Source organism: Pantherophis guttatus, chromosome 2 (assembly GCF_059756535.1).
Source record: "Pantherophis guttatus breed Tessera chromosome 2, ASM5975653v1, whole genome shotgun sequence".
NCBI lineage: Eukaryota > Metazoa > Chordata > Lepidosauria > Squamata > Colubridae > Pantherophis > Pantherophis guttatus.
The window spans coordinates 97703264-97941344 of NC_142064.1; the positions used below are offsets into that span (position 1 = coordinate 97703264).

At 38.8% G+C, this 238081-nt stretch overlaps 1 protein-coding gene across 1 annotated transcript; it reads left to right on the top strand.

The window, feature by feature from the left end:
• Positions 1-93443: 93443 nt before the first annotated feature.
• SHB (SH2 domain containing adaptor protein B) lies at positions 93444-233690 on the top strand. Its single transcript, XM_034410785.3, has 6 exons — positions 93444-94772; positions 144737-144854; positions 175736-175951; positions 191126-191300; positions 191529-191648; positions 228298-233690. The coding sequence occupies exons 1-6, from the start codon at positions 94059-94061 to the stop codon at positions 228479-228481; spliced, it is 1527 nt and encodes a 508-aa protein (XP_034266676.2). The 5' UTR covers positions 93444-94058; the 3' UTR covers positions 228482-233690.
• The last annotated feature ends 4391 nt before the right edge of the window (positions 233691-238081 follow it).

Below are 238081 nucleotides of genomic sequence, written 5' to 3' on the forward strand. Positions count from 1 at the left end.
AGCTAAAATTCTAGCAACACCTCAGAACCAGTTTGGGGAAAGTTACAATAAACTGAAAACTGATTAAAGAAAAGTGTTCCATTTCCCTATGAGATTTATCAGTTTGTGACAATGGAATGTTCTCAGAATTTTGGAAAGAATTATCTTCATTTTTAGAAATAGTTTTAGAGGGACTTAAGGGACCACCTCAATAACCTCTTAAGCATGCTGATACTTCCGTTCCTTTTTGCCCTCAATTTTCTCAACACTTGCCACCTGAATACTCTACTAGAGGAACTGATAAATCCTTAAATTAAACTTACCATTTGTTATTTAGCAATAAAGCTATTTCTAACCAAATGTGCTTCTTTTAAAAGTGCCTTTTTAAAAGAGTTTCAAAAGTATATAAACATACCCATCTTCAAACAATCAGATTAGAGCTGGAAGCGACCTTGGAGGTCTTCTAATCCAAACTCACTGGCTCAAGCAGGAGACCCTATATCATTTCAGACAGGTGTCTGCCCAGTCTTCTCTTAAAAAACCTCCATTGATGAAGCACCCACAACTTCTGAAGGAAGCTGTTCCACAGGTTAATTGTCCTCACTGTTAGGAAGTTTCTCCTTAATTCCAGGTTGCTTCTCTCCTTGATTAGTTTCCAATCATTGTTTCTTGACTTGTCTTCTGGTGCTTTGGAAAATAAGTTGACTCCCTCTTCTTTGTGGCAGCCCCTCAAATAATGGACTACTGCTATCATGTCACCCCTAGTCCTTTTTTCTAGACTGGCCATACCCAATTCCTGCAACCATTCTTCATCTCCAGGCCCTTAATCATCTTAGTTGCTGTTCTTTGAACTTTTTCCAAAGTCTCAACGTCTTTTTTGTAGTGTGGTGATCAAAATTGGATGCTGTATTCCAGGTATTGTCTTACTAAGGATTTATAAAGTGGTACTAAACTTCACATGATTTTGATTCTATGCCTCTGTTTATACAACCAAGTATTAGCTTTTTTGGTGACTGCTGCTGCACACTGCTGGCTCATGATTAATTGATTGTCCACTAGGATTTCATTATCCTTCTCACAGTTACTCCTATTAAGACAGGTTAAACCTAATCTGTACATCTACTTTTGCCTTTTGTTGCCTGTGTAAGACTTTATTTTTCTCTATATTGAATTTCATTTTGTTAGATAGGGTCCAGTGTTCAAGTCTGTTGAGATCCACCTGGATCTTGAGCCTATCATCTAGGCTGTTGACTATTCCTGCTAGCTTAGTATCATCTGCAAATTTGATGAATTCCCCTTCTATTCCCTCATCTAAGTCATTTATGAAGATATTGAAGAGTACTTGGCCTAAGACAAAACCTTGTGGTACCCCACTGCTTACTTCTCTCCATGTAGATGTAGTACCATTAAGGATTATTCAATGAGTATGGTTTGTCAGACAGTTACAAATCCATCTGATGGTGATGCTATCTATCCCGCTTTTTTCTAGCTTACCAAAAAAGTAGGTTGTGGTCTACCTTGTTAAATGCCTTGCTGAAGTCTAAGTATACTACGTTCACATCATTTCACCGGTCTACTAATTTAGTCACTATATCAAAGAATGAAATAAGATTGGTTTGACATGATCTGTTTTTAACAAACCCATGCTGACTTCTAGTTATTATTTTATTTGTTTCTAGATGTTCACAAATCCATTTTTTGATTATTTTTCCCAGTATCTTCCCAGATATTGATATTAGGCTGATAGGTCTGCAGTTTCCTGGGTTGGTTGGTTTGTTTTTCTTTTTTGAAGATAGGAACCAACATCAGCTCTTTTCCAATCCTCTGGTAGTTCCCTGGTGTGCCAGGATTTTTTAGAGATATGGGACAATGGTTCTGAGATAACATCTGCCATCAACTTCATAACTCTGGGATGTAAACCATCAGGTCCCAGTGATTTTTATTCATCAAGATTAGACAGGTGTTCTCTTACTATTTTCTTGCTTATTTTAATTTTTATTTCGAGTCTGTCTTTTAGAGTTATGTTTTTGGTATAATATATTTGGGCTATAGGTTCTTTTTGCATGAAGACTGATGCAAAAAATGAGTTAAGCAGCTCTGCTTTCTCTCTACTGACTGTTACTTCCTTGCCATCTTCTCTTTTTAGTGGGCTGACCATTTCCTTGACTTTTTTCTTGTTATTTATGTGTTGAAATAAACTTTTTTTATTATCTTTGACTTTTGTTGCAAGTTTTTGTTCATTCTGAGCCTTTGCTTTCTTGTCTATCTGCTGATATTCTGCCATAGTTGTGTGTCCCTCTTTCCAATTTTTGTACTTATCGTTTTTGTCTTTCAGTTTATCAGAGAGATCTTTATGCAACCATGCTGGTTTCTTCTTGGATTTCTTGTTTTTATTTTTTAGTGGTGTTGTGTTGGACTGGGCTTTTATGATGAAATTTTTTAGGGTTTCCCATGCTTTCTGAGTTATTTTCCCCTTTAGGATTTTTATCCATGGAATTTTTTTTAGGCTCTCTCTGAGCTTGTTAAAATCAGCTCTTTTAAAGTTTAAGACACTGGTTGAATTATATTCTTTTGCTCATGTTTACATTATATTGATTTCCAATATAACATGGTCACTCTCGCCCAAGGTTCTGGGAACTTCAATTTCCTCTATCATTTCTTCTCTATTAGTAAGAATTAGATCCAGTATAGCTTTTCCTCTAGTTCTCTCCTCTATCTTTTGGATGACAAAGTTGTCAGCTAACTTGGTTAGGAATCTGTTTAATCTCCCACTTGCTACAGAGTTGATATCAGGGTAGTTAAAGTCTCCCATTACTACTGCCATATGTTTCCTACATATATTTGTTAATTGATTAGCAAAGAGTTCATCTATTTCTTCTGCTTGGTTGGGTGGCCTGTAGCATAAGCCTATAATAATTTCTCTTTTTTTCTCCCTTTTATATTGACCCATATGGATTCTAGGTGGTTTTCATCCTTGGTTCTATAGAGATGTAGGGATCTTTTTTATATAATGGGACTCCATCTTCTATTTTGTTAGGTCTGTTTCTTTTGAATAGTTTGTATCCTTCCATCAGTTCATTCCAGTCATGAGTTTCATCCCATCAGGTTTCAGTAATGGCAACTATATCATATCTGCCTTCATGTACTAATACTTCAAGTTCACCCTGTTTGTTTCCTAAACTTTGAGCATTGGTGTAAAGGCATTTGAGTCCTTTATGAGTCTTGGGTATGTTTCTTATATCTCCTACTTTGTAACTGGGATTTCCATCCTTCCCATCACTCTATAAGTAGAGTAGTCCATAAGTTCTCAACGGCATCTATAAGCAAAGCCAGTAAGCATTCTCTAGCATTTCCAAACTCCAATTGCATTTTAGAAAAAAAGCAAATAGAAGATAACTAACTGCCAATCTGACCTGCAGAATTAAACTTTTAAAATTTGCTAACCCATATATTTATTTATTTGTTTGTTTATTTGTTTATTTATTTATTTATTTATTAGTTTGATTTATATGCCGCCGTTCTCCTGAGCCTCAGGGCGGCTTACAATACGTTAGGCAATAGTCTTCATACTTTTGTATATAACTGCTTAGTAGGGCTTTTTTGGCCCCCTCTAAGCGGTGTTCTTTTTTATACAAAGTCAGCTTATTGCCCCCACAAACTGGGTCCTCATTTTACCTACCTTGAAAGGATGGAAGGCTGAGTCAACCTTTGGTGAGAATTTAACTCACAGTAATTGCAGGCAGCTGGAAGCTAAATACTACTGTTAACAGTAGATTAGTCTCCTGCGCCACCAGGCTCATTCTAATATATGGTACAGTATATACTGTACCACCCTATATATGGTACAGGCCCTGGTAATTGATGATGACTTTTCCTGCCTCGGACACTTAGATGTGTTTTCAACCATTTCATTGGCAGTTGGAGACCATCGAACACATATAAAGTAGGATTAATTAAAGAAACAGACCAGATGTCAGAATCCTGAGACAGGACCATATTTAAGTACCAGATGTGATGCAGTGTTGACTGACTGTTGATCAACATGCCCCATGGGCTTAGTAGTGACATTAGCCCCAGGCACAGGCAAACTTGTAGGTGCTCATTAACTCTTGGAGAGGGGGAGGCTATTGCTTCTCAATTCCATCCAAGCTGTTTGTGTAAATGAAGGTGGAGTGAATTCCAGCAGAGCCAACAGGGCAGGCAGCCTTACTATATGTATAAACATTTTGGATTAAATATGGTGTCTACTCTGAATTTAACTTTTCTCAAGTTGTTTCCATTATAAACATATATAAACAGTTTTCTCACAAATAGAACGTTGGCCCTGGACAATGTTCATTTTAAAGTCTTCACCTTCCATGTAAGCAATAAAAGAGGATGGGTTCTTGATGGAGCTGTTTAAAACCCCATGGAAGTGACACAAGAGAAATAGAAAGTGCTCGTGTGGAGGACAAGTTTGATCACTTCCCAAATGAACAGTGGAATGGCTGCTGATCAAAATGATTTACTTCAAGAGGAGCCCAGCAGCTGCAATTCCCAGCCTGGTCAATAAAAAAAACCAAACTCTCCATAGCTCTCCTTCAGACCTTTGCTAGATTGATTCCTATAGACCAAGTAATGTGGGGTGGGGTTGCCCACAGAATGGTTGAATGAACCATGGCAACATTAATTTCTGTGTAGGCCTATGGATATTGACCTTTCTCTAGTGACAACTGCATTCTTTTTCTCCAGATAAAATTCCCTCTGTTCTCTTCCTAACTTTCCAATTTAAAATTATATGGAACAGACCAGGGGTGGGTTCTACTTACCTTTACTACCGGTACACAATAGGATCACATGCACGCATTTGCTTCGCTTACACACGCACCTTGCTTCTGTGCATGCTCAGAAGCTACTGCGCATGCGCAGATTGCCGATAATGACATCTGGGGCGGTGGGCGGGGCCTCCTGCCGGTTTTACTACCGAGGGCAACCCACCACTGGAACAGACCCAGAACCCCGGTTTTAGTAGTAGTAGTAGTAGTAGTAGTAGTTGTTGTTGTTGTTGTTGTTGTTGTTGTTACAATTCTGAGTATTCAAACAGGTTTTTTAGGGCTTAGTAATCATCATACTCATCTCACAGAATCCTTCAGCATTATTCCTGGTTTTTCAGAACATTTAATTGATTCCACTTGTTAGTATGGCTTTTTTTAAAAAATACCACTTCTGTTTGTGTTTTCAGCTCATCTCACGTTCTATTTACACTTCTGTGGCATTGCAAATGTTTTCATTTTCTTCTTCCTGCTTAACCATCTGCTCATCTTATTTTCCATGCCTCTTATCTCTCTCTTCCTTTCCTATCATTCTCCATCTCTTATGGGTCTAATCCTGCATACACTGCGCCCATAAAGATCTTCCACAACACAATCTGATGTTGCATGCATTGACAGACACCCAATCCCTGGCTTGCAAATTGCACCGTTGACAATACATGTCATTTTTGTATATGTTATAATTAATGGTTTAAAAAATAGTGGTCAGAATGCATATATATATATATTTGTTCTATAACTGAAATGATGTTTTATGCTGTAGGCATTTGAAATGCATATATACATGCACGTGTATGTGTATGCGTATACACACACACATATATATTTTTTGTATGTTTGTGTGTGTATATGTGTGTGTGTGTATATACACCTACATGTGCATGTATATATGCATTTCAAATGCTTACAGCATAAAACATTTTTTCAGTTATAGAACAAATTTATTCATATTTAATCTCTTTATATAGTCAGCTTTGCAAGTTGGAGCAAAACTTTGATTACTTTTCTATCACATACAAAATCAAGGTGAAGCAAAATAAAAATTATCTCCAAAGGTTAGGTTTTTTTTTTTTTTTAAAGACCCGACTAGATATACTTACAAATGTTAAGGGTATAGTCTTCAGTATTAGCTTCTTAACTCAGAATAATTCTCTTTCAAAATGAAGATTCAGTTGTTTTTATATACAGAAAGAAGGAAAGGATACATAAAGGTAAAGGTAAAGGTTCCCCTAGCACATATGTGCTAGTCGTTCCCTGCTCTAGGGGGTGGTGCTCATCTCCGTTTCAAAGCCGAAGAGCCAGCACTGTCTGAAGACGTCTCCGTGGTCATGTGGCTGGCATGACTAAATGCCAAAGGCACACGGAACGCTGTTACCTTCCCACCAAAGTGGTCCCTATTTTTCTAGTTGCATTTTTTATGTGCTTTCAAACTGCTAGGTTGATAGAAGCTGCGACAAGTAACAGTAGCTCACCCCGTTAGGTGGCACTAGGGATTCGAACCGCTGAACTGCCGACCTTTTGATCGACAAGCTGATCGTCTTAGCCACTGAGCCACCGTGTCCCTACAAAGGATTCATAGTGCTCCACTAATGTAGAAAATAAGTATATTCAAAATAGTTTCCTAGGACAGAATCAGCACTGGAGTCCCTTTAATAGATTTCGCCCTGGAGGCGGTATTCCTTAAAAATACATTTGCTGCTCAGTAACCGCCTTGAATAAGTATAGCACACTAGATCTATTTCAGATTTGGGCATAGCAGTGTTGATGTGACACTCTGAGAATTAAGAAGTTCCAAAAAGACCATATGAGATTACATCAGCCTGGGCTCCAATTGCTAACATTTGTTCAGTGTTTTTAAAAAGCTTAAAAGCATAAAAAAAAATGTAGCTCCACACTGGAACCATTTAAGCAGTTAAATTGATTATTTAATGGTTCACAGTTTCTTACAAATCAACCTGGAGTTGTTTTCATTGCTGGTGGTCTTGAAAGCCATGGAACTTGCTGAGGTCACCTTCAGCCAGCCAATGTTCCCTCCAGCTGATTGGCAGGAAAACATGAAAAATAGTATTAATTCATTATTTTATTCAGGCTCCCACTCACTGAGCTGCTATAGCTTCAGATGAAGCAAAAAACTCCTCTCCCAGGCTTTACTCTACGATTAATTGCTATGTGAGGGGTGATGGTTCATAAAAACAAAGACGAAGATCCAAGCAACTTTGTCATCATCTTTACACAGCATATAAAAGCATCTCAAGATGTAATGATATCATATTGACAGTTTTGTAACCCTAACCCTAACTCAGATGTATATCCTATGCTGCTATGTGGCTAAACAGTACAGACAGACTCCAGGATAACACTGCCAAAATTAAGCCTGACTGTTTCAAAGATTCTTTTCACTGGACAGTAACTTTTCTTTTGAGCACAGTAGCCCAATAACAGAGTTGGAAGGGACCTTAGAGGTCTTCTAATCCAGGCGTCTCCAACCTTGGCAACTTGTGGACTTCAAATCCCAGAGTTCCTCAGCCAGCTTTGGTTGGAGACCCCTGTTCTAATCCAATCCACTGCTCAGGCAGGAAAGCCTATACCAGTGATGGCTAACCTTTTTGCCGTCACATGCCAAAAGTGGGGGGAGTGTGAGGGGTCGCTCGTGCACGTGCCCAAACCCATAATTCAATGCGCTCCATCCCCCTTGCATGCACGCATGACCACCACCACCCCCTGCTCCCCCCGCTTATGGCACGGTAGACCCGGTAGGCCTGTTTTTTGCCCTCCCCAGGCTCCAGAGGCTTTCTTGGAGCCTGGGTAGGGCGAAAACAGCCTTCCCCACCCACCCACCCCCCGGAGGCCAGAAATGGCCTGTTTTCCAACTTCCAGTGGGACTGGAAGGCCTGTTTTTCACCCTCCCCAGGCTCCAGAGGTTTTCTAGGAGCCCGGAGAGGGTGAAAACGACCTTCCCCACCCCCCTGGAAGCCCTCCAGAGGCTGGAAGCAGCCCATTTTCTGACTTCTGGTGGGCCCAGAAGGCCAAAAATTCAGCTGGCCAGCGTGCGCATGCACGCTGGAGCTGAGCTACGGCAACGCTCGTGTGCCCATAGATATGGCTCCACATGCCACCTGTGGCACGTGTGACATAGGTTCGGCATCACGGGCCTATACCATTTCAGACAAGTGGTTGCCCAATCTCTTCTTAAAAACCTCCAGTTTTGGAGCACCCACAACTTCTAGAGACAAGTTGTTCCACTGATTAATTGTTCTAACTCTCAGGAAATTTCTCCTTAGTTCTAGGTTGCTTTTCTCCTTGATTAGTTTCCATCCAGTTGCCAACCAAAGAGGAAATTGACTAGTGTTTTCTAAAGCAGGGGCTCAGCCTGTGTATAAACTATCAGGTTGCTGGGGGATTTGAGAAGCAAGCATTATTTTGTACCATACTGCCCAGAAGCTCCAAACATTGCAAAAGAAAAGCCCGGCTTTGTGTTGACTTCATATAAACTGAAAGAAAAAGGAGAAGCCACCAATATAAGTCACAAAACAAGCAAAGTGTTTATGAAATACTCAAAATAATCCTAATACTAGCAAAATAATCATCAAAAGCCAGATTGAACAGGCACAAGCTGAAGTTACCCTCATAGTCCCACTATTCGTTCAACTCCATCCTTAAGTAACCAAGTTCTTTTCTGCCCATTAACACAGGTAGACTTTGAAATGGGTAAAATATTTGACTGTAAGATGTAAACCAGCGGTGAAATCTGGCCGGATCTATCCGGCTCATGCAAGGTGGTAGGGCCAGCGTCGGGAGACTCCGCCCACCTGCCAGGACGTCATTACATCCCGTTTTTGACACTCTGTACATGCACAGAATGCTCTGCACATGTGCAGAGAAGCGCACACTCGCGCTCACATTTCCAATCCGGTAATGAAGGTAAGTACATTTCGCCCCGATGTAAACATACTGTACAAGTAGACCTGCACTTACAACCCTTCATTTAGTGACCATTCAACGTTACAACAGCACTGAAAAAAGTGATTTATTACCATTTTTCACACTTATGACCATTGCAGCACCCCCATGATCACGTGATCAAAATTCAGATGTTTGGCAATTGACTCATATTTGTGACGATGGCAGGGTCCCAGGGTCATGTGATCCCGTTTTGCGACCTTCTGACAAGCAAAGTCAATGGGGAAGCCAGCTTCACTTAACAACTTTGTTACTAACTTAACAACTTCATTGATTCACTTAACAACAATGGCAAGAAAGGTTGTAGAATGGAGCAAAACTCACTTAACAAATATCTCGCTTAACAACAGAAATTTTGGGCTCAATTGTGATCGTAAGTTGAGGGCTACCTGTATTTGATACATCATCACCCATAATAAATATCATTAAACATAGACATACATACAATGCTGAGGGGAATGGAGGGGGCTGGAGTTTGTCTTATTCGTGAGTCAGAAATCAAATGGTGGAATAAAACATTCTGTAGTTTTACCCTGGTCTTAACTAAAGATGACTTTTTGTATATTTGGCCGTTGCTGCAAAATGCTTTGCCACAGATAAGAAGGAAAATGATCAAGAAATATGACTGCAATCTGAGCTGAAATTAAATTTCATCCAATTGTATGCCTGAAAATTTCAGAATGTAAAGTTGGCATTTTGAATTTCAAATATAACTGATGTAGATGTTTATTTAGATATTCACATTTGTCGAATAAAGCCTGGAACTGTAAGATAACAGTATGACAAGGCATTGGGGGTGGGAGGGGAGTGAGGCATCAATTCCAAAGCAATTCTTTAATCCCTCATGCCATACTGCTTCCCACCCACTACCATTTGGAGCTTAAAATATAGATAACCACCCAATGCTCATATTTGCACACACACACACACAGACACAAACACACTCGTGATAGAGAGGGAGGGAGAAAAGGAGGGAGAAAAGCAGAACTCAAGAAGATTTAGAAAAAGTATATACTATATTGATACATATTCCATTGTTTTACAGATGAAAACATACTTATCATAAGATAGTTCTCCCCTCAATGTAGTTACTTCAGCTTAGATAACCAGGGAGAATTTACAGTAATGAAAAACGCACCGGCACTTTCCATGACTCCTAATAATGAAATGATTTCAAAAAGGCCACCCAGAGAAATTTGGCAGAAATGTCTCAAACTTCCTGAGAATAAAATAGAAAAATAGGGACCTCTGTTTCAGGGCAAGAAAACTTTTTGAGAAATGACAAGACTGTTTCAGGTCAGTGTGATTGCCACAGCCAGGATTCGCTAGTGCTAACTACATATGTTTACAATACTTTTATGGATGTTCAGGTAGAATGTGTGCAGGAGAATGTCTGCACTCATAAGTTTATTTTATTTGCAAGTAAACTGCATGGTGTTAAATGCAGCAGATTTTAGATAAAAATGGAATAAAATTTCAGCCTCAGTTTTGTCAGTATTAACCTGACTGTACATAATATGGCAGAACTGCTATTAAACCATGCTCAGCAACACCTATTAATGGGAAAAGGCATAATATTAACTAGGTAGGGCAGCGATGGCTAACCTTTTTGCCATTGCATGCCAGGAGGGGGGCGGGGGAGGTTTGCGTGCGCGTGTCTGCCCACATTCATAATTCTATGCGCCCCGCCCCGTGCATGTGCGTGCGAGCTTCTCTAGGAGTCTCTGGAGGCTGGGGACAGCAAAAAAGTCACTTCCTGTCCAACCGGAAGTTGGGAAACAGGCCATTTCGGGCCTCTGGAGGGCATCCAAGGGGGTGGGGAAGGCTGTTTTTGCCCTTCCCAGATATATAGAGAAGATATGGAGCCAGGTGAGAAAGAAAAACAGGCATTTCCACCCCCCCCCCCCCAGATCCTCCGGAGGCAGGAAACAACCTGTTTCCCTACTTCTGGTGGGCCCAGAAGGCCTGAAAATCAAGCTGGCGTGCCCACTGATATGGCTACGTGTGCCACAGGTTCATCATCACGGGGGTAGGGCATAAGATAGAAGATATAAAGAACAAAGGGAGGAAGGGACTGGTATGCTAATAATGCACAAATGGTGAAGGTACATTTGTCCTTCAAATTTTAAAATTGTAGCTCATTTCCAGAATTGTTTCATACATATATTTGCACTTCTGTAACATGTATCAGTTGCAAAACTGAGATGCCCAATAGATGGTAGCAGAGAAAGACAGAAAAATGTAACTCTTTCCTGCCATCTTGTGGTTGTCTACAGTTTTGCAGCTCAAATATCATAGCTCTAACAAATATACAGTGGTACCTCAGTACATGACTGCTTCAAAACTCATTGAATTTGGTACTTAATGCATTTTGATGTGAAAATGTTGTCCCAGTACTGAGCCATCGTGGCGCAGTGGTTATAATGCAGTACTGCAGGCTACGTCTGACTGCAAGCTGCCAGCAGTTCAAGTCTCACTGGCTTAAGGTTGACTCAGTCTTCCATCTTTCCAAGGTCAGTAAAATGAGGACCCAGATTGTTTGGGGCAATATGCTGACTCTGTAAATCACTTAGAGAGGGATGTAAAGCACTGTGAAGCTTTACAATCTAAGTGCCATTGCTACTCATTGGTTATTTGGTACTCAATACACTGTGTAGAGAATGGACAGGAAGTCACCATGCCAGGAAGGTTGTGACAAAAGGAAGAGGGGGGATGGCCAAAGAGGGTGGACAGAAAGTCAGCCATATTGAGAAGGTCACTGACATAGGAAATGCGACAGATAGGAAGTCCTTCCCAACTGAAACAAAGGGTCACATGGTAAGTCACATGGTTTATTTGGCACTCATCATTTTTAGTACTTATCATGCTTCCTAAAACAAATTGATGTGTACTGAGGTACCACCGTACATGGACACATTTTTAAAGGCATATGTTTTTCAGAATCTCCCTAGCAGGGGGGAAAAGGGCAGGGTAGATTGTATCAAGGACAATTACTTGAAAATAGAGCACACCTAATGAAAATGTTATTATGTCATTATTCAAGGATTGTGAAGTGTGATTAATTTGAACTGGTTAGATCATATAAATCAAGATTTATATGATCTAACATTTTACATACATCGCCACCATTTAAAAAAGATGTTAAGACTCTAGAAAGAGTGAAGAGAAGAGCAACAAAGATGATTAGGGGACTAGAGGCTAAAACATATGAAGAACGGTTGCAGGAACTGGGTATGTCTAGTTTGATGAAGAGAAGGACTAGGGGAGACATGATAGCAGTGTTCCAATATCTTAGGGGTTGCCACAAAGAAGAGGGAGTCAAACTATTCTCCAAAGCACCTGAGGGTAGAACAAGAAGCAATGGGTGGAAACTAATCAAAGAGAGAAGCAACCTAGAAATAAGGAGAAATTTCCTGACAATTAGAACAATTAATCAGTGGGACAACTTGCCTCCAGAAATTGTGAATGCTCCAACACAGGAAATTTTTAAGAAGATGTTGGATAACCACTTGTCTGAAGTGGTGTAGGGCTTCCTGCCTAAGCAGGGGGTTGGACTAGAAGATCTCCAAGGTCCCTTCCAACTCTGTTATTCTATTCTATTTTATTCAAGATGTTCTGGAGAATTTCATGGGTTTTTTTTTACCTTCTTCAGAAAGAGAACATTAACTGTCCAATTCCCTCAAGTACTTACATGATCTTTTTTTTTTTTTCTTGTGAGTCACATCTACACGGAGAACACTGGATTTGGTCTAGGTTATGTGTTTTATCTATACAAGATGACCTGAAAATCAAATAGACTTAGTCTCCAATGGCTGGAATGCAAAGTTGTACACAATTCTCCAAGTCTGCCCCAAAATTCTTGGCCTGATGCAGCTAGACAGGGATGTTTTCAACAAACAAGTCAATGTCAAAAGAATCCCTAAAGATAGAGAGTTCGAAAATGGCTTGATAACAAAACCAATTGCCAAAAGCCTGACAGCATTTTGACGAGAGGGATACTGAAAGTCAGAAAGATTTCCATACATTTAACAGCCTGAAAGCAAACATGCCAAGAACAAACAACGTTTGTATTTTACAGTCCTCAAGGTCCCTGGCCCAGTTTCCTCACTGTTTGCCAAAAGCTCTTTTGTGTACTTTCATTGAACAGTTCAGGCACATGCCTCCATGGGGAAAGAGCTGTTGTGTTTTTGTTTCACTGCCAAATATTCATTATAGTCTAAAGAGTGGTTGGTTGACCGAAGCAGCTGCACAACTTTCAGGATTGTCAAAGAAGCATGGCGTTGACTCACATCTGCTACCATCAGGCTGTCTTTATGTCAAGCCAAAATCTGCTTTAAATAAATATTGTATAGCCGGGCTTTATGAAGCTCAGCATCTGGCCAAGCTACCCCATTTTGAATGGCTCTTTGCCAGTCACACTTCAGACAACGTAATAAAAAACTCAGTCCCTCAGAGTTTAAACAAGCAGACACTTCAAGCACACTTAGAACATTAACAATCAGATTGCAAGACCATTCAAATAATCTCCTGGCTTTCCCAGTTTGGCTGCTTTTGATAAGATGAAAAGGCTTTTAAACATTTTTTTTAAAAATGATTTTATTTTTTTTAAAAGAAGGCATAAAGAAAAAGAATTGAGATGACATTTCTTCTGTGGTGTTCCCAGCTTTACTTAGAAAAACTAGAAGGGATAGAGAATTTATCCAAGCTTCAAACCAATTACTGTGATTCCTTTGGCTATCTCAAGCAATTCAAAAGGCCAAGAAGGAATACAGCAAGAGTTCACCTTCCTGCAAATATTGAGGTCTACGGAAATGATGACATTGCTAACAATGCAGTTAAGATTGACAATCCCATTGTTTGTTAGGTAGCCTTGTACTCTGATCCCTATAAGTCCCAATTGTTCTTGACTGACAGCTGTAATAACTAAACATTTAATTGGGACGCTATATGTCCCAATCAAAACTCCAATGGTCAAGAACTATGGAAGTTGTGGTCCAATTATATCCAAAGGTTCTTTCTTGATTTGGAGCAGAGCATAAATCTTAAGTCTAGTCTAGATTTAAATCAAGAAAGAGGCAAGATGATGAGGGATTATTCATTCACTTGTTCATTCATTCAGTTTTTAGGCTGTGGGGTAACCTGAATTGTCTAAGCAATAATATGAACACTGAAAACACAAAGCAGAAACAATTACATAAAACAGCATATTATAATACCAAAATAAATCTATCAGCATAAAAAAAATAAAGTAAATCTAAGAACAGTACAAAGCAAACCTCAAAAGCATTAAACAGTTCTTGAAATGCTTGGGAATTTAGAGGAAGGCCCTAGATGATACAGAGGTCAGCAATACTCCTGCAGGAAAACATGTCCTAGATTGCTGGAGTTTTTAAACTTAAAATCTGTAAAACGTACATGAGTTTTCCTTAGCAATGGAAATATAGCTAGTGCAGATGGCAAATAACTAGCAAATTAAGATTTTATTGCCAATCCCCATTTTGGATTAGCTGAAACTGATGGAAAATTTTCAAAGGCAATAAATAATATTTAATAAATAATAACAACATTTCAGTAAAATAAACAGAAATTACAAGTCTATGTAATAAGTGTCAAACAACAAACTTCTTACTCGGAAAGAATGAGGGTTACTATACCAACGGAACTGATAAAAGGCCTTTCAAATCATTGGCACTTCCAGATCTGGGATACAAAATTTTAAAAGATCACTAGATGGAAACAGGAACACAAAAAGCTTTAACTCTTTGCTGTTTTCTAGTGGTAAAATTTTGTAGTCCTACAAATCTCGAAAATAGATGTGACAGCAACCCTCAACTACTAGACATCTGATAGCTACCAAAAGAGAATAAATTTATAGAACTGGTGAACCACCCACAATCAGCATTCTCATTTGGTTTGGACTTAGTTTATGACCAAGGAATGTTCTGTCCTTCCAACAGGCATTCCTATACAGTAGCATACAGGAGGGTTATTATTTTTTATTCAGTGTAGGTCTTGTCAGTGTATGTCTTGTCTTTTGAGAATGTTCCATAATTTTCCCTTCAGCAGCAATCCGGGTTGGGCAAAAAAGAAATCATCCAGTGAAATTTCCTGGCTGAAGATAGATTTGAAAAGGGCTCTCCTCAGACTTAGCCCAAAGCTTTAACCACTACACATCATTGGCTTATGGCTTTCCACACACATCTTTACTATAATGATTCAAATTGTTTTAATGATTGCAGTGATTCAGATCCTGTATTATTACCCTGCCCATTTTGGGCATTTACCTTTGAATCGAAATAAAGTACTTTTTGACTCAAGGACTCAATTTCACTTTCTCTTTCTTCTCCTTTTTTCTTTCTTTGTTCCTTTCTCCTTTCCCCTTCCCCACTTCATTTGATTATTTATTTATTTATAACAAAGATATAATTTCAAAAGATATAATCTTGATAAATGGACAAAGGGAATTACTAAATTTATAAAAGTAATGCTTGAAATAATATTAGTAAAAGATTTACCATATCAGAACAACTACACTGAGTTATTTTTATAGTATGAAAACCAGTATAAATCTTGGAGCTTAGTGCCAAAATCTGCACTGAATTATTTGTAAATACTAAAAAAAAATCTTTGTCTCTTGTTCTCTCCATATATGTATTTATCTATTCATACACACACACACAGAGTAAACTACTTATGAAACAAATAATGTAAAAGCATTACAGCAAATAATGTAAATGTAAAAGCATTGAAGCACTAATTAAATAATTGATCTTTCCAGGCACTGCCATTTCGGGTAATGTTTTTCTACTTCTAATTCAATACTGCAGATTTACAGCTTTGATCCAAATCAAACGCTAAACATTTTTGACATTACATGAATCAAGCATTTCTATCACAGAGAAAAATTATTTAGCACTAATTAAATAATCTATTTCTTATAAAGACCCAGGGGGTGGGATGGGAGAGAGATTTTTAAAATGGCCACTTAAAGGTGAATTAGATTTTCTCTACCCTCAGCAACCAGGGATGTGAAACACAGTGAAATATAGATGTAGCAATTTCAGAAGGCTCCTAAAATGGCTGAATATCAGTTCCAGTCTGACATTTTTTTAATTGTTATTTATTTATTTATTTTGTCTAACATGTACATGATAGCAAGTATAAGTATAAACATAAATATGAACATAATAAATGTGTACAAATAAATGGAGACAGAAGGACAGGGACGGTAGGCACGCTGGTGCTCTTATGCACGCCCCTTACAGACCTCTTAGGAATGGGGTGAGGTCAACAATAAACAGTCTAAGGTTAAAGTTGTGGGGGTTTTTTAGATGTAACAACAGAGTCAGGTAGTGTATTCCAGGCATTGACCACTCTGTTACTGAAGCTGTATTTTCTGCAATCAAGTTACCTTGAGTTTGTATCTATTGTGTGCTCATGTATCACTGCAGTTGAAGCTGAAGTAGTCATGTACAGGTAATACATTGTAGCGGATAATTTTGGGTGCTATGTTTCGGTTGGATCATAGGCAGTGTAGTTCTAGGTTGTCCAAGCCCAAAATTTCAAGCCTGGTGGCATAAGGTATTTTATTGCAGGCAGAGGAGTGGAGTACTCTTCTCGTGAAATACCTCTGGACTCGCTCTATTGTGTTAACATCCGATATACAGTGCAGATTCCAGGCAGACAAGCTGTATCAGCGAAGAGGACGCAACTACTTGTAATATGATCAGAAAGGTCAAGTATAAAGAGTGTGGGCCCTAAAACACTGCCTTGAGGGACACCACTGTTAACTAGTGCAGGGTATGATAAGGCACTCCCTATTTTGACTATTCGTTGCCTATTTGACAGGAATGCAGCTATCCACTTCCCATATTTTTCGGAGTATAAGACGCACCAGAGTATTTTCCTCCCCTTAGTTTTACCCCCAATCAGCTGTTCCAGAGGTGAATTTTAGCAAAAGGTTTCTTGGTTGTGAGCTCTGTGCCTTGCTTTTTTTTTGCTTTTTTTTTTTTTGCCTCTGAAACTTCTGAAACTCCATTTCAGAAAAAACTTTTTTCCTGCCTCTGGAAGCCTCTGAAACAGAGTTTCAGAAAAAAAAGTCTCTAAAGGTCTGTTTGGGGGCTTCTTTTCTGAAGCTTCGTTTCTGATGCTTTTTTTCAGTCTCTGAAACCTCTGTTTGAGAAGCTGGGCGGGGCTGCATTTGGAGTATAAGAAGCACCCAGATTTTCACCCTCTTATGGGGGGGAGTTGTGTCTTATACTACAAAAAATATGGAATGCAAGGATCCGGAAATGCCGTAAGAATTTAGTTTTAACAGTAGTTTGCCATGTACCACTGAATCAAAGGCTTTGCAGAAGTCTATGTAAATTGAATCTATTGTTTGCCCTGGTCGAGTTGTGGAAACACTGATGTTAAACGCAATGAACAGCCAAATTTTTGAGGTCCTAAATTGCACTTGTCGATCCTAAGACTTGCTGGAAAACCAAATCTAGATAATTAGCATCCCTATATTTTTGTGATGCAGAGGTACATTTTACAATGTGTATACCTATATATTGCTAAACCTTTCCTGTTGTTTGGGACCTTCAATTGGGTGAAATGGTACATCATAAAGCAACAGTTTTTGAATCAAGCTACCTTAAATGGGCTAACTTAAAGAATGCATCCAAAATCTAGGACCCACTACTCCCATGGGATAGAAATTTCAATGTTCTTCAGAATAGTTGTATTGACAAAGTTGTGACCATTGCAGCATCATGTGCCATCGCAAGAACCTGGAGATATGTGATTGTGATTTCTAATGCTCCCTGCCAGGTTCCCATAAGCAAAGTCAATGGGGAAGGCAGCAGGTAGTCAGAACTCATTCCTTCTCCCGCTGCTATTTTGCCCACCCATGGTCATTCTGTTTACTGATTCAGGTAAGGGAATCTGAAATGATGACCTGACAAGTTGTGGGTTGCCTAATTAAAATATAATGCTGTGCTGTGGGCAGAGAAATGTTTCTTCTGTTGATGAATCCTACAATAAAAACATTGAAAACAATGGAATCAAATGCCGGGCCAAAGTCTGACAAACTTCCTACTGCAAAGTCCTATGTTTCACATCTCTTTATCCACAATGATTTGTTTCTTGACTGAAGGAGAAGATGCTGGACACGATTACACTTTTACAGTAGAATCGATCTACTATTTGGGCAGGGGTAGGGGATGGTTTTATTTGGTTGGTTTAGAATAGAATAGAATAACAGAGTTGGAAGGGACCTTGGAGGTCTTCTAGTCCAACCCCCTGCCCAGACAGGAAACCCTACACCACTTCAGACAAATGGTTATCCAACATCTTCTTAAAAATTTCCAGTGTTGGAGCATTCACAACTTCTGCAGGCAAGTTGTTCCACTTCTTAATTGTTCTAACTGTCAAGAAATTTCTCCTTAGTTCTAAATTGCTTCTCTCCTTGCTTCTTTCCTACCCTCAGGTGCTTTGGAGAATAGTTTGACTCCCTCTTCTTTGTGGCAACCCTTGAGATATTGGAACACTGCTATCATGTCTCCCCTAGTCCTTCTTTTCATTAAACTAGGCATAGCCAGTTCTCGCAACCTTTCTTCATATGTTTTAGCCTCCAGTCCCCTAATCATCTTTGTTGCTCTCCTCTGCACTCTTTCTAGAGTCTCAACATCTTTTTTACATCGTGGCGACCAAAACTGAATGTAATATTTATTCATGGTTTAATAACCATGTTGTTTATGTAACCCAGGGAAGGAAGGAAGGAAGGAAGGAAGGAAGGAAGGAAGGAAGGAAGGAAGGAAGGAAGGAAGGAAGGAAGGATGGATTTCTGGCTTCCTTGACATTTAACTTTCAGAGCAGAGCTGAGAAGCTGGACATAATCTTTTATCAACTGTCTTGTAACCGAATTACATTGGTGCTGATAATTCCTAATTAAAAAAAAAAAAAGACCGAGTAAGCTTTGGTGTCTCTGGGGAATGGTACAAAGTGATTTGTTATCTAATAGCTCATGAATAAAAGTGAAATCTATTGTTTAGTAAAAGATTAAGTACTAACAAGCTGGCTGGGAACACAGCTATGTGAGAGATAAAGTAAATCTCCATCCCATGTATCAAGGCCAAATATAAAACAGCTGACACATTGTCCTAATCTGATTACACTGTAATTATTTAAATTGTAACCTAAATGAAAATTAAGTCTAGCCTGACACTGAACATATAGTTTTCAGCAGCTGAAAAGCAGGGAGAGGAGTAGGGGTCACGTTAAACTGGATTAGCAGTGGGACATAAAGTTCACAATGTCAGTATCTTTCCCCATCAGCTTGATCTACAGGATCAGAGGCTTGCAACACACACAACACACACCATCCAGTTTTCTTACGCATGATGTTTGGAATGAGATGGACATTTTGTTTTGTTGTTTGGCATTCAGCAAAATTGCAATAGTGTTAGGTTTTACATACAATCATTTATTCTATATCTGATGAAGATGCTTCTTGCTTCCCGCAGTCATGATGATCTCAAACTGCTACACTGGCCCATTGTCCTAGCTTACTCATAACACTGAGGCAATGCCCTAAACTGTAGCCTTGAAATAGAGTATAAATGTTCTCTGGATTTCTGGCATGGCAGCTGAAGCAATAAGGCCACAGCTATTTATTCTGTTTTATCTAATGTACTCATTGGAGGAAGGATAAGAAAAACTCTGAAGAAATAAATTTCTTTTATTTCTTTTTATTAGGTAGGGCATGAAAAGGGATATTTAGGTAGGGTAGGGTATGGTGGTGGTAGTGGTGGTGGTGGTGGTGGTGGTGGTGGTGGAGGAGGAGGAGGAGGAGGAGGAGGAGGAGGAGGAGGAGGAGGAGAAGGAGGAGAAGGACGAGAAGAAGAAGAAGAAGAAGAAGAAGAAGAAGAAGAAGAAGAAGAAGAAGAAGAAGAAGAAGAAGAAGAAGAAGAAGAAGAAGAAGAAGAAGAAGAAGAATCACTATTCTGACTTGCTTATGTTCCCATAAAAGCAAATCTTCATACTGCCCTAACTTTGGCTTCTTTGGTTACTAAATGGTTCTGGAAAAGTTGAAATACACATAACTATCATTGTTGAATCTTAATCCTGGATTCATAAAATCAGATTTGAAGGATCACAGAAGGAGGCAAAGTCCAATTCAAAGGAGAAGTCGTACACAAGCACACATATTCATTAGCTTTGTTGTGGTTAGGCTGTTCATTTGTTGACCACTGCGATAACTTCTATTCAAATGACTACCATGGATGAAACGCCTCAGAATTGGTTTGTACTTTTGAACCACACAGCTGCAGGACTGAGAGACACCTTATGTTAGTGAAAGAACCATGAACATACAACATTTTTATAATAGGTTAGAACAGAAGGGTGGGGAGGTAAAATGACTGTGGGCTATAGAAATTCCATCTTGTTGATCAGCTGCTCCAACTGAAAACCAGCCAACTTTGTGGGCATGCTGCTGAATCTGGCTGGTTAGGACACGATAGCTTGATCAATCTCTTTCCCTGAAATAGCCAGGAGTCTTGATCATGGTCCAGGATTACCTTAGGCTTCTTGCCCAGGAGATTTCGGTGTTTATACTGAGGATATCTTGTTAAGAATGATTCAGAAATTTCTATCCTCCATAATGTCTAAGGAATTCTCCGAACTGTATTTGGCTTTATCCATAAAGCAGGAATTAACATGCTATTCAGAAGCCACTGCAAATTAGGGTAGCTCTCTGCAAATCTTGACCTGGACAGTTCACTCTCTGGTCAATTGGCTGCCAGTATACATTTGTGAAGAGGAGATGGTGTCAGGCCGAAGCCCAAAGATGATACTGTGCAAATCCAATTAAATCCAGTTCTTTATTTGCTTACATCAAATAGACAGAATCTTGCCAGATTATAGCTGTAACCTTCTAACCTAATTAATATGCTCTGAAAGATTCTAGGGCAGTGGTTCCCAATGTGGGGCCCACGCCCCACAGAGGGGAAATTTGATTTTTAATGGGGGCAATTGGAACCTTGTTTAAACCAAGTTAATGGCCTTTTAGGCTTCCTCCACGTGAGTAGGAGTCACTTTTTGAATAGTAAGAATTATATGTCACGGGGGGGTGGGGGCATCAGGATTTTAGAGAAGCTTAGGTGGGGCATGGCCCAAAAAAGGTTGGGAACCACTGTTCTACGGTGTGGCTATCCTAAACCTTGATAGTACAGTGGTTTAGTGCACACTGTCATTAACACAGCTGCCTGCAATTTCTGCTGGTTCGAATCTCTCCAAGGCTCAAGGTTGACTCAGCCTTCCATCCTTTCTAAGGTAGGTGAAATGAGGACCCAGTTTGTGGGGGCAATAAGCTGACTTTGTATAAAATATACAAAAGTATGAAGGCTATTGCTTAATGCATTGTAAGCCGCCCTGAGTCTCCGGAGAAGGGCGGCATATAAATCAATTTTTTTAAAAAAAAAAAACCTCTTCCTTCATCCCCCATCCTGTCCAGGACTGCACAGTCTCTTATGTTGGGCTGCTCTCTGGAATGTACTGCCTCCTCCCTAAGAAACCATTATGCTCTTGCCAAATTTTCCCACCACTCCTTCTCCAGGTGCACATTCCACCACTGATGGCTGGTTAAAATGCTCCGACCCAAACACCTGATGGTTCCTATCTTGAAGAACTTCCCGTTTTGTCTGTCAGTCCTATTTTTGAAATCCAGGCTGATCTGTGGAATAATGGCAGTTGCCATTTTCACTATCTTGCCTCTTCTTGCAGAATCAGATCAGCATCTTGATTTAAGAGAGAGCTGGAAGCAATGAAACAAACAGAACAATTGTCAGAGTGCAAGTGAAGAAACTCTCAGGAGAGATCAGAACAAGGATCGTGTGCCATTTTAGGGTTCCTTCACACAATGTTTGAGATTTAGGTTGTTGACCTATGGTTTTCGATAACATTTCACTTTGTCCTCTAAGTTAATCATCTTCTTCACAAAACTTTGGAGGAGGTTTTCAGTTTTGAAAGGAGGTACCATCAGTATCTGATGATCCCAGATCTACATGTCTTTCCCATTCAAGAAAGTAATTGATACACTTGGACATTACCTAAGTTTGATAATGTCATGACATTCCTAAAACAGTCAGATTTGATAAAAGTAATATTTGCCATTTATTACTATGACTTCTTGCAACATGACGGTTGGTATAAAATACAAAATCTTAGCTGGTTATTCAAAAAAAATCATATGAAATGGGCTGAAAGGTCTGTAACAGTTGCTTAACGGACATAATTTAAGGTTTGAGTATTAATATTTAAATCTACAGTTTATAACTTAAATATTTGAGAGTCACGTCTTCAGTTATGAATGTATTGGCCATTAACATCTAGAAGAGAGGCCCTTTGGAAGATGCCAGTAGTTAGAGTCTGGTTAATTTGCATCCAGATTCCAGAAGATTATTTTCTTCCAGCTAGAGAATTTATTTATTTATTTCAATTTATATGGCTGCCCATCTCAATATCATGACTCCAGTGAACACCAGTTAGAAACACAATGTAATAGCAATTTAAAATAAATGTATAGAAAGCATCAGCCAAGATGAAACTGATAGATAGATGATAGAGATAGAGATGATAGAGTTAGAGATTAGAGATCTCTAACCTTTGGGTTTGAAGAAGACACCCTGTTGATGCAGATCATCTGTTAACATGGAGGTGGCTCTGCAGTCCCAGTTTGGAAGCACAGTGTCCAGCAACAATAGGGGCACTGGAAGTCCATTGTTACAATAACTGTGGGTGTTATTTTGTGATGCTGCTCATGATTTTCCATCCATTTTTGGCAGTGCTTGTTTTCAAAGCTGATATAGGCCTCAGAGCACAAGGCTTGCCAGCTGGTTCTGTCAACAACCACAACTTCTATTTCTCTTGACTTGATGTCACAGTGGAATAGGCTTTCCTGCACAGAGATTTGTAGTGCTTGCTCCCTTTCTGGTCTCCACTTCACCATAAAGCAACACAATTGTTATCTATTCTGATGACATGTTCCACCCAGTACATGTGGATCTGATAATTAGGGATTCGGTGGTGATAGAGTCCATGTGATCCAAGACCTTCAGGTTGAAGACAGTGAACGCCAAGGATGGAAGCAGAAGGCACATATATGAAATTCCTCCAGTTGTTTGATGTGTCATTGATACAGAGTCCAGGACTCACATTTATATAGGAGAGAAGGAATAACCACAGCATTATAGACTTTCAGCTTTGTGAAGATATGGACATTGCACTGATTGAATACTCTAATATGCAGCCATTCTAGAGTTTGGCTGATCTTACTGATCTATATCTATAACAGAATAGGCACTCTTTTTTGCTGAATCCTGTCAAATGGCTCTCTTTAATATGGCCTTCTAGCATGGCCCTCCTGGCAGCTTGATGGGACAGGTAGACACAATATATACAATTACTCTAAATGTTAATTTAGTTTTTTAAAAAAAAAAACATTATACTATATTTGGGGGGATTAGGCTGATTCTGTTGATTCTAGTAGCCATTTTGAGTACTTACTTGCACAGGAAAACTCAAAGATAAGTTTTTGCATCCTCCAAATTTTATTATATATATATTTTTAATGTGCCAGTTCATACTGAAACATGATGACATGAATGTGTGAATAAACTTACACAGTCCAAATAAACTGATTTATTGCTAAACAATCTATCTAGAGCAATATACCATATTTTTCCATGTATCAGATGATACTTTTTCTTAAAAGTATTTACCTAAAAATTGAGGGGTATCTTATATATGGGGGGGAGGGCGAGAGGAGACCCACAGTTGCAAAACTGCCAATACTTTATCTCTGCAAACTAGCCTCACGAGCGAAACTTCCAATTGCTTAAAATATTGATTTCTGAATTTTGGGTAAGAAAAGGGGTGGGGTTTTCCTATACATGGGGCCGTCTTATAGATGGAAAAATACGGTAGTTAGTTATCACTGCTAAGTATTAGATAAGGGTCAACAGCATTCAAGGGGGGGTCAGGGTGGGACTTAGCTCACTTATGGCTATGTAGAGGTTCTAGGTTGATCCAGTGGTGAAATCCAATTTTTTTTACTACCGGTTCTGTGGGCGTGGTTTGGTGGGCGTGGTGTGGTGTTGCTTGGTGGGCATGGCAGGGGAAGGATATTGCAAAATCTCCATTCCCACCCCGCTCCAGGGGAAGGACTGCAAAATCCCCCTTCCCTCTCCACTCCTGGAGGAAGGATATTACAAAATCTCCATTCCTACCCCACTCTGGGGCCAGCCAGAGGTGGTATTTGCCGGTTCTCCGAACTGCTCAAAATTTCCACTATTGGTTCTCCAGAACCTGTCAGAACCTGCTGGATTTCACTCCTGGGTTGATCCCACTTTAACTCTACCATCAAGTTCTGCCACTGCTTCCCCCACATAAGGCTAGTCAGATGCCCTGCAATAATGTGATCTCATGCATTTCAATGGCTCAGGTATTCAGTTTCCTATCTTCTCACTGGTTATCATGAATCTTTCAATAAATCTAAATATGCCTTTCCAAAATACTGGAGTAATAATTATTTCATAGACCAGTAGGAGGAGCCATAAAGTAAGGTGTGTAACATATGTGAAGAACAATCTCTCTCCTTCTTTGGATTGCTAATTAGATGCAGTAACGTTGTCTCCACAACCTGCTAGGACATTATGAGTAATTACTCAGGGGAACATGCTGGAGAGTGGTAGTTTCAGCCCTTATATTTTTATAGGGTTTTACTCTTATTATATTCATATTGTTGCATTGTTTAATTCTTTCTAACATTGTAAGCCGCCCAAAGGGTTACTTTGTGGTTGAGATGGGTGGCAAATAAATTCAATAAGTAAAATAAATCATTGTCACTTCTAAGGGCCTTTCTTTGCTTGTATCTATCAAGACAAACAAGCCCTGGCAACAACTGTGCTATGCTCCCTATGAACATGGCTTCATCTCACTCTCATTTATATAGCTGCCTAAAACCATTCAGGTATATACTTATACTTAAACTGGGGTTTACTCTGTGAAGCCAAAACAATCTACAGAAGTTTCAAGATATGTAAAATCTGGTGTACTACACCAGCTATCTGTCAGTGACCCAATAGTGGTGGGTTGGTTGCTGGCCACTTGAGGCTCGTGCATGCACTCTCCTCACCTCCAAGTCCCAGAAACTATATTTGATTGCCGTCTTAATGTTTTGTTTTGGCTGTTTGCTTGTTTGACATAGAATATTTACTGTATTCAGTGGAATTATGGGTATGCAAAGATCCTAAGCCCATACTCTCGTGAAAGCTGAAAAAAGCAGGAGTATAGATTGAACAAGTTTCCATTTATAAGTAACTCAGGACACGAACATACCTGATACAACTTCCTCCTCCTATTTTTCACACCTCATCAACCACTCTGTGAGGGAGATGGGCAGTTAAACGTCAATTGATTGATAAATAAATACCGTACTTTTCAGAGTATAAGACACACTTTTCCCACCCTAAAAGAGGGTGGAAATGTTGTTGCGTCTTATACACCGAATATGGCCATTTTTGGCCTCCCGAAACCCTGCCCCACACGTCCCATTTTTGCCAAAAACAGGATGCTCAGAAGGTTTGGGACGGGGTGAAATTCATTTACCTTCCCTACCAGTTTGTAAATGTGCACGTGCAAACCCTTCTGCGCATGCGCAGAGGCTGAAAACCGTTGCAAAAAAGGGACGTCATGACATCTGCGTTGGTGGGTGGGGCTTCGCGCAGTCGGCCCTACTGTATCGCATCATCTGGATAGAACCGGTTGAATTTCACCCCTGGTTTGGGAGGCCTGCAGAGTGCTCCTGGGGGCTGGGGAGGGCAAAAACCAGATGAGTGGAGGCCAAAAACTACTTTTTTTTTCTTCCTTTCCTCTTCGAAATCTGTCTTATACTCTGGTGCGTCTTATAGTCTGAAGAATACGGTACTTGCTATGAGGTGGGTTGGGCTGAGAGAGAATTACTAGCACAAAATCACCCAGCCAGTTTTTATACATAAAGTGGGACTAGAACTCATGGTCTCCTGATTTCTAGGCCAGCACCTTAACCACTATATCAAACTGCCTGTATTTATGCCTATTTGCATAATTCATCTCTCTTCATGGAGTGAAAGAAAAAGAAAACAAGGGCCACAAAGGATATCTCTGCCTGGAGGGATTCAAAGTCAAGAAAGTGGCCATGGCCATGTGATTGAAGCCCCACTCATATTTTTTACTGTCCTCAGGATCAGTTTGGTATGTATTTTCGAGCTAATGGAATGCACTTACTATGTTACAAGCTGCTCCATCCTTTCTTCAAACGGCAGTTTCCACTGAGATTTGGGGTAATATGAAAAATTGAAAATAGGTTTTAAAAAGTGATTATCTGATAAATGTATTCGAAGGCAGATGAACCAAATAAAATATTGTATCTTAATTAATCAACACAGGCCTTAGTTCCGCTGTGAAATGTCTTTAAATAGTTCCGCATCATTTTGAAATGCAAGGTAGCAAATAGCATTTATAGGTGATTTACAAGAATGTCCTCTCAGCTTCAACGCTGTTAGCCCTCAAGTAAGGCATTTAATTCTGAATGACATCGTCCCTGCATGGTTGACTTGCATTTAATTGAAAAACCTGAACCTTACTGTTGCAGGATGAATGATAGCTGTTTACATATTTCCAGCAAAAGTACATTTTATTTCTACGTTGTCCATTGGCAGTTTTTATAGTAAAAAAAATATGCTGTATGGTTTTGCCACAACCTGTCTTTTAACACATATGATAAACGGTGTTTCAATCCTCTTTCAAATAAGAAAGATGTCTTTATATCTTGGATGTGGCAACAGAAAAATAAAGACAATATGAAAATTAAAATCTAACTGAGTGATAAACTGCTTTGATTCGAGGGTGCAGTGGAATAGTCACTTCATATCTCTGTGGGAAGATTTTAGCAATTTCAGAAATCACAAAGAAGTGCCCCAAACAATATCCCTATAAGATTACCACCACCATAGGTAGTCCTCAACTTACGACCTCAGTTGAGCCCAAAATTTCTGTTGCTAAGCGAGACATTTGTTAAGTGAATTTTGTCCCATTTTATGACCTTTCTTGCATAGTTATTAAATGAATCACTGCAGTATTAAGCTGGTAACATGGTTGTTAAGTGAATATGGCTTCTCTATTGACTTTTTTTGTCAGAAGATTGCAAAGGGGATCATATAACCTGGAACACTGCAACCGTCATAAATATGAATCAGTAGCCAAGCATCCGGATTTTGATCACGTGACCACGGGGATGCTGCAATGGTCATAAGTATGTAAAATGGTCATAAGTCACTTTTTTCAGTGCTGTTGTAACTTTGAGTGGTCACTAAATGAACCATTGTAAGTCGAGGACAACCTGTACATCAACTGTAGGCAAAATAGTGACATCACTACAGGAAGGCAATTACTGTACATCGTTAGCTACATATTTCCATTCCTTCATTTTATACTTTCTCCATTTCTCCTTCCCCATTTTGTGGCATGGGAATGAAAGTTATCCATGCTAACTTCAGAGTAACCACACTTCATGTGGGAAAGAGGACAGAGCTTATTAGAGGTGAGATCTTCAGTCGAAACATTATTTCATTCTGTAATTGCTTAGTGATGATCTAGCTTCCTTCCACACAAGGACAAGATTGTGAATCACGGGGATAAATTACAAAGCTGTTTCAGGATTTTAATTTTTTTTTCCATGGGAGCTATAAGAAAAAAGACCTTTAAAGATTAATGGTGATTCTAAAATGCAAAAGACAAGGGAAGGGCATGGCAGAATTACATGCAGGCACTTGCAGGTTTGTTAAAAAGCTGATCTACAGATGGTGTCTGTCAGGTGAACTCCAGGGAAGTCAAGAGAGCTGAGCGGAGTTGTCCTAATTGGAAATATGCTTCTTGACTTTGCCAAAGCGGAAGACAATAAAAGGCTTGTTCAGAGGGGACAGCAAGATAAAGAAAATGTTTCTGACCAAGGTTCCTGGTTTCTCTTGCTGGCTTCTGCCCTTTGTCCCATTCCATTCTTTATAATGAGGCACTCTCTTCAGTCACAAGCTTATTAACTCTCGCCTCACTGGCTGGATTTAAGATCCACAGACATCTCTGTGGCACATTTTGAAGACATAAATGCACCTTAACCCCCTGCATGAAACCCAAGGGGGAAAAGATTAGGCGAGGTCACACATGGGTACTAAAGTGGAAACCTTAGATAGGCCCTTAAGGAACCATGTGAAAATAAAAAATAATACCTCAAAGCTGGTGGTCTGTTTTATAACAAGGTGTCTTGCTTCAAAGCAAACAAGCATATGCCACTACCCCAAACTAAGCCAAAGTTAAATAAAATCAAGCATAGGAAGAAGTCTGCTGAGCAGGGGTGAAATCCAGCAGGTTCTGACAGGTTCTGGAGCAGAAAATTTGAGTAATTCGGAGAACCGGCAAATACCATCTCTGGCTGGTCCCAGAGTGGGGTGGGAAGGGAGATTTTGCAATATCCTTCCCACAGGAGTGGGGAGGGAATGGGGATTTTGCAGTATCCTTCCCCTGGAGTGGGGAGGGAATGGAGATTTTGCAGTATCCTTCCCCTGCCATGGCCACCAAGCCATGCCCACCAAGCCACACCACACCCACCAAGCCACACCCACAGAACCGGTAGTAAAAAAAATTTGAATTTCACCACTGCTGCTGAGTCTCAGGGAAGATATAACAAGGCACATTGGGGTCCCTGAACACCATCCTAGAGAACGAGGCTATAGAAATAAAAGATAGAAATAAGGCCTTGTCATAAATAAGCCTCCAAAGGCTCCAATCTCTGTATGGTCTCTGTTTCTATTGATACCTATCTCATGAGGGCTAACTACCAAGGCTATGGGTAAGAGCATCTTCTGAGCAGTCATGGTTTCAGATGTCCTGGAGTAAATCCATTTATCTAACCTCAAGGAATATGGTTTCCCTTTTAGAATGGACTTCAGCTTGGCCAACAATATGTTAGCCAAACGTTCAGCTCTATAGATTACCCTATTGCCCTCTATTTAAGACATTGTCTGGAGTCTAGGATATAAAAGACATTGTCTGGAGTCCAGAGATTTGTTCAGCCCAAGTCCAATATTTAAAGAATGTTAAGACAAATGAACAGGAAAAGTCAGTTGGTTCTTCATCAACAGACTAAGCAAGCACTTGACCGTCATCTTCCCTACCAAACTAAGTGAACTGTTTTGCTATTAATAGTCATTATTTCTCAATTTGCACCTAAGCAGCTACATGTTTTTGTCTTTCTTTCTCCTATGTAACTAAGTCACTCTGCTAATTTATTGCTAGGAGCTTGCTTTTATTCTGAGATTCATGGAAATTCCGCACAGCAGCCTAAATTGCTTCTCTCCAATGCTGCCGCTGGCTGATTCTTAAGCCAACCTCAGAAATTCCAGTCTGGGTTTGCAGTGGGTTGAGCAAAGGGGCTTGTTGGTTCTTTACCTGGACTGCAGCCATTGTGAGAGCTGATTAGTCATTCTCAAGCTTCTTGCCCTTCCCATCCCTGCAGGGAAGGCAAATCTTGTTGGTTAGCTTCTGTATCAACTGGTCTACTAGCGCTTGTCTTTTCCTTTTTGGAATTGTTCTTTCTTCACTAGCTCCTGTGCTTTGCCCCCAATGTTTGCACACCTCGATGCCTTCAGTCCCCCAATCAACCCCCACTTCCCTCATTATCTCATTTGGCACTAATAAAGAGTCTTCCATTTTTTTACTTTTTCTCCTCTCTCTCCCATCCCATGTACCAATATAGTTCCATGCTTCAATCATCAAAGCAGTAGACAATAGATTCACTTGTTCTTTCTTACTTTCCTCTTTAGGTGTACGAAAACTTTGTGGCAAGGAAGAACTGGTCTTTTAGGTTCATAGAAGCAAAGTAACAATGTCACTTAAAGATGTTTTTGAAAATTAAGGAACAAGAAGGGAAGCTTTGCAGGACTCTGGGTAGATAATAGAAAACAAGGGGAACATGAATCCAAAACGGTACCTGCTGGGAAACATGACAGCTGAACAGAGCATAAGCTTCTAGAATTGATGATAAATCTTTCACATAACACATCATTCTTGGATCAATCATAAGCTTGGTGGTGATGGTTTGTTCTTTGAACTTGATGTTTAGTTTCTGAATGTTTCATCACCAGGCTAGGTAATATCATCGGCAGAACTTCAGTTGAAGTGTCTTATTTCAGTTCTCTTTGGCTTTTTAAGGTCTTATGTGGTCAATTGGTTACCTGACCAACTGGTCACACCACATGAGGGTCATCTGGTGGTGAGGTCACCCTGGCTGGAGGTCATGTGAGTCAGCAGGTGGTTGATGCCATCATTGGTTGATCACTGATTGATCCGACTTCTTACAGACTCACAGACTGGTTGCTGATCAAAGCTTAGTAAATAAAAACAACAAACAAAACAAAAATCAACAATCAACAATTGATGACTAGCAGAGAACATAGAGACCAACAACCTCAGTCAAAACAGCTGGACAAGAGAGTGACCATATGTTGAAAGGGAGACTATGCCAGGCATTATAACCAATCAGAGTTGAGGCTGCTCCTAGAATGCAACAAAGCTCTGGAGACCATCTACTTTGAAGGACTTAACAAAGTTGGAAAACACGGCATGGGGCATGTTATCAATTGGCAACTGATAGTTTTTCTTTCACTGATTAGTTTAGGAAAAGAAAAGTGAAAAAACCACATCATTTTAAGCTATCTATTTAGATATGGGAGGGTATGAGTTATGATAGGACAGGAAAAAATGATAAAAAAAATAAAACACTGGACTTTTTGAGCAAATTCCTCCAATATCATTATAAATACGAACTAGACAACTGGGACTTCTTCCTGACTCTCAGTTCCTTGGTGGTAAATATTAATGGTGAAAGATAAAAGTAAAAATCTATAAGTGCCTAAGATAGGAAATTTTAAAAGGCTGTGCATGAAAAATAGAAATAGTACAGCAAATGATCTTTATATAAAACATCACTCTTTCATTCTGTTAGCCTTAATGATGGATGGAATAATTGGATGAGGCAACCAAGAGGCAATATGTCAAGTTACTTGTGGAAATTTGTGCAATGGGTTAGCTCCCTCAGACAGTTATACACATTTGCTCAGAGAAAAAACCATTAATGGTCAAACTCAGTTTTGATGGATTTGCCAAACCAAGTACCACTCTTCTTCCCAATTTCTGGCACCAAGTATTAATGCCTTGCTGAGTCTCTGACATGCTATTAAGGAGACAGGGAAGAATGGCAGATATTTGCCCTTAAGCACAGAAAGATAACAGAGCTACCAAACGGAGCACATTAATAAGTTTTACAATACAGTTATGCAACTGGGAGTGGGGGAGAAATACACCTATCTGAATCTGAAAACAGAGCATATGGCATTGTTTCATGTTGTAATATAGACTGTACCATACTTGTTCAGATTTCAAATAAAAGTAGGCTTATATTTTAAAACATTTTTCTGCATAAAACTCAACTGTCCATTTAAAAGAAAGAAAGAAAGAGAAAGAGCAGACCATAGAACTGGAAGCATACAGTATTGCTTTAAGGATGTTTCGCATGAAAAGGGCCATTAAAATGATGTGCTCAAGTTAGTTTAATTCCCTCTATGATGACCAGGACTTTTCAACATAAGGACAGGGCAGGGCAGCCATCTTGGGTTGTTGTGATGGTGATGTTATTTATTGCATTTACTTAATGTACGTATCCTAATAAAGAACTATGTTGCTCTCCCTTATGATCCTTTTATCTTCATCTTTCAGGTTTCTCAGCAAAGCTCTAGTCTATGGTATAAGCATTCGATGTCATTTAAAACCAGGAGGGCCATTTTGATGGGCTTGTGTATATCTCTGAAGAACAAGCAACTTTCCTCTGATTCCCATGGGCCCTTAATTTCATTTCTTCACATACATTCTCTTAAGCTTCCCCTGACTAACCCTGGAAAACAACTTGGGGGCTTTGCTTCCCATCAGTTTATACTAGTGAAAATACCCAAATAATAATGTAAACTTTAAACTGGTCTAAACATAGTTTTTAACAAAGCAAAACCTGTAAACTCCTTTCTCTCCCCCAATCTCCTCCAATATGTTTCTCTTAAAGAAAAGCCATGGTTATAACTGAGGTATTGTAATCCTGGATCCACATGGGAATGCACCCTAAGACTAATACAGCTCACCACAGCATTATATTTTAGTCTTTAAAAAGACTAAAAAAGTTCATCATCCTGTGCCCCTAACCATGGCATGGAAATACTTCGTGATGCCTCATAATGAAAACATATCATGAAGGCATCCACATGATGACACTTCTTTCTCTTCCCTAGCCTGCTGCAAAGGCAGCCTGCAATCCTACTTGTTGTTCTATCATTGGAGTGATCTTTCCCCCTGTTATCCTGATATAACTTTCCATAAGATAAATCTACAACACTGCAGTGATGAGACTAGCAATGGCAAAGTCAGGGATAAGGATATGCCAGTTCCTACTGGCTGTTTAAATTTGCTGGCTTTCCCTCCATATGGTCTCTAGACATTGTAATTCTATTACTAGTTTTAATTCTTTAAAAATGATAGAACATTTGAAGGTTGGACAGGAGAGGGAATTAGTAAGAGCCAAAGACCTCAATTAAAGGGGAAGAAAACTTAAATTTGACTTACTAATACAGAATGAAATAAAATATTTTAACATTTGACATATTAAATGATATTTTTCAAAAATTGAGTTAATTTTAAGAGTGTCTGCCTCTAAAGATTAAAAGATGTTTAAAAGAGGAACAAGTTTTACTGGACAAAACTTAAACTGGACTTGGATTTTAAAATGGACTTTAAAAACACAGGCTAGAAGAAAGATATGGAAAAAGATCTTACTCCGGACATACAATAGAAACCATCTTATGTTTTCATAATTAAAAGGTACTGTACATACAAATAGCAAACCAAGAGAGTGACCTGGATAATCTTCCTATATTGGATTTACAGAGGAGGCTTGTTAAAGTTTTGAAGAATGTTATGAGAAGGGACAAAGAAGAAATTAAAAGAAACCAAATTTTAGGATATTATTTGAAGGGAGTAAAGATGAATGAAAGAATACAAAGTTGGTTTATTTGATCAAGGTTAAAATAGATTGTTGTTATCTTTAGCAATCCGCAATGGACTTTTGCTGAAATGACAAGGTTTTGTTATTTCAGAGGTGAAATATGGGAAAAAGAGATCATTTGTTATATTTTTTTTAAAAAGGTAATAAGTTACTCAAATTGTTGATAGTATTGTGATGAAGGAGGAAGTCATTTCTATATAATATTTCCTTTCTTTGTCTTTACTATATTCACATTTTTTCTTTTTTCTTTTTTTCTATTTTCTTTTTCTTTTCTGTACCTTCTATTTTTTATCTTTTAAGTTGTAATTTTTAATAAAATTACTATTAAAGTAGTCGACTGCCAGTTTTCCAAACAGGATTACATCAGCCACAATTTTTACTTTATTGTGTTGCTTTCAGTGTGTGGAATGATGTTGCATTTCATACATTCCATAGGATATTTCTGGTTCTACCAGTCACAAGGTTACTCCTTTGGTATAGTTTTATACCAATACCAAATGTTAACAAAATAAAAGTTAAATTTTAAAGTTATATTGGTTTGTTGATTTCCACATAGCTACTTTAAACTCACAAAAGTATCTGAAATACCCCTCTCACAGGAGAGTCATTTCATAGCTCTATAAGAATAATACAAGAAGGACAGAATGAAACTGAAAAGAACATGTAAGTCACCCAATTCCACCATGCCACATATTATGGAGAACAGTTGGTTGTTTTCATACTGATTGGTGATGCTACATGGAAGAATAAAGGAGACCGAGAGATCCTTCCATTGATCAGATTGCTAAAGTGCTTAAAGCTCAGTTGCGGGGTTACCACAATTTATATGAACTTTTTTTTTTCTGCCAATGCAAGAGAAAATTGTATTAATATAATCATGTGGAAGACTTTGCTATCAGGAGAAGGCAATCATGGTAAGCCACTTCTACATGGTTGCCAAGAAAACAGCATGTAGTCAAGAACAGGAGGAATGAGCTCTTAAAACGAACTGGCAGTGAAGGAAGGAAGGAATTAATTAATTTAAAGCAGGTCTTTTTAATAGCTCCTTAATCTGTAGTCATTGACTGATTATGTGTCATTAAGTTCATGTTGACTCTTAGCAACCACATAGATAGATTTTACTTTGTGACAATCGTTCCCGTAGGTGTACCCATTGTCACTCTAACTGAATCTATCCTTCTTGCTGCTGGTCATCCTCGTTCCTTCCACCTTTCACAGCATTAGAGCCTTCTCTAGAGAGCCAGGTCTTCACATAATGAATTTGCAGGCAATAGAAGAGTGTCATGCTTAATTCCATAGCATGGTATCAGGTCCTCTCCCCCTGACAAATGGGAAAAATTAGTATTGATGTATGCCTGGTAATTGGAATTTAGATGGCCCTCTGGAGGTGCTTGACAGGCTGCAAGGCAGCACTATGAAGCTGGGGAAGGGGGAAAAACAGCATACACTTGCAGTTTGTTGCACAGCCGACTGAGGGTCTGCTAGGTGCCCTCATGTCAGACTGATGCAGTGCTACTGCAGTCCTAAGACTACTCAAGGCACATAACTGGTGGACTCCCCAAAGCACCCTACTGCCACACTGGTTATGTATCACACTACGAAAGACATTAGAATGCCTAGGTGGGTAGTAGTTTCTGGTTGTTCTAACTGCACATTATGGAATTGCTGGAAGCCCTACCTACTTTTTACAAATACCATCAGTGGTGAATATCCCTGCTGCTAGAATAGAATAGAATAACAGAGTTGGAAGCAGTGGTGGATTTCAAAAATTTTTACTACCAGTTCTGTGGGTGTGGCTTGGTGGGTGTGGCTTGGTGGGCGTTGCAGGGGAAGGATACTGTAAAATCTCCATTCCCACCCCACTCCGTGAGAAGGATATTGCAAAATCCCCATTTCCTCTCAATCAGCTGGGACTTGGGAGGCAGAGAATAGATGGGGGCAGGGCCAGTCAGAATTTTTACTACTGGTTCTCCGAACTACTCAAAATTTCCGCTACCGGTTCTCCAGAACTGGTCAGAACCTGCTAAAACCCTGCTGAAACCCACCTCTGGTTGGAAGGGACCTTGGAGGTCTTCTAGTCCAACTCCCTGCCCAGGCAGGAAACCCTACACCACTTCAGACAAATGGTTATCCAACATCTTCTTAAAAACTTCCAGTGTTGGAGCATTCACAACTTCTGGAGGCAAGTTGTTCCACTGATTAATTGTTCTAACTGTCAGGAAATTTCTCCTTAGTTCTAAATTGCTTCTCTCCTTAATTAGTAATGCTAATGACACAGAAACTAGCAATTCTAAGCAGAGTTATTGGGAAGGAGAGTTTTTCTCCTCTCCCCACCCCTCCCCAGGATCTTGCTCCAGAACATCAGTTCAGAGGGTTGGGTGAGCTAATAGGCTAATGCCATTAGTCTATGAGGCAGAGGAGTGAGGGAGGCATATATGGTATGATTGTACCGATCATCAGGTGAGACCATTGGAACTAAGGTTCTTAGATATCACTCAAGGTCATTCACAGCTTGGTAAGGATTTTAATCTGAGACTTCCTGCCTGAGCAGGGGGTTGGACTAGAAGACCTCCAAGATCCCTTCCAACTCTGTCATTTTATTATAGTTCCTCATTTGTTCTGAATTCCACAAGTGGGGAACCCAGTTGGAGCTGGAAGATGCTGCCTTTCAAGAAGAGGGGATTAGTAAACTCTCATTTCTGCTGTCCCAATTGTACCCAAGCCCATCAGCACCTCCCCCCCCCCACAATTAAAATGTGTTGGGGAGGTTGATATGCCATTATTTATTTATTTATTTATTTATTTATTTATTTATTTATTTATTTATTTATTGGTTCGATTTATATGCTGCCCTTTTCCGGAGACTCAGGGCGGCTTACAATGCTTTAAGCAATAGCCTTCATACTTTTGTATATACCTGCTTAGTAGGGCTTTCGGCCTACTAATAATGATAGAGAGCTTCATCATTCTTCCCAATCTTCTACCAGCACGGTTAAAAACTTTAGGAACAAAAAATGTACCATTTATAAGAAAGAGGGATTGGCTGGAGGCAGGTTTTACAACATATAATTCAAATATATAATTCTCAGTCCCGGGCAAGCTCTGCAAAAACTGGTTCCACATCTTTTTCAGAGTGACTCATCGGAAGAGAGAAAGATTGCCTAGAGATTGCTCTAATTGGTTAGCACCTTACACCATCATCCTTTCTCAGCTTCTGTGCAACTCGGTGTTAAAGATTTGCATCTTTAAGGTGAAGGGGAAGGCTGCAAACCTATGCTGCTTCCCTAGGAGTACGGCTTTTTGGATGTGATGGGGCTTATTTCTGAACAGACCAATGTAGATTTGTATTGTAAATGATGAAGTATGTAAATCTCTGTTGGAAGAAATATCCTTCTGGGTTCAGCTCCAAGTGGGGAAAAAGACACTGGAAACATGGAGACTGCTTGGAAAGATGGTTTAATGGTGGACAGGATCACATGGCTTGAGTTTCTGAACAGACAAGGGCAGATACAGTGAGTCTCCAGGTTTTATGCTTTCTCTGGCTTTGAACTTCCTGGGGCCCAGAAAGAGTATCCTGATTGGTTGTCAGACTTCCAGGGGGTGGCGATCTTAGCTAGCCCTGCTGGCTGATGTAATCTTCCCAGGTGCCATGTGATGAGTTTCTGTTTTAGATGGGTCCCATTGTCTTGCAGATGAGGTCCATTGACAAAGATTGAGTTTCTGCCTCTGGCCCATTAACAAAAGGATGGGGGCAGGAAGGTGGGAGGCAAGAAGCTGCTTTGTCTTTAAAACATGTTTCTCCATTTCTCATCCAGGGAAATATAATATTCTGCCTTTTTAATATTTCCCAAAATATTTCATTCTTCTAGGAAAGGGGTGGGTGCTAACTTCCTACATCTCGTACTGTCCTTTAAATAGAAGGGGAAGGAAGAAAAAGCCTAAAAGTCCAGTGGAAGCCCAAAGAAAGGGAGACAGAGAGAGGGGGGGGTGATTTATATGATGAGAATATTGAAGCCAGGGGGGAAAAAATGTGTTACAATCTGGATTAAAATCTTCTTCCAATTTTCTTGCTTACTTTCTACTTTACATTATAGCCTGAAAATCCAGGGGTACTTTTGTCCTTTTCTAAAAGATGCAATTGGTTGGGTTTAGCATATGTGAATCCAGTTATTATGGTATACAAGCCATGGCTGCTGGGCCACCAGGATATGTGAACAGAGCTCAGTAAGCCATTAGTTTAGCACAAAATGTCCTATCTGTTTCCAAATCAAGCGATACTGCAAGGGATGATCTGTAGGACTTTTTTCTTCTCCAGGCAAAGGGGGAGGTGAAAACCACTTCCTATAAACCCTGCTTTTGGTACCAGTTAATTATACACATGCTTCAAATTCTCCAGTAAACCTGGGAGGTTCTGGGGTGCCACTCCCCAGGCTGCGTAATACACCACAAAGTGATACTTATTAACACCGGGGTGTATCCTCATTAAATTAGCTCCATTAAAAAAAATACACACTACGGAAACTGAGAACAAGGGATATATTTTAGCTTTTTTTTTTTTTTTTTACTGTTGTCAGAAGCTTGGAAGGCTTAATGCAAATGCTTTTCAAATTATACCTCTTGGCCCCCACTGTCATGTTTGATCTTGGATAGCTGGAATGTGGCAACGTAGGAAGAGCACTAAAATGCAAAAGGATTGACAAGTGGAAGGAAGGTTGGGACCTGTTTTGGGAAGGGGAGTAGACCAGGAAAGGGAAAGATGGAAGGAATCTTTTCAGCACTGGATTTTCATTTGCAAAACAATGCCAGGAATCACATTTAAAATAAAGCGGATTGGAATCTGGATATTCCTTTATATCATTCCTGGAAATCCTTGTTCAGCTGATATTCTGTATATCTAGCTGCCCTTTAATGAATGCAACCTGGCATTACTTGAACAATGCATTGGAACCAAAGGTGTTTTTTTCAAGAGGCAACTGAACTTTCTTGTTTTTCTTGGAAAACGTTTCACTTCTCATTCAAGAAGCTTCTTTAGAGCTGAAGAAGCTTCTTGGATGAGAAGCAAAAGGTCTTCAAAGAAAAATAAGAAAGTCCAATTGCCTCCTGAAAAAGCACCTTTGGGACAAATATGACCTGGATGACTGAGAATCTCCATAGACAAATGCACTGGAACATTAGGACTGAATTCATGCATCATGCTAAGTCATGGTTGAATGATCTGCAGTAACAGTTGTCTGGCTTCACATTTCAAACTAAGCTACTGGGCTGGCTTACAGCCAATGGGCTGAAAGAGCAACCTTGAAGAACTAGAGTAAGAGCCTCAGCCAAGACAACAACCAGATAAAAGAAATTTGAGTCTAGGGCAGAAATTTAATTTGAGAAAGTGTTTCAGGCATGACTCTCTCTTTCACTTTCTCTTTATGAAATAGACAGAAAGAGGGAGGGAGGGGCAAAGCACATTGAGACTTGTTAAGATTTTGTTACTGTAACCTTATAATAAAAGTTGTTAACAGTTATAATTTTGGTTTCCTACTCTAGTCTACCTCAAACAGTTGACAAGTGTGAGCCAGTTTTGGATCTCCCATTCTGATCAAGACAAGTGCTGTAGCCTCTAGTGATGTCCCATGAGATGCAGCTGTGTGTGAGTCACTGATGCTATTCTTCTTTGTAACCACAACTTTCTTTGAAGGAAAGGATAACTGTTAAGGTTCCATCTTGGAGTTTTATGGAATCCATTCCTAAAATGCTCTGAGAGATTTTTCCTTGTTTCTGTGTATCTGTTCAGGCTTTAACAATCCTAGAGATGTCACATTTGCCAGGGATTCTCTATGAAGCCAACAAGGTGAAATGGTTCTTGAGTCCCTACATTCTCAGTAGGGAGGGTTGATGCTAATTCTGTTTTTATCCCCAGACAAAAACTCTTTGCTCAGCCAGGATTTTAATAAACTGTAATTGTGCTGTACCTTTTGCTGCTCTTGTTCTACTGTTGTCCTAGTTTTTAAAATGCTACAAAGTGTAGCATTTAAAAGTTTTAATCCTATTGAGTACCTCCATTTGGGAATTCATATCCTGATAAATAGCTAGGAAAATGTTGCTTAAGTGAGGGTACTTTACTTGTGTTCTCCACAAGAAGGGGATTAGACTCAGATGAAAAGAAAAGCAGTTCCAAAAATCCAATATCCAGGAAAGCATTGCAGTTTGCTTTGAAAATAAACTTTCCTCCAGGAGGACAATTATGTATTGGGAGGAAACCAAAGAGCTAAGCAAAGCCCCGTCACTGTCTTCATCACAGTTATTGTCATTGTCATAGTCACAAATGGGACACGGTCGCTCAGCGGCTAAGACGCTTAGCTTGTCGATCGAAAGGTTGGCAGTTCAGCGGTTCGAATCCCTACTGCAGAGTAATGGGGTGAGCTCCCATTACTTGTCCCAGCCTCTGCCAACCTAGCAGTTCGAAAGCACGTAAAAAATGCAAGTAGAAAAATAGGGATCACCTTTGGTGGGAAGGTAACAGCATTCCATGCGCCTTTGGCATTTAGTCATGCCAGCCACATGACCATGGAGACGTCTTTGGACAGCACTGGCTCTTCGACTTTGAAATGGAGATGAGCACCTCCCCCTAGAGTTGGGAACAACTAGCACATATGTGCAAGGGGAACCTTTACCTTTACCTTTTCCAGAAAAAGGCTACATTGCAAGACTCTACCCTCCCCTCAATGTTTCTCGGGATCACCCCAGACAAAGCATCCTTCTGGAGCACTCTGGACCTTATCTTCATGATCTGAATTATGTTTGAGAAGCCCTGCCTTGTATTTTAAAGACTTCTTCTACTAAAGGGCTTTCTGTTTAAGGAGAAAAAGTTTTTGTCTCTCAGTCCTGGGGAAAAGACAGTGGCAAACCACAGAGAGAGAGAGAGAGAGAGAGAGAGAGAGAGAGAGAGAGAGAGAGAGAGAGAGAGAGAGAGAGAGAGAGAGAGAGAGAGAGAGAGAGAGAGAGAGAGACCACATTTCTGTTTCTATTTAAAATCAAGTGATGATTTTTAAACATGTTTCATACAAACTTTTTAAGAACAATGCACATTTGACATGTGATTCTGCATCCACCTGCTTCGCCTTCTTATTTGGTAGTTAATTACTTTTCTTTTTTTTTCATTAGAAAAAGATCATTCCCTAAAATAGTATTTTAAAACAGTGTTGATGTTAGCACTGGTACCTTGCACCAGCTAAACATACCAGATTGGCTCTGGCATTATGATGTTTCTGGGAGGCAGGGAGGAAAGGAAGGGCCTTGCTTAGGACAAGTCAACCATCAATCTTTTTTTGATTCAACTGCATTTGCCTTTGAAAAGACATCTGCCATCCTCTTTAAAGAGCTTGGTACAAAGCCAAATGTATCTCAGTCTCCCCTAGAGAATGTAACATCATTGGTTCCATTGCTATTTCTAAGCAGTATCTCCAATCTCTTCATATAAATACATCTTTCAGTACATTTGACTAAGGAAAGTATATAGCTCAAAATGCAGTCTTTAATCATTCTGTCTGCTTTATAGCATTGCCAGGAAATGATCTGCCAGGTGCTAAATTTAGTTAATGAGTTAATTAATCAAGTTATAGTTATATATCCTTTAGGTTTGAAACAATCTATATCCTGGCCCATATTTCAAGTTCAGAAACAAAATTATTACAATATTTTTAAACAGGTTAAGGGAAGGCCAAAATAAATATGTTAAAAAATAAAAAAAAGGGCTAACCAAAGGCGGATGTTTTCAATCCAATAGCTTCCATGGAGAGATTTATGTGTGTGTTGAGTAAACTTGAACACATACTTAATCATACAATGAAATCAATGGAACTTTTTTAAAAACTGTACCAATTCCGTATGGATATATAGCTTTTAAATATATAAAAATTGAAATAAGCAAACTCAAGCTCACCTAATTTTGGTTAGATTATATCAAATGCTTAATGTTTTAAAGCATATTTAGCCCCACCATGCTAACTTAAAGACGAAATAAAAATTGAAACGAAATGTTAGGAACAACTATTTGTAGGTGAAACGGCCCATTTCGTAGGCCCAGAAGGCCCGAAAATCAGCTGGAGCTGAGCTAGGGTGATGCTCGCGTGCCCGCAGATATGGCTCCACATGCCACCTGTGGCACGCGTGCCATAGGTTCGCCATCATGGGCCTAGATATTGCTTAGGGTTAAGCTCAGGGTTACGGTTTCATTCTGTTTGAGTAAAAACTAATAGCCAATCTAGGCCTTATGAATTGACAGGGTAAAGGAATACCTACATCTGTGGTTAAGGGAGCACAATGGCTCAGCGGTTAAAGATGCTGAGCTTGTCAGCTAGAAAGCTGATGGCCTGGGTTCGAGATCCAAGAGCTGTGCAACCGGGTGAGCTCCTGTTATTTGCCCCAGCTCCTGCACACCTAGCAGCTTGAAAGCATGCAACTGTGAGTAGATAAACAGGTACCATTTTGGGGGGGAGGTAGCAACATGCCATGTACCTCGGCATATAATCATGCAGACCACATGACCACAGAAATGTCTTTGGACAATGTTGGCTCACCTGGCTAAGAAATAGAGATGAGTGGAAACTTTCCCCTAGAGTTGGAAACATGGGAAACTTTTACGATTACCTTTAAATCCACCCTTAATACCTTTGAAGATGCCCTTTTTGGGCCTCCAGACTTCAAAGCAATGTATCTCCAGGAAATTCTGTTTGCCTTAGTGCAGGAATGTCAAACTCGCAGCATTGTGTTGTCACGTGATGTATCGTGGCTTTTTCCCCCCTTCACTAAAATGGGGGTGGGCTTGGCCAGCGTGTGATGCATCCGGCCCATGGGCTACAAGTTTGACACCCCTGCCTTAATGCAACTGGACCCTACTTTATCCGAGGTCCTCACTATGCAAAATACTCTATTTATGCTTTTCCAGTAACAAGCCAATTTTGCTAACTTTTATCCATAGCTATGATGTATAGAAGTCATTGGGCACTTTCTTCTTTAAGGTTGTCTTTTCATTGTTCATCCCTTAATCTATTTTTTAATCTGTGGTATTCAATGTATTTTTTTATTATTAGTCTTGGTAAACAAATAGACAACGCTTGCTGGGAAGGAGAGAGTTATATATTTGTAATTTATACTAAATTTGGTTTCTTCATGTCTTCAATGTTCATCTCTTAATTTATTTTTTAAGCTGTGGTAGTCAATGTATTTTTTTATTATTAGTCTTGGTAAACAAATAGACAATGCTTGCTGGGAAGGAGAGACTTATATGTGTGTAATTTATACTAAATTTGGTTTCTTCATGTCTTCTAATAAAAAGTATTAAAAGTTTATATAAAAGGTTCCCTCTTCCCCTTCCTTATGAGAAAGTTTGCAATCTCCAACTTGAAGTCTGAGATGGCACAATCCAGGAAAAATCTCAGGTCTGCTGAAGGCAAGCATAGCATCTCGGCCAGGGGTGCTATTCAGCAGGTACTGACAGGTTCTGGAGAACCAGTAGCAGAAATTTTGAGTAGTTCGGAGAATCGGCAAATACCACCTCTGGCTGGCCCCAGAGTGGGGTGGGAATGGAGATTTTGCAATATCCTTCCCCCAGGAGTGGGGAGGGAATGGGAATTTTGCAGTATCCTTCCCCTGGAGTGGGGTGGAAATGGAGATTTTGCAGTATCCTTCCCCTGCCATGCCCACCAAGCCACGCCCACAGAACCGATAGTAAAAAAATTTGAATTCCACCACTGATCTAGTTTTATAGCTTAATCAGCATGTTTTATAAAGGGAATTAATTTTTCAATGCAGATTATCCTGTAAATATTCAACTATCAACATGGAAAATAACCTCTCAGCCCTGTTCATCGTTGAAGAGGACGAACAAACTAAAACTCTATGCAAGCATTTGTATTGATGAGCTGTGGGCTCCACATTGTTCCTTTTCTGGGAGAAAAAAGGAACTTAATTTGAAAATGGCTCATTCAGCACTAGCCTTTCTACATGAGTAACTTCACACTTTATCTTCCTTTTGTGTATCAGCTTTTAGATTTCCAAGGGCTAAGGCAAAAGACAAGCCACCAAGAAAATCAAATTGTTGTCTCCAAAGAACGGTGCATGCATAATAGCTTGGAGTCTTTATTGATAGAAAGTGCAATCTGTGTCTCGCTTCAAACTTTCAAGTCTTCTCAGATAATTTATTGAGCCTCTTCTCTTTGCAGATGAGAAATATATTAATGCCTCCCAGGTACAATCCTTTTAAATAGTTTCACAGAAAAAGGAAAAGGAAGGGCCTGAATCTTTGCTGGCTGCACAGGAAAGAACCACAGGGATCTGCATCCAAATTAACAAAGACAGTCTTTGCTCATTGTCCTATTCCTCCCCAAAGAAGCCACTGTGCATAAACCATAGAAGACACTGTGAAGCAGAGAGATCTTCCAGCTGAAGGTGCAAAGCTGAAGGTGGTCATGAAGTTAGATGAGTTAGGAGCAGTGGTGGTGTAGTGGTTAGAATGCAGTCTTGCAGGCTAATTCTGCCAACTGCCAGCAGTTCGATTCTCACAAGCTGAAGGTTGACTCAGCCTTCCATCCTTCCGAGGTCAGTAAAAATGAGGACCCAGATTGTTGTGGGCAATAGGCTGACTCTTAGAGAGCGCTATAAAGCGCTATGAATCTCCAGTCTAGTGCTATTGCTAGTGCTATTCCTGTTGATCCCTTGACATCATAACCCAAAGGTAAGTGACATTGTGCAATATGTGCAACTGACAAAAACCCTTTTCCAGGCAGTGAATTTTTTTCCGCCATAAATATGGAGGTATATAACTTTAAAGCCTTGTGCTTGCAGGGATGATCTGTGCTTTCATTTCAGGGGACTCATGTTTCACTCTGACTACCAGTTCCTGGGGGTCCCTTCAAAGCAACAAAATGAGGTAAAGGAACCCAAATGCAGAATTGCTGGTAGACCAAGCCTAGGAATTTGGAGAGCAATGGAGACTTGCCAAAATGCTAAACACAGGAACACAAAGCAATAGAACATAGAATAATGGAGTAAGAAGGGACCTTGGAGGTCTTCTAATCCAAACCCCTGCTCAAGCAGGAGACCTTATACCATTTCAGATAAATGGCTATCCAGTCTCTTTTTGAAAGCCTCCAGTGATGGAGCATCCACAATTTCTGAAGGCAAGCTGTTCCATTAGTTGATTGCTCTTACCAGTAAGACATTTCTCTTTAGTTCCAGGTTGCTTATCTCCTTGGTTAGTTTCCATCCATTGTTTCCTGTCTTGCCTTTTGGTGCTTTGGAAAATAGTTTGACCTTCTCATTTTTGTAGGAGTCTCTCAAATATTGGAACAGTGCTATCATGTCTCCCGTAATCCTTCTTTTCATTAGACTAGACATACCCAATTCCTATAACCGTAATGTTAGCAAGTTATTTCTATTTATTTTCTTGGACAGGAGGAGAGGGAAAAAATTACTATTTTATTGTTACCAATATTTGCAATGATCAGAGCAAAAGGTATCAGGTAAGATCCAGGTAACATTAGTTTGCAACATAGAAGATGTTACAAGCCAATTTTAATTCATGCATCTATTTGGTAAGATTTCCATCTGTGGTTCCTCTATGCAGACTAATATCACTGCCTAAAATACTTTGCAGGCTATCATATAATCTAAGGTTCAGTTATGTGGCACCCAAAGAATCCTATAGGACCACTGGAGAGGGAACACTTCATTGGGCAAACACCAGTACCAAGAATATTGGGGAAAAGGTGACACTACAATATTGGAGTTCTGGATCTGAAAGGACATTAACCCTGACCATAATCAAATGCAGAATCTGATTGTGAAAAAACAAAACAAAAAACACCAGATCTTTGTAAGCTTAGGCCAACAATGAGCCCATGGTCAGAGAAATCAGTGGGAAAACTAATTAAAGATGGGTGAGAAGTCATAAAGAAAGAGGAATTAAAATTATCTATATATCAATATCTATAGGGAGGATTTGGAAAGCAAAAAACATACATACAGGAAATGAAAAGAAGGCCAGGTTACTGGGAGAGTAGAGATGGATAGTTCAGAATTGTAGAATTGAATAAGCTGAATTTAGCAAAGGGTATTAATTCAATGTAAAGTGCTTCTTATATGTACGCTAAATAAAAGGGAAAAGGGGAAAAATCAGCTAATAAATGAAGGTGGCAAAATGCTAATAGGTAACAAATAAAAGGCAGAGGGAGCAAATTAATTCTTAGTTTGGTTTTTCTTCAATAATTTTTTTCTTTTCCTGAAAGATATTGATAGCAATAGCACTTAGACTTATATACCGCTTCACAGTGCTTTTACAGACCTAAGTGGTTTACAGAGTCGGCATATCGCCCCCAACAATCTGGGTCCTCATTTTACCCACCTTGGAAGGATGGAAGACTGAGTTAATCTTGAACCTGGTGAGATTCGATCTGCCAAATTGCAGGCAGCCAGAAATAAGTAGAAGTAGCCTGCAGTACTGCACTCTAACCACTGTGCCACCATGGCTCTTGATAGGAGAAAGATTAAGGTGCAGGACTGAAATGTGATTTTAATATGGAATATCTGTTTATATCTTGGACCGGAAGAATAGTCAGTCCTCATGTGCTGAAGGAACTGGCTGAAATTGTTACCAAACCATTCTGTATTAATTATAAGAAATCCTGTAAAAATAGTCAATACTAAAATGCCTGGAAGAAAGTAAATATAGTCCTCTCTTTGAATAAGGAAACAGTAGCATCTGTGGCCAGGGTGAGGGGTCAAAACAGAAGAGATTTCAGATACAACATCAGTGGTGGGTTCCTCCCGGTTTGGCCGAGCCGGTAGCGGTGACGATATGACGTCACCGAACCGGTTCTCTTTGTTCGGGAGCTGGGCCCTCCTGCGCCCCCCACGTTATTCTTACCTTTTATTTGCCCCCCCCCAATCTATTTGCTGCCTCCCGAGTCCCAGTTGATCGGCTAGAAGGAAAAAAACTGTTTAAACTCTTGCAGCGGGGCTTCAAAGGGCCACCTTTTCAGTGTTAAAAGGCAGTGTGGTGGTAGACCAGTGCCTCCAAAAACAAATGGGTAGACAGGAACACTCCAAGAACAAATGGGTAGACCGGTACAGCTCTGCAAGCAGTTAAAAGCCTGGTAGACCAGTACCTCTGCTAAATCCTAAAGAGTTGTCACATGATCATCAAACCATGTCCATAAAATAAGCCACGCCCACAGAACCGGTAGTAAAAAATTTTAGAACCCACCCCTATACATCATATTCCAAGTCCCACACCCACAATAATACTACATCTGTCATCTTAACTTCTCCTACCATGAACAGCACTGTAGGTTGAAAAGGAAGACAGAGATAATCCCATGGGAAATAAGCCACAGCTATTAAATAAGCAAAAAAGGGCTGAAGCATTCCTTAAATCTTGGGAAGCAAGATAGTATTTGGAATCAACTCAGGCAAATGCCTCCTTAATTCTTTGGCCTATAAGAAAAAAAGAGATATAAAAGGAAAGCACAATCAGATTGTGTTACTGTAGCTTATCTCAATAAATTATAGCTTTAATCTTCCTGTGGAGTCAGTTTGCTGATCTGCTTTGCCTCATAGGGATAACAGAAGATGAGTGAAGGAGAATATGATAGCATCTTAAAATACCTAAAGGAATATTATACAGATAACTGTCAAGACGTGTTTTCTCACCCATTCAAAACTGCAGATAATAGAATAACAGATTGAAGTCAAAGGAAGGCATATTCCAATGGAATGTTAGGAAAACGTTTCTAACAAGAATGAGCTATATTGACCCAAAAATGGTTGCATGTCTCTAGAAAACATTACACATCATTGATGAGGGTTTGCCTTAGTTTTCTTGACAAGGTGAGATGTTCCAGTCCTTCTCCAATGCATTAGATCTCTGGCATGATTTTGCTCTTGATATCATTCCCCATCCAGTCTGCTCTTCGACTTTTAGATCCATTCATGCAACTGCAGTGAGACATTTTGCACATTAAGTATATTGGTGCTCAATTTCTTAGATATTTGGTTTGAAAACTGGAGACTTTTTAACTTGAGATTGATTTTTTGGAGCTGCATTCAGACTCACAATCGGATGGTATCTTCATGTCTAGGGGTTTCTTCCTTTAGGCTTAATTGTCCACAAGTTGATAATATTGAGTGAAATCTCTTTTTCAACTTGGATGACTCTCAAATGAAGGTGAATATATGTGTCCCAGGACAATGTTGCAGGATCCAATCTGGGTCAGTCACCGAAACCAGCGGTTTTGACTTCCGAGCTTTCAGACTTGTGCTGGAGCCCATCCTCAGGGAACCTCTCACTAGCCTAATTTCTAAAGAGAAGTTCCCTGAAGATGGGCTCCAGCACAAGTTGGAAGACAAAACCTCTGGTCCCAGTGACCGACCCAGATTGGATCCTTGGATGGCTCTACTGTGCTTAAAAAAAGAAACCTCAAAGCAGTAAGTGTTTCCTATTGCATTCTAAAAGCAACACAATTAACAAGACTAATGTCAGTCTTGAACACACCCACACAACCATCCATTGTTGCGAAAGAAAAGTGCCATGTTCTCACCAGTTCCGAGTCTCAGCAGGAAGGGAAGGAACAGGAGTATAACCCACGCAATCTCTTTTGAAACAGCAACATCCTCTGCTGAAAGCAGTGAGACTAGTTATCTTTTTTTTTTCTGACCTCATAACTGAACAATCCTCTTCCAGGATGGTAGTCTTCTTCCCTAATACTATTAATCAGATTTGACAAGTTAATTTCCAGGCGATGACAGACTGCAACACAAGCTTAGCCTCCCTAGAAAATGAGTTGGCTTCTCCTCCAGATATTAATTGAGACTCCCCTTGTTTAAATGAATGTTGCTTCGATTCAAGCAGCTGATATTAACCCCAATCCATGCTTAGACCCAGTTGAGAAATATTTCAAGCAATGGGACCTGCCAAGTATTTTAGGACCCAACAACAAGAGAGGAACTGATAATTATGTTCTGTCTTTCTTTCACTTAATCCAGGCGTGGGCTGCTGGGGGTTTGCAGAGGATTGGGAGAACCTCTAGCTAAGATTCTTTGCAGTTCAGAGAACCCCCAAATCCCACTCCTGGCTGGCCCCTCCCATCCCGCCTCTCCCCTCCCAGGAGTCCCCACGTGGCCCGTTTTGGATGCAGGGAAGTGCGGGGTGCATGCGCGGAGGCTCAAGGAGGGCAAAAAACAGGCCTACTGGAAGTTCAGGTCCATTTCTGGCCTCCAGAGGGCCTCCTGAGCCTGAGGAGGCTGTTTTCGCACTCCCAGAGGCTCAAGGAAAGCCTCCGAAGCCCGGAGAAGGCAAAAATGCCCCCACCCCACACTGTGGTGCAGGAGGCCGACTAGACCACACCCACCATGGCCACACCCACTGAGAAACCGGGCAGAGAACCCCAAATTTTTGACACCCACCCCTGCTCCCATCTCTCCACTCTACTAAAAATCAGGTAAGTGTAACCTTCCCTTCCACCAGCTAGAACTGTCTTGCAATTCTGGAAACTAGCTAAACATGGAGCATTGCTTTTTATAAAAACCCCAAATCTTGAAGCTCTGCTATTCTGGGTAAGAGTTTCAGGGCCAAGCCAGATGTTACATGCCACTGCATCTGATACCACTGCCCAGATGTCATTTCTGAAAGCAGAAAAACTGATTAAGGCTAGAGAAAACACAGAAACAGAGATCCATGTGAAAATCATTGTCCCACTCTTTCTCGTCATCCTTGTCCCACACTCTGGATTGAGTGGCCTACAGGGTAAGATGGAAAGTATGCTTAAACTTAAAAAAAGTATTCTCTCATATAGTGTTCAACCAAATTATGTCCACTAGAAATGGCTTTAAAATATCATTTTTATTCTAAACATTCAAATTTTTCACCAATTTCCTTTGCATCCATAGTCTTTCAGTTTTTGAGAAAATAATGTACAGGTAGTCCTCAACTTACAACAGTTCGTTTAGTGACCATTCAAAGTTACAAGGGCAGTGAAAAAAAGTGACCTGTGACCATCTTTCTCACTTATGACCATTGCAGCATCTCCATGGTCACATGATTTACATTCGAATGTTTGACAACTGGTTCATATTTATGATGGTTGCAGTGTCCTGTGGTCATGTGATCACCTTTTACGACGTTTTGACAAACAAGGTTAATGAGGAAGCCAGGTTTGCTTAACAACCATGATACTAACTTAACAACTGCAGTGATTCACTTAGCAACTGTGGTAAGAATGGTCATAAGATGAGGCAAAATTCACTTAACATCTTTCTCACGTAGCAACAGAAATTCTGGGCTCAATTGTGGCCATAAGTCGAGGACTACCAAGTGTACACTTGGTGTAGATGTCAAGTTATGCTATTTGCAATCTTATACTTCCTTACTGAGAGTAAGTCCTATTGAACTCAACAACATTCTTTTCTTAAGTAGCCACTTGCAGAATTGCATAAGAAAGGAGAAGAAAAACAAATCTCTTCTTTTTGCTGCTCAAGGCCCCTGAATCTTTAGCACACAATAAAAAAGAGAATGGATAGAAATAAAAGCACACTTAGAAAAAAATAATAATGGAAATTTTATAATTTTATAAGGAGGGGAAGTTTTTAATGATAATTTTGGTATGGTTTGGTTTAAATTTCTACTGATAATGAAAGTGAACATACTAATTTTTTAACCAGTAATCAAGAAAGGAATGAAAAACCAGAAATGTGAGGGATGGAAGATCCATCTATCCTGAACTGACTATACAAACATTTTTCCCTCCAGTTCCAAACAATTGCTATGCATTTATGGTACTTGGGTCCATTTTAGTGACTTGCTGCTTATGATTATGTCAAATATATGACATGATGAAATTATCCCAGTCTTCATTTATAATATGAAAATATCTGATCTGGTAGCAATAATTGTCATGGCTTTTCTCCAAAGTACCATGGTATTGCAGTTAAGCGACAAACATGAGAACTATTCAACACTGTCCTGGGTGGATGATCAAAATCCATAAAATGGTAGACAGATCCTCATGGTGGAAGCCCTGTGCCTTTTGTATATGTGTTGTCATTGCACATGTGTTCAAATGGGATGGTGACTACATTGTGACATGCTGACCACCATCTTGCCAATTTTGACACACATCTACATATAACCCACATACACACACCATGGATACTCTTGGAATGTTTTGGTCTCATTCCTCATGTATCTATGGTTCCTTCCACATGAACATGTAATCCTTACTAGTCCTTGCTCTAAAGGGTTGCAAAATGAATGGTTTGGAAACATTTGGCCTATACCAGGGTTCAGCAACCTTAAACACTAAAGAGCCACAAAGGTCCTAACCAGAAGCCCCCTGCTCAATTCTGGAGCCAACCGGAAGTCCAGTTCCCCCACCATAGAGTGTCCTTCTAGTGTGGCGTTATTTTTCCTCTGCCAACAGGAAGTCCGGTTCCTCCACCATAGAGTCTCCTCCTAGCACAGCATCCTTTTTCTTCTACCTGTTCTAACTGAAAGCCCTATCAATTGTGCAGCTGACTGGCGATAGGGAGCTACAGCAGAGGGATGAAAGAGCCACATCCGGCTCCAGAGCTATGGGTTGCTGACACCTGGCCTATACCATTGTTGCTGCTTATATCCTGACTGATTCAAACCAATCCAAACAGGTTAATCCATGAAAATCTTTAATTGCAAGATAAAAATATACATATGGAAAGCTCCAAGTTGTAAAGAAACAGTTTTGAAAAAAGTTTGAGAAAAGAGGGTTGAAAGTGTGTACATATACAAAACAGAATGGGACCACCTACCACAGCCAACTCACGGTGGCCAACTTGCCACAGCCAACTCGCTGCACTCAGCTCATTGCAGCCAACTTGTTGCAGCCAACTTGCCATGGGACAATTTGCCATGGTCAATTCACTGCAGGACAACTCACTGCAGGGTAAGAGTTATACAAATATTAAAGAAATATTGGAATAGAATCATTAAAGAAAGGATGCCAAAGGAGGGACAAAATGAAATGTGAGTGACAAAAAATAAAATATTTTTAAAATTATTTTAAATAATTAAATTGAATTGTCGAATTGTCCAGCAGTGAGTTCTCCCATGGCAGGTTGGCCGTGGTGAGCTGTCCTATGGTGAGTTGGCTGGGGTGTGTTGGCCATGGTGAATGGACCATGTCGAGTGGACCCTGGTGAGTTGGCCATGGCAAGTTGGTTGCGACAAGTTGTCATAGACCCTATAAAGAACCTCAATAGAAAGATAACAAAAGCAAGCACTCTTCTGTGCCTCACTTTGATTACACTTTATAATCAGAGCAAAACTTGTTTATGGGTAAGAGTCAGTGGTGGGTTGCTCCCGGTTCTGTCCGGTTCTATAGAACCGGTAGTAAAACCAGCAGGAAGCTCCACCCACCTGCCACAATGTCATCATGGGTGATCTGCGCATGCGCAGAAGCTTCCCGCTGTGAACCGGTAGTAAAAGTAAGTAGAGCCCACCCCTGGTAAGAGTCCATTGCCTATTCAAAACAAGAGCTTTGAAAGGAGTGGAGGAAGAATAAAATAATTTTACCAAGCAAAGTAAAATATTTTCTAGACTGGTTACTTCCATCTGGTTCACCCTACACAATCTTAGATCTTCAACAGACTGAACACCTGCATAAGCCTGGTATGATTCTTGTGTCTTCCTGTTTCCAAGTTTTTCACCTCTTGTCCTTTGAGATAATTAATCCCACCCTATGCGTCATACCTCTTTCATTAAGAGTTCTGCTAGTTTCCTGATTCCAATTCAAAGCTCCTTTTATCTATTAATGTAATTCCTCTCTTTAACTATTTAATGTTATTTTTCACTTGGTTTCATTTCCTACATACTGATGCAAGTTGACAAATTGCTATAGCTGAAAAAATCCAGCTTCTTTTCCCTGGTAGTGCTTGTTTTCCTTGTACGTTCTGGAAATTGAATGGCAAGATAATATTCTGATGTTTTAATTGTCAAGATCAAAGTTTGGCTTTACAACCAAAAGCAGTCCAGAACAATAGCTTATGCTGTCCAAACTGTGTTGTGATTAAGTATTGGATTTAGAAGTTCGTAGTAAAATCCAAGTGATGAGTAGCAATAGAATTCCTGAAGCTCAGTTTTATAAAATAAAAATAAAAATGAGGAGAACATGACAGCCAAAGAGGAAATGTAATGTAACATTTTTGGAATAATATTAGGACTCTTCTAACTCCTTTCAGCACAAATGTTACTTTTCTTCTCCCTGTTGATCTCACACTCTTCCCTTTTGATTAAATCATATTTATTCTGCCTTTGGACACAAAGCCATCCTAAGGCAGTTTAGAAATTTAAAATGTTGAACAATTTCTAAAAAAAGCCAGAGAAACTAACACAGAAGGCACAGTCGTTCAAACAACAGCAGTAGGCAAACCTTCAAATGCAAAATAAAATTGCTCATTTGTTCATTTAAAAGCAGGTTGGTATCTAGATCTTTAGATACCATTTTAATAGAGCCAGGGAAGGAACAGTGCATGCATCTCACAGAAAACAGAAGAGGCCTATAGTTCTTGTTGGGAGATAAATTTACCTATGTACAGCTGGTTATGCAAGCTGGCTGCAAGCTGTGTACAACTGGAACACACACTCACTTCCAGGGTTTGAGTGGCTTGCTGGAGGCCACACTCCAAAAAAACCTAATTACATTACACTAATTCATTAGAGTTAATATGATCACTGCTGTGTATTTAATAATTTCCTCCCTCCTTTCCTATTGAAAATTACTATTTGATGGGAACTTTCAGGGGGCCTTCAGAGACTATGCATTGTGCATCCCTGGACTAACGATCTTAAAGTGAAACTCGAGTGCGTTCATTTAGGCTCATAAATTAAAAGCACAGTGGCACATTTGCAAGGCATAGTGGATTAATAGGCTGTGTTCATCTAGGCTTGGAAAGTAATGGGCACCTGCCATGAATTCATAAGCCACTTCTGCAAGACTGCTTTGGAGTCCCACAAGGCCCCTCTAGTCCATTTGCACAAGAGTTCTAGGCTATTTGGTTGATGTCAATAAAATCCCTTTTCCACCTTGAGGCTCTTTCAAACCTGATTCATCTTGCATAGGAAAGGTATCTTGTCACAGAGATAAAATCAGGGGTGGGCTTCAAAAATTTTACCAAGGGGTTCTGTTGCTGGGTGAGCGTGGCCATGGTGGGTGTGGCCCAGTGGTGGGTTCTAACCGGCTTTACTACCAGTTCTCTTCATGCATGCGCTTTGCTCCGCGCAAGCGCGTTAGGAATATGCCCAGCTGAGGTACGGCAATTCACTTTGCCGCGCCTATCAGCTGGGCTAAAAATAAGGAAATATAAGGTAGGACTAACACAGGGGCGGAAGGGAGGGCCCAACTCCTGGACAAAGAGAACCAGTTTGGTAACGTCATAACATCAACGCTACCGGCTCGGCCGAACCGGGCCAAACCGGGAGGAACCCACCACTGGTGTGACCTAGTTGGCCTCCTGCATTATGGCAGGGAGGAATGTTTTTGCCCTCCCTGTGCTCTGGAGGCTTTCCTCAAGCCTCCAGGAGGGCAAAAACCCTCTGGAGCTTCCGGTAAGCCTGTTTTTCACCCTCCCCAAGCCTTTGCGCATGCCCTGCACTTACCTGAATCCAAAACAGGCCACGTGGGGACTCCTGGGAGGGATGGACGGGGCCAGCCAGGAGTGGGATTTGGGGGTTCTCCAAACTGCACAGAATCTCAGCTAGAGATTCTCCCGAACCCCTGCGAACCCCCAGCAGCCTACCCCTGGATAAAATCCTCTTAAAGCAGAAATAGGCAAGGTGAGATGGGCCGAGAGCAATGGTGGGATTCTGGGGGTTCTAGGGGGTTCGGCCGAACCCTTTGTTAAATTGCTGGCTTGCCCCGCCCCTTGCCCCACCCCTCCGCACTACTATTTATTCCCAATAAATGGGGCGAGCGAGCCAGCAATTTAACAAACGGTTCAGTGTTTTTTTGTAATTTATTGGCCCCGCAGCACACCGAACCATTTGTTAAATTGCTGGCTCGCCCGCCCCTCACCTCCCACCCGCGCGGTGCCAGCCTACCGTAGCCAGGGGTAGGCAATTGTGGCTCTTTTACAACCTGTGGACTTCAACTTCCAGAAGACAGCTTGGCGTTGAAGGCCACAGGTTGTAAAAGAGCCACAATTGCCCATCCCTTCCCTAGCCTGAGTTCTGCTGCCTGGGATCCACGTGGGCTGCCACGTGGTTCCCCACCGGCTCCGGACGCAAGAGAGCAGGATGGAGAAAGCAGCTTCCACGCCTTCACTCACCCTCACTCTCTGCTCTGTTGGATCGCCTGCCGTTCGCTTACCCCCCCACTCCCAATCTATTGCTGCCTCCGATGGCTAGAGGAAAAAAAAACTTCAAATTCTTGCTGCGGGGCTTCAAAGGGCCGCCCTATAGCCAGTGGTGCAGCCGAACCATTTGTTAAATTGCTGGCTTGCCCCGCCCCTCCGCACCACTATTTATTGCCAAATAATAGTGGTGGGTGAGGGGCGGGTGAGCCAGCAATTTAACAGACGGTTTGGTGTTTTTTTGTAATTTTATTGGCCCACGGAGCTTCAGCATAGGCTAATTAGCCCCTTGATTCTATTGGCCTCCCGGCTCTCAGCTGATTTGTCTCAGCTGTTTTGCTCAGGGCTCTGCTGCTTCCTTGCAAAGAGTCCTGGAGCAGATTTTTTTTCCCTTAGCTCTGCTGAAACACGAAACTGAAACTGCTTTGCTGTTGCTGCAACGTTGGAAAATTAGGCAGGCAGAATTCTTTTCTTTTTCCTCACCAAAAAAGGTAGGTGCAAACAATGGGAAATTTAGGGAAAGATTTTAAAACACAAAAGAAAAAAAGCTCTATTTAACTAGGGAATTGTAATAATTGAGATACTATTAATTGTATATTTCTGAAAGCAGAAATGGTTAAGTTGTGGTTTGGAGGAATATATGGGGGAAATTATTTGGTTTATTATTATTGGTAAATATAATTAATTGATTTGTAAGAAATTGGATTGCATGGAAATAATTGGAATATTCATGTTCATATTGATTAATATACAAAAAAGGTAGTTATATAACTAATTGATTTATATTAAAATGTTGAATTTATATTAAACAACTAATATTACATAATTAACCAATGTGAGGATGGATATAAAAATAGATGACAATGGGAAGGGGTATAATATAGAATAGAAGGGAAAAATTGAATTTGATTAAGATTAGAGATGAGGATGAAGGGTAATATTGGTTTTTTACAAAAATAGATGAGGAATAAATATGGCAAAAAGGAAATATAGAAATTGTAAATTTAATTGAAATGACTAAACACTGTTTAAATTTGTGAACCGGCCAAATATTCTGTTCAAAGAAAATACATTGTATGTTTGTATGTGTGTTTCTAATTATTGCTATTTATTCATATTTGTTCTCTTTTATTCTTTAAAGTTTAACAATTCATTCTTTATCTTAATATCTTTATATTTGTTTGAGGTTGGCTTTCTTCCCTTTCATCTTTTTTATTGTACAGCAATCTTTCTCCTCAAACCTACCACCTTTTCTTTCCTTCTTACTTTCTCTTCCTCCCCCTCTTCTTCTCCTCCCTACTTCCTCTTCCTTTCTCCTTCTTCTCCTCTCTTCCTCCCTCTCTTACCCTCCCTCCTACTCTAATTTCCCTTCCCTTCCTTCATCCCTCTCTATTGCTGTATCCTTTTATGCATATGGACTACTCAGAGGGCTGAAAAAGTTATTTCTGACTGGTCCTCACACTTTTGACCAGTCCTCGAACTTACGACTATCCTCACATTTTACGTTTTTGCCCTATCTTGTCACCATAGTGAAGAGAAGCAGTTGTGAAATGAGTGACATGGTTGTTAAGAATGCTACAATGGGCATAAATGATGACCAGTCATAAGTGCGAAGACCGGTCAAAAGTGCGAGGACCTGTCAGAAATCACTTTTTTCAGCCCTCTGGGTAGTCCTTTTGTGCATATGGACTACTCAGAGGGCTGAAAAAGTTATTTTTGACTGGTCCTCGCACTTTTGACCAGTCCTCGAACTTACGACTGTCCTCACATTTTACGTTTTTGCCCTATCTTGTCACCATGGTGAAGAGAAGCAGTTGTGAAATGAGTGACATGGTTGTTAAGAAAGCTGCACTGGCATAAATGTGAGGATGGTCATAAGTGTGAGGACCGGTCAAAAGTGCGAGGCCCAGTCAGAAATGACTTTTTTCAGCCCTCTGAGTAGTCCCTATGCACATAGCCACGCCTACCCGGTCACATGATGAGCTAGCCACGCCCACCCAGTCACATGATTGCCAAGCCACACCCCCAACTAAGCCACGCCCACAGAACCTGTTGTTAAAAAAATTGAATCCCACCACTGGCCAAGAGTCACATCTGACATGCCAAGAACTCCCTTTGAAAAAGGAAATAGCATTAAGTGAAAAAATATTTAAGAAAAACAAAACAAAAATGCTCTCTTTCTACCTCCCCCCCCCCCAGAAATCAGTGGCAGGTCCAAAATGGGGGTGGAGGGAGCTTAAAGCTGAACATGATCAATTCTCAATGATGTGATAAGAAGGAAGTTCTTGGAGCCACATGTATCTCACGTGTCCATAACTGACCTTTCTTTTATAGACTAAGCTTAGTTCATCCCTTGATTCAGCACTGAAAAACAGATGGGGTGGCCATATCTGGGGAAATCTGCCACTTCTTCCTCCCATTGGCCATGTTTCAACTACATTTGTCAGATCCACACATCTTCTCAAGATTAGGTCATACACTGTTATTCCCTTTTCATGATTTGATATGACAACCATCAGCATCTTAGGAGCTTAGGAAAATATCAGGCAAATCCAGGAGAGGTGATACCGGGTCTATTCTAGATGGCAACAGAAGCTCTTTGGAAAACAGTGATACCTGTAGAGGTGGCTAGTGCTTATCAGCTAGTGAAAAGAGTTACTAAGGCTGATAATGGATTTAAAGTAGAGGTGATGCCTACATAGTGAATCTCATCTTTCACTCTTAACTTTACTTCCTACTACCATAGTTCTTTTGTTTCTTTACAACTGCCTTCTTCCCAACTGAATTTATTTCTTATATGCAGTAATTAATTGTGTGCTATCAAGCCACAATCAATTCCTAGCAACCACGTGTATAGTTTTCTCCATGATGATCTGAACTTAAGCAGTTCTTTTAGATCTTATAATTGTTGCATTCATAGCTGCTGTAACTGAATTCATCCAACTTGTTACTGGTCATCCTCTTGTTCTCTTTCTTTCTACTTTTACCAGCATTAGAGCCTTCTCCAGACAGATAGTTCTTCCTGCCATGTGTCCAAAGAATGATAATTTGAGCAGCAGCATTTGTGGGTCAAGTGATAATTCTGGTTGTTTTTTTTGATGATCCGTTTGCTACTGTTGTTGTTGTTTTTTACTTTTCATAGCATACTCATGAGTCTTCTACAACAGCAAAGTCCAAACGCATTAATACTTTTCCTATTGTGTTTCTTTAAAGTCCAATTTCTGCTGTGATAGCCCCATCATCAACCAAATCAGCAATTCAATAAGGAGACAGACAGTTCTTTGAGAACTAAACCTATTGTCATAACTTCTCCACAGGTGAATAACCTGTCTGCCATCTCAGCTAATAATCGCTATATTCTTCAGAGAGACGGGACCACATAAAATTCCCACTGCTCAAGGCTGTACATTTGCAAATTGAATCATGTGTGTATCAATATGGAGACTTTGCTTTGAGGGTCAATTGGAGGATTTAGAAATATCCTAGTTTAAACTTTATTCCACAGTGCAGAAAAGAGACATGCCATTTTCCCAACAGGGAAGCAGCATTATCGATCCAATGTTGAGAAGTTAAAAAGCCAGTCTTCATTTCTGTTGTTTTGGCAATCTGATTGTTGGATTATTCTAATTTATTGGATTATATCTGATTGTTGGATTATTCCTCGCTTGTAGGAATATGACTACAGAACAGAACCCTTTCCCACATTCCTGGCCAGCCACTTCTACAAGGATTGGTGTCTTCCAAAGAGCTTCTGTTGACAACTAAAATAGACCCAACATCACTTCTCCTGCGTTTCTCTGGTCCAATTGTGTCCAGTCCTTTTGATTGCATCATTATTTTCTTCTTTTAAAAAACCTTGAGGAATGCTGTAATTCTACAACCTATCAGGACTATAGGTGGCAAAAGGATGTTCTTGCCATTACACTGTGCCAGACTGGGCTTTTAGGTTATCATGATATGCAATTTGTGAGTTGCCAGTCTCAGATTTAGTCTTGAGGGTAAATACAATTGAAGACATTTAATGACATAGGTAGTTTAAATTCTATCTCTGTGTGTTACGTGACTGGGCAAAGCTCTGTTCTTTGTTTCCCCAATGTTGTTTTGAATTGCTGCTTGCAGGGTTTGATGCTAGACCCATCCCAGAGTATAAGGAAAAGAATTCTGCGTCACCAAGTATAATGTTTTTATAATGAGTTGTGAAATTTCTATCTGTTGATTGGTATTGTAAATATTAAAACAACCAAAACAAAACAAAAGAACCACTCCATTCCTAAATCAAAAGGTCAAGTACAGTTAGTGGGGTAAGCTAGCCAACTAGCTATCTTACCCCACTCTGGAGTGGGAATTTAAAATCCATTAGTTAGCTTACCCCGCTCTGGAGCAGGAGTTTAAAATCCACTTTGCTATGAGAATAAATCTCTTACAATATCTTCTAAAAGCCAGTGATGGGGAAGGTTATGGATTTCAACAGGCTGAGGAACATATAAACTCATTGTAAACTGTTAAAGGAGAGTATTTGTAGCTCAGGGTTGAAATGAGGGGTCCTTGGTGCTCTCTGAGCTTGGTGGTTTCCTTACAGGCATTTCATTATTCAAACTATGTAACATCCTCAGTGAACAATTGTAAACCATGGTTAGTGGGTAAGAACAATGCGTAAGGCCCCAGCTATTTGATGCCCTGGAAATTCTTATGGAATGGAAGCCTTAAGTGATAGAGATAGAAACACAAACCAGGATTAGTTTGTGGGAGAGAAAGCAGTCATGTGAATCCCCCCACCCCAGATGTATATTTCAGGAGGAGCTAGAAGCATCTTCCACTTTAATCTTATAACTTCAACATCCTCTTCTTTCTAAAATATACTTTGCATCTCAATAAGAATTAAGTATAGTGGATTAAATGGAACCTGCAGGTATAATTTATTTAGATATTCAATCAAACTCCTTGCACGTGGCCATTAGAGGAAATGAAGTCACTCTGGAGTGGGAGTTTAAAAGTCCTTGGAGGGATTAGAGTTGGGTTAAGAGAAAGGCTAGAAATAAATGGCTCAAACTTCTCAGAAAGAAAGGAGACCCATAATGAGCAAAGCGGCTTGTGGGATCAAATTGAGGAATGCTGATACTCCATAGCAGTAATAACCTCTCAGACAGAATGAATAGTGAGCTGGCCAATTTTTGCTGATCATGTGAAATTATCTAGGTTACTTTAATAGGGGAAGATTTAGAGGAAATCCCAGAAGAGCCAGCAAAACTAGGCAACCTGGAAAAGAGAAAGTGGGGGGGAATGTTTTGGCAACTTTTGGTATCCTGGTTCTGAATCTCAGCAGGCTTTATAGTTATTTTCCACACTGGGCACAAGGGAGGAAGGAAGAGAGCTTGCCAGTCGTCTGGGCAGAGCAGGGCTGAACTGAATTATTTGCCATTGAAAATCTCTTTCCGTAGTTAGCTCTTTCATATCGATAGTTAGTGTTTCCCTGGATGTGTGTGATGCCTAAAAGTAGGAATATGATTAGTAGGCAATGCAGTAGTGGGTTCCACTTACCTTTGCTACCGGTTGGAATTGTGAGTGTATGCTTGTGTGCGGGGCTTCTGTGCTTGCGCAGAACCTACCAGAGAGTCCATGATGATGTCCAGTGGGTGGGCAAAGCCTCCCACCGCCACCATTACCAGTTCGCACAAACCAGGGTGAACCGATAGGAACCCACCACTGAGGCAATGTAGTTTCTCAGGGCAAATCTATTCCATTTTGGATGTTCTGCAGCTCTGGTATATCAGAATAGTAATCTACAAGCAAAGAAGGAAATAAGATTTCCAAGAACTGAAAGCAAATCTCTTTGTCAAGGCTAAAACTGTTTCAGCATGACTTTGGAGAAGTAAACCAAAATGGATTATAATATTTTCCATATAACTATACAGAGATGTACCAAGGATGGGTATGTGAAGATTAATAACAAAAAGTGGAGAAAAGTGACTAGTTTTTAAAATAACGTTTCTCGTTCTGTACAATAATCAAGTGATACTCTTGGCCTTTATCATTATCTGTATCTGTTAGTGCTTTTATACACTGTATGCTTTGTAAAACAACAAATCTCATTTTTTTTAAAAAAAGGAAACACTTTATATTTTGAGAGAGGGAGAGGGAGGGAGAGAGATTAGTTGTCATCTATGTTCTGGACATGAAACACTTCTCGGGGAGAGCTATACAATTTCTGGAAATAAAACACTTCACACTGGGCTTGAACTGATTCTTAATGGAACTCCAGGCAGAGCTCACACAAATTAAGTGAGCAGGAGAAAAAGAATAAAAATGTAAAGTATATTTACATATGTATTTGAATATGTGTGAACCAAAGAAAAGGAGTGAAGGAGGACATTTATAAGATTCAAGTTCAGCAATTCCCTCCTGCCTTTGATTTCACTGCTATAAACTGCATTTTCCTCTTCTCCCAAAATTTATCAGAAGCGGGCACCACCATCCCTAAGAAATACAAAAGCTAAGCTTCATTTCTTAAAGAAATCTAATACTCTGAAATCTGTTTCATTAACCAGATACCCGAGTTGGTGTTTTGCAGATTTCCCTTCACCACCATCATCTAAGATGGGGTTAGGAGAGATGTTTGGCTTTACTGGCTGAAAAAAGGGCAGTACATTTTTTGTTTTAAAATATAATTGTAAAATTTATTTTAAAATATAATTTTATTTTATTAAAAAAATATTTTCTAATACATGTACAATTATTGTAAATAACTTGGAAATGGTTTTATGTCTTTCCTGACCTACTTTGTGTTGGGTGCTGAAACTGGAGCTGTTCCATGCATACCACCTGGACAATGCACCACAAGAGAAAGGAAGAATTTGCAGTACAATATACAATTAACAAGTTTTGTTAAAAGTTGGGCCTGCAAACCACTGTAATAAGTGGGTTGTGTTGTAATTTGTGTGCCACCTCCTTAAGCAGTCACCACAAGTCAATGCGTTGTAATCATATCTATATTTATATTCAGGGACATTTCCATATCACACCTGGGAAAGATAGCATCTTGGCATTATATGTGCGATTGTTGAAACAAATCAGCCTTGCACTTGTGGTCTCTGCCACACTGTTCTTACAGCAGAGACAATTTGTAGGAGGCAGACAGGTTGTTTTCCAATTTCATTTTCAGTAGGAGCGTCAGGATATACTCAGAAAATAGTCATATGTCATTATGTTCTTTATCATCAGATGGAAAATGAGACAATTCCAGCTTCCTCCTACCTATTTCTTTCTGGGTCTTGTGAGTCTTTTGTTCTCTGTCATTTTCTGCAAAAAAACAAAAAAAAAAACAACAACCATGGAAACAGAGAAAGAAAAAGTATATAAAAAGATGAAAGATGAGAAACAAATTAAAAACTTTACGTGCAGATTTGAAGTGTTATATCCTGGTATTCTAAGTTTTAAAATAGGCTGTGTACAAGTCTTGTTCAGCTCAGAGCCCTCCAGATGACTTGAACTACACTCCCCATCATCCAGAGCCAGCTGTGCTGACTATAAATTATGGGAAATAAGATTATTGAGATTGTAGTCCACAAATCTGACAGATGCTGAGTGGGAGAAAACTATGGGGCAATGTAGCATATCCCTGTGATTCACAAAAATATTTTGCTTTCAATTTAAAATTCAGACCACAAACCAAGCAACCATCAAACTGTCCATTATAAAGATACAAACTTGTACAAACAAAGATATGGTGCTTGCAAATTGCAAGCAAGACTTCATGGTTGCCCAAAACATCTATTCAACAGTTTGAAATAGACCAAATAAACCAATCCATAGGTCTTAACGAATAAGGAATGGTCAGATAAGAACTGGAAACACTCAGGTTCCAGACTTGTTCAGCCGTAAAACTCAGTGGATCTTTGTGCCAGTTTGAGCCCACTTACAACCCACTGATATTTTCTGCAATCAGGAGGAAAAAACCAAAAGGTGCAGCATCCGGTAGCTACATGAAGATACTCATATCATGCTACCATGGCTTTCTTGGTAGCAATATAGCTGGCTTTTATTATATCTTGTATAGTCTTATATCTTGTATCTTATATCTTGGCATGGACTCAAGCCCCCTTATCTGTTCCCTTGATAATGGTTCTTCCTACTTTCCTCTGCACTCTATAGATAGTCCTTGACTTACAACTATTCATTTAGTGACCATTCGAAGTTACAATGGCACTGAAAAACTTATGACTGTTTTCCAAATTTACAGCTGGTGCAGCATCCCAATGGTCAAGTGATCAGAATTAAGACACTTGGCAGCTGACTCATATTTATGAGGGTCATTTGATTGTCAGGCCTGGAAGCCATCTTTTTTGTTGGATCTTCAGGCCTGCCACCTTTGCTACTGTGGGAAACTGGGAGGGGGGAATTGTGTGGAGCCAGGGTGATATATAGTCATAATAACATTCCTTTCTCAGAGAGCGAAGGACATCTTGCCCTGCACCTGGAAGGCTGGAACTGGAAGGCATCTCCAGTTGGGACGGTGCTTGGATTGGACTATGTGATGGACACGTGGGTGTTCGGCAGGGACTTGAACTTTCCTTTGGGTGGGGAAAACCTGGAAGCTTTCAGATTTGGGTTTTCTCAGGTGTGCCAATATGACATCTCTAATAAAATGGAACTTTGAGGAACTTCAAGCCTTGGAGTGTTATTTCATTGGGGGTGTTACCTGGAACCCTGACAGCGATCACCTTTTGCAACCTTCTGATTAGTCAATGGGGAAGCCAGACTCACTTCACAACCGCATTACTAACTTAACAACTGCAGTGATTAATTTACAACTGTGGTAACAAAGTTTGTAAAATGCATCAAAACTCATTTAACAACTGTCTTGCTTAGCAACAGAAATATTGGGTTCAGTGGACAACAAAATAATTCTATATTTAGAAGGCTTTGACTTAATAAGAGGATGGCACGCTTTCCTATGGGACAGATCGGACAAACGACACATGTACTTCCAACGTCATATAATTCGAGCTTCAGTATTCAAGATCTGGCAGGATATTAAGAGAACTCACTATACTAGAATACTAAAATGGTGGTCCCCGATAGAAGCATTGATATACCCGAATACTCTCGAAATAGGAAAGATGATGCGGTACCAAGATTTATTGAATCATGAAGGCGAACTCATCTCAAGACAGCAACTCCAAAACTCTGGCATAAATATCGATTGGTGACCCTATACGCAAATACACTCAAGACACACAGCAGACAAAAAGCAATATGGAATCTCGAATAATTTGAACGAATTGGACAAGATTTTACAAGGCCCAGAACAAAAGATGATAACCAAAATATATAACTATCTTCTTAGATATAAATTACTGGAAGAAACAGTAAAAGAAAATATGATAAGGTGGGCCAGGGACATAGGGCACAACATTCAATTGGCAAACTGGGAGAAATTGTGGAAACAGAACATCAAAATGACAAGAGCCATACCCTATAAAGAAAATCTCATAAAAATATTTTACAGATGGCACTTAGCACCAGCCAGATTAGCCAAAATATACCCGAATGCCTCCCCACACTGTTGGAAGTGCAAAACAAAAAAGGGGACATACTACCACACCTGGTGGAAATGTATAAAGGCCCAACAATACTGGAAATGAATGATGTAATGATAACAACACAACACAACAAAGAGACAAAATATCTCATCATACACATTCTGACAGCAGCACGGTTACTGTTCGCGCAAAATTGGAAATCAGACCAACTCCCAACCAAAGACAAATTAATCTCAAAGATAACAAAGTGTGCTGAAATGGATAGATTGACACTGGAACTCCAGGATAAGGAAGAAAGTGAATACTATCTTGTGTGGCACCAGTGGTATCAATGGCTGGAAAAGAAAATCAGTACAAATATAGATGAAAGAAAATAGGGTAGAAAATTTAAAATTGGAAATGAATAAAGAAGAGATGCAAGATTATTTCTAATTTAAAACACCTGAATTGACAATGTATCATTTATATATTAACGTACAAAGCAATATATATTCTGATGATGACCAAAACATATATGTAAAATATGGTGTGGGTAGGTAGGTGGTGGGAATCTGTTTGTCTTTGTAATGTCTTTGTATTCTTTGTATTGTCTTTATATCTTTGTTTAAAATCCAATAAAAAAAAAAAGAAATATTGGGTTCAGTTGTGATCTTAAGTTGAGGACTACCTGTAGAAACTCATCGCCAGCACTGCCATAATATCTGAAGTGATTTATGCACATGAGCTGAAGCCTGGTAAAAATCCCACTTTTGCTATGAAGTCATTAAGCGCTTTAACAGGAGCCCTCCTTCAATCATCAATTTCCTATCAGCGAGGGACTAATGGCAGAAACCAGATGTATATTGTTCTTCTAAGATTAGTGGGATTAAGTGATTAAATCTATCATAATTAATAAATAATGGATTCAATGCATGGAAGGTCTTTTCTGCAACAAGATTGTGTTTCCACCGATGGCATTTTGGAAAAGTTCCATCAAACTTTTGGGACAGCTTTTCAGAGGCTTCAGAGCATAAAGAATTACCTAAAACTGATTTTTTTTTTCTTTTTTTTACTCTGTTTCATTGGGCTGTGGCCATTAAGCCAACTTTCATGTGGAGGAACTGGATTTAAGCCAGATCTTTACATACAAAAAATGATACAGGTAGTTTTTGACTTGCGACCACAATTGAGACCAAAATTTCCGTTGCAAAACAAGACAGTTGCTCAGTGAGTTTTGCCCCATTTTACAACTCTCCTTGCTACAGCTAATAAGTGAATTACCGCAGCTGTTCAGTTAATAACACGGTTGTTAAGTGAATCTGGCTTCTCCTTGTCAGAAGGTTGCAAAAGATGATCACGTGACCCCAGGACACTGCAAACATCATAAATACAGTTGCCACGCATCTGAATTTTGATCACATGACCATGGGGGAAATGTTGCAAGGGTCTTAAGGGTGAAAAAACGGTCATAAATCGCTTTTTTCAGTGTGGTTGCAACTTCAAAGGGTCACTAAATGAATGGTTGTAAGTCGAAGACTACCTGTATTCGCTTCATTTACTTCCAATTCTTATTTCTTGCCAGAAATGCAGGGCAAAAGCATTTCCTCTCATTATATATGGCAAAATACTGGCCTAATGGGAAAGGTAAGAATGATTTAAAAACTTCGCTGTCATTTAAACCCTTATTTTTCCGCCTAGCTACCACTGGCATTTTGAAAATCCAAACAGCATGATATTTCAGAGATTAAGTCAAAATATTTTGATTTGCTGTCTCGGTGTGTGCAATTAGCCTTGCTATATTCTCTCTGCCTTTTATATTGAGTAAAGATAGCCTTGGCTTGGTCTGATTAACACTGAGCGTGATCTGTATATGTAGCTTTTTTTTCACCAGCCAGCTCAATTGTGTTTCAGAATACAATAAAGCATTTCCTCTGTGTTCGCCCGTTTATGATGCTAATAAACAATGGGGAACCCACAGAACGTTTAGACAGCAACTAAGAATCAGTTTACAACAGATTCTTAGTTCGTTTCAAATAAAGTTGGGGATAAATATGATATGGCTAAACAACAAGAAAAGGATGGGATGCAGTTCTAAAGATAAAAATGGGCAAACAGAGGTGGTTTCAGATTACCAGAATAAGATTTAATGCAATGCTAGAAATAATGTTCATAATATACAGTCCAGGTAGTCCTGGATTTACAACAGTTCATTTAGTGACTGTTCCAGTGGTGGGTTGCTACTGGTTCGCCTTGGATCGGGCAAACCGGTAGCGGCAGCAGGAGGCTCCGCCCACCCACCCGGACGCTTCTGTGCATGTGCAGGAGTATCATGGGCGCGAGCACATGAGCGCCCACAAGCAAACTGATAGCAACGAGTTTTGAAATCCACCCCTGGGCTGTTCCAAGTTGCATCCTTGAAAAAAGTGACTTATGACCATTTTTCACACTTACAACCATTGCAGCATCCTCATGGTTACATGATGAAGATTCGAATGCTTGGCAAGTGGTTCATGTTTATGACATGGTTACTATGTCCCGGGATCATGTGATCCCCTTTTGAAACCTTCTGACAAGCAAAGTCGATGGGGAAGCCAGATTCACTTAACAACCGTGTTACTAACTTAACAACCACAGTGATTCGTTTAACAAGTGTGGCAAGAAAAGTCAGAAAATGGGGCAAAAATCATTTAACATAAATTTTGGGTTCAGTTGTGGTCATTAGTCGAGGACTACTCATACTTACAAGTCAGACTGCATGAACAGAAATTCTAGCAATTGTGCTCTCTCTCCTTTATTTGTGTATCTCCAACTTGCAGCATTGTTGTTGTGAGGAATGCTACTGTGATTCCCCAAAAAGAAGACCCTGTTTTATATTTTTTTTGGACCCTGAAATACCATGCGCTCAAAAGCCCGATGGGGCTTATTATCAGGGGATGTCTTATTTTGGGGAAAACAGGGTATGTACATAAAAAAAAGTCAGGGTATAGATCTAACAAAGAAAAAAGAAAGTATAAAGAGATAAAAGAGATGGAGGTTCCAAGACTGAGATCTACAGAAAAAATTGGGATCTTCATTCAAAAACATGGGGAAGCACAGCAAGAGTGAGAACAAAATACTCTGCATTTGTTGAAACATCTTTTATTAGACCAAATCGCAGAAGTAAAATATTCGTATCTGAACTTTGCCAAGGTGGGAATTCTTAAAAAATGAAAAAGCCTAAAAGAGCAATTCCAGGGAGGCAAAAATGCTAGAAGCAGCATTATGATCACTCAAAGTAAAAAGATACAAAGCCAAACAAAAAAAAATTATATAGGAAATGAAAATAGGCACAGACCACCCAAAATGGAATAGAAAATGTAGCCCAATCATTTAGCAAACAAAGAGAAGATCAACGAAGAAGGAATTCTTCAGATATGTTTAAAACAGAATAGGGGGAAAAAATCTATGAACCAGCTGCTCAGTGAATGACCACAAGATGTTAACAAGCAACAAAGAAAAGTCAGGAAGTCAATGCAATTTTGGCTGAAAAAGATCCCGCCACCCTTTAGTGACCTATAGTATCTTCTGCAGTCATCTAATCATCATTCTTCCAGGGGGGGAAAAAAAAACATTAACAAAAAAAACCACCTCCTACAATCTTTACTCATATCTTTCATATCTTCACTCAAGGATGGCTGCAGGATGCTGGAAGGCACTGTAGATCGTTAACCGGGATTCAATGTGAATTATGGATATTTGAAGACAATTGGGAGGAGCGCAGGGAAAGGGCAGGAATGTGTCCCTTAGATTAATAGAAATATTAATCTAAGGGAATTTCTAGGGCTCAATGAATTGCAGCTCTCCCATTTGTTCATGCAAGAGGATGGCGAGAAGGCTGATCGAAATAAGTAAATCAACTGAACAGGGATGGTCCTTGTAGCTCTGGCATGATTGCTGACTGGTTTGAAGTATACAGTAGTTCCCAAGAAGGAAAGCAACAGAAGTTTCCCAAAAAAAATAATTTGCTGCTTCATATGGGGATCATTTATCCAGCACTTCAGACAAGTTGTTGCTGTAAGAATCATATGAAAGGGGCGGAAATGCTAATCCCAAATAGGATTGAGGGTGCTTCATTTTGTCCATGCTCAATTTATATATTGGTAACTGAATAAATGCTGCCAAAACAATTTGTCATGGATCCTCAAAATACTTGGTTCACAAGATTAATAAAGGAACTTTTACACCAGGAAAGATTTGTGATGGCAGCAAAACCAATGCAGCTTTTAGCGAAATCCTTGGATTAATGGGATTTGGGTTTAATGTCGAAGAAAGAAACTTCAGAAAAGTCTGCCTACAACAAGGAGACTTACACTGCAAGAAGTCATTCCTGTGCATCTCAAATCATAGGTAACTTCATCCATGAAGAGACTGTTGCATAGTTATATTAATTGGTGTTGTTGGTTGGTTTTTTTCCCCCTTCACTGCTATTTTTGTCCTTTATAATTTTGTTATATTGTTTTTATTCCGTTTTTAAGTACTGTTAGCCAGCGGTGAAATCCATTCGCTACCGGTTTGGGAACGGGAGCACGTGAGAGCACACGCATGTTATGTGCATGTGTGCCTCTTCTGCACATGCACAGAGGGTCAAAACAGGACATAATGACATCCCGGCGGGTGGGCGGAGCCTCCCACCACTGGCGCTACCGGTTCGCACGAGCCAGATAGATCCGGCCAGATGTAATGCTCTCTACATGGGGCTCCCCTTGGGGTACACCCAGAGGCTCCAACTGGTGCAGAATGCGGCCGCGCAGGGGATTATGGGAGCGACGGGGCGCTCCCATGTGACTCCTCTCCTGCACGAGCTGCATTGGCTTCCAGTGGACTTCCGGGTGCACTTCAAGGTGTTGGTGATCACCTTTAAAGCGCTCCATGGCTTGGGGCCGGGGTACTTACGGGACCGCCTTCTGCCACCAATAGCCTCCCACCGGCCGGTTCGCTCCCACAGAGAGGGCCTCCTCAGGGTGCCGTTGGCCAGACAATACTGGCTGGCGACCCCCAGGAGGAGAGCCTTCTCTGTGGTGGCACCTACCCTTTGGAACAATCTACCCCCAGAGATACAAGTAATCTCCGACCTCAGGACTTTTCATCGGGCCCTAAAAACTTACTTTTTTCAGTTAGCCAGTCTGTCTTGATTTTAGGGTTGGTTTTTAAAATTTTGATACTGATTTTAAATTGACAAATTTTAAATTATGGGCCAAATTTATTAATTATTTTAAATCTGTTTTTAATTGTAATGTTATGTATAAATGTTTTTATTTTGGCTGTTCACCGCCCTGAGTCCGAAAGGAGAAGGGCGGTATAGAAGTTTGAATAATAAATAATAATAAATAAATTTCACCACTGCTGTTAGTCACCCAGAGTCATATTTTTGAGATGGCTAGCCATATAAATTATAAAAGTAAGTAGATGTATATTCTGTCTTTAAGTGTTGTTGGCCACCCAGAATTGTATCTGAGATGGGCAGCCACATAAATTAAATACATAAATATAGTTTGTATCTAGTCTCCTATCTAGCAGGCATTTGCCAATTCATCATCAAATTTCTTCAAGCCTATGAATATCTTCCACATATGTATCATTTAAAAGCCAAAAGATAACCCGCCTGTATCTGCACTGCGTTTTGTGGCGCAGCAATTGGAACTCCACTGGCCTCTTGATCTGATTGATCTTCAATTCAAGATGGGCATGACTAAATAGAAACACTTGGTTTTCAAGCCTCACGCAGGCAGGAAGGCTTGTACAATTATCCTCTGTAAAATTGTTTGTTAGTACAAGCTGGTCTTTTCTTTTCTTTTTTTCTTTTCTTTTCTTTTCTTTTCTTTTCTTTTCTTTTTGTTCACATTCAAGATGACCATAAGCTATGAAGAAATGATGTCCCTAGAATCCTCCCAAAATTTCAAACTGCTATGAAAGAAAATCATTCTCTGTTGTACAAAATTAGATTACCAATTATTTGCTCTCTCTGCTTTCTCCTCCTCTATGAATCTGATGTATTTCCCCACCCACCCACCTGCCCCCTCATTTCTCCTTTGATACCTGACACCCAGGGTCTAAGGTTTTCCTAACTTTGCCACCAATGCAATTTGCCCTCGAGGGACAACAATCTGAACACCTGCAACCACAAAGCTATCATCACTGTATCACACCTTCAGGGTGTTTCCTGGGATGTTAGTTTTCTTGGAAAGGGAGAAGCAGTAGCTTGATTTGCATCTTGCATCCCTACTTTGCATGATAATTTCCTTTGTACAGCAAAGACAGCAGTAAACCTTCTTATCCAGTGCACTGAAGCTATGCATCCAACATATGTACAGCAGTATAAATAAAGGCCCGGGGAAATTACATTTTTTTGCTCATTTACTCTTTCTCTCGTGGATGCTTGCATGGCCACTCATGCCCAGCATCTCTTCTTCAAATGCTAGGCCCACCAAAGTTGCTGTGACTCTGATCATGTCATCTTCCTCAGCCTCAAAGCCCAAGTTGCTTTGAGGAAGAAGAAAATGGTAGTCATCAATGCCAAAACTGCCATTGCCATATTGGAGGTTTTTTCCATAATTTACAAATGCAGCTGGATGAGAATTTAATGCCTTAAATCAGGGGTGTCAAACTCAGTTTCATTAAGGGCTGCATCAGGATTGTGTTTGACCTCGGGATGGGGGGCAGGGGAGGGCGTGGGCAGGGGGGCCATGACGAGCTTGACATCACTTGTGTTGGGGGGGGGCTATGGTGGCCCGAGTGCTCTCCCGAGCTCCATTTTCAGCTGCAACGGCTTCCTGCAACCCTCTGCCAGTGAAAATGGAGCTTGGGAGGGCTGTGTTCAGCCCTCCTGAGCTCCATTTTCACTGGCAGAGGCACTGTGGCCTGCTCCTCTATTTCCAGGGCGGCCCCACAGGCCAGTTCTAAGCACCCTGCAGGCCAGATCCAGGCCCCGGGCCTTGTATTTGACATCCCTGCCTTAAATGTAGGAGATGACTAGGAAATACAGAACATGTGGTAGCCCTATGTAAATTAAATCAGTATATTTATTAGGCTATCCGATACAGTTTACAAAATGCACACAACTTGATTTTCAACAATTCTTCATTTGGTGAGATGATAAAAGTAAAGAAGGGAGGGAGAAGGGAGGGAGGGAGGGAAGGAGGAAGGAAGGAAGGAAGGAAGGAAGGAAGGAAGGAAGGAAGGAAGGAAGGAAGGAAGGAAGGAAGGAAGGAAGGAAGGAATTTACAGCCAGATATACACCAGTTTCAGTTTTGAAGAAGAGCGAGGAAGAAGTTCCAAAAATGGAAATTGACTTTTACCAGATGTACAGTATATAATGCTACTCTTGTTTTTTCTAAAACCTTGAGAAGAAAGGTTTGGGAAGCCAAGCAAGAGTCACTATGTCCCGTTCTGAGTAACAAACATTTCAGAGAAATTGTCATGAGTTGGGTGATACTCTTTTTCCAAGGATTTTCTAGTAAAAGATGATAGGCTACCACCAGTGAGGCTGAACTTCCTGACAACCCTTAGTTGAGCCAGCTGATCAGTTTTTAGCTCTTGTGCCAAGAACTCTCCCACCAACCCAACCAACCCAGTAAAAACACAAAGGAGAGTGATATTCTTCCATTTGGAGCAAGTGAAAGCCAGGTCCCAAGGAGACAGATAGTTGCTCTGTCCAATGAAGTGAAATATTCCACCTCTGAGGCGATGGGCCTGGACATATATTACCTGATAGCAGATCCCACTTTCCTAATGACCTTTTGGATGTGTGATAAAAGTGCTGACTATTTTATAAACAGTTATGCCATTGTTTAAAAGAATTTTATTCAAGGAGCTTTTGGAGGAACACATTTACATGACATAAATAACCATCATGCAATTCCTTTTGGGAGGTATAAGCAGCATTATGTAAATTGCAGCAAATTCAAATTATTTATTTTTGGTCCCAGATTAATAAAACACAAATACAAAATTTAATCACGGTGGAGGGGGGTTAGTGGTAAAATCCAATTTTTTTTACTACCTGTTCTGTGGGTGTGGCTTGGTGGGCGTGGTGTGGCTTGGTGGCCTTGGCAGGGGAAGGATATTGCTAAATCTCTATTCCCACACCACTCCAGGGGAAGGATACTGCAAAATTCCCATTCCCACCCCACTCCAGGGGAAGGATACTGCAAAATCCCCATTCCCACCCACTCCTGGGGGAAGGATATTGCAAAATCTCCATTCCCTCCCCACTCTCGGGCCAGCCAGAGGTGGTATCTGCCAGTTCTCCTAACTACTCAAAATTTCCGCTACCAGTTTTCCGAATTGCTCAAAATTTCCGCTACCAGTTCTCCAGAACCTGCTGGATTTCACCCGGGGCGGGGTGGGGGAGAGGATGAACAATCAATAATAGGAAAAGAATATCAACTTGCTTCTGAAAATCATAACTATTGCTAAAAATGTGGGCAACCTTTATGGCTGTCTAAGTGAGATCTTACAAAGGGAAGATTGAATTTCTTGATTGGAGAAACAACAAAAATTTCTGATGATGGATTTAGGAGTGCCAGATACCCTGAGTATGGCATCATACGGGCATCATAACAACACATAGGTTACTGATTTGACTTCTATATCTCTGCAAGCACACATAGAATTATTGTACAGAATACTAGTACATTTGTAGTCTTGTAGTCTCCCTAACAGTACATCAATACAAGAAAGGTAAAAAAAAATCATATGTGGAAAATATAAATTATTAAAGACACACTTAGGAAACATCCAAGAAGAGACTGCAATTGCCATATAATAAGGGAGGTGATTTTGCCCCTGACATTTTTGTAAATCTAAATCCCAATTCTCTGTTTCAGTTTAATTAAGGCAGTGTTTCTCAGCCATGGCAACTTTAAGATGTGTGGACTTCAACTCCCGGAATAGCCCAGCCAGCATCAATACATCACCATCAATTTGCCTCTTCTAGGTTGAGGAAAACCTATCCAGTAAGTGAAGTGAACCAGAAACTTGCTCCAAAGATTTGTTTCAGCCAAAATCTGAGATATCAAAGTCTCAGGTGGGCTCTAAGACAAATGCAGCCAAGCTCTAACTGAGCAAGAGACTTGAAGCTGAGTAAGGGTCAAAAAAGTATGGCTTTCAGAAGAATAGACTGAATAGCTTCTGAAGTAAGGGATCCTTAAAAGTATATCACAAGAAGAAGAAGGAGCAAGCTAAATAAATTACAGGCAGGGGATAAAAGAAAAGGAAAACATCATATATTACACTTCTTCATAGTTTTCTATTGTTACAAATTATTCTTACTTCTAGTAGTCCATACATCACATTATGCAACACCTTTTGTTCTTTCTCTTTCTGAGAACCTCTTTAAAACTGCCCTATCATTACTTCCTTAGTTTGTCTCTTCTGCTCATTCTTCCTTCATGTATTTGCTTTGCAATTTAATCCCAGTTCATTCTTTCTATGTGACCAAACTACCTCCATGTTCTTCTTTTGTACTCCACACTCCTCGCTCTTTTGTACTATTCACTCACTTTTTCATATAATCTACCTTCATACAGTGCTCATTCTTTTCTTTTTCTATCATATCTCTTCCTGTTTTACACATCACTGAGAAGTAGATATCCTCCTCTCCGTTTGGAATTTATGTGTCTCCTGATACTGTAGGAGATGACCAGGCTGAGCCAGCCGGAGGGGTCAAACGTATCATAAGTCATGAATCCCTGCACGCCCACAAGAGATCTAAGTCCTGACAACCTTGAATGCCTGTCTTATCTCCCGCTCATTTCCTTTAACGGACAGTTGGTCAGATTCTTGTAGAGAGCTTAAGCCTGCAATAAATCTTTATACTCGTTTGAACTACCTGAATCTTCTGATTTCCTTGACAGATACAGCTGACTCTCATTTCTGTATGACTAACTGGGCAAAGGCACAATCTTCTATATATACTCTACCTTTGTGTGTGTGTGTGTGTGTGTGTGAAAGTGAGGTCCCGTTACTTGCCCCAGCTTCTGCCAACCTAGCAATTCGAAAGCATGTAAAAATGCAAGTAGTAAAATAGGGACCACCTTGGTGGGAAGGTAACAGCGTTTTGTGCACCTTCGGCATTTAGTCATGTCGCCACATCAGTGGTGGATTCCTCCCGGTTCCACCTGGTTCCGCTGAGCCGGTAGCAGTGACGATATAACGTCACCGAACTGGTTCTGGTTCAATTCAATTCAAATCTTTATTGTCAGTGCACAACATATGTACAATGAGATTGGTTGATCATGGGACAGCCCACGACGTTTTGTGCTGTACTCACCACCCTCTGTAATGTTTTTCTGTCCGCGGCTGTCAGACCAGCATGCCATACCGTGATGCAATAAGTGAGGACACTTTCTATTGTGGACCAGTAAAAGGAGGTCATCGGTAGCTGTTCCACCCTGTTTTTACGCAAGACCCTGAGGAAATGGAGTCTCTGTTGGGCCTTCCTGACCACCTGGATCCAGTGGTGGGTTGCTCCCGGTTTGGTCCGGTTCTATAGAACCAATAGTAAAACCGGCAGGAGGCTCGGCTCACCCGCCTCGACATCATCATGGGTGATCTGCGCATGCATGCTCCCATTGCAAACCGGTAGTAAAAGTAAGTGGAACCCACCCCTGCCTGGATCGTGTTGTTTTTCCAGGTGAGGTCTTAGTTGAGATGTACTCCCGGGAATTTAAAGGAGGAAACTCTCTCTACACAGCCCCCCTCAATGTAAAGTGGGGCAGATTCCTCTCTCTTCCTCCAGATGTCCAACACCATCTCCTTGGTCTTGCTGATGTTCAGGTTCAGGTTGTTTTTTAAGCACCATGTGGAAAGTTTTTGAACCTTCCCCCATACGCTGTTTCGTCTCCACCTGTAATTAAATATATCACTGTCAAATTCAAGCTACACCTTTTAACTTTCAGTTGGTGCAACCATTATATTTGTGGGGGACAGCTTTGAAAATCGGTCTACTTCTCCAATCAGCATAGCTACAAGTTTTCTATCAGACAACAAGCTTTCCAGATGTAGAAACTACGATTTCGATCATTCTCAGCCAGCATGCATTTAGAAAGCATTACACATAGGGAAGTGCCAGTTTGTGGAAGTCTCTGGTAATCATAGCAGTACTAAAATGTTTCGGATAATAAAGATTGCTCTGCTCCAAACAGTAACTTATAATCTTAACCAGCAGTTTTCCAGCGAATACACCATCCAACTGAGATGACCACATGCGTAAGCAGTTATTTACAAAGGCAATCTGAAAGAAAATCCACTGAGATCAGCAATCTATGTTTCAGGAATTCAGTCTTTGCAAATTCTTACACAAACTGAGCTGATTTGTATCTTCTGACTTTATACTTACACATACAATTCTCAGGTGTAATAAAACTTACACAAAATATTTTTAAAGTAGGCATTTTAAGGGGGGAAATATACTTAGAGTGCTTGTTTCAAAACACACATTTGGAAATGCATATTTTGGAAATAGATTGGTAAAGAAAAATATATTTGAATATGAATTTAAAAGTAAGTTTTCAAAAATGGAAAAGGACCGAAAGACAGGGACTGGAAATACACTGATTTGATTTTGATCCCTGAGAGATTCTGTAGTTTCTTCACAACTACTGTATGGCAAACCATAGTCCCATGATGGCAAACCTATGGCACACATGCTGGATAGTGGCACGCAGAGCCATCTCTCCAGGCATGCAAGCCATTGCCCATTGCTCTTCCGGGTTCCGGTGTGCCAGCCAGCTGGCCTTCACACCAGTGGTGGGTTTCAAAAATTTTTACTACCGGTTTTGTGGGTGTGGCTTGGTGGATGTGGCATGGCTTGATGGGCATGGCTTGGTGGGCATGTCAGGGGAAGGATACTGTAAAATCTCCATTCCCACCCCACTCCGGGGGAAGGATACTGCAAAATCCCCATTTCCTCCCAATCAGCTGGGACTTGCGAGGCAGAGAATAGATGGGGGTGGGGCCAGTCAGAATTTTTATTACTGGTTCTCCGAACTACTCAAAATTTCCGCTACCGGTTCTCCAGAACTGGTCAGAACCTGCTGAAACCCACCTCTGCTTCACACGTGCAGGAGCAATGGAAACCAGAGGAGCAGCCACCCGGTGGGCATGTGCACACCGAGAAGATGATCTTCCAGTTTCCGGCACGCACATCCCACTGGCCACCTGGTCTTCCAGTTTCTGGTGCACATGCATGCATGAAGACCAGTTGGCCAGTGCGCATGCACGTGCCAGAAACCGGAAGATCATCTTCCTGGCAGGCGCAGGCGCACCGGGTGGCTGCTTGTCCAGTTTCTGGCACACATATGCTGCTGTTTTGGCATTCGGTGCCGAAAAGGGTCAACAACATTGCCATAGCCCATGCATGCCATTTAATGTAGCAGCTATATGGTATCTTCTTCTACATTTTGGCTGAAACATTGCAGCAACAGCACCAATTCTCTCCAGCAAAATGTTGTGATTTTGAAATGGAGTCAGTTCAGTGTGCAGCTGCCAGCTACCCAATGTGATGATCAGCTAGAGAAATGAGGTGATGTGTAATGCTTTTGTTGTGAATCAACCAGACATAAGTGACAGAGCAATATGAAAAGTCTTTTGCCACAGCTGGTTTCTGAAAATGCCAACAATTCTTCACCTATAAGCAGAAACATTAGTGTCTGAATAGGGAAAACTGGATAACCATGTAACCCAGTGGTGAAATCCAAGCCGGATCTATCCGGCTCATGCAAACCGGTAGCACAGCAGCAGGAGGCTCCGCCTACCCGCTGAGACATCATTACGTCCCATTTTTGACCCCACAGAGAAGGCTCTGTCCATGCGCAGAAGCGGCGCACTCCTACTCCTGAACCAGTAGCGAAGGTAAATCCATTTCACCACTGATGTAACCAATTGTTAAATTAGCCCAACTTCCAAAAGTGTTTCCAAGACTGTCGTAAGGAAAAAAAAGCTGTAAAACATTATATTCTTAATTTATGGTTACTCTGAAGAACTATACATTGGAAAAATGGATGATCTTTAATTCATGACATCCACACCACACAGTAAGTGGCTTCACATCCTATGTTAAGATACAGATTAAACGACAGTCTTAAAATAAACCAGAATTAACTAAATCAAACCATGGTTTGCAAGTTCCAACATTCTGAGTTCACACCACATTGAATCAAACTGAGACATGGTGGCTTAGTGCATAACAATATATTGAATTATATATTGAAATTCATAAGTTGTCAATTCACTCTTCACCATGGGAACTTACAGTTTCTCTTAACCTATTGTCTTGTTGTCAGTCCTAAGTTATTGCACTACAAGGATTTTAAAGTACATTCATTATTAGCCTAGTTGTAAGGAGGCCAATACCATGTAAGCAAGTATAGTAACCAAAGGGTTCCATTAGGCTGATTTACACTTGACAGCCATTTTTAGATCTGTCCAACTAGACATAAAAATGCATGTAAATGATGATGAGAGGAGGAGCAAAAACCAAGTAGAGAATACTCAGAATAGCCAAAAGCAAAAAGCAGCTACAAAATGTCGAGACAGCTTTGGTGAAAAGTTTGAATTGGATTTCTTGATGGGAAATAGGCCATTCAATCCCTGCTCGTCTTCTGACAGGGATTTTAAGAGAGCAATTTAAGCCACAAAGAAGAGCAAATGGTACTGTCAAGTAAAATGCAAGAAGAAAATTCAAGGGAAATCTGTAAGGTCTTGAAGATCTGACTTTGTGCCAAGGCCTGGAGTCCCAAGAGTATGAAGGGCACTGTTTCAGAGGTGGTATTCAGCCAGTTTGCACCAGTTCGTGTGAACCTTTGGCGGAAATTTGGCCAAGGTCACTGAACCAGTAGCGATGGCTTGCTGGCCACGCCCCCAAACCGGTCCCTCAGACGCCGTTCGCTTGCCCCGCCCACCATGTTTGTCGCCGCCATGTTCTTTGTGCACATACATCCCATTGCCTTGCAAGTCTAATGGGATGCGCATGTGCGAAGAACATGGCAGTGACGGCAGCAGCTTTTTCTACGACCTCCGGTACTTTTTGGTGGCCTGCAGCCAGTCACCGCACCCACAAAGCAGCTCTCAAAGAGGCGGCAGCTGAGAGGCTTCTTTGCCAGCTGCTTTTCAGCAGCGGTGGCTGGCTGGGGGCTGCCGAAAACTCCAGTCAGCTTGCCTTCTGGACTCTGGACCAGCCGCCACGGAAGGTAAGCAGCCCGAACAAAGAGGCGGTGGGAAGGAGGAAGCGGAGCTAGGGCTGGGGCCGCTAAAGGAGGGGAAATGGGGGTGACTGGCGAAGGGAGGGTGGGGATAGATAGGTGGAAATTCCAAACGTTTTCCTACCTTTTCCTGTGGGCATGGCTAGGGGGGGTCATGTGACTGAGTGGGCATGAGTGATGTCAAGTTGGCCATGCCCACTCAGTCACATGCCCCCCACCTAGCCATGCCTACCGAACCGGTAGCAAAAAATTTTGAAACCCACCACTGTACTGTTTCCTAGCTATATTGATATTGATCATGATTTTTTCCCTCAGTTGCCAAATCTGAATTATTTTGTAATTGTGTCTAACTGTTTTTATAATTGTTTGCCGCCCAGAGTCAATTTCTTGAGATGGGCAGCTATGGAGTTTAAATAAGCAATTAAATAAAAGTCTTGTCAGAGCTGCCTCCCTCTTTTGTTAACAGCATCACTATCTTAGTTCTGAAAGAGCTTACCCAAACAATCTACAACTATCTCAACTGGCTGAGGAAAAACAGGAAGAAGCTGGCTTTGGCAAGGATTAGTAGTAAGCCCTCTGGTTGCAATGGACAGGTGGTGCTCCTTAGAAACAAAACAAAGTGCAGGTTGCAAGAATTGCATAACAGAAAACAAAACATCCTTTCAGAATCCACAACTTCCTTGAAGGAAGGTGGGGCTAGAAGTAGTTTAGCCATACAAAAGAAAGTCGAGAGCACAATGTATCCATTCATCTGCAATTACCTTTCCCAAAGTTTTAAATATGGCTCCCAGACATGAAATAAACAAATCTCCTTTTTCTAATCTAGCAGATACTTTCCAAATACTGCACAGTTCTAGCTTGCTGAATCTAATCTAGCCTACCAATTTTTTGTGGTGGCTCAGTGAGGTCCTACCAAACCACCTGCCTTTAGTAGAGATTGGAATTACCAAAATGGAGGCAGAAGGAAGATTGCCAATGAGCTACCTGGGAGATGAGTGATGAGCTACAGTTGGCTTGATGAATGGATGGCAAATAGAATTGAGTTGACTGGAGTTGAGTTGAGTAACCATGGTTCTAGGTTATTTCAGTGCCAAGACTAGTAGGCTATCTTAAGCAAAGTACCACAGTAACCGCCCATATGTGCACTAAGAATACACTGATGTCTCTACATGTCCTCCCTGGTAGATCTTCGAGGCCCATTTAGACATAGTACTCAACTCTGCTCTGGACTGGATTTACAATATTTTATTTTGTTTTTCTGAAACTCCTAAGAAATATCTCACGGATATCAGTGATTTCTCAGAATTGGCCATGAGAAAAAGACATAGATACATCAAGGAACATAACTATTGGCAGTTGGGTCTGGATGCTACTAATATTTAATTTTTTAGTAGGCTTCTGCATGATGTTGTCTCTGGGAAAATCTAAATGGTGAGCACATTGTAAGCTGCCCTGAGTCTTCGGAGAAGGGCGGTATATAAATCAAAAATTAAAAAAAAAATGGTGATGATTCCTAGACTCAGTTCCTGAGTGTACCTGAGAGCATGAGGGCCGTTACTTTCACAAATCAGGTTGAGAAGCCACCTTCTTTCCATGAGGAAACCTCAACTTTCCATGAGGTTGCGACAGTTCCTTGCGATCCTGAAGCCAATCTTACATATGACGTTTACCTATCTTGACTGTAAGAATATCTGACATAGCTTCTGAAATATCATCTAATGGCTAAACAAACAAACAAACAAACAAATAGTTGGCCTTAAAACAAACAAACAAACAAATAAACAAACAAACAAATAAATAAATAGTAGGCCTTAAAAGACACAGAATAAACCCAAAGTTTCTTTCATCTGAGGGGGAAAAAAGCCCAGTCAACTCTGTGAGACCTTTACAGTGCAAAAGAGATTTACTCTGTTTCTTTGGGTGTGAACAAGGGAACCCTTAAGCAAGCTCTGACTTAATCCCACTGATATCCATGGGAGTACATTTCTCTTAAATCTCTCCCATTGTTACCTGTTGGGTTGTCCTTTGTGATTTTGTTGGCATTTAGAGAAACAGCTGTAAATGTTAGTGAAGCCAGGCTGTCATTGTTCTGCACAGAGGGATAGGGCAAATCATTCTTAATGGTCCCTCTATACTTAATTGAAATGCAGCTCAAGATGAATGGAGATTATGGGTGGATACAAAAAAGAATTGTCTTCCCCTTGGTGCTAGAGCAATAGTTTTGATGTTTTCACCCTTTTCACACTTGAGCAGATGTTTGGATTAAGTGTTATATTCCTGTTTAACACCCTAGCTGAGGAGAGCGGTGATGGAGTGATAAATGTATTCTTTAGATCTCACTTGATTAACTTTTGGAGGGAAAAAAAAAGACCTTTTTGCAATAGAATTGAAATAGCACATTCAGGATCAAAACCTTATTATAAATTCTAATATGTTCAAATAAACTAAACAAATAATCAAGAGCACATTAACTTGTTTATCATCTATCGTACTCCTGTTGTTTAAGTAGATGATTGAATATTAAAGTGTGCATAAATCACCCATTTTCTTGGTTTGCTAGCTATTTCGGGCTTTTGTTGAACCACAGGTCTAATAATTCCAAGATTACATGGACAAAGACTAGGAATTGCAGCTAATAAAACTAGATGACATCAGGTTGGCAAAGGCTGGTATATTTGCTCATTTATAAGCAACACAGTCCTGTATGGTACAAAAAAATTCCAAGAATTTCTCAAATTTTATCTTTCATGATGCTTGTATTATGAAAGTTGCAATGTTCTTAGAGATCAGGACTAGGAAGCTGATTTTAAAAAGACTAAATATGTACCGTCCCTTACTATTTGATCTACAAATCCACAAAGCTGTGGATGACAAGCTATTTTAAGGGGTAAAAAGTAACACTAACTGAAAAGAATAGATCAATGAAATGAATGAAATTATATAAGAATATAGTTCCCGTCTATAACAAGAAAAAACCAGGAATGGGGACTCAGAAGGAAAAGCAATATGTAGCATCTTCTATAGGCCGTTAATTTTGCAACATCATTTTAGTCAAATGATTTAGTTCACCGTGGCAATGATATAACAGATTTATGAAGCATCAATGAAAAATTATTTTTATCTCCTGCATTAAATCATGCAGAGACAGATCAGGCTACCTCTTTGGGACATAGGTTGTTGTCCTTTTTTTATATATTATAGGTTAACTTTTTGTTTTTTAACATCTGTAATTATTGTGTTATTACAGATTAATATGCCAAAACACATTACAACAATCAAATATAGAATCAGATTTATGGCGAGAAATATTTGGTGGCATAGAACATTGTTGACTAGATTGCGTTTCTTTACATAGAGCCAATATTAAAACCACTAACAAACTTTCAAATTATCATTAACCAGAGCTAGTTCTATAGAGTGGTTAAGGCACAAGGCTAGAATGAGGAAGACCATGTGTTCCGGTTCCATCTTAGCGATCTGAATTTATTATATTTAAATAAATATAATATTTAAATAAATAAATAAATAAATAAATAAATAAATAAATAAATAAACAAACAAACAAATAAATAAATAAATAAATAAATAACTTTATTGTCATTGTACATGTATACACAGTATACCCATACAACGAAATTCACTTAACACACAAAGACCAGGTCCAACACACATAACAATCCCCAAACACACTCCCACCCACCGCAATTCTCCATTCCTAAACCACCCAAACATCCACACAACAGACCAAGTAATACTGTCCAACAGCTTACTAATGGTGGCCCTTTAGTTCATTGTTGAGTGCAATTATAGCTCTGGGATAAAAACTATTCAGAAAACGTGTGGTCCGAGTTTTAATTGTTCTGTATCTTCTGCCAGAAGGCAACAGTCCAAAAAGATTGTAAGCAGGATGGGAAGACTCTCTGAGAATGTTATGCAACTTTCTCAAACAGCAAGATTCGAAGATGTCGTCCAGGGCTGGTAGCTGGAGTCCGATGATATTCTGAGCAGTTTTAATGATTCTCTGTAGAGCTTTTTTGTCCGCTACAGAGCTGCTTCCATACCATGCAAGAATGCCGTGTGTCAGGACACTCTCAATGGTGCTGCGATATATAAATAGATATATTTATAAATATATAAACATATTTATATAAATAGAAAGTCAGTTTGGTGTAGTGGTAAAGGTGCTGGCATAAAAACCAGGAGACTGTGAGTTCTAGACTAGGAGTCTCCAACCTTGGCAACTTTAAGACTTATGGACTTCAACTCCCAGAGTTCCTCAGCCAGCAAAACCCTGGGAGTTGAAGTCCACAAGTCTTAAAGTTGCCAAGGTTGGAGACCCCTGGCCTAGACCATCCTTAGGCATAAAAGCTAGCTGGGTGACCTTGGGCCTGCCATTCTCTCTCAGGCCAGCTCAACTCAAAGAGCTGTTGTTGTGAGGAAGACAGGAGGCAAGAGTGTTTTCTGCCTTGATTTATACTGTATATTTAAGAAAGGCAGAATTAAAAATATAGTCATAATCATTTATACAAATTATAAAGGCTTATTAATGTGATGACATAATAACAACTAAGACTGCAATTTTATATATATTTGTCTTGACATACGGTCAGCTGAACAGTGAAGTTTACTTCTGAGTATCATCATTTTTTTCCATGCAACTTTCAGTTTTGTACAGCAATCATTAGGTTGTGTCCTCTGTCAGCATGCAATAAAGTACATAGAAAGCCAATAAATTAGACTGTTTCATCATTAAACAACTGGGAGAAAATGAGAATCGTAAGTTTCAAGCCCTGTTCAGAACTGTAGATAAAATTAAAATAATTTTAAATTGTTCTGTTTGGGGGAAATTGATGCAGCAGGTTCATTCCCATGTAAATCTATGTAGCAAAGAATGGCTTCATTTTATCTACAGTTCTGAATTGTGAAAGAGCATTGTTTTATTGCATTCAGAATTATGCATCTGGAGATGGAAAGATGTTAGGAAAAACAATTTGGATTATGCTATGAGCTTTCTGTGGAATGCAGTTAAGAAAATTTCCCTTGTATACTGAAACAACGGACTGGAAAAAAATGGAACTTCTACCAACTCGAATTACAATATGTTTCTAGATCCAGTTCAAGATAATAGTGATTACCTTTAGGCAGTTTTCCATAATCTCCAGCTGGTGCCCTAACTAATGTTCCTAAAGCATCTACCTGCATATTTTATAGAAAACATACACATGAATAAATTAAGATCTGCTGGTCAGTTTCCATTCTAAAGCCCTCTTTAAAATCTGTATACTTTTTGCTCTGTAATAATTCACATAGATTCATATTTGGCAGTGCAGTGTGTATAACTTAGTCTTGGGCAATCACTGGCTATGCCATCTAGGAATTCTGTGAGTTTATCCTATACATGTGGAGGACACCAGACTGGGGAAGACTGGAATGGCTCGAGGACTGCAAGGAACAATGTTTGTGGTGATGTTATCATCATCAGCAACAACACTATCATTATCATCATCATCATATATTTAACTCCACTCCTGCAATAACTTTCCAGGTTCTCCACTCCTGCAATAACTTTCCACCTAATTCCTGTTAGCCTGAAGTCTATCTTTCAGAATCCAAATCACAAGAAGTGTAAGTACCACTTTATAATGCCTTGGTAAGACCATACTTGGAATACATCCAGGTTTGGTTGCCATGATATAAAAATGCAAAGGACTGACATGCTAGCAGTGTTCCAATATCTAAGGATTTGCCACAAAGAAGAAGAAGGTCAACCTATTCTCCAAGGCACCTGAAGGCAGGACAAGAAGCAATGGATGGAAACTAATCAATGGGAGAACCAGCCTAGAAATCAGGAAGAATTTGTGGGTGTTCCATCACTGGAGATTTTTAAAAAGAGATTGGACAACCACTTGTCTCCTGTTCATGCAGGAAGTTGGACTAGAAGACCTCCAAGCCATCCCTTCCAACTCTGTTATTCTGCCTTATTTGTGGAATGATTCATTCTCTTTTGTCTATTCCATCATCTTTCAGGAGAAAGTAAAGTTTAATTCCATATTCCATTTTTCTTAGAACAAAGATTTGCTAAAATTTGCATCTGGGCCTTCTCTTCTCTAATACCCATCTAAGAAAATACTACAAGTTACCAATCCACTTGTAATCACTAACAATTGAGTCTGTATTTCCAAGAACATCCCTAACTGTTCATATTGATGGTATTGCCGTACTTCAATTCAATCTGTGTTATTTAATGAAGTGTTGTTATGCAGAACAAAGGGAGTAGACTTTATTTCTTTCCTTGCTAAGAAAATCAGATTGCAAAATAAAATTATAAAAAAATAAATTAAGTGAATTTTTCTCCTTTTTAAAAAAGGCACACTGATGTCTTTATAACTATTCCAAAACAAAGCTTATTCAAGATGTAATTATTGCTAATTGAATACATAAGTAATCATGCTATTGTGCAAATGATGTCATCTATAATTAGAAATTATGGAATTCATATCACTTGAACAAAGATATGTGATACAACATGCCCCCACTTGCCACACATGCTCCTTTCCATTTCTATTCTTAGTTTAATTTACTGGGTCAACCAAGCTTCTCTTCTTAAAAGTTAGTAAATGTTTGGGTTCCTCCCCACAGAATCTAAATACTTAAAGAATTCCATCTAATCCCTGTGACATCACTTGAAGCATACAGGAATAAGGGAAGCTGCCTTATTTTCCATCAATTCATTGGCTCACATAACTCAAAAAGATTGGCATTGGCAATAACTCTATAATTTTTTCAGTATCACCCTTGGAATTTCCTCGGACTTTCAATGTGCAAATCATGGGGTTCCAATAAATAGTTACAGAAACCTCTTATTCTCTGCTACTATCTAGTGGCTTTCTGGGTTTTTCTATCCTGTTCATTGTAGCCCTATAAATAAATGATTCCACAGGTTACAGTTAAGGCTTTTCACAAAGATAGCAAACCTTATCTTGGTTTGTTTGGGGTCATGCAGTCTTCCAGCTAGAACTAGAATAAGCTGGAAAAGGTAATAGCAAGCAAACCAACAAAAGCTAAAAGATATTTTGCATGGATAGGCTTGGGTAGATAGTTCATCTTGCATTTATTTTATTTTATTTTATTTTATTTTATTTTATTTTATTTTATTTTATTTATTTATTTATTTATTTATTTATTTTGTCAAGCATATATAAGATAACAGGTAAAAGTATAAACATAATTTGAATATATGAAAAGAGTAAGTAAAAGGGAATATTAGGACAGGGACGGTAGGCACGCTGGTGCGCTTATGCACATTATGCATATTATGGAACATTAGTGTGTTGAAGGACAAGAGGAATTTATTAATTTCTTTATATGGAAATAAACTCTGAACTGAAATGGTTGCATTGACATTTACCATGAAAATGACTGTTATGACTACATTTTGTAGCTTAAACCTGTAAATTAAGAATTTCAGCAATACACCAGAAAAAAATGCCCTTTAACTTCATGTGATATCTTCCATATATGTGAAAATCTTACATCTACATAAAGACCATCAACATGTTTTATCATACAGGCCTATTGCATTGTTCAATCAAAAATATTTTTCCATCATTGGCCAAAGCATTGGTACAGTCTAAAGTAGATATATCTCTTCAGATCAATCTAGATTTATTCTTAAAAGAAATACAGTGGAGCCAGTTAGGAGAGCATTAAATATAATATACTATACTAAATATAATAAATCCACCAGCTTTACTACCATTAAATAATGTATTTGAAAGAATGGAAAGTATATTTCTCAAAAATTGTTATTAGAAGTTTATTTTTATAATTATTCATTTATGCACTCTGGCAAAAGAAGTAATTAGCATAAATGATTGGATATGGAATCTATTTCAGATAAATAGAGGTTACCAAATAAGGATGCTCACTTTCAAATATTTTGTTCAATCTTGTAATTGGAGTATAAGCAAAGAATACCGTATTAAGAAAAATTTATTTATTTATTAGTTCAATTTATATGCCGTCTTTCTCCAAAGACTCGGAGACTATGAGCATATTTGAGATATTACTATAAAAACAGAACATTTATTTTTCTTAGGAATCCAGAAACATATTTCATATTCAGTTTCAATTAAATACATTTCAAGAAGTGTCAGATTTAGAAGTTATGTTGACTAGTATTGATAAAGAATCACAGAAGCAAATTTAACATGTGGATTTTCATATCTTGGACTAATCTTTGCAAAAGATTAAAATGGAATTATGATCTCCTTCTGTGAAAAATTAAAGTGAAACATACTATAAGGCCATATTCCGTTATTGTTGCTTGGCAGAATAGCAGCAGTTAAAATGACTGCTCAACAAAAAAAAATCACTTTTATTTCCGCCGTGTCTTGTTCTGTTGCCTTTTGTTTGTTTTCATGTATGGCAAACATATACTTAATTATGAAAAACATTGGGATCAAACTAGATCTACAGTATGAATAAAAGCATGATAGCATGTTCAATTTTAAACAATAGTTTGTTATTTTTCAATTAAGACTATGCATATCATGAGAAATTCAAGGGTTAGGGTTAGGGTTGAAAAGTGGAATAAGTGGAATAATTTTCTTCTTGATAGTTCCTTGATTATGGTATTGTTTTCTGTTTAGTTTGCCTGATGTTAATTGCTGCTTACCTGGGTGTTGGGTACTGGAGAGTATGTATATCCTAGTATTGGATATTGAAATTTATGTAAGCAAACAATCAAGTTCACAGAGCACCAAGTACATCAACACAGCGGTGAAATCCCACCGGTTCTATCCGGCTTGCCGAACCAGTAGCGCTGGCAGTGAGAGGCTCCGCCCACCCGCTAGGACGTCATTACGTCCCTTTTTTTTAACCATCTGCGCATGCACAGAAAGTTCTGTGCATGCACAGAAGAGGCGCATGTGTGCTCCCGCACGCTCCCGTTCCCGAACCGGTAGCGAAGGTAAGTGGATTTAACCACTGTATCAATAGGAAAATCACCCAACAGTCTCTTAAAGTGAATACTCAAGCAGGCTTATTGTCTATGTAGCAAAGAAATCTATCCAGCATAAAAAAAATGATTTAATCTTTATAGTTAGCTAGTTGCTAGATTTGTTAATGCAGTCACTGGAAAATTAAAAGAATATTGTTGAATTAAAAATCTGTGAAATTACATTGGCCAAAAAAATTTCAATGAACAACGGATTTTGAAAAAGTAAAAGACAAAGTCAGTCAAATTTAGTGACAATGAATTATAGCATTATCTATTCAAATTCATTAATAAACATGAATGTAGATAATTAAATGTTTTATTTCTGAATTTATATATGTCAATGTGCATGTGCATGTTCTTTCTCAATATGTTACTGAGCTTCATTATTTTTTAAATTTCTGTATTGTTATTGATAGTTTCTATTCCAGTCTGTTAGAGAGGATTGCTTTGCAAAATGGTAATTTCAACAGCATTTTTCTAAAACAGAAGAGACTCTGTACTGAATCTTCGTGATCTGCTGACAGTATAGCTTTTTATCTAACTCTGTATTGCTGATATTGTCTTCCACCAGCAATTCAGGCTGTCTTGCTCTCATCCTTACTGTTCTGCCCCGGCTCCGGATTTCCGAGGATATTGACACACACCAATGGTCCTTATCAAATTTATTAAGTAGCAAGAATAAACAAGACTGGCAAAGGTTGGCAACCAGCCCAGAAAACAAGATATGATAAACCAAAATACTCTGATAATAAATACGAGTTGTTTCTAGCAAGAAACTTATTAACGGCGTGTGACTTAAATAGGCTAAGGGAGTGGCCAATTATCCTCAAGCCTTACTCTCGAGTAGACCTCCTCCTCCTGAGTAGCCACTCCTGCCTTTGGGCAGCCCTGCGTGCTCGAGCATTGAGGAGAGGCTCCTCCACTTCACTCTCTCCACTTGAAGGAGCCTCTGGAGGTTCTGAAGGCCCTGGCTGAGTCTCTGCCTCCGGCACTACATCCTCTTCAGCCTCCTCGCTGTCCGACGCGAACGCTGGCTGCGCAGACTGCTGGCGCGACACCACACCAGCCTCCTCTTCGTCGGGATCAGCCACGATCCGCGCAGGCCGCTGGCGGGCCACAACAGTTATCTGGAAATGCTGGGGTTTGAAAGTGAATTTCCTCTACATAAAATATATGACTTATAAAATTAAAGGAGAAGAGAAGCTGGCAAGATAGCAAGCCACCATGCTAGTATGGGTCAAAGGATACTAGTAAAGAACATAGAACATAGAATAATAGAGTTGGAAGGGACCCTGGAAGTCTTCTAGTCCTGCTCAAGCATTTCAGACAAATGGCTGTCCAGTCTCTTCCTTAAATGCCTCCAGTGATGGAGCACCAACTTCTTCTGAAGGTAAGCCATTCCACTGGCTTGTTCTTAATTGTTCTCACAGTTAGGAAGTTTCTTAATTACAGGTTGCTTCTCTCCTTGTTTAGTTTCCATCCATATTACTATTACTATATTACTATTTGTTGCCTTGCCTTCTGGTGCTTTGAAAAATAGCTGACCCCCTCTTCTTTGTGGCATCCCCTTAAATGTCTATTCATGTCTGAAGAATTGCCCTATCTTTCTAAATCATTAGTAACATAGTAGCATGGCTGTCAAAAATAGCATGCCTTCCACAGTTAAATGCCATCTTGTAACATTTAGAAGTCTTACCTTGTGATGTGACTGAAGTATGTACACCTCCCTTTCTGCTCCATATTATTGGTTACGTTTAGTGGTTCAGTTTAGTTATATATGAATGTCAATCATGAAATATTTCTGAACTGGCTTTGACCATAATTCTGCATCATTTTCTTGACTCCAGTTTGGTGATGGTGGAATTTAAATTTCATGTTCTAATCCAACAGTGCTTACTTTTTTACATTTAACCTTGTAATTAGAACTCAACTCCAAAATTTAATGGAAATGACTCTTGATGCAAGTGTTCACCAAATATACAAATTACCGTATTTTTCGGAGTATAAAACGCACTGGAGTATAAGATGCACCTACCTTTTTTGGTTGTTGTTTTTTTTAAACTTTTTTTTTATTTTATAGACAAACACACATACAAACATACAGTGTATTTTATTTGAACAGAGTATTTGGCTGGTTCACAAATTTAAACAGTTTTTAGGCATTTCAATTAAATTTACAATTTCTATATTTCCTTTTTGCCAATTTATTCCTCATCTATTTTTTTAAAAAAACCAATATTACCCTTCATTCTCATCTCTAATCTTAATCAAATTCAATTTTTCCCTTCTATTCTATATTATACCCCTTCCCATTGTCATCTATTTTTATATCCATCCTCACATTGGTTAATTATGTAATATTACAATTGTTTAATACAAATTCAACATTTTTATATAAATCAATTAATTATATAACTATCTTTTTTGTATATTAATCAATATGAACATGAATATTCCAATTATTTCCATGCAATCCAATTTCTTACAAATCAATTAATTATATTTACCAATAATAATAAACCAAATAATTTCCCCCATATATTCCTCCAAACCACAACTTAACCATTTCTGCTTTCAATATAATATACTATTAATAGTATCTCAATTATTACAATTCCCTAGTTAAATAGAGCTTTCCCCTTATGTTACTCATTTTCACATCTTAAACTCTCCCAATAACCCAAAGTTTTGCCCATATAGAAAAATATTCCAATTATTATTCATTTCATTTTTACAATCATGATTTCCCATTTATTTCTTACTACTATTCATATTTCAATTCTAAATATGTATAACATCTTTCTCTTTCATTTCTTTTTCTCCCTTCCCATTTTTATTTTTGCCTTTTTTCTTTTGTGTTTTAAAATCTTGAACTTTCCTCTTTTGCCCTAAATTTCCCATTGTTTGCATCTATCTTTTTTGGTGAGGAAAAAGAAAAAGAAATTTCCCTGTGCCTCATTTTGCCACGGTGCAGCAAACAGCCTGCTTTACTTTCAGTTTCATTTTTCAGCATAGCTTGATTAGCACAATGGGGAGAAAAAATCTGCTCCAGCACTCTTTGCAGCAAGCAGCAGAGCCCTGCGCAAAGCAGCTGAGAGCAAATCAGCTGAGAGTCAGGAGGCCGATCTAATCAACTTGTGGTAATTAGCCGATGCTGAAGCTGAAAGGAGCTGTTTTTTCTTGCTGTTTGCTTGCAAGGAGGTAACTGCTAGGAGGCACAGGCCAAAGAGTGGGGGCCAGTGGGTGGGCAGGGCTACATTCGGTGTATAAAATGCACCTAAATTTTCGTCCCCTTTTGGGGGGTAAAAAGGTGTGTCTTATACTCCGAAAAATACGGTAATATACTCTAATCTTGACTATCACAAATTCAGCATTCTGACACCACCAATGCATATTCTACTCAGAAGCAATTCATATATCATATTGGTATATCTTTCCAGGATAAATATTAAATTTATGAGGAACTTCTGTTTTGGATGGGTGCGGGTTAATTGTGGAATTGGCATACCTAATTCAAATTCATGTTCCCTTTTTCAGAAGGGCTCAAGAGTCTACTATTTTATATCACCCCAATAAAACAATCTGGCACCTTTCATTTCCCCAGGCCATCACCTATTCCTACATCTGCTTTGTACGCTAGTGTGGTTGTTCATTGTTTTGTCTCTGTGCTGCTTTCACTTTGACTTTCAATCTGTATTCCTTCTGGCTTTTCATTTCTGTTTCATAAAACCTAATGGTGCCTTGGCAGACAATTAAAGAATATATTCTCAGTGGCAATAGAGTTAGTCCATCAAAACTAGATTAATTTTCAGGCCTGAGAAAGCCCAGGAATGATAAGCGGGAAAAGAGGCACAGCTAATCCAAAGAACACAAACTCTAAAAAGCAAACTGCATTATTGGATAAGCATATTGCATTTGAGACCAATAGTTGAAACAGTACATGTGAACCTGAATAACAGAGGAACACGCATCTATTAAAAGTATGCAGATATGGAAATATAACTGATCAAAACCCTGTAAACTGCTATGTGTTAAAAGTGTCATTTTGAGGACGGATTAGCCATACCCACCAGGGGCATTCCAGTTTTTCTGCTGAACATAAACAATCTCTGGTTAAGTATAGGGAGCTACATACAGGATCACAGAGAAGTGGGCAGGTGTCAATTATGCATTTACATATTTCTTGCTCCTTCCTGCTTTTACAAATGCTAAACACCACTGGATGAATAACAGGTAGAGGTGCAGGTTTTGTTGTTTGTTGGTTTCTCTTCTGCAATGCTAATTTTAAAAGAAATCCATGGGCTAAAACAGACATATAACAACAGCTACCTTCCTTGTAGAACATTTTGATGGCTGCCAATTTTTGATAAGACTGAAGTGCTAAAACCTCATGCTGGTGCAGCACATTTCTTTATCTCTTTCACCTACAGCTCGCATCTGCATGAGGCAGTTAGTGGAATCTCTAGATTTCCTTTGTTATCACTAATTTGCTTTAATAATGGATTATCGTAGAGCTGTAGAAAGTTACCCACCAAAGCTCAATGAGTGACTGGGCCATTCCCCCCTTTTCTCAGACCAACCTACTTCATAAGGTTGTTGTGGAGGGGAAAAAAGTGTGCTATACATGCCTTAATCTCCGGAATGAAAGGCAAAGCATAAATCTAGAAACAACAAAAAAGCTAAGCTATCAACCACACATTCGAATGTTGCATGAACCCAAAACTAGAGTTGCTTTGATAGTGAGATGAGAGCCATATAAAGTAAATAAATAATGAAACCAAATCAATATATTTTATTCAATGTGGGAACACCCCCCCCCCAGCAACATACAAATTCATTCATTTATTCATTAAATTTATATGGCCACCTACTTGCTATAGTACCTACAAGCAATGAAAACATAGTATACAATTTAAAAAAAAAACCCTTCTCCAAAAGTGCACTCTATCTTTTCATGCAGGAGCTTCTTGGCCCCTGGCATTTCAACTGCTTCAGTGGCAGCCTTTGTTTGCACAGAAAATAGCAATAGCACTTAGATTTATATACTGCTTCACAGTGCTTTACAGCCCTCTATAAACAGTTTACAGCGTCAGCATATTGCCCCCAACAATCTGGGTCCTCATTTTACCAAGCTTGAAAGGATGGAAGGCTGAGTCAACCTTGAGCCAGTGAGGATCCAACCCATGGCAGTCAGCAGAATTAGCCTGCAGTACTGCATTCTAACCACTGTGCCACCACGGCTCAGTGGAGGTAAGTAAGACTTCACTGTGAAGTCCACTTGTCACCACAGTATTTTCTATAACTAACCTGCATTCCCATTTTACAGATTGGAGATAGATCAATGAGAAGCTGACTGGCCTAAAGCAGTAATGGACCTAAAAATGACATTTTGGCCATGTGGACTTTTAATACCTTTACTACCTTGCATTCCCATTTTACAGATTGGAGATAGATCAATGAGAAGCTGACTGGCCTAAAGCAGTAATGGACCTAAAAATGACATTTTGGCCATGTGGACTTTAATACCTTTACTAGCTATTTGTCTTTTTAGATCCTCTTCATTCCTCCTCCAACCTTTAATTAAGCGATTTGAAGATCCCGAAAGTGTATTTCTGTACACCTGGCTTAATAAAGAGTACAAATATAATAAAGATATGGCAGATAGCAGCCCAGTTCTGCAAATCATATTTCACAGCAGGCTTTGTGCTCATCTTGCTAATTTCAAGGTGTGCTAATTTCTGTTTGCAAAGCACAGAAAGCAGTCAAGCGGCAGTTGCTCTCAGTGATGGAAAAGGACAGGAATGAATGCAAAGGAATGAAACAGCACCTGTTACTACAATCCTAAACCAGGAAAGGTTGAACATGAGCAAAGTATTCCCACACAGGTTCAGTTCTGGAAAATGTTCTGGGTTGAATGAAGACTTAAAGTGTGGTTTTAGGCAGATGCCTTGTTCGCTAGTGGCCGAAAACTACACGGAGCAAACATTCTAGTATGCGATTGGGCTTTGTGCATCCACATTCCAGCAGGTTCCTCATCTCTTGGTTTTAAAAAAAAAAAAATCTGATGCTGTTACAGGTGCTTCTCCAACTGCAGGACCGCCCTTCGCGTACGCACAAGGACAACCGAAGATTGGAAAAGATCACCGCGCAAGGTGTAAGCAAACCAACTTCGGCACCACAGATCGGCCCTTCGGGCGGGGAGCATCTCCTCCACGACCCTAGCTAGGGGGCGATCGTCCCGGGGACAAGCGCGCAACCGGAGAGCCGCGTCCTATTTGGAAATTCCTCGCTTTCAACGGCAACGATCGCCCGCCAGGAGGAAAAAACACCCGCCCTCCTCCTCCTCCTCCTCCTCACTCTCACCGCTTGAGAAGAGGGCGGGGGCATCTCGGTGCGCAGGCCCCACCCCGCCGGTGCGTGCTCAGCGTAGGCCCAGCAGCTGCCTTGAGCGGGCGGGCAGGCAGGCAGGAGCTGAGACCAGCGCGAGAGGACGCGCGAGGCAGCCAGCCGCGAGCGCGGAAGGGAGTCTCTTTCAGGAGCTTGGATACGGCCGTCCGGGCAGGGCGGCGAAGGAAGGGCGCCGGGGAGGAGCCGAAGCGCGGCGGAGGAGGAGCCGCTGCAGCCCCAGCCTGCGTGCGTCAGGTCCTGCGGGCAACTCGGCAAAGTTCAGGGAAGGCAGGAAAGCGGCGCCTTTGAGGCGAGAGACCAGGCGAGCCCAGCCCAGCCCCGAGCGAGGTCGGGGGTGGGGGGGCTTCCCCAGTCCTCGCTTTAGAGGGTGCGAGCGAAGGCATCTCCCCGGGGGAAAAGTTTCTGGCGGGGCCGGGAGCGGACGGCTGGACTGAAGAAGCGGGTCCCATGGAGGGACGGGAGCTGCAGGAACAGCCGCCCGAGCCGGAGGGACGCCAAGGCGTGCAGCCCTGAGCGGCGGCGCACGGTTCCTCGGGTCTCCATGGGCGCGGGCGGCGTGCCTTAGGGAGGCAGGCGGGCGGCCGCCTCGGTGCCGTCATGGCCAAATGGCTGAACAAATACTTTAGCCTGGGCAATAACAAGACCAAGAGCCCTCCGCAACCGCCCCGTCCGGACTATCGGGACAAGCGGAACGGCACGGCGGGAGCGGGAGGCGGAGGGCATCACAACCACAACCACAACCATCACCATCACCACCACCACCACCACACGTCGCCGTGCTTCCCGCGCCACGACACCAGCGACCTGCTCCGCGCCTACCGCGCTCAGAAGGAGCGCGACTTCGAGGACCCTTACAGCGGGCCGGGCTCGTCGCTGCGCAAACTGAGAGCGCTCTGCCGAGCCGAGTATTGCGCGCCGGAGGAGCTGCTGGTGGAGTCGGCCGGTCCCAAGCCCTTCTCGTCCTCGTCCTGCTGCGGCGGCGGCGGCGGCGGAGGTGTAAGCAGCGGCGGGAGCAGCGCCGCCGTCGCCTCCGCCCCCACCCCCTCGACGGCCTCGGCTTCGCCTCAGCTCTTCCGCAGCCACAGCGAACGCCGCGCTGCCACCCCGCCCGACTCCGCGTCGGTCAAGTACATTTCCCCCAAGCACCGGCTAATCAAAATAGAAAGCAACGAAGGTGGTAAGGGCGGCAGCGGCGTCCCCATCACCTGGAGCCCGCCGGGAATTGGCGGAGCCGGACAGAAGAAGCTCAACAAGTGTGGCGAACAAGGGGAGGGCGGCGGTGGCAGCGTCTCTTTAACCAAGAAGGAGAAAGTAAGTGACAAACACCACCACCCCCCTCTCTCTCTACACCTACTCCTGTCTTTGAAAACGGGGAAGGGGCGGCCTTTTGGGGGGGGTCTGGTTTTCACGTGCCGGGGTGAATTGCTGATTTTGCAACCCTGGTTCTCAGAGGCATGTGTAGGATTTCTACCCACGCACTAGATTGCTGTGCAATTGTTGATTAACGCTCGGATGCATGAACTTTAATTAGATTTGAGAAGGCTAGGGGAAACTTCGTGGTTATTTTGCTTACATTAACTGGCTGATTCACACTTGCCTGATTTTCACGTTTAGGCTGTCACATCTCTCCGCTGGAGTGTTTATAATGCAGCCTTTTGTTGTTTGGATGAGCAAACTGCTCTTCAAGGAGCATTATTTTAAACGTGGTGTGAAAGTGCTTTCTGTGACATGAGATCAGTTCAGGCTTATTTGAGAGTCCCTCTCCCTCTCCCTCATATTTATGTGATAGCCAGTTAGGTGTAATGGTTAAGGTATCCGGTTAAACCCTAAGAAATCTGAGTTCTAGTCCTGCCTTAAGTAGGCAGGCAGCTAGCTGGGTGACCTTGGGCCAGTCATACACACTCAGCCCCCAAAAGCAGGCAATGGCAAAATACTTGTAAAATTCTTGCAAAGAAAAATGCAGGGACTTGTTCAGGCAATCATCAGGAGTCAATATGACTCAAATCTATGGACTTTAGGGTTTAACCTAAACCCTAGAGTAAGCATATTTGGTTTGGTAGGCAGTGTGCTAGGAAAGAATAGTGATAAGTTTCAGCAGAGTGGATGAAAAAGACTGATGGAGAATAGGCTGAGGATGGGAGTGAGGGTGAACTAGTTAGGGTCAGCTATTTCAATATTTGTAATTGCTTGAATCAATTGTATGCAAAACTGCATACGTGAGCCAGGAACAGTCCCTTTCTTTGTGGAGGTGTGGACTCCTGAAAAGTATTTGTGCATATGTGTACATTTGGACTTTGCCCTTATTGCATTCAAGGAGTGGAGTGCATGGTACTAAGTATGGGCTTACCCCATAGTATTCACATCCCCATTGTTGTATAAGTTATGTCAAGAGACAGTGACTTTTTCAAGGGCATCCTGTGAGCTTCATGGCTGAATCAGGAGGTGAACCTTGGTCTTCCTAAGCAAATCTGCTATGCTGGATCTACTTCTGTCTAGAAATAAATGTGTATGTATGAGTGAACTTCGTTAGCTTGTGTGTGGTTAGACAGAGGTTTGTGCTACTGCTGCAGAGCCTGAATATGAACCAATTTCTTACTGGAGACACATTGGTTAAGTCAAAATTTGTGGCCTCAAATTTTCTCCTTTAGTATGCATGTAGTTGTCTGAACTAATACATTGTGAAATGTCAGTATGGATCTATTTTAAAAGTCTTCTTTCTGATATGGATGCTCTCTTCATTTGTTCCTCGCAGGAGGGAATACTTTGAAGTATTTTGTTTTTCTTTTTGCTGGGGAAACAGTTAATAACAGTGGTTCTGAGAGACATCTTCTGAGAGGCAGATACTGTAGATGAACTCTTGAACCAAGCTTCAAACATTTTAGACTTTACAGCTCCTTCTCTTCTTTTGATGGACGCGCTCGCTGTGCTGTCTTTAGGCAAGCCAGTTACGATTGGTTATGCTTGGTTTTGGAACTTTCTATCCATTCTCATATCCTGTGAAGTGCTGGACTCCCTGTCTGAAATATTACAAGTGGGCACCATTCACATTTTTAGGTTTTAACAATAAGAACAAATTGCTTGGTGACTCAGTTGCTTTATGTCTGCCTAACTGAGAGTCCACATGACTTGTTGCAATTGTGGTAAGAGTACGCAACAGATAGTGGTTGTATTTTCAGATCTCTAAAAGAGAAAAGAAACTTTAATCCCTCAGATAAAGCGCTAGGGAAACAAGGTTTGTTTATACTGCAATAACCTGAGTCATATGGAAATAATTCTAATTGCTTGAGTCACTATAGAGATGCTATGTTAAGGGTTTTTTTTTTAAGGAGCAAGCATTCAAGCATTTGCAGAGTCAAATTGCTGTTGCATGGTTTTTAATTTTTATATAAAATACTTGTGTCAGCAATTTTTGGGAAAGGTAAAAAATATGTTTTAATCCATTTGGGTTTTAACTTTAACTCTTATATGTAGTATGTTACAATATCAAAAACATTTTAATATTAGCAATTTGTTCATGTGGAATGTTCATCTGTTCCCATGTTTTTGTCATTCGTCAGAACCAACATTTTTGAGAAATATTTGTGTTCTAAGAGGGAGCTTCATGGCCCTGTGTGTGTGTGTGTGTATGGATAGGTAGGTAAGTAGGGAGAGGAGGAGAGGAGAGGAGAGGAGAGGAGAGGAGAGGAGAGGAGAGGAGAGGAGAGGAGAAGATAATCTTGCAGATAAACCTGCAGTTAAGGCAGATTTCATCACTGCATGACCAAAATTCAAAGAACAGTTTTTGAATCAAGACCTCTGTGTATCCATTCTTTTACAACATTTATTTCTTCAAAAAGAGACATACTGCCTTCAGGGGAACACTTTCCACATAGGCCTGAATGGAGAGGCATTGCTGCTGCATGTCTGCTGTGGATTACTGCAGAGCTGCCCTGAGGATTGTGGAAAAGGTTCTTTGAGTTGTGCTCCATTCTTTCTAGCTGCTGGTCAACCTGTTGAGCAAAAGAAGACCTTATATTGGGCTCTCTTGTGATTTTTCTTAAGTATTGTAGCAAGGACAAATGTAATTTTATTTTTAATTTAATTTTAATTTAAGGCTACAGAAAATAATCCTTGTTAAAGTTTATTAAAAGTTTTTTACATAGCTAAAAAGACAAAAGAGAAGTATATAAGGAAAAGAAAGAAAAAAGAGGAAAGAATACAATTAAAGAAAGAAGAGATAGTTAAAGAAGGCACCTGCTGGCCCAATTGGCAAAAGAAAGCACGGGACCGTATTGGTTGGAAACATGCGAAAGAGGCCTTCATCTTGCAGTGGATAGACAATAGCTAAAATGATGATGATGATGATGATGATGATGATGATGATGATGATGATGATAAGATCATTATCTTTGTCCCTCCTTAACATTACAATAATACTTTCAGCTCCTCATTCAGTCTTTTTTCAATTGTCAAGTCCAGAAATCATCAATCACCATTTCACATTTTTTCCATTTTCAGAAAATTACAACAAAATTCCTAACCAGTTACCCATGACTTTGTCAGAAAGCCATAACTGTGTTACATATTATAGTTTACATATTAGATTTTATGGTACAGCTACAGTTTTTAAGATATTTAGTTTTTATTTACTTGGTAGATTTATCTTCAGCTGTTCTTTCAGTATCTTAAGTATATACTGTAGTACTCCCATCTCCCAATTATTTTTCACAAAAGGCTAATCTGTGAGGTAATTTGGGCTGGAATACTTTAGAGAAGAAGTAATTCAAGGTCACCCAGTGAGGTTTAATGACTGAAAATGATCCTGATCCTGGATCTCCTAACACTTTTAACTTCTACATCACACGAGCTGTCTTGACAGTCCAGTATCTTAGTGCAGATTGCTCCTTTGCTTTGTTAATCCAACCTATCCAGGGGTGGGTTTCACTTACCTTTGCTACTGGTTCGCTTGCACGTACGTCACTTCTGCGCATGCGCAGATCTAATTTGATGACGTCCAGATGGGTGGGCGGAGCTTCCTGCCGTCGCTGCTACCGATTCGCCTGAACCGGGGTGAACCAGTAGAACCCACCACTGAACCTATCTAAATATAGAGAGCATGTGTAAAAATAATCCTCCCCCCCACTTATTTAATGGAGCAAAAATTGTTTGGATCTGGATGGATGAAATATTTTTGTTGTGGTCTTGCTTGAAACTACATATCTAAATGAATGAAATCAGCAGGATGAAATATTGCCAGAACTCTAACTCTTCCCCCTGTTCATGTATTGGTATTATCTTTTTTGTTTCTTACTTGTCACTCACATTTAACCATTGTGGTTCCATAACTGCCCATTTTGAAGGATATATTAGAGTAGGTGAACATACTGTCTTTATGCTTATTTTTCTTTTGGGAAACCATTATGAACTAATTGCTGATATGCTTCCGTGGAATTCTGTGTAGCACCACTTGAAAAAAAACGGAGACTATCATCAAATACTTATCAAAAGCCCCATTCTTTGGGTGTGGGTGGGGGGGATTTGTCATGTAATCCCAATGGGGGCTAGTATAAGGAATGATAATTGTGTAGATCTCTGAATTGTGGTTCTCAAAGGCAATGGAGACAGTTATCTGTGACAGATAACTTCATGATTCCACTTTTGATCTGAAAGAAGGTGATGCTAAGATGCATTTGTGACTGTCTTACTTAGAATGAGGTGATGATGGTCCAAGCTAATCCTGGTTTTGACTTCCCTGGTTCCTAATAGGCAGTTGGAAGTTAGTCTTCTGCTCAGCCATGTGGGATTGTTTTTTAAGAGCTGAATTGGAGTCATTTGGAAGAGGCAGCTGCTATTTTCCATCACATTTTTTTTTAAAGAACAAAGGCCTTCTAGGTTTTTCAGAAAGATTCAGGTAGATGTAAATATGTGGACTGTGTACATAGTTCCTTAATTATATCCAGAATATGAGATAAATAAAGTGCAGAGAAACAGATGGTGATAAGACATAGAAATACCATGGAAATAGGAGAAGGGGGAAAAAATTCACAGAGGTAAGACAGAGATCAAAGTTTAAAGGGCTATTAACCAGTTGCAACATATTTACGCTTCTGAGCTTTTCAGTGCAAAAAGGCAGTATCAGAGCAAGCAAATGCTAGAGGCATAAATAGAAAAAAGCCTGCTTTGCTCAGAAGTACTTTTACATAATTACCAAATGTTGAAATCACTTCTAGGTCTGTAACTTTTGTGTCAAACTTGTACCTTGTAGGGTTTGGAGACCTTGCCTAAACTGTGAGTTCAATGTTCTTGGCATATTAAGAAAAAAATTAAGTAGAGTGAGAAGCAGTTTTCCTTAATAGGAATCATCAATTGAAAACTGTGGTTTTGAAGCCTAGAAACACTAGTGTTCTGTAGAAGACTGCTGTGAGTTATTCGATAAGAGATTGTAAAAAAGAAATTTAAATGTTGCAATACTTAACTCCATTGTCTTCCACACTGCTCTTTTTTACTTTCATGGAGGTTTCCATTGGCCTGCCTCAGATATCCTGTAAATTCCATAGCAGATTATCTAATCATATGTATCAGGACTGCAGTTTTCGGAAACTCTTCACCCTGCATTTTTTGTGTTTTAAACACTGGAAATGGTAATCGGATGTGGGACAGTTGGCAGAAAAAAAGGATTCTTTTTAGGGGATAGTTATATATATACAGTATTTCTGTTGCTAAGTGAGGCATGTGTTAAGTGAGTTTTGCTCTATTTTATGACCTTCCTTGCCACAGTTGTTCAGTGAATCACTGCAGTTGTTAAGCTAGTAACACAGTGGTTAAGTGAATCTGGCTTGCCCATTGACTTTGCTTGTCAGAAAGTCGCAAAGGTGATCACATGAACCTGGAATACTGCAAATGTCATGAATCAGTTGCCAAGCACCTGAATTTTTATCATGTGGCCATGGGGATGCCACAAAGATTATATGTGTGAAAAAGTCATAAACCACTTTTGTCAGTGCCATTGTAACTTCAAATGGTCAGTAAATGAACTGTTGTAAGTCAAGGACTACCTGTATTATGATGTCATGCACCACTTATCAGCTTAGTTCCATATTCTATCAAAGCTTCTGAATATATAGCCTTCACACAGAACACACTGCAGTAGGTTAGTTGTGGTATAGCCCAGGTTTGGAAAACTGTTTCCAGATTACATCAATTCAGTAACGCTGAACTGGGATACCTAAACACCTGCTTCTTGCTACCATTGGAAATTTAATGCAGAAGTAGTTGCAGATGGCACGTTCATATTTTCTGCAGAGAGGGAACAATCCTTCCTAGAACAGGTTAATTCCAATCTCCAAATCTACTATTTCACAAAATTGAAATAGATGGCCGACGGCAGGGGTTGAGGTCGTGCTGCTACTGTGTGGACATATCGTAGGAATATATTTTTGTAGGAGAGAGACTGGCAGAGCCAGGGGGAGGAGTCAAATGGGGGCTTAGTCTAGAATCTCTATGTGGACACAAGGGGGCAAAGTCCAACCCCTACTCCCCCAATGCTATTGAAACTTATCTACTCTCACTCAACTGCAAACCATTAGTCTGAGAAGTTCCTGTGTATAGTCTTGAGCAATAAAACAACTAATTGAACTCTTCAAGTGTGGGTCTAGTTGTTTGCGCCTGACAATTTTCAGCTTGTTCACTTTTATGTAGCCTGTGCCTTGGCATTTAGTGACATGCAGCAGTAGAGTTAAATGATGACAGCATTTATGATGTACTTCACTGCTAGGTACCATATAACTTTCAGTGAATTCACATAAATACAAAAAATGTAATAGTCATAAATAGAACTCTTTAAGATGGATTTGGGCCACTTCAGATCAACAGTATCCTCTAGCCCTTCTTCTAGACTCGCTCAATAGAACTAGTACTCCAGTGCCAAAATCAGGCAAACTGGGAGGGTACCAGTGTCCTGTTAATAGATATTAAAAGCTGCTGAGAAAGTCAGAAGTACTAATCAGGCTCATGCAGTTCTTATGTGGCCCTTCATCTAAAGTCTTATTGATTACACCATTTTGCTGAAATCCCAAACTGAAATAGAGCCATATGATGAGTATTCTCTAGCTGGGTCTTCAGAAGTCAGCAAACAATTAAATTAACACATTTAATCCAAATCTTGATTCAGTAGATAAAAGTAACTCTTTCATTGATAAAAAGCAGTGGGTAATAATAAGTATATTATTACCACTATTAGCATCACTACAGGTAGTGCTCATCTTAACAACAGTTTATTTAGTGACCATTTGAAGTTACAACAGCAGTGAAAAAAAAGGACTTACAACTGTTTTTCACACTTATGACCTTTGTGGCATCCTCGTGGTCACATGATAAAAATTCACTTGTCAGTCGCTTGGTAACTGACTCATATTTATGTCAGTTGCAGTGTCCCAGGGTCATATGATCACCTTTTGCAACCTTCTGACAAGCAAAGTCAATGGGGAAGCCAGATTCTCTTAACAACCGTGTTAGTAATTTAAGAGTTCCAGCGATTTACTTAACAATTGTGGCCACCAAGGTTGTTAAATGGCACAAAAGTCACTTAACTGTCTCACTTAGCAACATAAATTTTGAGCTCAATTGTGGTCGTAAGTCAAAAACTACCTATAATTGTCATTTATGAACATATGTTAAATTTTTTTACAATAATGCTGTTCATCAGCAGTCCCCAACTCTTTTGGCACCAGGGGCTTGTTTCATGGAAGAAAATTTTGGGGAGAATAGTTTCAATTTCGCTCGCTCACCTGCCACTCACCTCCAACTGTACAGCCCGGTTCCTAACAGGCCACAGACTGATACCACTCCATGGCCCAGAGGAGACCCCTGATAGTTATTTCTTCTGAAATACAAATAGAAGGGTCAGATTGAGAGAAAGAAGATTCTTTAAAACTAGATCCTGTTCCTGTTACATAGTATGCTCCTCTAGTAATGGATTATAATTCCCATTGTTTCCATCCAGCATGACCAAACTATAGTCCAAAAATTCAGAGTAGATTCTTTGGAGTAAGACTGCTACTGTACAACTCAATCCAACACCCATTAAAATGTGTTGGGCTATGATTTTCATCATTCCAAAGCAAAAAGTAAAGATCAGTGCAGGAGAGTAAGGATTCTGAAAGAATGAAATAAAATGTACTGGGATCTTTTGTCCTAACCACCCTCCAAGGTCCCCTGTTGAGGATGGTTGGAGTAGTTGGATGGTTGAAGATTGAGGAAAAACCTTCTCTCACAAAGGGCAATGTAGGACAAATTCTATTGTGTGTAATCTTCCCTAAAACGAATGTGAAGTAAACAAGAACTTTCATGAGTTTCTTTTCTTTCTAACCTGAGTACAGAAGGAGTGTACCCGCAACACACGGAGTAAATTTTGGTATGCAAGGGTGTATAACAGAGTTGAATTGTATGATGACATAGTTCTCTGATAATTCTGAGTATACTATTTCCTGTCCACATGCAATTTCACCCTGCCACCAAGACAGAAAATTAATGTTAAACTATTTTATTGCTGTCTTAGTCATACACCTTTGAACCACTGGAAACAATTCTTTTTAGGGAAGGGAGTGGTTATGCTAGAAAAATTCACATTGCAGAGGTTTCCTAAAAAAACAAAAGAAAAAACAAATAGATTTTATTTCTATTTAAAAATAGAGCACATTGATTATAGTGCAGACCTGTAAAGCATTAATACTGATCATGAATAATGACAATCTGGATCATTTCAGGATGAAGACCGTTGACAGAGTTGCAGAGATGAATCTTCCTATCCTATGAAATTGTCTTTCAATGTCTAAAATTTGTTTTGAAATCAAACTTGGGATTGTCACAATATCACTGCCAATTATTAGCCCAAATATAGAAAATTGTAGCATATCACAAAGGTCACATGATTCTGAACCAACTGTGTTGCACCTGAAGATATAAACTAATTACTCTGAAAAAAATATTCTGAGATATTAACATGCAAGTTGGGTAGGGAGGGGTGTAAGATAAGGAGCTAGGAAGGTCTGTCTCTTTATTGTTGTTGTTGTTGTTGTGTGCACTGTCAGTACAGGATTTTACATTTTTATCCACCTATCCAATCCTTCCCCACAACCTAGGATAGGCAGATGTTGATGTTCGATGGTGTTAAAGGTATGGTTGCAGGATGTAAGTTGTTCCAAGTAAAGCTGAGTTTTATAATTGACTGGTGGTGATTTTGTCAATGCTGATGGCATTCAAGCAGTGCCCCAGTTGTTTCAGGATTACACCCAATTTTGTGCCTATTACTGTTGTTACTACCTTTGCTTTCCTTTGCCCTAGTTTTTCAAATTGTGTTTGCGAGTCTTTGTATTTTGTTACATTCTCCAGTTCTTTCTCTTCTATTCTGCTGTCTCTAGGTACTGCCATGTCCACTATCCAGACCTTTTTGTCTTTCTTATCAACAGTTGTTAAGTCCGGGGTGTTAATGTGGCAGGTGTCTGCCTGTTTGAATTCTAAAGTCCCAGAAGATTTTAGCTTCTTTGTTTTCTGTTACTTTCTCTATTTTATGGTCCACCAGTTTTTGCTTACAGGCAAATGATATTTCTTGCAGATTTTCCAGGGGACCATTGTTTTTACTTTGTCATGCAGTTTTTTGTAATCAGTCTGTGAGATCTTGCAGCAGATATTTTCTACAACATTTAACACTTGGGTTCTGTTAATAAAAATGGTATTGTTAATTTCTATGTTTGTTTTGCTGATAATTCTTTTATAAGTAATTTTGGGTGGCCCTTGAATGATGAACAGTTTTGAATGTATCTGTTATTATTAAATGTATCTCTTATTACTAGCCTGTAGGTAAGGTATGTTTTCTGTTGGAGTTGTTGTTAATATCCTTTGTGCATCCTCTTGATTTGGTTGGATAGTTTACTATTCCTTGCTGAAATTTTATTGAGTAAATACATTTTTTTTTCATATGAATTAGGTGTTTGAAGTTTGAATGGCCCAAGGCTAAAATATTTTTATTTTAAAAAAAAATACTGAAATTGTGATAATCAGCTGTGCTAATTAAACAAGCTTTTAAGTCAAACATGGAGGATTTTAAAACCATAAATCAGAATTTGCTGCTGACAGCCTGTATCTGCAGCAAGAATTCTCTAAACTTTAAAGACATGGAACTAACAATGGAACTTTCCTTACTTTCCTGTTTAGAGAGATATTCCTCCAAACTTTTGTGGGAGTTAACTTCCTGAGTATTAGCATTCACAAAGGAGAACTACAAATTATTCCTGCAAATATTTTCTGTTTCCTGGCTTACAGCAAGGAGATCTCATGGATTTTCTAGTGCATAAAAAGAGGTGGGAAAGTTCTGAGATGTAATGCCAATTTGCAGATTGTAATAAAATGTTCTAGAAATACTTGACACAAAGGTCAAGTGCAAACTTGGCACTTCCTTAGTCACAGTTAGGATTCAGAGTAAAGCGATAGAGCAAGATATATAATAGTTTACACAATACATTGTGGATAGAATATTTCAGTGTTAATTTGTTACTAAACTTTAGATCCTACAATACAGTATTGCAATAAATGGTTGATCTGTGCAAGGCAACTTAACTTTGTCTTGATGAATCTCAGTCTCACCTTAAAAACCTGAGGTGGCAATTTTAAGAGTGTCCAGTAATCAGTAGAAACTTTTTCCAGTTCTTGGATCTTCCAGGAGCACCAGCCTGATTTAGTGTAGTGTAATAATATGGCCATTTCACTTTGCTCCTAGTAGCAAATAGTGTAATGTTGCTTTGCAGATAGTTCACTTGAGTCTTTGTGGAAGCAAAGTATCCTTTTCATATTTTATATGTACTGTATTATTTCTATAATGCAAATTTGGCTATAATCTGTGAGTTCTGTGTGGTAAAAAATCATTCATAAATTCCAAATAAATGGCTATAATTTGAACGTTGTTGTCTCTTCGAGGAATTATACCTATTCTATCTTTCTCAATAATTATGATGGATAAATTTTAGTGAAAGTTAATAGTTGACCATAAGGTTACTCTGTGAGCATCATTGATGCAAGGGCTCAATCCACTTTTCTCCAGTTTTAAATCTGTTACTTTCTTCATTGCTCCATATTTCCTAAACATTCACTATATGATGAGATGAAAGTATGTTTTTTGGAATACATCCAAAACCTATGAACTATGTTCCTTTATTTTTGATTAAGTAAGTCAGCTCATCCAAAAAGACATTTCAAATGTGCACACACTTTCCACGATCCTAATACTGGTCTTCCAACTCTAAATATAAAGTGTAAAAATAACAGCAATGTCTTCGCTAGTTGTTCTTTTGAATAATGTTAATATGGAAATTCACCACTCTAGGCTCATGATGGCAAACCTATGGCACAGGTGGCACTCTGAGCCATATCTGTGGGCATGCAAGCGTTGCCCTAGCTCAGCTCCAGTGCGCATGCGCGTGCCGACCAGCTGATTTTTGGGCCTTCCGGGCCCACTGGAAGTTGGGAAAGGGCTGTTTCCAGCCTCTGGAGAGCTTCCAGGGAGGTGGGGAAGGCTGTTTTTGCCCTCCCCAGGCTCCTAGGTAGCCTCGAGCCTGGGGAGAGGGAAAAATGAGCCTATTGGGCTCACCGTGCCATCACATGCCAAAAGCAGTGGGAGCGCGGGGGGTGGGGTGCATTGAATTATGAGGTGGGCACACATGTGCGTGACCCCTCCGCACTCCCCCTCCCCACTTTTGGCATGCGACGGCAAAAAGGTTAGTCATCACTGCCCTAGGCCATAATATGGTTAATATAATTGATTTTGTATGATATAAAAACCCATCCATTATAGCCTGTAAACCATGATTGCTCACTTAATGAGTTGAAAATAGGTATTGTTGCTTATTCCACAAACTATGGCTAAATCGGAGCTTGGGTTAGTGTAATTTTCAGACTGGTTCTTGTATCTGAGTCAGTGCTGTCTTATCTGGTGACAACTTGTCTTGGAGATCTTCAGACAGCCTTCAAATTTGGTTCCCTTTGGGGAATCCCTATTTACTTCCTGCAAAGACAAGCTACAGTAAACCTCAGAGTTGTTCATGCATTCTCTCATCTACGTAAGGACACGGAATTTAAAGCTTATAAACAATGCAAACAAATTGGGATTTCAGCCTCAGTTCTCCTTGTACTGCTAAACTGAAGTTATTCTGAAATGCAGATCAAAGCTTTTCTCCCTTCATGAATACTGTGTATGCAGGTGAGCTGATTTCAATTCTTTTCCAACCTTGTCCCATCCAAACATCATATATGAAATCTTCTGGTCACATCCAGTGATGATCATGCTGACCAAAGCTGATGGGAGTTGTAATTTGAAGAAAATCAAATTGTGGAAGGCTACTCTATCTATCAGGGCATGATTGATTTAATGGAATATACAGAAATAAGAATTCATGACCAGAGTTTAGAAGCAGAGTAAAATGTATTTTATTTTAAAATATGCATATTGTAATTTTAGTTACCATAGTTTTTGTCTACCTTAAACTCAAAAATCTTGATTCTTGAAAAAAGCATCTATTTAAAGGAAATTCTTTGTGTGCTTACTTTGGTATTGTCTAAATGTGCCATGGGTTAGAGGGATGCTTTTTTACTTGCTAAATAAGTCCACTAATAGGTGAGCACTTGGCAAATCCAAATTTGAAAGAAGCTTGTTAAATAACAGCTGCTGTTAGAGGGTCTCCACATTTGACTATTACAACCTATTGACTATAGAACCAAGCTACTCTTCTCCCTGCCTTTAAAGTTTGTGACATCAATAAAAATAACATTGATCTATTGAGTGACTACACCAGGGGTCAGCAACCCATGGCCCTGGAGCCGCATGTGGCTCTTTCATCCCTCTGCTGCGGCTCCCTGTTGCTGGTCAGCTCCACAATTGATAGGGCTTTCGGTTAGGACAGGTAGAGGAAAAAGGATGCCGCACTAGGAGGAGACTCTTTGGTGGGGGAACCAACTTTCAGTCGGCAGAGGAAAAAGGACGCCATGCTAAGAGGAGATTTGGGGGAGGACGGGGGGGGGGACGGACGACGACTTCTGGTTGGCTCCAGAATTGAACGGGGGCTTCCGGTTGGGATCTTTGTGGCTCTTTGAGTGTTTAAGGTTGCCAACCCCTGGACTAGACCCTCTATTGTCAACAACTGGCCTGATTCAGTAGCCCAATCACCAGTCCCCTCTCTTATGGTAATGTGGGATAGATGTTGAGCTGGCCTTGAATAGTTAATAGGGTATTATCTGTAACTTTGAGTGGATATTATCTACTATTTATCATCTGCCTATCTATCTTGCTAGCCAGCTATCATCTTTCTATCATCCAACTATCTGTCTGTCTCAGAATAAATTAAGTTTTTTGTCTTAAAGCTGATATTGCAACTTCCTAAAGAAACATAAGAACAGAACAGTATTTAGGTTGAACCACATGGATTATATTTCTCCTGTTTTGACCGAATTTTGGTCTTTGGGCTGTTGAAACTGGAGATTCTATGGGATGCTGTTCTAGCATAAATGGAGGAAGGTCTGATTGGGGATGGCTGGTGTCGGTCTTCTCCAGAAAATGCCAGGCTTTTGACATTCACTTTTGTTGAATACACACAGAGAACCTTGTCTTTGTTGATGTGGATTTATTGCTTGTTTTTCTAATATCCCAGAATAGCATAGAGATGTTTCCTTGGCATTCTTTCATCCACACAGGAGCATACAGGGTCAAGAAGTATAATTGTGTCATGTGCCTGCAGGCCAAGATGTTGCAAGGTATTATGAAATAATCACTTGCTGTGTCCTTTCTTAACATGAACGTGGAAGGTTCTGCATGCAAGAGTAATTTATGAATAAGAGTGTGTCACTTTCCTTACTAATACGAGCTTTGCCCATTTCTAGGCAGAAAGGATATAAATTGGGGAAGCAGTCATTGCTAATATGTGTTTTCTTCAGAGGGGGAAAAACCCTATTTAGCAGAGGGTGAAGAATGTTGGCTAGCAAGAAGGAATTGAGTATCCCTGTTCACTTATCCTTAGTGCCCCATTGATGGTTCAATTTATTTCTTTGCAAAGTCTGTGTAAAAAAATAATAGGAAGTTAAAATCAGCCTCAATTTTAGGCTGTATATTCATCGTCTTCAAAACTTGTCTCTAGGGTTTCAGACTACCTTATTAGTTCTGACACTTAGTCTTTATTGAAAACAGGGTGGATTTGATTTAAATCGAGTTGATTTAAACCATGATTTAAATCATGATTTAAATCACTAGTAAAAAGACTTGATTTAAATCAACTCGATTTAAATCATAATTTTTAAAGAGCAACTGTCATCTCTGCTACTCCTTTGACCCGCTGTTGACTCACCGATAGTCCCAGTGTTGCAGAATATACAGCCTTATGCTACATAACTAAGCCCCATTTCATGCTGAATAAACTAAATTATTTATGTATCTTAAATAGAAAACTATCTTACGATAGATTTTTACCCCAAAAGTTTTTTATTAAAATAAATTCAATAAAAATCAAAAAAATCTGATTTAAATAAAAAAATCCGATTTTTTTGATTTTTTTAAAAAAATCATTGATTTTTATCCACCCTGATAAAAAATAGTATACACTTTTTTCTTCCTAACATTTTTCTACAAGTGCAGGGTCCTCTTTTTTTTTCTTCCAGATCAACTGAATTTGATACATTGGTTGTGACAGGAACTGACTGACCAGCTTGTCTCCTGAGCCTGGTATTGGCTGAGAGAGAGTAATTGGCCCAAAGTCATCCAGCTGGTTTTCATGCCTAAGGCAGAAATAGAACTCACAATCTTCAGTGACCCCATGCTGGTGGGATCACTGTTGCTAATAAACTCAAAAGTGGAGAGGAAGACTAAGTTTAATTAAGGGTTGTTGTAAAGACAAGCATGAGTAGCCAGCCAACCAAGCTAGGAGAAGGAATTTCATATCTACCTATGGAAGAAGACAATAGCAAACAGTTCTGAATTGCTGCCAAAACAAAAAACGGCCATAGTTGAAATGATTAAACAAGTTTAGATGCCAGATGCTGGGTTCCTCAGACAGAAAGGGTCACTGGGGAAGAACACTAAGCCTTCATGAGTAGATCTGGAGGTAATGAAATGACTGACCAATTGAAGCTATAAGGGATTATGTTGTAATAAATGTATTGGAATCAGCCACGTTAAATCAGAAAATTGTATGACAATTCAGGGCATAACTTCATACAAAGGAATGAAGAAACAGTGATGTTCAAAAGGGACATTAGTGTATCTTCTCAACTCTAACCCAATAAATGTTCATATCTATTAAAATAATGTTTATCAACATCAGTATTAGCTAGATGGATAACTCTGGGCTATTTAAAGTTGTTGAAGAAAAGACCATTAAAGTGCTAACACCAGTGTTAATAAATATGGAACAATATTATATGGCCAAAGTTTGATGATGATATATCAGAAAAGTTTGATATATATATCCATATATCTGAAAGAAGATGAAGGAGAACATGGAAATTACTACACCAGACTACTAATGCTAAACTAAGTTTTGTGTATGATCTTACAAAGAATATAGCCTTTCAGAGAGAGAAATGCCAAATAAATGCAAATATTTCATTAAAGGTGGAGTAACATAAAATCGGACAGCTAATGTGGGGTAGACAGTGAAGAGAGCAAGAGTATATATAAAGATTTATTATTTTGTTTGTTTTGTTTTATTGCAGCAGGAACTTTTGACAGTGTAAAGTCAAGCTAGAATGTGAAATATCTTAGGGCTAACCTGTGTGCCACTGTGCTTCTTCTTCTCTTCTGAGGATTCTCTTCTGAGGATTCTTTTGCGTACCTTATAATGATCTAGATGTTAGGGTTCCAAGTAATACCCCCCAACAAAACAAAACTCCAAAGCTTGAGTTTCCTCAAAGTTACATTTTATTAGAGATGTCATATTGGCACATCTGGAAAACCCGAATCTGAAAGTTTCCAGGTTTTTCCCACACAAAGAAACATTCAAATCCCTGATGAACACCCACAAGTCATCACATGGTTCAATCAAACATCGTCCCACCTGGAGATGCCTCCCAGTTCCAGTCTTCCAGGTGCAGGGCAAGTTGTCCTTGACTTCTTGAGAAAGGAATGTTATTATGACTATATATCACCCATGCTCCATACAATCCCCCCTCCCAATTTCCCACAGTAGTAAACGTGGTAGGTCTGAAGGCCTAATACAAAAGCTGGCTTCCAGGCCTGACACCAGAAACCATTGTAAGGATTGAAATAAGAAAAGGAGAGGGTTCAGACCAGGGAATTGAATGGGGCAAAAGTATATAATCGTCCCCATATATTTTAAGACATTAGAAGATTGGCAAGATTGAAAAACAGTTGGAATCACAATAGAAGGCTAAAATACTAATAATTTGAGACCTAGAGATGAAACCATTTCATTTGTTCAAAGAAATTGGAATGGGGAAAATGAGTTCATGCTAATAAGAAGACAAGAAATGTCAATCCATGTATTTAGGAAATTGACAGAGAAGTGAAGGTGGTACATAGTTACAACGTGAAAAACATTCCATTGCATGAAACAGTTGGCTTCAGGTTGTATATGTCCAAACACAAACCTCGGTGTTTCGATTTGCACAGAGAATAAAATGGAGGATTTTTTTTTTTTTTTTACTTTTGTTGTAGACCTAAATGTTGTTCTTACAGGCAAAAGTGTTTTCATTAAAAAAAAAAAAAGTCAAGTGATCAAAGGAAGGCTGGGAAGGAGAGATGTTGTGAATATTGGAGGCAAGAAAGGTCACAAAACTGGCACAAAAAGCTGTTTGTTGGAAATTTGTCTAATAAATGCATGTTTTTGGATTGTCAAAGCAAAGGCAGCTTTTAAAGAAGCAAACTTTTCATAAAGTTTTAAAAATTAAATGGGAAATGGTTCTTGTAATATAGGAAGTAAAACAAAATATTATACAGGTTTAATATTTCCCACACCCCTAATTATAAAAATGCATTGAATGTATATTATTTCAGTTGTCTTGATTGTAGCTCTTTAAAAAGGCAGTATAATGAATACTGACAGGCAAATGGTAACTTCCCAGTTGATGTTTGCTACTTTTAGAGAAATGCTGTTTTTTTAAACTAATAAACTGACTTTTTCTTTGTTGATGGATGATGGGTGCTCCATAGTTTTCTTGACCTTTCCCAGATAACTCGGGGAAATCCACTAAAATCTCTCCCATAGTATATAAGGTTGCTTATGCAGTGGAACACTTTGCTCTGAGTCTCCCTTTTCCAAAATTTGTCCTCTGTAAGTGTTTACTATAGAGGCAAAAAATCTTATGTTTAAGCCTAGATCCAGATACCACAAACTGTGTGTTCCATGCTGCCCCATTATTAGAAGCACAAGGATCTAGAAGAATAATATAACCTTAAGTAGATTATCTGAGTTTTAGGTATAACTGTACGTGGCCAGATATGTATTCAGTTTCAACTACATAAAAGGCTGAGCTATTCACGCTTGCCCTCTTCTGTGACACTGATTTTGAGATGGTGGAAGATATTTCTTATAGAATAAAGAAAGCAGTGTAAGAAATTTCCCTGCAGATAAGGTTGATTCATATCATAATGATTGCCTTCCAAGGATCAAGCTTTGGCATATGAAATTCAGTTGCTTGGAGTTTTTGTATGCTCAAGAACTTGCAGACCCTTTGAACAAATAGTTCTTTGTTCAGTTGTATTGATCAGTTGATAGAGGTGGGTTTTTTTTTTTTGGTTTTTTTTTGAGGGTGGAGGATTTTAAGGAAAGATGGGTAGGCTTCTAGGAGCTAGCACACTTAATGGATGACAACAAGCAGGTTTGGGGACAACGACTTAAAACTACCTACCACATTCTTTGCCAAGATGGAAGAATTAATTTCCATGGTGCCCATGGCTAAAACAAATGATGAATAGGTTGGTCTATACAAGATTTTATTCTTTTCTGAGAATTTAAGAGGGGGGTTGTTTTTCTATAGTTTTTATTTGCTCCTTCCCCTTTATTCTAAAAACCAGGGAAATTATGGATTTCCTAATCCATAATTATGGATTATACTAAAATTGTTCTGCTTATTATAATACCACTGGTTTGGGTTTCTTTTGTGATATTGATAGTTTTAATGTAGCACAGAGATAGACAATTGTAATATATAATCCACTTTCATTGCCAAGTCATCTCTAGGCAATGTACAATATTAATAAAAAGCTACAACTTCAACATTTAGAATTAAGGTTGTTGGTTGTGGTGGTACAGTTTTGCTTGGTTTGACTTTTGGGGCTACTTTAACCAAGCTGCAGACCTCTGTGAGACCAGTACATCTTTTCATTAAAATAAATCTTAATGAATCACATGATGATTGCTAGGGAAATTTAATAATCCAAATGTGGTGATTATGGTGACAAATCAAGGCACATCCTACCTTATCGCAACTCCATCTCATTACTTAACAACAGAATCAGATTAGGCTTCTCCCGTAAATTTGGCCATTGCAGAGTATTGAGATGGTTCCTTTTAGTTGAAATAATGTGTTTGCCCTAAATTATGACAACTAAGTTGTTGTCACCAACAACTGCAATGTGCTGTACATGGATCTGCCCTTAATGACCACTTGGAAGCTTCAACTAGTCTAAAAGACAGTGGCATGAGTAAAGGTGGGCTTCCTTGGCATCCCCATATGACAGCCCTGTTTCATGAGTTCCAATATGCTAGTTGCCAATATGCTTCCAATATGCTTCCAAATGTTATTCAAGGTGCTGGACACTTTTCTTCTTGTGGTGCCAGCCTTCTGGAATGAGGTTTCCTCCTGCAGTCCAAATGGCTCCAGCTCTCATGTTCTGGAAGGCCTTGAAAAATAACCAGATCTCCCAACCAAGAAAGGTAGGGTGGAAAGGGTACCATCCTTCCTTATCCATTGGAGTAGGGTGAATGGTACCCCAAGTATATTTAACATGTTGCATATATTTTGGAATTTATTGTCCAGATTTTCCAACTTACTTATTGTACTTGAATTGTATTATTATATTTATTGTACAATAAATACAATGTTGTATTTGAATTTTGCTTTTTAGACTATGAGCCATACTCAGTTGTAGTCAAGTAGTGCTGAGATCATTTATTATTAGATAACCTGAAATTACTATATTATTTAAGGGAAGAAAACTTCCTGCCTTTCCTACATTTTCTATAATTTGCACCCTCTGATTATGTGTTGTAGTAAAAACCGGCTAAATAGAACTAAGTTTTCTTGGATGAGAGACTACGAGCAAATCTTATGGGCTGGGAATTGGGAAGTCAAAAAACCATCCAGGAGAAAGTGGTGGAAAACTACATCATTGTGTCCAGGTAGTAATCAGGAGACAAACTCAGTTTGAGGTACCTTATTCAATAATGGCAGCAGCTATCAGGATCTGACCTGGTTCATCTACAGATTAGAGGCTATCAGGAAATTGGCAAGCTATAGGCTACATTGGGAAATTGAAAACACTTTCCAGATAAGGACAATAACAATTCATTGCCAAAGTACTGCATAATAGTATTTGAGTGGAGCAAACTCAAAGATATCTTTAAAATAATGAAGGTACTTTTAAGTCCTTGATCATAGGTTGATAAGGACCAATTCAAAACTGTTCACTTATTCCATTTGCAACTGCACTACAGATTCACATAAAGGCATCTAAATGATATTTTAATCATTTTCATTCTATGAGTTTCAGTGACTCAGTTTTTGGCCTGTATCTTGTATGGTTAGTGAACCATTTTAAGTCTGTTGAAGCTTACAATACAAAAGGGATGTGTATTATATGTCACTGAATTCTGTCTTTATTTCAAACATTTTCAGAGCTGAACCTAGAAAGCATAGCATTGCAGTGATGAACAAATGCATAAGGAGAGCACATAAGTGGTATGGTTTGTTCTTGTAGCCTTTAGAATTCAAAATATACATGAGCAACCCATGACTTGTAAGGTATCTGAACTGAGCCTCGAACTATGCAACTGAGTTTATTGAATATTTTTGGAAATTATAATGTGAAATAGGCGGAAGCACTAGTATGACAATTTGGCAGCTGTTGTTTTGCTAATGTGTTATATTTCCTTCATGGTTTTGCATTTTTATCTCTCAATTTGGATAAACGATCACAATTTCATGCTCATTTTGGGGGGCGCACAACTTATTTTCTTAAAGGTAGATTTTTCTATGCATAGCTGCAATGTTTACAATTTTTGTACTGAAGTTGTCTACAAATATAAATGTCTACTAAAATTGTTTCTGGCACTTGCCGTTTCTTTTCTTTCCTCCATCCTGTAGACACAGGTCTGTCAAACTGGCGGCCTGCGGGCTGGATATGTCACACGCAGACCACGCCCACTCTGGCTCCGCAAAGGCAAGAAACATCACAATACATCACGATCTGGCCCGTGACGTGATTGAGTTTGACACCCGTGCTGTAGAGCCTACTAAGAAGTTTTGCTTTTTTAAAAAAGAGAAATGGAATAATACCAATCATAGAGAATGAGTTTAACTTCTAATAGAAGATGCTAGCAACTGCCTCCTTAAAAGTAAATTTCCATATAGATTTCCATATGTCCACTGTTGCCTCCAAATTAATATAGGGAAAGTTAATCTTTGACAGAATATATTTGAAATGCTATGGTAGCTATAATTTTCTGCACACATACCCATTATATTATTCCCTTTCAATGCAAACAGTGTTAATCAAAAGGAGTAAAAAATAGTATGTCATAGAACTTAAAAGAGAAAGAGAAAAGGAGATATTATTCAATCTAGCGTTCTCACCAGCTGACCCCATTGGTAGTGACTTCTACTGCTCATTTTCATAATCAGATGAGTTTCAAATAATTCCTTGTACTAAATTTAATTTAATTTAATTTAATTAATTCAATTTAAATGCCACCCCTCTCCGAAGACTCAGGGCAGCTCACAATACATTTTTAAAAATCATGATAAAAAAATTTTAAAAATTAAAAACATTAAAAACTCATTCACGCCATTCATGGACGGATCTCGCCAGATCACAAGAGCAAGATCAACGGCCCCAGGCCTGCCGGAAAAGCCAGGTCTTCACCGCTTTTCGGAAGGCCAATAGGGTGGGGATGGTCCGGACCTCAGGAGGTAACTCGTTCCAGAGAGCTGGGGCAGCCACAGAGAAGGCCCTCCCCCGTGGGCCCACCAGCCGGCATTGTTTAGCTGACAGGACCCGGAGGAGACCAACTCTGTGGGATCTTACCGGTCGCTGGGAGCTATGCGGCAGAAGGTCTCAAAGATAACCTGGCCCTGAGCCATGTAGGGCTTTAAAGGTAATAATCAACACCTTGAATTGTGACCGGAGACCAATAGGGAGCCTGTGCAGCTCGCGGAGAATTGGTGTAATGTGGGTGTATCTAGGTACACCCATGACAGCTCGCACGGCTGCGTTCTGGACCAACTGTAGTCTCTGAACACTTTTCAAGGGTACCCCCATGTAGAGCGTGTTGCAATAATCTAACCGTAAGGTGACAAGGGCATGAGTGACTGTGAGGAGATTATAAGAAGGTATAAGACTTAAATTACTAAGCCCTAGTAACAATCCAAGCCGTGTGCTTACTTAATGGTAAGGAAAGTACCATTACTTCTGGCACATTTTTGCCAGTATGCCAGAAATACAACCAATGCCCCATTTATCCTAAGCATGTGCACACTCTTTTGTGCGAACTTGAATCTCTAATCTAGCAGCTCAAAGCTGATTTCACTTAAATTTCCAAATTCCAGAGCCAATTAAATAAAGGGCTTATACTATCTGGGAACATTTTTTAAAAGCTGGTCAAGTCATATGCATTTTCTATTAAACTGCTTAGCATTTTGAGATTAACGATTTCTTCTTGGCACTTTTTACCAAAATTTAAAAATGCTAACTAGGTCAGATAAGTTAAGGCTGCAGTTCATCAACATTTAGAGATGCTGAAGTCCATTAAAATAGTGACCTTAAAGTCCACAAACTAATATAGAATTGGGTATAAATGGTGATGAAAACCTTCAAGTAAAACTGGTAGACTTTGGGCACAGTAATTCTTCAAGATTTCAGAAATTAACTATATTTTTGGTAGGCAATATTTGTGTAGTATGGGGACGCGGTGGCTCAGTGGCTAAGATGTTGAGCTTGTTGATCGAAAGGTCGGCAGTTCAGCAGTTCAAATCCCCAGTGCCGCGTAACAGGGTGAGCTCCTGTTACTTGTCCCAGCTTCTGCCAACCTAGCAGTTTGAAAGCATGTAAAAAATGCAAGTAGAAAAATAGGGACCACCTTTTGTGGGAAGGTAACAGCGTTCTTTGTGCCTTTGGCATTTAGTCATGCCGGCCACATGACCACAGAGACTTCTTCGGACAGCACTGGCTCTTCGACTTAGAAACAGAGATGAGCACCGCCCCCTAAAGTCGGGAACGACTAGCACATACAGTATGTGCGAGGGGAATCTTTACCTTTACTTTATTTGTGTAGTAAATATTAAGAACTATAAAAGGTAGATATACTGTAAAAAAATTATTAAAGAAAACTCATTTCTATTCGGCAGGCTCTGTATTGTAAATACTTCTAATAAAAATTCAGAATGCAGTGGTTCCAAGGAGTTCTTCTTTTAATTTTTTCTCCCTTCTGCTTTCTAACAAAGTCTTCTAAACATGCAAGGAAGAATTTTCTGCTACTTGCTCAGTTTCTTAATAACTTCAAAAGCTATTACAAACTTTATATACCATCCAAATTCATTCAGGAGACCCTTGGGCTATGACAAGTTAATACATATAAGAAATAAATAAAATCCTTCCACTGCTGAATGTGGAAAGTTAAGTTTGTGTGATACAAAATGACAGAGCCAGAGCTGCCAGAACAAAAACTGAAGGAAATCTGTAATTTATTTGAAAATCAAAGAGGCGCCACCCTTTCTCTTTTGAAATGTCTGCAGTTGGAGCTGTGTATACCAGAAATCTGTATTTCCTAGGTTTGGCTATGGCTGGAAGCTAGGTTTTGGGGAAGTTCCCACCAGTACTGGTTTTATGTGGATATTTCTTGTGACATAGACTAAATAAAGCTTAAGTTTTGCCAAGACTTTGACATCTGTAGGTCAATACTGAAAATGATAGGGGACAACTTTCTCTCTTTTAAATAATGCCTGAATCACAGCAGCCGAGTTCTGGTTAGAGACTTTATGAGTTTTCTAGATGCACGTGCCCTCAGAATCCTGTGTTTCCAACATTTATTCTACAGCTGGTGTAAAACCTTGAGCTGTGTGTATTAGGAACAGCATTGGGAATTAGTCTATTTTTTCTTTGAGATATGGCTTAACTTTGGGAGGAGGGGGGATAAAGATGAAAAGAATCAAGGTTTGTTCACTCTGGGATTGCAGGCTGCCAAGAGGGAGGTCTTTGTATTTGCCTTAATTATCCTGAGTTGATTCCCTAAATGTATGACATTAACAGGCCCAGGAGGCCACCTGGGAAAATGGGAGCTGTCCTCTTGTAATAAATTCTGCAGGTCTTCAATAGATGTATACAAAGGCCCCTTGTGCCAACATTCTAGAGTTTCCTGGAAGACATCTCAGTGTGTTTAAGACGGGTCTCCACAGTTTAAGATATGTCAAAAATTGCTTGTGGCCTGCCAGATGCTCAACACCTTCATTTGCATCATTTTTGCATTTTCAAGTAACAAAGCAAAACAGATATGAACTAGCAACTATAAAGCAACAAGAAGCTTGGTTTAACTACTGAAGTACATCTACCTTTTGCAATTACAAGGCTTCCTATGGGAATTGTCAATAAAGTTGAAATGGTTCTTACTGCTGTTTCTGGCACAGCGAGATCAGGGACAATCCTTTAAAATAATTAATAGCTACCGTACTCCTGCTTATGCTCAGACTGTAGCCACAGGTCACCAGTCCTGCACAAAATGCAAAAGGTATGCCCTGAATTTGCACAAGGATTCACAATGGCCTGCAATCATCTCCTATAACAGATTATCTCTGGGAAGCTCACAAGTGAGAAAGTGATTGACCCTGTCCTGTTGAACCAAATATTTGGTAGGTGAGACACAGTGCCTTTGAATATGGAACCTCAGTTAGCATGGCTCACAGCACTGGTAGATTTATTCTCTGTGATTTTGTTAGTACTGTATAGTTTCTTCCATTAGTAGTAATGCATTGGGTTTGTACTTAAAATTTTACATATCCTTCATGTTTCCTATTAGCATCACCCCCCAAAGTTACGGCTCTTTAATCTTTCCTGATTAGAAGAGTAGTGCCAAATCTCTGATCATTTTGGTTGTCCATTTCCACACCTTTCCCAGCCTGATTTAATTGATATCAAATGCAGCAGCACAATAGAGCTATATTAAGTTGTAATGGTTGCTGTTTTCTTTTTCATTCCTATCTGTTTCAGACTTTTAAGCATTACATAAACTCTCTTAACCTCAGTGCTTTCCAGCCATCTCATCTCAGCTACATAAACAGGATGCAAACACTTGTACCATTTTAGATGACCATGCATAAGCTATGCTTACAATTAGGCATTCTCTGTATTTTACCATGTTCTTTGCAATCCTATTTCTGCGTGGTTCAAAGCATCTATGAATAGGGACTGAATAAAAACAGATGGCCAGTGAAAGTTTCTGAAATTCACCTTTCTCCTTCCCCCCCTTCCCCCCATTTCCCTTTTAAAGTGTCTGCTAAAGCAGTGAGCTGGCTAAGATTCACATTGAACTGACTGTCTGCAATTTGAGCCAAAAATCTCCCACATCAGATCTCTCTGAAATGTGGACTCTCCCTTTGCACGGAGCTTAAAGCCTGAAACTCATCTAAGGGGATTTGCTGCACCTGGCAGCTCCATAGCTCTGGCCAAAGACATGCAAAGCTTTAGCAGTCTCCTTAGAAGTTAACACCAACAAATCCAGCTGAGACAATTTCTCTGCCAAGACACTGCATGTCATCCACTGATGCTGCCTCTGCTTTTGCTTTGGGAAGAAAGAAAGTAAAGCAGGGTGGGGGGGATAGAGAGATCCTTTTCAAGTTTGTCTCGGTATATTAGCTGCCTTCTAAAACCTGCCTTGAAGTTTGAGAGGAGTTTTCAGAAGACCATAAAAGGAGTATTAGCAGGCTCACCTGTCATCTTCAAAAACCTGCTTAAGTTGTAAATGTTGATTCTTCTTTCCCCCTCTTGGACAAAACCACTTCAAAGATAAAAGGTTACTGTAGATTTACCATAACTTTTAAAAATAACATCTTATTACTGTATACTAAGAAGGCTAGCAAACAGTGCTTGACTCGCTGTACCTATTAATTCATTATTGTATACCAGGGGTGTCAAACTCACGGCGTCACGGCATCATGTGACATATCGCAACATTTTCCCCCTTCACTAAACTGGGGGCGGGGGGGCAGCCTCTGACGCATCTGGCTCACGGGCCACGAGTTTGACACCCCTGTTGTATAGATTAACTTGGGGATATTTTAGATGCTAACTTTTGGTCATATCTAAAATATAAACACATTGATTTTACCAACATGTCTTTTATATCAATGTAAATTAAAGATAGGGTTTTTTTTAATTCAGTCTGCATTTCCTAAGAGAAACAAGGCCTATGCGAAGCATTAGAACAAACTTCTTAATACCAAGGTCCAATACCAAGTGAAGTAGTTGACAGAGAAAATTGTAAACCTAAAGAAATCACTTTTGCTTTGTTATCACGTCACTTATCAATGTTTTATTTATTTATTCTGCATCTTGGAGATAGAGTAACATTTTATTCACATAACAATTGGTAAGAAAGTTTACAATTACAGATAAAACCATTAAGGCCTTTTCAAGTGAATTCTGTGGAAGAGTAGAATAAAAGGTAGAACTCCTATATTCAGATTAACACCCATCTGCTACATAATATATGAATTACACATTTTCCATCATTATATGCAAAAGCATGAACCAAATGGAAATAAAATGAAGCAAATAGGGTAATAAGCTCATCTCCAACATGCATAAATTCTCGGTCTCCACAAAGATGAAAACATCCTCCACGTACTTATTCAGCTTGACTTTCCCTTTAGGGATTGCTGTACTAAAGCACCATTGATGTTATGTTAGTTACAAATCCACAGAGCATAATTTCCTTGTTTGTATTATTGCCTTAATGTTCATTGAGTGAATTTACAGATGCATACTAATTTTTGTGGTACAATAATCTCTACTCTGGTGCATTTAAATACTTATTCTGGATCCAGTTATAGCTAACGGTATTTCTTTACAGAGTTTTCTTCCAGATTTTGTGAAAGGGAAACGATGAATATTACATGACTGAAGCAGTCATTTAAAGTAGTGAAGCTAAGTTGGAAGCTCTCACAATCTTATTTATTTCAGGTTATATGCAAAATTGCATAATTTTCGATTAAAATATGAGACAGTAAGTGTGTCGAAAGCAGCTAACATTTACTCCTCTTTTATCTAAATTTACAGGGTACTCTGATAGCTTTTATCTGTACTTTCTGTTAAATAATCAAGATAAATTTATTTCGCTAAAAGTAGCAACATTTTGCCATATTATGTGTAAGCTTTTTCCACAAAATGTTGCTAATAATTCTTGTTGTTAGGGGATAGTTTTGTGTTGTTTATTTCATTGATTGTATTTTTATTGGTCAATGATGAACATTTTGCAAAAAGAAAAAAGTGTGTTAGGCTTCAATAATATAAAATGAAAGATTTCTACAAGAGAAATTCAAAATGTGATGCTCCTATTTGTCTACTAGGTGTCAAAGTCCATATTCAGAGGCAGAAGTGGCTTACACTCCTGTAGAGGAGGGGAAAGGCATGTTTCATGCTGCTTTAACTCCCTTCTGAGAAAGTTATATCTTCCAGAACAAAGAATGCTTAGAACATTGGCTCATAGTTTGTATTTACTGACACCAGTAAGCTTCCCCTCCCCCCCAAAAAAAATCAGGTTTATTTTAGTAGCCCTTTTAGGAATCAGAGGGAACAAGGGGAACGGTCCTTCTCCACCCTTCATTCTGGTTGAGAATTTTCTAACAGAATTCTCAAAAAACAGTGAACGGCCTATTTTGTATCAGGAGATTACATCGTTGTTAATTGCGAAATCGTGTCCGACCTATCGCGACCCCATGGACAATGTTCCACCAGGCCTTCCTGTCCTCTACCATCTTCCGGAGTCCATTTAAGCTCACGCCTACTGCTTCAGTGACTCCATCCAGCCACCTCATTCCTTTGTCGGGGAAATGTATCTGCCTAAACCTTGGGTTTCTATAATCCTGAAAGAATCCGGTAAAAGTTAAGAAAACATGGAATTGTATGAATTTATGGATTGTAACAGATTCTAAGTGCTGATGTACTTGTAGACCTCCCTCCTTCCTAGCATAAAGTTCCTTTCATAGTTTGATATTTATACTCTATTTTTCTGTTTCTAACTGTCTGGGCAAGTTGAATCTAGAGAAACATCAATCAATAAAAATGAAAAATCAATAATAAAAGGGAGAAAACCAGCAGAGCAGATGAAAAAGTTTCAACTTTTTTCTCCCAACATATTTGGAAATAATTTTGTCATGCTGCACAGTCAATTTTTCATTAATTTTTGCAATCCAATTAGAAACTAAATATTTAAAACTTAAAAATCTAGGGGAAGGAAATGTTCATCTCAACACAACCTAATATATACAAAGCTGCTAATCAGACTTTCTAAACAAAGTAAATGATCCTAAATAGCAATGAATAAATTTCCTTTGTTTATCAGTGTTGATAATTCATTAGTCACCGAACTTGGATGAAATCGGCTGTTAAGGTGGCCTTATATCACATGAAACTTGTATCACATGAAACACTTGACTTTTATATATATATATATATATATATATATATATATATATATATATATATATATATATATATATATATATATAGTTCTTGCTAAGAATGAAGGGCCTCACTCTTGTCTTTGCAATCAAAAAGACCGGCTGCCCTATAAACAGAGGTATTTTAGGCTTTGCCAAATATTTCTACTGCAGTTGGATATTGTCGTGTGGGTCACAAAAATCTATTCCAACTCAGTCACCGTTCTTTTTTGCTTTTTCAACAGATTTGTTCTAGATTCAAATCTAGATTTAAATCTAGATTCACAAGACCAAGTCTGTTGATTTAGAATAGAACAGAACAGAACAGAACAGAATAGAATAGAATACTTTATTGGCCAAGTGTGATTGGACATACAAGGAATTTGTCTTGGTGCATACACTCTTGGTATACATAAAAGAAAAGAGACATTCATCAACAATCATAAGGTACAACACTTAATGAGTGTCATAGGGAAACAGTCAACAGTCTGTTGATTTAGTAGTGTAGTTTTCCAGTAATTTCAACATGGCTTTTTTGAAAATTGTTCTTTCTCATTTTGTCATTTTATAATAAAGAGCCAGTATGTCTCTCTGTTCAATGATTTTTAACCACTTAGCTTTTTACCAATAGTAGTGTTGAAGAACAGTGACTTGATTGACTTCCATATTCCATGGAAGGCAAGAGATTGCCCATCACATCCAATTTGGAATTTACTTTCATTTATTTTTTAAACTGGCTTAGAAAACCTGTAATAAGTTTTTGGTTTTTAATATTGCTGCCATTACCAAGTAAACCTACCAGGGCATATTGGTGGAAGAAAGGCACCAAATGTTCTGTTCACAGGCATCATCCTCACATCTAGCACTGCAGAGCATCCCATAGTTGGAGTTATTTCTTAACATCCTGCTCAAGTTTGCTACGCTGCTCATTGTCACTTTTTCATCCTGTGTCATCCACACCTTGTCAAAATCCATTCAAATGCATTTCTCCCCTGCTTTTATTGTCTGCTCAAATTAGTTGAGTTTTAGCCCCAGTCTGTCTCCAACCCCACTAAATACCATTTTAATTCCCTTCACAGCCCCTCGTAAAATTGGAATCTGTAAGCAAATCCTCAATAAAGCATGAAAGCTGCAATTTAAAGCCCAAATGCTTGCAAATGTAGCAACTAGTATGTAAAGTTGGTGCTTTGGAAATACCTGGGGAGCATGTCTGCACAAACAAGCTGCAGAAAGAGAATGGTTCTTTATGATTCCAAGGTTCACAGAAACAGAATTTTAAAAAGACCAACACCTACCCGCCCCCCGCCCCCCCCCCCCCGCCCCAAAAAGACAATAGTATCAGCTCTGCAATCCATCTCTTTAATCACTGGCAGCCCACTTCTGGATTGTGACACACGCATATAACACAGACTAAACTCCTCTATTTTAGGCCAAAGGTGTTCCACTTCATCATGTTCCCAGTTATAGAAAAGAAGAAAAGACATTAATTTTTAACATGCTAAGGAATATCTGTAGTAACGTTTGTTACCAATGTTTCCCTTTCTTTAATTTGCTTTCATTAATCTGGATTAGCTCACTCTAATATTCTCATTGTCATCAACACAAATTGAAATCTGTCCATTGTGCTCTGTGGCCGTGATTCTCCCCGGGTGGAATGGAGAAAGACCCTCTGTAGGAGTTGATTTATCCCCATCCCCCACTGTACCCAAGAAAAAGACCAAGGGGATGATGGAACTTGCTGAGATGACCAAATTGGTTGCTATAATTAGAAACTGGAAGCTGTCCAAATTTAGTAATGATTGGACTTTATTGACTTTTTGTGGGAAACAAAAATAAAGATCATATATGGTTTTGAGAATTAGAATAAAAATAATAGATTATAGAAAAAATGGAAAGAAAACTGTAACCAAGGAGCAAGAGGTTATTTTATATTTATACTTACAACAATTGTAAATACTTAACAACTACCAGTACTTAAATGTCTTTGGGGTAGTGGTATTGCAAGTGGAATGAAGGCAGTGAATGGCCAGTGAACATATAAGAAAGTCCAAAATTGCTGGTACAGTTTGTGTAGTATTCAGATTATAAATAGGCATAGGCACTTTGGTTCCATTATGGGAAACCTGGCTATGTCTGTTATCTGGTCCTTCATTCATTTCATTTTCATTTTCATTTATTAGATTTCTATACCGCCCTACTCCCGAAGGACTCAGGGCGGTGCACAGCCAAACAATAAAAACACATACAATACAAAATTTAAAAAATAGAATAAAATCAAATTAAATAATTTTGGCCCCGACAAATTTAAAACCCCAAACTTTTAAAACCAATTTAAAATTGAATATATAAATACTAAAAGATGTTTAAAATTTTAAAAATCTTTTATAAAAGAGGGGGAAAATTAGGCCAGGCCGGCCTGGTGAAATAGTAAGGTCTTTAAGGCGCAGCGGAAGGTGCGCAGATCCGGGATCCTCCGTATCTCTGGGCGGAGCTCGTTCCAGATAGTAGGTGCCCCCACAGAGAAGGCTCTCCCCCTGGGGGCCGCCAGTCGGCATTGTTTGGCTGACGGCACACGGAGGAGCCCCTCTCTATGGGAGCGTACCGGCCGGTGGGAGGCTATTGGTGGTAGTAGGCGGTCCCGCAAGTACCCGGGTCCTAAGCCATGGAGCGCTTTAAAGGTGGTAACCAAAACCTTGAAGCGCACCCGGAAGACCACCGGGAGCCAGTGCAGCTCGCGCAGGAGAGGTGTTACATGGGAACGCCATGTAACCGCCATGGTCCTTAATAGAGCCATGCTTTTCCTGGGCTCTAGGAACTCATTTAGCTCGAAGGCAGCTTTCAACTTTATTTGGTAAGCAAAGACAAGCTCTCCCCAAACTAACATATTGAGTATAGCACATTTTTTCTTTAAAAAAGTCAACTGTTCAAAAACAAACTAATGTGAACGTTAAAAACCCATTAGATGTCAATCAATTAAATCTTTATTATATAGAAAGAAGAACAGATTTGGGAGGGACCTTTCAGGACTGTTGTGGAGGGCCATCAATGCCCTGCCCTCCACAGCCGTTCCCCTGCCAGAGACCTGCTGCCCCACCACATCAATGCCCCACTTCTCACCGCTGACGCCATGGATTGTCAGGGACAGCTGAAGAGCTGGGTGGAGCCTGAAGGCTGTAAAATGCCCAGGTCTGTCTTATACTATGGACAAATAGTATAAGTAGACAACACTTACTACATAAGTAGTACTTACTACATAAGTAGTAGACAACACAAAGGTGTTGGTTACCACCTTTAAAGCGCTCCATGGCATAGGACCTAGTTATCTTCGAGACCGCCTGCTGCTACCAATGACCTCCCACCGACCTGTGCGCTCCCACAGAGAGGGCCTCCTCGGGGTGCCATCAGCCAAACAATGTAGGCTGGTGACCCCCAGGGGGAGGGCCTTCTCTGTGGGGGCACCTACCCTCTGGAACCAGCTGCCCCCTGAGATAAGGAGACTCCAAGACCTCGGTGCCTTCCGCCGTGTCCTTAAAACTTTCGTTTTTCAGCAAGCCAGGCTGGCTTAATATATTTTTTAAATATTTTTAATTGGTTTATTATTTTAAATTGGGGCCAAATTAATATATATCTTTTTAATTGTTTTTAATGTTTGTATTGTATGTTTTTTATCTGGCTGTACACCGCCCTGAGTCCCTCGGGAGAAGGTGCAGTATATAAATTAGAAATAAAATAAAATAAAATAAAATAAATAAATAGGAAATGCTGTTGAAATATCTTAATGAAATGCAACATGGACAAATTCTATTTTGTTAGATGAGCAAATAACCTCTCTTGAACTTAACAGTGAAGAAAAAAGGGAGGGGGATAAATGGTGTGTAATTGGATGATTTCCAACTATTTACTAGGGAATATTTTTCTCAGCTGGTCTAAGGCAGCTTTCCCCAACTTGGGCATCTTCCAAATAGCTGGACTTGGGCACTAGAACTCCTCAGTTGTCATTACCTTTTGTAGAAAGTAAGGAAGTTGAACTTGATGGAGATATGAAGGAACTTATGTAGGCAAAGGGGCCTGTAACTCCACAACAGGATCACATTCGGAAGCAACTCGGGTAGAAGCCTCTCCAATTCATTGAACTATATGAAGCGGGAAGAGGTGCCACCCAATCCAACCAATCCAGCAAGATTCAGTTTTTGTAGCCACTCTCAATAAAAGTAGGTTTAACTTTCCTCTGGAATTGATTTTCTGATCTGGTCTGGTCTTCCTAGTGGAGCTGAGACCCTTGCTAAAAAAATCTGGGAATTGAACTGAAGGGTGCTTTAGTTCCTTCTTCAACTAGAGCACCCTTCTAACATCTGAAGGATGCTCTAGTAGAAGAAGGAACTAAATTGGAAAAATAGGACCAATTCCCAGTTTAATGGAAGGGGAAATGGTTTTGTGACATCATCATTCATTAGACCAATACCAGTTTTCAATTCAGATTTATCTACAAGTAGCAGAGCTAAGTCAGGAGATGGGGAAAAGATCACTGATGGCTGGTGTGACAAAGACACTGTTTTTTCCATGGCTATCGTATCTACATGAATTGTCCCAAAGGTGCTTTTTCAAAAGGCAACTGGATGTTTTTTCCTTGAAGACATTTTGCTTCTCATTCAAGAAGCTTCTTCAGTTCTGACTGAAGTGCTGAAGAGCTGTCAGAACTGAAGAAGCTTCTTGGATTAGAAGCAAAACGTCTTCAAGAAAAAACAAACTCCAGTTGCCTTTTGAAAAAGCACCTTTGGGACATGACCCGGATCACTGAGAATCTCCATAGATGTCAACAAGAATTAACTAAAATTGGCAAGTATTCAGAAAAATTTAAGGAACAGAGAGTGGAAATGGGAGGCAGAGATAAGAAAAGAAAGACATAGACAGGACAGAAGTCTTAAGAAATAGCATGAGGGGGAAAAATGGGGAAGAAGACAAAGGAAAGAGAAAGAGGCTAAAAAAACCCATCTTTATGGTTTGTCATACTTTTTTGGACATTTCAGTAAGTAAGAATAATTATGGAGGCTTGGAATATCTCCATAGATGTTGGAAAATGAAATTTTCTAATGTCATTGTCAGCAGTATATCAAGTGAATAAAATAACAGAGTCATGTATAAACTAATGAAATTCATGCACTAAAATAAACATTTCATTTTCTGTAATCCTTCTCTATTTGCAATTTCAAAGACTGGTTATATCATATATGTTGTAGCCCCCATTTGTCTGGAACAGGCATAAGACTTTTGGACATGTACTCTAAAGTCCCATCTTGAGCTTCACTGAAGTATATGAATAAGTAATACAGGCTTTTTTTTTTTTAATGAATTGGTTTGGCATCTGTTTTCTGGAACATGACACTCATTCATTTAATATATGGGAAAACTCTTTAAGTGGAAAGATTTTGTGGATCTCTAGCAGCAAAGAAGTGCTATTAGCTTAATGAACAGTTGTGATTTGGGTCTGGCCCAGTTTTCCAACAGAATAATGATAATAGAGTTGAACAGTGGTTTTCAATCTTTTGTACCATCAGGGAAGTCTTTTTTGTAGGAGCTTGTTTGCTGAAGAACTTCAGCACATTGCAAAGGCTTTAGAATATATTGTAAGCTGCATACCTAGCTTTTATGGGCTGCTTGCCAAACCAGTTGGATCTTACTGTCATTCTGTGGGAATCAACAGACAGCTTTTCCCAGCCTGGGGAGACAGGAATTCTGGGAGTTGCAACCCCAGCATATTTGGAGAGCATTAGGTTGGAAAAGAATGCTGTACAACAAGATTATAGTGATGCTTTGGGTAGCATAGTTGCAATTTTTTTATTCATGTTTGGGGTCTCCATAAGTGGTTCATTAGAGCGGACATTCTTCAGAATTGTCAAGAGTGTTTTATTTTAAAATTTCTTTAATTCAGCGTCTGTGAATGTGTTTTGAACATTATATTATTAGGTGGCATGTGGAACATCACAGATTTATTTTGGAAATGTTTATCAGTGCCTGTTGCCAAAGCATTTGCTAGTTTTGCAGAAAAATTGTAGAACAAAACCATCACATTGCTCATTTGAAGCCACCTTAGTCTTCAGTTACATGACCCTGTGGCCTTATTAAAGATAAGCCAACATAGTTGCTCAACTAATGTGTTCCAATTTGTTTTTTTAACCTCCATATTGAGGAAACATGGTTATTTGCTCAGGCCATTTTTGAAATAACATGATTTTTTTATACTGACTCCTACTGAGCATGATGAACCCTGAGCCTAAAGCTATAGGAAAAGATTGTCCTTCCCTCCTCCACCACCACCCCTCTACAAAGATTGAAGAAAATCTAGGATTTATTTGGGCTTCTTGTTTAACTTTGGGTTTGGCAGAAACTGGAAATTCCAGGTACTCCTTGACTTACAACAATTCATTTAATGACCGTTCAAAGTTACAATGGCACTGAAAAAACTGACTTATGACCGTTTTTTACACTTATGACCATTGCAGCACCCTGTGGACACATGATGAAAATTCAAACACTTGGCAACTGACTTATATTATGACAATTGCAGTGACCTGAGATCACGTAATCACCCTTTGTGACCTTCTGACATGGGGAAGCAAGATTCACTTAACAACTGTGTCACTAACTTAACAACGGCAATGATTCACTTAACAACTGTGGCAAGAAAGGTGGTGCAAAATTCACTTAAATGTCTCGCTTAGCAGCAGAAATGTTGGGCTCAATTGAGGTCATAAGTCGAGGACTACCTGTATATCAGTTTGCTGGCCTCCCTGACCCACCATCAGGGTCAACGTCCAAGGCACTAGAAAGTCCCTCTCTAAGTCAGTTTCAGAAGGAGGGAAGATTGCACTTGAACATAAGAGTAGAACTGTCTTTGTTTCTATGGAAATTATAAGGTCTTCTGTTACATGCAAGGCAGCAGAGTTAGTTTATTTAATAATACACATTTTCAGTCCCTTCTTGAAGATGGTCTGAAGGTGACATGACTGTGTAAAATGATGCTCACTCCACATGATTTGAATGGGAAACAGACTGGAAATGCTGGGTGATCCATTTTGAATTTTATAGAAAGAAAAAGATGGGTTATGAATGGATTGAATAAAGGGGGGTTGGCTGAAATAAACCAAGAGGAAATTCATGCTCAACAATCTCTTTCTTAATTATTGTTGTTTGTATGTTTACAGGGCTTAAAAAAGGTTCCTTGTGAAAAATTATATGTGAAGCAGACTGAATACTTGGACTTGTGCTAGATATAACATTAATATTAAATATATGAGTGTGTGAATATTAAATTTAGTATTCATTATTTAGTCTTCTAAAGCCTCTGGGCTGGCTAGGAAGCTTTAGTCTAGTCTGACCTTGCCTGTGTTCAGAAGGTAAAATGGATTGGATCTAGTTAGTATTTAGCGAGGAAGCCTCCAGGGAGGGGTTGTTAGCTTGAGTGGGAACAACTTGGAAGAGGCAAACCAGTTCTGTATTGCTGTCAAGACAACTACATGCGGATATCCATGAAATCAGCAGAAATTACACATGCAAATACATACACACTACACTTGATCTTAGCTAAAAAGCCACAAAGTGAGGAATTTCACCAGGAATTGAGTTTGGCTCAATTGAGTTTGAAGGAAACCTTGTTTTAATTCCTACACATCTGGAAGGCACAAAGTTTGGGGAACTCTGCCTTGTTCTTTTACAGAACATTTCCTTATTTGGAAACTTTTTTTTTTAATCCATTCATGGCAGTTGTGGCTAGTGCTTACTTGGGTTTGAAATAGCCAGTTATTCCAACAGGGGAACCACTTCATGGTAATTTTCAAAATCTGGCAGAAGATAAATAATTATTTTCTGCTGTAAAATGCCTGAGCTTGTCTGGCCCTCAGGTGCTCTCATGCCATCATATGGCTTGTTATTACTCATTGGTAGGTATGATTCAGCATGTTCACGTGGTACATGAAGCCAACCTGTGATGCTCAGGGCAGTGTCCTTTGAAAACTGGCACAACCACCTTTCAGACTTAAAAGAAAATTTCCTTCATATCAACTGTGCATCTAAAGCTCAAAGGTTGGCCCAGCTTTGCATTTATTAAAATGTGTATTCATGTAAAGTAAAATTTTTCTTCTACACATGCACATTTACACACTTGTGATCAGGGTCCTTCTAATCAACTGGAAAGCCAAGAATCCAGGATTATGGGTCCGTATACTGTATGATTATAAAACGTGGGACTAATGTATTTGATATGGCTGCTGATTTTCCTTTGTGTGTGTGTGTGTGTGCGTCCATGTGCACAAACATGTTCAACGCATAGTGAGCTGTGCAGATTTCAGGTTTTTTGTGTTGCAGTGGCCCAGCTTGAGAACAAGCTGAAAATTAAAAAAATCAATAATTTTAATATTTCTATCAAACTTATATTTTAATTTTTCTTGGCAGCACTGATATGAAAGTCTAGTGATCAAAGAGTGAGTCTTGGCCTAGAGACATTCCTGGACTTGAAGTGCAGCAGCTACTGTCTTCTACAATATAAACATTCATAAGTGGCAGATAATGAATTGATTAGGCTGGGTAAAAATATATGGAGTCTTTTCTAATTGTCAAGATCAGCCTTCAGATTCCAGTAGGTAATCTCATGAAACCTCATATTACAAGACAAAATCTTTTTACATTCAGAAATGCTAAACCATATTGTGTGAAACAGCTACTCTAGCTTATTCAACAAATAATGGTAAAAATAACCAGATGATATATGAACATAGACTAAATCATGGTTTGCTCAATAAGCCATAATTGCTGGAAGTAGAGTTTGTCCTTGGCCATAAATCAAATTCAACTGCTGGCCATTTTCTTTCATTATAATATATTGACTAAACTGGGCTTTTTATATAGCAGACTAAGCTGGAAATTACAGCTATCAGTTGCAAATCACAGTCTAGATTTACACAACAGAGAGAGCCAAAGTCAAATCAGCGTAGGTTAATAATATGAATTCAGCCTGGGTAATTCTCACAAAACCCCAAAATTAAATTTGTTAAAAATGTTCTTCACAAATCAGAAGAGTCAGGAAATCCAGATGTGCATGTAGCTCACTGGGATTGGGCATATGAGCAGCACACTGTGCTATGCATCACTTACACAAGGGAGTTGTAAATCAGACCTAGTGATCAAGTGCAAATGCAGTTCTTAGCTGAACAGTTAAGAATTATTTTCGTGCAAAATTTATAGTCTTTCTTACCTGAAATGCTGAGGCAGGAAATTTTTACCGGATCTTTAGTCAGTGTTGACAAACTCTTTATTGAATCAAAGCTTGATGAGGAAATAATTGGTGGTTTAAGTAGTTCTCCCTTCTTATTCTCCTTCTCCCCCCTTTTGGAACAGTGAAATCTGCAATGGCTTTGCCCTCAGGAGTTATTTGGCATCAGTCAGAACAAATCAGGTTTGTTTGATATGGTTCTGAAAAAGATTTGAAAACAAGTGACTGCATACATATGGAGTTGGATTTACTTAGAAAAATATGTAGCAGCATAAATATTGTAATTGGAATATTTCTGATGTAGACAGTCAAAAATGTGGATTATGTGTGAAGCCCTCTGTGTAATGAGCTTGCCTAATCCACCTGCTATTCAGTAATTAATCATGATAAGATTATATCCAGACTAATCCCTAAGATTAGGAGAGCAACTGTGTTAGAACAGAAAATTAATCCAGTTGCTAGGTTTAAGAATGCAATGTGCTTAGTTGAAAATGAAAGCAAACCCATGTGATCAGATAGCCAACAGGGTCTCTACTGTGCTACAGACGATGAGTTTGGGTGTATCTAAATAGATGTAGATAAAACTTACATTGGTCAGTGACAATTAAGATAGGACAGGAGCTAAGACCTAGATGCAGTATAAAAAAAAACAATAAATTATATATGCATATATTATAAATTTAAGAAAATAGCTTCCTGCATAGGACAGTGGCAGCTAAGAGAAACCATGGGACTTTCCTGGTAGTTTTAGGGTTCTGGTCTGACAAGAAGGAACAAGATTATCCTCAAGACAGAAGAAAATTAAAGGAGCATATAGGCAAGGGGCTTTTAAAGTACAGGGACAAGTCTGATCAGCAAATATATATATTTAGTATGTCTTCTCTTTTACATATACATGAACTCATGTCCATATGTAATATCCATTATTTATAAATCAGAAATATATACTTGTAGTTCTGTTCTGGGTTATCAGTCCAGATGGAAGTATTACTTAAAATATTTGAACTGTTTTGTTTTTAATATAGTTGTCCTGAATTTGATTTATGCAAAGCATTTTCCTCAATTTAAGTTTAGTAGGTTAGTAGGTGCTACTTATTCCAAATCATTCCAGAGGATCACTGTTTTCTAGACTGTTTTAGATTCTTACCAAACATCAAACTTGGAAAAATCTTGGAAAAAATTCACCAGATGTAACTTTTTGTGGCAATCAACAAAAGATAAAGATTTTATTTGTAGCACTACTTGTAATGTTTGTGAAACCTGGGTGGATGTTCTTTTTGTTCAGAAATGGGAGGGATTTGTCTGTTTTCATGTATATCTTAGCCTGTTCTCTTAGGAGTTAAAGGGGATTCTGGGTTCTGAATCCAGTTTAGTTTTGTCTCCTGAAAGGGGAAAAATGATGTTTCTATTTGCACTGAAGACACTAAAAAACAAACAAAAAATGCAGCAGACATTAGGCACTTGCAGGTTATTCCCAAGTGTGGCTCCTTTGTGGCTGTGGAAATATGCAGGAAAAGAAAGGAGGGGGGGAGGGAGGGAGGGAGGAAAGAAAGAAAGAGAGAGAGAGGGAGAGAGAGAGAGAAAGAAAGAAAGAAAGAAGAAAGGAAAGAAAGAAAGAAAGAAAGAAAGAAAGAAAGAAAGAAAGAAAGAAGAAGAGAGGAAGGAAAAAAGGGAGGGAGGGAAGAAAGAAAGAAGAAAGAAAGAAGAAGAAAGAAAGAAAAGAAAGAAAAAAGAAAGAAAGAAAGAAAGGGGAGGGACAATATTAACTGATAGGTTCCTTCACATTTATAACTTCACATTTATGATATCAGTTACTGTTTTTCAAATCCTACTGTGCAGGGTTTTGTTTTTTTTTACTATAGTATTATAAAATGGATATAAATAAGCAAATGTACATATTCAATATACTTATTGGCACATTAAAAAACAAGTTACCAAGTGCTGAAAAGTTTAACTGTGGCTATGAAAAGTCTGAAGAAGGGACAAATGTTAACATTTCACCAGAAAATTATCCAGTATGAGATACTCTTTTTAAAAAAAATAACCTATCAGATAGGAGTACTGTCTCTTTAATCTAAATGGTTTGAATTATCCCCAAGCAATTTGCTAGAGCTGAACATCGGTATGGTAGTGTTTCCTCTCAAATAAAATTCCATATTCTTTGACAATCTTAATGTTCTTTTCTTTGCCAGATGAGAATGTCATTTAGCTTATGGATAAACTGGATAAGGATCAATTTCTCCATTAAATGTTCATGCTCTGGGCTAGTATACCAGACAATTGAATAACATGGAAATGCACATTTTAATTGACATATTATGTTGGGATATTTTATTATGCTCATCTAATGTCTGTTTCTGGGTATGAGTTCCTCCTTTGCTGTCATTGATTTCTGCCATCTGCCTTCATGTCTCTTAATTTGTGCTAAATATTGTTTATTATCTTTACAAGCAAGGTCAGTCTACATGTTATCTTCACAATGAAGGAATATGCGTTGCTGAGAATTTACTATATTTTGGTGTCCATCCAAATCTATACTCTGCTTCCTCAGCAGTCAAGCAAATACTCATTTTGAGGCACAGTCACACTTTCTTACACCTCTTAATTCTTTACTGCCAACTAATGATTACCGGGAAGTTTGCAATCCAGATGCCATTGTATTGCATTAGAGAATATGGGGAAGAAACAATTAGTAGTGGGAAAGTGAGAAACATTGGGTTAACGCTATATACTAACTCCTAGGCATGGGCTTGATCAATAAAAACAGATGGGGGCTAAATTACATATATTCCTAATTAAGAAGATAATGTTAATTCACTCTGTGCTGCACAAACCAATACCCAGAAGTAAAAATAAACAGCATTAAGCAAGCTATCCAATCATCATTTCAAATACTTGAAAATATAATTTTATAGACCAAAGATTAAATTATGAAGGGAAGGGCATCATTCTCTTCAAAACTTGTTCTGCTGTTCCTGTTGGGAAATCTTTGTTAGCACTCAATCAAATTTTGCCTTCATGTAATTTAAATCCATTATTTTGAGTCCCATACTTTAGAATGAGATTCATCATTTCAAGTACAGTATATGAAGAGTGCTATTACATCCTCCCTTAGTTAGTTACCTTTTATATTCAGCTAAATATATTCAGCTCCTCTAGTCTTTATTCATTGGACTCAATTTCTACAATAGTTATTACCTCATGTTCACCGTGCTTCTCTGAATATGCTATATTTTTCTGAATCTTTTTCCAAGTGTGGCACCAGAATTGGACACAGCACTCAAGGCAAGGTATGACTAGAATAGATTATTAATTACTTTTGCACAACTTGGGAATTATATTCCTGTAAATGCAGCCTAAACTTCCTTGCAGTTTCATCAAAATGCTGGCTGTTTGAATTTTAATCTACTATCCCAAGATCCCAAATTGCAATTCATGTTGTTAGCCAAATTCGTTGGGAAGTAAGATCTCTCCCAGGAATTTTTACTGTTGTTGCTAAAAAAAATTTTTTTTTAAATCAGAATTGACCAGGAAGGAGGCTCAAACCAGGTTAAGGCTGGATGAATGTGAAAGAGATGAATCTGTAATTTTACTGCTTCTCATCCAATCTAGAGTGGTGTTTGTTTTGTAGGTCAGCACATATCTGGAAAAGTCATAGAAGAGTTTACACTGGGCAGCTGAATGGTGGCTTCTTAACAAGGCCGCATTGTAAAAGCAGCAGTGGGCAATTCAAGAAACAAAAGAGAGCTTTTGTATAGTACTTCAGAGGTGCTTGTGCAAATGTTGCAGGGAGGACCTTCTTTAAGACACTGCACAAAGTTGTTATCAGAGGGAGGAGGGATAGCCCTACTTATTGAGCTATGAGCTTTTGAGAAAGAAGCAGGATGTATAAAAGTATAGAAGGGTGTACATTTGGTCTTAGTATTGCATGAGAATTAAGCTGTGAAAAATAAATTGGCTGCATTAATTTCTAATGTTACAGTGGAGAAGTTCCTTCAGATTCAGTCTAAACTAAGACCCTTCCAACTCTGTTATTTTGTTATTCCAAGAAATATTTCTCCGTGGTGCTTACAAATGGTTTTTGTTAAAGTGTCTTCCACTTCCTCTCCTGGGTGTCCCCTGCACTACTGCTCCCAGAGGCTAAAGCTTTATGAAGGAAAAATCTATCAGTAGTTGCTTGACATGAATCTTAATGGAGACGTGTAACTTCCATTAGGTGTAATTGCCTCTGGTTTCTGAAGCAGTTAAACAGATTAGAAGTGGGTTTTACACCTGAAATATAAATTTTCTTCTTGCTGACTACGCAAGGGCACGATGGAAAGATGATCCTTGCTCTATTGATCTATTGAGCATGGTGGTCTTCGGAGCCTCCCTGTGAGTGAATGAAGTTGCCATCCTGCTATATTTGAATTGCAGAAAAGCAGTTTGCAGCACCCAATTTTTGGCATCTGCATTGAATTTGTGGTTGCTTTTTGAGGTCATGCCCAAGGAAGGCTCTTTGCCAGATCAGTAAAACCACACAATGTATATAATACCCTAGAAAATCTCTGCCAATGTCTTTTTTGTGTGTGTGGAGATGTCAATGTAATGTGTATTGTTTTGAAAAGTCTTGTAAAGGGATGCAAACTGGGGAAAGTTCACAATTCAGCATGAGAATTTGATAGAATAGTTAAAGAACTTCAATAATTATGAGTCTGTAGTCCAACATTTTTGCATATTACTCTTTTGCATTGATCTCAGTGGTGTCCATGGGGGAACAAGGAGGCCAAAGTACCGAAAGCAGCATCATGGCACTACAATAAAAGCCCCACTATATTTTTTGTTACATACCCTGTGATATCACACATTCAAAATGGGAGGAGCTTCAGTTGCAACATCATTTTTGTCATTTGGATGAAAAGAGCAAGACCATGTAGATGCTATTCACTAGTTTCTTCTCCTTCCTTGCCGTCTCCTATTAGAAATTCAGAAGTGTATGTGTGGGGGTGGGGAGAAATGCTCATTTAGAAAAGTGTTGAAATTTCCAAATTTAATGTTCAGCTTTGCTTGTATGCTTTTTTGCATTAACTTTTTAAACCCAAAATGATTTGATATATTGCAAAGGCCAGAAGAACTTTGCCGGAACAAACCAGAGCTTCATCTAATATGGCACCTTGTTTTAAGAATAAGAAACAGGTGTAGACCAGGTAATAACCATCCTTTTTTCATCAGAGGCAAATCCCTTGTTATTGCTCCTAAGTATCTTGTTTCTGAAACCTGAACATAGCACGGTCATTAATAGCAATTCATACGTCCCCGTCCCCCCCCCACCATGATTTTGACTAACTTTTAAAGTAATCTAGGATGATGCTTATCACCATGACTTGTATATGATTGTGTATCTTTTCCTTCCCACAATCTTTACAGAAGAAAGCAGACTAAAAAAATCTAAGTTCAGTGAAAATGATTTTGATGAAAGCCCTCATTTGAAAAGCAATCTTATGGTGGATGTTGCATGGTTTCTTTGGGAAAAGCATTTTATGCTGTGTTTTGCCACATTCAGTTGAATAAAAGAGACTGTATGTAGATCAGGATTAAGTGAGGAGTCCTTGGTGGTCTCTGGGCTTGGTTGTTTGCTTACAGACTTGGAGTGCTACTGTATAGAGAGCAAACTCCACACTCACTAGCACTGATGATGTTACCTACTTGGACAATGGCATATCTGCAAGCAAACAACCAAGATCAGGATTCCACCTTCAGTTTACACATGGGGGGGGGAAAAGGAACATTGAGAATTTCTAGATTAATCAGAATATATGGAAGGATACATAACCGTTGTGATTTACAAGGATTTTTTTCATTTACGTTTTAAATCTAGGATCCATATGTAAATGAACCAGGCACAAATCGGTAACCAATGAAGATACATATTCTGTCTATCTGTTCTATTCCAGCATCAGCAACACTTTAGAGAAAATCCATTCATTCTCATTGAGTTTAGGAACTAGGTTAATTTTTGCTTGAAATGAATACTGGTCCAGGTACATCTTGTCTGGTTTTATACCTGGAATGTGCCTTTAAAATCTTGCAACTGAAAATGCATTATTAAAACTCAGCCATGAAAACAAAGGGACCATCCTCCAGTCCTTCCCACCCCACTCCCCCATGCTCCAGACGTAAACTTTTAAAAAATCTGTAAGCAAGTATAAAATAAACCATGTGTCAACACAGGCCAGCTGCTTTATCCAATTCTAAATTGTGATTTAAACGGAAATAGAATTGGGCAGCTGGAAGATCTTTTGACAGCTCCTGATTTGTATATCTAATTTTAATAAGAATGGAGATATGTAGCTGCTTTAGAAAGAGACCAGATTTACCAAATTTATCCAGATTATCAGATTTTCTTTCCCACCCCCACCCCAGTGTTAATGCTTTTGCAATAGCTTAATCCCTTGATTAATTTAATATATGGAGGTTTGAATTGATGAAAGGTTTTTAAGAAGCATCCACCAGTCTTATCTAATTGTTACTCAGATTAAAACCAGGCCATGATAGTTAAAACATCAATCTTGGTTTACTGAATTTGCTTATTCATCAGTCCAGTTGCACTGAGTGGTACTTCCTACAAGTCTCAGGATCTCTGTGAGTGTTGCTTTGGTTTGGATCCACCAGTTCCTTGACAGTCCTTTATTTGACTCAGCTCAGTAGTGGTGAAATATTCTGTGAAGTTAAGGACAGTCTCTTGTAAACAGCAGCTTGACTTTTTCATTTGCTTGATATTATTATCTGGTAGAAAAGGAAGGAGGAAGGCTTTTTACCCCTTGTTCCAATATTAGAGGTGACTGGGGGCATATTTGTATATAAAGCACACATGTTGTTCTCTACCGTTCACAAGGGTACATATAGTTCAGTAACCAATTATTTAGTCTCATAATTTCTAAATGCAAGTATTTGTTAAACTCAGTGTATAACTACTTTCATCTCTCTCTCTCTTTCACTCTGTCTGGGTTTCTCACATTAAATGGGAAGCATTGTTTAATTTCTTAAACTTTGCATCACATTTTATGTTTACAAAAAACATTATCATTCTAGCAGTAATGGATTTGCAATTGAATTTCATTATTTTACAATGACCTAAGATTCTATTTGTGGAATTTTGCTTCTGTAGTCAAACAATGAAAAATGAACAGTTTCCCCTGCAGGACGTGGCTGCCACTTCAAAATTACATTTTGAGTAGTCTCTGTCCTCTGCCCTATCCAAAGGTATTTTATTTGGGAAATGTTACCTAACACTTAAAAAGGCAGACAGGTTTGAGGCATGTGCAGAAGAATTACTAAATTGACAATAAAATGACTAGTACGTTGTTACAGTAGGGAGAAAAAGCAAGGGCTTACTTCATAGGAATGGGTCGAGAGAAGGGAAAATACAGCTCTAACAAGCATCATCTTTTCTTCATCAGTGTTTCAAAATATGATGCCTTGCCTTCTTTTCCAGCATTTCAGCACTTGTAACCCAGTTCCAATTCTTATGCTAGCTAGGAATTGTGGGCTTTTGTCATTACAATGCCTACTGGGAGGTGGGGGTGTCTCCAGATTGAACAAAGCTGTGATGTGCTGCTGCAGGTTTGAGAAGCTCTTAAACAAAACCAGCATTTGACACTAGCCTGTTTGACAGGGTTTTTTTATAAGTTTAATTTACTCGTCTTTTTTTTTCCTTTTTGGCAAATGTAAAAGCTAAATGATCTCCCCCCCCCTTTTTTTTTTTTAAGTGCATTCCTCATTTTAGGCTTCCTACTCACCCCAAGAAAGGCAGCTATTACGGTGTCACCCCTGTGCTGAGGTGGGGGGGGCAGGAGAGCACCCAAGATACTTATCTATCAGCAGCCAATCAGGGAAGTAAATGGATGGTGTTTTCAGCTGCAGGGCCTCTGCAGATAAAACCTGCTGTTGTTAAGGGGAAAAATTACTCTTGCCTGATGCACACTGTTGTCTTTGAGCTAAGCACCCGGCCTTTGACACAGCTCTGACAGCACTGCTGATTACAGTTTGGACCCACATAGACAGGAGATAGCGAGAGCAGAGCAGACGGTCTTTCTTTAAGTGAACTGTTAAAGTGGCAATAATCAGCCAGTCATTACAAATGCTTAGGGGGGGGGAGGAGGGGGGGAGAAAGAGAGAGAAAGAAAAAAGAGAAGGAAGGGGGTATCTCCCTCATTTTGCACTTGTCATCTTTAGCAATTTGCATTTAATGAACCCCTTGAATACAGCTTAAATTACATGTCAAATGAGGGACAGAGTTGGTTTACACTTGAGTGGTCCAAAATAACAAAAAAAAATTTAAAAAAAATCCAACCCTGAAATGAAACAATAATTACTCTGGAAATTGTCATCCTGTAAGAGTAGGGAGGAGTTGGCAAGGGCTCTGAAGAATATTAGGATGTTAAGAGCTGCTTTGCTTAATCACACAAAGGCCTCTCTAGCTCAGCTGTACTCATGTCTTGTTTCCTGTTAATCTGCACTCTCCCTTCATATATGACACTTGGCCATGCTACTGAAAGAAAGAAATGTCCTTTCGGAGCTAGATTCCCATAGCCAGTGTTTTCTTGGAATTCTCTTTTTTGGGAATTCTCTCCTTGTCTGTTAGGGGGATCTAGTTTATCTCTTTCAATGCCATTGTACACTATAGGGGATTCTGGGTAAGTTACGGGACAGTTCATGTGGAACATCAGCAGACCTGTTTGATAGTCGATTTGCCTTGCTGTGTGATGAGTATAAAGCAGATAGTTGCAGAGCTTTGTTGTAATTACTGGTCTTCAGAGGAAATTATCTAGAACAAATGTAGGCAAACATCCAGCCTGTTACCTCAAATCTGATGTAAAGTAAGGCCTAGGGCCTGGGAAAGCCCGGTGCACAGTACATAGTACAGGCAAGTGAAATCATGTCATTAATCTGATATTGGAAAGGTTCAAATATACAAATTCATATCTGAAATCAAGGTCTTTAACAATTAAAAAAATGAAGAGGAATGTCCTTTTGTTGCTACTATAGAATAATTTAGAGTTAAAAACCATTTTAGATCACTTGCAAGTCATATCTCTCAATTATTTTGCCAGCTTCACTAGAGAGCACTGTTAAAAATCATTATCTTAGATTAACATGCAAACACATTTATTGACAATTCATAGAAATAGTAAGTATACCCGATCGGCAATAATATGAAAAATGCCAGGGCTCAAATTTATTACTTAAATAAAATACTTAGCTTGATTAGAATTTTTAATGTACAGTTAAATGATATTTTAGAGGCCATCTAAATATATTTAAAAAGCAATAATAATTAAAATTCAGTAAAGTTTGTTTCTGAATATATGGCTTTGCTGCTAAAAATAGATAAACATATTAAAAAAGTAAACAGATCCTAAATAGTAATTAGTAAATTACTTTAGACAGCTCAAACAAGCACATAAAATACTTCAAACGCTTCTAAATTCTGTATAGATAGCTCTCAACTTATGACCATGCATTTAGTGACCATTCAGAGATATGGCAGTGCTCAAAAGAGTGACTTACAACCAGTTTTCGCACCTATAATCATTGTGGTGTCCCCATAGTCAATGTGATCTAAATTTGAGCCCTATTACGTATTTTTAACAGTTGAAGTGTTCTGGGGACATGTGATTACCATTTGTGACTTCTGACAAGCGAAGTCAACGGGGGAAGCCAAATTCGCTTAATGATTAAGTGATTCATTTAAAGACTGTATTAATTGCAAAACAATTGCAACAAAAGTGTTGAGTGTGTCTCATTTAATAACCATTTCACTAGGCAACAGAAGTTCCAGTTCCAGTTTGATCATAAGTTGAGAACTACTTGTAATACATAAAATGTATCATGATGTTCTTATGAAGAAGCCAGTTTATTGCTCTGGATGACATGATAATTAAGTGGATAAAGCACCAGTCTTAGAAAGCAGGAAATTGTGAGTTCAAGTCTTGTCTTAGCCAAGAAAGCCAGCTGGGTGACTCTCACACGGTTGCTGTTGTGAGGAAAATAGGAGGAAAATGTGGTGGATATGTTCACCACCTTGGATTGTTTGTAAAAATAATAAATGCAGAATACAAATAAATAATTATGTTCAGAGGGCACTCAGTGGTTATTTAGAAAACTGAAGGAGAGTAAGGAGAGAAATCCCAATTTTGTCTTGCACTCTTCAAAATTTGTATTGATGTGTTAGTTTATTTTATTTATTTATTTTATTTCCAATTTATATACCGCCCTTCTCCCTGAGGACTTAGGGTGGTGTACAGCCAGAATTAAGAACATGAAATACAAATATTAAAAAACAATTAAAATATATATAAATTTGGCCCAAAAATTAAAAATCACAAACCAATTAAAACATTTAAAAATTTCTTCTTAAGCCAGCCCGGCTTGCTGGAAAAAGTGGGTTTTAAGGGCACGGCGGAAGGCACTGAGGTCTTGGATTCTCCTTATCTCTGGGGGCAACTGATTCCAGAGGGTAGGTGTCCCCATAGAGAAGGCCCTCCCCCTGGGGGTCACCAGCCTACATTGTTTAGTTGAGGAGATAGATGGAATATAATATGTTTATAAAAAAGAATGTGGAATAGTAGTTGATACTAAAGTGAATATAAATATATTCCTTCAAAAAAGGCAAATGCCATTTTAGATTGCATCAACAGAAGCATAATTCCTAAATCAAAGGAAATAATTACATTCACTTTGTTGTTGTTGGTCAAGTACTACTTCCTATTCTGTGCTTTAAGTAAGATTCAGACAAATTGTTTCAGATTCAGAGAAGGGCAACCTTAATGATTGGGATCTTAAAAGTCAATCTTAAAAAGAGGGATTAAAGGAGCTAAGAATATTTATCTCCAAGAAGAGAGCACCACAGACAGTTATAGTAACAATTTTCAAATATCTGAAAGGATGTCACACAGGAGAAGATCAAGATCTTTCTTTTTTTAACCCAGAAGGAGAGATGGTTTTTTTTACAGAAAGACATGTTCTGGTTGGTGATTAGGAAGAAAATGTATAACAGTAAGAGGAGTGAAATCTATCGGTATTGCCAGATTAGTTGTGGACTAATTCTTTTCATTTTATGTATTCAAACAGAGGCTGGACAATCATCTGTTGAAGATGCTTTAAATCTGGAGTTTTGCAGTGCTTTTAGGATTACTGGACATAATATCTCCTCCCTCCAGCAGACATAGCTTTAAAATCAAATATTATCTGGGGGATTTTTTAATATCTTTTTTAAAAAAATAGATTGTTTTTACAACAGTAGATTTCGTGTATTGTAACTTTGCATATTGTCTGCTTCTTTCTTTCCCTCATCCATCAACAGCCTAGATTTGCATTATTTAATTTATTTCCTGATTCCAACTTCAATCCAGCGCTTTCAATCTATGTTCACTGGCTGATTCTGTCAAAAGAATCATTCTTATCAAATACAACATGAAATTTTTATCTGTGAGAAATTCCACTCACACATTGAAAATAAATATTTGTTGGAAAAATGTAAGGATTGAAAAACCAGTCTTGGATGCTGGAGTGATTTCATCTCTCATAGCAGCCTATTGAAATATTTTTATTAGGGAACCTCTGGAGGAAGAGACAGCCATTAAGGGTAAAATCATTTTCCTCTATCCTTCTCCCTCTTCCTCTTCCCCTACTCCCCTCTCCCCACTCTCTTTCTCTTTCTTTCTTCACTCCCCTCACTTGGAGTTTTTGTTTGTTTGTTTGTTTGTTGCTTTTGTAAGAAAGTAGATCAGTTTGTATGTCCCCTTCTCTATTTGTTCTCATTTCAAGTTGTATGTGTCTTCTTTTCCTTTCTGTAACCCTAAGGGAGCAGGACATTAAACTCGATGGCCTAAATCGGAGGTCTTCAAACCTGGCAGCTTTAAGGCTTGTGGACTTCAACTCCCAGAATTCTCCAGCCAGCTATGCTGGAGAATTCTGGCAGGTGAAGTCCACAAGTCTTAAAGCTGCCAAGTTTGAAGACCACTGGCCTAAATCAATAGAGTCTTGTCATTTTAAAGACAATAAAATAAAGAATTTTATTCAACCATAGATAGCTTTTCATGACACAACTATATAGCTAGTAAATTTCTTAAGGGGTGTTGTATTTAGCCAAAAATGGAGCAAAATGTTTCATAGCTCTATGGAAGTGTCCAAATATGACTTGCCTAATATGTACAGGTAGTCCTTCACTTATGACTGCAATTGGAACCGGAAATTGGTTGTAAATTGAGGCACCCACATGACCAGAAGTGATTTTTAAGACTTTTTTTTTTTTTTTTTTTTGCTGTGGTTATTAAGCAAATACCATGGACCTTAAGTTACAGTCATTAAGCAAATGGTAGCAGTTGTAAGTGCAAATTTATTCATTTGAATGGGCTGTTTTCACCAAAAACAGGCAAAAAAATGCGAGGAACCTGTGTAAAACTGATCATGAATCACAGTCGCATGATCACAATGTGATCACTTGCTAAGTGCCCAACATGTGTCACATGACCATCGGGTGCAATCATTTACCATAACTGGAGTTGCTATACTTGCCATAAAGTTCTCGTTTTGTGGGCATCATAAATGTGAATGGTGATTAAGGAAACAGTTGTAAGCCAAGGATTAGCCATATTGGGAACATAGTATAGACCCCAATGCCCATGCTGCAGACCAGTACTAGTCAGTGGCCTGCCAGTAACCAGGTCTCACAAGCGAGCAAAGCGCCATTCATGCACACACAGAAACCAAGCAGTGCACGAAATCACAACCACCCTGGTCCATGGAAAAACCATGGAACTGGTCCCTGGCTCCCAAAAGATTGAGGGTGCCCTGGTTAGAAGCATCACTAGTAAAAAACCCTTTTTCACAACTGATGACTCTACAAAGAAATTGATCTCCTGTCTGCCAGTGGAGTACATGCTAATGGAGGTACAGTAGGACCACTTAAACTTTCTCGGAAACTATTTAAAGGGAATGGACAGCTGCATCACGGAAAAGAACTTGTGAGTTTGAATCTGTGATGCTTTGAAGTGTTTTAAATAACTTGAAAGGGGCTGTTTAAAAATAGTACCCAAAGCTAAGAGTTTACCTTTTTCCTCTGTTTCAGGTTTTAATAGCTGATGACTATTCTGATCCATTTGATGCCAAGAGTGAAGTCAATAAAATGGGCAAAGGAGAAAACACTGGCTATATGGAGCCATATGAAGCTCAGAGGATCATGACAGGTAAGGAGGTCACAAGGAGCATTTATAGGGCTGTAGAAGCCACATTTCTATGTCCTATTTCCCTACAACTGATTTTTTGGTAGGGTTAAGTAAGAGCTAGTATTTAAGGCTAACACATCTTCTGTTTTTAGTGTTTATGTGAATTAAATTATTATTCTCAAACATCAATATGCTCATTTTGCTTTTCCTATTAATCTGGAGAGTTTCAATGTATGTTTCTAAGTAATACTTTCATTTTCTTCCATTCAGGAATCTTTATTTTGCATTTGCTATACAGTGTATGTGTGAATATATGCAGTCTTAATTGCTTGGTCTTGTTTTTAAGGTGCCACAAATAGGTTCTTATTTTTTTAAGACTAATGCAGAGAATCTTTTCATTCGTTATAGATAATGACACTTAATGACTTGAACTTCTGTTCTTCAAATGTTAATTATCATTCTGAATGAGAAATTCATAATAAACACAATGTAAGAAAAGCCATAAGAGATGCATTGCTAATCATGATGTACATTAACAACCATGTCAGACAAGACAACAGCTGTAAATTTGTTGCCATTTTATGAGGTTTAGGCAAGTTGGCTGCACAGCTGATTTATATACAGGGCTGTAGGGCTGTTTGGTGTAAAGGCATAACCATTTCTAAAAATCCATGGTAATTGATGAGCGATTGCACTTTCCACTAAAAGATTAAAAGTACACATATTCCCCAAAGGACAGGCATAGATTCTGGGCGTAATGTCGTGCCCCTCAGCACTAACTCCCCAGAACAAATAGGGAACAAATGATTTGTTAAAAATTTATTGACCGAGGCACAGCAAAGAAATTTCAATTGGGTCCTTAACATCTCTAGAGCAGCACCAAACTTGCCTTGTTTGGAAAACTAAATTAGGATAAGCTGCCCTTCTAGAATGAGACCCTTTGCTGTTGCTACAAGAGAGTAAGCGCTTAAGAACAGATCAATTTCCAGGGATCCCTAGAAATGTAAAAAAGAAAAAAAAGCCCATTTCTATTAATTCAGTAGGTATTGCTCATTTTAAAAATTAAAGGGTTTGAATGGTTTTGTGTTTTATGTTGCTGTTCTAAGTGCCTTAAGCAGGGATGCTGTATACTGAAATTTCTAATACCTTGTACATGTTCTTTTTTTCTGCAGCTTTAATAGTCAACTTGATAAGGGAATTCCTAGATTTACAAGTATTGTTTTGATGTGTCAGGTTGTTCTTTTCAGTAGATTTCGTGGGCTCTTGTAGCTGCCCTATCAATATGTACATTTAGTTTGCTTAAGATGTTAAAACTGGGAGACTTCTGTTAAGCACAACATTTTGTAATTAACATTGTTCAGGGCAGTGTAATCAATTCTACACTGTAGGATCATTAGAAAGGAATATAAAACAACCTATTGGCTTTAAATTTAGAATAGTGCTATTTTATCAAAAACCCTATTTATTGTTAATCTTTCATATTTCTGCACTTTGATCAAAGTGCCTGGAAGGAGAAATGGTGAAGATGCAATGGAGCACAAGCTGCTCCATGGTTACAGATAGAAGTTTCTCATCCTCTGTGGAAGATGAGATCATACGTAGACACCTGTCTTGCTATCTTCTACAGTTTTCTTGAAAGGGAATTCCTGTTAAACAAAAGAGGGAACAACACAATACAACCTCACTGGCCTGTTTATATCAACAGTAAAAAAAAATTAAAGCAAACCTGAATTCATTGATTCATGTAAAGGAAAAGCAACACTTCAGAATGTTAGTGAATCATGATGGATTTAAAGGATTTTTTAAAAAAGGGATAGAACTAATATTCACATCTATAGTCCATCATGAGAGTAGTAAATAAAGCCAAAAGGCAGTTTCAGATACTGCATCATTGCACATCTTCTTGGCTGATTTATATTCTTGACAGTCCCTTAATCCTATGTGCATCATTCTTGCTCCATATTTGAAGACACTTCTAAAATTCCTTAGGGTTATAACAGTGGAAAGGTGAGTTGGAGCAAATTTGTTGGCTTAGACTGCATATAAATCATTCTATACATAAAACACTAATTTCCAAAACATACAATATTGCCATAAGATCTCAAGACCTTTTCAACCTGCTTGTTTTTGAGATTCCTTATCATGGTTTTGTGTAGCATCCTTTTTGGGATTACAGTATATATTCCTGAAAGAGACTTGGGGGTTAGCTTTGCATTTAATAATGAATTGTCCAGAATCTGATGAAATCAGAGAGTTCTTTTTATATGAAAAAAAAAAAAAGAAACTATTTCAGTGGAACAGTTTAAAGCTTGATTCAAATCTGTATATCACATTCACTTTGCTATATGTGTTATTTGAGAGTCACACATTTAAATGGCATTTTCAGACATTTCACTTTATAATTGCTTATTGTGCTTCTCTCTCTTTTTAGTGGCCTTATTTATTAAATTTCTTAGAAGGAATGAAGAATGATACATGGATTTTCTTTCTGTCCTGTGATTACAAATAGAATTTTGATACCGGTGAAAGTTTCTCTAGTATAGCCACCTCTTTTAATATGCTTTAGTTCCTATGAAGCCAAAATCAGAAGCTGTAACTGGACCTTTTTTCAGTGTTGTTTATGCCTAGTACACTTTATCTGAAATTGTAATGTTGGAAGGAACCCTGAGCAGGGTAGCACATTTTAGGGGAGGTATCTGTACATATATTCTAATTTAACTGCATGGGAGAAGGTAATTACCTACCTACCTTGTCTGTCTGTCTGTCTGTCTATCATCTATCAACCTACAGTATCTATTAATCTGTCTACAGTGTCTATTAATGTATATATGTATGTACGTACGTATGTATGTATGAAAGTATCTATCTATCTATCTATCTATCTATCTATCTATCTATCTATCTATCATCTATCTATCTATCCTGTCCTTTCTTCTCTCATGCAGTTAAGCTTGGAACAGTTATCTGTGACTACTGTATAACAAACTAAAGGGTTTTTTTATTTCAATAAAAGTGGTAACATTTAAATGCATAAAATTTTGCAAGGGAATATTTACTGAAAACATAATTGTGTGCGCAAAGCAAAAATAAAAGCAACGTAGAAAAGGAAAAAAATGATGTTAATGTCTCTATCGATTTCTCTATAGCTAGACAGCCTGCTGTTTAATTATGTCACAGCAGCACTTAGGCAATAGTCTTGTTAAGATTATTTAATAGCTTGAGCAGTGGGGCAGAACAATAAAACTGATTTTTCATTTGTCTTATTGTGGCCAGCTAATCTTTAGTTAAGATGACAAAAAAACCATCTCCTTGGGCTGTAGCTCTCTAAATGTGTTCAGCAATCCTATTCTTGCTAAATTTATGCTCTTTACTTTATTCCAGATTTGCTTTTAGTTTTTCCCCTGAGGGTGCAAAGTTTAATGGAGATAGCGCTTTGAAAAGTCTTCTAATGCATTTCTCCAGCCCTGCCAACAATGGGATATTAGCTTAGATTGTGTCATGGGATCTTTGTTCAGTCTTCAGGGAGATAGAGCATCCATGAAAAAAGGGAAGAATTACAGTCCTCTCACTAAAAGTCCAGATGTAAAATTGCCACATTTATTATTAATGAGATACTTAAAATATGGTTGGGCTTCAGTAGCTGTTACACAATATTATGTATTGTGGCAGAATATCTGTGAACAAAACATCTCAGGAATCTGTTTAGGGCTAAGCCTTTGAATATCTCTTCTCCCCGAATGTTTCTCGCTTTGGAAATACAGAGAACAGCACCAGAAATGTTTGTAAGTATCTCAGCGTGCTTCACAAAACAGACAGATGGACTTACTCTTCTCTGTATTTGCTAGCAGAGGAATCTCCACCAGCTCCTTCCCAGCTAGCTGAAGTGCTGCAGTCCTTCATTTCCATAAGATCTGCAGGTAAAAGATTATTACATTTCAGGAGATAGGCAAATCTGGAAGCATTTTGGATTACATTTTAATCTCAGGAGATATCTAGAATTCATAATGAGGCCCCTCTCACATTGGAGCTGGGTGTCAAACACTTTTTTGTCTGTTCCGACCTTTGTCTATCTCATCATCTCCTCCCATCTACATGCTCCCTAGATGAGTTTCATGACCTGGGTTAATACTGCCTCATCCTTATCTGTGCTAATCTGTGTAATTAATTTTCCACTGCAATTTGTTATATCTCCTCTTCTTTCCTGTTTGTAACTACATTCTGTTGCAGGACTGTTCTTGTCCTTGAGAAGACTGCCTCGTGCTTTCAATTGCCATTTTCCCCCTTTTAAATAGCCTCTTACTGTTTGGCTTTTTTTTTTTTTTTTAATTTGATTTATATGCCACCCTTCTCCGGAGACTCAGGGCGGCTTACAATGCGTTAAGCAAGGCTTAATGTTAAAGGGGTCTCTCTTTGTAATTTGGGGCACTAGGACCTAAATTCATGTCAGTGTAGGGGAAAAAATTGCTAATTTAATGGCTTCTACAGGATTCAGATAAGTACTGTATTTTTTTTAAAAAAAAATGAAGTATATAATAAGCTGGGAAGGAGATCAACAAAGTTTACACATGGTTTTGTTTTTAGAGGAACAAACTATTTAATATGGTAATTCACAATAATTTGATGTGAATTATAGAAATATGTGAAAGCTTTGATAAACTGTAGTGATTGATTTTTTTGTAAGATACAGTTTCTTATATATTAGGATGAACTGATGTGTGTTTTGGGTGCCAAGATACAAGAAAAGATGATGTTTTAGTCTCCATGTCCATTGCCAATATTTAGCAATTACATTTCACTTTAGAGAGCACAAAATACATTACAAACGTTTTTTTCAGGAATCTTGTGTCAACCTTATCAAAAGGCCAGTATTATTTCTAGAATAAGAAAGCTGTAAGGGAGAAATGATGCGGTGGCTCAGTGGCTAAGACGCTGAGCTTGTCGATCAGAAGGTCAGCAGTTCGAATCCCTAGCACCACATAACAGAGTGAACTCCTATTACTTGTCCCAGCTTCTGCCAACCTAGCAGTTCGAAAGCATGTAAAAAATGCAAGTAGAAAAATAGGGATCATTTTGGTGGGAAGGTAACAGCGCTCCGTATGCCTTCAGCGTTTAGTCATATCGGCCACATGATCACAGAGATAACTTCGGATAGAGGTGGCTCTTTGGCTTAGAAATGGAGATGAGCACTGCCCCTAGAGCCAGAAACGATTAGCATGCATGTGCAGGGGAACCTTGGTAGCACAGTGGACTAAACCACTGTTATTAACATCTGCTGCTTGCAATTACTGCAAGTTCAAATCTCACCAGACTCAAGGTTGACTCAGCCTTCCATCCTTTCAAAGGTAGGTAAAATGAGGACCCAGATTGTGGGGGTAATAAGCTGACTTTGTATAAATATACAAAAGTATGAAGGCTATTGCTTAACGCATTGTAAGCCGCCCTGAGTCTCTGGAGAAGGGCGGCATATAAATTAAAGCAAATAAATAAAAATAAATAAATAAAATTTACCTTTAAGGGGAAAGGAATCATACTTCACCTTTGAATAACTAGTGAACCTGAGACTGGATAAAAATTCAGTCAAGGAATTTGTAGTTTACTCTTCTTTAAGTATTGTACCATGCCAGTTCTCAGAACTGAAAAAGTGAAGCTCCAGCCTATCTTCTGATGTTAGTAATAATCCTGGGATTTTCCCTTCAATATAGTAATTTAAACTGGAAACACTTTTGAACTGGAATCTTTATTTGCTTCCAGGTTATATCCTACATACTTGCTATAGATCTTGTCCAGACAGGACTGGCTTCCTGTTTTTCAGGTTTGGTATGTAACACACATCCAGGAAAATTGAGGAGTTTATCTGTGAAAAGGAAGGTGCCTCCATCAAGGGCTGAATTTAGGAACCTTGTAGTTTATGGCTGGTTAAGGCTGCCCAAGACCTGATATAGTCTTCAAAACTAGGGACGAGTGTTTGTTTTGTTTGTTTGTTTGTTTGAGTGGCTGATTTTTATCTCATTCAGGAGCTGAATTACAGGCCTCTCTCATCTTTTTAAGTGGGAGAACTTGCACAATTGGTGGCTGACTAAATATTTTTTTGCCCCACTGTATCCTCGGTTCATGTGATCACCATTTGAGACCTTCTCAGATGGCTTCAAAGAAGCAAAGACAAGGGGAGGGGGAATAAGATTTCCTTAATGACCTTATAATCCACCTAACTGCTGTGTTTTACTTAATAGCTGTGGCAAAAAAAAGTAAAATTGGGTGTGATGCAAATAACCATTTTGTTTAGCAATGAAAAATTGGTCCCAGCTGTAAGTGGAGGACTACCTGTATTTGGCAAAGCGTGGGGGTGGGAATAGGGGCAGAACCATCTTAAGGCCTCTCTTATATTGTATTCATATATTAGAAAGTAGCATTCTTTATAGAGAACTTATAGTGGTTAGATAAATCAGTACTTTTGGTCTCATAAGGCAAGATTCTTTGGAAGCAACCAACAGTTTTATAATCATCTGCATGATACCAGCAGTGTGGTCGGCTCTGTTTACAGAAACATGGATGTTATGCTTTGACCATAAATAATACAGTTGCCTTCTGATTGCAGTTTTCTTTCAGGAACTATATTTGAAATAGCCTGGGAGTGCAGGAGAACTGGCCTTCCCAGGATCCTGCAAGTACTTGAGGCAAACCTTTAGGTGCCAGCTCCTTTTGTAACTAGTTTTTTGTCTGAACATGTAATGTCAAGCTTTATGGCAACCTCAGATGTTTTAAGTTCCTGTGACTCACTCCTTGCAAAACCCTTAATCTGCACAGGTGTCTCCTGGATTTCTAGCTGTGGATTTTTGCGTCATCTCTGGAAAAAAAAAGAAAAGAGAAAATTGATTAGGCATCAATATTTTGTCTTTCCCATGTCTCTTTTTCATGGAAATTCTTTGTGCCACAACAACAGAGAGCTGCAAAACAAAGGACTCAGACATAGTCCTTTCAATTTCCCAGGCAGTTTCATGTTGGCAGCTATGCCTACTAGGGCTACATAGGCTGCTATCTTATTCCATAAAGCCTGACCCCACCCCTTCCCCAGTAGCCAACTAGCTGTGCACTAAATGGCTCACAGTGGCCACTCACTTTCTTCTGACTAGAGCTGTGTAGAGGAATTTTAAGACAGTTTTCCTTAGCTGGGGGATTATCAAACATATTGATTTAAAACTATAATCCTCAACTACCATGTTTCCTCAAAAATAAGACATCCCCTGATAATAAACCCAATCGGGCTTTTGAGCGCATGCACTAAAATAAGCCCTCCCTGAAAATAAGCCCTCCCTGAAAATATTTAAATCCATGCGCAGCCGGTCCCCACCATTTCCTCGGCTTAGGGTTTGGGAGACAGAGCTGGAAATCAGGTAAGACGGCAAGAGGAGCCCTGTCTTGCTCCACACGCCCCAAAATGATAAATCCTCCCGGAAAATAAGGCCAAGCGCTTATTTCGGGGTTCAAAAAAATATAAGAGAGGGTCTTATTTTCGGGGAAACACGGTAGTCATTGTATATTCTTTGTGCAGAGGTTTTGGTTCAAAACATCTAGAGTTCTTCAACCTGAGACTGTTTTTTTTTTTGCCAGTTTAATTTGGTTGATGTCAAATTAAAATTGCTCTTCATTCTTCTCCCCTCCTTCAAAATGAGAAGAAAATATTTGCTAAATCCTCATGAATTTGTTTTAATTCCAAGATGGCCAAGGGATATTTGTGAGAGTTTGGTCTTTCATTGTACAGCCATCCATCCAACAGTATCCAGTCTCCCTGGATATTCCATGCATAGGGCTGCTTCAGATCAAAAAACAAGAGCAGACAGTAGCAGCCATCAGATACAAGAAAGTAAACTTTAAAATACTCCCCAATAGGTTTTATTTCTAGAAACAATAATAAGCAAAGTACCATAGTTTCTTTACCATTGTGCCACCTGCTAATTTTCCCTTACAGGTTCAAAATGCACACATGGATTAGTGACAAGAAAGTAACTGCAGTGAAGATTTGTATTGGCAGAAAATGGAAAAATTGAAATGCTCCATATTTGATGTCTGCTTTCTTCTAGGCTTAAAAATAGTTGTTGTACTTTGTTTTATCTTCATGGCTGGGTTCACGGAAGATTTTAGGCATTTTCAGGCATTTTTACACTATTACTTCCCAATTCTCCAAAGTGTTTGCAAATGACCTGCCATCAGTGTGGTTTGAAAAGCTGAAATCCTAATGAATTTGCCAGTGGTCTTTATAATAGTCCCATAGGAAGATACAAAATGTGTGTTCTGCTGTTATCTGATCCCAGGCTGCTATGGATCAGAAAGAACCCAACATTTCTGCACCTCTTGGCTCACTGTGAAAAAAGGAGATATAATAAATTTTAAACATTTTTCCTAATGTACCCTTGCTGTTGTGAAGGGAAGCTCTGCTGGTCTGAAAAAAAAAAAGAATAATAAAAAAAGAACATGATGACCATGCCAACATTATTGCAACATCAGTAGCTTGTCAATCAATATCTTTATTTTCCTGATATCTTTGACGTGGTAAGATGAGGGAAAGAGGCAGATACATTCTAAGCAATAACAAAGGATCCATGAATTCTACTTTAAAATAAAACTATGCTTGATCATGAGTTTTCACTAATAATATGACTTTATACTTCCTCCCACTTGTGGCTAAGGAGAAGTAAAGTCAGAGTAACATTGGTCTTCTCTTTGGTAAGAGAGTCATCCTGCAAATGCTGAGCTGTTGCTTTGTATTTTTATATTTTTATTTCTATCCTTATTTTTTGAGTGGTTGTGTTGAAACACAATGGCTTAATTCAGTCCAAAGGTGGGAGGCAAAGAAAGATTCCACCAATAGAAGAACAGATTGCTAATCAGCTTCAATGTTGCAAATAAAAAAAAACTCCACAACTATCACAAAAAAAAGTATCTGTTTTCAAATAAGATGACTGAAAACAAGAGTTCAGATCTTCAAACCAAGTTAACATGATTTTCAACTAGCACTCATCCCTATATGAAGGTGCTTTTCATGGATACATTTGCACAAACAAGTTAAGATTCTTTAAATATAACTTTTGGGATTTTTTTACAATTTACTATATTATTCAGATAAGCCTGTTTCATTAATTTATAATTTAATGTATTATATGAATGCTGAAAATTTATTAAGTCAGAAACCAAGTGGAGGAAGGCAGGAAAGAATCACAATTTGTAGCTCTAGTCAAAGATAAGATGTAAGTGCTGAGCAAGGTAAAGGCAAGGCTGAGCAAAAGACTACTATAATGTTTCAAGCTACAAAGACTGGAAGAATATATGTTGCTTGTGGATCCCGTAAGTAAGAGTTGAGAGGCTATTATGGCACCTGTCCTCTGCATCCCATTGGAGATGTACATGAACCTTGCCTTACTAGCCTTCAAAATAGCACTAATACATGACACTTTCTCCCCACATGCCTTTGATTAGGGTGATTGGGAGGGGCCCCTTATGTCAATCTATGGTTGGAGAGAGAGTTGGTGGTTCTCTCCAGATGACCTATTCTTTGAGTGTGTTTCTTCCCTTGTTAAGACACTTGGTGTCATTGGCCAAGTGGCATTAGCCTAATTTTTGAATATTTGAAAAATAAATAAAAATCAGATTTAAACAGCTTTGTGAAATGTACAGTTTTGAGATGTTTGCTCTAAGGATCGGTTGGGTTCTAATCTTTTGATTTTTTTTTTTATTTGAGATGTATAAAATAAACAATGACATTATTTCACCCAGTTGCTTTGGAGCAATTAAATATCAACTTGATGGGTGCTTAGCCTAACTATTCAGTAAAATTTGTTCCCTCATATTAGGTTACAGAACTAAGCTGAATTGATGTGACAAGAAACAAAAGCTGTGCATAATTGGTTGTCACAATCCTTGCCCTTTCTAAAGTTTCCTTTTTCAGATATTAGAAATGCAGAATTCTTAGAATAAGAGACTGAGTGAGAGAAATGCATTTCAACTTGGTCATCTTTGAGCTATTGTGAAACGCAAGGACTATTAAGCAATATGATTCCTTCCTTCCTTCCTTTTTTTAATTACCTTCACCTTTTGTTGTGGTAGCATTGTGGTGGTAATAACTCAAAGGCTGTTTCCATACAAATAGACCTTACTTCTTTTAATTAGATCTGCCTTGAATCACAGGGTAGAGAGGGAGACAATGGCAGGGTGTCCCATTTATATAGTCACCTAATGGAAATGCAACTGTCCTTGTCAGCTCAAAAGGTTAATGCTGTAAAAGTTAACAAAACTACAAGAAACTGCAATTGTTCATTGTAGACAAGCAGAAAAAGTTTATCTTTTAATGCTTTTCAACAACAATGATGCATTTGTGCAGGAATTTACACATACTATGAAAAGGGGTAGAGCTGTTTTTTAGAACCAAGCTGGCAGGAATAGCCAACGCTCCAGAAGATAGGCTTAAGATACAGAAGGATCTTGACAGACTTGAACATTGGGCCCTATCTAACAAAATGAAATTAAATTGTGAAAAAAGTAATATTCTACATTTAGGCAAAAAAAAACCCAAATACACAGGTATAGCATAGGTGGTGCCTGGCTCAATAGTAGTAACTGTGAAACGAATCTTGGAGTCCTAATCATTTAAATATGAGTCAGCAGTGTGCTGCAGCCAAAAAAGCCAACACTGTTCTAGACTGCATTAATAGAGGGGTAGATTCAAGATCACATGAAGTGTTAATGTCACTTTATAATGCCTTGGTAAGACCACACTTGGAATACCACATCCAGTTTTGGTAGCCACAATGTAAAAAAAATGTTGAGACTCTAGAAAGATTATAGAGAAGAGCAACCAAGATGATTAGCAGACTGGAGGCTAAAACATATAAAGAACAGTTGCTGGAACTGGGTATGTCTAGTTTAATGAAATGAAAAGAAGGACTGGAGTGAAATGATAGCAGTGTTCCAATATATCAGAGTTTGCCATAAAGAAGAGGGAGTCAAGCTATTCTCCAAAGCACCTGAGGACAGGACAAGAAGCAATGGATGGACACTAATCAAGGAGAGAAGCAACCTAAAACTAAGGAGAAATTTCCTGAGAGTTAGAACAATTAATCTATAGAACAACTTGCCTTCAGAAATAGTGAATGCTCCAATACTGGAAGTTTTTAAGAAGAGATTGGACAAGCATTTGTCTGAAATAGTATAGGGTTTCCTTCCTGAGAAGGGGGTTGTATTAGAAGACATCCAAGGTCCCTTCCAACTCTTTCATTCTTTTCTATTGCTTCCTTCCAAATCTACAGACAGAAATTAAAATGTGCATTGAAGTGATACCTGCTTAAAATTTCTAAGGATTTAGAACAGCCTAAGGCTGAAGTTTATATAGAGTCCCTGAAACCCATAGAAGATGCTTTGGGGCTGGGGGACTCTTAGATTTCTTATTTGGGAGACAGAATGACAGGTCTCAAATTCCAAAGCCCCATAATACGTTTTGGCCTTTCTTGTCAGTGAATAATTCACTGAGGTGGCAGCTTGGCTGTAGGAGAGGAAAGAAGAAGCACAGGTAAGCACATATTGATCTAGAATGAGAATCATTGAGTCATTGCTGCTGCTATAATACAGCTCCCATAAGTTATATAGATAAATAACAGTCTTATAAATTTTAAGCTCCTCAAGTCCTGCTGTGCTGCCTCATTATGGCAGGGGGTTTCCTGGCAGGAAAGAGCAAAGAATGCCAGAAGTGGACACCAAGAGGATGTCCTCCCAACAGGTCACCAAAGGTGTGAAGGTCATTCCAGATGCCCAGCTAAAGATACCTTGGGTAGCAGCAATATCGGAAGATGCTGAAGGTCTACAATCATTTTAATGACAACAGCAAAGTATATTTTCATACTATGTGAGAGAAATCAATGGTAAACACTCCTGTATTTGACATGACATTAAAGCCTTTGGGAGATCTAGTTGCCATGCAGGAAAAGACAGAATTACTGTGGAAATATAGTATGTAACAAGCATCATGAGAAACCCCAACACAGTGAAACATTCTGCAGTGTGGAATGGATAGATTACGGAAGATCCTAGACTGTTCAGATGTAAGTTCCAAGTCAACTAAAACAAAAAAAATAAAAACAAATTGCCAGCCAATCTGGAGACTGACACAGTGGTCAATAGGTTGGAAGAGGTCAGTCTACATACAAATACCAAAGAAAGAGATTTAACACAGTGTAAAAATTATTTTACAATAAGCTTAAATTCACACGCTAGCAAAATAATGCTTGGGAACATCCAACACAAATGAGAGCCCTACATTGAAAAGGAAATGCTAGATGTTCAAGCTGGTTTTAGAAAAAGCTAAAGAACGAGATACTTTATTGTACCATGGTTAATTGAAAAAGTCAAAGAATACCAATAGATAATAGATCAATATGCACTTCATTGATTATGGAAAAGCCTTGATGTTTGAAAAAATGCAAGGAAAGACAAGGGCAGCCAACAGCAAAGTAGATAGACTCAGTTGCAACAGTGATTGGCATACCATTGGAGGACCTAAAGGGCCAGATTGGGGCCAGATCCTTTTGGAGAAGGTCTAACTATATGGTTGCTAAGAGTCACCATTGACTAGTACACTTAATCAATAAATCTTTAATTAAAACTTTCAAAGATTTCTACTCGGTGTAATTTTATGTTCAAAATTGTTACAGAATCATTAACACTTTTCAATTATCACCTTGTTCTAAATGGACAGCACTTTAGAATTGAAAAGCCAAAAATTAATGAAGAATACAAAAATAGTCACTGAGTTTCAATGAAGGTAAGAAATATTGGATATAAGACAAAAATATAATATACTGCTAAATAATGGATTATTTTAATGAATTAATACTACTAAAGATGTTAGTAGATGTTAGATGAGATTTAAAAGACATCCCCATTTACTCATATAATAAACCAACATTTATCTTTTATGGCCTATTTTTCCCCCGATTTTTTCCAGGCTTTCCTATCTCTATGGCCTACCATGATTTCTTACAATATGTAGTATATTTATTTCACACTTTTAATATTTTAATAATTCTTTTCTATTTAATACCATTACATATAGAGATAACAACATGTTTATTTTTGCTGATGATTCATAAGCATATATTGACAGTGTAATGTTACTATAATATGCCATTTGCACTCCAGTCACATTAAAAATTAACTACAGTGAATGTGTTATGAGACATTTGTGCTTTCTTCTGTTTCAACTTCCTTTACAGAACTAAATTATTATTTTAAAATGCCTGATATTTCATGCTTTGCAGGTGGGGACTAAATTACTCTCAAAACCCTAGAACCACTCCTGGAGAAGGTCTCAGGGGCCTCTTCAGAAGTTGTCAATGAGATGTAATATTTTAATATAAAGAATTGAAACAATATTAAATACATGGGAAATAATCATGGCAACTATATTTAATTTGTTTATTTCAATTTTAAGTAACAATAATAATGTTCAGAGATGGTTTTGCCTCAGCCCCACACATTTTCTCCTGCTTTTTAGAATAGAGCCTTCCATACTACTCAAAAGGTACAATAAAAAAAGGTTGCTGATATCTCATTTGGGAATATATGCAACCTGTGGAGGGGGTTACCTCTTGGGAGAATCCTGATAGTGTTTTCATGTTCAATATCCTTATTATATTTCAATTGCGAAGATGAAAACACTAGCATTACTTGGCTGAGATGCCAAGACAAGATAATCTAATCATCTGCTGAAAGACAAGTGAGCTTCCTTGTGTATTTGGTTGGCCACTGTGAAAACAGACTGTTGGGCTACCAGGTCCATGGATGAAATCCAGCAGAACACTGTTTATGTACTTAATATTTTTATTAAAACATTTTGCTTTTTTTCTGGGAAAATTAAATGTGATATTCTACTTAGGCACTTTCAAGAAAGTTGGGGTGTGGGGGTATACATACATACATACATACATACATACATACATACATACATTCACACACATACATACATATACAATTTATATGAATTTAATGGCTTAAACTAACTAGTCAGTCTTTTGCTACAGCCTTCTAGGAACTCTATTCACTATACTTTATTGAGAGGATTTTTAAATATCGATTTAGCTGGAAGATTTCCTGTGCAAGGCCAGATTGTAACCATGAGGGTAAATTGGGATTTGCACAGGTATAATACTTTAAAATAATGAAGAAAATAAGTATACAGTATATTGTGACAGGCTAAGTCTTTCTCTTACTATGTACTTAAATCCTGCTGAGTTTATTGAGATTTCTATCTAAGTAAATACGCTGTGTTTATACCATAAAATACCAATCTGGAGAAGAATAGGATCTTTTTTAGCTACAGTATTTCTTATCTTTAATTACACTGTTCCGATAGTAGATGCATTAAATTTTCTTGTGGTCTTGTGATGCTCAGATACCAAAGCATTCAAGCAAAGAATGGGACGTGAGTGGAATTTCAAGTGAGCAAGCTGCTGGTGTGTGTGTGTGTGTGTGTGTGTGTTGGGAGGGGAGAGGGGGGGAGGGACAGTTGAAAACTGATCAGCCTTGATTTGATGGTTTCAGTTGGTTGGTTTTAAAAAAAAGTACACTCTGTGAAAGATATTGGCTTGAGATATCTGCTAGAATAATTCATCTAACTTCTGAAGTTCTTGAGGAAAACAAAAGATAGTTTTAGCTACACTGTGAAAGATGCAATATATCTATATTAGTGTTGAATAGATAAGGCTTTCCGGACACCATATGTCTGTTTCCTATGCTATGATAACAGAAAATGAGATGTTACTTTATCTTCCTTTTAACTCTAGTCTTTTTATCTTTGTGTAATTTTGATTGATCATTTTATCTTACTTCAGGGTGGCATGATGAAGCAGCTGCAATTTTAAGACTATAGATGCAAGAAACATTCTAATTTCTACATGATGGCATTGGCTGAATCCCCAGTGAAAAAAATATATTCAGATATTATTTATCAGTCAAGTTACATTTATTTGCATGTGCATTGAACCACCCTGAATAGAAATACTTCATACTTTTTAAATGGTACAAGTATTCTTTTTTCCTTATTTTATTACATATATTCGTCACTGGCCTGGATTTTTGCCAAGCTCAATTTTTGAAGGCCATAACATCTAAATTGACTTTAGCATGCTTGTTCATAACTCATGGCTGCCAAAATGAGCTCATGAGCATTAGATATTTCTTCTCCTTCACTCTATCATGTTCCTAGTTTAATAACAAGGAATTGGTACCAATCTGTGAGATTCAGGAAGATTACAACCTGAATATACAAAGTATTAGCAGTTTAGATATTAGTTTTATAATAGCTGTGGAGATAATCTGTTATGGTTACAAATAGATTAATCATTAAAAACAATTCCATTTGGAGCCAAGATACCAAAATCATTGTAACTTAATGGAATTGAGATATGCTATTTATTCTGAGACTCATTTGGTGTTTTACATTGTATTATAAAAAAAGAAGGAAAAGAAAAAAATATAGGGACTAAAAATGCTGAAGATAATCTTTGTACTTAATCAGGAGAATAATGGTTAACAATAGTCACATTTCTTCTGACTCTGTTCCCTGTATTTTGGGTTGAAAAATCTTATGCCTGTAAAGTTTTGAAACAGATAGACAGTCTTCATGCATAAGAGTATACATGCTAGCTTTTACCTGAATATAAAGATATTAAATTGGTGTCAATTATTTTGATTGACACTCAAATATTTTGGCCACCTAATGAGAAGGAAGGTCTCACTGGAGAAGAACCTAATGCTGGGAAAGATTGAGGGCAAAAGAAGAAGGGGACGGCAGAGAACGAGGTGGCTGGATGGAGTCACTGAAGCAGTAGGCGTGAGCTTAAATGGACTCCAGAGGATGGTAGAGGACAGGAAGGCCTGGAGGAACGTTGTCCATGGGGTCACGATGGGTCGGACATGACTTCACAACTAACAACAACAATTTTGATTGACATGCATGTGATTCAAACGTGAAGTGACTATCGAAGCCTAGGCATATACAACTATTTACTGATTCCATCCCAAGTTAACTAGAAAACCTTTTTCGTTTGTCTGCTGCCATACTTTTAGAGTTAACATTTGGGGATACATGCTCTTTTTCTTTTGTTAATATTCTACGGTAAATAAGTTACATTTCAGTGAAAATAGTTGTGTGGTTCTTAATAACCCAAATACAAGGGTTGTTACAAACAAGTATAGATGATAAATACTACAATAGCTGAAGAAAGGACATTGATGTAGAATTAGAAAAAAATAGGGAAATATAAACACCTTCAAAGAGGGATTGACCAAATGTAGAAAAAAGAAATTTTTTGCAGTACTAATTATTTTGCAGTAATAATTGCTACTCTTAGTGCCATGCCAAATGTTATCTAAAAGCACTTGGACATAATAGGAATGGATAGCTCATCATTTCAAAAAGTTGCACTACCTGGAACGGTGCATATATTTAACAATATTTTAATAATCCTAAATACTTGGGAAGTATCTAATAGAGAAAAGTATCAAATTCAGTCAGATTATTAGTTTGTATGTTACTCATCATCAACATCATCATCATCTTCAAATGCATGGGTTAACCTTTAATGTGTTACATCAAACACCAGTTCTGAAGGATGTATTGCCATTTGTCATGTTTTGATGGTTCCCAGCATGAGGTGAGACAAGTTGGCTGATTGGGAATGGTGGACTTAGTTTGATATTCTCATCAAGTGGCAGCCTGAGTGATGTGGCTAAACCTGTCTGGTAATTTTATAGCTGAGTCAGAAAGCAGCAGGTTAGAAGCATCTCTAAGCTTTGTGATGATTTATGCAATACATGGTGAGGCTTGGCTTTCAAAAAGTGAGCGCTGGATATTCAAACTAGCAATTATGTAATTGAGGCCAAGATTACAGGAAAAGACTTTTCCATAAAGAAGAGAAGGATATTATTTTCATATTCAGAGGAGAACCGTGTTTCTAAAGCAAACTACAGAAAGAAAGACATAAAATATGCATAACTTATATTTTCTTAATAGCGGTACCTTTTAAAGCATGCTTCCTCTTCCACGTGAAAATCAAACTGTTCACTTACAGTGAATGTTCTCAGAAACATCAAAAAACCCTCTGTAGAATGTAATAACTAAGCATAACATTTTTCCTCCTGAAAAATGTTGAGCTCTCTTTTCTTTCTCGGCTCTTCATTTCACTACGTAGAACAAGTTTTTACTTGTACCTGCTGACTCAGAACTCAGACTGACTTGCCTGAGCTGCCTGAACAGGATTTCCAGTGGTCAAAGCTAAGGTTTTGTAGACACCTCTAGTTCCTTGCTCCATAGTACAGTTAATGAGAGCAAAATGAAATTATGCAGTTTGGACAGCTGGATTCAATTTTTCTTTACATGATACAGTTTGGAATGCAAATATGTATAAAAGCAAGAGTTTTTGTCTGATGAATTTTCAAGCAGTGAAATATTTGACTTGAATTTCCCCCAGTTCATGGATACTAGTGAGCATGAATTAAGTTCTATATCAGTGATGGGTTTCAAAATTTTTTACTACCGGTTCTGTGGGTGTAGCTTGATGGGCGTGGCATGGCTTGGTGGGCATGGCTTGGTGGGTGTGGCGGGAGAAGGATACTGTAAAATCTCCATTCCCTCCCCAATCCAGGGAAGGTTACTTCAAAATCCCCATTTCCTCCCAATCAGCTGGGACTTGGGAGTCATAGAATAGATGGGGGCGGGGCCAGTCAGAATTTTTACTACAGGTTCTCCAAACTACTCAAAATTTCCGCTACCAGTTCTCCAGAACTGGTCAGAACCTGCTGAAACCCACCTCTGTTCTGTGTGTGAAAGGGTTCTGCAAATCCTTTAACTCAAATGCCTTCCATGCACATTCACACAGAGGGTTTTGAAGCAACCATGTGAATCTGGAAAAAGTTGTAGCTTCAGATTCCAATTTGAGAAGCTTTGTATATGCTTCCTTCTATTCTGAAGCATCTCTTTCAACAGAATTGTGCAGCTCTAATGTATAGTTAGCCACCTTGTGTCTGCCCTTTGCCTTTTCTTTCCACGTGCCTATTCTTTGCCTGCCCGCTGTAGCTACAGCAATGGTTGCCAATTTCCACATATACAGTCCTGATCATACTAGTATCTCATGAAGTATAAATTGGCCTCTGTGGCCTCTTTGTAGAAACGGTCTTTATTCCTGTGGAAATCTTGTGGTAAACAGCCTTTCTTTATTGTGATTCTGCCTGAAAAATGAACACGGCCAAAAATATTTCCCATGACTGCTATATTCTGAATTACCTGGGTAAAGAGGCGGTATATTAGATTAGTATTGTTTTGAAGAAAACATCTTTTTTTTTTTTATTGAAAAGGTTTTCAAATACAAATTTTTCCCCCTTTTTCCCCCCCCTCCCCCCCCTCCCTAACCCCCCCTCCCTAACCCCCCCTCCCCACCCTTCCCCCCCTGTGACTTCTTCGTAACAAAAAAAAACCCTAATTCATAACAGATTACTTACTCCCTCCTCAAAATACTGACCTTTACTTACTAAATTGAAGAAAACATCTTAATGCAACATTTCCAAGACTGGTGCCACCCTGATACAGGTTGGACTATTTCAAGGGCCCTAGTACAGGGAAGGCTATACTTCCTCCCTATAGAAAGCACATAGGAAAAAAGTTTTCTGGGCCTCCTCTGCTCACTTCCTCTGCTGGTACAATGTAGAAATGTAGAAATTCTACAAACTTCACATTGTTGTTGTTGTTTTTAATATACAGAGAGCGATTTCTTCTACCATAGTTATTTCATGTGACTTATATTCTGAATTAACTCAGAACCTGATATTTAGGATGCAATCAGATTGTCTTCAGACATTAGAGAAGAAAAAACAGTGCTCCAGGATTGCTTGCATTCTGTCTTGTTTCTTTCTGGTACCTGGCTATCTGGGATGATCAACTAAAAACCTCAAAATGGGTCATTGGTATAGACCTAAGAAACGTCCCTTCTTCTCTTGTCTGACTTCTTTCTCACTATATGTATGTGTCCACTGAGTAACAAAAATACTGCATGTGCGGGTCACTCTCTCCACACATCATCTTTTCTTTAGAGTGGAGATCTCTCTTCTCTTCCATCCATCTTCTTTCATGACCTCTATAGTTAGGTCTATAAAGCCCATCTTGGAAAAGATGCATGTGCTTGAGTCATCATTTAACAGGTTCAATGGTTTGTTTCATTTTATGGAATACTGCCTTATTCAATTGAGAAAGAAAGTAAAGTATATGTTTTAAATCTATTTCCATTACCAGGCCTCAACCCCATCCTCATTTTTCTCTGTATTTTTCCCTATTCTATTAATTGTGTGTGCCAAATATGGTTTTGAAATAAAATGCCATTTTCTGACCTGAATTTAAAAGAAAAAATCATATCACAAGCTGTGTCTTAAGATAGAAATGCGGTCTCCTAAAAAGTTTGTCCAGTCCAAAGTTCCTTTGGAGCTAAGATATATTGTTGACTGTGGGATTCTTTTTGTTTTGATGAGCTCAAATGCGGTTGCTGACTGAGGAACAGAAGAATCCAGGGCAATGCAGTTGATGCTATCACAGGAAAAAATAAAACCAAATAATTACTTTTCCTAAGAATGATGAGCTAAAACTAAAGCGTTTTTGTCTTTGCCTAAAATCTTGCTTTTTGCATAAATAATTACATGGGTTTTTAGTTTGCCGCTACATTGTTGAAGAATGCTTCTGCTGCTGACGTTGGATCCTGTCAGGAATAAATATATCAAAACCTAAAGCTGAGGAACAGGGAGTGACTAGTATGGAACCCATTGGGTCACTCACAGTTCATTTTCTTACAGTAGAGATAGGACATCCAAAAGTGGACACCACCATCTGTCTCACTGTGAAGGCAAAGGTTAGAGATGCTTTGGGTCTACCTCTTATAGGAGCGGAATACCCAATTCCTCAGCTGACTAGTTATATATGTTTATGTTATATATGTTTCCTATTTTCTGTGGGTTTTAATAAGGCTCTCAAATGGGGATCTCCAAGGACTTCTCAAGTCCTTCTAGCAGACATCCTGTGGCAGCAGTAGTCTCAAGGGCAATAATGAATACAGACTGAGTAACTAACCCCAGGCACCTACAGTGTTTATCAACAGGACACTCATTGCTTTATGTCATTTCCCAAGTCATACACCACGGCAAAACACCAAATAGTCCTGAAGTCCAAAACTCAAGGTATTCAGGTAATCAAACATGTGACATGATAATATATTTTTCCAGCTCATGCTTTGTATCTTTTATTGTTCTCAAGAAGATCAAAGAATGATACATTATTGTGCACCTGAACTGGATGAACTTCCATATCAGGAAGGAAAACCTTCATTCCTCCATTATTGGATTTTTACCTCACCACATTTAGAAACAAATCTTCAGCAGCTCATAGTAACAACAAAGCATAATAATACCAGAGAATCTATAAGATCATATAAGACAAATTCATTTTTTTAAAAGAAAAACTTGGTGTCATGCCCACCTCACCCCAACAGAGTGGGGTATGTTCTGTTCTCAACAGAGACTGATATTGTTGGGGGCAAAGAAGCTTCCAAGGGAGGCAATTTCATCAAGTCATCTATATCACAAGAAGTGATGTGTCCTAGCCCTATAGGGTAGACCTGACTAAGAAACCAATGCCATATAGGTCTAGAACAGGAGTGTCAAACTGGCAGCCCACGAGCCGGATGTGACACGCACAGGCCACGCCCACCTCAGCTCCATGAAGGGGAAAAACATCACGTGACAGCAATGTGATGCTGCGAGTTTAATACCCATGGTCTAGAACTATTTTTTATTACAACAACTGTAGTAACAGAATCTTATTTTACTGTATCTTTGTATGAATTATGGTGGGTCTGATCTGAGGCATTTTCTCAAGTTAGTTCCTTGGATTGGGCTTGAGACATGCTTGTCTAATCATAACCTTGGTAACAGACCTTACCAATAGAGAGAAAGCCATTCTCTCTGTTTTTCACACAGTGTCTCAGCTTCTAACCTCCTGAAAATAAGGAACAAATAGTTGCTTCTCCCAACACAAATAGACTGATAAGACTAATTCTAGTAGGGGAGATGTGGTCCTTCATGTATCCTGCAACTTGTTATGGGTAGTCCTTGACTTACAACCATTCATTTAGCATCTGTTCAAAATTACAACAGCACTGAAAAAATGACTTATGACTGTTTTTCACACTTACAACCATTGCAGCATTTCCATAGACATGTGATCAAAATTCAGACGCTTGGCAACTGACTCATATTTATGACTGTTGCAGTATGCCGGGATCATGTGATCATCTTTTCTGACCTTTTGACAAGTAAAGTAAATGGGGAAGCCAGATTCATTTAACAACCACATTTCTAACTTAACAGATGTAGTGATTCACTTAACTGTGGCATGAAAGATCATAAAATGGGGCAAAACTCACTTCAACAATTGTCTTGCTTAGCAACGGAAATTTTGGTCTCATTGTGGTTCTAAGTCTAAGACTACCTGTATATCGGATTGAGAGTCTCGACTGAAATTCAATTTCCTTACCCCTTTCTTATTCAGGCTGGGTTACTGGTTTAAACTTTTAGTATTAGAGGCAAGATATCTAAGATAGGGTGGATAGAAAACACAGCTGGAAAGACAAGAGCAATGAGGCAAGAGAAGCTGGGACTGGGAAATTGAAAAACTAAGGACGAGAGAAAGAAAATGACCAGAGAGAAAATCTTGTGTCTGAGGAAATTGCAACTGCAACTTCACCTCTCCATATACCTCCATGTCCATATTTTCGTTTTAATTATTTGTTGTACGTTAAGTTTGGAAAATCTTAAACTTCTTAACTCTTTGGTGATTAGCTCTGTGATTCATTTGCTAAACATAATTCTCTCTAGATGTGAAATGCACCACACTTTGATTTCTGCTACAATGTTTATTCATGCCATGTTCTGCCAAGTATCAAATGATTACACATTTTTTAAATCCCTAGATAGCTTTCTTCTTAAATATTGTAGGAAGTGCTGTCACGGAATTTCCATCACATACCAGCATTTCTTGTGTTCTTCCTAGGAAGGTGAGTCAAATCCTCACATTAAGGAAATGAACAAAATATCCTAGTCTTTGGTACAGGAAAGTGACTCTTATCTAAGTAATTACCAGAAATATTCCCTGCATTCTGAAAACAGCCCATTGAGAATGATGAATAACATCTTTGTTACTGGTTGGTTTGTACTAAAATACACCAAGCCTACCATATTCTTTAGATCACTGAATGGCACTGATGCAGAAAATTATCACCATCCATTATTAGCAGACTGACTCTATTAGCCCTATCTACTAGGGTTGCAGTTGTTGATGATAAACTAATTTATGTGAATGAAACTCCTGCAAAGCAACCACAATTTACTCAGAACTGGTAAAGATAGAACAGTACTACTCTCTGCCTTAACCAAGACTAGAAGGACTATGCTTTCATAGGTTATCTTCTCTATGAATCTTGTGTTTCTTTGTTTGAAGAAATTATTATTATCATTTGTGCCTTCAAATCAAATTTTAGCTCATGGCAACTTTCCATACAGTTGTCTTGGCAAAGTTTTTGGAAGTGGTTTGTCATTGCCTGCTTCTTCCTACTGATAGGAGTGACTGAGTGAGAGAAAGTGACTGGCTCAAAGGTACCCAACTGGCTTCATGCCCAAGTTACAACTAGAACTCACGGTCTCCCAGTTTCTAACCTGATGCCTTAATCACTACACCAGACTGGCTTTACACTTCAGTGTTAAGGTTAGCCAAAACACTTCTTCAACCAAACCTTAGTGCAAAACTGAAAATTAAAACTTAATTAGACTTTTAACACTTTAACATATATGTGAACTTTGAATTGTGAATTGTGAAATTTAGTACTGAGAGGAAAAGGATCATAATTCCAAGGCTGGCCCTGGTCCTAAATATGAGGGGCAACATTACTTCTACACCTTTCTTGTGAAATTAACTGGTTCAAAGGAATTCATTGTAGACATGTTCAAGGTGTATCCCTGAAGCAGTGGTGGCGCAGTGGTTAGAATGCAGTACTGCAAGCTACTTCTGCTGACTTCTGGGTGTCTGCAATTTGGCAATTCGAATCTCACCAGACTCATGGTTGACTCAGCCTTCCATCCTTCCGAGATCAGTAAAATGAGGACCCAGATTGTTGGGGGTAATATGCTGACTCTGTCAGCATATTAGAGAGGGCTGTAAAGCGGTATATAAGTCTAAGTGCTATTGCTATTGCTATCCCATACTGAACTGAAATTGTCTTTTACTCCAGATTGATCATCTTTGGTTTATTTTTTTGTGCCTATTTTGCCTAATTTACAAAAATGGGGATGTTTGGGGTTCAGACTTACACTGTAGGTCACATTACTGAATATGATTGTGGAATATTGAGGGAAATCTTACATTTCTATGACTAAAGATAATTTCAGATATTGCTGGCGGGGATCTTGATATGTTTCAAGAAGTACCTGGTGCTTAAAATGGATTTCAAGGTTGTTCTCTCTCTAACCCTAACTCTAACCCTTCTTCCTCTCCTTACTATTTATTTGTTTGGTGCATCTGCAGCAAGCTGCTTTTCCATGGCAGAGCACAATTTCTTTTAGCCCCAGAATTACAATCTGAGTTGACATGGCTCTTTTGATAAAATATATAGCTTCATCCTGGCACATCTTTGAATGATGACATTCGAAACAGTTATCTTCCAAATGGGGGTTTCAGGAAAAAGGGGGAAACTATGTCTAGAGTATCCAGAAAACACAGTTGGTTGTGCAGCCATGTTACAGTAGCCTTGGCTGGGTGGTAGCCGTTCCTGGCTTCTGTAATTCTGTGACTAAATTCTTCAGTATCAATTCTCTCCAATGTTTGCTATTTTTCCTCATTAAGAAAAGCTCTGTTTACTTTCTTAGGATGCAATAGTCAGCCTAGAATAACCTTTCACTCGTGCTTTGTGTTTTGTTTCCTTCAGAGAAAAAGAAAAGGCCTTTTTATTATGTGTATTTGTGAACAGAGCAAGGGATAGTCTTCATTTACCAATTTTAGATCACTTGACACTTTTTTAAAAAGAGAAGCCAGAAACATAATTCTTTCTTACGTCTACCAAAAACTTAACCTTGCAGTGTATCAGTAAGCATTTTGTTCCTTCAAGGAAGTCTCAGCTTTCCTTGCAGCTCATTTTCAGTTTGGTAAGAGGCAATTTACCAGAGAATAGAATAAGCTTTCTCTGAGAACTGTGGATTGTGTTATGTCTCATTCCTTCTATCTTAAATAATCAAGTCACACAAAAAATGCAGAAATGTGGCTGAATGAGAACCAAAAGGAAAAGAGGCACCGAATTATGGAGAGTCAGAATAGGCAAGTTTGGAGCTCAAAGTCTATGGAGATTCTTAGTCATCCAGGTAACGGGTGTCAAACTCGCCATGTCACATTGCTGTCACGTGATGTATTGTGCCGTTTTTCCCTTCTGGCATTGGGATGGGTGTGGCCTGCATGTGACACATCCAGCCTGTGGGCCGTCAGTTTGACACTCCTGATCCAGGTCATGGTTGTCCCAAAGGTGCTTTTTCAAGAGGCACAGCATAGGAGAACAAACCCATCAGGACAAGATTCAGCAGTCCATCTGCATTTAAAAGACAAAGGCCACTCTTTTGAAAACAGGAAAGTCCATATTTTGGACAGAGAGGAATGCTGGTTTGAAAGAGGGATCAAAGAGGCCATCTATGTCAAAATTGAACAGCCCTCTCTCAACAGAGGGGGAGGGATATGACATAATCTATCTCCAGTTTACAACACAATCATTTCAGCAGTTCCAAGAAGACTGCACACCCATTTGCACCACTCAGGTGACCCTGAGGACACAGATAAACCTCCAGGTGGCCTTAATGACTTTCTAAAAAGAATGCAAATGACCAACTGCCTGCAAGGAATATAAATCCTTCCATTTCCCACCATCCAGTCAGAGGTGAAGAAGCTTCTTGGATGAGAAGCAAAATGTCTTCAAAGAAAAACAAGAAAGTCCAGTTGCCTCTTGAAAAAGCACCTTTGGAGCTCAAAGGTGCTTTTAATTAATGTATAGCCTATCAAATATTAGTGTTCCTGCTAATTATCTCTGCTATATTCTCCTATATTCCTTAGTTGCTTATTGGTTAAATCATGAGTGCTTATTTATGTTCCTAGTGTAGAATGTAACTATTCTGTCACTATCTACTATGGACATATGAGGTGTTCTACCATTAGTTGGATTTTTGTGTCATGCTGCTAAAAATATCTTGTTATAAATACTTTTATCGCCCTTTTCCTCCTCCTCCCCCCCCCGGGTTTGGAAAAAATTGAATGGGTTGTCTGAAAGAGGCAGTAATGTTCATATGGAGAAACTGGTTGCCTAGCTTCTCATAGCACTAATATGAGAAAAAGATTTCAAGAGGGGAACCAGATTTGATAATGAGATTTCCCCATCACATACACAGATGATATTAGAGTGATCAGATGAAGTACTGTATTTATTTAGCAATTTTTGCAATGAATTCCTCTTTATTTCTTTCTGTTTAGATACAGTATTCAGTCACATATGGAAAAATGGTTTGCTTTAAAGGTGAATTATCTGTGCTTTGCAAGATGGTTAAATTTATCATAATCAATAATACTGATTGACTCAGCCTACATTATTAAAAACTCAGTTGTAACCAAATTGGTATATCTGATGCCATTGTTCACTCACTCACTCATTTTGGTTGAATGCTATTGAGGCAAATGGACCTAATAACTTTATATAATTCATGATAATGTGACATCATGAATTGTATAAAGTTATTAGGTTCATTTGCCTCAATAGCATTTGCCACAATTCATGATAAGTCACATTTCCACCAGACACTGCATCCACATCATTTTATTGCCAATAATGTGGACACATTTTTGTCATTGCCTTCTTCCAGGATATATTCTTTGATTTCCCAGTCTAATTTATCACTCTGGGATTCCTTATTGCTCCCCAACTGGTCAAAGATGACCAAGTAGTTCCACTTGGCTGGTCAAGGAATGTAGTTTTAATGTCTCTTCATTTCAGAGTAAATAAAGTAGTACAATTCAGTTTTAGTTATTCACGGCAACATTTACTATCACAAACACAGGGAAGCGAAAGTACAAATAGTCCCTAACTTACAACTGGTAATTTAGCAATCGTTCAAAGTTATGATGAGGATCCAAGGGCTACTTAAGACCCAGATTTGAAGTTTTAACTGTCATCCCATCATGTGATTGCATTTACAACCATTTGGCAGCATTCCATGATCACATGACATCAGATCCTACAGTGCCAGACGTGTCCCCCTGCTTAAGCCAGTACATATCCGGGCCCGTCTGAAGTTTGCTAGAGAGCATTTGGATGATCCAGAAGAGGATTGGGAGAATGTCATATGGTCATATGAAACCAAAGTTGAACTGTTCGGTAGAAACACAACTCGTCGTGTTTGGAGGAGAGAGAATGCTGAGTTGCATCCAAAGAACACCATACCTACTGTGAAGCATAGGGGTGGCAACATCATGCTTTGGGCTGTTTCTCTGCAAAGGGACCAGGACGACTGATCCGTGTACAGGAAAGAATGAATGGGGCCAGGTATCGTGAGATTTTGAGTGCAAACCTCCTTCCATCAGCAAGGGCATTGAAGATGAAACGTGGCTGGGTCTTTCAGCATGACAATGATCCCAAACACACCGCCCGGTCAACGAAGGAGTGGCTTCGTAAGAAGCATTTCAAGGTCCTGGAGAGACCTAGCCAGTCTCCAGATCTCAACCCCATAGAAAAGCTTTGGGGGGAGTTGAAAGTCGGTGTTGCCCAGCGACAGCCCCAAAACATCACTGCTGTAGAGGAGATCTGCATGGAGGAATGGGCCAACATACCAGCAACAGTGTGTGCCAACCTTGTGAAGACTTACAGAAAACGTTTGACCTCTGTCATTGCCAACAAAGGATATATAACAAAGTATTGAGATGAACTTTTGATATTGACCAAATACTTATTTTCCACCATAATTTGCAAATAAATTCTTTCCAAATCAGACAATGTGATTGTCTGGATTTGTTTTCTCATTTTGTCTCTCATAGTTGAGAGACCTATGATGTCAATTACAGGCCTCTCTCATCTTTTTAAGTGGGAGAACTTGCACAATTGTGGCTGACTAAATACTTTTTTGTCCCACTGTATTTAGAGTAGAATTTAGCCAATTCTGTTTCTCTCATGATTCTTCCTTCTATCTGCAGTGCTCTCATCCAAGTTGAGGAAGTATGCAATATATACCCAGAAATACAATATGGTGGTAGAAACAAAAGCAAAACACTATTGTCCTGCTGTTCTAAGAACATGAGAAGAACAACAACAACAACAACAAAAAGTCTCCTACTGACTAAACAAAAGATGACCAAATTCTGGTCTATGTTTTCTGTGTTCCCATAGTGGCCAGTCAGATGCCTTTGTAAGCTAGATAGATGTATACTACAGCTCACATTTCACACAGATATTGAGAGGCCTCTGATTCTAAAGAAATTTCATCTGTTACTAAGCTTTATTTCCTGCCACCGTGGGATTTTTCCATTGAAAATAGTCCAAATTGGCGATTGTCACAGCATATGGAATTTTGAAGCTCAGCTCCATCCTTTGAAGAGGGACAATCCTGAATCTACCACTCTTAAATTATTCGCCTCAGCCAAATTAAAATGTCTCCATGTCTATGTTTTTCATACCATGCATAATTTCAAAATATCTCAACAGTATTGGGATTCCTTTTCTAAGATAAAACAATTTACTGCAAAGATATGTTTTGCTGGGGGAGGGGGGAATATCCATACTTGGAATACCACAATTGTGAGTAATCTTTCCTCGTGGGTGGCTACCAACCTCGCTTCAGGGAGCAGGGACACCACCAAACACCTTGAACTTTAATTCAGGGGTAGGCAGAGACCCAGATGGTCTGTCTACCAAAATACTTTTCTGACACAACAGGTTGTGCCAGGGGAAGTTTCCTGCCATTCTTTTTTAACAGCCCCACATGGTGTATTTTAGTACTCATGAGGTTTAATATTCGAGTATAAAAGTTTCTGAGCATTTGAATAGCATGACTCAGATGTTTCCGGAAAAGGAAAGAGAGGATGCTGTTAGTTATTACCATCAGTGACTCATTTAGTAGAAAATCTGGATGAGGACACACCTGTAAATAGCACCTCTTCAAGAATTTCAAGATCTATTTCCAGAACATTTAACTTTCACCAGTGAAATTCTCCAGATATCCTTGGACAAAGGATCCTTGCATATTGCTAACGTAACTCCCTCATAACAATGTTAAAACGAAATAAGACATACCCAAGAATGATGCTGTGATCTCCTGGAGGAAAAGGCGACATGGAAATGTATAGTATCAGTCACATCATATCTATGGGGCCAAGGTTTAGTAGACAAGTAAATATAGGATCGTAATTGTCAGGCAAGAAGGGGCTGATCTGGACATCCCGGTTTAATTACCTTCACCAGCAAGTTACTTTTTATTTAATATTTAGAGGTAAAATCCATTTATAATTGCCAAACTCAGCTTGCGTTAATATGCATGATTTTATAGACTTTTTTCATTAGCATTAAGAGATCAAAAGATAATATTAATAATCACAAATGCCAAGCTTTATGATGTAATCTTCAAAGAAAATTTGAAGTAGGTTCTACAAAGTCCTTTTGTTCACAATATTCATTTGATTTGCTCTAGCCATCCAGTTCCCGTCTCCCCTAGGAATATTTCCCATGGTGTTATAATCCGGAAAGCTAGGGCCCCTAGTAAGTTGGGTTACCACACGTTCTAATTTCTTGATCATACTAAGATGCATGTTAAGGCTTAGAGCAACAGTAGCAACAGTAGCAACTACATAAATTTCATGATAAAAAGTGCCCCAGTTCTGCTTAGATATTCTATACCAGGCAAAGCTGTCAAAGTCCATCATGTTTGTTTGTTTGTTTGTTTATTTATTTATTTATTTATTATCAGATTTATATACCGCCCTGCCCCTGAAGGACTCAGGACGGTGCACAGCCAAAGTAAAAACATAAATACAAACATTAAAATACAGTTAAAAAGATATATATGCGTTTGGCCCCATAGTTAAAAAAAACAATAACAAACCTATTAAAAACATTTTAAAAAGTGTTAAGCCAGCCCGGCTTGCTGAAAAAGAAAGGTCTTAAGGTCACGGCGGAAGGCACTGAGGTCTTGGATTCTTCGTATCTCTGGGGGCAGCTGATTCCAGAGGGCAGGTGCCCCCACAGAAAAGGCCCTCCCCCTGGGGGCCACCAGTCTACATTGCTTGGCCGATGGCACCCTGAGGAGGCCCTCTCTGTGGGAGTGCACAGGTCGGTGGGAGGCCATTGGTAGCAGCAGGCGGTCTCGAAGATATCCAGGTCCTATGCCATGGAGCACTTTAAAGGTGATAACCAACACCTTGAAGCGCACCCGGAAGACCACTGGAAGCCAGTGCGGCTCCCGCAGGAGTGATGTTATGTGGGAGCGCCATGCGGCTCCCGTAACTACCCGCGTGGCTGCATTCTGGATCAGTTGGAGCCTCCAGGTGCTCTTCAAGGGGAGCCCCATGTAGAGAGCATTGCCGTAGTCCAGGCGAGAGGTGACATTAACATAGTGCTTGGAGCATAGTTTATAAAGGGGAAGGTGTCTTTTGATACCACTTTCAGGGAAACCCTTTACACCTATTGAATGCAATTAAAACTCAAAACAACTTAAAGGTGCTTTGATATCTGTGAATTTAGACCAGCTCTATGCAGATACAGCTTCTTGCCATTGTTCTTCTGTTTTTCTTTAACTATGGCATTATGACAACTAGCAAGCTTCATAACCTGTATTAGATTTGCTGGGCTGCAAATTATATGAGCTTTTTGTCAAGCAGCCTTCCCCTATCAAACTCCAGAAAACTTAGTCGCAAATTTTAGCATTGTTTATCATCACATTTAGATGCTACCACATTGGAGGAGATGTGTTAAGCCAGGAAGCTGCAACTTCACCAGCTCAGAGGCTAGCCTCAGACTGTGTATATGCATAAGAGGGCAAGATTCTTTTAGGCCATTTCAAGAGTTTTAAGGGATGAAATGTATTTGTTATTATTTTTGTTATTTATTTGATTTGTATACCGCCCTACTCCCGAAGGACTCAGGGCGGTGAACAGCCAAACAATAAAATACATAGATACAAAAAATTTAAAAAACCAGATAAAATCGAATTAAATAGTTTTGGCCCTGACAAATTAAAACACCCCAATAATTTAAAACAGATTAAAATTTACATATTAAAAAAGAGGGAAAGGATTAGGCCAAGCCTAACTTCTGAAAAACTTAAGAAACTTATAGGATAGAGAAAATGAGAGTGAGAAAAAAGGGTGAAAATTTTAGCTATTCTAGTGAGTTTAAGGACTGGCATAAAGAATTCTCTTGATTCACATATAAGCCCTTGGCATGTCCTTTCTGCTCTAAAATCTTGCTGAAATTGTAGGAACCTATTTCCTATAGATTCTTAACTTTCTTGACATTTTGTTAGATTTATACATTTGGTAAACTGTTATTTGGTAAACTGTTAACAGAGACTTTGTTCTTTTCTTCTTTTTCCAGTTTGAGAGAAACTAAACATGGAAACCTTTTAGCAGCTTACATATCCACATTTTTCTTGTTGCTGTTAATGTAATGTTTATATTAAATTACACTACATAAACTTTTTTCCCCTTGCCTGCTGATGCCAACAGAAAAATTAATCCAATTGTTTTCCCATTTTGACAGAGTTACAGAGGCAAGACAGTGTGAAGCCCCAGCAAAAAGACATCCAGCTATATGACACACCTTACGAACCTGAAGGCAATGGTGTGGAGTCTGATTCAGAAAGTGCTGTGAGTCAACGCCTGAGAGAGAGCAAGTTGCCACAGGATGATGATAGGCCTGCAGATGAGTATGACCAGCCATGGGAATGGAATAAGGTCACCATTCCTGCTTTGGCAGGTGAGAGCCTCTGAAGGAAATCATTGCAATTCTGTTTTATGTCTTGCAGGAGATATTAAAGTATGGAGTGTTGATGTTGTTTTAGAGCATAATAGAACTATTTTGTGATGTCTAGTGTATGTTATTGTGACCTAAGAAAAGCAAACAGAAAACTGTTCAGAGGCAGCACGCTTCTCAACAATAGATAGGGGAAATTGTCAAGACTGGGTCATAGCTACAGGCACAGCGCAGTGGAATGTGCATTATCCTACAGAGGACCACTAAAAGCCCTTTTCTGGAAACAGTGGTCATAGCTCCATATCTGAATTCTTATCTCAGCTTTGGTTTTAACTGGCAAGGTGTCAGAAGAAATTGGGGAATTGCGGTCTACTCAATTTGATAGGCAGTTTGTCAGGGTCAGTCATGGTCTCACAATGTAGCATCTGCACATAATATAACCATCTCTTCAACCAGACCTGTCAAAGCTTCAGAAGCTGAAAACAAGGGGAAAGAAATCATAGATAGGAATTTGTCATGGATGGATTTGTGGTTGCAGGACTGAATTTCATAGTTGCAGAAAAATCCAGTAACATTTGTTTACTATTTATTTTGCTGGAGCCAAAATAATGATTTTCAAAGTCTTATGCCTGTTTCATATTTAACTTCATAGACACTTAAATTTTCATAAAAGATTAGATTTTTGATGGAGTTTTTAATTATCTCTTACCTGATGATACATTGCTTTTTGAAAGTGAATTAATCTGACAACCCAAAAGGCATAGTTTAGTATCAGTCATATATAGATTCAGATTAGTAGATGAGGTTGCTACACAGTAATTTGGGAGATTATTCAACACACCTTTGTTGTCTTGAAAGGCATGTAAGGTAGGAAATTGAAATTATATCAGATGAAAAAAATGAGCATTAGATGAAATTTCAGGACCTGTTTTTAAGATTGTTTTTATCACATTGCAGAAGTTACTTTGTCTTTCAGTATTTTGCCTATGAGGCTATTCTATTTAGTGAGGGAATTTCTCTTCTGTCTCTTTCTCTCTCCTTCTCTTTCTGTCTGCTAATTTCTGAATATCGACATATTTGTATCCAAAACACTGATACATGAATAGATTATAGCAGATAGGATTGTGCCTTAGATGTCCCCCGTATCTGCTACTGCAAACCCTCCATACCACATAGAGGTGCATCGCAGAGCAGACTTGCCCTTCCTCACTATGCCCTTCAGAATTGAATTTGAATCATTTTAAAACCCTCATTGCCTTTTAATTTCACATACTTTATTCTCCTACTAAAGCTTAACAACCTGATTGGCAGGAGGAACGAACTACCTTCCTAAATCATTAAGATGCAGACCAGAGTTGTAGATGTGTCTGCTGTCTAAGGTATTGCCTTTCTGTGTATAATAAGCCCTGAGGAGATGCTACTTCATTTCTTTTCACTTGAAATCAATGCTACAGTAACTCATAACTATATAACTAGATTCTGGAATGATTCCTTATTGTTAATTGAATTTCTGGTACAAGTGTGTTGAGGCAGTTGCTGTTAACAGAAGAGATTCCCTAACCAGCTTTCTGGGCAGAGGGTTGTATTTTGATGTTATGCTTAATTTGGTTGCAATTAATGAGGCAACATCTGTTTGTTAAAAAGTATTGTTCTGTACAACTGAGTGGAACTTTTAACCTGTGTGAAATTGCATTTGTAGAAGATAAATAGCAATATATATCAGTGGTGATTTTTTTCTGTGTATGCTAATGCTTTCTACTGATTTTCTGCTTAGCTGAAGATTCTAATTAGCAGTTTTGTTCATCCAGTACATGCTTAAGAGTAAACAGGTATTTAGTGCTCAGGATTGTAGGCACAAAAGAGAAGCTGAACATCTCGTGAAATATTGTAGATTTCTCCTCTAATTTTTTAAGATGTCATAAAGTTTTAAGAATGTTCTCATTTGGGGCAAAGGGACATATGTGCACTGTGCTTAAAAGTTTGTGAATCATTTTAGATTTTCAATATTTGCATCAATATAGCCTAAAATGTGGCCTGTTCTCTATATACGTCTTAAAACTAGATACAGAGAACCCAGTTAAATAAATGAGTCAAAACATTACAGTAGCTCTCAATTTACAACCGGTCATTTAATGACCATTTGCAGTCATTACAACATCAGAAGGGCTGCTTGACTGCCTGTAAAGCACTTCCAACCATCATAAAACGTCTTGCCACTCCCTCTGTCAGGCCTGGAAGCCATCTTTTGTATTAGGCCTTCAGACCTTTAGGTAATATGACAGTTTGGGACTTTGGCTACCTGCTTGTATTTACAACTAGTTGTCAAATGCCCTGCAATTATGGATTCTTCATTTGCAATATTCTCTGCTGGCTTCCCCAGAAAGGAAAAGCTGGAGGAAGCTGGAGGAAAAATTGCAAGCCAAGGGGACGTTGGATTTCAGCTCCATTCCGCCAGCATGACAAGGAATTTCCCCTCCCCTTCATGCAGGTATGGGAAATCCTCCCACACACTAGAGGAACAGATATTAAATCTGGTGAAAATCCTAGTGAACTGCTGTGCCATTCAGAATTCTGGAATTGGCTGTTGTTTTCCCCTACCCTCCAGAAAGTTCATAGAAGTTTCACTCACTGAGGGAAGGAGAAAACATATAGTGCAGTAGAGGAACAGATCTCAGATCTGACAAAAATGCTAGTGAACTTCAGTATTCATGCGAGTATTCTACCTTGTGGGGCAGGGTGAAGGTCCAGGTCTCCTAAGTGTCATGGGAGGCCTTGTGCTCTCTCCTGGAGGTCCAGTTAACAATCCACACTGTTGCATAATGACAGCAACTGGAGAGCCAGGATTGCTGTCATTAAGTAAAGTAGTTATATAGCATCGCACTTAATGACTGCTTCGATCAGTGACCAAAAATTCCCAGCGCGATTATGGTCACAAGTGGAGAATTTCTTGTATGCTTCTTCATGAATCTGAGGGAAATGATCCAAAGCTACATATTTCTGTGTTGCAAAACTATGTTAATCTTTGCTTTCAGTAACAGGTGTGCACATTTCCAATACTTGTTGATTAGTTCTGCACATTAGCTTGAAGGAATTTTAGCCCATCCCTCCAAACAAAACAGCTTCAAGGATGTTGGTGAGCTTTCTCACACTTTAGGTCCTTCCACAATATTTCTATAGGATTAAGGTCAAGAGTTTGATTTGGCCATTCCAAAACATTAGCTTTCTTCTAATTTATTTAATTTATGAAAATAAGTATTTGATAGTAAATACCCAGAATGTTGTTACTTAAACAAGGCAAATGATCACATCTGATCATCAACCACTTATTAAAATACCTGACTCTTAATTTCTCTTTTAAATGAACTGATAATCCTGGAGGTTCACATATTTTTGCACACATAGATACGTAGGTTTGGTTTATTTTCCTAAATAAATCAATGAACAAGTATAATGTTTTTGACTCATTTGCTTAATTGGGTTTTCCTTATCAAAATATAGAGCTTGTGTGGAGAACAGATCATGTTTTAAGTCGTATTGATGCAGAAATACTGAAAATTAAAAGGGGTTCACAAACTTAAGCACCACTATATTCAATTGCTTATAATTAAGCTTTCTCCAACCAGCGTCTCAGCATGGCTATTTGGAAGACTGACAAGAATTTGACATTATTTTATTGTCAATGGAGACCCAAAACTTTTTAAAACTTGAAAATGACATCCTAACTGTCATCACTATTAACATTAAACAGTCTTGTTCATTTAAATTCCTTCCTTCTTTCTTTTCTTCCTCCCTTCCTGTTTTGGGCAGTGTGAACTAGATTGCTCCATTCTGCTGCATGACTAGGCCTGTTCTATTATTTAAAAATGAAAAGCTCTGAGCACCATTTTACTAATTAAATTATTTCTAGCCAGACCTATTACTTTACATATTTCATGTCTTTCTCCGTTTTAAATTATACAGTACCGCAACATTACTTTTCAGAATATTACTATAAAAATACCAAATATATCCCTATATTCTGAACAACCTGCTGTCAAAGCAAGGTTAAACATCAAAATTGCAAAACAAGAGTACCAATGTTAAGCATCTGAAACAAAACAACCACCAGATTGACTCTCATAGAGAAGAAAAAATAATTTTTGCTCAAAGAATTCTGGTTTTATTCCAGAAAAAATAGTCTTAGAAAAATAAAAAGATAAAAATCATCACAACTTTAAAGTTCAGACATTTTTAGAGAAGCAGTGGTGTAATCTTATGAATTATAATGTACTATTCTGACTGGAAGATTGACTGTACTATGGGGTATAAAAATTAGGAAAAGAAATGCATGCCATTTTTAAGCTGAAAAGTGGGAGTTTTAATCAGTCATATAGGTATCATAAGTTACCATAAAATAATATATTTAAGATCCTGTTCTAAGATACATGAACAACATAGAAATATTTATGAAACTGAAAACTTTTCATTTATTAAAGACAATAGTGTGTATCTTAAGACATGAATTTAGCAGGAATTGTTTGGTTGGTTGGTTGGTTGGTTGATTGGTTCATTGATTGATTGACTGAGTATGTGCAATCAAGTCATTTTTGACTCCTGACATCCAAATAGATAGAGTTTCTCTATGATGAAAATGATTGCCACTATAAGTCTATCCACTTTGCTGCTGGTGGTTGTCCTCTTCCCATCTTTCTTTCCATCTTTCCCAGCATTAAAATCTTATAAGTCAACTAAGTCTTTGTATAATGTGCCCAGAGTAGAATAATTTGAGCTTCATAACTGAACAGGAATAGCCTGCCTCAAATGGTATTGGATTATTGGAGCATGTAAGGAAATACTGATGTATTTCTGTGACAGAAACTTGTCTCAATTTGGGTATAGCTTTGAAGTTTCCCGCTGCTGAGAATTATTCAAATCAGACATCGTATGAAATTATTGGTTCAACATCTAAACACGCAACAGAAAAAGCACAGTCAAAATTGGTTTATTGCTTAATAGGAAGAACAAAATGCACCATGTGGTGCTCCTTTTTTCATGAATTAGGTAAAACTTAGTCTAACCAACATTTATAGAGCTAAAGCCAACAATATGTCTTTATTGCTTTGCAGCTTGTAATTACAATTGGATGTATTACTGGAGATTTCATAATTTTTCTTAAAGCCATTTTCAATATTTTAAATGTCTTTGTACTCAGTTGCTTCCGTTGGTAGCATGAACCTGGATCAATTTCTGTTTAAATTCAGCATACTTGATTTAATCATATATACTAACCGTAATACCTGCAGAATGTGGCAGTTCTTCATCTAGAATGAAAAAAAATGTATATGAGTTTGCTTCATTTATATTTGCTTGATAGAAGGATTATTTATTTTATAAGGTTCTCGGATAGAAAACAGACACTACTTTAGTAGAAACAGAATAAGTTTATGTAGAAAACAGACTCTGCTTTGCAGAAACAGAATATGTTTATAATAATGCTTGCCAGAAAACCTTTAAAATAATATGGGAACTCAAGCTAGGCAGCCAAATGTATTGGATCCATAGATAATGCCATCTATTACACACAGATAATGCTTTTGCTACTACTTTGTCTCATGAGCAGATATTTTTAATCTCTCCAAGCAATTGTTGAGCCTTGCTGTCTATAAGTAGGAGATGCTAAAAAATTTGAGGCTTTTTGGATTGGAGAGCCAGTTGGAGATGATCTAACTGCTATGTAGGTATCTAGTCTATGATGTTCAGTTTTCCGGAATCTGGTGTCTTCCAGTTGAACTAGAATTTAGTTCTCCAATCTTTGTATCTTTAGAAGTACTCTACTAGTTGAGCCTGGAAACTGAACATTGGACTAATTGTCTCTAATTCAAAAAGAAGCTTTATTTATTTATTTTTAAAAAACTAACGTAGAGGCTATGTTATTCAAGATTTTTATAGGAAATCCATGATGGCTGTTAATTCTGAGAATTGCAGCACTAAGACATTTGGAGTTTGCCAGTTAGGAAAAGAATGAACAAAAGGTCTGGATCTTGAGTTCAGGAATATATAAATTCATTTTTTAAACAGCAATAGCTTTATTATAAAAATAAAAATCATAAAAATATTGTATGATGTTTTCATTCTTTAATAATCACTGACCATAATTCTGCAAATTAAGAAAATAAATAGTTTTTATTTTAAGTAAAATTATAAGTGGATTGTCCTGGTGATCAAGGCATGACAATTTTTGCAAGCTGTATAAAAATTGTAGTCATATTCAAGAAATCATACAGATCTGATAATGGTAACTGTCCATAAAAATTCAGAATTGTCTCGGTACCTAATAACAATTTTATGAAATGGGCACTTGAATCCTTATAGAAGGTGCGGTATAGTAGGTCATAGGCTGTGGATTCAGATGGGTCCTTCCCAAGGGTGCAACCTTAGTCATAAAAAAATTATAAAATTTCCCTTCAGGCACAGCTGTTGGGAAGGCATTTAAACATCCTAATGTTGTTCAACCTCTTTAGAGGTTGGCAATGGTTATTTGATTTAAATATCTTGGCAGACTGAAAAAAAGGGGCTTGACTGCTCAGAAAACACATTCCCAGCAAGGTCCAACTGACCAGTTGTATAGATTGAGTGCTCTCAGTTAAAATCCACCATCAAAATAACCTATTTTGAGGACCCATATTATTCCAGTTTTTGCCAGGATTATTCTTGTCACATTGATTCCTAATTATCTACCATAATCAACAAATTTAGATTTCCTGAACATAAATTAATAACTCTAACCAGTGTGCCATAATAGATCCATGCACCTAGTAATGCAGAACAGGAGCAACTATCTCATTGTTTACAAAGATTCAGGGTCAGGACCCCGGTTATGGACCTCATGCTGCACCCCAAATTGTTCACCCCAATACTCAACCTAGTATCTCTAAACCACAGGTGTTAAACTCACAGTGTCACATTGCTGTCATGAGATGTTTTGCAATGTTTTTCCCATTCGCAGAGGTGGGATGGGCATGGCCTGCACGTCACACATCCAGCCCGCAGGCCACCAGTTGAAATCCCTGCTCTAAACTGTCTCTAATGAGAACAAAAGAGCATACCTTCTTGTTAAGTGGAGGGTGCTGTTCCCAATACCACCCGCTGGAAATTTTGATTGATCCAAATACTCTTAGAATGTTGGCTGTCTTCTCATGGAACATCACAGAATGGAAGGCCAGGTCTAAAAATTCAATCTACATGGATTGTGTTACCACCTTTGATGTCCCATCTCTTTGGAACCAATCCCAAATTAATTTATGAGCCAAAGCAGAAACCTACTCAAACAACTTCATACTTAACCTCCGGCATCTTATAAGATGCCATTCAAGCACTTAAGCTGTGGAAATTGTTATCTGTCTCTTTCCACACATACCATAACTCTGGGATCCTACCGGCTTAACAACTGGTTCGGTGATCACGTGGTCCTCAGCACTAATCAGCTGCAAAGATATAGGTAAGCAAAGCGTGTGACCAGGTGGGCCCAGCTGATCATCAGAGCGAACCAGTTCGCTCCCAGCTGATCGTCGGAGCTATCGGTTCACCCAAACCAGTCTGAACCGGTAGAATCCCACCCCTGGTGTTATGCCCTCACTTTATCCTTGTACTGCTCACTGTATACAGAAGTGAATGATACATGTATTGACATGTATGTAGGCAATTATGCTACTTTGATTCAAAAAAACTAGAGGTGTTCTAATTTGGAGAAGCACAGTACTTTGGAGAAGCATAGGCAAAGCATATAAGTCTACAGCCAGCATTCATATTCTGCCCACATAGGACGATTGAAGTGGTTACATCCCAAATATGTGTTTAGTAGATAACCATGTTTTTCCCCTCTTGTTTAAAGCAGAAGCCAAATACTGACATTTCCCCACAAATCTTATAGAAATTACAATCTTTGGGAATGGTAGTGAATCTTTGGAAATGGTAGTGCAGAGATATGAATTTAACTCAGGGTAAATGGATATTCAAAGAAAAGAATAGTTATTGTGACCTTTTTCTTTTCCATTTAAGTAGCAGGCATTCTTTTCACTTTTTAAAATCGGATATTGCAATTTTTCTACTATTCCCTCAACATACTGAGGCCAAACATTATTGTAAAATCCATTATTTCAGTATGAAAAACCAAGAGTCTCACTGTAAAAATAGCATCTCCATACCCTTAGAAACCTTCTGTAGATAGGCAAGATTGAAGAGGTATATTTAATTTCATTCACTCATCCTTCCAAGTCCAGCACTATTGCATAATGCATGTTAGAAATTTCGTTATAAGTAGTTTCTAAAAAATTCTGAAAAATTGTTTTTTTCATCACAGTTGACAGTTTATCTTTTTAAAACTGCTATTCTGTAGATTGTTTGCAGTTTTCATTCTAATACATTATTATATTGCAAAAATAAAGATTATTTGAAGTTAGTTTCAATTATTTTCCAGAGTTAGTGGATGCTTGAATAGGGTGTGATGATGATTATATGCAATTTAGACAGGATTTTTTCTTCTTCTCATCTGGAGGGAATATATGACAAAATAGTGGTGTGACACTGAATTAGCTATCTCGATACTTAATATGTGATTGTTACAGTAGCAAAATACCTACAGCAAGAAGACAAATTCTTATACTGAAAACCCTTTTTGAACTGTAAATAATAAAATATGTAAAATCCTTTGGCCTTGTAGCTGTCCTTTTGTTTATGAGAGGAAGACAGAAGTCAGAAAATCATTGGATTAAATTAGAGCAGGGATGTTAAACTCAGTTTCATTGAGGGCCGCATCAGGGTTGTGTTTGACTTGAGGGGGGGCAGGGTAGGTGTAGCCAGCTTAACATCACTCATCAAGGCTCTGTTTTCGGCCACAACAGCCTCCTGCATCCTCTGCCAGTGAAAATGGACCCTGGGAGGCCCGCGCATGGCCCTCCCAAGCTCCATTTTCGCTGGCAGAGGCACTGCAGGCCGGTCCTTCGCTGTTTCCAGGACAGGCCCGCAGGCCAGATTTAAGCACCCTGCAGGCCGGATCCGACCCGCAGGCCTTGAGTTTGACCCCCCTGGGTTAGAACATAAACTACCATTTTTGCCCTACCTGTATAACACTGTATCTCTGCCTGTTTCTTGACCCAATGGAAATTTCTCAGGAAAATCTCTAAAAACTGTTTTTGGTAATCCATGTGGACATTTTTCTTGGAAGTATTATTGAACTGCTTTGCCACTGCCTTCTTGGGGGATTTTCTTTTAACTTTCCCAATCTATCCTACACTTCGGGATTTTGTTGTGGTCTCTTATGCAAGCAGTAACTAGATATGATTTTAGCATAGTTTAGCTTTTTCTGAGATCAGCCAAGATTTCAAGTTCTGTCTTTTGCAGTTCTAAGCAAAAAGCTAGTGTAGAAAATATTTAATATGTACTTTAATTTCATGTATGACAGTTTCATATAATATTTTGAAGTAATGTAAATGTTTGTATTATCAAACGTTCAAATATCAGCAGGGATTCTAGCACAGCCTTTTTATAATTGGGAGAAAACATCAGTCAATTCAGATTTTGCCAAGAACATCAATACATGCATTTCTTACAGTAATCATTTAAGCAGCTAAGTAAGAAAGCATACATTTGTGAATTGTTATAAAAGCTATCCTTTCTTCTTCATTAATGTTTTGTTAAGAAAAAGCAGAAGGTGTAGTAGCTCTCTGCTTCTTCCATGTCACTTTTCTGCAGCTGATAGATTAGGTTTACTTTTCTGTAGCTGATGGCCTTGAGATGTATTCATTGGAGTGTATATTGGAAATGATGGGACTAGAAAACTCCCATCACCTTAGGAGATTCAATCCAATATTGCCTCCAGAGAGGAAAAGGCTGGAATGAAACAATAATGAGGAAAAAGCTACACAGATACACATACAAAAATAGTTTTGTCTCAATGAAGGAGTGTTCTTTATAATGAGAGAGAGAGAAAACTATACTATTGCTTACACACACACACACACACACAGACACACACACACTACAAAAGTGTAGTCACATGTGTGTGTATGTATGCATGTATGTGTATGTATGTATGATTATATGTATATCTTCTTGGTGGTGATAGTGGTTCTATACCTTTAAAGATTATAGAGTGTCTTTTTAGTTCTACTGCTAAATAAAGCTTTCATTTCAGAATGACATAATTCTATCTGTAGAAACCCCATACTGATTTTGGCAAGCTGAGATGTTTTCTGCTCTGAGCTGGTAATACTCATTTGGTGTGCCAGCTGGAGTATATTAGTAGTAGGCCATAAGATAACTGCTAGTTGGTAACAGTATATATTTTAATTAAACATCGTATGAGTTCAATACCCCCATAGCACATGTATCCATATAATTCACTCATTTTTCCTTTGACTGATCAGGCTCCCCTAAAGAAAATAATTTTGCTCCAGGCGTTCATTACATATGATAACCGGTGGTAATCCTCAGCAAACTGCAGTGACACCAAAACAGTAATTCTTTTCAGTCATCGCTGTATAGATGCCACAATTACATACTTTTTTCCCTAGCATCTAATACAATATGAAAGTTACAACGTTTGCACAATGTCACACAAATTTCATCATTTGCTCTCCTTGTCCTCCATTGCAGATAGCCATGGATAGGAATATTCATTCTCTTCTAATACAGACACATTACAGTCAGTTATGAAAACTGTTTCCTGGTGCATCTTTGCATGAGTCAGATGCTTTAAGCTTGCTCTCTTCCAGACAGGAGACGTACAATGAACAATAACATGTTGAAACACAGCAAGCAGTATTTCTATGCACTCTAATACCATTTATAATATAAAAGTAGAACATCCTTTCAGTTTAATTCAGGAAATTGTTCCTTAGTAATCGAAAAATCTGAAAGTGCTCTGGAATCATGCCACATTTAATGGATAGAGTTCTATAGTAAAATTACCATCATAAGGAAATTTTAAATGCAATTATGTTTTTTAAACTGTGACTTCCTTATCATCTTCGCACACAGTTGACAAGAGTTCCTTGTCTGACTTCTCCAATTAAATGATTGCTTGCAGCGTTTAATTATGTACAGATTATTGTAAATGGATTGCTATCTGCTAGCAGTGTAGGTAGTTTAATTATTATAGCAATATTTTTAAGGAATTATGCATATACCTCTCAACATTACAGAATATTGCTATTTTGCACAATAAATATTTACAGTTTAATTCCACTTTGTGAACCATTTGAGCATATTTGCTTCTTGATTATTATTCTGTTTGTCTTAGAATAGTTTAATTTGTATAGTTTAATTTCATAATTTCAGATAATGTTATTCATTGCCACCTCACCTTAGAAGAGACTTCCTATGTGGATATTACATCAGTGTTAATGACCAGCACACGTCTATTTTTGGCATAGTCACGAGACAAAGTAGATTTGAATATGTAAAAGTGTAGGCATGCTACTCAAATTTATTTATTTATTATAAATCAATCCTTGAGTGAACAGAAACTGACACAACCTCTATATGGTACAATGTTAAATACATTTTTCTTCAAAATCCTAATGTATAGCTACTATCTATGTTCATTAGTTTAGAGAATCAAATAAAAATGCTACACATGGCACTCTAACCTTTTCACTCAATTAAATGTTTATTACAATCATAATAAATGAGGTTCAGGTTAAAATTAAAAAGCATAATATTTCACTCAATGTTTTGCAGTACCTCCTTGAGCAGAAATAATAGCTTTCAAAAATTTCAAGTAGCCAACAAAGAATCTATTCTTTCTCTTTGTATCTTTTCTCACTCTTCCTTGCAGAACTCTTAGGACTCAGAAATATTCTTAGAATTTCTTGCATGCACTGTATGCTTGAGATCTCACAAATTCTAAATAACATTCAAGTCTGAGGACTCTGAAGACCCTTATAATACCTTTATATATTTTTTCCTGTAAGTACTAAATGGTTTGTTTGGAAGAATGTTTCAGGCTGTTGTCTTGCTGAAATATCAAACTTTTTTTCAACTTCAGTTTCTTTGAGACTTCAGATATTAGATGCAAAGAACATGCTGGTGTTTGCTTGAATCATTCTTCTGTGTCCACAATATGCTTCTGGCTGCCAAAGGATAATAGAGTAACCCTTATACTTAATGGTTGCCAAAGTATGCTTTTCCTCAAATGTTTTGCCCTTTTTGCTCCCAACATTTCTTGTGTGGTTGTAGCTGAATAGCTCAATTTTTGTTTCATCATTCCAAAGCATTTTGTTTCAGAACACTTCAAGTTTACCAGGGTTTCTTTTTACATACTTTAGACAACGTATTTTGTCATGAGATTAGAGAACTGACAAAATGTCCCATATGGACCATTATTGTATAGGCAACACTGCAATGTTGCCAGTTAGTCCACTGTCAGCTAAAGTTTTCAGCAGATTGTTTGTAGTTATCTCTGGGTTTGTTTTACAGATAAGACCATTCTAGCAGAGATCTTTCTTGATCTTTGAGATCTTCATTTGATTTCCACAGTTGGTTGTAACTTCCATTTTTTAAAAGTATTCCTCGCCATTGAAATTGCTAGCTGGAAGCATTTAGAGGTTTTATAGCCTCCTAAAATTTTGTACGAGTGAATTACCTTCATTTTCAAAAGCTTAAACAGCTATTCACAGGAGCTCACAGAAGGTAAAGGTAGACAGAACAACAACTCTAACCTGAGTTAAAGCGTGTGAACATTTTATTACGTATAGGATTGTCTTCACCTGGTTAATTGTAGGTTTAACAAGATTGTCACTTTTGTAGCCTTTATTTATAGTGTTACAATGATACAAAGATAATAACAGTCATACCGAATCATATAGCCTTGCCTAGTGACTACTTTCTATCACTTTTTCTCATTTGCATGTTGGACCATGATTTTGGAAAGGGTGCAGAGAAGAGCAACAAAATTTCTTAGGGGGCTGGAGCAGGGGTGAAATTCACTTACCTTCACTACTGGTTCACAAATGTGAGTGTGCACGCCTTCTCCACGCATGTGCAGAGGGTCAAAAACAAGACGTGATGACGTCCGGGCGGGTGGGCAGAGCCTCCTGCTCCCGGCGCTACTGGTTCGGGCTAGCCGGATAGAACCGGCTGAATTTCACCACTGGGCTGGAGGCTAAAATATTACTGTGTATGAAGAAAGGATGCAGAAATTGGGTATGGCTAGTCTAGTGAAAAGAAAGACTTTTCACTAGACTAGTGTCACTAGTGACATGATAGCAGGGTTCCAAAATTTGAACCACCAGTGCCACCAAGAAGAGGGGGTCAACCTATTCTCCAAAGCTCAACCTATTCTCCAAAGCACCAGAAGGCAAGACAAGAAACAATGAATGGAAACTAATCAAGGAGAGAAGCAACTTAGAACTAAGGAGAAATTTCCCAACATGGAATGAAGTCAATGGGTACTCCGTCATTGGAGGCTTTTAAGAAGAGACTGGACAGCCACTTGTCTGAAATGGTATAGGGTCTCCTGCTTGAGCAGGAGGTGGGACTAGAAGTCCTCCAAGGTCCCTTCCAACTCTGTTATTCTGTTTTGCTTAAGGACCCCTGTTTGCTATGGAAGTCATATTTCTTGGTCCTGGCTTTGTTGGGTGCTTTCTTTGGTAATGAACCATGAAATCCAACTTTCAGATGGTAGGAGAACTAGAACCGGGGCAATTCTAATCTTTTGTCACATGGTTTTTTTTAATTGGACTTCCAGTGGGAAGGTGGTTGAGAAAAAGATATTCCATTAAACTCCCTGAATCAATAATAGACCAGGCTTGCTTTGTTTATGTCCCTTTTGTTGGGTATTCTGTAAATGGCAAGCTTTGCTTTGATAATAGACCACTTAAAAAAAAAATCTGTGAAGTTGAATCAGAATTTATCCCTTTAATCTTCAGTTGGGGCTGGAAATTCCATTGCTAAACAACGAAGTTGTTAAGTGACAAGTCATGTGACTGCAAAAGACTCACAACCTCCCTTCCCTCACATTTATTATTGTGAATTGAGGTAACTCTTTTTGTATCTTCTTCCAGAATTAATCTTTGGAATTTTGTGTCTCTCTTTTCTGAGAGAAAAGGTGCTTAGTTGCTAGTGGATTCAAGTGATGCCCTCCAGGGGAGTTGGACTACAGTGATCAGAATTCCCAATGAGTTGAATAAATAGTTCTAGGAATTGTGGTTTTTTTCATATATAAAAGAGAGGTAGTTGGAGAAGGCTGCACTAAGCTGAGTCCTAATATTTTCCTGGTGTTGTGTGTTTTGAGTCAAATCAGACTTTATGCTGATCCATCTTATAAGGGTGGATGAGATGGAAGACCAGCATATAAAACATAAAGAGAACAATGTACAATCACTTTCAATGTCTTATTGGAAAGGACTGATTGCTCCTGTCCCTAGTTATTTATTTGAGCCTGTTCTGCCAGCATCGTTCTGCCAGCGTATAACAGAATAAGGCAACTAGATGAGGCAGCAGAGAACAAAAACATGCAAGTATTTTTATAAGTGGGTAAGTACAGCCAGGAAATAGAGGCTCAGGAAGGCTGAGTTTTCTGCCAGCTAATCAGTCTTCTGCAACCTGACATGACCTTGGTGTCTTGGGAATACATCTCCTAAAATTACAAGCTAGCCTGCTATTATACTGAAATGAATAAATAAAACCATACTTTTGAAATGTTGCTTTGTTTCACTTGATGGAGGGAAGAACTATCAGCCAAGGAGTTCAGATTGGTTACACCTTACCATCTGAGATTAGATTGAGCCCAATCCCACTTGATCTTCCAGAAAACATTGAACACCTGGTTGTTTCCGCAAGCAGGGTGTTCATGAAGTTAGTGAAGCCTGGGTGGATTGCTCTTATATTGCATTATATGATACGTTACGTTGTATTATGTTGTTATTGCTTTTACTCTCATCTTTTTGAGATTCCTTTTTGAGTTATATGTTTTGAATGTCATGTTTTAATGGTTTCATATTGTGGCTTCTATTTAAACTTTGCTCAGAGTCACTGCAGTGAGAGCGGCAACCATATTAACATAGCATAGCATAACATGTAGTACAGTGTATAGCATACTTTTATTTGTTTTAAAATCCATTATTTCTGTTCAATATTTAAAATGCTTTGGGTATTTGCTAATTTGGAGGTAATAGTTTGCTTGAATATGTCTTACAGCCCAGTTCAACGGGGGAGAGATAAGGCAATCTTCACCTTCTCCATCTTCAAGTGATCGGCGCCGACAGCTTCGGGCACCTGGGGGAGGCTTCAAACCCATCAAACATGGTAGCCCAGAATTCTGTGGAATCTTGGGAGAGAGAGTGGATCCAACTATTCCACTGGAAAAACAGATGTAAGTTGCTGATACTTGGTGCAGGGAAACATAGGGCAGCAGAAACTGACATTGAAGTGATATTGTGCACTTGTTGGGAGTTTGCAGGGCTGTGACCAGTACACATCTCTCAAAGCTGCTTTGCTTTGTCTTGCATATCATATAGTACAGTGGAATGTCTTTTAAAAAACCTCTTAAAATTCTAAAAGTGAATTTATTCTAAGTGTTAATTGCTTGTATTTTTTGTAGATGGTATCATGGAGCAATCAGTCGGACAGATGCAGAAAACCTCTTGCGCTTGTGTAAAGAATGTAGTTATCTAGTGAGGAACAGCCAAACAAGCAAGCATGACTATTCACTTTCTTTAAAGTAAGTATCCTTTAAACAAATTATAGGCACAGTGTTAAAGCAGATTTGTAGGGTGCAGCAGCAGCTACCACACATTCCTTCATCTTGACATTAAAAAGCCTTCCTCAAGCCCCATCGGAATTTTAGAATTCCAGATGTCAGACGGGATTGCTTTGAGTGACACTTCTGAGGTTTGGTTTTAATGCTCCAGGGACAAACATGGGGGGGGTTTGTTTAGATTTGTTTTGTTTTTAGTTTTTATCTCTTCTTGTTGCTGATTAAAATGTTTCGGTTACATTTTTCTTCTTTCAAAATTCAATAAAGCGATTATTTAGTTTGTTTTTTCTCCTCTTTCCCTGCTTTGACAGATAACTTACGTATACCCACAAAGTACAAAGAGTTTGCATTGCACTGAATACAATGAATGAAAAGATTAGTTTTATTAACTGGTAAAATTGTAAAATTTTACAATTGTAAAATGTAAAATTTCCCCAAGTAAAACAAGCAATGGAAATTGGAGTGGAATAGAAAATAAGTTTTAAGGTTGGGGAGATATCATTGATTTATATTAAAAAGAATGAGGAAAAAATGTAAGTAATCATTAAAAAAACTAGTACTAACATTTTTAGGCTGCAATCATACATACATTTGCCTAAAATTAAATCCTATTGAATTGACTAAGATTTCCTTTCCAAATAAATATGCAAAGGATCAGATTTTTAAATAGATACATAGATATAAATAAAATATAGATACCCTGTTTCTCCCAAAATAAAACATCCCCTGATAATAAGCCCAATCAGGCTTTTGAGCGCATGACAATAAGGCCAAGCGCTTATTTCAGGGTTCAAAAAAATTTAAGACAGGTCTTATTTTCGGGGAAACACAGTATTTCTTTCTGCAGCCAATAATATCTATAAATATGAATTGGAATAATTGTAATACTTAAACATTCATTCTGTAAGATATCCAGAATCACTATGTGAGATGGCAGCTATGTAAATTAAAGAAGGAAATAAAATGAATGAATGAATGCATTATGATTTGTAGTACTGAAAATGCACTATCCCCTTCAATTTATATTTTACTGAATTTTAGTCTAGACTCTAGACTAATACCAATTTTATTCTTCCCATAATCGTGGAATTATTTCTTTCTAATTAACATCAAACCAAATAGTGATTTACATAAGCAATAAAAAGTAATATAATCAGATCACATTTAGAATGTTATCCAAGTAAGAAAATTGTTTTGATCCAAAGATACATTATAATCACATGTTAATAATATCTATAAACTATAAACAGGTATTTGAGGAAAGGGAACAGTAACATTCCATTATCAATATTAGAGTCACTGGAAGGTTATTTGTTATCATCAATAAGCAAAATTACATTATTAATAATACATTTCATTGATTTGCCACATCAGAACTCTTAAAGATCTTGGCTTAGCTATGGATAAGAAGCTTTTGCAGGTGCTCCTGTCTTTGTCAACTGCAGTAATAGTTAACAAACCATAGACTGTCTCCTTTTTCTGCTCATTCTTCTAGAAGCAAGCTGGAAATCCTATTTAATGAGATGCTAAACAAACCATGACCAGTTAGCTGTATCATCTGTTTGGAAGACCTAATAAGTTACTAGAGTAACATGAACCTGCTCACTTCTTGTTCAGGACTAAATCGAGAATATACAGTATATACCGTGTTTCCCCAAAAATACAACCTACCCCAAAAACAAGCCCTAGCCCAAATTTCATGCCTGCACCTAATATAAGCCCTACCCCCAAGATAAATTAAGCCCCGCCATTATCTGGTTGTACGAGGTAGGGCACGGCACAGACGTAAAAATCAAGCTAGAGTTGGGATATAAACTTTGTACAAGGAATTCAATTCTGTTACTCTTTTGATGATATTGTACACTTTCATTTGTTCTCTAATCCATGTGCAGGTCTTTCTATCTTGTCTTGTAATTCCGAGCATGTATCTTTCCATGACTCTTTGTGCCACTCATAGCTATTGTATTGATTGTGAGGTTAGTGTCCATGTTTCACTGGCATATGTTAGAACAAGTAGTACACACTGATAAAAACTTTTCTCTTCAGGCATAGGGGGAGGTTTTTCTTGAAAATTATGCTTAGGTTGCTGAATGCCTACCAACCACATTTAACATGCCATTCAGTTTCCTTTATTGTACTACTTTCCATTGAGATCCGTTGACCAAGGTATATGTAGTGATTTACTACGTTTAGTTCTTCTCCAGATATATTTTTTTTCTTTTTTGGTGAATTTATTAAACATAACCTGGCTCTTTTTCAGGTTTATTTTAAAGCCAAATGGTTCTCCTGTTTTGTGCAGCTCTTGTATATTTCCTTGTAGCTCTTCTGGGTCTTGTGAGAAGAGGACAACATCATCTGCAAATCTTAAGTGATTTTAAAAGGCGCCATTTTTATTCCATCATTTGCCCAGTCTAGTTTACAAAATACATCTTCAAGGCAGGCTGAGAAAAGGATAGGTGATATTGTATTGCTTTGTCATACACCTCATTCTATGTTGATTTCCACTTTTAATTCATTAAGGCAAATTGTCGCCATTTGTTTGTTCATATATTGATTATAGTAAGTATGTAAGCAGTATCTGTGCCTTGGTTGAGCAAGGTTGAGAGAGAGAGAGAGAGGCAGGGAGGGAGAGAGAGAGGTGAGGAGGAGGGAGAGGGAGGGAGGGAGGGAGGGAGGGAGAGAGAGAGAGAGAGAGAGAGAGAGAGAGAGAGAGAGAGAGAGAAGAGGGAGAGAGATATGAAGGAAAATGATTTTACCCCTAATGATTGATCTCTTCCTCCAGAGGTTCCCTAATAAAAACATTTCAATAGGCTGCTACAAGTCAGGAAGAATCTCCCAACACACCCTAATCTATGCAGCAGAGAAATTTTCAGCCACCTAATAATAGTCCCTATAGCCCATGTCTGAAAAGAATTGAAAAGATGGTCCTGCCCAAAGTCCAGAAATTAATAAAATCTTATGAACATTTTGAAAACACAAAGGGTAGCTGTGCAATTTTATCTGTTAGAAAGGTTTTAATAAGAAATTTATTTTTCAAATAATCTGGCCCTGTTTCTCAATTTTAAAAAGAGGTTACCTCAGACAGGGAAATAACAGGTAAAACAAGGGAAAAGGTCATTCCCAGAAACAAAATTCTAAATAAAATCAATGTTGGGCTAGTCATGTTATTTATACAAATTGCTTCAGTTGGCAAACAGCCTTTGTGGAGCACAGATGTGGAGTTTACTGCAGAGCGAATACTTGGACAGAGAACTTTTGGGCCTCCAATTATTAGTTCCTGTTGATTCCCCTCAGTTTAAAACATTAGTTTCAGAAATTTATAGACAGCAGAGGAAGCCAGTTTCTTAAGAGAGATTGTTGCTGTGCCCAATTAAACAATGTGTTTCACCTCTGATTGCCCAGGTCAGGCTAGCAAATCAAAAAATTACCTGGTGTCTGAGCCCATCTCTTAGTGAACCTATAGTTGAATGCCAAAGCAGCTGTTCTGTTCTGACTGATAAAGAGGTTTCTGCTTAATTGCAGTGCTATTTCATATATATTTAAGATTTCTTTTCATTAATTTTCTGAGATACACAAAGATAAAGAGTTACATATATTCATTTTTATTTTGCAGAAGGACCAATATATTTTACACTAATGTTCTTAAGTATATTCTTCACACTCAGGATGGACCTGTATTACAGCAACTGTGAATCAAATTATCAGATTATGTGAAACGGTTCCAGTTGGGTTTCAAGCCAGAGAACAGTATAGAGATAACATTGGTAGTATTTGATAATGGTCTCTGGCCAAGCCAGGATGGAGTTAGCGCATTCATCTTGGTGCTCCTTGATCTCTCAGTGGCTTTCAACACCATTGACAGTATCCTTTTGAATCAGCTTCAGGGGTTAGAAGTTGGAAGCACCATTCTGCAGTGGTTCTCCTCCTTTCTCTGTGGTCAGTTTCAATCAGTATTAGTGGGAGGTAGAGAAGAGATTGCACACATGACCCCCTCCCTCACTTGTGGAGTGCTTCAACATTCAGCAATTTTCCCCCCTCTTCTTTAACATCTGCATGAAACTGTCATCCATTGGTTTGGGGTCATCAATATGCTGGTAATACCAAATTATACATCTTGACCCTGGACCAACAAGATAATGCTGCCAAAGTCCTAGTCTTCTGTCTGCAGCCTGGGTGAACCTGGATAGGGAGTAACAGACTCTGATACAACTGTGACAAGTGGGTATGTTTTTAACTGGCTGACAAACCATTCTCAACATGTAGTCCTTTTATGGAACTACATCTACATGGAGGGAAGTAAGCAGTGAGGTATTCCAGGGCTCCATTTTAGGCCCAGTATTCTTCAATATCTTTGTAAACAACATAGATGAGGAAATAGAAGGGAACTCATCAAATTTGCAGACGACATTGAACTGACAGGAATAGCCAACACCCCAGAAGATAGGCTCGAGATCCAAATGGACCTTGACAGACTTGAACATTAGGCCCTAACTAACAAAATGAAGTTCAATGTAGACGAAAGTAAGATTTTACACTTAGGCAAGGAAAACCAGTTGTACAGGTATAGACTAGGTGAAACTTGGTTCAATACTAGTAATTATGAGAGGAATTTTGGAGTCCTAGTGGACAATATTTAAATATGAGCCAACAGTGTGCAGCAGCAGCCAAAAAAGCCAATGCATTCCTAATCTGCATTAAGAGAGGGATAGAATCAAGATCACATGAAGTATTAGTTCCACTTTACAAAGCCTTAGTAAAACCACACTTAGAATACTGCATCCAGTTTGGGTCACGCAATATAAAAATGTTATTGAGATTCTGGAAAGAGTGCAGAGAGGAGCAACAAAGATGGCTGGAGGCTAAAACATGAAGAAAAGTTTCAGAAATTGGATACGTCTAGTCTAGTGAAAAGAAGGATTAGGAGAGACATGATAGCAGTGTTCCAATAGTTGAGGGTTTGTGACAAAGATGAGGGGATCAACCTATTTTACAAAGCACCGGAAGGCAAGATAAGAAACAATGGATCAAAACTAATCAAGGGGAAAAAGCAACCTAGAACTAAGGACAAATTTCCTAGTAGTGAAAACAATTAACTAGTGGAATGGCTTGCCGTCCGGAATTGTGGGTGCTCCATCACTGAAGGCTTTTAAGAAGAGACTGGACAACCATCTGTCTGAAATGGTATAAGGTTTCCTGCTTGAGCAGGAGGTTGGATTAGAAGACCTCCAAGGTCCCTTCCAACTCTGTATTCTATGTTCTAATGACATTCCATCTTTAGGCTTTGATGGGGTTGCACCATCGGGGGAGGGAATTCATCTTGAACTAACAGTTCCTGCATGAAGAACAGGTAGTAACTGAGGTTAAGAGAGCCTTTGCACAGGTTCAGCTTGTGTGCCAGTTATATCTATTCTTGGATTGGGAAGCCCTTCAGACAGTTGTTCACACCTTGGTCATCTCACCATGTAGTATGTGGAAGCGATGGGGCGGCATAAATATGGTGGTGTTCATCTGTCAATTGTGTGTGATCAACTAGTAAGAAAAATATTGCACCAATAGTTGGTGTACTTTAGTTACTTACATAACACAGTCTTAAAGGTTGCTGAAAAAACATTGCAGGATTTGATCAACAACATTTACTAAATGTGTGTTCTAAATACTGAACGGTTCTAGGCAGACGGCAAATCCAGAAGACTTGATGAGCTTTAATGGGCTACCATACACAGAGACTAGACAGCCAACCTGCGGATGGATCACAGGTTGCAGGAGTTTAGTCTTTAGTAATGCATAATTGAATGGTGACTAGCTTGTGATACTAGTGAATTACATCTTTTAAAAAAACTACGTCAAAAAAATATCAAGTGATTTTCACTATAGGTATCAGCTTTGTACAAGGAATTCAGGCTTTTCCACTCCATTTCAGAGTTGCCGTCAAAAGTGACAAACTCTCCTCTGGTGGCCTGTGGCTATTAGGTCAACCACATGAAGAAATGTTGGGTCCTAAACAAACCCATCGTGTTTCCTGTTGTACCACTAAGGCCTCTGATTGTTTTACAGCATGATTTTCATGGTATCCCATTGTAGGTAAGAGTCTCTTGGGCTACTGGAATGTCAACAACAGCTGAGAGGGTAGGGAAAGGCTGACTGGTCGTTCAGACCAGTGGAATTGGAATTTGCAAGGATTTGCTATTATAGAAGGAAAATACGCTTGGGGGACAAGAGGGGTTGGAAGACAAATTGTGTTATCCCATTCTTAGCACTTAATGTCCCAAATCAAAACCTGGTGAGTGCAGGGGGGAAAAAAGCAGTAGAAGAAAGTTTATAAGTATGTCTATGAAGTTACCACGCTTTTGAAGGAGATTTTTCTTTTATAGGTTGGAGAATGAGTCTTGTAGTGTTGTAGTGTGCTTGAATTTGTGTGCAGGAAGGCCTTTTAGCAGACTGTGTTGTGGAAATGCGAATATCCTTCCAGTAGAAATAAGATTAAGCTTTGCATGAAAGCATTGCTCCATAACTTGCAAACTACAAAATATTCTGCGTATCCAGTGTTTCTGTTATCATTCTCCCAATTTCATTTTTGTTCAGAAGAAGATACCGGTATATGTTAAAAGCTGTTGATAATTCTAACTCATGAGTAGTTGCACCACATCCCTGCATGTACTAAACACCTAAATTAGCCTTCTCCAATCTTATGGACCCCAGATGTACTAAACTAACATTCCCAGAATTCCCAATCACTTTTATAGCCACCAACACATCTGGGTTATTGAATCCTTAATCTGAAACAAAGTGAGGGGTAAAATTATTGTAAACTATTTATAAAGAAGAAATAGCAATGTTGCACGTATTTATTTCTCCTTCCCTAAAGCATATTTTTGGGGGGGATTGAGAACATATTTGGTATTGTTTTCTTAAGTAAAATTAAACTCTGGTGAAGATTGTACTAGCAGTACAATTTGAAAATCCTTTGGCGTTGAGAGACAAGACAGTTCAATGATCTGCACTAGGCATTAAGACTTAGAACTGTTTCCCAGTGATTATTTTAAAACACTTTTAGTACCTATTCCTTTTATTTAAGAAAACCTACAAGAATATTATTGTAATAACTACTCCCGCCAAGAATTCAGAATTTTATACTTGAAACTGACAGCTGTGTTAGAAGCTTTTGATGTATTTGTTCTGAAATGACTAGATGTGGAATTAAATCATCTTTCCATTATAAAAGAAGTGAATTTCACCAGTCTTCTAAGCAGGCTGGTGATAATAGGAACAATACCAGAAAGAGAGAGTGAGAGTGCTTAGGATTGGGAATGTTAGCCGCACTTAACATGGTTGTTAAGTGAATCTAGTTTCCCCGTTGACAGTACTGAACAAGTTGCAAAAGGTGATCACATGACCATAGGGCACTGCAGCTGTCATAAATATGAACTATTTGCCAAGCATCCGAATGTTGATCACGTGACCAGGAGGAGGCTGCAACAGTCCTAAGTGTGAAAAACAGTTGATAAGTCACTTTTTCCAGTGCCATTGTAACTTTGAACAATAACTACAGAATGGTTGTAAGTTGACGACACTTGTACTGTCGTCTTTCCCTGTCCATTTCTGACAATGGATTTTGACAAAAAGAAATTAGGCAAATATTTGATTTAAATTGTTTTCAGAAAGGCTGATAGGCAATTCTTTCCTCAGTGTTTCCTCCCCTTTCTCCACACAGTATGATTTGGTTCATTTGCCCCAAAATGATTAAACTAAAAATTTTTTTTTTAAAAATAGCCTAGCTTAGTTTATACATCAAACGAATGGGCTTTGTATTCCCAGGACAGAAATGGCAAGTTTATGTATTTGGTTTTTTTAACATTGCTTAAAGTAAAGGCATCTGTTGAATTAAATCATTTCATAATTCACTCTTTATGACTAAAGATGTTTTTTTTAAAAAAAAAAATCTGCTTTTACAGAAATTTAATATCTGCTTTTACTGCTATAAACAGCCCTATCTTCACAAGGTATATTGTCTCTTGACCTCGCTTCTGATGACTTCATAAAAAGTCTAGTCTTTTCTTGGCAACACTTTGGAAGTATGGCAGTTTCCTTCAAAATATTCCTTCTGTTTCTCAGTTCAGCCTACAACCCTAGTTTTCTTTATGGTCTCTCACCTTAGTTACCAACAGGTCTAGCCCCGATCAACTTTTCAAGATCAGCCAAAGATTAGTTAGATGCTTTCTTTAGGTACTCTGGCATGTTAAACACAATAGACTTAATCTAAGAAGGTACGATATAGTTGTCATATAACAATTCTCAGTCTTGGCTTTGAAAAAAGCAACTTGCTTTGTAATCAAGTAACAATCCCTACACACTTCCCTGCCTTTTCTTAAACAATGTTTCTGATTTGATTCTCCACAAGAAATTCTTAAAACATGTGATTAATTTTGCCTGAATTTTTAAACAAAATAATTTGGGGGGGAAATACTGTTCATGTACACATTGAGGTAGGATTTATAAAATTAATGATTTTGAAACCATTGCATTGTTGTGGTAGAAGAAATTGCATCTTTCATAAGCACAGGACAGTTTCTAGGAAAGCAGAAGTAAGAAATTACAACTGATTAATGTAAAGAAGAATATTGTCAATTTTTAAAAGCCTACAGGAAGTTATTGGAAACAAAACAGTGAATTTAGTACAAGATCATGAAAAATACATTCTGTTTTGGATTGTCCAAAAGCAGAGTAAACTTTATTGAAAGTATCAGAATTTTGGAATGAGATCCCTTTCTTCAAAAGCATGGCAAACTTTTATTGCAAATATCAATCTTTGGAATGAGATTACCTTTCTATATTTTCTGTATGTAAAGTATAGAATGTCCTTTTCTTTCTCAATTGATAAGTTTGTTATTTGGTTACAGACACACACAAAAATCAGCTGTGGCAATTTCAACACATACAGTACAGTCTATGCTTTCTCTGTTGATTTATATTACATACAGAGAGTTCATCTTTTTCTTCTCAGTTGCAGACACATTCTATTCTGTTTAAGAACGTCTGACTATAATTCTTGATTTGAAGTGTTTGAGTTCTGAAAAACAACACAGTTTTCTTCATTAAACACTCTACCAGCTGACCAAAGCCTTTATGGTAGTACATAAGCAAGGTGTAATGGAAGGCCACTGCTTGCTTCCAATTTGTTTGCAATGCATGAAGTAGATAATAGAACTACAGAACAAACTTACAAGGTCAGAGACTCATGCTGAGCTATCTGGCTTTGACCTCCATATATAGCAAAGGTCAATTGCATTTCCTTCAGTCATCTTTCTGTATCAGGCTAGCTAAGCTGAATTCTGCCAAAGTAATCTTCTAGAAAGATTTCATTTTTGAAGAAAGGTTGTAATCTTGAGAAAAGCAATCCTTTTTTTTCCATGAATGGCTGTGGCAGTCTAATTCAGAATGTCCCCTTCATATATTTACATTTTATCAAAAGATCCGGGTACAACACTTACGTTATTTTGGCAGAAGTTTCAGAGGGCAGGTAGGAATGACTTTTGCTGCCTACTAATACAACATTCCAGTTAGTTTCCATTAAAAGGGATGATGAAAAAAGGAATCACTTTAAGATTGTTGATAGATTATCATGTTAAAGGAGAGGGATCTTATATGGTCCCCCCCCCCTTTTTTTTTTTTATATAGAATTCATCTTTCATCTGCCTTAGAGAGAGGTTTAGCAAAGCAAGATGCTAAAGCTTTTCCAATAATATATTATTTCAGGATATAGATTAAAACTGCTCTGTGGGACAATAAAAAATAAGTCTACTCCCTCTTCTCTGTGATAATCCTCCAGAATGGTTAAAGACTATTAAAGCATCTTCCCTCACTCATCCTTTTTGCAATCCAAACATGCCCAATTCATTTCATTGTTCCTCTGAGGGCTTGTTTTCCAAATCCTTCACCATCTGGTAGCCTTGCTGTGAAATTCTTCCATTAGTCATGGTCCTAGACACAATAGTTCAAATGAGGATTGACCAAGACAAAGTAGAGTGGAACAATTACTCCTCATGGCATGGATGTTGCACTCCTGGAAACGCATTCCAAGATAGCAATTGCCTTTTTAACAGCTGTACCACACTGCTAGCTCATGTTTAATTTGGGGGCAGCAAAGACACATTCCATTTGCATGTACAGTACTACTGGTCTCCTTAATCCTGTACTTAAAAATTTCCTATCCAAATGCAGAACTTTACATTTTGCTCTGATAAATTCCATCCTGTTCTTTTCAGCCCACTGCACTACATTTTTTTAATCTTCTTTGTTTCATGCTAAATATGAACTATGTCATCCAGTTTTGTGTCATCTGCAAATTTGTAGTGTTCTCTCAATTCCCCATTTGGACAACTATAAAAATTAACAATGTTGAGGTCTAGGATCCATTTGGTATTTCCCTCCAAGCTGAAACGGAGTCATTAATTTTCACTTTTTGATGCAATAATTCATCCAATTGTGAGTCAGTATAATGGTAGTATCATCTAGAATTTAGATTGTATTTGATCATTCTATTAAGGACACTATAATTGTCAAAGATTTTGCTAAAGCCCTACATTATATCTTGTACCTACAGCATTATCAATTTAGTTGGTAACTCTATCAAAGAAGGAGATATGATTAATCTGGCACAATATGTTTGCAGCAGACTCATTCTGATTTTTTTCCCTGATGTACATCCTTTTTATATTCTCAGAATAATGTCTACATTTCTAATTTACATTCAGGCATGTAAGTCCTCACTTGGATACTTGATTTTTTAATTTGCTTGATCTAAGAGATAAGCATAAGTGTACAAATGACTCTGATTTCTAGACAGCATTATTTACTCCACTTGTGTGAAGGGGATAGTGCAGTGGTAGGTTTCAAATTTTTTTACTACCAGTTCTGTGGGTGTGGCTTGGTGGGTGTGGTGTGGCTTGGTGGGCGTGGCACTGTAAAATCTCCATTCCCACCCCATTCCAAGGGAAGGTTACTGCAAAATCCCTATTTCCTCCCAACTAGCTGGGACTTGGGAGGCAGAGAATAGATGAGGGCAGGACCAGTCAGAATTTTTACTACCGGTTCTCTGAACTACTCAAAATTTCTGCTACCGGTTCTCCAGAACTGGTCAGAACCTACTGAAACCCACTTCTGGGATAGTGAATAGCTAAATGTTACCTAATGAATAGATTACTAGCATATTATTTCAACTATATTTTCCAGTTGAAACCCTTAATCCACTTACTCCACCAGTTCTCGTTTGTTAAGGATACAACTTAAAATGCATTATTTGTTTTGAAAGTATGTAATTCAGCTTTTCACCTAGAACCGTGATGGCGAACCTATGGCACGCGTGCCACAGGTGGCACGCAGAGCCATATCGATGGGCACGTGAGTGTTGCCTAGCTCAGCTCTGGCGCATGGGAAATGGTCTGTTTCCGGCCTCCGGAGGGCCTCCGGAGGGCCTCCGGGGGGGGAGGCCGTTTTCACCTTCCCCAGGTTCCTAGAAAGGCTCTGGAGCCTGGGGAGGGCAAAAAACGGGTCTACCAGGCCCACCAGGCCATCACATGCAAAAAGCAGGGTGAGTGCAGGGGATCGTATGCGCATGCATGGGGGGCGGGACACACTGAATTATGGGTATGGGAATGTGCACGTGCGACCCACCCCACCCCGTGCTTTTGGCACACAACGGCAAAAAGGTTAGCCATCACTGACCTAGAACATAAAATGAGCAGAAGCACTTCCTTAGACTTGAGTGCAGTTCCAAATGAAAGGGACAATATTAAGGGAGGAGACAAGCCCAAATCAATTCCAGTCGTATGCTACCCGGGTAACATGCATAAAAACAACAAAACACAAGAACCTCTCATTTCTCCTTTCTCCAAAATTTTGCAATTTGACTTGCAATAATGATGCTCATAGTTTTTTTTTTTTTTTTCACAGCACAAAGACTGTAGAGTGGTGTGGTTTTGTGGCTTTGACTTAACACTGATTTCACCCCCAGGTTTTTTCCACAGGCCAGCCTTGCTTAAGTGAGCTGCCAGCATATCATCATAATGACAATATCCAGTAGACCAGTGATGCTTACTCACAGGCAGAGGCTATTAAGTGATAATTTTTGAAAAACTGTTCCAGCAACTTCTGTTAAAAACCCTACTCAGGAAATGGCTGATTTAATGTTGCTGTTCTGCCCAGCCTTGTAGAAATGCCCTTCCAGCCTGTTTTTGCCATTGCCAGCACAGTTCTTGTAATCGGTAAATCGTGCCTGATGAATTAGGAGTAAATTTTCTGATCACATTCCACAGATGGAAGAGACTGTGCGATTGAACGTTTTCCGAAACGATAACCAAGATAGAGCATATTAATTTCCCCCCGTGTTCTGCACACAAATGACTTTCTTGAAAAATGCACAGATTATAAACCTTCAGTATATTATAAACTTCCAGTTCAGCCATTTTTTGACAAGCAAGCATATCCTGCCGCTTGCAGGAGGCTAAGTAATTAGTGTTACAAGTGGTACTACAGGGGATTATTTATAGATAGTCTGTCATTCATACCTGTTTATAGCGATATTTACAACACACTGGAAGGGCATAAACCGGTCTCCTTAATCAGACCAAATCTGTTATAGCAATCTGCCCTTCACAGTCACTATCCAGGCGGATATTTACAAATGCACTCTCTCTGAGCATGAAGATTGCATTTAATTAGCATCCGCAACATCCACAGGTCAAATTTTATATCTCCAATATTTTTTTTCTAAAATAATTATCTGTGGATTGGGGGGAGAGGTTGTCTTATACTCATACTACTGATGAAAATGGAAGAAGCTGATGAAAGCAAAGTAAAGAAGAAAAGATGCAAATCCTTCGGGCATCATTGCAGCAAAGCACAAATGGCTTGGAAAATTAGTTCTTGCATGGGAAGCTACTTGCCTGATGAATTTAACCCTTTGGTATACCTGTACTGGACATCTTGTCTTTTTTTTTTTTTCTTCCATATTCAGCTGTACCTCGGCCCCTTGCTCACCTTTACACATTTTTGTTCCTTTTTTGCCTTTCTTTTTCCCTGTGTGGCTACTCCACATGCCTCAAGTCATCATAATCACAGTTTTTAACTCTTTTTTCCTCTTTCTCTTGGGAAAAAGTAGAGGACTGTGGGTATATATTTGTAGGTTTCTGTATGGAAGAATATACATGTAGGCATCAATCAGTCTTTTGTTTTCATTTGCATTTGTTCATATATATTAAGTTTCTTGTTGTTCTGGTCCTGCCCTCTTTCTGGGAGGAGACAGTGTGGCTTCTGACAAGTATATGGATACATACAGAGGAGTATCTATAGAAAGTAAGGAGAATGAACTTGATGGAAATATGCAAAATTCACTGCCGTGTGTATGTGTGTGAAACTTATTTATGTCCACAACAAACAGATAATATTTGGAAACAGCTGAGACAGACACCTCCCTCATTCACTAGAATATAAGGGGGAGAAGGAACAGCAAACTCAGATTTGCAAGATTCTGTTAGTTAGCCAGTTTCAATAAAAATACAAGTAGTCCTTGGATAACTATAGTAATTGGGACCAAGAGGGAACTGCATCACTAAGCAACATGGTCATAAAGTGTGACATCACATAACCACGCCAATTTACAATGGCAGCTTTGGCAGTTTCAGTTGTAGTTGCTAGGCAAAACATCAGATGTGATGGAATGCTTGGATGTCCTTAGGGAGCAAGGGGCAGAGATGCTGTCCAGGAAACAATCAGACAAGAGAGGCAGGAACCCCCAATGGCTTAACAGTCAGCGGGAGAAACTTAGGAAGGATCCACTCTAATGGATCAAGCAATTAAAAGTGGCGGCAGGAAGTTTATACCTTCAGATTTGCAAGATTCTGTTAATATAGCCTTACAGTAAATTAGAGTTAGTTCAACTAATTGTCTTTCCTGTCTGGTTTACCTGGGGAGGCTGAAATCACGTGATCACCATTTGCAACCTCCTGCCAATTTCCCCATTGACTTAGCTTGTTGGAAGCTGGCAGTGAAGCTTGTAAGTGTAAATCACATGACTGTGTTACGCTGCGACCATTGCTGTGACCGTCGTAATTGTGAGCTGGTCACCAAGGGCCGAATTGTGATCCCATGACCGAAGGGTTGCTGCATTGGCTGCAACTTGGAGGTCTGGCTATCAGTCCCCTTGTTCAGTGCCATCACAGCTTTGAATAGTAGCTGAATGAGTGGCTGTTAACCGAGAACGACATGTAGTTTTAACTATTGTGTGAAGTTGATTTCATGGTCTGGTCTTGCAAGCGGGGCTAACAGTATCACACCCACAATTTGAGGGAATGTGGTACAACTGATTGATTTCACAGTAGTCTATCTCTCTCATATATGTGTGTATACACACACATCGTATCGTGTATAGCATAGCATAGCATAGCATAGCATAGCATAGCATAGCATAGCATAGCATAGCATAGCATAGCACTATTGCTCACTGAGGTAAAGAAATACAGGATTTTTTTTTCTTGGTGTGTGTGTGTGTTTCTCTTTCTTTTGAGAGTAAGCATTCTCTTAAATTCACCGACATCTTCAGTTCAGATAATTATTGCACTTTATAAACCATGTGACTTCAGTGCCATTAACCCAGTACATAATAGCAAGTTCCAGGTTTACTTTATTACTTTAGTACAGCTAAAGGCCAGCCAGGTAGAATGCGTAACAATAATAAGCAGTAATATAAAAACAATAAATCACTTACTAAAGAATAACCAGCATAATCAAAGCTGTATTTACACACACATACTCATAGTTCAAAAATACTATAAAACATAAAAATTATAATGTGAGCAGCTGTCAAAAGGCCAATTCACAAAGGTGAACTAGATATTATCATGTACCAGACTCTGCATGCCATCCCATAGGATTTTGCCACATTCTATTTAATGAAGTCATTTTTTATTTTTTTATTTTTTTTTTGTCTGATAGCAATAGGGGAACATAAAATTGCTCTAATCGACTTGGAAAATGCAAGAGGGGAGGTGTAAATTGTTTAGTGCAATAGACGAAAACACAAGCACCATTTTTTATCATTCCTAATACAGATAAGTCAATGCATTCTTTAGAGGAAATGTTTCAGAATTTGCCCTATAGGACTGCCGATGGAAGCATATCAAATTTAATTTTTGGAAATGCTCTCCATTTGGGAAATAGAAGAAAGGAACAATAGCTGGCAAGCTGTCCTCAGAGGCGTGTAACCCACTCTTGAATTTCCTCCATTTAAGGAGTTAATTCTTTTGAAAAGCTGTAACCTCAATTTGCCTTGGTGCTTTGTACTTAAGGTGTGCTCAAGTACTTTGGCTTGCTCAAAATTCAGGGAGAACCAGGGAGCAAAACTTTAGAGGCACACCTTGCTTCCATCTAGATTGAAAGTTATCAAGAATACCTGGAGAGACCAAACCTGTGGGGAAAAAACTATGCTTCAAGTAGCAGTAGGCAGTTAGTAGCCCAAATCATGTTTCTGCCCCTAAAGTCTGATTTCCAGCATTTGGGAGACATCCAACTGGAAAATTGCTGTTTGTTTGCACCGATTTGAGTAGTCTGTAATTGGATAAGAGCCATATTGTGCACCATAAGACAGCTGCGGCAGGGATTTTTCCAGAAGTATTTTGATGGCAGCAGGTTCTAGCACCTCCTTTTGTGTTAAAGAATTTCAGAATAGCCTCTGAGCTCCAACTGCTACGTGTTCCATTTGGCTTTCAGGTTCCCAGAAGTGTGGAATATTGCTTCAAGATGATACTTAAAACATTTTACCTGTTCTGTCTTGTGTCCGCCAAAGGACCAATTATGCAACGTAGGCTTTTGGCAAAGACCATTATCTTTGTCTTTGGATAATTTAATTGCAGATAACTCTGCTGTACTTTGCTGCACAAAGTTTTCTAAAATCCCTTCGAAAACCAAATATGTTAATTATGGAAACAGCAGATGCAGAAAATTTTCCTCTTGGAAATTCTGTTAATTCAGGCTTTGTTATTTCATTTATTTATTATACTTCTATGTCATCCTTTTCGCCAAGGCAACTCTTTCTTGCAATGCTTACTTTAGTTACATATCATTGGAATTGAATCAGAAGTTCACACTTGCACCCTCTGATGGTCTGTGAATGTCAGACACAGGTCTGAAAACTGTTTCACTTAGCAACCATCTCACTTAATGACTGAGCTGCTGATTCCACTTGTGGTATCTAAGCAAAGACTACCTGTAGTCTGTTGCAGTATCTTATTGGCTTACAAATATGGTTCATGGCAGAAATGATGGTCATAATTAGGAAAGTTGGAAGTGATCTCCTAAAGTTGGCTCACTGAGATTTTTTAGATTCAGGTCTAATTCTCACAATTCATTTCCCTGCTCCAGACACACTTGCCCAGATTCAAGTAGGCAGCCCATTTGATCCTGATTATGTCTGCATGTGCCCAGAATGTGGAAATAATTTGCACAGTTTTAATGCTTATATATGATCTATTGCACTGGGGAGGGTAAAAGCAACTTGATTTTGTTGGGTAATCTATTTTATTCAGACTCATCTGCTTCTTAATTTTACATAGTAGTCACATTCTACAATCTCCTACAATCCCCGTTTTCCTCTTCTGTCTTTTTCCCCTTCTTTTCATTAGCTTTTAAAAACAAACCTGAACATATATCCTAGGCATCTTTAGCATCTTGGTGTGAAAATATTTGATATGTATGTATATATTTTACTGCCTTTGCTTAGATAAACACTAGCATTTTTAAACAACTAAATCATGTGCTTTTTAGGAAAGGTAAACTAAAGAATAGGGTTCCATAGCTTATTTCAATGAATCTGTTTTGAAAATGGCAAATTTTCAATATAAATTCAATGGCAAAACAAGGGAAATATCATACACCAGTGTTTATCAAACTTGGCAACTTTAAGGTGTGTGGATTTCAATGTCTTAAAGTTGCTAAGCTTGAAAAACAATGTTGTACATCATACTTCTAATTGGTACACTTTGCAAAAAAAAAAGTCGTGAGGACAGAATAAAAGTTTGGATAGATTTTAGGGTCTTAACTGCACCCTCAATGACCTCCTCATGGAAAATCAAGTTAGAGATATTTGTAAAAAAAGTGCACACATTATTATTCTAAATTGGGAATTACAGTGAGGGCTGAAGTATAATATGGCTAGTGGGCATACCAACGTATGACCCAGCAGTGTTGCATAGTGGACCACAAGAGGACTCATCAAGTTTCAGGCGACCAGTTGCCCGAAAATGCAAAATTAGGCGTGTTATCACACATTTACCAGGACACATAACCGGTGCTTGCATTTTGGTTCAACGAGATCAAAAATAATGCAGACCTCTTCTACAGTCAGAAAACATAAATAAATATCCCTTTAGCTTCTGAAGGTAACCCAGTATTATAGTTCTCTCTCTCTACACACACACACACACACACATTGTATAAGTGTACTAGCTGCCAGCTTTTGCAGTCCATTAGAACAAATTCCCAAAGCAGCAATTTATTGAATTTCTTCTCAGCATTGTCTAGTCAAGTGTCACAGTTTGCAGTTACTCATTCCAGAGCTAATAGATTTCTTTTTCGTCAAGATTACTTCACTTAGGAATAAGAGTAATAAATGCAGCACCATGGAAACAGCTTAATGAAAATGATGTTAAATGCCTGCAATTGCTCTTTGGGTGTTTTAATTAATATGCTCTGAAAATGGCAGGGTTATTTATGGGGTGGGCATAAATAATCCAACCCGTAAATAAAGGAAATTGAAGTTAGCTTGTTATATGTCCATTTCAACGTTATCCTCATAAAGGTAATTTGAATACTGGTGGACAATTAAGCTGCTCTATCATTTTACAATTCCCAAAGAAAGATTTTAAAGAGTAGAAAAGGATACCCAGAACATCAAGATCCCATTTGTACAAAACCATTTGTACAGCTTGTTTCTTAATTTCTAGTTTTAACTATGTCCCAGTTGTGAATTAGAATTGTAGGAACGTTTCATCCAAGACAGATTTTCTTTTTCAAGCACATAAAGAATTGTCCATTCTCAGAGGTAACTACTCTCTGTGTCTTTCCCAGAGTTACTGAGCCTTTCTGAGAGGAAGGAAGCTATCCCAAAGCAGGGTTTCAAGTAGAGGACTAACAGAGATCTTCCTCTGTGGATATATATTTTGGACTTGCATTTAGGAAATTTATTTTTTTGAGCTTATCTGTCAGCACTTCATACACTTCTACTGCAGTATTATAACAATATATAATCTACTAAATCTGTCTTGTCTGATTGTATATAACTTTCAATTGAGTGAAATGGCGCATCACAGGGCAACCATTTTTGAATCAACATACCTCAGATGTACCTTAGACAATGCATCCAAAATCTGGGAACCATAATTCTCTTGGAATTTGGCAAAGTTTTGGCAAAGTACAGTGCTGCTGCTCTGCCGTGGTCAGCCATCATGTGATCATTGTTTCCAAGGCTTCCTACAAGCCAGAAGGAAGTTGGAAGTCCTTCCCACTCCCAATGATTTTTTGCCTGTCCATGGTCATTCTTGTTTCTCTGTTTAGGTAAGGAAACACCTCTGAAACAATGACCCAACAGATTGTGGGTTGACTAGTTATAATATAAAACTTGCTATCTGTTATGCAGCATATAATGTTTTAGACATAAACGTACAAGCCAAAAAGACCTGAATTCAGATCTCAGTCAGGAATTCTTCTGGACTTGGAAGAAGTGGGTGGAATAATGAATTGTTCTTTTTGGTGTTTTGATACATAAGCGTTCTAAATTCTGTATGTAATGTGGCAAATTTTTACTTGGTAAAGCAATCGTCTATATTCATGACTCATTCCTGCATTGTCAGCAAGTAATTCTTTTTAAACTTAAAACCTTTTCTCGGCAACCAGGATTTAAAATGTTAGCAGTTAATGGTGTGAATTTCTCAATTAAAAGGGGAGAATATGGTTGCCTTCATGGAAACCACTGGAAAAAAAAATCAGTTCATCATTAAAACGCATGTACCTATCAAGCTATTAAGCACAGAGAGAAAAACCCCTGTTCATAGATTGCCGATGGCTTGCGTTCAAGGAAGAGAGGTCCTTGGTGCTCTTTGAGCTTAGTTGTTTTCTTGCAGACATTTTATTACCCAAACTAGATAATGAAGCTAGCACTGATGATGTTACCTAGTTTGGATAATGAAAAATCTGCAAGAAAACAACCATGTTCAGAGGGCATCAAGGACCCCTTCCTTTCGACCCTGAGCTACAAATATTCTCTTTTTAAGGAAAAATTAAAAGAAATCTTATTATGAAGATTTTAAAATTCAAGGTGCTGATTATCACCTTTAAAGCCTTGTGTACCATGGGCCAGGTTATGTGCAAGACCACCTCTCCCTGAGAGTATCTACCCATCCCGCCAGGTCCTTCTCTTAAATGGTATCATCTGGTGTGATCTTGACTATGTACCTTTTCCATAGCTGCCTCCACCCTTTCAGAACAACCTTCTAGGAGGCAGTCAAGACTCTTCACCCATCCGCCAGGCTAGGAAATAAATGAGCCCAGCAAGTGTGGAGTTAATAGGATATCGTGGAACCATGAGAGGAAACCTGATGTATTTCTTGTTAGTTTTTTGTGATAAATGTTTATGTTTTGTTGTTATTGCCAGTTGTGAGCCAGCCAGAATTATTGTATCTAAGATAGGTGGTCATTTTAGTTTTATACCAAAAAAAATCAATACAAATTTTAGACTTTTTCCAGCAGTCAGGCTAGAGACACGTATAATTAAATAGGCATATTATTGTGGTGCAAATGATAAAACATAAGAGTGTTTTGTTGTCGGTTGGTACATAAATCAATTGTATTTGGAAAGCAGAAAGATGTAAATTTAATTTAGGAAGAGAAAGAAACTACCCTATGGAAATCAATTGTCAGGAAATTGATAGAATACCAAGCCCTGAGAGGTTTTGCTATCCAAAGCCCAAATTACAAAAAGATGAAAACTGACCTTTGCAAATTGCATTTTCCAAACTGCCTAAAATCAGCTGAAGTGTTTGCATACAAATTCCTGGAAGTGTGATCTACTGTTTTCTGATGTTAGTTGATTAAACTATGGAGACGTTCAGATAATGAATGCAGATGTTAGATCATTCTGGAGAAAAATAGACAAGGGTGTAAAAAATAACCAAACAAGCCTACGTTTGCAAAAGGAAAAGACTTAACAAAACCCAAAGAGCAGAAGTAAGGCATTAAATCTGCAACACTAGATGTCTTAGGACAGTATAGTACATAATCTCAGCTCCCAGGATCACATGTGACACCCACCCATAATTACTAAGGAGATCTCCAGAATTGAAATTATAATTGTGGATACAATAGGGAGACATATACAATGTATGCCTTAAGAATTTAATTTAATTTAATTTTAATTAAATACAAATGATTTGTTTTTTGGCACCCTCAAAATGTATATACTGTATCCCTGTCCTTTGAAGCTAAATGAGCTGTTGATATATAATGGTAGATAGCAAGTCATTACTTTAACTTGTTTCAAATGTTCTTCAGAGTAAGTCATACTCCTTTCAGAACCCAAGCATTTACCAATGTAAGATTTCAACCAATCACTGCAACTTTGTAAAAATTCAAAATAGGGATGCTGTCCTTCTTGCTGAAAAATGTCATTACTGTTTAGCCTCATAGGTCCAGATTCTGCAAGGGCCACTCTGCAAACTCATGTACCTTCAGGTCACTGGTTAAAAGGCTTTCCAGAGCTTTGAAAAATCTCCATACAGTAACGTCTACAAGACACTTGTTCTGCTGGCTGACACTGGCCTTTTTTCAGTGCTTTCTGAAACATTTTAGAGCACCTGAAAATAAAGCTTAACTTCAGTCACAAACAGTAGAACTGAAACGCATGGAATCTTTCAGTCTACATATCACTGAAGTTGATTCATTTTACAAACATTAGACATTGCCCAGAAATAAATGTTCTGCCTGTGGTTTTTAAAGCTTGTCAGAGAAGCAAGAAACAATGTTGTTTGCAGTGCCATCCCCTTCGTTCGAAGTGCGGTTACTATTTTTTTAACTAAAATTAGGAGGCTTCTGGCACCAAAAAGAAGAATAACTAATAATATGATATACAGAAAGTTCTCAATTTACAACCATTCATTTAAGGTTACAACAGCACTGAAAAATGTGGTTTACAACTGATCACACTTATGACTGTTACAGCCTCCCCCAGTCACAAGATCAAAATTTGGATCATTTGGCAATTGGCATGTGTTTATGATGGTTGCATTGTCCCTGGGTCATATGATCACCATTTGAAACTTTCCCAGCTGGCTTCCAAAAAGCAAAGTCATTCTGGGATGCTATGGGATTCACTTAATAACTATGGTAATTTAACGACCACAGCAAAAAAATGTCATAAAATCTGGTATGTCTCATTTAACCACCTCACTTAGTGACACACATTGTGATCCCAATTATGGTCATAAGTTGAGGACTACCTGTTAGTCCATATCCCATTTGTCAATGCAACATGGTTGTGTGGTAGAGAATTCTGTGTTCCATCATGACAGAGAATTGTTAAAGATGAAGAATAAAGTTGTTGCATTCAAAGCAAGGCAATCTGTGTAAGAAATAATTAGTTGTACCCCATTATTTCAGAAGATTAAGTCTCAAATGATCGTAGCCCAGACACAATTTATAATTAATTGACCAAGTACCTGAAAAAGAGCAACAGCTTTTTCTAATAAGCTATCAATTCCAAATTTCCCCATTAAACAGTGTTGTTCTTATGTTTCAGTTATTAAGATAAATAGATTGCTTTCCATTGTCCTCTGCCCTCTTCCCAGACAGCCTCAGAGCCTGTCATCCACCTTGCCTTAAAAAGAATTGCTTGGATTTCCTCCAAAATTACCCGAAACAGTTGTTGTTGCGATTATTTTAACTGCATTCAGTTCTATCTTTGACTTTGGGGTAGATGCAAAGAGTTTGTCTTAAATTGGGCTTCTCAAACTATATTAAATTATAGCTCTTATAATTCCCAGCACATATTTGGCTATTAACGTCTGGGTTACTAAAAAGATAAGCATCTTCCTATCATGAAAAACAGTAAAATAGAGAAGAAAAACTGAGAAATATTTCAATTCTTTATGAATAGGGAGATGTATAATTCCTATTCTGTTAAGTTTTGTTCAATGTTTTTTCATCTCTCTTTAAGTGGGAGAACTGTGTTTAAAAATTCTTCTGTCTTAACATGAAATGGATATGTCTTACAGTGAATATCTATGGCACGAATTTAAGCCCTTGCTGGCTCTTATCTCCATTTATTTATTTGCAAAGACGTGTTGATTTTTCCTTTTCAACACAATATTTTGCATGAAAGTTCCCATCCATGGGATAAGAGAGGAACTTTATAGCTTAAATCCTAACTGAACATCCGTGAATGAAAGAAATGCCCTTTGTTCTTAGATTTCTACTGGGTGAAGGAGATTTTTTTAGCCAGCTCTCTTTCCCTACAATATTGCTCCCATTCTAGATGGTCTCCCTGTGTTCTCAGGCAAACATTTGAGGACACAATAAAATAGCTGGAAAGTGGGGGTAGGAGACAATGCCAACCAGCAGAACTGTGCTCAGTGGCACCCCCATTAGCAAACTAGAATCCTGTATTGGCTGCAGGTTTTAAGCCCCAACAAACTTTTAAGATCTTCACAGCCAGCATAAGCTTGGATCCAGAAGCAATGCCACTGTTTGAACTCCAAATGCTTGAAATGTAATCATTTGATGTGGGATACAGGGAAGGCCATAAGGACTTCACACCACCTCTACAAACATTTCAGCTGAAGGGCTGTTGTTTAAATCATACCTCAAGTCCTCTTTGCATTTACAAGGAAGTGGCAGAGGGTCCTGCTGTTAGCAAGTTGTTGTTGTTGTTTAACCAAGTGCCTGTTGTTGGAAGGGATCCTCCTAGATTTCTCCCTGATTTCAAAATAGGTGCTAAAAGCTCTTCTTTTGAAAAGTAGCTGATTCTTCTTCTTCTTCTTCTCCCTCTCTTTCTCCTTCTCCTTCTCCTTCTCCTTCTTCTTCTTCTTCTTCTTCTTTTTCTCCCTCCCCCTTCCCCTTCCCCTCCCCATTCTTCTTCCCCCCCCCTCCTCCTCCTCCTCCAAAGAAGCATAGCTAGGAGGGAGGGTCTGATGTCTGTTATGTCAAAAGAATAGCACTCTAATATATAATCAGATATTGCTCCATGTTTGTCTTGTGGCAGGAGGGCAGGAGAAATGTCCTCATGAATTTGCTGGGCACTTTACATGGGTCATTGTAATTTTTTCCCCTTTGAGTCAATGGGGTCCTTGGTGCTCTCTGAGTTTGGTGGTTTTCTTGCAGAGATTTTATTACCAAACTAGGTAACATCATTGGCACTGATGACGTTACCTAGTTTGGTAATGAAATGCCTGCAAAAAACAGCAAGCTCCAAGAGCCCCAAGGACCCCATTGACCTGCGCTGCAAATATTCTCTTCCATAGGTACTTTTGAGTCAGTGTTGACTCCTGGTGACTGACTGTTGGGATGAGTTATTGATGTTTTCTTGGCAAAATTTTAGATGTACTAATTTGCCATTGCCTCCTTCCAAAGGCTGACAAAGTGACCGGCCCAAGGTCACCCAGCTGGCTTCACACCTAAAATGGGATTAAAACTCAGAGTTTCCACCCTGATATCTTAACCACCATAACAAACTAGATCTCCATTGTAAATTATTAAGCTTTTAACTTTAGGTACCAGGTACCTAAGTCCCCCTGCCCAAATTTCATACGTTATTTTAAAAAGTCAATTCTTTGAGGTGTAGGGCATTCACTGAGGCTTATATCCGATCGCTTTCTTATATTCTGAAAAATAGCATGGCAATGACGCAACCAAATAGCTTCATTGAACACAAGCCTGGGCTTGCCTCTGTCATAGTTCTTGGTTTGTTTAGTTTTTGCCATTGACATCTTTAATGCACCATTCATGTATTTAATATAAGCCCCTTTCTGTTCACTCCCAACAGACTGTGATGGCATTTATGTTTGCTTTCCTACCCTGTATGCTTTTTCGGAAAATGATGGATTGAATATATGAAATTCTTTTATATTGCAACAGAACTTTTATTTTCTTACTGTTTCCTTTCATAGCTCAGAATATTAGAGATGCAGTGTAACAATAAATCTAAAGTAATCAAGAATAAGGTGAAAGGGAAACATTCGGATTCAGTTTCCAATAAAATCCTGTTTGAAGGATAATTATAGCAGAAGGCAGGGTGTTAGGATGTGTCCACACCTATCTGTATGAGTAATGGCTATTGCTCTTTTGATTTCCAATAGTACCTACAAAAACTGGCAAAGACATTGAAGTTCTGACTTTGCTGTCAAAACTATGTGTTCAGAGTTGCATTTCTGCATTCCTCTTGTCCTTCCACCCTCTTGGGGGGTGGGGAGAAATGAGCTCAGATTTACTTGTTCCCATTTACTTTTTGTTAATGTTTTTTAAAAAAAGCTGTCGTTGCCATTTAGTTAATTGGGGAATTCAGCTGCATTCTCATGCTAAGCACAACATTTTACTGAATAGGATGAGAGCTATAAATTCCAGGAAATAAATGAAGTGAAGAGATAGAAGTATCAACCAACAGGCAAGTTGTAGGGAATGTGAGTAGGAGTCTGAGAGTCTCCTGTTCCATCATTCTTTTCACAGATTAAAATCTATAATTTGACAATACTCTAAATAGCAAAGCAATAGTTGCTATAGGGGAATAGCTGCATTGAGACCAAACAGGTAACCAAAGACATTACTCATCATTATAGCCAAGAAGAGCTTTTGAGTCATGCATCTGAATGATGCTGAGAAGGTTTCAGGATCATTGTCAGTAGGGAATCTCTGTAGCAACCTAAAATTCAACTGATTATTGTCCTAAATAAAAGTTTGATATCTTGCAGAAAGAACATTGGTCCTCCCAGAGCAGACATATGTGTGGTACATTTCAGGGGAGATGACATACTGTACAGTAATATAGTCTAATATAATCACCTACCATACTGTAATGTATAATATTACTATAGATTCATATTATTGTATTTGCTACTGCAAGTAGGGGAGGTAAAGTTATAGGACTGGTGGTTTGGCTGAGGAACCACTTCTCGGGAGTTCATGGCAAAGATTATGGACCCCAATCCCATCTCCTTAGAATGGATCGCCTATTAAGCTGGTCCAAGAAATAGCCTCTGATTGAGTTACCTCCCTCCCCTTCTAGTGTTTGGTCATCTATATTGTTATTTTATCTCACCTACAACAACCTGTGATATGAAGCAGAAGTAGGCAAATAACAGGTGTGGTTGATGATGAGGAAGGAGACCTCTTAGTAGGATTCAATTATCACATTCTGCCTCTTTGCTAATCCTCCTGCACAACATCAGACTCTCAAGCAGGAATTTCTAGAGACTCTTTTGTTTTTAGCTTCACAAAAACAACATAAAAGAAATCTAAGGAATTGCCTAGACAGTCTTGTGATTTTTAAGTAAACATGATCATGCAGGATCTTCACTCTGTGGAAGCTTACATTTTCTTTTTCTTCCACGCTGAAACTAGTAGAGTTGGCTGTGATTGTGAACTGTGTCTAGACATGTGCCTTCTTTCAGATCATATCATAGCTTTTCTTGTTTTTTGTAGTTTCTGAAATTACAGTACAGCACCCACACAGATACTTTCATTTAAGTGTTTTATTGCAAAAAAATCTGCTGTATCCTACAGAGATTCCAGCTGACAAATTATGTGGATGGTATGTAAGAAAGACCTTGAGGAACAAGGCAGAGATACTGTTTAGGGAATGCTCAGATAAGAGAGGTCATACCCCATAGCTCTATAATGGGAGGAGAAAGAGCAATCTCCCTAACTTCTTAGGCTGCAAAGGAGACAATGGGAGATTTGTACTTTCAGGCCTGCAATATTCTGTTAATGTAGTAGCCTTACAATAAGGCAGAATAGTTCATCTGGTCATGTTTCCTATCTGGTTTACTTGTGAAGGCTGACATCATGATAGAACAGGGGTGTCAAACTTATGTCGTCACAGCGGTATCACATGACATATCGCAACTTTTTTTCCCTTCACTAAACCAGGCATGGGCATGGCCAGCATGTGACACATCCGGCCCGCAGGCTGCGAGTTTCACAGCCCTGTGATAGAACATCCTTAGGCATCTTAATTTTTTTTAACCTACCTACTCAGCCTGTTGGGAAGTACCCAACCAGGCCAGGGGAGGCATCAAGGGCAGAATTAGCCTCAAGTCTTTGTGTAGCCACAAGTGATCCAGAACTGACTTCCCTTAAGCTCCATAGAATCTTATCTGTCTGTTCCCAGGCTAAGGCTGGCAGTCTGGGGAGTTTCCTGTATAATAGGCAGATTATTTAAAAAATGGTAAATTTGAATTTTACACATGTAGGTCTGGTTACTTGTGCCTAACACAGCCTCTGTTTCCCACCCTGTCCTTTTTCATTTTCACTAGTAGCAAATATAGCAGAGTTCGTGACAAGCATTTTTCCATCTGAGCACATTTCTCTCCCTTTTCCTCTACACAAAAATTCTGAATTTCTAGAAGTGCAAAATGCTCATTGGTACCTTTTGCCAAGTCTTCCTTCTATATTAATAATGCTGTATTTTCTAATCAGGGAAACCCCCTTTGATTATATTGGCATCCCTGTGTTTTGTAGCAAAGAAGCGATGATTTACAATGACATTTTTTTAAAATTCAGAACTATAGAACTAATGACATCTGGTAAATCTTCCTAAAGATCCATTTTTGGAACATTAGCTGTTAGAAAATGAAGCAATTGCTTTGCCTTGTTTTTTAGTTTCCTCAGAAATATTGTTATTCTGATTTTTTTTTTTTTAAGGATCCTTACTTGCACATAAATCATACATTCCTGTTAATCTGAGTGGAAATGGTACTCCTGGTTTGAAACTATTTTTGCTGCTGTACTGTAAAAGTTTTTTTTTTTAAGTTTGCATTCAATTGTGTGAAACACCTGTGCGCTCGCTCAGAACAACTTGACAATTCAGAGAAAGAAAGGGATCAGAAGTGATTCGTGTCTCTGCTGAAACTTAAGCTGCCACCTATCACAACCAACACCAAAAGGAAACAGAATTCTCTACAACAGGAATGTCAAACTCAATTTCATTGAGGGCCACATCAGGGTTGTGTTTGACCTTGGGGTGGCAGGGGGGCATGGCCAGCATGACATCACTCATGTCAGGGGGCATATGTGGTGGTCTGAGCACCCTGCCAGCGAAAATGGGCTCCTGAGCTCCATTTTTGGCTGCAACGGCATCCTGCAACCCTCTGCCAGCGAAAACAGAGCTTGAGAGAGCTGTGTGTGGCCCTTGTGAGCTCTGTTTTCACTGACAGAGGCACCGTGGGCTAGTCCTTCACTGTTTCCAGGATGGCCCTGCAGGCCAGATCTAAGCACCATGCAGGGCATGCATCCGGCCCCTGGACCGTGAGTTTGATGCCCCTGCTCTACAACATTCCGCATATTTTGTTCCATTGAGGGAGATCAGAATACCATAACTAAAAAAATGTAAAACATGTGCCAGGGACTAAAATTTGATGACATTATTTGGATTCTCCACAAATGCACTATAAGCAGCCTTGATTCTCAGTCCTAAGGACCACGGTACCTTGCTACAGGCACTCACTAAGCTTCTGTGATCTCAGAAGTGTGCAGATGTCTATGTGATAGAGCTAAGCAGTGGCCACTCTACAATTATGGCTTATTATACAGCCAGTGTGGTTGTGATGGAGAATGAAAATTCTCTTTTTCCTTTTGAGATGAAGTGAGCCTGACAATGCATGGGATTCCAAGTAATAGAGTCATAATCATTGAGCCCATGCTCTCTCTCCAATTGCATAAATGTTACGTGTGAATGTTTTAAAGTCATTTTATCATGAAAAAGAAGGCAATTTAACATAACTATTACCCTGTGCTCTTCATGAAAAATGCATTAAGCAATTATAACTGAAAGTAAGAGGTCTTGGGAAGCAACCTACTGCTGTGGGCGATGTGTCCCGGCAGCTGCAAAAAAAGTGTGAAGCCTTATTAAATGCCACAATTATTAGGAAGGTGATGGTTCATGTAATGGTGGGGTGGGTGGGGTGGTGAAGAAAGCATGTCTGCCATGTGCAGTATTTCGTAATCATTTTGATAAAAAAAATGTCCCATTTGTTTTGTTGAGGCAACTATTTTTTCATAGACAGGAACTGCATTGTAAGTAGTGTGGCTGAATAGTATTAAGTAGATTCCTTCCAATTATGGTTATGAATGGCACACACTCCACTTGCGAAGCATGGCAGAGCTTTGATGCAATTATTGTAACCTACAGTGCTTCAGGAAAATGCTGGATGGTTGTTATCGTCCAGAGGCCCATGTCTGGAAATTTTAAATGGGAAAACTAAGAGCCTCTTTCCTTTCATAGCACATTTCCAGTTCTCAATTAATTTTTCCAGTGCTCTGGCTGGTTGCTAAAAGTCTGATGCCACAAATCAGCGGCCATGGACCAAGCTAGTTCATCACAATGAAAGCTGATTTTCAGCACAAAGCAACTTTTCTGCAAGAGAATTGCTCATTTGATAGCTAATGGTGCTGCCAGTTTAAATGATTGACTCCCAGATGCGGATAGTTTTTGGACATTTACACTCCCTTCGGTGTTGGCTGCTATATGGCCATTTGACATGGAACTCTGATCAACCACGGCTTCCTCTTCAGCCTGGTTTAAAATACATTTTAACTCATTCATTCATTTTAACAATCTAAGAATTTCACCCAAAAAATGTAGAATTCTGGATTGTACAACAACAGGAATAGGAATATAGTTTCAATATACTCTTCCACTTTTAAAAGCTCTCTGCATGTTATAAATTATCAAATCAGGAGTACTATATAGAATCCTCTCCTATCTAATGACCATAACATGTACTGTGTTTCCCCGACTACCCTGAAGTCCTAGCTTGATTTTTACATGTGTGCCCAAAATAAGCCCAACCCCCAAAATAAGCCCTAATTAAGACCCCACCCACTCCAGGGTGCACGGGTAAAAATTAAGCTAGGGTGAGGATGGGGTGGGTGGAGCTGCTGTACTACTTACCTTCAGACAGTTGCAACCAGGCCTCATACACCCTGTCTTGCTGGCCCATTTCTTCTGCAGCCGGCAAGGTTTGCAAGGCTTTCCTAAAGGCCTCTGCAGCCGATAACAGCGCTCCGGATCATTCTGGAGCTCTGTTATCAGCTGCAGCATTCAGGAAAGCCTTGCCGGCTGCTGTAGTTCCTAAAGACCTCTGACAGAAGAAAGGAAGCTGGGGGTGACAGGCACAAGTGAGGTGAGTCAGTGGACAACATCCCCCCCCCCGAAAATAAGACCTGGTGCCTTTTTTGGTGGCAAAAAAATACAAGACAGGGTCTTATTTTCGGGGAAACACTGTAACTTACAGTGTTACAATTCAAAGAATGTAGAGTGTGTAGAACAGCTCTTAAAGCAATGTCTTTATCACACTTTTTTCCTGATTTGCAGTATGTAAGGTTGTAGCAAACAACCAAAGATAAGCATTAATGCGAAGGTGCAAACATGTAACACAGAAGAATTACAGAAAACAGAACTCAGGACTTTTTCATCATGTACATAAGATTCCCATCTGATTGCATCAGTATCTTGGCCATGTTAGGAGAAAAAAAATCTAAGATTTCGTGTTATTGAATAGTTCTGGGTAGATGGAACACTTAGATCTGGAGCCAATGGGTTGCAGCCCATAATTGCTATTATTATTGCAATTGAGTGACTGTTGACAGGGTTACATGGACTGAAAAATCATCACTTTATTTAAGTCGGTTTCATCAGATACTGTTTTGCTGAATTGTTGCAGTTCACAACTCCATCTGGCTCCTGTCTGTAGCCTGCCTCTAAACCTTTCAGTGCTGTCCACTGGCCCCTTTCCTTCCCAAATGCAGCTGTCAGTATCACTTTTGTGGTTCCTTTATTTTTAGAGAGAAAGCTTTAAGCCCAGATTATGTGGCCATGGTCAGCACAACATCACTTGGTTGTTCAAATTCTTGGAGATTATTTGTCAAGACTCCTTACTATGGGAATGCAACATTTGTCAGTGCTGGAAAATTGAACTTGGTATTTGGAAAGGTTAGCTAACATTTGAAGTAGTTTTGTGAATCTAATCAGGCAGTTTGTAATATAATTGTACTATACAGTGAGTGCATTTTGAAATTTCACACACAAAAACAAGTCCTACACAATGGTTCTGTTCACAAACTGTGCTAAACCATGTTTTGCTTTCCCTTGATGTACTGAATAAACCACAGTTGGTTGATTTTACACATTGAGCAATCAACTGTGACCTACCCATTGCAATGGTTAGATTCATGGAGAATGTTAAGTGGAACTGAAGAAACACCATGATGGCTTTCCATGGTATGTGAATGAGACATGCCAAAGAGAACCATGTTACGTTTGTATAGCCTATATGTAATTTCCCTATTTATAGAGTAAAATATCCTGAAACATTATGTTAATGTCAATCTTTGGAATCACTTCACAAGTTTCCTATCATATTATATAGCTTTGGAAAGAATCTCCAGCATTGCACAATATCCTTGTAATGCCTTCTTGTCTGTCTTGTCTTCTTAATTTGAAGCTCTTGAAATATGCTGGCCTGCAGTTTTGATAATTCTCCATCAGCACGGGTCAAGATTCCAAGGAATTGTTGTAGCTACAGTCCAAAGGTTTCATTAAGGCCTTAGATTGACAAGGAGGAAACATGATGTAGCGTATGATGGTGGAATTTATGAGAGTTTATTAATCCTTACCAGTTATTAGCCAGGCTGTTCCTTAGCTGCCAAAACAAGAGGAGATTTCATAAGTTTGTTTAGTCATTTTCTTTCTGCCTCCAAGACCTTTTGTAATACTGCCCTTATCTAATCATATAGGCTGTTTCCTTTTCTAGCAGAGATGCCAGCTTTGGCTTTCCTCTTGCCAACATTCTCCCACAGACATCTCAGTGTGACCTATTGCATCCAATAGGTTCCCTCCTCTAGTTACTCATTAAACTGCTTTCCTGGTTAGCCTTTCCTGGTTTTATTTGCTGGAGTTTCTGCAGACCTGCTTTTAATTGAGATTGGATTTGGCAAGAAATCCCACAAATGTGACTGAAAAAAAGGGGAATCAATAATTTTCCAGGTTTTCAAAAGCTTCCTTCCTGTTAACTTGGAAATGATTTCACCATCAAAGTAGCTATTTTGCATGCTGACATGCTTTAAGTAGGAATTTCCCAGGAAACCTTCTTGAAGAATTCATCCGGCTGTTCTTTTTACCTTTGTAGCATATGTAGATCCAGTAAAGTTTAAGTGATTGGGGAGAATGTGGCTGAGAAATTAGCATACCTGCCTTTTAAGGGTACAGTACATCGTGGGCATTTAAAGTGAATGAATGTGTTTTAACCCTATCACTTGTTAGGGTTAGGGTCACTTAGCTGATTGCAGAGCGAGGAATGTTTGAACCTTGGGATCCTAGGGGCAAGAGGAAGCTAGGTAAAGTTATACAGGGTGGAAGACAATCACATCTAGAGATGAAAGATTGGAAGCTCACACTCCTCAGTAGGCTTCCCAATTCACAGGCACTCATTGTGTCCACAGTTAGAAAGGCAAGCCTGATAGATTTTTGAACAAGAGCTGTCAAAAATCCATTAACAGTCTTGCAAGGACACATACCACAGCTGAATATGGGTCACGAACAGCAAACATTGCAAGAGAGCAGAGAAGAGCACATTTTAATTCCACAGGCAGAGGGTTACATCAGAGTTTTTGCAATTCATGCAGTCAGCTGGATGATTATGGAAAACGTTCCATTCAAGTTGATTTGATTTTATGTCTTATTAAATTTTGTATTTAATCAAATCAAGGTTAATGAGAATGCGGGGAAAGAAAACTAAACACAACAGGTAAGGAAATTTGGACACCCTTTCAATTAGCACCTCATAGCTCTTCTTTGGCAGAAGAAACGGCTTCCAACTATTTGCTACAGGCAGCTATATATCTTTTTTTTCCCCTTACTTTTGGTGTGCTTTCTTGAAGAATTCTTCTATAGTTCAAGAATATTTTGAGGACTCTTTGCATGCACTTCATGTTTGAGATCTTCTCACATTTTTTACAGTAATATACAAGTTTGGGAACCATGGCAGCCATTCCAAAGACTTTTTTTTTCTCTCTTGTAATTGCTTCATGATTGATTTGGGAAACTATTTTGGACTGTTATCTCACTACGGTAATATTTCCAAGCTCTTTTCAGTTTCAATTTCTTCACTGACTATGGAACATTAGCTTCTTGGAAATGTTGAAATTTAGTAGAATCTATCCTTCCTTCAGCCCACACAATACTTCTGTGCTACTGGATGCCATATAACGATCTTGCTCAATGCCTGGCAAAATGTCCTTTTCTTTAAATTCCTCAGACATTTTTCTTCAAATGTTTCATGTGCAGTGCCTAAAGAAGTCAACATTGGTTTTTATCAGTCAAAAGCACCTTGTTCCAAAGGGTTTCAGGCTTATCAAAGTTTGTTGGTTTATGTGTTTGCCTCACTGAAACAATGACCTGTGATGAGATTAGAGAAAATATTTCTTTCTGATAACTCTCTGATGAAGATTATTGTTGTATAATCAATACTGCATAGAGGACTTTTGGGTAACTACTTCAGTGTCAGTTAAACGTTTCAGCAAGTGTTTTGCAGTGATTGTGGGTTCTACCTTGCAGATCAGTGTCCCATAATCAGTGAAAAAATGAAGTTTTTTAAAAAAAAAGGTTGGATATTTCCAAGGCCTAAGAATATTTATCAGCTAGTAGATTTCCACAAGGAAGAGTAAGGCAAAATCCAAAAACAAGAACTAAAAGCTGTTAGAGGTGGCTGTAGGAAATATTTGGAAGCTGTCGTTTCTACCAAAACGGGTATTGACTGAAAAGGTGCGCAGCTTTTTGGTCTGTCATATTCACTGTTTTGGTTTTTTTGACTATGTAAATAACTATCCATAAATTATAAGGACGTCCACTACATTTTCAGAAAGATGTTGCATTTAACTTTTTACCATGTAGAAGTTGTGTCAATTTCTGTTCACTTCAGGAGTGCAAGAATATGCCTAAACTTTTATATACAGTTGTGAAAAGACTGGAAGAAGAGCAATCAATTCAAAGTGTTGTGCATTTAACAGGTTTTCTAAAACAGGGGTTTCCAATCCAGGGGGTGAAATTCCGCAGGTTCTGGAGAACCAGTAGCGGAAATTTTGAGTAGTTCGGAGAATTACCGGCAAATACCATCTCTGGCTGGCCCCAGAGTGGGATGGGAATGGGATTTTGCAGTATCCTTCTCCTGCCATGCCCACCAAGCCACACCCACAGAACCAGTAGTAAAAAAATTTGAATTCCACCACTGCTCCAACCCCCGATCAAAGGATTGGCACTGGTCTGTGGCATGCCAGCAACCAGTCTGCACAAACAAGTAAAGCCCCTTCTGGGGGTTCCGGCAGGCAGCATGCAAAACCACGTTCCCCTCCAGAGACCTCCAGTTTGGCGTCGTGGTGAGACAGTTAGGGAAATAGCGGGCTCTGATGAGCCCCACGAAAACCCCGGTTGCCGAACTGCCGCCAATGGGTCTTCGGACCGGAACCGTCCTGCAAGGATGGGGGAAAAGGAGGGGCACCTCGGACGACCAAGAGGAACAGGCAAGTTCCTCAGAGGTCAGAGGGAACCCTCTGTGAGTCAGCAGCATGGGGCGGCAGCCATGGCGGCTGCCACGAAGCTGGGACAATAGGCAAGAAATGTGCTGAGGAAACTGGATAGAAACGGAGCTCTTTGAAGCCAGGTGAGTGACAACCAACCCAGGCTAGAACAACGCCTAGAGCAAAATTAACATCTATAAGATCCCTAGCTATAAAATAGCGGCTGAATAATAAAGGGGCTGAAAGTTTAAAATGCTACCTTAAAGAAACAAAGACCCGATAAACAACTAAGCTTTGAATAGAACTAAAGGAATTAAATTAGTGATTTGTATTAATTTGTGACCGGATCAAAAGCTTTGTTTTGAAAAAATGTGTTTTATGTTTATGTTTTAAAAAAATAATAAAAAACTTTAAAAAAAAAAACATGTTCCCCTCCGGTCCACGGAAAAACCTCTCTCCAGGGAACCGGTTCCTGGTACCCCAAAGGTTGGGGGCCGCTGTTCTAAAGCATGATTATGCTGCAAGATAATAGGACAGCCCCTGACAGCCCGTATGCATATTATATTCCTATCTCTGACAAATAAAAATTGTCCGATGATAAGACAATCTGGGATCCATTTTCATGTCTTGCAAAGTTACAAATACAAGGAAACATAATTTGGCAATGTAATATGCTTCAGGGAAGTAGGCTTGGAAAACTGGATTCAGGAATATGATATTCTCTTCTAATATTCTGCCAGTAGGAATCCTGTGTAAAGTTGGTACAGAGCCAACCTTTCACTGGCTCTTTCAGACCTTTCAATATAATTCCCTCCATATAAATAAATAAAAACTTTCATATTGTCTGAATATTAGGCTGTAGATAGTTTATTCATGGTTGGTTTGATTGATCCATAGTTGGTTGCATTCACATGTCATGCCAAGCTATAAAACATGATTTATAAACCATAATGGATAGTAGTAAAAAAAACCTCATCATGATCCAGTATATAAACTAAATCCCAAACCAATCTTGTATATGATCCAGATCAATAGATAATCATTCTAACTGCAAGCAAACAAACAAACAAATTTAACTAGTGTCTTCTGTTCTTGCATTAAATCTAAAAAGACCTCTCATCAGATTGGCCTCTATTCTAGTTTTAAATTAACATGCACCTGTTTTTACAATCCCATTAATTTGGTATCAGGATTTTAAAGCGTTTACTAGAGGAGGATAAAAAAAAGCATAATAAACTTGAAGGGATACCACAATATATCTGCTCATAATAAGTATTTAGAGGTGTCACCCTTGGCTTAAAGGAAATCGTTTAGAGAACAATTATGTTTCAAAAGAGAATCATTCTCGTAAAGAATTTAAATTTAAATCAAGATTTTTTTAAGCGTGCCAGAGCTATAATTACAATGCCTGCAGTGATTTCTGCTCTATAGAGAAGGGTCATTTCATCACAAAATTGCCTTGGAAAATTTGAATAATGTGAGTTTGAAATTTGCTTCAGCTTCTTCACAGGGTGGAGATATCCCCACATCCTATGAAAAAGCTGAATTTTCTTAAGCAATTTAAGAGGGGATAAAGGCACTATTCTCAATTTAAAATTATCTCTTTGTGCCCTTGAGACGCAAACTCAAACACCTTCCCTGCAGTCTCTCAGCCTTCTTTCAATTGCCTGCGCAGTCAGAAAAATCTCCCTAGATTTTTCTTTTTCTCTCTGTCTCTCTCTTTTTTAAAAAACATTTTGGCTCATTATAAATTAAGTGGTAAGCTATACATGTTTCTCTGGAGGGATCATCCAACAAGGGTTTCTGTACCCTCAAATTTTGCATTTGTTGCCTGAGGTATTTGTTTTTAGACTTTGCAGAAAAAATTGACAGCTGAATACAGAGTAGTTGCATATTTGTTATAAAATCCAAAGCCACCCATAGACTGGTCTATATTTGTATCGTGTTATCCTAACTTGGGTATATTCAGAGGTTCCGTCTAATTAGGGATAGACAATATTTATTCATAGCATCATTCTCAGTAATGTAGCACACAACTATATATATTAATGGTTGATCAGAGCCAACAACTCTTTCTCTTTAATCCTTAGAATGCATCCTACTTCATAATGGGGGGGTCTGCAGTTTTTCAGAATTTAGAAGCAGAAAATGGAAAATATAGTGAGGGGTCCTTGGTGCTTTCTGAGCTTGGTTGTTTTCTTGCAGAGGTTTCATTACCCAAACTAGCTATTAATACTAGCTATTGATGATATTACTTACTTTGGGTAATGAAACCTCTGCAAGAAAACAACCAAGCTCAGAGGCCTCATTTCAGCGTGGAGCTACAAATATTCTCCTTTTATTGGAAAATATAATGTCTGTCTACAGAATCTTAAAACAAATGCATCTTTTTCTGGGATCTCTTGGCAGCTCCAAAATCCTAGGATTTTGCATTCCATCATAAAATTGCCATGGAAAATTTCAATAATAAATAATAAGTAATAAGTAATTAATAAAAGCACTTTCAAAACCAAAGCACTGAATAGTCCATACTCCCTTAAGCAGCTGGCAGACAGGTTATGGTCATTTCAATTACACGTCACTGGAGTTTTAAAGCAATTATTTAACTAAATGTTCTGCTTTGTTTTTCTTACATATGGTGCCAAGGACAGGTGGGAATTTTTTTAATATACTCAGCATGTTCTACATTCATGTAACATATTCATCATCAGATTCCCTTATCAATGGTGGCTTGTGGAAATTTGTATATCAACTTTCTCTCTCTCCCCCCCCTCCTTTCTTTTTCCAACAGGAGTAACCAAGGGTTCATGCACATGAAGTTGGCAAAGACCAAAGAGAAGTATATTTTGGGTCAGAACAGCCCCCCCTTTGACAGCGTGCCTGAGGTTATTCACTACTACACTGCAAAGAAACTGCCTATCAAAGGAGCTGAACATTTGTCACTCCTCTACCCTGTAGCTGTCCGGACCTTATAATTGTTCTACGCACGCTCCTTCCTGTGGATTGGAGATGAAGGCTGCAGCAGCAGAAGGATCCCTGCATTGGCATCAGCAGCATTTCTTGGAAACAAAGGACCCCTTTCGGTCTTTCCAGAAACAGACTGTTGTATAGTAGTATGAGTGGAATTGTTGCACTACTTTGCATGTCCTGTGTGGAAACGTTGGCTTCTATTTATATGAGAGAAAATGGATTCAGACGTAGAAGAAATGCATCTTTTTCCAGGAATCCCACCCTCCCATGCTCCCTGAAATGGAAATCTTGCCAAACCCAAAGAAAGCTCTTGAAAACTTTCTGCCTGTGGGCCCACAACATGCTCCCTTCCTAGCTGTTTTTGGGGGGGGGAAGAATACATTGACTGAATCTGCAAATGGACTCATTCCCTTCTGGGAGCAGAGTGGAAGGGGAAAAGAAAACTGGCTTTGCTACACACTCCAGACTTGGAAATTACGTATTACACAGTCAACCCCAGATTTGTGTTATTGTTTTCATGCGCAAATTAACCCAACACGAAGACCCTCCCCTCCCAGTTTGTTTGTTGTTGTTTTTTTTGGTCTTAATGAGGATATCATTTTAAAGATCTCAATGAGTAATTTTGCAATGGCAGAAAGTGTTTGGTTATTTATGAATAGGGTATGTACTTAAATAGTGGTTTAATATATATACATATATAATTATATTTTTATTCCCCTCTCCTTATGCGGGGGGGAGGGGTACAACAATAAAGCTCTAAGGGGTTTTTTGTGCCGATTCCTAATTTAAAGGTAATGACTCAGTTCTGTTTTTTGTTGTGTACGTACAATGTAAGTGGTGATGGTTCATTGATTTCCCAAGGAAGGTCAGGGTGGCAAGGGTTGATGTTTACATGACCATATTTCAGACCTAATGACCCTTCCACAGGCAGGCTTCCTCAAGTTGATAATGGCATCCGTGTGAAGAGTGGCCCCACCTCAGGGATATGGGGAAAACCCATGGATAACTTTCTGTTGTTGTTTCTCAAAATTACTAATGTGTAACAAAATGTAAATCAGGCCCACTTTGTCCCTGTCCCCCCCCCTCCATTCTTTTTTTTGTCATGCACAGAAATAGGGGTAGTTTCTGTACTCCACCCATCTTGTCACTTTCTTCATAACCATTTGGAATAATTGCTTCCAAAGCTCTCTTATCCTTCACACTGTCACAACGCTTGGCTTCTACCTCATTTATAAAGTATAGGCCCATCTCTCTTCTTCTGCCAGGTCTGGCATGTATTTTTCCCCTCATAAAACCAATTTAATTGGCAGCCTCTTGATGTGCTTCTCCTTCTTTTATACTAATGGCAAATACATCTTACAGAACCAGTTTTCCCCTTTAAAACAACCAATAAACTGGATTTAAGATAGGAAGAAGCACATCATACTGGTGTCAGATGTTCAACGAGCCACAATTTAATAAATGTGTTAAAATACCGAGCCCCAATCTTCCGCATCATTCTTGTTTATAGCACTACCCATTTCTACATTGGTGATCTGAGTCAAGATTCAAATTTGCAGTTTTCACTGTCTCTTTGTTGCAATAACACTGTAAAATTAACATTTTAACTAGACTGCCTTCGAAAACTACAACTCCCTTTCATTCATATGCTGGTTTAGAAGTATAATGGAATAATTGTTACTCCAGTGACTGTGTAAAATACTGGTTTGTTGTACTATACAATGTGAAAAACAAAGTCCTCAGATGATCTGATTTATAAATAGTATCTTTGTTGCCTGATTCATTTTCGTCCATTATAGACCATTTTTCAGTATGGTATGAATGACAGAATTCTGATTTACCTGTTTGATAACAAAGAAATAAATCTCTGTAAAATGCGTGTTGAATTGGCTGCCACTAATGTAAAAGAATGTTCAAAATAATTTTGCATGCCAAGTGTCCCTGTTGCTATTTGTTTTTTAACAGATACTGTGGGATTTTCTCCCTTAAATGAAGTAAAAAAAAACATTTTAAACAAAACAAAACAAAATCAAAACACTTGAGTTCCTTTTTTATTTTCTTCTCAGGTTTTCTCCATAGAATGCATCTTTGCTCTATACAACTTCCAGAATCCCCAGTTATTTAAATAATGGTCTACAATTTAATCTCAGTTAGCTTCATATATGAAAACATGTAAAAAGTTACAGCAGAATTCATTCACTTAAGGTGCGTTCAGCCATTGTTGGAACCATTTTTGTAGCCGCTTTTTCAATTTGTTATAGAATGCAGACTAAATTTTGTAAAGTCCCTGGATTCTGAAGACCAGTTTGATCTAGTGGTTAAGTCACCAGGGTAGAAACCAGGAGAGGTGAGTTCTAGTCTCATCTTAGACATGAAAGCCAACAATGACTTTGGGCCAGTCACATTATCTCAGCCCCACTCATCTCACAGGGTTCTGGGGAAACTAAGAGGAAAGAGTATTGGGTATTTTTGCTGCCTTGAGTTATTTATTTAAAAAAGGCAGGATTTTCTTTAAAATCTAATAAATAAATAAAAACTTGGTACCTACATACCACAGTTTGCCAGCATACTTAATTGTTTCAAGGGCTGATTGTTCCTGGGCCTCTCAAATATCAGAAGGAATAAAACAAGTTTTTACCTGCCAATAAGGTGAGAGCACTCCAGTATCCCAATAAAGGAGAATATTTGTAGCTCAGGATTGAAATGAAAGGTCCTTGGTGCTCTCTATGCTTGGTTGTTTTTGTTTTGTTTTTTTGCAGAGGTTTCAATATTCAAACTAGAAAACATCAGTGCTAGGTAACATCATCAATATTAGGACGGATGATATTACCTCGTTTGGGTAATGAAACATCTGCAAGAAAACAACCAAGCTCAGAGAGCACCAAGGACCCCTCACTCTGGTGTTTCTTTTCCAGCCACAACAAAATAAATCATGGAATGCCTTTATTGAAGGCATTTCTATGCCACAACATGTAATACCAGCCTCCAACATGACTTCACTTCAACCACTATTCTGGAATGCCATTAAGCAATTCTTGTAGAGGGATTTGGAATCCAATGTTTACTACCTAAACCCTTCATACCAGAAGGAAAAAAACCTTTATTTTCAGACATTACTTCAACTTTCTCATTTAAATCTTTCCTTTGTATAAAATTCATTTGTCATTGAGGAAATTATTTTAGCCTAGTTACTAATTTCAGAGGATCAAATTTCCATGACTCTGAATTGTAGTGGTATAGCTGTGCTACCTGAATCACAAAAATATTGAATTGGCCTGAAGACAAGAGGAATCTATTGGTTCTCCATAACTACTACTTTTATCATAGTATAAATTATCTCATCCTTCAATCTTCTATTTCAGTTTTTCTTCTTCTGAGAAAATCTGGACACCTGGAACTACTAGGAAAAGCAGGACCAAGTCAATGCTGGTCACTTACAGGAGCTCAGCCATACTGAGTTATCTCCTTTCAAGAGAAAGAGATTGAGATTCCCTCTTTTGAATGTGGAACTTATGTCCAGTCTTGACTCGCCCTTATTTTGAATCCCTTCTCAATACTCTAGACCAGGGGTTTCTGGGAGTTGAAGTCCACAAGTCTTAAAGTTGCCAAGGTTGGAGATCCCTACTCTAGACAATAGATACGAACCTGTATAATATACTCCGCACCAATACAATTAAATTCTGCACCCAATGAAGTTGATTTAAAAAGACTTCATTGAACATATAAATTATGAATGCAGTTTTGAGTCCTCTCCTCAGTTTGAGGAAGAAACTGGCTTTGGAAGACCCCCAGGGCACAGGAGACCCTCTCATAAATACCAAGTACATTTCTAGCTTCAGATAAGGATAGCGCTATTATCGCTACTCATCTAAGCATATATTTGCAGGATATAAAGCAGATGGATAGTGTACTTAATAGTTTGTCTTTCATCAGCCTGGGGCCCCAAACATGCAACACTCACTACCTTCTCCTTCTTCCAGAGCAATAACAATAACTCACTTGTCCTCATTGTCACTTGTAACTCGCATACAGAGGCAACACCTGGTATATCTAAAGCAACCAAACCTTAGCAGAGCTGGTTAATGCTTGCCTGGAAAGTCACCACAAAAACCCAGGGTGTAGGTTCAAGAGTGACTATGGCAAACTATTACTTCTCTATAAATCGTGAAACCTGGCATGAAACCTGACTCAAGTTTGTATCTTTTCTCCCAACTTTCACCCCAGATATTCTAGAAGGAGCAGGCAGGGAAAGCAGAATATGTTCAGTCTTAAGGAGGCAAGTTTACAATCACTTTAGTTATTTTCATGTCTCTTCTGCTTTCATGCCAGAGAGGCAACCTTTCCTTTCCTTAGCCTTGACTGCCCTTGGGAAGCTTCCTTCAACATTTTTACTTTTTGCTTGACCTACTGGTCAAAGATAACACAGTGTCACATCATTCCCTAGGTTCTTGATGCCAGCAGTATCTCACACCCAGTCTGATCTGGTTTCTAATGGCCATGTCAATCACAGTGCACGAAACGCTATAAGGTAGTCTCAGCTTGTTAGAAATCATCAACTCATATGGTCATTTTTTAGCAGGTCTGCATCAAAACAGATTTTTTTGGCCCTCCCATGATCTGTCCAATCTGTATGGGCAACAGAATGCACTCATTTCTATATCCGTCTTTGCTAATTTTGTGTGGGACTTCACCCTGGAACTGAGAAGATGGGGCACCTTTTAAAAGCATCTTCCCATGCCCAGCAGTTATGAAGGGTCATTTTCTTCTACCCATTTGCACATTAATTAGCATAGCAGCTAATCGCACCATTGGTGTTTAAATTATGTCTGTTTATTTAAATTACTTTTACATGCATATTCACTCAAATGTGTGTTTTGCATTCTATTTTTATGCTTTAAAAAAAAAACCAAGAACTATTGCTGGAGAACTTGCAAAATAAGTAAGTGGCAAACAATTCTGATCTGAGATGATTCTGGGATCAGAATTTGCAAAACCCTGATCCTTGAGCAGCTACATGGCCAGATAACTTTCAAAGCTCTGTCTTTAATTAGTTGCTGTAATTTGCTACTGCAGCCTCTGCCATCATTCTACTGTGCATTTTTCTTCCAATACTAATTATGAATGTTGAGCTGTTATTACCATGAATCGAATTTCAATTTTTATAATTGTAATGTGATTAAACTTCAATGGATGTTAGCTAAGAAGACCTCCTCAGCATTGTGTGGTGTGTATTTTCTTTACCCTACCCCTTAAGATATCCTTCCCAATTTGGGGTCTTCTTCAAGCTATGTTGGTTTTTATTGCCATCATCCTCAATCAATAGAGTCAACATTCCCCTCAGCTAAGAAACATGGAAGTTCACTTAGTCCTAAATATCCGTTAGTAAGGATTGGCTGCATTAATCTGAGCAGCAGAGAACAAGGTGTGAAGATTAAATACTGTAACAGCTTTAACAGGAAGGGCCATATGAGAGCCTTCCGTTGACCTTAATGTGACCTTAGCATTTATTTACTTTTAATAAGATAAATTTGTCAGAGGTGTGACTTGACTGCAACACAGTAATCCGAAACTGTCCTTTTATCCTACTTATTTGTCTCTGCTTTATATCGGGGACTCTACAAAGAGTTTTTACTCTGCCACCGGTTTTCAGATCTTTCCTTTCAAGAACCGCCATAACAATAGCTGTGTTGCAGTGATTTGTGCTATTCCTTGTGGCTGAGAGAAAGCCCAGGGCCTGGGCCTGTGTGTAATCCCTTAACAGTTTACTTTAAATAAAGTAATAAACCTCTCCCTTTTCTTCCTCTCATTGTGGCCATTTCCTCTCTGTCAGGGTGTATTCAGCGTTTCTGGCGCACGAAACAATTGAAACGATTATTTTAGCCCAGAAGCATCCATGTCTGGGTGCCTTGATTTTTCAGGACGCTGGGCTGGCAGTTAGCAGTGGGAAAGTGAATGAAGCTGAGCAAGATCTCAGCCGGAAAACCTGCCCTTTCTTTTTCAAAAGCCTCATTCCTCCCAGTAACTCATCCTGCAAGAAAAGCTTTGGCAAACAACATGCATTGACGCATCATAGCCCAAGGCAAGTCACTTAGCACCTTTGGGGAAGAACGAGCAAAGGAAGTTGGCGACAATAGTCTCACATCCCCTCTGCTCCCACCTAGAGGCAGCTCTTGAAAGTGCAGGGCTGCTGGGGCTCTAAAGCAGAGGTCTTCAAACTTGGCAGCTTTAAGACTTGTGGACTTCAACTCCCAGAATTCTCTAGGAGTTGAAGTCCGCAAGTCTTAAAGCTGCCAAATTTGGGGATTTGGCCTTTGAGTCAGTGTTGACATCTGGTGACTGCCTGGATTTTCTTGGAAATATTTTCAGAAGTGGCTTGCTGTTGCCTTCTTGCTAGGGTTGAGAAGGAGTGACGGACCCAAGGTCACCCAGCTAGCCTCGTGCCTTAGACAAGACTACAAGTATTGACTTTTCATTTTTTCTCCCTGAGAGAGAGAGAGAGAAATAAGAGGCAGATAACTTCTCTAGTACCTTAATTACTTAAATCGTTTAACTTGCCCTCATTTCCCTTTCCTCCCTGAAACAGCTCAGGAAAAACCACACCACACCCAGATCTGATTGGCTAGGGATCATCCTATTCTTTGTGTGTGCCCTGATTGAGTGGGAACATCCATGTGATTAATCCTATCCAAAGAAAGGAGGAGAAAGTAAATCACAAAAGGATGAAGATGCCTGCCAAGGACAGAATGGTGCAATAAAAAAAAACAAGGAGGAAAATAGTTCCTTCCTGATTTTAAAGCAGATCAAAAAGCAGAATTTTTTTTTTAAAAAAAGGGTATTCTGTATTTGACCGATGAATTATTTTCAGAATGTTTCAGGTCTTGGCCTAGCAGATTATTCATCATCCATTTTCAATCAGAAATGCTAATTGGGTTCCCGCCCATCCCAGATTATAATGCAATAAAGAACTGCAGACTTCATTTTAAGTATGATTGAATAGCTCTATTTTCAGAGACGGGGAGAGAAAACCAGAGAAGCAATCAATATTTGGGTTTTCAGTTCCCATCAGCCTCACCCAGCATGACCATTGACAAAGGATTCTAGGTTCTGTCATCCAAAATATATTGAGATAACAGTTTCCTATCCCTTGGATTAAGGGAGCCATCGTTTCTATATGAGAATATTGAGGCATTATAAATGACTGATAATGCTACTAATGGGAGCCCTGCAGATGGTGTGAACAGAGATAAATGCTGCTTAACAATCCACATCCAAAAGTAGAGTAATTTCTGGTTTTTATTTCTCCATTTTGGCAGGTTTACCTGCTGAGATACTGTTTATCTGTTTAATTTTAATTTTATTTGTATTTATTTTGGGGTGCCTTTCAGTCAGTGTTAACACCTGGCAACCGCCTGAACAAATTCTGGCAGCTTCCTTGGCAAGATTTTGGAAGTGGTCTGCCCTTGTCTCCTTCCTAGGGCTGAGAAAGAATGACTGGCCCAAGGTCGCACAGCTGGCTTTGTGCCAAAAGCAAATCCAGAACTTGTGGCTTTCCAGTTTCTGGTTTGATTCCTGAATCACCCCACCAAACTGGCTCTCTGTCAAGATAGCCTCCCTTCCATTCACAATACTGTTGAAGGTACTGGTTTCCCCAAGCAAAGCTGCTGATTTTCAATTGGTAATTTTAGTCTTCTGCTGTTATGGGTGCCTGGCTTCTTAGGATAAAATGTATACTTAGGAATCTCGCAAACTTATTCCACTGTGTAGTTTCCTGGGCTTTCTCCGCGAAGTCTTATTCTGATGCTCTGACTTTGCATCTGGAGTTCAAGAGGATGTAAATTCTATTGCCCAAAGAGTAATTCTGGGCTTGTGGGCCATTTTAATATCACACTCCAAAAGTGGGCAGGATGAAGACTTTTCTCTTTTTAAGAGAGGATTGTACGGATGAAATGTGTCCTCCACTCCACTACCTATTGTTGAAGGCTGCCTATCGTATGCAGGACTCCAAGTGAACCCCATAGATATTTGGCTTTTTTTAAAAAAAAAAAAAAGTCCTGTCCTAATGATATTCAGCACAAAGTGCCTCTTTCTGTACTTGGCTGACATTCCTGTGGAATAATCCACGACAACCACAGTATTCCTTTCCTGAGGCAGTTTCAGCCACTCTGGTTCCATTAGCATATCTATAAAGGTCAGCTGGGTTTTGTTTTGTTTAAAGAAATTACTTCCAGATGCATCAATTTATCTATGAACCGCATTTGCCATTTCAATACCCAAACCCATCATTTACAGAGATTCTTCCCAAAATCTTCACTGCCCCTTTTGTGTTGATCATATTAAATAATTTGGTGTTATCCTCAGAATTCACCACTTTTCAGTTCCTTTTTCCTAACCCCCAGGCCCCTTATGATTGCCATTAAAACCACTGATTTCAGAACAAATTCTTAAATGGTGCCATTGCTTATAACCCTCCATCCCTGGAGGGATGGATGGATGGATGGATGGATGGATGGATGGATGGACAGATGGATGGATGGATGGATGGATGGACAGATGGATGGATGGATGGATGGATGATGGACGGATGGACAGACGGATGGATGGATGGATGGATGGACAGATAGATGGATGGATGGACGGATGGACAGACGGATGGATGGATGGATGGACAGATAGATGGATGGATGGATGGATGGATGGATGGATGGATGGATGGACGGCTAGATGGATGGACGGATGGATGGATGGATGGATGGATGGATGGATGGATGGATGATGGATGGATGGATGGATGGATGGATGGATGGACGGATGGATGTTGACTCCTGGAGACTTCTTGGACTAGTTCCTGCAATTTTCTTCGCAAAGTTTTTTGGGAAGTGATTTACCCTTGCCTCCTTTCTAGAACCAAGAAAGAGTGACTGTCCCAAGATCACCCAGCTGGCTTCATGCCTCAGGCAGGACTAAAACTCCCAAGTCTCCTGGTTTCTAGCCTGGCACCTTAACGATTTCACCCAAGTGGCTGTCTCTCCTCTCTATTCCAAGCATAGATCATTTATTACTGCATGTTCATTAACCATGAACTTCAGTAATATATTATAAACCCTTCCCCTCCTCTGAAGCTGCATTTGTTTGGAAGCCTCTCAAAACCCTTCTTGAATGGCCAAGTTGATTGTGCCAATTGGACTGCCCTATCTGAAAGGATTCTAAAAGAATATGGAAGAGAACTATAATTTATAAAAACCAAACATTCCAGAAATAGATTTGGCAATGTGTGCCGCAATTCATAGTTATGTCTGATAATTAAGAGCACTGTCTCCATCTCAGTTGGAATGAATCAACTTCTTATCTTCCCAGACATTCTCTGTTCAGCTCAAACAAATCCCAATACCGATACCTCCTAATTAAGAAAACATAAAAGATGTCTGTCCATTAATGACTGCCATGGCAGCATCAGACAGCTGCAGAAAAAAATCTTTAAAAGGAGGGGGGGCTGTGAACCTTTCCTTTAGAGTAGGAAATGAAATTTCTGCTCAGAGAAACTTTTGCTATGGAAGGCCATCACCAAGTTCTCCCTTTCTTGATTAGGAAAGTAGCTCTGGGCTTCT

Excerpts from the sequence above, each read along its gene's own strand:
- SHB (XM_034410785.3), top strand. The coding sequence starts at position 94,059 with ATGGCCAAATGGCTGAACAAATACTTTAGCCTGGGCAATAACAAGACC. Across the intron at positions 94,773-144,736 it reads CTTTAACCAAGAAGGAGAAA|GTTTTAATAGCTGATGACTA; the intron begins GTAAGTGACAAA and ends CCTCTGTTTCAG. Across the intron at positions 191,301-191,528 it reads ATTCCACTGGAAAAACAGAT|ATGGTATCATGGAGCAATCA; the intron begins GTAAGTTGCTGA and ends TATTTTTTGTAG.